Below are 288,358 nucleotides of genomic sequence, written 5' to 3'. Positions count from 1 at the left end.
TTAGTAACATTGAAGACTTTTGCTATGTATTAATAAAGAGCAGCCACTATCTTGTCATAAGAAATTCATGCTTACAAAAACTTACAGGTTGACATTTTAGGATCTTGTACACAACCACTTAATATTTATTTTTAAAACATTCAAAATTTTAACTATTCAAAATTTAAAATGTGTAGATTTCTGACTTATTATAGACAAGTATAATCAATCACCCAAAGCGCGCATATTCACAAATGACTGTGGTTCGCAATGAGATCTTGGAAACCTTTACATTTTCTAAAACAATATTTATTTTTAATATCCTGAACATCGTTTATTTCAAGTGGCAGAAATAAAGTGCCTGAAATATATATGAAATAGAAAGAGTTGAATTTCAGGCAAAAATGGTTGGAACAGATGAATGAAAATAGTATAGTGGAATTAAGTGCTGAGAGCTGCAGTAATGTGATGCTTCAGACTTTTCCTTCTGTAGACATATCTTGTAAAGCCCCTGTTGTGGTCTCTCAGGCCCTTGTCCTAACCTCAAGTAAAGGTGATGCTGGACCTGGGTTCGACATACCCTTTTCTACCCATGATGTGCGCATGCACACACACACACACACACATACACACACATACATGGAGCACAATGAGGCTTAGGGTGAAATCAAAAACAATTAAAATGGTTGACCAGTGGAGAAAGAATTAAAAGATATTTAGCGGGTTTTGTTTCACCACTGAGGAAAAAAATACAGCTGAGGACCTAGTAATGAAAAAGTATTATAAAGTTGCTTTCAGTTTACCAAAGAGTAATGTTGCACTCTTTTCTTTTCAGATAGCTATCTCATTTTGAGGAGGAGATAAGAAAAGATCCCCAGTCATGCTTCATCAGCTGTTTATTTTAATCTCCTTCCCAAAGAGTCCTAGCCTGACTGCTAGAGGGATTGTCTGTCCCAGTTGAATAGTCTCTGCTTTTCTAACACGCTTTATGGAGATCCTTTGTACTACTCATTGGAAAAGCTCTAATCCACCTCAAATATGGCTTGCATCCTCCAAGTGGCCTTCAATATTTCAACTACTTTTTCCTGAAATGAGCCCAACTGCTTTGTGATGATCACATTAAATGAAGGGCAGGTTTTTTGCCACCACATTCAGCCTCCCATGCAGCAGTTTTATAACACCACCATACAGATGGCTTCCCAAAATTCTGATAAAATGTATGCAGCTACAGCCAGAAATTCACTTTTTGTACCTAATGCTAATAAAGGTGCTATATATTGAAAGTTTCTCCAATTCCAAGGTTCTGGTTCCCTCCTGAATATATAAATCACTCTGAAATGCTTTACTTGAGTGAAATACCTTACAGTAGTAATAGTGTTTACTTCACAGCTGAATAAATCGAGAAGCATTTGAGAAGTGTTAATATAACGTGAGCCACAGAATATCCTGGCACAGAGGATTCAACACTCCTATTAAATACCACACAGCCTACTGTCAGCAAAATGTACTCATGCACAGGTAAATACTGGAAGGAATGAATAGCTCTACAAGTGGCACAATTATAAACAGAAGCATGGCCATGCCTTAATTTGTGGGCAATGGAAAATGACTGAAGGATCTCATCCTGTAACAAGCCATGTACATTGCTTTAAAACACTTGAAGTGCTGAAGACATTGAATGTCACCACCAGCAGGGTGTACATGTTAGCCCGATAAAAAGCATACGTTTGCCTGCGAGCCACTGAAGTGAACAATGTTGTGCTGCTGACAAGGATCACAGCCAACGTCTCCCACAGTGATTCCCACCCAACAGGGAAATCAGGAAAAGGAGTTGAGCTGAGCCCAACTACCACTGAACCCTGGGAGAAGGAGGGGTTTATTGTTTCAAAAGCCCAAGTGTCTGATGGACCTGCCGTCTCTGAACCACCTCTCAGTACTACAGTGTAAGTTTGGCTACTCTTCAACAACTCTGATATGAAATATTTATTCCTAGAAATATCCACTTTTGACCTTAGACAAAAATTAAGAGTTGGCACCTCAGTTTGTCCTCTTCAGACAATCTTATAGAGTTATGCTCTCCTTCGAATCACGGGCTTCCATGAGGCAGACTTCCACAGATGCATCTTTTGACTTAATGTCTGAATACATAGATTTCCGTAGCAGAAGGATCAAGTACAAAGGTCAAGTACAGTGATAAAGGGAGTAAAAATATGATCATCTAATAGTGCCTAAGGAACCAATAGTAGAGAAAAGCACCTTAACCTTCCAGAAAGAAATGTTCATTTTTATATGTTTGGTTTGCTGAAAACAATATATTGGAACAGTAAAATTCTAGCTAAATCAGCAACAAATTCCAGATCAATTATTCTTGCAAGTAGAAATAAAAAAAAATCAGTGTCACCTATGTCATAATAGAATTAGTACCCAGTTTAACATATTTCCTTAATATGAAGCAGATTTTCACATATTCTTTCCCAGTGCCTGTGGCTTTCCTGTAGCTCCATCAGTTCACCTTTTCACAGAAGTGATAAAAATCCATCGTCTTTTTCTTTCTGATAGGAAATAAGTCTTGCAGTTGTCAATCTTAGGTTATGCCTATGTGGCCCTGCCCCTGCTTTAAAAATATTGAACTTCGGCTTGGGGATAACACACCATACCTTTCTTTTCAAACCTTACGTTTTATTACACAACAAGACTACCAGGATGCTGCATCAGGTTAATAATGCTGCATCACAGCCAAAGGTTAATAATCCATTTCCTTACCCTTTGTGCCCCTGTAGGAGATTGGAGACAAGTCTTACTGCTTGTCTTTTGAAAGTAGAAGTAAACAAGTATATACAACAGAGAGATTCCTAAGGAAAAATGTCTGGCATATGGATTAATGCGGTGTGAAATCACATTATGTGCAGAAACTTTTGCTCCCTGCTGGCCCTGAGTGATTTCAGTTTACAGCATTTTTAAAAGGAGAAAGAAGTGTTATTTGCAGGCATCTTGGCACACAGGTTTTGAGAAAATGGAAATTAGTATTTTTTTTACTAATTCCCTTTCACATGAACAAAATCAAATCAGAATTTGATAGATACTCTTTACATTCCTGCAGCAGTCGTGGGCTTGGAGGACTCAAGTCTACAATGTTGAGTGCATATTCCCATAGGGTATGAACTGAAGCGTGAGATTCATGTTGAAAGAGAACTAGATTTTTTTTCCCCTGCAGATGGAGGACAGCTTAAAACTCTTGACTCAGAGACAAGGTTTGAGTTTTGTGCACATAACAGAGTGTTCCTCTCATATCACGTGTGAAGTAAATTGAAACAAGTTTTTCTTATAGAAACTTCTACTTAATATTTATTATTTATATAAATATTTTTAAAATTACTATTTAACATTTTGTTACTATAATGAATTTTCATGCACACCACAATAACCAAATAACTGGAGACACAAATCTTCTGCCGAAATAAATGCATGATTTCAAACCCAATTCACAAGGTGTACAGTTCCTAAAAATGTGCTTTAGGAAAGCACATGAAGACCTTAATCCTGAAATAAGGGAGAAAATACTGTTCTTATCCCTCAAAAGTCTGAGGTTTCATAAATGCTTTTTATTCTCCATTGGGAAAAAGTCAAGGATTTTGCAATAACACAGGGAAGAAAACCAAAAAGCTTCTGATCTCAGTGTTCTTCACATGTGCCTGTGCGTGCATGGTGGCTTCAGCCACCGGTTCTGAACCATGATGGCCTGTTGTGGGGCCATCCTGCCCTGGGGCAACCTCACAGGCTGACCCAAGGGGGAAAACTCCAACCTGTCTTGAGGTTTCTGGTGTCTGCACATCAACATCTTGATTGAAAAAGGGCTTGATTTAAAATTCAGCTGTACTCACACTCCTTCGGAAAGTAATCAATACAAGCACTATAATCACAGTCCTGCTCAGAGCCCTAGTCTAGGGACTTAGGGGAAGGGTCATTAAGACAGTTCAGATACAGCCCAGACTTCCATGGGACTCAATGCATGCATGAGAAAGAGGGAGTGCATGGGTTTGTATACATCTTTAGGCCCTTCAAAGCAAAAATAAAGCGCAGCTGCCTATTCTGGCTTATATCCATGGCTGCCAGCATTTAAAAAAATGTTTTGCAAGGAATTTTTTCAGTTTTCCCACACTGAGAGAAGAGAAATTTTTCAATCTGGATGACTGACTTCATTAAAAAGGACAACTGACGAACAGACACATAAAGTACATGTGTGTCTATATGTTCTAAGCTCATGCAAGTGTGTGCACAAGAGAAACAAGCTGGATACTTGCCCACACTGGGTTCAAAATAGCTGGTGGAGCAGCCAGTTTCTCACAGGTGGGAAGCAGGTAAAGTCACCTGCATTTTGTCTGTGCTTGAAGCTACTGCACAGTGAGAGAAAAGGCGTTTTTGTTTTGGTTTTGGTTGATTTTTTGCTTGATAAGAACTACTGTATGAACAATTTATGTAAATGAAAGATCTGTATTTTTCTAGGTGGCTGAAGTATCTTAAACAGCAGATACTTCTCTCAACAAAGAGTTTTAATTCCTTATTTTTCAGTACAGCTTCATGTGTTAGGCAGAAGGCAAAAGTTACTGCAGCATCTGATGCTCACCACTCATACGTAAAATGTGACCGTAGTTTTAAGCTCTTCTTATGCTCAACATCTTCATCTATTTAAGATGGAATAATATATACTAATAAGTATAATATATACTAAATAAGATGTGGCAAAGGGACTGTTCATCCTACCTCCCCCCTTGTTGTGGAAATTCAATCCTGTGTTCCTTAATCTTTATAATCTTTTCTTTTCCAGTTTACATTAACATATTTACACTTTAAAAATAGTATAATATAATGATAACATTCCCATAAAAGTTTTCATGCTTTATGAACTTCTGGTTTCGTATAGTATAGATTGTTGTTATAAACTTTTATTATTAAACCAGAATAACAAAATAATACAGCAGATAAAATCTGAAAATAAACTCCTGAAACAAAGCTAGCAAAACTTAAACTGGTGTTATTCATGCAGTACATTTGCATAATAGCAATTGCCTTCTTTTTAGAGCACGGATTCAAAGTAGGCAGCTAATGATTTTAGCTAATTACCAATCTTTCATATGAACAATCTTAATTATCTCTGGCTTAGAGAAACTCTTTTGAGAGGAGACTTTTTGAAATGCCAATGACCAGATTCTGATTCTAGCTGAAAACAGAATTTTGAGGTGCTTGTGCAAGCGCCTTCCAAAGGCATTTCAAGCTCAAAGCATAGCAGAAAAGCAGACAGATGTGATCCCAACATTGAGATAAAATTTGACCTATGTGGTTAAGAATCTAGTATTAGCAAAGCAATTTTGTGTAGCTTTGGATGGAGATGCTGACTGCTGCTTTCAGCAGGGCCAACTCTGATATGACTCCTAGTCTGGCTGTTGGAAGGGTGCTAGATCTTGAGCTCTCATGTACGTTTATGAACTTAGAGAAGGAATTCGTATTACTGCAAACCCACTGCTCCTTCTGGTGAGATTTTGTTTTCTGCAGAACTGTGTGTCCTGTTCTTAATCATATTTATATGGAAATAAACCATGTCATTTCCTGATGCAAAGAGGGAGACACATCTTTGCTTGTAGAAGTAACAACACTGCAGTTAAGGCAATGGTCTCACCTGATCCAGGGTTTTCACCACAGAGAAGAAAACTGCGATTTTAATACTTTATAATGATCCTGTCCAAGCTCGCATGAAAATTATTGCAGAAAATGCCTTAACATGTGAAAGGTCAGACATTATCTGCACTAAAGCTCCTTGAATTGCATACTACAGTCAGGAGAGCAAATGAAGCAGTCAGGAGAGCAAACGGATAGAACTCATCTGACCTCAAAGCCTGACTGGTACAGGTGGACTCTGTTGAGTGTTAACATGGGCTAATTTACCTTGCAGAGCCCAAGTCAGGCTTAACCTAAAGCAAAATTATTCTTTTGGCAGTTGACCTCATGAAGTCTTTTCAGTTTCAACTGAAAGTAATGTCTTTTTTGCTTTTTTATGCAAAGCCAAAATGTTCCATGGATAGATATCAATTTGATTACCTCTTAATGAAATTTGAGTGTCTTTGAACAAGCTCTAGTCCATACATTTGTGTGCACATGAAGTATGTAACTTACTCAAGATGGGATTTATTTCTTTCCACTTCATCAACAGCTTCATACTTTTTTTTTTTTTTTTTTTGCACTTGCCATCTGTTCTTAATTAACAAAAGCAAACAGTGATTGATAGATAGTTACTGTGTCTGGTAATAGTCACAAGCTGTCAGTTTACAGGTGTGGTGAAAACTAAGAAAGGAGAAAACAGATTCCCCAACTGGGAGAAAGTTCTTTATAACCTAGTTTATGTGACTTTAGACCTCCACTGGACTTGTACGTTTCTTTTCATTTTTAAAGCTGAAAAATGAATTCCACTTCTCCCCTTACATAAGTAAACAAACCCTTTGGAAAGAAATAAAAAAAAAAAAAAAAAAAGTCAGTCCTCCAAACTAAGATTAACACTATTAAAAAAGAATCCTGATTAAAGACATGTAGCTATGGAAAGAGTAGGCATGAAACACAGAGCAATGATCCACGATGGAACAAATCAAGGAATTTCACTGAAAAAGAAGCCAGAATAGCAAAGCCCTATAAGTTTGAACATTTTGTCTAGGATGTGAGAAGCTGTTAGCTGGAACGTACTGTCAGTGCAGAGGAATACTTATAGCCTTAAAAATTACACTGCTGCAGTTTTCAAAGAAAAATCTGAAACCTAATTGCCTCACCAGCATAAAAATTCAAACAGCTAATAAAAAAAGCCCTTGCATGCTATGCAGAAGTGAGGGAATTACTGTAGCATGATAATTATAGTACATATCATAGCCCTGTATAATTATTTTAAAATCTCATATTTGCTGTGTACCTTCTAGGAGATCAGTGGATAGAGAAGTATCAATGCTCTTCAGTAACAGAGCAGCTGTAGGGTTTGAACTGGACATTTGCTCTTCGGGTCACTATTCACCCATCTAACGCATTATTCTCCACAGATAGATGAAATTTGTTTCTACACTGCTAAAAAAATATTTATTGAAAACGTAAGGAATTCCAGTATTTTCAAGAAAGACATGAGGAATTTGGAGACCCATAAGGTAGATCGTAGATACCTGTAGGTATTTGTATATACCCACAAGGTAAACTTTCCTTTATAGATGGGCAAAAATATCAAAGAATTTCATGATAAACTTCAGCATTGTGAAATGTGGGGTTTATTTGCTTTGCACATGTATGAAAACAAAAACTTTCAGGCATTTTTGCAAACAGTGACTTAGTATGTAAACAACTATTTAGAAACTTCTCTTCCCAGAAAAATGTTGGACATAAAGAACCATCCCTTTTGAAACATTTTCAAACCGATACATTGTCCAGTGTGTTTTGGATTCTACAGCATACCTTTTCTTTAAAGAAAAAACAAAACAAAACAACTTTCCTAAATATTTCCTAAGCAATTCATCCTTCCCAAGACCTTCCCATCAACAAGTAAGCTAAAATAATTCAGCATGGTCTCATCTTTGTCCAGTGGCTTGAATTTTTTCTTCATTAGAACCAGACATGGTATTTTACTGTAAAACATTTCTGGTTTGCTGAGCACTCTTTGAAATGGCATGCCAGCAGAGGGAAAAGAATAACTTTCAGGGGGGCAAGATAAGAAATCTTGTTACGTAAATTATAGAAAAATGTACCTTTGGGTGATTTGAGTACCTCCATGATTTTCATCTGCAAGGAATAAATTCCTATCTGTTCCATCTATATAAAGTCTACAACCTAGACAAATTCAAAGGAAACACATAAGTGTAACTGAGAAGTTCAAATAAAACTGGTTTGTACTGACAATTAAAAATAATTACATTTATCCTTATAAATATTTCTATTTTTAAAAATCATGGAATTGTATAATGGTTTGGGTTGAAAGGGACCTCAAAGATCATCTAGTTCCAAACCCCCTGTCATTTTCAGGGACACCCTCACTAGAGCAGGTTGCCCAAAGCCCCAGACAACCTGGTCTTAAATGCCTCCAGGAATGCGGCTTCCACAGCTTCTCTGGGCAACCTGTGCCTGACCACCCCTACAGTAAAGAATTTCTTCCTAACATCTAACCTAAACCTACACCCTTTCAGCTTAAAGCCATTGCTACTATCACTGGACTCCCTTAAGTCATGTTGAGCTTGTCATCAATCAGCACCCCTAAATACTTCTCCTCAGGGCTGCTCTCAATCCATTATCCATCCAGCCTGTAGTTGTGTTTGGGATTGTGCCAACCAACATGCAGGACCTTGCGTTTGGCCTTGTTGAACTTCATGCAGTTTGCATGAGCCCATCTCTCCAGCCTGTCAAAGTCCCTCTGGATGGCATCCCTTCCCTCCAACATGTCAACCTCACCACACAGCTTGGTGTTGTCGGCAAACTTACTGAGGGTGCATGTGATGCCACTGTCCATGTCACCAATAAAGATACTGAACAGTGCCGGTCCCTGTCCTGACCCCTGATTAACACCACTCATCACAGACCTCCACATGGACATTGAGCTGTGGACTACAACTCTTTGGGTGCATGACCATCCAGCCAGGTCCTTATCCACTGAGTGGTCCATCTGTTGAATCCATATCTCTCCAATTTAGAGACAAGGATGACATGCTGGACCGTGCTGAAGGACTTGTACAAGTCCAGGAAGACGATGTCTGTCATCCTTCCCTTGTCCATCATCTCTGTCACTCCATCATAAAAGGTCACCAGATTTGTCAGGTATGATATGCCCTTAGTGAAGCCATGTTGGCTGCCACCAATCACCTCCTTACTCTCCATCTGCCTAAGCACAGTCTATGTAGTTAATCTATAGTTACTCAATAAACTATTTTAGTTGGCTTTAGGTGTTAAAATCTAAAAAATATTTCAAAATATTTTTGGAAAATGTGATCCTCTCTGAAGAATTCTGAAAGTGATCCCAATAACTCCACCTTTAAGACTTTCAAAATTTCCATGAATTCTACCCCCAGTTCTGCAAAATATTCAGCGTACATGTCTAACTTCAGAGATCAAACAAAGGACAAAGTGGTTTTGAAATTCCATCTCTTTTATCAGCTGGCACACTCCTTCTACCATTTTGTATTTTCTTAGATATTTAGACCATCGTGATTATGACAAAATGATTCCTGCTGTATGTCAGGTGAGTGAAAAACAGCCTTGAAGTCAGTGGGATTAAATATGTCAGTAAAACACACCATGAATACAGTTCATAAAAAATCAGTGTTCCAGGGAGCAATGTAAAAAGCTGAACTGAAAATTTCTGAACATATGCAATAGCTGTAGGTGGTGAAATGCAGCACTCCTGAATTAAGCAAACATGTCTTGAAAAGTCTGGGGAGTAGTGGCAATAATTCAAGGCATCTGTTACCACTGTTCACCTCTGATTAATGCCACCTTTTGTAGCCTTCATCAAAATCTGGATATATTTTCTGCTGGCAGGTCATAGAATCATTGAATCTTTGCCATCAGTGCAAATATCCTCACCGCTGTTGGGAATGCACCATTTTAGCAAGCGTGCCCTCTGTAGCTGCAAAAACCCAAGGGGGCAACATCAAACCTATGGCGGGGTTTTGATGAGGCCTGGGCAATTATGACTCGATGATATACATTATTCACACTTGCCCCTGCTTAGCATGACTTACAAGTATCCTTTACATTTTACATCTCAGTAGTTCTTTCAAGGATGGAGACTTGTTAGGGTGCAAGACTAAATCAGCTGCTGAAACTTCAAGGTAGGTAGTTTTACCCAGATGCAACTGGAGTTTTTCCACTTCTGTTAAAAATATCGGTACTGATGACAGTGGGATTCCTGCATTTTGGAGAAATTAGATGGGGCACTGTGACAATTCCCATTATAAATCTCACAGATGTTTCCCCTCCCACACCCAACACCACAAGAAAACAGAGATGACCTCTGTCTAATCCAGTTCTTCTATTTCTCACACTTCTCTATCACATAACAGTAGCATTTAGAGCCAAAAAAGAGCTGTTCTACGTATGTTCAACATAGCTGTGATGTGTATATACAAGTTCTACGAATCCCTTGTCATAATGAAACCAAAGCATCATGACAAAATGACAAGGCTAACAAGTAGGTTCAAATAAGCTGTTCACTAGTAAGCCCGAGTTCATTCAAAAAACCTGCTATATTCACTGCAGTACAAAAAAATCAACAGTAACATGTTCCATAAATGTACCAATTACAGGGAAGAGCAATGCAGTTCCATTTAAATCCCAAGACACTTTAATACAATTCATGTAATGCCTGTGAAGCATCATTACAACTTGCCAGTTCAGAGCAAATCCCTTTCTTTGAACACCTTGTTGTGATGAGAGCTGCCTGCCAAGAAAGCTCTCAACAGATGGACTGAAGCTCTGAAGAATGTCTTTCTTGACTCAGAGATGTCTTTGACACCACTTTCACAGTAAGACTTGTAAATCCTTCTGTAATTTTGGGAAGGGATAAGAGATGTGTCTGCAAATGCACCTGATCAAAATATAAGCCATTCCAGAGGTATTTCCTAATCTCCCTCCACGTTTCTCAAAAGATAAAGTAAGTGTATTTCACTAATGCCTACTTTCTGCCTTAAAGGGTCATCCACATTGCCCTAAAAGCATGCAATGCAGAAAGGATGTATCTGCATATATAAGAGGATATATCAGACATTGCAGAGATATATGTGAAAGCAAGTTAACAGTCAGGCTTTCGTAATGACTGGTTTTGTTTATCTGTCATATAGCAGCCAATCGCAGCCCTTTCATGTCCAGTAGACTCACAGGATTTTTTTAAAATGGGTACTTTAACCGTAGGGTAGAAACTTTGCTGAGCCATGTTATAAATTTTATCATTAGAATTTTACTTTGTTTTAAAAAACCTTTGAGCACTTTAGCCAAATCTCCCTGTAGAAGATAAGATTGCAGGAGAGTAACAATAATTGCTCATGTAACAGAAGTTTTTCCATGAACCTTTAAATGACCCAAGACTGGTTCTGGACAAACCTTAAATGGCTTATCTAAACAATGAGATCCCCCTTGGGCCTGCAAAATTGAGCTGGCAATCTTGAGAATTGTCTGTCTCACAATATTTCTAGTACTTCCTGCTCCAATACAGATATACAGCAGCAGGGGCCTTCTTTCTAACCCAAGCTATTTATTTCTACATCTGATTCTAGCTGAGATTGGAAAGATGATGCATATAAAACTGAAAAAAAAAAGAAAAAAAACCCACCAGATTTGGAATTATGTGATATTCAAAGACATTATTTTCAAACTGATATTTTTTTCACTAGCAAAGCTGGTAGGAGAAGATGACAATATGTATTTTCCTTAAAGTATGTTCATTTATTAAAACTGGAATGTTTTCTTAAATTGCATGATTTCTGACAGCGTTTGATAGAAAGGCTTTTGAAGTCCAGAGAATATTGTTTTTCCAACCAGAATTAGACAGATTGTAAAGACTCTATGTTTTACAGAAAAGTACATATTCTTACTAAATTAATATTTTTTCAAAATATATTGAACAATTTTTTGTTTACAGTGTTGAATGTAAACAAAATTAATAATATAAACATGAAGGAATTGAAAAAATGTCAGAGATCAATTATTTATTCTTGACTAAAATTAGCGATTTTCAAGCCAATTAAAAATTCTGTCTTTTTGTTGAAATAACTAAGTGAATTGCCACCTAACTTCCTTTATTGTAAGCATTCCTAATGGAGTAACAAAGTGATGTAGAAGGTGAAATGATACAGTTTTCAGAGTTTTAGCTCATTTATTTTTTGCAATTATAAACATAATTATCTTTTGATCACTTGAGATTAATCAAAACAATAAAGAAACTCGTGCTCTGGAATTTCTCTTGCTCTCTCCAGTACACTTAAGAAACTAAATTTTCCTTGTGCTGTCACTGTTCTGTAAAAAGAATAATGTTACAATGTCAACATCTGGCTGAGGAAGATTTCACTACGTTAAACACTAAAGAGATGAACAGAGGTAAAGAGTGGTTCCAGAGGCTGGGCATATGTCATGTAATTTTTACCTTATTCAATTCTGTTTTAATGTGTCAAACTTTTAAAAATATCAGGTAGAGTCAGTCCAATATTTCATTAAATTACTCTTCTTTGTTCAAGTAGTAGATTCTAAGAAAATCATGATCATATTTTCAGTAGCATCAGGCAATTCTTATGGTCTACAACCACCATAAGATTGTGTAATTTTTGCTGCTGTAAAAGTAACTCAAATTGTTACTTTTGTTTGTATTTTCTTCTAAAATTCAAGTATTTTTATACATAGAACCACTGAACCTGTATAAAATAGTTAAGGCCACAATGTTGTAAAGACTTAAGTGAAGATGTAATTTGGAACCCAGCAAGTTACCCCTTGATTCAATCTGACTATGCAGAAACGCATGAACTCAGCCATGTGTTTAAACCTTTCCAGATTGGTGTCTGAGAGACTACTTTAACACAAAAGAAGGAAAAATACCATATGAGCATCAACTCAATGTAAATATCATATGTCTGGCAGAAATGTAACAAAAGATTGCCAAGAGATTCTATTTTCTAATCTTCCAGAACGTAAAGCCCACATGGATAAGGTGGATTTTTGACAACCTCAAAAATGAACTCCATTCACTTGGATTCTTCCAATTGCAAAAAAACTATATTCCATGGTGTCTTATACAGGTTATTCACAAGTGAAATGCAACGAGAGACCCAGAGGTTCATTCAGGCAAAGAGTTTGCCTTTGTAAAGCTCATCTAGAAGCTGGTGACCCAGAAATTTGCTTAAAACTCAGATGAGAGCAATATGCTTTTTCTTTTGAACTTTCTGATCTTTGCTCATTTTTCGGATAACCTCACAATATTCAGCCATGCTACCAATAGTAAGTCATATAGATAAGGCTGTATACAGGGAGAAAAAGAGTAAAGACAGAACCATGTACAATTTATTTTTTTTTTAAGATTATGCTATTTGTTGCTGAAAAAATAAAGGCATTTCTAATTTCAAGTGAATATTCCAGTCTAGAATTTGATTCACCTGTTCCTAACTCAGAGGTAAAATAATTGTATTTCTTCTATGGGTGTTAAAACCTAACAGAGTGAATAACCACAAATAAATGAACAGCAATTACACAGGATCATCACAGAAAACAATTTTCTGGAACCAAAGTATTTTTGTCAATAGTAGTTTTGTCTTGATGGTTCTAGCTTATAACTGACATTTTAAACAAAGATTGTCAATTCTTGCTCTTAATGATTATAAATTATACACCTACATTAATTTTGCAAGGTTTATGTTTGTCATTCATTTGGAATAAAACAACATTTTCTATCAGAAACTTTGCATTAGAAGTCATGTATTCTTTTACCTCTAACAAAAGTTACTACCAGTTGCAAATACTCACCTGTTCTTGAGTGGCTGTGTTTATGAATCAGTTACAACAGTGTGAATCAAAATAAAATGTTTCAAGAGTTCAAACATTATTTCAAGGACAGCTTTGTCTGAGTATACTTGCTGTGGGGAAAGATGCAGTTCAAAACCTAAGTAATGTTGCATGTGTCAGCAATGTATCTGTTGCATAATACTCATTTATACTTTAACATACCACCTATTAAATCAAATTATTTAACTATATCAAAAAACTATATTCTGAAAATAACCAAGAAAATACTGCAATGTATCATTTGTACTGTAAAATTTCTACCTTAATAACACTTTCCATCTTATTTTCCATTCTGAATGCTGGTTCTTCTCACAGTAAAGTAATTGCATGAAACACAAGTGGACAAATGTGAATCCACAGTGTTTTATTGAATACATTGGCCTTACTCATGATGTAGCTCACCAGCTCTAACAGACACTAACATTCTCCAAGCCAAAACTGTCTCTATAGTGATACAGGCACTTAAGGTCAGAATCTAATGAGGCCTTGAGACCTGAGACCACTTAACACTTTATAGAAGCAATGCACAAAACACAAAAGAAACAAGAGAAGGAGGTCGGGCCCCTACAATGCTACTTTTAAAGAAGTGACATTTTTAAGAACTCAGCATTTCTATGGGTATGCTATAGTCCCAACAGAAAGACCTTTTTCTACTGTAGGACTCCAAAGCCCCTAAAGTGTAATGAATTCCTAACAAGTACAGTGTAAAAGAACTAAAGATAAGCATAATAAGCTGGATCTGCCATTAGAATTAGAGTACTATTTTATAATACAAAGTTGTAACATCAACACATAGTACATGACGTAGTTGCCTTTCAAGGAGCTCTAGTACATTAAAGTCAGAGTTTGCTGTGAGGCTGATAGTGCAGTTTTATCCCAAAAGATAAGAACCAGAAAGAAAAGCAGGAAAAACAGTCTTCCACTTCTTGTCACAAATCAATGTTTGCTGTGTGGATGTGGCTGATTCAAAGTACTAAAAATTGAAATTTTAAATCTATTTTCTGTGGTGTGTCTTCTCTTTAAGAAACAGTGTTAATTAATAAAGAGAGAATTTCAGTACTCTTTGTAACTTTTGCCAACTTGGTTTTCTTCAATCAAGCAACAATACTGTAAATAAACCCATGTTTTATCATTATATCTTTACTTAAGGGTTGTAAATAGCAAAGAGAGAAAATTTATCTTTAAATAATAGACATAAATATTCAAAGGATAGTTATCCTACCTAAAACTGTCTAGCAATGCTTTGAACTGACTGTCAATCTTATGCTGAGATATAAATGCTATAAAATATATCTACCTGAAAAAAGGTAGAACAATAGCAGAAAAAAAATCACAATATTCTCTTGTCTCATGTCATAGAAATTTATGGATCTGATTAACATGTAGGCCTAATATACAGACATTATGTAAGATTCAGCATGATTTCTGGGTATTAATTACGTTTCAAAAATAGAATTTATATGCTATCCTAGATTATGCCTGTTGTGTTCTGTATTTCCAATGGCAGTACCTCTGAGGGGGGAAATCAAGTCCTACAGGACGTTTGAAAGATTTTAATTGTCAAATGAGTAAAGCAGAGGACATTTAAGCCAAGACATTGTATTTCTATTTTATTTAATTATTAAAGATTTTTTCAGTACAATTATGTATATTACAAATAATGCCATTAATATTTTCTTTCCTTGTTATGACAAACCTGAGGAAGAAAAAGTCAGTGTGTTTAAACTGTTTAATTGTCCACTTCTACCCTTCCACTACATGTGACCTCTAGCAACAGTTTTCCAAGTTTTTTAAGCTTTCATACTTTTCATGAATTCACAGGAATAGTTTTGAAAAGTTGGAAGAAACTCCATTTTCTGGATCATTGATTCCTGCTGTCTCTAATCACAGGCAATCATAATTTGTAATCCTCTAAAATATTTATTCTACCTCCACCTTGAAAGCAGTCATATTTCTTGCCTCCACAGTTCCTGTGGGAGAGTTGCTACAAGACCTCCTTACCCTGGTGTTTAAGAACATTTTTTTCTCATTTCCATCCTAAATTTATCTATATACTAATTTTCACTTGTTCCAGCATCATCCTTTAGTTTAAATAGCACTTGGGATTTGTGGATGTAAATTATATTCTGTCCCAATTTATCACTTCATATCACAGAGACATTTTCTCCTTTAATGGTACCCCATTCTTCATCATACCAGTAATGCCAGTTGTGTGACATGAGCAACTTTCACCAGGAAACTTCTACTCACTGTGTTCAGGTCAATAACTGAAAAATTTAACATGATTAATCCCAAGATAGATCCTCCATAGCCCAACCAAAGACCCCTTCCAGCAGGATACTTTGAAGACTGCACTTTGGCAAGTCAGACCACAATGTACTAATTTCATACTAATTTTCATTTTCTTTGGCTTAATTAATGATTTTGAATTACTTATTACAGTCCACTTTCTGTAGGTTTACATGAGAAATGACTGATTAAATTGTAAGATTACTATTACTGTAAATTACATTCCATTCAAATCACTTTTCCAGAAACAAATAGGAAGAATGTACCAAGAAACAAAGACTATTTAGCGATTATATACAGCTGACCAGAAGCAGAAGTGTTAGAGACCTTAAAAGTAATCATCCTCCTGCAAGATTTCCAGCACAACCATGTAGGCTCCAGAGGATCAGATAAACATCTGAACTTTCAGACACTTGTCCATAGCTTACCCTAATTCCAAGTCTTTTGGGGTCACCAATCATTATGAATTTCCTTATTTTTATGTTTGTCAGAGACTTTTAACCCCAAATTTTCAGAGGTTCATAGAATTTAATTGCTCAACTCCCCCAAAATCAGAGGTTGTGTGATTAAATTCCACTTAACTCTGAAAAGTTCAAGTTCACTATTACTTAATGTATAACCCTGTCTAAAAAATGTCGTTAACATACATAACTCACACAACTGTAGAAACTTTAGTATCCCCTGAAGGTGAAGCTGCTCTAGTCTTGCTGTGTGTACATATGTGCCATTTATTTCCTTGTTTATGAGCACATATAAAACAACAAAACAAAAGAAAAAAAAACAAAAAAAAAATCCGTATGTTAAAACTGACCATTAGAAAGTACAATTTCTGTCAAATACCGAAATTTGCCAAATTCTTTTCCTTAACATGTGTTCTTTAAGAACACAAAAAAATGTCTATAATAGTACATATTTTTATGTGTTGCATTGTTTTACAGCCCTTAGTGACTCATAACTGAGGTTCTACCAATTATGTCATATTTATGGGTATTTTTAAAGTATTAAACAAAATTCAGTTAACTTTTCAAATTTAAATCCATCTGTATCTATGCATACTCATAGAATAGGTAAATGTGGCACCCATTACAAATATTTTTGCATTGAAAATGCCTGAAATTAGAAATATAAATTCCTAATAAAGAGTTTTACTTACTGCTTTTTCAGTACTTAGTTTCTATCATCTTGTGTAACACTAAAGAACAGGTAAAACATAAATCTTTGCAACACAGAGTATTGTTTGATATTTAAGCATTATATCCATCTTTCAAACAGGGAAATGAGATGGTCACTCTGCTGGCCGCTTCCATGGACTTTCCAGAAATGAGCAAGAGGAATTCAGAGCTGCTCTGCTAGTATTTTGAATTCTATTTTATGGCACTATCACTATTCAAAAATAAGTGTGATGCCTCACAAAGTATATGTTTGAGCATGGATATAAATTATCACAGGCTTCTATCAAAGAAAGAGAAACCTTAAAGTTTCAGGTTTCTATAGAGATAACTTCAGAAGCTGAAAACAGACTAAACATTGAGGAAATAGTCTGATGCACTTTTTCCGGCAATTTGGAGAATTCTGATTTTAAATGCAGAATCCGATGTAAAAGAAGAGGTCAGTTGAAAAAAATTCCTAAATTCTTTTTCATAAAAGACGGTTACAGAAAGTTCTGTAAAGTTTGGCTTTTGAATACATGTAGAAATCCAGATATTATATGAAAGTTAAATTTATCTTGTCTAGATCTGCTGAGGTCAGCATTCCAATATTCCTAAACAACTGCTGAAAGTGTCTTTGGTCTTTTTACATGGAATTTTCCTGCTCATGTGATTCAACATGTAAAATGGGAAGAAACTAACCTCTAGGTCCTACCATACCTCCTATGCACCTCAACCACCCCCCCCCCACAAAAAAAAAGGAAACAAGAAGTCCCAAACTGTAACAAAAGGCAGTTCCATACTCAGTATCTCCATAGTAGTTACCACAAATTTATTTCAAAATAAAGCACGTACTTTCAAGAAGGTCTTATATGTTTGAAAGAAGCAAGAGATTTAATAGTCATTCTAGCTCTATCCCCACAACAATTTAAGTATGACAATGACAATATTGTACTTTTCCTTGATGAGAACAATGTGTTACTTTCACATCAAAGTTTGGTTGCCTTTTCTACTTACAGCAAATGACAAAATGTTAGTTTGAAATTGAAGCATGGCATTTATCTTAATTTGATGCTAAAACAACATTGGTCTCACTTAGCCATGTAGTATTTGCCCTAATATGACTATTTTTCATTTTATAGTAGATTTGTTTGCCAAATCATTATTCTTATTGGCAAATTAAAAACACAAGATAGCCCTTAGTCTTTCATTTTGTTTGAATTCCCCAAACTCCATTAAAAGGCAATATTGACATCCTTAACACATTACAACAAATCTTTGTGTCATGGCAACAAAAAGCAGTACATTTGTTTTGTGTTGGAAATTTGCTATGGTCATTTCCACAATGGTATCTTGTTAAGTTTTTGGCTCTCTCCTGTTGAACACTCTTTCAGGTTTCAGCTGTCTTGCTGGAGTTGACCGCAATCTCTGTGCTGAGGTTAGCAAGGCATAAAAATTAGATTGGTTCTAAATGGATGTTTAAATTGGATAATGTGCAAAATCTCTGTCTGTGTGAGACAGCAGAATGATAAATGACCATGCTTTAGAGTGGGAAGGCCTCCAGGTTATATACCTCCTCAAGTCTCACTGAAGACTAAGAACACATCATAGACATTACTGTAGTTGTGGGTATCAGTGGTCATCAATTTTTCAACAAAAAGGTTAATGAAATAAGTATTCAGAAGGAAAGACACAACATCAGACAGTTCTAACATAGTTAAAGCATTAACCACTGTGTTCAGAACTTAATTTGAAATTAAGGAAAATAATTTTCTAAGACACTGGCATAGAGAGGAATTGAAATTATGTGATTGATTGATTGATTGATTGATTGATTAATTAATTTTTTTATTGTTAAAAATTTGACTAAATCAAAATAGGTATGAATGTGAATGTAATTAAGATTTTTATCTCCCCAGGGCATTATCTGCTTCTAAGTTTTCCACTGAAATACATAGGAGCTACTAACTCTGGGCTGGGGGTGGCAGAAGGAAGAAAATTACTCTTGCTCTACTTGTAGCACTTGTAGTACTTGTGTGATATACTGCAGTAGTGATTGCATTGAGATCACTATCAATTCCAAAAAATGAACAAAAGAATCTGTAAAGAAAATGTTTTGCTGTGGTCTAGAAAACACAAGGCTAGCTCCCAATGCCTTTCCTCATGTTGAGTCATACGTAACCACTCCAAGAGGAACCCCACTGATTTGAATGGGATAGTTGCTACAGAAGGGCTGCTGGGGTTGAAACTCATCGGAATCTGCTCATAATGTGTGAATGGTCTATATCACAGAGCTTCCATAATCTCCGTATAAACACACTATAAATAGTTTGTCCATTCAAAGGTGAAACGACCATAGCGCAGTATGCGGGTCCAACTTGCAGTACTTGCTGTCTTGGTGAAGAGTGGTAGAATCGTCCTGCAGCAAACACTGGGAGTTGAAAGAAAGGTCAACAATAGTTATAAAATAAAGCTCTACCATATGCTATGTTATCGTTTACATATGCTGTGAACTATGGACAGGCAATAGAGTGAGTTCCAGAGCAAACCTGAACATTCTAAAGCTAATCTGAGCCCAAATCATGTCAATCACGAATGGCTGCTCCAACTATTATAAATTTAATGTTATTTTCTTTTCAGGTATCTAGCTCATATTTTTCAGACAGGTTTTGTAACAAACCATGTGAGGAGAAGGTGTCTTTCCAGAATATTGATTGAAATAAAATTTTACAAAGTGTCTAGTCTTATATGCAAAAAAATCCCTACATTGTCAATACTCACCATATTCAAAACACTAATTTATATGATCATAGAACCATAAAATGCATTAAGGTGGAACGGGACCTTTAAAGGTCATCTGGTCCAACCCCCTACAGAAAGCCTTTAACTAGACAGATTGCTCAGAGCTTCTTCAAGCCTGACTTGTTTCAATCAAGTTTGTGTCATGACCTGTATAATCCTACAAACTCCATTTCAAGTGACATTTCTCATATTTACAACAGAATCACAGAATGGTTGAGGTTGAAAGGGATGTCTGAACGCCATCTGGTCCAACACCCCTAATCAAGCAGGGGCACCTAGACACGGCTGCTGAGGACCACATCCAGATGAGTTTTGGATATATCGAAGAAGAGAAACTTCACAACTTCTCTGGGCAACATCTATGGAACTATATGGGCAAAAAATTCTATGGGCAAAATCTGCCAGGGCTCAGTCCCCCTAAAGGTAAAAATGGTTCCTGATATTCAGAGGGAACCTCCTGTGCTTCAGCTTGTGTCCACTGCCTCTCGCCGTGTCACTGGGCATCACTGAATAGGGCCTGGCTCCATCCTCTTTAGACCCTCTTCAGATGCATTGATGAGATCCCCCTTGAGCCTCCTCCAGGCTAGAAAGTCCTATCTCTCTCTGCCTTTACTCATAGGACAGATGGTCCAGGCCCTTAGTAATCTTTGTGGCACTTTGCTGAGCTCTCTCAAGTGGATCCATGTCTCTCTTGCACTCAGGAGCCCAAAACTAGACACACTGCTTCAGAAGCTGCCTCAGCAGTGCTGGAGGTGAAGATCTAATCTCTCAACCTGCTGATACTTCTTTTTATGCAGTCAAGGATACCTTTAGCTTTCTGTGTTCTAATGGCACATTGCTGGGTCATGTTCAACTTGGTTTTTAAGAGTCCCCTGATGTCCTTTTCTGCCAAGCTGTTTTCCAGCCAGTTGGTCTCCAAAGATGTAGTTACTAATTTATTTATTTTTTCTTTCCCACTTCAAGAACCCAGAAATGCAAACAAGTTTGTCAATTTTCACATAAAAAGGGGTTTTGTGAATTATTGGAAAATTTGAAAGGAACAAGTGTATAAGATTCCACTTCTACACCACAATAGTGTCCTTGGTTTCGGCTGCGATAGTTAATTTTCACAGGAATCTGGGAAAGGACACAGTCAGGACAGCTGACCTGAACTAGCCAAAGGGGTGTCCCATACTATATGATGTCATGCTTAGCATATAAAGGCTGCTGGCTGGGAAGGATGTGCCACTGCCCAGGGACAAACTGGGCTTTGGGTTTCAGGGCAGTGAGCAAATTCCATTGTGTATCATCCGATTTCTATATTATAACTAGTGTTGCTGTTATTTTCCCCTTCCTTTGCTGTCTTTTTGAACTGTATTTACCATAACCCAGAAGTTTTACTTTTCTCTTCCAATTCTCCTCCCCATCCCACGGCTCGGGGGAGTAGTGAGCAAGTGGCTACATGGTGCTCAGCTGCTGGTTGGGGCTAAACCAGGACAGAGAGTTTGGAGTTCTGTTGTCAAATCACAGCCATTTGGAAGAAGATGCCTAATTAACTGCTTGCTCAATGTCCATGTACATTTGAAAGATACATCAAGGATGTCTTTTAGCAATCCTCCTTAAAATCTTTAGGGCAGCCTAATAATGTCAGGCAGAAAACATTAATGTTTATGTATTTGGATGGAAAAGAAACCTATCATTTCATAAATCTGCAAAGATTTTACAGGGCAGCTATGAGGCACAGTCAGACTAGGGCAGGGATGATTCAGTCCTGTGGAAGTGAAAGTAGCAAGGGCAAGTCGTCCAGGCAGACCACAGGGAAATAGCTGGGAATTAAAGAGTACAGAAAATCTTATTCCTCACAAGAGCTTCTTTGTGCAGTTCAGCTTAGTCCACTTTGGGACGGAGCTTGTTTAGGCTTGTCCACATGGAGACTTCACATTATTTTGCAACAGCTTTCCTTGGCAACAGTTCAGATCGATTCAAACGGCCTGTATAGATATGACAGACAATGCAAGCACTGTCAAAAGAGATGGAGAAAGTGATCCTTATAGGGACCTGTCTGAAATAGAGACAGTTTATTGCTTTCTAAAGAGTTTTCTTTTACTCACTTCAGTGGCCATAAGCTTACCACAAAAGGAGTTCCTCTTTGTTTCTCAGAAAGGTCAAAACAGATGGGCAGCTGACTGGACATAAAGTAAGAACAGATCTGACTCTAGTGTCCTCACTCAGCTGAACTGAAAAAAGACTTATGTTGTTTTTCAGACTGTGTCCTCTCTCTGATTCTAGTTGGGATTAAAAGTTGAAGAGCCAGAGAAACAAAGACAGACTGTTTCTGTTTTAATCAAAAGTCTCAGGAGATTAGCTGTAGTTGCAAGATTACCAGCATGATTTCTCAAAATAAAGTAGGCCAAACAAGCTTTCAACAAACATTCAAATAATTGGAACTTTATCTAAATAATTTTCCACAACAGTTTAAAGCCCTCCGTATCTCAAATCCATGATTAAATTTCAAATTTGTACTGGAAATGGAGCAGAAGAATTAAGTAAAGAACACACTGATCTGATCTCTTCAGGGACCACTGTGGTTAATTGCAAATTTCCCGTACTAATATTATTTTTTTTTATTTCTACTAAAATGTCCATAGTTTAGCAGATAAATTCCTTGTAAACTGCCCTAAATTTTAATACTGAAATTGACTCAGAAGTTGTGTTAACTTGAAACTTGCCAGGTGAAGACAAGTGAAAATAAATTAGGAAAATAGGACTAAAAAATAGATATTATGCTAGATTTTATTGTCACAAGTTAAATTAGAATTTTCTCTCTTTTTTTGGTGCTTTGGACTTTGTTGTTATGCTTCCTTCTATAGTGCAGAAATACAATGGTATGTAGAGACAGAAATTTTTCATAGTATGGAAGCAGAGCTTCACAGACTTTATACATGATGTTTTTACATCGTGGAGCAGCATCAGTTCTAGGAGCTGAGATTTAGCCTCGTACTTTCAGCACTTTTTTCCTGTCTTCCTTGTCACTAATAGCTATAAAAACATTTTCCCAGTGTGAATATTCTCTCACTAGGTCCTTGATCCGTGAATCAGTCCATTTTTCCTTTGGGAGCTCATTATGCAACCTTGCTGTTTTGTCCAAATGTGCTGCAGCTTTCACATAATATCCCTTGCATTTTGCTGTGGAGTTATAGAGTTATAGAATGAGAATACAAATGCTGAATTTCATATGAATTTTCAATCCCTGTTTTAATAGGGTCTTTGCTGCTAGTTTTGAAAAATTAAATCCACGAAAATTCACTGCAGTCCTTGATGAAGAGTCAGTGGAGAGACTCTGCTGAGGAGACCATTCAGTTTTGCGTAGACAAGTCTTTGCTTCCATACTTGCCACCTGAGCACAGTGATTTATGAGACTTTGTTTTCATCCACATTCCCACCCCAGTTGGAGGAGGAACATTAAACTGCAAAGCTCAGTTCCTCTGACAATGCAGTATTATTCCTCTGATACTAATTCATCTCTCCTACAGAAGAGTTGCATTAGCCTTTCTAAAATGCTAAAATATACCAACGCCAGCTACCAGATACACAATAATAAACAGACCGATTATTTCAAAGTATGGTCAGTCTGATCATAATATAACAAACTTATCTGAGCCAAAATCAAAATTATCTTTCATTAGTAACTTTCAAACACACCGAAATGAAAATCCCTATATGTTCAGAATTTCATAATAAATAAAATTTAATACCACTAAGTTACATGTGCGTAATTCTTCTCAAGAAACAGAAATTGTAAGAAACATAACAAAATCCTAACTGTAAACTGAAAACCACTTAAAATAATATCACTTTCTAAGATTATTTCTTAAAAGAAAATATTGTAACACCAAAATTAAGCTAGAACATTTCATACACAAAGACTGTTTTTTTCAAAGGCAATAGATGAACTTGCAGTACCCAGTATTCCAGGTCTTCCTATACCAACAGTATACATCAATTTCCAGTGGAAGATTAAATCTCCTTTAAACTTCCATTCAGAAAAAAAAAAAAAAAAAGCAGAACCAAGTAGAAGATTCTAAAAAGACACAAAGATTAACCTAGAATATATCATCAACTTCATGCAACTGGACTGCCATTTAGGATGTTTGGGACATAATAGCCTATAAGAGTTATGGGTGATCATAAATATTTAGAAAATATTAACAGTAAGTGTACTCAACAAGAATGAGGTCAGCAACATTTGAAGTGATATGACTAATGACTTCATTTTATATGGAGTTTAAAACTTTGGAAAATTATCTACTCAAACAGTTTATTTTACAACTACTTCTGTGTTGGAGAAAATTATACATCTTAAGAAAGATTTGTGAACTTGTCCTTACTATACAGCTATGAAAATTATGCTTTTAAAGACTCTCAGATAAATTTATGTTATCATGTCACTATCATTGTTCTAAGTAAAGTTGAAGACTATAATCATATTCAGAAATACAAATGAAGAAATAATGAAAGAGATGAACCTAGAAAGGGCATACCTATTTTAAATGCCATTTGAAAGCAAAATTCATTTTCATTAATATAATGCTAATCAGTATGAAAGTTGTTACATTTTTGCACATAAACTTGTAAAAAAGATAGGAAATTAGAAAAAAAAAAATTACTTTTATTTCAGAGAGTGGTATCCACAAAATTGTGGGCTGGTTTGGGTTTTTAAAATTTCAGTTTCATGCTTTTCAGCATGGTTTTGCTTATGTCAGTATCAATACTCCTTTATACTACATAGTCATATTGTAAATTGCTGTTAAAAAGGGAAGACACTTAAAATTATGTTTCCACCCTGTGACTTAGAAAAACTCATGAATACCTACCTATACTATTCTCAGTAGGTGTTTGCATGAGATGATTTTTCAAACCTCTAATAAAAAACCTCACTATGTTTTATCCTGAGTCTGTCCAGATACTCTGACTAAGAATCACAAACTGGTCACTGTTCCTTTTACAACTTTTTGTCTACTGGAAGACTCTTATGTTGCCATCCCTCAAACTTCTGTTTCCTAGATTAAATAAACTCAACACATTTAACTCTTTTAGCACTCTATGATTTTAAAACACCTTTTCATGCTTGTTTCTCTTCTCTCAATTTATTCCTGTTGACCTCCATCTTTCTAGAAGTACAGTGTGCAGTCATCCAGGTGAAACATTAACTTTCCTGAAAAAAAACAACTTATAGTTTACTTCTTGGATGAAAGACACATCCTTCAACCTGGAATGACTTGTTCAGGTTTTTTTGCAGCCTCATAAACGTACATCATGCTTAGTTTGTCATCCATTTAACGAGGCTGATTCCTGCTATAAAAAAATAACTTTTTTTCACAGCTTTTTCTTCACAAACAATTCACACTTTTTTACAGTATTTTCCTTTGTTGTACAGATGTATTTTCAACCCAGCCATTTTAAATGGCAAAAAGGAATTACATTATGTTTAGGTCTTGTCATTAATTTGAGTTTAGTGTTATCCTTCCATAAAAAAGATTAACAAGCCCATGAAAATCCATGAATGACTCCTACAATAAATAATGCCTTTTATTTCTACCCAGGGGAGTTTAAAAAAGCTACGCTCTCTCTCATCTTCAAAGTTAATAATTGGCGACATCATTGAGGTAATAAAGTTATCAAATCCCAGCCACCTTAACTGCTGTTAGCTCAAATGACTTCAAAAAAGTTAATGGTCTGAGTAATTTGAATGGAATTTGGCCCCAGTGGCATCCTGGTCATTTTATAACCATTAGGTAAAAATATGTTTTTTGAGAAGATTGAACTTCATTTACCAGTTCATTTATGACCAAAATATAGAACCTCAGGAAACCCTGTTCAGTATGCTATTGTCATCTGTCCTATTCTAGAAGTTCTACAGATAAGAAATTAAAAATGTAAACACTGAACTGAGAAACAAGATAAAATGTTTTCATAGATTGGATTCAGGTTTTTCTTGTGGCAACAGGATGAACATCCAAACACCTTCTTTCATAAAAACACTAAGTGATGCCTCTTAGGTATTTTTTTTCCAAAGGACTGTTTCATAGCTATAGGTGTTTTTTTTTCCCTGTTCTTTTCTTTCTTTTTTTTTTTTAATCTGGAGAAAACATCCCCAAACCCACTCAAAACTCTAAAATACTTTTCTTTTCATGATCAAGAAGTGGTTTGAACTTCTCAACACTGCATTCCTGGGATAGTTATCCTAGAATACCCACTTATTTAGCTGGCTCCTTTAAAGGGTGGGAATTTCACATGACTTTGAGGGAGGAGGACATTGTCAAGTCATTACCGCTGAATGTTTTGTTTGTCTGGTCTCTTGATCAAATTCGCTTAATTTCATTACATAATCCCATTGTGCCTAAAATGCTTCACATCTGGAATGCAGCATAAAAGGTTTGTTGGGTTGATATCCCTTACTTCTTTAAAATAAAGTACTGTAGGAAATCTCATTTTTCGTTTGAACTGGTCTGAAAAGAACTCAGAGTAGGCAGGGATAAGGGGATTTGTTGTTACCAAAATGTTATGTGTAGTAATTAAAATACCCCATTAGTTTCACTGAGAGTGAATGACAGTATAGCATCACTTTGATTATTTGCAGACCCACCATTTCAGAACAATTTACTTAAGTAAAAAGATTTGGCAGTCTTGTATCCCCTGGAAAGCTACATGAGTAGCTTTGACTCATGGTTTTATTAAGCAGTGAGAAATAGTTTTGAGGTATTTTTCTTCTTGCCCTCTCAAAGGGATCTGCAGATACAGCTAAGGGACCTGGGGAAATTCCTTATCTGATCATGGTATTAGTAATAGATAAAGTTCAGGTTTGCTTTTAACATACAATAACATGAGACAAAGTCAATATTGTTATTCAGATATGCTTCAGTTCTCCTAATAGAACCAAAGTTATTCACTATGCTTGTTTAAATTTTAGCAATCAGGATCAATTATTGCGCTAGGTGATATATGAAGACATCCCAGTGTGTCTACAAACTTATTTAGAGCAAGATAAAATTGATGTGTAAATTACAAAAAAAAAAAAAGTGGTAAAATTGTGAATATTGTACCAAATAATTAAATTACCTATTGTGTCAATTTTGTCCACTTTATTTTGGCTATCACCTGCTTGTCCATCATTAAAGTGCATCTAGTAGATAGATTTGTATTCAGAAACAATTGACCCAGAATCAGTGTCAAAGCCAGCTGGTTTTTTTTTATTTGCTTGTCATCTGGAGCAAAAATTATTTGCTGATTTCCAATCAACTCTACACAACATCCTCATTTCAACATTATATCTGGTTTATTTCCAATAGTGACCGTGTCATATGTTTCGCATTAATATTAAAAAAGATCCATATGAGTAAACAGAAGTAAGTCTAGTAGCAGAAACAACCTTATTCTGAAACTGTTGTTTCAAATCCATCAAAACATTCTCATAAAAATGTCATAATTCCTTTCCCTTTTCTTGTGAAGGTGCTAGGACCATGCTATCTCAAAATGTGCTACACAGAAAAACTATGTATGAAAGTATCTGTCATACATTATAAATTTTTTGCATTCAAGTTTTTTAAATATCTTACATTAAGAGCTAAGAGAACAGAAGCTACAAATGCAGTTTCTGTTTCATTCTTCAGATTCATTTATCTATTTCCGTGACAGACTGTCTTCTATGATAAGTAAAATAGCCTTTGAATTTCTCTTGATACATACATATTTTATAGCCATAGGTTTGGTAATTTGATCACATGATTCTGGTTCACTCTGTGTTCTGCATTATTCTATTTTGCTTTTAAGACAGGGTGGCCAATTTCCCATAACGTATTCCAGACAAACAATGGAATCAGTGAATTGTTTAATGGTGAAAATATTTTTTAAATAAAATTTCCCAGGTCTTGCAAAGGCCAGTGACAGGTTATCCTTCATCTGATTCTGATCCAACTCTCATGAACATATCTGCAGTTATAGCCATATCCCTAATTTTAAATTCTAAAATGCTTCAGTTTTTCCCTATAGCTCTGCTTTATATTCATCAGCATTGAAGTTTAACTGCAACAGTATTGACTTCATTTGCTCCACTTCATTATGTATCTCTGAAATTTTTCACAGTCCTCTGGGTGACTTAACAAAAAATATTTTCTACTTCATTTATCCCAGTATTTGCTCATCTTACCTATAAAATCAAGGACAGTAATGCAAAAATTACTGAACTTCTAGAAGACTTAAACACTTCTTCAAGAAGAAAATACTTCTTGAAATAAGATTTAGTTTGGGGAATAGGAGGAAAGAAAATTCTGGAAACAAAATTATTTTGTGAGGTTACATATATTGCAGAAGATGTCTAGAAAAGAAAAGCTCTTAACCATTTTTTAAGGACCAACAGACTTGACAACAACTTCTGTCTTCAGAGTCTTGTTGGACTCTTCAGTGGATAACTCTTATCCCCAACTTTAACTTGAAATTTTCTTAGTGGCTGAAGAACTTGACAAGCAAAACCAACAAGTTTTGACCTGTTTTTTCTGGTACTTGCCTTCATGATCAGAAATAAATCCTTAAACCAGAATGCACATGGACTTCTGCACAAACTTTCCCCCCCACCTCCCCTAGTGACCAGAACTAGGAGGGAGGTAGAAAGTTACATTTTGTACTGCTAGAACCTTCTCAAGACAGTCACATTCAGTTTCTAAACACACATTTAAAGTAGTCTTTATGGGAGTCAGGAAGAACTGCAGACTACTGCAGTAAAATTCTCATCAGAGATAAGGGAATTTATTTTCCCAGCCAGCTGGAGAGAAAAATTGCACTTCTGGAAACTGCTGCTACCTGCTCATCCAGTGTCGGCAAGGAGTCAAACAGAGCCCTGAGGCTTTGCACTGTTTTGATGAATGACAGCTGTATTTCTTCAATGGAAGGTGGAAGCTTTTTTTTTTCCTTTTCCAGATGTTCAAAGGATTTCCATTTTCTGGTCAGTATTACTTCACTGCTGGGTTCAGTGCAACCAATGGGGAATGCCTTTTGGCATTCAGACAGTCTAAAAGCAGGGAAGTACTAAAGTCCATCAGATGACATTACCTGGTAATTTCCTTCCCTCTACTTATTGCTGTTAAAGGTAGTCAGCAATATCAGTCATAACATACTTATCACTTACGTGCAATAATGTAAACTGGCCAACTGACGTCCGGTTTTCTTCATGGAGATCTTGACACATGCCACTATCAGAAGCAATGGCTTATATGTAGTAAATGAGATGGGTAGAATTGAGATCTACTCCCTAATATAGTGCTGTATATGAAGGACTGCTTCAGAGAAGAAGAAACATCTTTAATATGAAACACAGAAAGACAAAAAAGAAGAAAGTCACAGCATCACTTCTACCATGACAACCTTCAAAGAAGAAATTTATTATAAGAAGTCAATATAATGAAATCTTTACCTGATACAACTTCATTATTGATAGCCTCTCTCCTTTAAGGAAATACACCTCAATGTCTCCAAATACATCAGATAATTTCATTCCAGTCTTCAGAAGAAGTCACCTGTATTAGGCATCACCTGAGTGATTGATTAAACCAGAATACAAATATTTTTATGCGAAGATAATGATAAAAAAAATCTGCCATGATTACAGATTAATTTAAAATAAATTTAATGAAAGATAACCTACCTGTACATATGGTATTTATCAGAGTAATATCCAACACTACCCAAAATTAACATAAAACTGTTTTCTGACAAACTAAATAGAAGAGACAGTCTTGTAAAATGTTCTGACAGAAGAAAAACTGAGATGTTTATAGAGCCACTGGGGGAAAAAATGTAGGAAGACAATATGGCGAATGACGTTTCAGGCAATCTGTGTGTCGTTAACAGAACGAATTTCAATTCAGTCATCTCTGCTGACCAAAATATATCACGTGGAAACTTGCGATCTCTTAGGCTGCACTTATGTAGTTAAATAACCCCAGTTTATAAAATTTCTTTCCAGATTTGAGGCCAAGTAGCAAAGACCACCTACATCTATATCTCCTAGCACTTGGCCCTATGTCTCCTCTCAATCCTGTGCTTTTTCTGAGTAGCATATGATGTTATGTTTGTTTTTTATTCAAAGTGTCTGTAAGCAATGCTGATGCTTGAAGAGTTTTTTTTTCATAGCATAATATTGCAAGGGTATACCCTAAGAGGTATGCTAGGAAAGTATATGAAAGCATTTGAGGAGGCAAAACTTGTGTCAATGAACAAGAAAATATGGGTAAAAGTTCAACATCTGCTGCAAATTTAACCATCCTGCATATTGAGGATGGTGCATGCTATCCAAAAATCCTGTGTAGGCTTTGCCTCAGAGAAAATTAGTCACTATTAGTGACTAGACAGCACCTAGAAGCATGATAACAAGGAATATAGATGTCTGGCAGTTAAACTATCTGTCTCTAAATAATGTATTTCCAAACTTAAATACAGGTTTTGTGAGCAAACAAGCTGCAGCATGTGTTGGTCTCTCCATAGGCTGTAGATGGTCTCTGTTCCCCATCCTTAGCCGTGGGCTACAGGGAGACAGCCTGCTTCATCATGGACTTCTCCACAGGCTGTAGAGGAATCACTTTCTCTGGCACCAGGAGTGCCTCATTCTTCCCCCCGCTCCTTCTTCCCTAGCCTTGGTGTCTGTGCAGCTCCTTACATCTTCTCACCCCCTTCTCTGGTAGCAAAATGCAGCTGCCTGTGGGTTTTCTTTTTCTCCTAAATGTGATTCACAGAGGTGCTGTGACCATCACTGATGGGCTCGGCTTTGGTCAGCAGCAACTCTGGCCTTGAATTGGACTATGCTTACGTTCTAGAGCCTGCGGAGAGCTTCTAGCTGCTTCTTGCAGGACCCATCTCTGCAGTCCCCCTTTCTGTACCAGCACCCAGTTACGCAAAACGGGAACAGCTGCAGATGCACATTGGTAGCTCATGTCCAGCTTCCACCCACAAGTACTCCCAAATCCTTTTCCTCAGGGCTGTTTTCAGCATGTCATCTCCTAGCCTGTATGGATAACAGGGATTGTCCTGACCCAGGTGTAGGACCCTGCACATGGCTTTGTTAAACTTCATGAGGTTCACCTGGGCCACTTCTCCAGCCTGTCAATGTCCCTCTAGATGGCATTCCATACGTCCAGCTTGATGTCATCAGCAAATTTGCTCAGGGTGCACTCAATCCCACTGTCAATATCATTAATAAAGATATTAAAAGGCACCAGTCCCATCACAGACCCCTGAGGAACACCACTTGCCACTGTCCTCCATCTGATCATTGAGCCATTGACCACCAACCTCTGGATGTGACCATCCAGTCAATTCTTTATCTACTGAACAGTCTACCCATCAAATCTACATCTCTCCAACTGAGAGAGAAGGCTTTTATGGGGGATTGTGTAAAAGGCCTCGCAGAAATCCAGATAGAGAACATCTCTAGTTCTTCCCTTGTGTACTGATGCAGTTACTCTGTTGTAGGCCACTAGATTAGTATGGCAGGACCTGCTCCTAGTAAAGCCATGCTGGTTGTCTTGGATCACCTCCCTGTCCTCCATGTGTTTCAGCATAGGTTCTAGGAAGATCTGTTCATGACCTGTCCAGGCACAGAGGTGACACTGACAGGTCAGTAGTTCCCAGGGTCCTCCTTCTTATCCTTTTTAAAAATGGCTATTATGTTTCCTATCTTCCAGTCACTAGGGACTACACCTGACTGCCATGACTTTTCAAATATCATGGAGAGTGGTTTGTCAACTACATCAACCAATTCCTTCAGAACTCTGGGATGCACCTCTTCAGGTCCCATTGACCTGTCTGCACTCAGGTTCCTCAGGTCATTAGGAATCTTATCTCCATTTACAGTGGGAGAGACTCTGTCTGCCCAGTCCCTATCTTGGGGTGACTTGAGCAAATTGGACGTATCTGGAGCTCCAATGGGATGCACCTGCAAGTAATGAGAAAGTTGGAATATGTCATTTCAAGGTCACTCTCAATAATCTTCAAACAATCACAATCACAAGTCCCTGAGGACTGGAGAAAGGCAAACAACATTCCTATTATCAAGAATGGATAGAAGGAGGTCCCAGGGAATTACAGGCTCATGGAGAAGAACAGGATCAAAGGGTAAAGAGAAAACTGGCTGAATGACCAGGACCAGAAGGAGGTGATTGGTGACATAAAGTCTATTTGGAGGCCAAAAATTAGTAGTGTACCCCAGGGGTCATTACTAGATCCAGTCCTGTTTAATACCTTCATTAATGATCAGGATGATGGGGCACAAAACTGGGAAAAGTGGCTGATATGCCAGAGGGTCCTTCTGCCCTCTAGAGTGACCTCAACAGGGTGGAGTCTTGGCCTGACAAGAATTTTATGAAGTTCAGCAAAGTGCCACAAAGATGCCTGGACCATCTGTCCTGTGAGTAAAGGCAGAGAGAGACAGGACTAATCCCACTTGGAGGAGGCTCAAGGGGGATCTCATCAATGCATCTGAAGTGGATGTAAATAGGATGGAGCCAGGCTCTTTCCAGTGTTGCCCAGTGGCAGGGCAAGAGGCAATGGACACAAGCTGAAGCACAGGAGGTTCCCTCTAAATATCAGGAAACACTTCTTTACCTTTAGGGTGACTGAGCTCTGGCATATGTTGCCCAGAGAAGTTGTGCAGTTTCTATTCACAGAGATATCCAAAATCCATCTGGATGTGGCCCTCAGCATCTGTGTCTAGGTGCCTTTGTTTGATTAGAGGTGTTGGAATGACCTTCAGAGATCCCTTCCAACCTCAACCATTCTGTGATTCTAGATCTGTTTAGAGGGAAAGTCCTATGAGAAGAGGCTGAAATCCCTTGATTTGTTCATCCTGGAGAAAAGGAGATTGAGGGAGACCTCTATGGCTTCCTGACGAGGGGGTGCAAAGGGGCAGGTGCCAATCTCCTCTCTTTGGCAACCAGTGATAGAACCCAAGCAAACAGTGTGAAGCTGTGACAGGGGAGGTTTAGTCTGGATATTAGGAAGAGGTTCTTTCCTGAGAGGGTGGTTGGACACTGGAACAGGCTCCCCAAGGAAGTGGTCAAAGCATCGAGACTGACTCTGTGTTCAAGAAGCGTCTGAAGGATTCACTCAGTCCCATGCTCTGATTTGGCTGGCCATGTGTGGAGCCAGGAATTGGACTCGATGATCCTTATGGATCCCTTCCAACTCAGAATATTCTATGAGTCTATGATTCCATGATAGATTGAGTCCCTCCATTTCTAGTTGAGGATTGCCACCTTACTATCAGTCTTGAAAACAAGATAAACATAGTAATAGTTGAGTTCACTTACAGAAGAAAACCAAATAATAATCTCAAATTAATCAGTAAGTTAAAGCTGAGTACTAAATAGAAGTAGAGAATAAGATAGTAGTTCAGCATTAGTATAAAAAGATGCTGTAAGACGTGCATCTGAATTAAACAAGTAGTGTCTGCTAACTGTCTCCAGCTGAAGAGAGGCAGATCTTCAAAGACAGAAAGTTTAAAACATTATTTATATAGGTCACAAGATGTCTCAATATTTTGTCCTGGAGTCCAGTGCAAGGAAGTCCCCAGCCTCATTATGTTATCTTCACAGCATTAGTGTAACTCATTATAAACAATATGTAGTGTTTTTTCTACTCCTATGTATATGACATTTTAAAGACAATCTTTATTTATAGGGACCTAACCTGTCCCATTCACTAATTTTTAAAGAAGTCATATTACTTTCCTCTTGTCATAACTGAGTTGTGCTGCATTATGTATAACTGCCTGGAGAATTGGCTGACTGTTGGGAAGAAAGTATGCTATACATTTCCCTGAAGTGTCACAACGCTTAAGATTTTAATGTAGATATTCTTTTGTGATTGCATTGCTCTCTCAACCTCTCATTAAAAGTCACTTAGGAGTAAAACTTCTTTTTTATATGCAATCATTCTCTTCAGTTATGTTACTCTATCCACCTCCTCCAAATTTTTAGATGGCAATATTTATTTTCTCTTTAAAACTCTCTTGTTTCAGGACACTATGATCCTAGTCACATCTTAGAAAACTGTATTGCTTTGAAGGATTGGTGCATCAAGAAATCAGGAAGGCTTTTGGTCAAATTATTTATTATTTTTGTTGCCAGATTGATAATTTGTAGTCTGTTATTTGATTCATGTAGTGAGAAAACCTGCAGTGCATTTTTCCTACAATGACTAATTTTTTGGCTATGTATTAATACTGTCTTACATTAAAACATCGAATTTTCTAAGAGCTAGATAGCACAACAGTTATATTTAGGTGCGGTTAATGTTAAGTCCTAAGAATAAGTGAACAGAAACTGAAGGTTTTATTAGTGTTTGTGTGACAATTTCAATATCAGTTCACACCAAGAACCCAAAATGATCTCCAGATTTGTAAGATTGTTCTCCTGACCTAGAGAGTTGAACTCTGAAAGTCAGAGCTGTAACTGATCTGCATCTGAAAGGAAACAGTTGAACTCACTGGAGCTTGAGAACAATGTGTTGAAGTTTGTCATTTCATTTTGGTTGAAAAGTAATTATTTTCCATTGCTATCAGAAATCTTTGTTCAGTGAGCACCACACAGCTATTATGATGTCTGCAAGCTAAGATTTTAGACTAAGCCTCACAGAGAACCATCTCATTTATTACAGAGGAATGACAGCATTGCTTCACTCTGGGAAAAATACTTTGAAACCAGGTTTAAACAGGAATGCTTTTTTATAAAAAAAAAAAAATCAGTCTTGCTGTGAGGTGGGTTAGCCAATGGTGTTGACTTCAGTCTTAGTGATGTTCCAGAGTAATGAGCTGTAAACAGAGAAGCACATTGAGTCATAGCATGAGCATATAGAAGTTATGAGTGATCTTTAACCTGAAGTGAGTGGAGAAGCAAGTTTGTTGTGACTTACAGAGAGATTAGGCAGCTACCTCCCTAGGAGAGCTGGTTAGGAAATGCAATGTTTTCCCATGGAAAAAATACTGAATTGTTAGAAGGATGACATATGCTGTAGGAATGCATCTATTTCAATATCTTCCCTTTGGAAATGAGAGAAAACCTGTTTTCTGACAGTTTGTAAGCCTTGTCTGCAATTGCCCCAGCTCCTGAACCAGCTGGGCTGATGGACTTTCAAGAATCATGAGCCACCTCCTTGGGAAACCGTGCCACAGAAATCCCAGCTCCCCATCACAGCTGGGCCTTCACAGTTCATAGCCCTTAATATGCTTCACACTGCTCTAGGAATGAGTTCCTCTGGGTTTCAGCAGTTTCTAAATCACACCTCCCACGCATTTTACTTTTTACATTTTTGAAAGTATGTTAAACATTCTAAAGGGAAGCTTTGAACAACATTTTAAATGTTTCATTTTAATCACTTCTTCAGAGTATCTCCTCTGTCATAAGAAAGCAATTCTACACCTTGAATCAGTGTGTAAAACCACTCCATTATAAAATCAAATAAGGGAAGAAATACTTGGAACAAGAAAGTAAGGTGTCTCACTCAATGCAAGTTGGAGTAGCAGCTGTTTTATTACTACAGCAAAATGCAAACAAGCTGACATCCAGATATTAAAAACAGGCATCTATCTAAATTGTGCTGAGAGCTCGTCTTATTTTCTAGTTCAAAGTTTCTAAGAAAACTGTAAACAAAAGGCACTCTGAAGGGAAAAAATAACAAGCTCTATGTCAGAAGCAGTTCATCTTCAGAAAAAGAATTCAAAAATTTGAGAAAATGATTGTAAATGAGTAAATACATTTTCAATAAAAACTAATAACACCCAAAACATTCATACATGATAGTAATAGCAAATTCAGAATAAATTCATTTTACCATATTAAAAATTCTAAAATTATGAAAAATTGCATTCATACATGGATTTTATATTTAATTTAGGATTGTTTAAGATTAAATAATGTAGTTAGATTGAAATTTAATTCATAATGGATTCCTTTTCCATGGAGACCTTTGTAAATTTTAGTTTTCATTTCAAATTCAAATAGAAGCAAATGTCAAACCCTCTAGCAGTGGATTTTCTTGTCTTTGTCCAATTCGGTTTGCTAGCACCAAGAGATTTTTTAGGCTGCATCGTGAGAATGTAGTATTTTCTTTGGCAGCCTGTGAACCATAACTAAGGAGATATTGTCTTTGTAGATATCAATTTAGATACCTTCTATTTCAGTCCACAGTGTATTATTTCAAACATATGTCTGCTACAGAGATGCCAGTTCAATATATATCATTCCTTTGGGATTTTTTGCTATTATTTGCAAAGTACCTTTAGAAGAAGCACATGAGAAACGAATTGAATGAGAGTGAAAAAAAACAGCACCAGAGAACTTGGTATATTAACTGAAACATAGAGAACTAACTGTGAAATTCAAAAATGTTTCACAAACTGCATCCCTTTGCAGGGATATTGTGCATGTTAATTAAATCTTTTGGAAGCATCTCATGTAGCTAATTGAAAGGAAGTTTGGGGTTGTTTTTTTTTTTTTTCTGTATGATCATAAAGCATCTGCCAGGAAATTTAGGTAGAGCTGGACAGGTGCAGCTGTGTCCGTAAAATGCAAACTGCCAAGGTCTGACATCCCACCTGTGCTCAGGAATGTTTCCTAACCTGATAAGAAAAAAACAAGCCTTATCCTTCAGCTTATGTAGAAATCTAATTTCATTTCTTTAAAATCTAGGTAGCTGTAGATGTGGTAATAGGTTTGAAGTGGATAATGGGTGTTTCAATTCAGTAGTTTTATTATATGATGGATTTCTTGGATTACTGAATTTACTTGTTAAAAAATGGAAATGGGGAAAATATTAGACCAGAGTTGGTTTAAGGTTTGTTCATATTTATCTAATTGTTCCAATATTTTAATAAAAAAATGCAATAATAGTGGAAAAACTTAAATGGATACAAGTATCAAAGTGACTAGTCTTTCCTTTGAAACACTTAAACAGCCTTTGGGGTTTATGTCTATTTGGGAAAACAATGTATCTATTGCCCACCCTCAGGCGACATGAGATAAAGTTAAAATACAGTACAGGTGTTGTATTTGAAAAATAATTTTGGCTTAAAGAAGCCTGCTGGGTTTTGGGACCTTTTTAATTGCAAAGGCTGGGATGCATAATTTACCTTGGAGTGTGAGAATTTTTGGGGAGCTATTCTCAGACCTCAATATGACAAGTCTGCATGCTCAGCTTTTGCAGAAACACTGAACTCTGCTGGATCTCAGACTACGGCCACAACAGTAAGGATCATGGCTCTGAAGGTAAGTATGGCGAGCTGCACCAGCTCTCAACACCTTTTTCCCTTTCTGCCAACAATGCTGGAGTGCTGTAAGTTCATCCTTTCCCTCCCATATTTATAAAGGTGTACATTTATCAATTATTTACCGAGTCACAGCACTATAAATTCTGTTGCAAATTGTGCTGATCCTGAGCACAACAGTCTAGAAACAACATCCTGTTTTCCAGAGTCCTTTAGAAAGTCCGGGAAAGAGTGATGACTCCTTTACAGGGTAGTGACACTCCTTTTCCCCTGGAGTACTTATTTCCACCTTAGAAGACATTTTTCATGTACTACAGTATGCCTTGCCATAATTTCCTGGAAGCCAGCCACATCTAACAGGTTAAAACCTTTAAAGATTGTCCAGTCTGCAGGACTTTTTAAAGAGCAGGAATAGTTCAAGTATGATGTGGGTCCAAATGCAGAGTTTAAAACACTAGAGGTGTCTAAAAATAGTTGCTTAACAGCAGTGGAGAAATTTTCCTGGGTTTTCCTTAATCTCCAGATTCACCATGGGATAGAAGCTGACTGTGTAGACACCAGACACTGGTGATTTGTGTGCATGCAACAATTGCATGGATATTACAACAGATCTTCGTGGGAATAAAATACAGATTGTGGAATACTTTGAGCAAGCCAGTAAAAGTATAGCTATTGGACTCCAGCAAGTCCACAGGGAGAAAAATCAGTGCAGACCTGCTCACAAATCAGGGAGTACAGAACTATGAAAATATCCTTGCTGCTTCTTTTTGTATGTTTAAAGAAGTTCTTCGTAACAGGTCTAGGTTATTAAAGCAACACAGAGATTCCACTGCCATGATTAGAGCAGGCTTTGTGGAGATGATATCCTACACTATGTCATCTTCTATGCCTACAGCTTGCTGACCAATGCTGACCATTGCTATTGGTGCTCTTCTTTTTCCTCTTGAACATATTGCCCCACAGGACTTGCCCTTTCCTTTTGGTCTTTCTCCAGTAGCAGGGTTCAACACTATTTCTACACTGCAGCATTCTTGGGGGGTTTGTAGTCTACCATACATTTCAAACCACAAAAATATTGTTATACAAATCTCTCTCTTTCTCCAGTATGGGTTAAAGAGGTTCCACTGCTCCAGTCAGAGAGCAAGAGAGAGAGAAGCAAGTTCTTAACTTCAGTGCAGCAGTTGTGTAGGCCCACTCCCCATCAAATTGTTGGCCATCTCCATATTAAATTTATCTAAATATCAATCTAATTAGAAAAGCATACTCTCCTGAGACCTCTCAACATAATTTTCATTAGCTGTTGCTTATAACTTGATTTGATGGAAAAGCAATGAGCCAGATTTTCATTAAACCATCTGTTAGATGGTAACAATGAGATATCATGACATATGACCGTTTGGTGAATATATTTCCAATATTTATAGCTAAGTAATGAGAGAGAATCTCTTGACATAAAAAAATCTTCTTTCAAGGAGGTCCTGGGAAAGACTCCAGACACAGACAGATTCACAGATGGAGTGTCACAGTGTATCATATATTTATTTCAGTAAGGCAGTTAAACTTTAAGAAATAAAACACAACAACCATTTGAAGTAACATTTGCTAAATTCCAATGATCTCATTACTCTCTATCTGAAAACAGGTTAATCATGTCCATGCATTTCATCCAACCATTACCTATCTCTATTATAGGAGGGAAGCGGTAGACAGAAACAATAAACACTGATAATTGCAGGTTTAACTTATGCTATATATCTTCCTTGCTTCATGCCAGGTTCCAAGTCCCATTCATTCATACCTCTAAGAGTATGTGTACAAACACAATCTGAAAATAAAGAACATGCATCTCACACAGAGAAGAAACCTACATTTTATTCTTGTTCAGATATCACTAACACAGTAGCACAAAAAAACATAGATCATGTTCTAATAGATAAGAAGCACCTCAGCATTTAGCACTTAAATCTTCATCTTTAAACATTTCAAAGAAAAAATTCCTTATGCATCTCATATGTTTCTCAGATAATTCTAAATATCTGCAAGGAGTACCATTAAATCCTTCAGAAGCAGTGCAGTAATGCATATTTCATCTCTGTTTGTAAAAGAAAATAAAATGAATCAGCCTCCTATTTCAGAGGAGACTCCCCCATATATTTTCATATGGTCTTTAAGAGCAAGTAAAACCTATTTCTTATCCTACTTAGTAGTGCTGAGGCAGCTGTAGAGAGACAGTGAAAGGCTGTTTGTAGAAACAGCAGATTATTTTTCTTTCTCTGGGTAAGTTAACATTTTAATTCTTTTAGCCCTCAAAGTTATTTTTGGCGGAACTGATAGAACCAGCCATTGTGACAAAGTCTGATCCCACAACCCTCTATTATTGTAAACGATAGCCCCTGTTTTAATTCTCTGTAAAAAAGAAGATTTAAAGAAAGTGGCCCTAAAAAAAACCTTATCCCAACTCAGCCATCCTCATTGCTATCCAGCTGTTGAATTTTCTACACACCTCAAAGCCATTCTTTGCATGAATAACTGAGACATTTTAGTCACCATAAAAATAATGAAACTGGGGCACTGATTTCTCATCATCATCAGATTAATCATATACATATGTCTCTCTAGCCCACAGCTGCACTTCTGGGTTCCAGGGAGAAGCATACCTATAAGATCCTTGAAAATGAGGAAAAGTCATTCGAGGGGATGGACTATAATCACAGTAAATCAAAATAGAGTATGCGCAGTTCGCAACCAGCACATCAGTCAACAGAGTAAATTGCTGTATTTTGGGTGACAGCCAGAGTCTGTAATTTTTTGCAGTAATAATTGTGAAGTTCACAGCAACATTCCTTGTATCTGGCAAAACCTGCTCAGGCCAGCCCTCCTGAGATGCTTGCAGAGAGGCACACAGCCATGTCCACCTCCGTCAGTTTGCAGCACTAATCAGATTACAAAGTGCATCCTTGGGAGTACCTATGTCACTCCATGTATGGAAACTCAAATGTTGTAATGAAGTGGAAATATCTAAATCACAGCTTCTAAAATAGTCAGATCAGTGTGTTGTTTCAAGACAAGCATAGTTAGTAGTGATGGATATCTATAATGCTGCCAAGATCCAGCTGGGACAGATTCTCCAAAAGTACAGACCGAAGATAGATTATGTTTTCTTCTACTGAAATTGAGTCCCTCCCTTCCTTGCTACAAATCTTTGATCTCTGAAATTTCAAAACATAATGCAACTGTTGATTTTAAGGTGGATTTATGTTTTGAAAGGGTTAAAAGAACTGAAGAGCACCTTATCGTCCCTCTTCTTAACTTTCCCGCTGATGCTGAGGAATAGACACGGGAATTAAAAATTGCAGAATTTACATTAATTCTTGAGGGTGTTTTGTAGTTTTACTAACTCTCTGTGAAGAACATTGTGCATCAGGACCTGTTTATAGAAATAACAGGTAGCTTAGACTACTTAGAAATAAAGTGATAAGAACAGTATCGTTCCTTCCAGTGGAATAATAGAAACATATTGCTGTACTTAATGCTGGCTGCACTTGTTATGAAAGATGAAAGACATTTGCTCAGGGCAGTTGAAGACTGTAGTTTACACGAGTGTTCCTGACATAAGGTACCACTAGATCACACATTTTAAATACAGCAGCACAATCCCTGAGGAAAGCTTTGCCCTCTACTGTTATTAATATAAAGATGTTTCAACATTTAAACTTAATAAACCTTTGAGTCCACTTCTTTTTTTCCTTTCCCCTTTAAGAATAAGGTAATTTTTCTTCATCCAACAAGAACAGAGTACATTACCATCACTGATGTGTGACAAGATTGTTTAACCAGAGCACCTTAATGCAGTATCCACAGGAGTAAAAGCAGGCATAGCAAATGGCAACACAGGAGAAGCACACAGTAAGAGATGTGCTTTTCTATGTCTGTAACATTACAAGAACTCTAACTCTCTTGGAGCAGAGAGATGGATATTCGAGTATTAATCACATGTGAAATGCAGATAAAATATTAACTTGATTGAGGTTTTTTTGAGAATTTAACCTGGTATTTTTTGTTTAAGTGTTGTCTGTAACATCAGCTTTAACAGCATTATTAATTTAACAGATTATTAACATTATTTAACAGATTATTTAATTTAATGACTAGTAGGACTAAATATATGATAAAATTTTGCTTTAAACAGTAGAATACATGGATAAACAAGTCAATTACCTGATTTAAAAGGAGATTTATCCAGAAAGGATTACACTTACATCAAAGAGGATCCCAAAGGCTTGAAATCTCAGCACCAGACAAAGTGCAGAGACCTAAGTGGTGGAAACAAAGATGTTTTACTGTTCATCACTCTTCCTGTAATGAATCACACACAAAACTTACTCTGCCTAGGAAAAATGTTTGTACTTAATGGCTACTTGAAGTAAATAAAACAATTTCACAGTACTGAGAAAACACCCCAATGTAAACAAAGTGTATATTTATTGGATGTACCTTCTGTGTTACACTTCTGCAACACGATTAAGCTGAAATATTGTTAATACTGTAGTGGTGGCATAACAGCAGTCAAGAAAGCTATCTATTACATTAGTCTCCCCCACTAACGTATGAAAAGCTTAGGCTGTGGAATTCAGAAATCAACCACTTGGATCAAACTGGCTCTATCTTGTCCGTAATCTGTTTTTGACATAAAACAGCATCAGATATTTTCAGTGAAATGGATACAAATCACAGCAACAAGCGCAGTCTGCCTGTCATATGCTATCTACTAGCTCAGCTAAAAATATATAGTGCTATGTTGTAAGGCTTTTCATTGATTGAAATAAAGGGGCAGAATTACACAAATAGCCTTATAACTTTACACTGGTAATACTCATTTTCCCTCTTGAGAGTAGTAAAACACTTTACAAACACAATAAAAGAGAAAATAAAGCCTCAGTCTAACCTGGTAACAAAAGGTGCATAAAAAGAACAGGGAGATTTAGTGACTGGCCACCAGCCCCCCGCCCCCCAGTTCAATGCTGTGACTGTGTCAAGAACAGAACACCAAACTCCTAATTTTTAAATTTTCAGTTTTAACATTTAACTGTTTCCTGACCTTACCCAAACCTTTAACTATATCACATCTCCATTGGATATAAAATCAGTAGAAATCATTTTGATTTAAGCCCTTTGTTGTCTTAATAATATGATTATATTCATGCCATTGAACGATACCTTCATGAAAAGTGAAACTAAATCAATATTCTGTTGAATTCCTTTAAGATAGAAGGTAAATTTTCAACATACTCATCTAGACCACATGTTTAGCTGGGTCATAGTGATGGTTTGTCCTTGGTTGGGTTAAGCAGCAATCTGTTCCCCTAACACACACACTACTTCTTCCAGTACAAATAGGTTGATCAAGTATGCTTCACACCACAAAAGCACAATGAACCTGCATGGAGAACAGTATCGTTACTGTGATTCCCTTTGCAGAATCGGCCATGGGTGAGTTACCACCCGACAATGCACAAATATTATAAAGCCAAAATAACAGGTCATTGAACCTATTGTTTTCTGTTTCAGCGTTTAAGGTTTTTAGGGGTGATATACACAGAACCACAGAATCGTAGGGATTGGAAGGGACCTCAAGAGATCATTGGGCCCAAACCCCCTGCCAAAGCAGCTCCCTAGGACAGGTCACAGAGGTAGGCATCCAGATGGGTCTTGAATATCTCCAGAGAAGGAGACTCCACAACCCCCCTGGCAGCCTATTCCAGTGTTCTGTCACCCTCACTGTGAAAAAGTTCTTCTGCATATTGCTGCGGAACTTCCTATGCTTCAGCTTGAAGCCATTGCCCCTTGTTCTGTCTCCACAGACCATTGAAAAGAGGCTGGCCATTTCCCTCTGTGTCCCACACTTGAGATATTTGTAAACATTAATAAGATCCCCTCTTAGCCTTCTTTTCTCAAGGCTGAACAGTCCCAGTTCTTTAAGCCTCTCCTCATAGGGGAGATGCTTCAGTCTTTTAATCATCTTTGTAACCCTTCACTGACTCTTTCCAGGACATCCCTGTCTTTTTTATACCAAGAAGCCAAGAACTGGATACAATACTCCAGGTGGGGCCTGACTAGGGCAGAGTAGAGGGGGAGGATCACCTCTGTTGACCTGCTGGCAACGCTCCTTTTCATGCACCCCAGGATCCCATTGGACCCCTTAGCAACCAGGGCACACTGCTGGCTCATGAGCAACATGTCATCCACCAGGACCCCCAGGTCCTTCTCTGCAGAGCTCCTCTCCAACAGTTCATCCTCCAGCCGGTACTGATACAAGAGGTTATTCCTTCCCAGGTGCAAGACTCTACACTTGCTGAAACTTGTTGAACCTCATCTGGTTTCTCCCTGCCCAGCTCTCCAGCCTGTCCAGGTCTCTCTGGATGGCAGCGCAGTGTTCCTGCATGTCAGCCACTCCTACCAGCTTTGTATCATCACCATACTTGCTGAGGGTGGACACTATTCCCGCATCAAGGTGGCCGATGAAGATGTTAAACAAGACCGATCCCTGGGGAATACCGCTAGTTACAGGTCTCCAGCTGGACTCTGCTCCACTGATCACCACCCTCTGAGCTCGGCCTTACAGCCAATTCTCAACCCACCTCACTGTCCTCTCATCTATCCCATATTCCTGAAGTGCTTCCATAAAGACTTAAGTGCTCTACTGAATTGTGATACAAAATATAAAGAAAAAGAGATATATTTTGTACTAGTGTTGAAAATAAGCAATTTTCATTTATGTTTTAGCAATTAAATGCATCAATAGTCAGAATTTTTTCTTTAATGAAAACATTACTTTCTTGTAAATTTCCTGACAGGCCGTAGTCAGCTAAGGATACCATCAGATCTTTTATTGAACCTTGCATCTTCTCAAAGGTAAAATCTTTTACAGGGTAATATATTTACATAAGTAACAGCAGGTGGTCTTCCTAAGGTGGGGTTTTTTTTGCATGCCTAAAAATCCAGAATAGCAAAGCCCTGCACTATAGAGTGCAAACTGTCAAACACCACTGTTATACATCAGCCTAGAGTACTGAATATCATGATACTATCTCCTGCTAATCAGAACAAGGAAAGAATTTCAGTCTCGTTCCCCCCCGCACACACACTATTGTTTTCCCAGTCTCCGTAGGTTTTGGGATCAGTTACCAGTCTGCCCAAACATTCTGAGCTGCAGAAAGAAATTTTGGATTTGGTTCATCCAAATACTTACTAGCAAGCTAGTTTATTTCTGCAACTATTCAGTTGCATCTCAACCAAAACAACAAAGGACCAAGGGAATGTCCAAATGTTTCTGCACACAGAGTTACCATAAAACAATTAATTAGTTGGGTTTTTTTCTCCAGAAACATAACCCTTAAATTGTCTTAGAGATATTTGATCACATTTTAATCAGTTTTAAACTTGTAATGGGAGAATCTATGCTCTAGTTACACAGAATTACTGTTGCATTGTTGGGGGCTTTTTTCAAACTAATTATGCATAATCATAATTTCCTTGTTCATCATGTTTCTTTAGGTTGCATGCGCATTAATGAATGCATGTAAGGCTTTGAAGTAAGTGACAGGTATTTTACATGTTAATATTCTCTCCTACTGTTTCCAGGGTAGTTTATACTTTGGTACCAGTCGGATTTGAAGCAGAAGCAGTGCTTTCAATTTAGCCTAAGGTAGGCTTCTAAGAATAATTATTGGCTTTTATGTCATTTCAGTAATTTTTTTTAAATCAACAATAAAATAACCAAACCAAAACTAGAACAAAATCTTAACCCAATATAATGAGCCAACATTCTTAATACATATGTAATCCGTGGACTTCTTCCTAGCATTAATTATTTTGAGGATAAACTATCTCCAGTTACAACATTCAGGAGCACTGCACACTGCAGTTAATAACGGAACCCTAATAGCTCTCAGTGACAAGGCTTTTGTAGTGTGAATTTAAGGGACTGTAATAGCCTCTGGCCCTGGAAAAACAAGGTGGTAGGGAAGCTGTGCCGCAGCTATTTCTTTCCAACACTGATAGTTTCAACTGAAACAGGCACGGACTAGAAGTTTGCTGAAATTAGCTGATTTGTCACCTCTGTTCCCTTCCTACCTCTTCCCATGGACACTATTCACCAACTGAGAGAAACAGCTCACATTTAAGCACGCTGAGAAGCCTTGCAAAGTATGTTTAGAATCAAAACTACGTTTGAACTTGAGAGGTCTCCAACTGTGAGCTCAACAGCAGCACACAATTCAATTTAACATTGGCTTTATTGAACCTGTCTTATGCCTCTGTAAAGAAAAATACATACATTTCTGATGCAGCTCCTCATATAGCAGAAAATGCAATTTTTAGAAAATAAAATAAAAAACAACCTAGGAAATACAGGTGAAGGTGGAGCTGAATTAATTCTGTCTCTGGGAAAGAATTTCTACCCAGAAGCATTACTTTATATATAATTACTTGATAGCTAATGACAAACAAGTTAATGATTAGGGAAGCTGTCAACACCACTGATTTGCCAGCAATAGAAAGCATCTGGAACCCTATGTGGAAATAAGTATCACAAAACCAGATTTTAAATTCAAATGTGCCAGCCATGCTTACCTCATTGCATAAATTCGTGTCACACTTCGGAAATAATCTCACATTTATGTTTTAAAAGATAGGGAAGTGATACAACTCAAGAGCTACCATCCTCAAAAAATGACCGTACAACAGAGTGTGAGAACTTTAACAAGCAATGATAAGTCACTTATAGAAGGTTCTCTAAATAATATCGCTCACAAGTGTATTGAAAAAAAAGTGGTAATAATACATGAAAGACAGGAATGTACTTTGTAATTTCAGAACAACTTTATATGTCAGACTGCCAGATAAATATTTACAACACACTCCAACTTAGCTGAACTTATATGACTTCAATCAGGGGAAACTGCTTCCAGACACAAAGGTCGTGAAATATGTTATCTACTTTCCAGAGCCTGCCTTCAAAATCACATTGAAAGTGGAGAGCCACACGGCTGTCTAGTGTTATGCAGACTTAGAAACACTGATAGGAAGTTTATGAAAGCCTCCCAAGGGGAAAAAAAGAAAAAAAAAGAAAAAAGATTATACTTCTATCATATTCTTTAATTAAAAATATGGAAGACTGTTCTTTATGTGTAATTCTTATAATCACGCCTGGGAACACTGACCTGTGACATAGGAGGCCATGTAGATTGCTGAGTCTTTGAACATGGATAGTAAGAATCACTCTGACAAGTGAGAACAAATGCATAGAAAGTCTGTGCTGCAGGCCTCTAGCCAGATCTGCCGTGTCAAGTTGTCTTCTTTTTAAAAGAAATGGGACTACACAAGAGTGGAAAGGGAGAGCCTACCAGTTAGAAAAGACTACGAATGAAGCCAGAGACTAGCCAACATTGTCTTCTACTGCCACAACTGGCAAAAAAAATAATTATATGAGACTAAAATCATTTAGATGTTAAAGAAGAAAATGTGAAGAATGAAAAGTGTTTCTAAGAAATGTCTCAATTTTATTTGGTATTATTACTATTCTCTTATTCATAGACTGAGTTAATTCATTATATGAAATTATCACATAAACGACCCTCTACCCTGTTCAAGTGAGAACAGAGAGAAGTAAACTATTTCAGGTATGATGGAACCTTGCAATTTAGACCTTAGGTAATGCACAATAAATTCATCAAATTGCAGTTGAAAGGAATGTTTTGATGTCAATTACTATTTTGAAGCGTCACCAGCAATGTTGAGAATTCAAAAAATTCTCAGTCCAGGATCCTTCCTCTAATTAAAATGTTTGGTTTCTTTTTATTCACTTTCTGTTTTGTCAACCTTAGACATGTAAAAATTACTATTTTCTAGCTTTTCCATATGATGAGAGAAGATAGAAATGACTTCTACTTTATTTGTTTGGACTTTATTTTTTGTTAAAGAAGAGCTAAAATGGAACATGCAATACTTTCCTCATAGTTAATGCTAATCTGGAAAAAGCAGAGAGGAAAGGATTAGTCTCAACTATTTTGCTTGCCACGCTGACGAATTTATTACGTCTTGCATCCCTGGTATTAGATATTGCTACTCTTGCGATACAATGTGGGATACTATTACTACTGGATAGCACTGCTGCTACTAAAAGAGAGACTAAAAATGTAGCAACACACACTTTTATTGGCTGACTCTTGCAGGAAATAAGAAATACCATTAACAGCTTTGTATGTAGAAATGAATACAGAAATCAATGAATTTAAATATATTACTGCCCAAATAATCTGAAGCTTCCTCATCATGTTCTACATGGGGCTACTACTACTGGCAAAGTTAGTGTACCAGTTCTTGGCACGTATGACAGTGCATGCGGTATACATGGTGGAAAAAAATAAGAAAAGGCAGACCCATGGGGAGTCCCCTCACTTTGGTGTACTTTTTTTCTCTAAATGCTTTTCAGTAAAGCAGAATGATAATTATGTTGTTCACATCAACCTTATGAAACCTTTGCCAATATCTAGCCCATTGATCTGAGGAACACAGGTTAAGATGACTGAATTTAGACCTGCCGCGTAGACTTATACTGAGTGCTGGAATATTGTTGATGATGCACAGCAGGAGAAGCAGCAGATAGATGCCTGGGCTAAGGGATAAATGGATCCTTTTTCAAATGTGATGGAGGAAGGATTTTCCAGGTAAATTAGAGACTCATTGATTGAGTCTTTGGCCTAAGAAAAGAATGGGCAAGTTGTGCTAATTAGCACAACCATTTAAGGTGTTTTCTGGACATTTCTGCTTGGCTCTCAAGGAAATCAAATTGACTGATTTAACTTGCACCATTCCAAAGAAAAGGACTGGAAGGAGGTAATTCTAATTCGTGGGGAAATGGAACATTATCCTTTTTTTCCAAAAGCAGTCCAGGGAACACAGAAAAATTGATGTGTAGCCTGATTCTTCCCAATAACAATTCAATGTTTTTCCCTACTATAGAAGGAGAAGCCTGTCACCAAAGCTAAATGCATTTGCAGAGTCATTAACTAGTTCTAGAATTGGTTCAGTTAGAGTTATCTATAGTCATTGTTTTTATGCACAACTGACACACAGATTTGACTGTTTTTTAACATTTCCTGGGTTGTTTGTTTTTTTTTTTTTGTCCTGCAACCTGTTTTATTTTAACACAAACTGTCAGAAGAACAAGATACTGTGAAACCCTATTGCTGTCGCTTACTGGTGAGATAATCGATGTTACAGGCCTGTTGGCCTTATCTTTGGGGAGTGTTTAACAGCATAATGGGACTTCCATTTTGATTTGTGACTGTTTCATCTGGGTGGCCCAAACTGCCTATGGAAGGCGTGAACAGAGAGCTGCTGCTTTTATGAAGCAGAGTTTGTTCTGGGTTAGGTCTTGTTTTTGAGGGAAGTAGAATAGAGATTACAGCAAGTAAGACCTTGGGATCAAGCTGGTGCCTGCAGATCCGATAGTATTTGTTTAAAGAGGGAGTCACTCATCCAAAAACAAGTCTGCCTCATTCATCCAAGGCATAATACTAAAAGCAATGCACTAGAAGGTGTATTTCCTCTTGTAGCCTAAACAGTGGAATATTTGCAGGATCATGGGGATCTACTGATGGCACCTCACAATTTATAAAATAATTACATGTTCAGATGTTCACCCTCTCTCAAATCTCTTTTTAAAAAGGTTTGCTTTTCATTCATGGCATCGTTCACTGTTGCTCATTAATGGCATGATGAGAGCAACGCAATTAAAAGAATACCAGTTTACATAAGGGGGCCTTGGGATTCTGAAATGTTTCAGGTACAATTTTATATTTAAATAAGTTCATATATTTTGAAAAAGAGGGCAAAAAAGCTACTGTTTTGAAAGCTTCTCTGGACATAGAAAGGTATCAACTCCTCTGAAAGTTAAAAAAAGAGTAAAAAATGCAACCTTACATCATTTGTTCTTTTCCTCATAACAAGAGAAATACAATAACAGATTGTGCCTGGCTTTGGTTGTTAGGATCATTGTTCGATTAAGTGTAATTCAGCTGAAGGTTTCAAGCTCCAAGATAGTTTGGAAAGTTGATGACCTACAGGAATATGTAGGGTATGCATGGTGCTGAAAGGCAAGAGAGTGAAGTTTGACTCTATTAAGATGGATGTGGAGTGATTGATAACATGTGTGAGAATGTAGATAGGAGCCTTGAACACGGAAGCAGAGGAGACAGAGGGTGTATTTTTACTCATTTCTAAAACTTGTTTTCTAGAGCCAGAACGGACAAAGTGGAGATTAATTGTACTCTTCTCCAGTTTGCTGTCGTAAATGTAATTTTTTTAAAAATATGTGGAACCAAAACTAAACCTAGAGCACTGGAAAGACTATACCTTGAAGAAATGTTACCAAAATTCATCATAAGGCCTTGTTATCTGGTAAATGTATCATGTTCCTATTCCACATGACCACAAAAAAAGGTATCAATATCCATTAAGGATATTACTCCAAAATATAAAACCTCATGAACACTCTTCTGCCTTTTTAAAGAACTATCCTTCCATTTGTTCTGCAGCCAGATCTACCTTGACACCTGAGGAAGCTGAGAGGATTTTGACATAAGCACATATATAAAAAGAGACCACCTGCCTTCTAAACCAGAAAGTGCTGCTTAGAAATAATTATGCAACTACCCTTTAAGTGTGAGTTCAGGCATTTAAAAATGTTGGGTCTTAGTCTTCTGCCCATACATAAGGCACTATATACATGTTTATCCTAAAACCAGTGGTTTTAATTTATTGCAATCAGTAGACTTTCAATCACTAAACAACGGCAGTTTATTTAACTCTTTTTTTCACTTAAAGTAAACATTAAAAGTCATATAGTAAAATATGATCACAATCCAAGTCAGTCAAACATTCTCAAACTCCTAGTTGCTGTAACAACACATTTTTTGGACCTAATCTTTCAATGTTCTTTTGAAAGTTTTTATGTGAGTTGCTGCCCCTTTTCTTCATTATCTTTACTGTGTCAGTAAGAGGTCTTCCCCTACAAGCAATTCCAAAATTCTCCATTGTGTTCCAAAATAGCAGGTTTTGTGGATAGGCTGGCCTAAGACAATGGTGGCTAACAGCAGAGAACTGTACCCCTATTTCACCTACTTTTCTTGTCCCTTTGCTCTGTAACAGCAGGCAAACAAGCAGCTGCACTTCTTGCAAGATGTAAGTAAGATGCAGAAAGATCTTTCTACATCTTGCTGAGAGTTACAGAGTGGCTGTTGATATTCATAAAGCAAAACAAGTTACTAATCAAAAGACAGTGATTCTTCTGTAATCATCGTGTTCTTCCACTCACTGTTGTCACTGAAAAATCTTACTATTTTTTCATTACTCTTAATGTTTTCCTCCAAATCATAAAATATCTCAGTAAAAAAAGGATTAATTTAGATAGATTTCAGCAACTTTTTGCATTTCATATTAATAGAAAGATTCTCTGCAAGAAGTTTGGCATCTATGTGTCCTTTCTTTGCTAAGATTGTTCCTCAATAAGGTTTCATGGTCTAACACAGGATTTTCCAATTCCTGTGCAGTGCCCTAACTGAAAATGTACTGTAATCTTCTTTCCACATATTAGAAATTTTCTCTGAAAGATGATAAAAATTATTTCTATTAAAAGTTAAGTAAATGAAAAGAAAGAAGAATCATCAGTTTTGTTGGTGTTTGCTATTTTTGCATGTCCAATTTCACACATACCGTGTAAGTCAGAAAGAGTAGTGATCAGTTCATCTGAAAAATCAGTCTTTTTGGATTTTACATTAAATAACCTGCATTCTGGATCACTTTAAGCATAAGCTCAACATTTCCATGTTTTTTGTCCATATTATTTTAGCTGAGTATAAATGTAAATCTAGCAGTAAGGAGCTCCAGATTCTAACACCTGATTTACTGGCAGACTTGAAGAAATCAATTACTTTCTTTAAACTTCGTTTTTCTTCATTGAGCATTTAAAGTGCTTATCTATCACTGTCCTTGCTTCAAGGCAAATGGTTTTGGTGTTGCAGGAAAGGGTGGCTTGCTATGCTCACTTTTGGCACCTGACTGCTACTGCTCTTCATCTCTCTCTGCTTATAGCAAAGCCTTCACTAACCCTTCCCTGTCCAGCTTCCTTCAGTAGTCTGAACATTTCACATAGAGGCCAGCACACAAGAACTGTCCCATGACTGTTTCTATCTCACCATGGTTACGTTCATCATCTCTGGGGTATGTTTATTTTTCATAGTTTACTTCTTCCCCTTCATATCATCATTTAACAGTGAAACCATGCCATGTTTACATGTGCAAAATATTGCCTTGTTACACATGAACAGACCTTTAATTTGTTGCCTTTGTCCTAACACATGCAAGTAGATTTATGAAAGCTCTTCTTGTTTGGTCCTCGTGAATTCTCCCCCAGCTGAACATTCTTTTTATGCTTTTTCATGTTTGGTTTAAGTCACATCATATTATGTTAAAAAAAAGTTTGGCTACATTTCATAATATTGAAGCAGAAAGGTTCATAATAAATTGATTTATGGTCTGTAAAAAGACCTTATAGAATTTATGAGCCCTGGACCTCATTTCAGTGTGCATATACATGAGAATATATATATGTACGTATGTGCATATATGTGTACATGTATTCTGTATGCTCTCATATATGATGTTACTGCAACGTGGCAAGTGTCCAGGATCTGAAGATTTCCAGCTGTGGTGCAGTTTAGATCATTAGCCCAAATACACTGATAGTGTGTGTATGTATATGTATAAAGTGTATAATATATATATATAGAGAGAGAGAGATCTCAATAACACACTTTACAGTGACTGCTTCTTACCTCTGATAATATATAGATATTTCTGAGTAAAGCTTATGTGCAGAACCACATTGCTGAAGGAGAAATGGATAGAGAGAGAGATGAGGCAGAGAGAAGAAAGTAAAAGGAAAACCACACGGTATTTCAGTGAAGTGAATTGCTGCAGAGCTCTCTAGTGATTCCAGCCTACGGATTTCAGTAATCTTTTTAGTGGAGAAAACGGTTGGCACATTTTTGTCAGGGTGAAATAAACAGAGCGTTATTTTAAGCAAAGAGTATATACATATTTTTAAAACCTCTTGGCATGATGAAGAGTGGGACATTAGGGAAATAGAAGTGTCTGGTTTTTGTAAAATTCCTCTGGTTTCTACAGAGATCCTCTCTGACCACAAAGGTTTACAAGGGAAAATAAAGTATAATGAATTCTCTCATAACTGCTCGTGCCTCATAGAACTGAATTTTTGTAAATGTGTCTGGATTCTTAGTTTAAAGTACACCTTTTTCTTCCTTATTTTTTTGTCTAGAAGCAGAAGGACTGACTTTTTAAAAATGAAAACACAAATAAGTAGAAAAACAGTTAGGATTCAGATATTCCTCTTTTCCCTAAGATGTAGTGTCCAAGTTTATTTATAGAATAGCTGAATGCTACTATGTTAATCTGAAATTTATGCTGTCTTGTGGTTATAAAAAATGTTGAAAAACTGGATGATAGCTTCTGGTTTTACTAATTTTGGGTGGAGACTTTAAAGCAGTGATACTGCTTTCCTAGTATAAAGTTCTTTTTACCATCTAAGCAAGTTCAGTCTTTATCCTTGTCTAGATATCTATAGGTATAGTATATCAATAGAATATTTTTTTCTTCTGCTGCTTTACCACTCTGCAGAAACTTTTAGCAGGTGACTGACTCTTTCAATATTGAACATAAGAATTTAAAAATTTCAAGGTGTTACGGCAGCTGCTCCTTTCTTAAAGCAAGCAGAGAATGGTCAAATATCTGTCCCAAATTACATTTTTAGTTATTTGAAGGAGTCAAATTTTATACACTCCAACCATTACCACAAATATAATCTAACAATAGCTCTGTTAGCTAATTCTAACTATTTACTGTGCTGTAATGCTCAGAACAGAATATAGAAAGATAAACTGTTCTTGGAACAACCAAAACATCTTAAGGTTTTAGGAGTTGAAGTCCTAAGTTCAAAATAAAGTATTGATTTAGGAGTGCCACTGGGGATAGGACTTAATGGTAAAACACTGTCTAACTGCTTACCAAATCTTTTCTCTTTCTGAATGAGGCCTTTCCAGCTGCTTATTTTTTGACAGACATGAGTCTATAAGACAGAGCCATTAAGACACCTGTATTTGATGCATCTCCAAGGAAGTACTGCAGTCTGAAATGTAGAACCCATTAACTTGGGTTAGGCAGAGCTTACTTTCATTACTGAAACATGGCCTGAATTTGCAAGCCTCGTAGTAAGCTAACTAGGAGATCACTATTGTCCTAAGAAAGTTGTGAGTGGCCATTACAGTGTGAAATGTTAAGTATATCAGTTTAAAGTACCATTTTTCATATATACGTACACACACACCCCCTAGGCATGTTCTTGTCGAGGCATAACTACCTCTGACTAACGCACAGGTGTATATCCACTAGGTAATTTTAAAATATGTAGATCCACAAAAAAGGTTTTGAAATATTGTTGTATTTAAAATAACATTTCTTTTGGTCTAGCTCTTCACATCCTCTTTATAAATAATGAGTGTTTGGGATGTAAAAAAAAAAACAAACCAACTTTGTGTACATTTGTTTCAATGAACTATAACCAGGCTTGATGATAAGGACAACTGCACAAACCAACCTAAACCACTGGTAGAATTGGGTCTGTCAGAGATATGTCTGCTGGGTATTGACCAAGATTATTCTCTGGCAACGTAGTATTGTAAATGTTATAGTAACAGCCTTGGCACAGCCACACACTCCCATCTTAATTTAACTTGTCAGACTCATCGTGAAGTGAACTATGTGCATTTTATTTTAATTTACTGTGTAGTATATAGAAAACCAGACCAATTCCACATGAGAAGCTAACAAAAGAATGAGGTAAAGCAAAAGCTTAGTCACATTCTCATTTGGATCGAAACATTTCCCAACTGACTTCTTTCAAGAACGGTCAATGAAAAGGATCCAGCATATGATGACAGAAAAAGCCAGGTAGGATTCTGCTCACAAAATTGCATTTTCTCAGAGGTAATGCTCAAGCAACAAAAAAGGATGTCCTACAGGCTTCTGTGTGACTTTTGTAAGCTATGTCCATGAAATCCATAGAGATAATTTCATCAGGTATAAACCACAAGGTTTTATTCATTACTCATTTTCTGACAGTAGTGTCATGGAAACTCCATACTATCCCCTAGGAGTTATTTATCCACATAAAACAGGGTTTATCTGCCCTGATTTAGTCAAGTGAATTATGGATGTCAAAGTGTGACATCTACAGTTTCCCATTGTAGTCCATGGAGAAAAAGTTCTTCTAGAGCATCATTTCATCTTGAGATGTGTATGTCCAAAACATGTTTCATCAGCCTAATGCATAAGATATTCATTCCTACAATACCTCTGAGAGGTATGGAAGTACATTTAGCAGTAGGACACAAAGATGCTGGAGGCAATGTTTATGAAAGTATTTAGACAACTGCTCCTAGTTAGGTACCTAATTTCTTCCAAAATTCATAGACACATTGTGTTTGCCTAAGGTTAAGCTGTAAATCACAATCACCTTATAATATCTGGCTTTGGCAGTTTGCATGTGGTCACACAGGAGATTTTTGTCAAAGCAGGGAAGCGACGTGACTTTTGCAAGTTTAGACCAGCACTAAACCTACAAGGTCATCTGTCCTCTACATTATCTCTCAGTTTTGTCTAGCTGGTGCTTTTTTCTGAATATTTATTTGCCTAGTTCCTATGTCTCAATATCTCACTGGACTCACTGTTTTTGAGGAATTGCCTTATATATTTTCCTTAACCACTCCTACTGCAAACAAGTTATTTAAAAAGCAGTATAGATATCCCCGAAGAGGATTAGCATAGCCTCCTTCCAGTAGGCTGACAGATTCTTCTTTGTTTCCTAGTCTTTTCTTCCCTGGCACCATAATCCTCCTGGCTGAATTCAGATACTCTAAAAGTATCAACACTCATCAACATGATGGATGGCATGTCAACTGTACAGCTAAAATCCCTGAGACAGGAGGCATGCAGGTAAATTTCAGAGCCAGCCAAACTCACAAATTAAAAAAATAAAATAAAATAAAATAAAATAAAATAAAATAAAATAAAATAAAATAAAATAATAAAATAAAATAAAATAAAATAAAATAAAATAAAATAAAATAAAATAAAATAAAGAAATAACTGATAAATGAACTGGCCATTCCCAAACTACCTCATACCATATCTGATTATCAGACTGTTATCTGCTCTGAGGAAAGAACAGGGAACTAAGAAGTAATTCATACCACGCCCCTCATCTCTCTTTGTGTTCCATGACTGATATAAATAGTCCATCAGATGACACAGCTCTGGTTTAGAAACAGAATAGATGTGACAGTGCAGCAAACAAAATGTCTATCTTCTGGTTGCAGCTTGGTAGCTCCAAAATGCAGCGTGATGCTAGCACAGTTACATGCCTCCTGAAATAACTGGCTTATGTCTGACTCATCATGTGGATAAACTTTCCTGCGTTTACCCACACCCACCAGCAAACACCTCTCTATGGGCTGGTCACCCATTTGTGTCTGCCCAACTGGCTGGTGTCCTGTAGAACTGCAGGACCGTTAGGGTTCCAGGACCTGTTGACTTCCCAAAAACTGAGGGGAAGGGAAGGCACAGGCGTGCTTCCTGCCGGTTGCATGTGGATTCATGAAGCCTGTGTGAGAGACAATCTACCAAACTGTCCCTCACTCCTCTTTGTGTAAGTGAAGACTTTGTCTCTCACAAATAAATAAATATCAAGATGCAGGGAATATGTGTTAGCACTAATGTGTACAGAGACTTCACGCATGTCTTCATAGCAGAGGTGGGAAGGGTTTGAACTCGAAGCATTTGGAAGCTTAAGCAGTTGTTTGGAGTCCAAGTGTTGGTTTAGTGACTGTTACATTTCCTATTCTACAAGAATAACGCTTTGAAATTAAGTATAATGGCATTATAAAAGTACGCGGAGTTTTATAATTAGCTGTTAATAGGTAGCTACATGATTTGGAAAGGTTTAATAGATTTAATTAAACATTTACTTTGCTGTAATCAAGTGTTAGGAAATGAGCATGATACATGGTTTTATGATTAATTTAGACAATACCATTTATGAATATAAATAGCCTTTTACTTGAAATCTGTGTATTAGTAGGAATGTTTGCACCTCTTATTCCTTAGGAAATTTGTGTGGTTTCCTTAGCAGATGTTTACAATGAAGGAAAAGTTCCTGCCTGGCAAGAATTTTACAGAAACTGTTGCTGACATTTAATCCCTTAGATTTCTATCTTTGTTTAACCTGCTGCTTGTCTGTTAAAGATGAAGGAATGAGACATGGCTGTTTATTTTCCAGCTTTCTGACATGTCGCTGCTTTACTAAATGCAAGCAAATAAATTTTTAACCATAACAAGCTGCAAATACACTGTTCACAATACTACAAGTTTGGGTTAAAATTCACTGATTGTAATGAATAAAGCCACTGATTTTCATTTCCATTTCATATGTCGATGGGAGAAGTTGTGATGTCACCTAGAACTAAAGAACTGAAAAAAATAGTTGACACCCCACCAAATAAAAATGTTGCACAAAGTACAAGTACCATGAGGGATAGGTAAGCTTGGAAGTATCATTGGATGTTGTGAAGATTTATGGATCTACACAAATGAGGCAAGAAGTTCTCAACGAAGGTGGGAGAAAAAGTTGGTAGACACCAATATACTGATACCATGGTCCTTAGAAAAGCTAACTGGGAGCTGTTTCCTGACCTTGTGAGGATGCTGTGGGGCATGATTTTAAGCAGAACTCAAAGTAGGTCTTTAAGCAACCATTTACATGAATCCCCAGCAACCTCTTTCTTAAGAATTCTGCACTGGTTTATTGTCTGGACGTATTCACCCTACCTTCTACTCCTTATCTGGTGTAAGCATCCACTAGCAGGTGACTATTAAAAATAGGAAAACGGGTAACACAGAATTTAGATTTATTCTGGAAGTTCCTAAAAAAATCAAAGGGGAGGGGGACACACACACAACATATCTGTCATCACAAGAATCTCTGCAGTGCATTGAAAGAGGCGGATGCACTTTTGAGTCAGAAGTTAATGCCTTAATTTCATAAAACATGATGAAGTATTCCACATTTTATGAAGAAAAAAATTAATATAAGGGTTACGGTGACAGGCAGACTTTCTTTTATAAGAGATGAGGGGGAAGACATACAGATCAACCACAGTTTGGAGTCAAGATTGATTTTTATAGAACCATGCAATGGTTTGGGTTGGAAAGGATCTTAAAAACCATCTAGTACTCCAGGTGAGGTCTCTTGAGAGCAGAGTTGAGGGGGTAAATCACCTCCCTTGGCCCGCTGGTCATATCTCTTTTGATGCAGACCAGGGTATGGTCTTGTTTTTTTCATCCTATCAGAAGAGGTAGGAAACATCATCTCCGCTGCTATATCTATTCACTTACGCACTCTTAAAAATGCATTTCTATAATCTGTTTTCAGTTACAACATGACTGATCCATTCACCTGGCAATATCATTAAAAGATGTCAACCAGCATCACTGTTGCATCAGTGATTAGACAAAACAAAGGATAGTAGAACGCAGTAGGAAGACAGATCAGTACTGATGGGAAGATCTGTTCCTAAATCTGGGGAGTTGATGCTTGGCCATGTATCACATCTTCAGTGACCAACTGAAGAGCAATTAGTTTCACAAACTGGGTTATGACAGAACAAGATTTATGAAGAATTGATTGAAAAAAATGAGGTAAATGCAAAGCTAAAAAATGACTGAATATTCAGAATCAATCATGATTCATTGCATTTGTCCTCAGGTAAAACTATGCGGTATGTGTGGTCTTGGCAGCCGTTGATGGGTTTATCAGAGATGTTAGATGGAACATATGATGGAGAGATTTCAAATGTACATTTAAAAGCCTGTATGTCAAGTGACAAGAAAAAAATCTTTAAAATCATATAACAATAAAATAGTTTATATGTATGAACTGAGACATGTCTATCTGTCAGCTGCTTTGATACTGTATTGTTCTATATTAATAATGTAGGTGTATTTTATACTGCAGCACTAAATATATAGCAGGCATCACACAAGCTGCTATGCAAGCATTCCCCATTCAGTTTTGCCAGTAAATGTCAGCACTGACCCCACAACACCCTGTGCCTAGGGCCTCTCTTACACAGAAAATGCCAATTGTACTGAACTGTGGGAGCACTTATTCTGTGGAGAACAGAGGCTAAAACAAGACTGACTAAACTTAATTTTACTTGAGATCAAAGCCAGAATGTGAGTTGAACTCTCTAGACATCAAAGACCAGTGCAGAAGCCCACTGTGCCACTTCGACCTGAAATTATGTACTTATTATATGCAGTGGGCAGTTTATAGCTTTTATCTCAAAATGCAATGCAAGAAATTCAGTTAGCTAAAAATATGAAATCAATGTAAATAATAATAATAGCCATCATCATCACCAGGACCACCATCTGGACTTGATCAGTAAGAACATTGTAATTAAAAGAAGTTTCTATTCTTCCAAGATTTCATGTTAAATAGACTATGAGAAAGATTGAGTAGAAAGACGTTATCCACAGACAATTGAATCAATGTAATTTTCTTTCTAATAGAATTTGATGATGCTCTAACTGACTTAAGCATCTCATGTTTTTACTGTGCTTCATATACAGAGAACTCAGAGCTGGCTTCTAGTTAAATCTATTTTACTAAAATGAAGATTATAAGCCACTGCAGTTCTTTTTCCATACCCTTTGAAATCCTCAGAAAGACCACCTGCTGCTCCAGGCAAGTGGGGAAGTGGAAGGTGGTTCCGTTGATGTGACTAAGGTTAGCTCTTGTTCAACATTCACATTATCTTTCAAGTAGGTATATCAATACCAATTAGTGTGGAGACTTAACTAGTGCACCAAGGCGGGCGAGCGTTAGATCTGCAATGTTTTGTTCTCCAGTAATGGAACATAGAAGAGCTTATATAGATAATTGGTTTCTTAAGTTGGGTGAATGGTTGTAACATACACAGAAGCAGATGATGCACATATGCAAAATGGGCACTTGCCCAACTTTGTATATGATTTTGACAATAAAGTACAAAGTGTTGATGTTACTCAGTTATGTGGCAATAAAAGAGTGCAGAGCATAAAATTTTAGCTAGTCCCAGGGCATTAAATTTTTTTACTTGTGAGACCACATGAAAAATTTTCACTCCCGTCAACAATAGCCCATTTATTCCTAGTCAATGACAGCAGATGTAACAAAGCCTGTAGAACCCCAAGGACCTGAAAAAAAGAAAGGTTAAGCAATGTATTAATTTAATAAATTTTTTGGCTCCAAACACATCTCATTGAATATAACCAAAGAACCCAGGAGTGGGTAGTTGATATCATAAATAGCCATTCATGCATGAAGAATAGATGCATCACATTGGACTCTTTTACATTGACAAACTGCTATACCATGAATATGAGTTCTTGGTGAAGGACTGTGAATTTTTTTGTGAATACTGTGGCCTACTACACCACTGATCCTCAAGTAGGTAGCAAATGTAGGCTATTACCTACAAGTGAACTGTGACTAGTCAAAGTCATAAAAGATATGGTTAGACCCAGGAAGCAGACACACAAGGGTTATTGAACCTTAGTCATCCATACCAAGGATATGATCAGAGAAAATTGCATTTTCTTTCCAAGGAGAATCCTCATCTTCCTGATGTGGAAATAGGGGTGTACAGGCCAAACAGTGTGTACAGGGCAGGCAAGGTTACAGTATACACCTGGATCCAACAAGAGTGTGGTGTGTGGAAGTGCTCTACAACCTGAAGGCTTAGGTTGAAAGATACATGATAGTCTCTCCCATCTGCTAGGGCTTTGCACTTGTCAACTTGTGGCTTGTCGAGCACACCGACCAGTTCCCCCAGTACCCTTGGGTGTATCCCATCTGGATCTATCAACTTGTGCGGATCTAAGCGGCACTAACCAATTCCCCTAGGATTATGGGAGCTTCAGTCTGCTTCCCAGCCCCATGTTTGCACTCAGAGGTCTGGATATCAGGAGACCAACTGGTCTTACTACTAAAGACTGAGGCAAAAAAGGCATTAAGTACCTCAGTTTTTTCTTTATCCTTTGTCACAATGGTTCCCCCTGAATCCAATAAAGGTGGGAGATTCTCCCTGGCCCTCCTTTTGTTATTAATGTATTTATAGAATTGTTTCTTGTTGTCTTTTACAGCAGTGGCCATATTGAGTTCTGTCTGGGCTCTGGTCCTCCTTATTTTCTCCCTGCATAACCTCACATCAGCCCTGTAGTCCTCCTGGGTTGCCTGACCCTTCTTCCAACAATCATAAATTCTCCTTTTCTTCCTGAGTTCCAGGCAAAGCTCTGTGTTCAGCCAGGCACGTCATTTTCCCCATCAGGTCAACTTTTAACACAGAGGAATGGCTTGCTCCTGCAGCTTAAGGACCTCATTCCTGAGGACTTTCTAGACTTCCTGAGATCCTTTGCCTTCCAGGACTTGCTCCCAGGGGACTCTATTCACTAGGCTCCTCAACAGGCCAAAGACCACCCTCCAGATGTCCAGGGTGGTGGTTCTTCCAACCCTCTTCCTTCCTTCCCCAAGAATTGAGAACTCTATCAATTCATGATTGCCTTGCCCAAGGCAGCCTCCAACTGTCACCTCACCCACAAGTCCTTCTCTATTCATGAACAACAGATCCAGCAGGGCACCTTCCCTAGTTGGCTGACTCACCAGCTGTATCAGGAATTTCTCTCACACACACTCCAAGAACCTCCTAGATTGACACCTCTCTGCCATTTGTCCTTCCTCACCTGTCCTTCTTGAATAGTTTATACCCATCTATCACAGCACTCCAGTTGTGCAAGTCATCCAACCGAGTTTCTGTGATGGCAGCTAAGTTGTAGGCTTATTGCTTTACAATTGCTTCGAGCTCCTCCTGTTTCTTGCCCATGCTGTGTCCATTAGTGTAGATGCACTTCAGTCAGGCTGTTGATCCCTACACCTTTCCAAAAGAAGCTCTATCTCCTGCACTCTCACTCCTGGTGCCTGATAACTCACTGGCACAGTGTGCCTCCAACCACGGTATGCTATCCCCAGGCTTTTGTCCATTAAGCCTGTTTCCATCGCCCTCCCCGCCTTGAACCTAGTTTAAAGCTTGGCTTAACAGAACACTGCCCCACTGATGGGAACCCAGTAACAGCCCCATCCCCCTTCAAATCTAGTTTAAGGTACATATGACATAGTAAGTACAAACAAATACATTTACACTCTTTCATTTAATTACCATATATCTGTGCTACAACATGCCAACTTATGGTTCCAACTTGTGTTCATCTGGCTGGTTGGCACTGATTGCTCTGCACTGACCACTCATCCTTCCCTCTGCAGCCAGGTTTGAACCAAGGCCATAAATCAATGCTGTTAGCTCAGCTTCTATTGAACAAATAGATGCACATTATACCGTGATAAACAGTTGGAGCTAATAAAAGCCATAGGAGTAAACAAGCATAAAAACTGAATTTACCTTTGAGTCCACCGGCATCTAAGCTGTAAGGAGGGCACATTTGCACATAGCAAGTCAATGAATGCATTATGACCACCCACATTGTATCTGGGCCCTGAATGCATTTATATATTAAGAAAAAATGAGTTGAGCATTTCACTCTATTAATATATAAATATAGAAGGAAACAGTGTCTTTAATATATTCTAAACTACTAGAATTTCAGAAAGAAATTATTCAACCTCAGCTTTGGCATTAGTCTGTTTCTATTAGTGTATTTTATTAGATTTTTATATTGTAATATTCTTATAAAACTAAATATTTATAAAAAGGTGCCAGTGAATTAAGACTCCACACAGAATTTCATTAAAAATCTCTGTGTTTTTCCTGTTCTATAAAAATAAATAACCTTTTCTTCAACTAGCCAAAACATGGTTATTCTGAATAAGAGTACAATTCATCATCAATTCAAGTCACTCTTTTACAATACCCTTTCTCTTTCTGACATAAGGCTATATTCATAACCACTCTTAAATGCCTTAAAACGAAACATATCTACTGAAAATACTTTTTTTTTTTTTAAAACACATCTTATAGAATAATGAGACTTAATTTCTAAATAGCTGTTTAATAACCATGGTTACAAATATTAAACCTGAAGCCAGGGCTTTTGGAAGGTAAAGGCATAACTGAAGTGTGTGCAGTGTTGTGTAGTTTGACCAGCCCCAGGCTCCAGATTGGATCACAGACTAGCTAGGCAATGAAGCCTTTGGTCATGGTCACCAGAACTACAGGTAGTATAGCCCCACGTCTTGGCAAGTCAGAACAACTGTGTTTCCTGAGGAAAGAGTCAGTCTGACAGATTCCTGAAAACACTGTTTTTTGGGGTAGTTGTACAGAGCAGAGTCTGATCTTGCAAACAGTTCACAAAATCACAGAAAAATAGTGGATGGAAGGGACTTCTGGAGATCATCTACTAAAGCAGGATCATCCAGACCAGGAAGCAAAGGTTTTTGTCCAGGCAGGTTTTGAATATCTCCAGAGAAGGAGACTTCACAATCTCTCTGGGCAGCCTGTCCTAGTGCTATGTCACCCTGAAAGTAAAGAAGTTTTTCCTCATGTTGAGATGGAACTTCCTGTGCTCCAGTTTGTGCCAATTGCCCTTTGTGCACCACTGAAAAGAGTCTGGCCACATCCTCTAGACATCCAGCCTTTAGAAATTTATAAGCGTTGATGAGATCCCCTCTCAGACTTCTCTTCTCCAGGCTAAACAGACCCAGTTCTCTCAGCCTTTACTGAAACAACAGATGCTCCAGTCCCCTCATCATCTTTGTAGCTCTCCACCGGATCCTCTCAAGTGGTTCCCTGCATTCCTTGAACTGGGGAGCCCAGAACTGGACACACTACTCCAGATTTGGCCTGATCAGGGCACAGCAGAAGGGGAGGACAACCTCCCTTGACCTGCTGACCACAGCCTTCTTAATGCACCCCAAGATACCACTGGCCTTCTTGGCCATGAAGGCACACTGCCGGCTCGCAAAGAGTTTGTTGTCCACCAGGACTCCCAGGTTCTTCTCTGAAGAGCTACTTCCCAGCAGGTCAACCCCTAACCTGTACTGGTGCTCAGGATTATTACTCCCTACATGCAAGACCCTACACTTGTCCTTGTTAAACCTAATTAGGTTCCCCTCCATCCAGATCTCCAGACTGTCCATCCATGTCTCGCTGAATGGCAGCCCAAGCTTCTGGTGTGTCTGCCACTCCTGCCAGTGTCTCTGTCCCCTAATCCAGGTCATTGATGAATAGGTTGAACAAGACTGGACACAACAGTGACCCCTGGGGCACACTGCTAGTTATAGGTCTCCAACTAGACTGCATCACTTACCAGAACCCTAACAGTTGTCACCTGATGGGGTGCCTCTTTCAACCACAGTGGAAGGCAGTTCAAGCCAGTCACATAGGGCTCAGAAATAGAACACAAAAAGGTTTACATGTCCAAAATGGGAGTCTTTTATGTTCATCTTACAACAAGCTAGGCAGACTGAAGTTTAGGAAGTTGTACCAACATCAACTGGTAGTTGCTAGTAATTTCCCATTAGAAAATTATTTGGTGACAGCAATACACAATATAGACAAGAGTGCCAGAACCTCAGCTAGAATAAACACAGTGGCATAACAATAAATTAGCTGTGGCCAGATTGGCTTTCCTGGTTTACAGAAAACCAAAATCCATGATGTTTTGTAGCTTTATGAGAAAAAGTCCAGGAATATTTCAATTTTAATAATTTTAAAGTTGGTGGAAAAATTCTTGGTGGTCATAATGACTGCACTTTCAACAAACGAAAGCAAAAAGTTATTGTAATCTCTCATGCTAATCCCTCACTCAGTTTTGCTTTCTGTCGAAGTAATATTGTTTTAACACTTGTGCCAATGGAAGTCTTGCCAATATTTTTAGAGAATGTGGATAGGTTTTGCCAATGTTATATTAAGAAGGACATCTAAGAAATGCAAACATTTAGTAGACTTTTATGAAAAGTGATGTCTGTCCAGTATCTCATACCACTGGATAAAAAAGAAAACAAACTAAGGACTAGACCTTTGGAATACATTCATATTTCATATGAAAAAGAGACTCACTCTTTGTCTAGCAAAATAACATATATATTATCATTATTTGCTTTCAGTTACCCAAATATGCCCACATAATCTTGCACTGTCCTTATCATGAAGCCCTTGCAGACTAGAGCCTACAAGGCAACAAAGATACATGAACATACAGAAAGGAGAAGTAAAGGAAGAAAAAAATGAAAAAAATGGGTGATGATACAGAGCTCATGATACCAAGTCAGTAAACATATTTAGTGAGTTCATTACTTTTTTCCTTTCCCTTCATTGTCTTGCAGTCTGCAAAAACGTATTAATTTAGAACTGGTTGAAAGTTAGCATGGTAACCACTTTTCCAGAGAAACAGAAACAGTTACACATAAACAGTTACACCGTTCTCAGAAGTACACAGGGAAAGGCAATGCAAATAAGCAGAGAACGAAAATGTGGCATACTTCTGACACAGAGCAAATCCCAGAATTGCCATTTCTCAGAAAAAAAAAAAAAAGAAAGAAAGAAAGAAAGAAAGGGCTTGGTTTTTAGGCTGAATGGCAGTATTTGGGAGATACAGATTCCTTGAATTCCTTAAGGTTTAGTGTTTGAAGCGAGACAGAGGAATGAGCAGCTAATTCCTGTCCATGTTCTACCAACTCCTCACTCAGAACAGATTACCTGGATATAACGCCTTGAATTCTATGACAAAGCAAATTCTGATCTAAATTAATTTTGTCATGTTGTTCATGCTTTGAGAAAAGTGGGAAAAGACGGGATTAAAATGTGAAGTTTAAGTCTTAATTCTTCCTAAATTTTCAATAGGATTAACCACAACAAATTATTCTAAGTGGGCAGATTGTTTCTAATAGTAAGAGCAAATGGATCAAAATATTTCATTGAAAAAAATGTAACTGAGGTGATGATGGGAGACACTGGCAGACATGACGTGTTTAGAAACTCAGAATCACAGCGGACAGGTAAGAGTTGCAAGAAAGTGCTCTGCGAGCAGAGAAGATGGCAGTGAGTTTGTGCTTTGTTACCCAGAGAAGGGGAGGCTGTGCAATATGAGGGTGTAAAATGTAGTACACACCAAGTTAGGTATAACAGTACCATCTTAAATGGATGTAAATTGAATGTTTCAGTGCTGTAATAGTTAAAACGTATTATTTTTTCCATGTGGATGAGAAGGAAAGAGTGTCACAGAGATGGGAACCAAAGCTCTGGAAAGAAGGTTGAAGTTAACACAATCCTCATTTTACAGGCATCAGCCCCAGGAAGGGCAGTGATGATACAATGCAAAGATAATAAAGAAAACCAAAGGGGGATGAGTAAGAACCCAGTTTCAGGCATTCTGAGCTTGCACTTGTATTGAATAACACTGGGAAGCCTGGAAAATAATTTTAATTTAACAGAACAAAACTGTGAGTCATTGGCATACAGATGATAACTGGAGTTGTGTTTGTAAAGAAGATCCACAGGAGAAGAAAACAGAAATAGAATGAGGAATAAGTCCCATGCAACCATGGAGAAACTTGGGCGGAAGATATACAGGTTCCCCAGGGAAGCAGTAGCAGAAAATGTTCTTTACACATACTGTTGTGACTTGCGTTTGAAAATCCAAACTTCTCTTTATAGAAAAGTGGTGAAGCACAGATGAATATAAATAAGCTCTGTTATACAGAGACAGGAAGATGATATCCAAAGGTCTAAATGATAGTTCTAAACAAATAAATTTCCTGCAGTATTTGGATCAGGTCATGAGCAGCAAGACAATCATTGCTGCCAGGGACTCATGATATTTAATATTATACAGGTTCTTTTCTCCTGGGCTCTCATTTCATGTCTTCTGGTGTCTCACTGTCTCTTAAGTAGATTCTTACTTCTTCCACCAAATTTAATATAGAATAATAACATTTTCAGCTAAGTTTAGACTATAGAGCGCCCTAAAAATTTGGTATGTTGTTTCAAGAACTTTACAATAAAAAGTAATACAGAATTTTTACTCAAGTCTGCAGAGGTAAACAGAGAATTATATGTAATGTTAGAAAAAGATACGGAAATCTGTCATAGTTCCATAAATTATGCATGGTTTTTTTCCTTGATAAATTCTAGAATATTTCCATGACAGTTTATTGTTTCTGTGGCATCATTCCCCCATCCATGTTTACACATTTTTTTCACTCTGAATATGGTGAGACTCTTCTTATTAAGTTCTTATAGTCAATTTCCCTATAGTGAAAAGTTAAGTTTACACAATTATAAAAAACGTATCACATCTGCATTCAGTGTCAAATACTGTAGTTATTTAATGTGTATTTAATATACGAATAACTGGTAATAACTTAAACCACCAGACTTGAAGCTTTTCAGGCTGTAGGACTGTTAGAATAGCCATTCTCAGGTTGCCCTCTACTGTTTAAGGATAGAAAGACAAGTTTTACAGAGCTGTTAAAACCAGTTGCGGGGGAGCGGGGAGGGGAGTCGGGGTAATTGTGCGACTACAAGAGGAAAATAAAGGCTTGAAAAGAGGACTCATATCCTTATAAAACCTCCAACTTAAAACGTAACATCAGAGAAGTAAAAACTCTCTGAAGAAGAGTTAATGATGGAGCAAATGTAGAAAGTTCTGAAATGTAACTTGTCTAAACAGCAAAACTATTACTCTTCCTGAAAAACCACCAGCTATAGAAACAAATTCTGCAGTTTAACACAATTTCCCATTAAAGTTAATGCCACAAATCTAATTCTTAAAAGTTTGACACTCAGCTGAAATTCCTGACTTGGATAATTTGACCTGGGAATGTGACAAGAAACACTGACTTCTATTTACTTTATAGATATACTATTATTTGCCATCATATATATATATATATATATATCAATTTGGAAAATTCAGGGACTGTGTTACCCACATAATTGAACTAAATTGATCCAGGTGCTTCTTACATCTCAGGAAAGTTCTTGAAGGGTCGCCCTGGAATGACAAACATTTCCAGAAATCAAGGGAAAAATTTACTGCACTGGGGAGACGCCTTCCATTCTCTACTCTTTCCTATTAAAATCATCATATTTTTCCCTTATATAAAGTTTTCTTCACTAGCCAAAAGAGTAGGTACAAAAACTTGAACTCCACTATAACTTTGAGAAAGTAGGTGGGTAATCACAGAATAACAGAATTGCAGAGGTTGGAAGGAACCTCAAGAGATCATCGAGTCCAACCCTCCCTGCCAAAGCAGCTCCCTAGGACAGGTTGCACAGGTAGGCATCCAGATGGGTCCTGAATATCTCCAGAGAAGGAGACTCCACAACCCCCTGGGCAGCCTGTCCCAGGGCTCTGTCACCCTCACTGTGAAGAAGTTATTCTGCATGTTGGTGTGGAACTTCCTGTGCTCCAACTAGTGGCCATTGCCCCTTGTCCTGTCCCAAAAGACCACTGAAAAGAGGTGGCACAAAAGAGCACAAAAGAGCTTCACAGAGATTTTCTGCTTGCCCAGTCAGTCAACCGATCTTTAAGCTTGTAAGCAAAGAGGAATCTAATGCATTTTGGGACAGAATGAAGGAAAGAGCCTCGATGTGCTTGATTTAACTGGAACAAAAGAGTGGGTGGGGTTTTTGGTTGGCAGTGACTGTCAGGCATGGTGTAGGACCAGTTGTTGGCTGAGTATAGTCACTGTGGACCTTCAGAATATCCTATAATGTCTTCCTTCTGGGTAGTGAATAAAGGAGGTTTCTTGTTCAGTAATACTCACAGGAAAATGCAGTGTTGTTTGCTTCAAGAGCTTTATATGGACATGCTGATTTGCTCATTATATGGTTTGTTTCTTTCTTTAATGATAATATAAAACTGTCAATGTTTGAGGTTATTTTTGGTTTTCAGCAAGGAGGTAACAAGAGAAGGTCTAGTGTTCATTGGCCAATGGAGGTCTAGTGGGAAAAACCTTTGGGTGATTTTGGGTGATTCAGATCTGCTTCTTGGAACCACTAAATGAAACATATTTCTTTTAAAAAGTTTAATCATATTCGGGCTGTTATGAAAAAAAATCATATTATTGCCACATGGCATCACCATGGAGTCTGGCATTTTCATGTTTCTTTCATTAGGCTCATTTAGGCTTCTTACATAGCTCTGGTTTTTTCATTTGATCTACATGCACTTCGGATATCTTTATTAGTCCAAATTATAGCTACATCTTGTGACTTGAACTTCAGCTTAGCATAGACTTTGTCTACAATATTTAGGGTCACAACCGATTAACTTCAATATAACATTGAATTCACATAATAAATTCAAGAGATTGTAGTGTATAGAGAGCACTCACCGTCCTTAGGGAGAAGATTTTCTACCTCTAAAAAAACTACTGTGAACTGACCCAGATGTGCAAGAACAATACTCACTGCGTACACAGAACAGGTTCTAGGGTCCTTTGATCTTAGCTTCCCCATTTCTTTTCAAAACATATTCAAAGACCTGCCATTCTGAAAAGAGAAGTTCACCCATTCTTATTTGTTGACAGACTGAACAGGAAAGGGCACGTGGAAGCACTTCTTATTTTATTGTTTTATTTGTTTAAAAAGCAAATGTGGAAGGTCTGATATTTGTGACACTGGGATCCAAGATGCCTCAAGACACAGCTCAATTCTGTATCATGGCAAAATCACAGGAGTAAATAGGAGGCAAAGACACAATTTAGGAATATGGAAAATTCTCATTTGATGTAAGAAAACTTGTTCTTTCATTAAACATTGGAACTGGTTGCCCAGAGAGATTGTAGAATCTTTGTCCTTGCAGATGTTCCAGATACAGACCCAAACAATCTGGTCTAAGTAGCACTGCTTTGAGCAAGGTGTCAGTCTGAATGACCTCTGGAGGTCCCTACCAACATAAATTATTGCATGATTCTGTAGTTTAGTGAGTGATCCTGTTCACCCACTCATGTCTTCATTGGCTGAGAACCTGTGGATTTAAATCCTAACCGACTGGAAAAGTATATTGATTGTAAGACTCCCACTTTCTAACAAGAGCTCTAGCTGCTTTTGTAGCACACAGAAATCAGGGAACACAACCTCGACTGTTCTGCAATAAATTAAACACTACACTGTTCTGCCAAAGAACAGATACATAATCTGAGGAGAGAACTTCACATTCTGAGTCCTAAATGGACAAAAATGCCCATCTATAGTCTTCATAAATGTCTGTGCAAGTTCTGCAAAATAATGTTTCCTCAAAAGTCAAGACTTCTTGACCATCCTTTACAAGTTCTAAACTCTCCAGTGCCTTGCTTACATTTGTTCTGGATTTAATTTACCACAATTTGCCTTCTTTGTCTAAAAGCTGGTATTATGGACAATTTATATTGTTTAATTACTAGCAATCCTCCTGGCATGTTTCTTTTTTCGTGCCAAAGAGCACTCTTACAGACAACATCTGAGAACAGTTTGGGGATAGAATAGTGTATAGGAGAAAGAACATTTAGTTATATGGATATAAATTGTGCCATGACACATTCCCTAATGTCTGCATCTGTTTTAATTACATGTGCAGATGCAAACAAGGATTCTAACCCATAGGTTCTTAGTTCCTTTCCTGGATAGAGCTCATCCAAATAACTTACTCATACAAAAAGGAAAAAAACATGTTTGAATACATTTTGAACTCTACAAGTTTATCCATCTCTCTCCTTTACTGTGGAAAGCAGGACTTAGAAGAAGCTAGTCAAACTCTCTGAGAACATATACCAATGCAAAATGCCATGACAGACTAGTCATACCATACAAGCGTTAGAAAGGTTTCAGTGCAAAGTCCACCACAGACAACAGAAAGACTTCTACTGACATTGCTAGACACTGGATTAAGTTTAAAAAAAAAATTGAGAGAAGATACAAACTACATAAATATATATATGGAATTCATAAAGAAATAATTAGTGATAATACTAGAAGCATAAAGATAGCTAGGAGCTTGTCAAAGGCACAGGAGTAGAAATTCCTCAACAAAACTCTAGGTGAGAGCCAAAGAATGTGGATTTATTTCATTAATGATGACAAGTTCAAGGCATCTACAGAAAAATAAGATGAGTGCTGAAAGATGAATTGACACAGGCTATGCACTTCATCCGAGGAGTGCAGATACGGTTCTTACAGGAAGATAGAATCATTCAAAGCACAAAGTTATTGCAGACAGAACAATGACTGCTGTAATAATATGATGTACGACAGGTCAGAGGCATAAAAAGCTGTTTCTTTCAGGGGCATACTTAAAGTCTTTTTCTGTTTCAGTGCTGATAATAAAATTGTCTGTATCGAGAAACAGCATGGTATTTTATCAGCTCCTTCACTGTAAAAACACTGTAGCTGCTACAGATAGATACAAAAAAGTTCTCCTTATACAGGTTTATATTCAAAATGGCTTAACACTTAGCAACATCTCCCTCACTGCAAATAGATGGTGATCATCTTTCTGTACTTACGATCTGTATTAGACAAGTTCACCATAGGACTGAAGTGTTTCCAATTGGAAGCATAGGAAATCCCACAAATTCAAGATAAAAGCACTATTATGCACTAAATATCCATTTATAGACTGTAGGATGGCCTCAGCATTTCATCTGCCCCTCCAAACCAGGGCCTGCAATGGGTCATTTGGACACAGAGGCATGAAAAATTATTGATATGAAGGGAATAGGGAAGAGTTCTACTTGTCAACAAGAATGTTGGCTTCAATTTTGCAGATAAAAATGTAGCTATACCTGGAAAGGTTCTTAAGTTATAAATGCACTTAAGTAGTTACAAGGAATTATAATTGTTAAAGAACTCTGTAAACTAAAAATACCAAGGAGTAAAATGACTTAATGAAGACTTTGTTCTTACAGGCAAGTTATACTGGTTTACTGAAATGGGATCTCTCAAGGCAACTTTAGGACTACCATTTTTTGTTTTAATAACAGGATTTTCTGCATTCAATTGGGGTTATAAATACAAAAATTTCTCCCAGAGAAATGCAACTAATAAATTGCTTCCAAAAGCACTGCTAAATTCACTGTTCATTTTTTTCATTTGAACTCATCCATAATCATAGAATAACTCATCTCCTCTTCTATATTTCTTCATCACTGATAAAAATAAAGAAAAAGCTAGAATGCCAAAGTATCAAAAAAGAAAAGATTATGTTGAATTTGTTCACAAGACAATCTTCAGCTATTACAATGATAGTGTCTATTATAGAAAAGTATTGTGTGTCAGATTTATTTTTTTATACTTCATGCTTCTAATTCTGAAGCCATACACTCTTAAAAATATTGTGTCTAGATAGTAAAATAATATGAGAAAATAACTGTGGTGCAGTGATAGAAACAGCAATATACACTGGTCACTCACTATATTAACTTCTTAAGAAGTTATTTGCAAAACATGTTTAAATCTTTGGTGGAACTGCTGGAGAAATACAACACATTATTATTAGAAGATGTTACAACAGATGTTCCCCAACAATTTGCCACTAAAAACCAGAAACTTAAATTATTTTATAAAGTTCCTTTGGTGTTTCAACAGTCTTTGAAGTACAGAATAACATTTTCTAGGAGCTGTGATTTATAGGCATACTGTTTTATTTGGAATTTTTTTGTAAATCATGTGGGGGGTTTTCTGCTCTTACAATGTGACAGCTTAACTCCTCTCTTATGTTAGAACAAACTAAAAAAAAATCCATAAACAAAGGAAACTCTCTTAGGACTTGTAATTCACAAAGTATACATTGGCATGATGTATATTAGAAAAAAACAAAACCCACAACAAAAACCTGTAGGCAATTTCACACTTGCTTTCTGTTGTAAAGCCTGGTGTCTGGGATTTTGTGACTTCATTAAAAGTAAAACCCTTACACCTACTTTACACTAAGCTTGCACTAAACAATGCAGCGTGATTAGATATCTCTAACTGAATGTGATACATCTAGATTAAACTGGTCCTGTATTAGCCAGAGCTATTTCCTGGACAGCTAACTGAAATTTTTAGTGTTTTAGTGGGAAGCTGGTCCTCCTGATTCTTCTAAGTTCAGAAGAAAAAGGACACTTTCTGAGAGGAGCATAGGTACCTCCATAACATGTTGCACCATTCGCTCTGGACATGGTTGTATCTCCTGAAACAAATTCATGTTTCTTGATCATTTCCCCTGCTGGTTGTTGCAGTTTTGTGTGGTGGGGTTCTGGTGGAGGAGGGAGGGATGCAGGGGTGGCTTCTCTGCAGGCCCAACAGAGCAAACACCATCCAGCTCAAGGCCAGAGTTGTTGACCAAGGCCAAGCCCATCAGCAATGGTCACAGCACCTCTGGGAATCACATTTAGGAGAAAAAAAATGCAAGCAGCCTCTTTTTGCCACCAGAGAAGGGAGTGAGAAGATGTAAGAAACTGAGCAGACACCAAGGCCAGTGAAGAAACAGGGGAGGAGGTGCCCCAGCTGCTGGGGAGAAAGATACCCCTGCAGCCTGTGGAGAAACCCATGGTCAGCCCGCAGCCCATGGAAAAGGCTGAGTCCCCACCTGCAGCCCATGGAGAGGCCCCACGCTGGAGCAGGTGGAGACATACAGAAGATGCTGTGACCTGCATTGGAGCAAACTTCTGCCAGCACTTGCAGCCTGTGAAGAGAAAAAGAGGGAGAAACATCCATGACAGAGCAGGTTTACTGGGGCTTGGGGATGGAGCTTGTGACCTCATAGAGGACCAGACTGGAGCAGTCTGGGCCTGAGAGACTGAGAGACATTCTATGATTCTATGACTGCACCCCATAGAAGTGACCCACACTGGGGCAGCTGGTGAAGAGCTGAAGCCTCAACAGAAAGGACTCATGTTGGAGATCATGGAGAACTGTCTCATATGGGTGGGACCCTGCGCTGGAGCTGGAGCAGGGGAAGAGTGTGAGGTTTAACTGTGTGTGCATGTAGTGTAATAAATTAGAGATTTTTCTTTCCTTTATTCTGTGCTGAGTCTGCTTTGCCTGCAATGCTAATTGTGGAATGATCTCTCCCTGTCCTTATCTCGACTCCTAAGCCTCTCAATATCTATTTTCTTCCCTGTCCAGCTGAAAAGGGGAGTTATAGAGTGGCTTTGTTGGCCTCCAGCCAGGGTCAAACCACCATGTTGTGAACCCTAACATGCAATAGCAGTTAGCACCAGAACTAGATGACCTTTTAGCAGCATAGAGTTCCTGCCAACAAGAAAAACAATTTGTGTCATACGAAAAAAGGAAATAAAGGAGAAGTGATTCAGAAAGGTCATCTATTCTAAATTTTAACAATAAATGCTTTGGGTTTTTTTCAGTTCAGAAGGAGTTTAACTGTTGAAAATCCTCTTCTTTTTTTTTAAATGCAGACTAATTCTTAAACTTTTGTGTCAGTTTAGGGTTGGTCTTTTTGTTTCTCAAAATGATTATATTTTGTCCCCAACAACATATAACATTTATTCACTGAGCACTAGTTAACAAAGTTTTAGTCAAACAGATGCAGTGAATTATATAATAAATACACCATTTACCTAAATCAGTAAAATCTGTGCTAAATCTAATGACTTTTCCATCCCCAGTTCCCTTAATTTGTTAAAAAGAAAATTACAGATGACTGAGCAAAGATTTGTTTGCATCAGTAATGTTATACAGTTTAGTCATATCTTTAAAGAATTACTTGAGCATTTTCTTAGCCTTTCTATGGGCACTCTTTAGAGCATTTTTCATAAAATGTCTGAAGATCATACAACCTCTTGTATTCAACAAGTCCCTATATTACTCCTGGAAGTGTGGACCAGCAATCTGTTCTTGTAAAATTGCCAGAATATTTTGCATTTGCATTCTTTTTGTTAAGAAGAAGTCCTGAGGCCTGAAAAGTGATGATAAATTAAAACCTTGGTCTGCTGTTTTGTAAACCCAAGAAAGAGCAAAAAATGTTTAATGACTTTCTGGTAAGTTAGTTGAGATCATAACAATACCTGTCACTATCTAATTAAATGAAAAGAAATACAGAGAAGCCTGAAGACTTACATTTACAGAAAGGTTCACATAGCTGTACAAACCTATTCTTATTTAGGGAGGCACCTATAAAACCAGCTAATTATTCAAAAGTTGGGAGGCTGTGAGAGGGAAAAAATTGTGTGTATCATGCTCATACAACTGTTCCGAATTCAGAATACGCTAATCTGGAAAAAATGTCTAGAAACCCAAAAGGCTGGCTACATTCATGAGTGTCTGTCTTTCTGTAAAAGTTCATTGACATTATGGAGGAATACAAGACCAGAACATGCTTAGATGTTGTATTGTTCAGCATCTAGTACAAGTTTTAAGGATGCACCATTACGAGTTTAAGAAGAGTTGACTTAATTCTTTCAAGACCTATGAAGTATGTTGGACAAAACTGTAAGCTGAGGGATCCCAAGTCAACTGCTTAAAGCCTTAACCCTGGAAATTTATCACTTTTGGTGATTTTATGAATCATCATAAAACTGTAATTGTGTTTCTTTAATGCTACTTTTTACAGATATTTATAGAATATATATGAGTAGGAAGCACCACTAATAGACATCTTCCCCTCATCATTCTAAAATGTTTTCTAAATTCTATTATTTCCCTTTTGGGGCTAGCTACAGTCTAAAATGCACTTATTTAAACAATTCTGTATGTTTTAATATCAAGCGCATTTGCATGTTCCAATCTGATCTGTACATTTGGGATCTCTTTAATCAGTTGTCTTGTTATTAGACCATGTAGAGAAATCATAGTCTTCTCCATAAAATTTTGCATTAAAAGGAATGCATATGTTTGCTTCATGAAAGAAATAAAAGAGTCTAGGGATGTTGGAGTTAACTGCATGGGCTGGTTGTATGAGGTTTAATAATTCTTGCTGTTCACAGCTGTCAGTGTTGCATGTAAGCGTTATATTCCCCGTTGTCTCCCAACTCTTTATACTTTTTGTAAGATAAACACTGCTCTAAGAGTCATGTAAGACATGCAGCTAGTAATCAGCAATCTACGATTAAAGCAGTTTTAAAATGTGCTGGATATTCTAATCCCTTTAATTCTTCATTTGCATAACAATTTGTCTTCGTATTTTCCCTAAGGAGTTTAATGCTGTAATCTAAAAAAGGAAGTGAAGAGAGTGTTACATTTTCTCATTAAAAGTTTCCATTCATTTTAATAGTAAATATGAGTTTGGAACAATTTGTCCAAGTATTAGCTGGTACATATGGAGCAAGGGAAGTGCCCAAACAACTCTCAAAGACCTGCTGCTTCAAAATATGGTCTGGACAGCATGAATTTTTGTTTTTTTCCTATGCCTGAACATCATTACATGCTACAAGTCTATTTCCAAAGACCCAAGAGGTATAAGGAAACACGGGGGGAGCTGCATGTGAAGGAGAGAGCTGGGCATAACAGCGATTTGAGTGTTCTTTCTCAATCTCAGTTTGAGGAGAAAAAAACCTACAGAAATATCAGCCACTCTTTATCAGCAGGTTTCCTTCTCCAAAAGGTGTGGGGTGGGGGAACGGCGGGAAGGATGGATTGATTTTTAACAAAAATCTGTAATAGAAATCTAATCTCAAAAAGCTGGCTAAGATTTAACTCCATGGTAAACCAAGATCAAAAGTGACAGCAGCTTGATTTAACATTTTTATTTGAAAATTTGACAATGAGTTGGAATTGCAGGATAACAAGTTTTAGAACAATATGCTCTTTTCCAGTGTCCCATATTATGCTCCAGAAGAGCAATAGGTTTGTTGGGGTTGTTTTTAATAATTTACCCATGTAATGGGAAAGACCACTACATGTTTTAAATCAAATTCATGCTTTGAATGCTCTATCTAGCCATGTTTGCAGAGTCTGAAAAAAATGGACTTTTCTCACTTGGGTATTAAGTTATTCACAGAACTCAGGAAGGAAACCCCTCGTAGCAAAATAATTGCATATTTTTATATTTTCTCTTGAAACTAACAAGAAAAAATAAGAGGAAAAAATGTGTAACTGTTCCTTTAACCACTGTGCAAAAATGTGAAATGCTTTTCATTTAGCTTCTGACATTTCCAGCATTTTCCACTGTTAAACAAATTACCTAAGGAAAAAAAGATTCGCTATGAGCAACATCTCATTAAAGTGAGATGTCCTTGAGAAGTTCTGCTGACTTTTATAAATAAGAAAAAGAAGAAAGAAAAAAGAATAAGCAAATTACAGAGCTGAACACAGTCCCAAGCCCGAAGAGCCAGACCAGCAAGAGATTTGAGCTCTGAAAGTCAACACATCAACAAGGACTCAGAAAAACCCTCACATGGAGCAGTCAGAGCACATCACTAGAAATGAAACTTACATCACTGCTTTCAGAACCATATTAAGTCAATGGCATTTGCACTGGGACTAGAACATAAAAAATGTTACTTTATTCCTCTGTTCATTTGTTGTCTGCTCTAACATCACTGATACCCAATTATAAGTACAATATTGTTTATGTAAGAATTAGTTTTTCTGAGAAAGTATCCAATTTGAGTGGCACTTTATACCATGAAGGGCTGTTGAAGAGCACGTTTTATGTTCTTTTCGTGTACGCCTATAAAAAAAAATTGGAGTCAGCTGTCAGTTTAGTTGACATTAAAAGGATGAATATCACTTTAATGTTAATGTTAAAATTGAAGCCAGATTACTCTTTAAAGAAAGAAAGAAGCATCCAGTTATGCCCTGAAGAGTTAGTAGATTTATTGCAAATGCATGAACCAAGATGATTTAATACAACCATAGCTAAGATGCAGTATATATAATATTCCATTTTTCATACAGTCAATTCTGGCAAATACTAATTACCTCACCTGAAACCAGCACACATATACGATTATCATTTTGGCTCTAAAACTTATATAAATGCCAGTAATATAACACAATCTAAACCAATTTAAATACACTTCTTTATTATTGAGAAATGTAGATCAATTATATTTATATATGAAGTATATATTCTTCCTTCTTCACCTTGTGTTTATAATACAATTCTAATATTCTTACCAATTACTCTGAGATTTTCTTGCTTGTCTTGATTTTTCCATCAAGAAAAGTTCAGCTTAGTAATGTTTTATGCCTACAGGTGCACTGACCCAGGTGCAGGACCCTGCACTTTGCTTTGTTGAACTTCATGAGGTTCACCTGTGCACACTTCTCCAGCCTATCCATGTCCCTCTGGGTGACATCCCATCCTTCTGACTTGTTAATCTTATTACCCAGTTTGGTGTCATCAGCAAACTTCCTCAGGGTGCATTCAATCCCACTGTCAATATCATTAATATAGATATTAAACAGCACTGGTCCCAGTACCAACCCTTGAGGAACACTGCTTGTCATCGTCTTCCATCTGCACATTGAGCGTTTGACCACCACCCTCTGGATGCAACCATCCAGCCAAGTCCTTATCCACTGAACAGCCCACCCATCAAATCCATATCTCTCCAACTTAGAGAGAAGGATGTTGTGGGAGACCGTGTAAAAGGCCTTGCAGAAATCCAGATAGAATCTGGTAGTAGCAGTGTATACATCAATACTAGCTGTATAATAACCTCCTTGGTGACCACGGCACACTGCTGGCTCATGGCCAACCTGTCATCTACCAGGACCCCCAGGTCCTTCTCCACTGAGCTTTTCTCCAGCAGGTCATCCCCCAGCCTGTACTGATACAAACGGTTGTTCCTTCCCAGGTGCAAGACTTTACACTTGCTTTTGGTGAATCTCATCTGGTTCCTCCCTGCCCAGCTCTCCAGCCTGTCCAGGTCTCTCTGGATGGCAGCGCAGTGTTCCTGCACGTCACCCACTCCTCCCAGCTTTGTATCATCGGCGTACTTGCTGAGGGTGGATGCTGTTCCCTCATCAAGGTTGTCAATGAAGATATTAAACAGGACTGGACCCAACACCGAGCCCTGGGGAACACCGCTAGTAACAGGCCTCCAGTCAGATTCTGCTCCACTGATCACCACCCTCTGAGCCAGTTCTTAAGCCACCTCACTGTCCACTCATCTATCCCATACTCTCTCAGCTTTGTTATCAGGATGTCATGGGAGACAGTATCAAAAGCCTTGCTGAAGTCAAGGTAGATGACATCCACTGCCCTCCCTCCATCTGTCCAGCTGGTGATGAGATCATAGAAGGCTACAAGGTTGTTTGAGCATGATCTCCCCTTGGTGAATCCATGCTGACTACTCCTCATTACCTTCTTCTCTTCCATCACCTTTCCAGGGACAGAGGTGAGATTCACTGGCCTGTAGTTTCTTGAATCCTCTTTCTTGACCTTTCTGAAGACTGGAGTGACATTGGCTATCCTCCAGTCTTCAGGCACCTCTCCTGCTCTCCAAGACCTGTCAAAGATGATAGAGAGCATCTCAGCAATCACCTCTGCCAGCTCCCCCAGCACATGTGGATGCAGTCCACAAGGCCCCATGGATTTGTCTGTGTTGATCCCACCAAAACACTCCCAGACCATTCCCACATCAACCAGGGGGAAGCTCTCTATTTTCCAAACTCTGTTTCTTCCAGAGTCCAGGAGTCTCGAGGGGGAGTCTTTGAAGTGAAGACCAATGCGAAGAAGGCATTCAGTATCTCCACCTTCTCAGCATCCCCCATTACCAGGACATCCCCTCATTCAGCAGGGGACCCACATTATTCCTTTTTATTATCCTTTATATCCTTTTCCAGCTATTGAGCTGTTCTTTGAATGAGGAGAGATCATTGGATGCTTGTTCTGACTTTAGTAAAGATTTTGATACTACCAGTGACCAACTTATTCAAAATGATCCAGTAGTGTGCTTTGCAGCAAAGTCCAACAGCATCCTGATCTACCTCAGGAAAAGCATCAACAGCAGGTTGAGAGGAGAGATCCTGCCCCTCTGCCCAGCACTTGTGAGTGTCTTTGTTTCAGCTGAGATCAAGTTAATTGTCTTCATAGGAGCTTGTGGATTTGTGCCAGAAACACTTGATGATATAGAGATGTCCTTGTTATAGAGAGGTGGTTTTTGTTGTTGCTGAGCTAAGTAGAACTCTTACACAGAGACGAGGTCTTTCTGTTCCTCACCCCACCAGTGAGGAGGCTGGGGGTGCACAAGAAGTTGGGAGAGGACACAGCTGGGACAGCTGACCCAAACTGACCAAAGGGATATTCCGTACTGTATGACGTCACTCTTGGCTTATGTGGGGCCTTGGAAAGAGGATGGAATGGGGGGGGGGACACAGTGGTATTCAGAGTGATGACATTTGTTTTCCTAAGTAACCATTATACATGTTGGAGCCCTGCTTTCCTGGAGGTGGTTGAACACTGGCCTGTCCATGGAAAGTCAGGAATGAATTCCTGCTCTTGCTTTGCTTGCACATGTGGCTTTTGCTTTACCTATTAAACTGCCTTTATCTCAATCCACGAGTTTTCTCACCTTCACTTTTCCCCCATCCCACCAGGAGAAGTGAGAGAGTGGCTGCACGGGGCTGAGCTACTGTCTGGGCTTAAACCACCACAGTGAGACACAGCCAGAGCACTGGTCTCCCCAACAAAGGAACAAATGACATACTGATGTGAGTCCAATGAAAGGCCATGAATATGACTAAGGGACTGGATCATCTATTTCACAAGGAGTGGCTGAGAGAGCTTGGGCTGTTTAGTCTGGAGAAGAGAAGGCTCAGGAGGATATCACAAAAATTAATACATACCTGATCAGTGGGAATAAAGATGACAGAGCCAGACTTTATAGTAGTGTGCAGTGAAGGAAGATGAGGAAAAAGGAACAAACTGATTATAAAGGAAGTTCCATCTAAACTTAAGATACTATTTTTTTAATTGTTATTCTAAAGGTGATAGAGTATTTTGAAAAACCTGTTCAACAGAAAAGTTGTGAATTTTTCATACTCAAAACATGGCTAGACACAACCCTGAGCACTATGCTCTAGATGACCCTGCTGTGAGCAGGTGGTTATTCTAGAGGATCTCCAGACATCCCTTTCAACCGCAACTATTCTATAGTTTGGTGGTTCTGTTTCCAAACCTACCTCCCTTGCTTTGCAAAAGAAAAGCTTAAACCTTTCAGTCCATTGAAAATCCATTGAAAATTGAAAGGGTTTCAAGTACTCAGAGAATACCAGAAATGCATACACAATTGAGAGCAACAAGTGAGTAACAAGAAACTAGAAAGAAAAAGCTCTCATCAGCCCTTCTAACTGGGATACTACTCTTTTTTTTTTTTTTTAATAAAACATACATGCCTTGCAAGTGGCAAGTGGATTGCCTAGAAGCAGTACAGGCAATATTTCTTCAGGAACACACATGTTAAAGCCACATATTTAACTTTTATTTGATTTTTGCAGATACAGCTGGTTTTAGCTGTAGGGGTTTTCCCCCAGTGTAGAGCAGGCGAAAAAAAAAATGAACTGCAGCACTTTGAAGCAATACTCCCTTTGTCCTTTGATAATGAAATGTCTCAGCATGGGCCTACATGTAATTATGGTTTAAACAACAGGCAAGATGTAGAGAGTTTTATATTTTTCATTAGACTAATTCAGTCCACAAAAAATTATTTTTCCTTCCAAATCCTGGTACTGTTTTTCCTTCTAACTGTTGCACCTGCAATAGGCCACCAGAGAATCTCAGTTTTTATTAAGATTTGAGTGTATAGCACAAATACTTGTAAGTACATCCAAAGATGTCAACACACTATGTAAGATGAATCCGTCATGCTAGCTCTCATTTCACTGTAATATTAAGTGAAAGGTAGATCTGAGAATGGATCACCTCCTCAAATCTAAAATGAACTGAGACTAAACAGAAGTCATATGAAATATCACATAATTCAACAATAAAACTGTTTAAGTTCCAAACAACATTCATGTAGTTCAGCTTTTCAGACTGGTTTTCTTTTTTTTTTTTTCTTTTTTTTTTTTTTTTTTTTGAACTATAATCAAATTTGTGTATTGCCCTGATCATTTTTCAGTCAGGGAAAATTGCATGTCACAGTCTCCACAAAACAGGAACAACCCCAGGTACCAGTATAGGTTGGGGACTGGCCTGTTAGAGAGCAGTGTAGGTGAAAGGGACCTCAGGGTCCTGGTGAACAGCAGGATGACCATGAGCCAGTAATGTGCCCTCCTGGCTAAGAAGGCCAATGGCATCCTGGGGTGTATTAGAAGAGGTGTGGTTAGTAGGTCAAGAGAGGTCCTTCTCACCCTCTACTCTGCCCTGGTGAGACTGCACCTGGAATATTGTGTCCAGTTCCGGCCCCCTCAGTTCAAGAAGGACATAGAACTCATTGAAAGAGTCCAGCACAGGGCCACCAAGATAATTAAGGGAGTGGAACACCTTCCTTATGAGGAGAGGCTGAGAGAGCTGGGCCTCTTTAGCTTGGATAAGAGGAGAGTGAGGGGTGACCTTATTAATGTTTATAAATATATAAAGAATGAGAGTCAGAAAGATGGAGCCAGGCTCTTCTCAGTGATGGCCAGCAATAAGAAAAGGGCAAGGCTGTGGAGTGTCCTTCTCTGGAGAAATTCAAAACCCACCTGGATGTGTTTCTGTGTGATTTAGTCTAGTGATCCTGCTCTGGCAGGAGGGGTTGGACTAGATGATCTTTCAAGGTCCCTTCCAATTCCTAACGTTTTGTGATTTTGTGGTTATCAGTGTAGGATATATAGGAAAAAGATAGCTCCCATCCAGAGGAAGATATATGCCCCCATCCAGATGCAGAAGTAAAAAAAATCAACTGTGCATTATTACTCAGTGAAATTTTCCTAGTACTTTCTCAGGGTTTAAGAAAAATAATCAGTGTTTAAAAACATCCTCATGTGAAATATTGCCTCCTTTCAGAACTACATTCACTGTTTGTTTTCTTAGAGCTCTGTATTTATTATCACTGTTTTGTAGAAATATTAGCACATACATCTTTATATTACTACACTAAGAAAAATCATTAAGAAACAAGGCTCAACATCTAATCTGACTCGTTTAGGTGAAGTGTAGAGGTACACTTATAAATGTGAACTGTGAGGAACCTGCAGGAGGTGTTTTGTTAGTTTAATGTTCTTGTTGTGTTGCCAACTTTGGAAACAAACAGTTTAGAAATGAGAAAGCCTCAGTTTATGAAAGAATTTTTTTTCTACTTCTTCTTCTTCTGTGAAATATTTCACTAAGAATGATGTAGCTTCATATGTTGCCTTAAGTTACAGTGAAGGGTCCTTCTCCCTGTCCTGAAGAACATCCGCTGGGTGAATTGCACCCCTTTCTCCCATTGCCTGATAAGGAGATACACGAAAGGTTTAAGAGCCCCGACCTTTTCCCATCACCCATACAAACCGAAGACCGGGATCACAAGGGATTGAAAAGCCTCCATAAATCTAGGATACCCTCAGCAGCCGCTGTCAGCGCGATAACCCGGCGTGCCGCCGCGAGGCTCCCGGGGCTGCAGCCCTCCGCCGTGGCCTCAGGGCGGCACTCGCGCTCCGCCGCCGGGGAGCAGCGGGGAAGGAGAGCGCTCCTCAGCTTTGCACCTTGTCTATTCCTACCCTGCAGAGACATTTCCCATCAGAAACTAATCCTGTTTTCAAAACTGCGCGTTTCTTAAAGCTATCCCTAGAAAACTAAAGGAAAACAGAAGAGCTGCGCAGTGTCGATGCAGTAACTCAGCCAAGCTGGAAGCGCAGAGAGAGCGGCTTCCCACAATAACCAAGCATTTCTGATCCTGCCTTCGATTATTGAAACTAAACACACACACACACACACACATATTACTGTTCTGATTTTGTTCAGAGATAAACCTGAAGGGTCAGGCTCCTTTTTCTTAAAAATGCTCTTGCTCTCATCCACAGGGAAAGAAAGAAAAAAAAAAAAGAGGCATGGCACATGAATACACATGTTGGTTTCTTGGCCACTTGCTTTGATGAAGTTCTGTGGTGGTTTGACCCTGGATGGAGGCCAGAGGCCCACCAAAGTCAGTATATCACTCCCCTCTTCAGCTGGACAGGGGAGAAAATAGATATTGAGAGGCTCAGGAGTTGAGATAAGGACAGGAAGAGAACATTCTGCAATCAGCATCATGGGCCAAACAGACTCAAAACAGAATAAAGGAAAGAAAACTCTCTAATTTATTACACTATACGCACACACAGTCACACCAGTCAGATAATGAGAAGTGTAACCAGATCTTAAAACACGTTCCCCCCACCCCTCCCTTCTTAGCAGACTTCACTTTAGTCATGATTTTCCTCCCTTCTTCACTTCCCCTTCCACAAGGGAATGGGGGTTTTGGTCAGTACCTCACGAGTTGTTTTCCTTCTTAGCTGGGGGTGCATTCCTCACACTCTTCCACTGCTACAGTGTGGGGTCCCTCCCATGGGAGACAGTCCTCCATCAACTTCTTCAATGTGAGTCCTGAATGCCCCACAAATGCTTGTAGGATCAAGCCCCTTGTGAGGCTGGACCAAGTCCACAGAACATTACCCTGCCTCTGCAGGTTCTGTTATCTTGCAAGACAGATTGTTTGAGACAAACCACTCATCCCAGTTCCCACGAAATGGTATTTGGAGCAATACAGACATTTTTGTCTTTCTTTTTTTTTTTTAATAAAAATGCTATTCAGGCTATAATCCAAACTCTGTTAGGATTTCTTTGAAAACTTTTGCAGGTTTAGTGGATCTGACATTTCCTTCATAGTTCCGCATCAGAGTGGTTTTGGAAATGAGACACCATTTTTTACTAAAACCTATGACATCAGAATAAGTCATTATTTTTTTCCAATCAAATAATTAGCCAGGTAATGTTTAATGTGCAGGAAGTAGAAACCACCCTTTATTTTGTGCATAAAATGAATCTGAATCTGAATTAGCAAAAAATCTAGTCTAAACTATTTTTGGCATATGTAGCTGCTGTCTTCATAATATCTTTTCTAATGGGAAGAACAAGGAAAAAAAATGTTTGTACTCAGTATTACTTACATATGAAGGGCCTTTTGTGATCTGAATTTAGGCAGAATGAAGTACTTTAAATTCTTCATTAATATATTTCATTTTAAAAAATCAGTGTTGCTGCCTCCAGAGGATGCCTTTTACCCGCAAATCTTCATTTGATTACTTTCAAAGGAAGCAGTGGTCAAATTTCATCAACTGCCTTATTTTCAATAAGTGTTTATTTTGGTTCTTGTTCCTTTGAGAAGATCTTTTGAAGATCTGTGTGATGTGGGTTCTTTGTGAAATCTAATCTGTTAATCTTCTTCTGATGCAAAACTGTTAAGCTGTTAGCACAAAGTCATACATGAACCTAATAGTTGTTAGATAATAATGTTCTATTACACTCTGCTGAACAGTGACAGACTGTTTAGAGATTACAGATGGGAGGAAGATGATAAAGTACTTGACTCCTCTTGACAAAGCCTGAAAGACTAGTAGCAGTCTTTCTTCCCAGTGCTGATACTCGTGATTTATTGCTGTTGAAGATAACAACATCAGAACACTGTGGCTGTAGGGTAGTGGATCCATAAAAGTGTCTGATGGAAGGGTATTTAGAAAAATATAGCCAAAGCCTTTGACAACATTTCTCACAGCATTCTGCTTGAGGAACTGGCTACCTCTGGCCTGGACAGGCACACCCTCTGCTGGGTAAAAAAATGGCTGGATGGCCAGGCCCAAAGAGCTGTGGTAAATGGAGCTAGATCCAGCCAGAGGCCAGTCACAAGTGGTGTTCCCCAGAGCTCAGTCCTGGGACCAGTCCTGTTCAGTATCTTTATCAATTACCTGGATGAAGGGATCAAATGTTTCCTCAGTAAGTTTGCAGACAACACTAAGCTGGGAGGAAGTGTTGATCTGCCTGAGGGTAGGGAAGCCCTTCAAGGGGATCTGAACAGACTGGATTGATGGGCTGAGACCAACGGGAGGAGGTTCAACAAGGCCAAGTGCAGAGTCCTGTACTTGGAACATAACAACCCCATGCAGTGCTCCAGGCTTGAGGAAGAGTGGCTGGAAAGCTGCCTGACAGAAAAGGGCCTGGTGGCTGTTTTGGTTGACAGCCAACTGAATATGAGCCAGCAGTGTGCCCAGATGGCCAAGAAGGCTAATGGTGTCTTGGCTTGTATCAGAAACAGCCTGGCCAGCAGGTCTGGGGAGTGATTGTGCCCCTGTACTTGGCATTGGTGAGGCCACACCTCAAAGTGCTGTGTTCAGTTTTGGGCCGCTCACTACAAGAAAGACATTGAGGTCCTGGATCTTGTCCAGAGAAGGGCAACCAGGCTGGTGAAGGGGCTGGAGAGCAAACCTTATGAGGAGCAGCTGAGGGAACTGTGGTTGTTTAGCTTGGAGAAGGAGAGACTGAGGGGACACCTTATCACTGCCTACAGTTATCTGAAAGGTTATAGAGAGATGGGTGTTGGTCTCTTCACCCAAGTGACAGGTGATAGGACGAGGGGGAATGGACTTAAGCTGCTCCAGAGCAGGTTCAGATTAGACATTAGGAATAAGTTCTTCACCAAAATAGTTATCAGGCACTGGAACAGGCTGCCCAGGGAGGTGGTTGAGTAGATGGGTAGGTGGGTAGATGAGGTGCTCAGGGATATGGTTTAGTAGAGGACAGGTATGGTTGGACTCAATGATCTCAAAGGTCTTTTCCAACCTCGTGATTCTGTGATTAACTGGAAATGAACAGGATAGGACTATAGCTAATAATAAGGCATTGCAAGAGCAACTCAGAGTTGGCATTAGAGCCCAAGGTTTACATGGCACTGACACGAGCCACAGATCAGAAACCTTAGGCAACCTTGATGATAATCCAGGAGAACAAAGGTTGGTAAGCTTTGTTCTTTGGCAAACACCCATAAGTGCATGAATCACAGAGTGCAGAAGACAGTTCATTGTCACACGTTCCACCTATGCTTAAATAATATAATGTGACAGCTAAATAAAAGGAGAGGCCTTGTCCAAAATGTCCCTCGCTAGGATGTAACAACCACCAAGTTGACTGGTTGTATATGAAGACCACAAATATTAGCACAGCACAGTTTCTGCTCTGTAGTACCCAGTTTATGAAGCTTCTGATGGAAATTTAGGCAAGGTAGTGGAACATTTTCCCTTTTGTGCAATAGCAATAAAAACAATGGAGCTGATAATGCATAGATGATCATATATTATTAAAAGATAATATGTTTCTAATTAAGAGCATGTATGACAGATGAATATAGCAATATTTTTCATAGGGCTTGAGGCTAAGGAAGAAGGAATCCCAGGCAGCCAAAAAAGACTGAGTGTTTTCTATTACTACCTAAGCAGAGGTGTCTATGCATAAGGAACATACTGTATGGAAATCTGCTTGCTCAATCTGGAAAATAGTAGTAAAATATTTAACTTTTCAAACAACTCTTTCAGCAATGGCATACTATTTTTTGATACAAAACTGGAAGGCAAGCTATTACTGTTGAAACAAACAGTGGTAAGTAAACAAAAATAGTAAAAATTAATATCATAAAAGAGGAGAGGTACAGTCAGATGAAGGATGAAAGGGTGTTCAGAAAATCCTAGAAAGTGATGTGCTCAAAGCAGTCCCCTTCTCCATCTGTTGTGCTTTAACAGTTAGGGCAACCACAACCTGTTTGCTCACTCCCCAATGAGGGAAGGGGGACAGAATCAGATATAAATGGTAAAACTTGTAGGTTGAAATAAAGGCATTTTAATATGACAGAAAAAGGAAGATGATGGTGATGATGATGATGATGGTGAATGCACAAAAATGTGATGCCCAGATGCACAGTGCAATTGCTCTAAACCTGATGACCACTGATGCTCAGCTAGATGCTCAGACAGACCCAGCCCCCAGCCAACTTTCCCTAAATTATATACTGAGCATGATGTCATAGGGTATGCTATATCCCTTTGACCAATTTGCGTCAGCTGTCCTGACCATGACCCCTGCCAGCTTCTTTTCCTCACTGCCAGAGCAGGATGAGAAGGTGAAAAGTCCTTGACTCACTGTAAACATTATCTGGCAACAACCAAAAAAATCAGTGTGTTACCAACATTATTCTCTTCCTAAATCCAAACCTCAGCATAACAGCAGCTATTAGGAAGAAAATAAACTTGGTCCCAGCTGAAACCAGCACACCATCACTCTGAAAGAAATACATAAGAATATTGTGGCAAGGATTGTTATTGAAAATGAACTGTTTTTTCACATTTCTTTGAGGAAATACACTCAATATTTGTAACAGAAGGGGCTCCAGCACAGCTCTTTGCTGCTGCAGTCTGCATCATGCCCCTCTCCAGTCACATGCTCCGCTGAAGTCCCTGGACAGTCTGTGGCCTTCTGCAGGGATGGAGCTAAAGTCTGTTTTGCTTTTACAGTTTTCTTTGAAGATTTCTCAGCCTCTCTGTGAGTGACAGTTCCCTTCCTCATGTGGGCTGTAGTTCTTCAGTTGCTAAGAGAAAAGATAAAAAGCCCCAAAACATGTTGGGTTGCTCTTAGTTTTCATGCTAACGAGGATGAAAATGTTTCTGCTCAGAGCTTTGGAATGCTCTTGCCTTCCTTCTCCTCTGGGATGGCTTTCCTTTCAAGGGTCTTGTCCAGAAAGGCCAGGACTAAGCAGAAAGAAACGAAGTGCTGCTGTTCTCTTGGCAACATGTATTATAAGCATGGAGGGCAAACAACTGTCAGTCAGGCCTCTGAGTGGTGCTTTGACTTCCAAATAACACAACAAAGGAAAATATCCTATTTGGCTTCTATTCAGTTTTCTGATACACTGAAATCTGCATAAAGTTTAATGTAAATTTTAGCATTCTCATAGCAGAACTCTTCAACAAACCACACCATACTTCCTCAAAGCTTTATACAATTTGAGCCATCTCTGCAGCTTGATTTAAATATTTACCTCAGAAAGATTCAGCTTTATTTAACATTAAATTTATTAATGCATCTTTGAGCTAATACATCTTTCCTACTATTTTAGTTACCCTCTTGGTATCTTTCACTATTATAAACATTTTTGTTGTGCAATGGCTGAATATTTCCACTGGTTTTGTGCAGAGATCTTGAATTAAAGGGCAGCATGGCTTATAAGTATTCTATGAGATGACAGCAAGTCAGGGGAAAGTGCATGAATGCAACAAACATGAGCTGTGATTGAGGACTTCTTGCAGAAACTGAAGGTTTTGAAAATTTATAATACCTCAGATTTGGCATCTGCTTGAATATGTGGCATCAATCCTAAGGAAGGAACTCAGCTTTGCTAAGTATAGCAGCATGCAGCTAATACACAGAAGTGGGCAATTCTGCTGTCTCCTGTGCAAAAGTGAACAGAACAGTGACTTCCTGTCACTAAGGACCACTGAAAAGAGTTTGGCCCCAAGCTCTAGACATCCAGAAAGATATTTATAAAATCTCACATGATCCCCTCTGAGTCTTCTCCAGGCTAAACAGACCCTGGTCTCTCAGCCTTTCCTCAAACCAGAGATGCTCCAGTTGCCTCATCATCACTGGATTCTCTCCAGGGTTTCCCTGTCTTATTTCTTAAACTGGGGATCCCAGAACTGGACACAGTACTCCAGATGTGGCCTCACCAGGGCAGAGCAAAATGGGAGGAGATTCTCCCTCAAACTGCTGGCTATGCTCTGCTTAATGCACTCCACAATACTATTGACCTTGGCCATGAGGGCACACTGCTGGCTCATGGAGAACCTGCTGTCCACTAGGACATCAAGAAGAGAAATTCCTATCTTTCATTAGTTTTTTAATCAGAATTATGACATCTAGTCTAAGTGATCCACACACAAGGATCAGGCAAGCAATTGGAAGAGTACTGGAGAATAGCGCTTTGGATACAGTCACACGAAACTTTAGACTCCAGGTTATTTGCAAAATCTCACCCACAGTGCTGAGGAAGAAAGCCAACCGTTAAAATCCTGTGATGGGAAAACCATTTTCCCTCATATGTTTCCCTCTAACAAGGCTCCTCTCTCTCCAACTGCTTTTTAATGTAGACTACTAAATAAAATGCCAGGTCAGTGCAAATGGGCTTCCTTGCAGAACACTGTGGCCTCAGTGCTCACCTGAATGACTTATTCTTGAGAAGAGGATTAACACTGCAATACCATACAGCTGCAGCAAGTTACAGTAGTTCCAACTTGTTGAGCCAGCAAAACCTGCAATATTGGCTCATCTGCTGAAGTTTGTGCTCACTGAGGGCTGAGGCACTGATCTGGACTGGCTCCGCTGCTGCAGATGCCTCGAGTACAGCGTGTTCAGCCAAGGCCCCCTTAAAAACCTAGGCTTATGTGTTAAATGGATTTGAATTGAACCTTACCTAAGAGACAGAAGGGTAACATCAGAGATCCTGTAACATAGGGGCATTTGAGAACACCGATTTTTGTGAAGCATCTGTTTCTATTCTATGTGTGCATTACTGTCTGCAAAAAGAATTAGTAGCTACCACTTGACATGAAGTATGTCACAATGAAATAAAACTACTAGATGAGTTCCTTACTAAAAGCACTGATATACTTTTTTTTTTCTTTTTTATTTAAGTACTGCTGTTACATTTCCAATCAGAGATTGAAACTCCGCAGCACTCTTGCCAAATGCATCATTTTGGACAGTAAATTACCTGGAAATATTTGCACACAACCTCTAATACCATTTCAAGGAAGCAAAGAAGAAGAATCAGCATTAAGCTGCCAACAAACCCAACACAGTTAATTTCCTTTACTGTCTCCTTATAAAGATAGCTTTATGGGCTTTTTCAGATTAAAAAAATAATTTGTACCTCCTCGTACTCATTGTGATTCACTGAAGTCTCCATTGGCCTTCTGGGAGATCACAAACAAAATGAACACAGTGGTATCTGATTGCTTCATCTCAGAAAGATCTACATCTCAGTTGCAGTGCCAGATGAATCTCTTGCACCTAGATACCTGTCTCACTTTGAAGGTTAATGTGACATAGCAGTATGTTACATGCTAGAATGTTTGTTTCTGGGCTGCTGTAAACGATAGCCTCCTAAACACAGATACTTTTCCATCTATTTCAATTTAGATGAATATGCATGACACTCAACAGTCATAACTTAGAAGAAAGGTTGGTGATGATGACCTCTGACAGTCTATGGAGAGAACAGTTGGGAACTTCAAAGTGTCTGGATGCCACAGTTAACTTAAAGAAGGCTTGTGAGCCACAGTTAACTTAAAGAAGGCTTGTGAGCCACAGTTAACTTAAAGAAGGCTTGTGAGCCAGTCTTTAGCAGTACCACCTCAACTGAACAGACACATTTATACAAGAATGAGAAATTAGTTACGGGCTGTGCACTGCCCCTCTCTTTGTCCATACACACATGTACTCTTTCAGAAAAATAAATACATGTAGAGCTATCATGGATTCCTTTCAGGTAACTAATCTCCCTTGCAAGTGGCTTACTTCACACTTAGTTGGGTTTCTATGTCCAGTGGATGGCAAAAGTACAGTTAATAGGCTAGGCCACACAGAGTAAAGCTCTAATAAGTCAAGATTTTATATATGCTGAGGGGGGCTTGATATTAAGTCTTACTTGGACCTATATTCTTAATTTCATACTGTACAATTTTGAGAGCTTTTGAACTAGGATTTAGTGATCCAGGTGCATGTTGCATAGCAGATGGCATGTGGAAAATGTGTGGGTTCTGTGTTTAAAACAGTTTGGTCCTATGCGAGATCTTTCATCAACAAAATTTTCAATGCAGCTTTTCACCTTGTGAAAGTGTTTTTACAAACAACAGGTAGCAAAAATTAGCATAAGAGGACTTTCATATTCATGTGAGAGAGGTGAACTGGAATAGCACATAACAGCAGAGCAGACGATATGTGTGCTTAGTGTTGAATATAACTTATGTGTGAGAAAGAAATGCATTAAAATTAACACCACCACAGTAGAAGTCAGGATCTCATTCACTCCAGGTTTCTCCAGACATTTCAACCTGCCTGATAAAGCCACCTTTGCCTAATTCACAAGAGGGCAAAAAGTATGCACAGTACTGTGTATAACAAAAGACCTCATTGCTGTTGATCAGCCTCAGGACTGCTGTATTCTGGATCATGATCTACTCTTAAAACCTTTACATTTTTTATTTATAAAGGACAGGTGTGGCATAAAGTTTTCTACAAGGAAGGAAAGTGATTTCTGCTTGGCATTGAAGCACTGAAAATGGGCTACAGTCAGTGGAAAATTACACTACTGGAATAATAAGGCAGATGAAAAGAGGTTGAAGGAAGGTCCTTCCATTGGAAGCTAGATGTGCGGAGAATTAATAGGATGGGGGTTTTTTTGAGACTGGCTCAGATGGGGGAAAACCACACTTTTCAGCAATTATGTTGTATAACCTGCTATATTTCACAGAAGGAATTCTGCTTAGGAATCAAAATTGTTCTAGGCTTCAAGTCCTACTCCATATTTTAAGGAATTTAGACTGGGTTTCAAGTCTGGCCTTGAATATAGCCTTGGTGATACAATAGTCCAGGCTGAAAGGCATACCATGTCTTCATTGTTAGCAAAGGGTCTATCAACCTTAAATGACCTATATTTGCTCAAGATGCCTTCATATATATTTATATCTGTTAATTAGCCACTTTAATAGGGAAAAGGTAATTTGGGTTGTTTATTTGTGGCAGGAATTTCTGTTGTACAGCTGAGGTCTCCACCTTGTCTGTGTATTTAGAACAGTAATGTTTGTTTTCTGCTTAAAACCACACTAATATTTTTCAGTGCCAGTATAGTCAAAGATCTCACTTTTCTAAGTGGATTTGGAGACTTCATGGGTAACACATCTGTCCTTTCTTTTTACATCACACATCAAAAAATTAAACTGACCAGAGAAATTAATATATTCCTCCAGAATGCATGTGCTCCCTACTTTGTCTCTCTAAATAACATCTGGATTTTCTTCAGAGTGTCTGGCTCAGAGGTACATGCCAAAACATCTGCAAGTCAGCTATATATTACAAAGCATCTGCAGCTTAGAGATCGTGGGAATTCCTTGAATTATGGTATAGGGAGCACTGGAGAGCAGGAAGGAAGAGGAAGAAAGAGTAGGCAAAATCCCCAAACCTTTGTGCTGCACTATTTGTGTGGAGGAAAAAAAATAATAACAAAATGAGAACAAGAATGAATAATGATCGTTTCATTCAATTAATCAGCATTGCAAAGCTCCAGCTCATTTATAATCAGAAGAAATACAATTCTGATCAACCCAGTAGAGATTTTCAAAATGCTTTCCTTCAGCATTGATGTATTCTTATTATAAGTGCATTCAAAATTCAGATGGAAAATTTCTTCTACATTTGTTTCTACTGTTGTCAATCTTCTATGAACTACAATCTTGTCATAAACTGGAAAATTCTTTAGTTTTAGGTCAAAGTAAAAAAAACCTTCAGGTGATAAGAACCTTGCACCTTCCCTGACAAAGTCTCCAACTGTCTTTATCAACTGAACTGATCAAAGATTTTGATTTTGAAGACTCGCATTGAACTGGGATTGAACTAATTTGAATTTACAAATTCATGATGAATATACGATGAAGGAAAAAAAAGGGCATAAAAACTGTTATCATCTAGACTACCTTAACAGAACAAGAAACACTGTATACTTTTATATAAAAACTCCAAAAGAGGCCCTAATGGGTTAAACAAATTGTTCAATATTTTCCCTCCAATAGTGGCAATGGTCAATACTGTGTAAGGTGAGAACATGATCCACTATCTGCAGTACATTTATCTTATACTCCCTCAGCATCTGCAATCATTGGATCAGGTTGTCATTATGCTTGCCTATATACTTAGTTATTCCTGTTTTAGATTATAGATGTAGAGGATACATACTTGCCCATTCTCTCATTGTTAGTTTATAGACCTTTAGTCCATGAATTTCTGTTTTATTATCTAAAGGGAAAGTTTCTAATCATAAAATAAGTTATTTGGATCAGCCTTGGAGTATGAATCCACATGCCCTAGTGAAAAGAATAAGCTAAGACATTTGAGGTAGAAGGGCTGTTCACTGCTCATGCCAAAGCCAGGCCACAGGGAAACAAGGAACATGAGGCTAAAAGGAGAGCACCAAACTGTGACAGAGAAATCCTGTGGCTGCACTCCATGTCCCTGAATTTTTTTGTGTACATATCACTAGACAGCAACTAGATAAAAGACTGAAACAATTCTGGAGCAAAGATCAGGAGCCTCCCTGCAGCTGAGGGCCCCTCAGAAAGAGAAATAAAACATAACCTCTTGCTGAAGTTTTTGATAAAAGGATGACTTCAAGGGAAGGAAAAAAAAAAAAAAAAAAGCTCTTATCTTTCCTATAAAGCCCCCTTAAAGTCTGACAAGGAAACTAAGACACAGTTGCAAGCCAAGATATGACATATTCTCTAAGTTCCACTGTTTGCCTTGTAGAGCTGAATTTCTATTTTGAGAAGTGCTGGGGAAAAACAAATCAGCCTCATTTTCAATGTTTATTCATTTGTGGTTTATGAACTATTAGTTTCATTGGTGTTGTCCAATTAAAATCAACAAGATGACATGAGTGTCACTGAAGACAGAATCTGAAAACAAGGAGGCTGGACAGCTCTGTCACAGCTGGCACGGCCACAGACTCACAGCAAGACTGTTTAAGTAAGGATCCTGTTTCACTGAGGTTAAGGATGTATGTTCATTAAACATAAACAGAGCTGGTTTGCATGAAAAAAAATATCAGTTGAAGCCTAGAAAAGTTAGACAATGGGCTGAAGGCTAGGCTTACTTAGGATGCTCTTTCTAGTTGTACTTCCCTTCAACCTTTTTCATTACTGAGAGGAACTGCAGTTTATACACTGGCCTCAGGTGTCCTGTAGGTCAGGCTGCTCTAACGCTGCCTCAAGTTAATGTCCTTTTCTCACTCCTGGACAGTCTTCTCATGAAAGAAATGATGCCTGGCTCAGCACGGGGCTTTCGGTAAAGAATTGCACAAAAAGCTGACAGTGGTTTCTGGGTTACACTTTCAGAAGGGTACGTTTTGTTCTTGTTGGTGTCAGCCCAAAATAACATCAGTCTACAGTTTACTGGAATCTATGCTGGCTTTCACCCTTGGAAGTGAAAGTGAACTAGTGTTAAGAGACAAGCACATTTTGTTGGTGAAGAGGAAGGGATGTGCAGTCTGAAGTCAAAAATCTCTAATGGACCCTTGTAAATGGTGGCCATCACTAGCATCACCAATTTTAAAAATGTGGCACTTGTGCCAGTAGTATCCAGTTAATTTTATTCTGTATTCTGTTTCATCAGCAACACAAAGTAGAAACACTAACCTTGATCTTAATCTGTCCAGAAGTCTTCTCAATTTAGAAGTTTTCAATCAAAATTTTATTAATTTTTTTGTTTTGATAAAAACTAATAACCTTAACATGCCACTTCAGTGATTTCTTTAATTACTTTTAGCTCAAATGAAAATTTCTATTTTTTCCTGCTCTGCAGGTTTCTGTATATAAACTCATATTGATAAAGGACGACAAATCATATAAGTTCTACAAATACTCACTTTTCTTTGACATCTTTGTGTTAAGAATATAGGTGTAAAAGAGGAGAGCAATTTCCTAACACTGACGTGTGAAGCAGAAAGCTTGCATTGTCATGATGTGGAACACAACCTCTTTTTTGTTTCTTTTTTTGCCCTCAGGAATAAGAAGCAATAATATATATATATAATATATATAATATATATAGCAATAATTTCTCACTAGTAAGAACAGCTGAGATGCATTAAAGACCAGTCAGCCACAAAATAATTTAAACTTGCACCTGTTTTGTTTTGTGGATTTGTTTGTTTTAGATTTATTTATTTACTTTATTCATTTAAAGAGAAAGATGCTAGGAGTTAAAGATAAGTTAAGGCATACTGAGGATTCAGAGATCATAAATGCAGAGTGTGGGTATGCAATTGTCCCTTTGGGGGCAGGTGAATAAGATATAAAAGAACGTACATTTTGAAAAAATGACTTTTTGAAGATCATGGCAATGTAATGCTTTTTTAAACCAATGGTTACAGCATGGAAAGTTCTTTATCCTACTAAAGCAAATCTCTTCCAGCTTTAAACAAATTCCCAATAAATAATCATTAAACTAGGGGCATAAAAAACCTTGTGAACACAGAAGCTCCACTGCTCTGTGTTTAAAAAAAAGGTAGAGGAGATACTTAGAGATATTGTTTAGCATAGGACAGGAACAGTTGGACTCAATGATCTTAAAGGTCTTTTCCAACCGTGTGATTCTGTGATTTTGTGAATCCTGCTGCTGTTTGAGAGAAACAGAGTCAAAAAGGTAACAACAGCTCTAGAAGGGGAAAAAAGTGGTATCTGTACCTTGTCAGCTGCTTACTAGAAAAGATTTAATTTATAGGACATACGAGGTGGAGTGTACACAGGCTCTTTTCATGGTATCCAGCTTTGAAAACCTGATTTTCTTCACCACTTTATCTAGAAACAGTATCTGTTTGAAGATTCTGAAGCAGTAGGGTAAACCAGTCCTCACGCAGAGCTGTCCCCAGGTCTCCAAGCATCCAGCAGAAGTACAAAAAGCCAATGTTGTGAGGATCTACTCTGGAATCCCAAAAGAGAGTAGTCCAGGCGAGGTTGGGTCTGCTCTGCTGAGCACTCAGAGGGCTGTGGGTACCAGGGTACTGGGCCTGGTTTGGGGTACTCGGTATGAGAGGCAAATAGAGTAAGTCCACTGGAGGTTCATTAAAATAGTTAGGGGGCTGGAGAACAGTATGTCCAAAGAGAGGCCAAAGACACCAGGTGTTTCACTTGGAAAAGAGGAGGCTAAAGGAAAAATTAGCAGCAGTCTTCAGCTACCTGATCAGGGTGTATAGGGAATCACAGAATCACAGAACATTAGGAGTTTGAAGGAACCTCGAAAGATCACCTAGTCCAACCCCCCTGCCAGAGCAGGATCACCCAGACTAAGTCACACAGGAACGCATTCAGGGAGTTTTGAATGTCTCCAGAGAAGGAGACTCCACAGCCTCTCTGGGCAGTCTGTTCCAGTCTGCTCCAGTGCTCTGTCACCCTCACTGTGAAAAGGTTTCTCCTGATGTTCACATGGAGCCTCCTATGCTTGCACCCACTGACCATTGTCCTTCTGTTGGACATCACTGTGAAAAGACTGGCTCTGTGCTCCTGACACTCACCTTTAACATATTTATAAACATTAATGAGGTCATCTCTCAGCCTTCTCTACCCCAGGCTAAAGAGACCCAGCTCCCTCAGCCTGTTCTCCTAAAGATGTTCCACTCCCTTAATCCAGGTGGCCCTGGGCTGGACTCTTTCAAGTCCTTCTTAAACTGAGGGGCCCAGAACAGGACATAATATTCCAAATGTAGTCTGAGGCAGAGCAGAGAGGGAGAACCTGAGCTCAACTCTTCCCAGAAGCGTGCAGCAAAAGAAGAAAGGGCAGTGTACACAAATCATAAGAACAAAATATCCCTGAGAAGGAGGTCAAACATGGCAAGACAGACTAAAGCGGATGTGAAACCCTCCGCCTCAGGCAGATTTTATATAAGTTTGAGGTTAGCCCTGTTTCAAGCATAGATTGGGACTAGATGGTGTCTCAAGATCATAGAATCATGGAATAATAGAATATCTCAAGTTGGAAGGGACTCCTAAGGACCATGAAGTCCAACTCCCTGCTCCTTGCAGGACTACCTAAAACTAAACTATATGACTGTGAGCATTATCCAGACACTCCCTGAACTATAACAGGTTTGGTGCCATGACCGCTACTCTGGGAAGCCTGTTCCAGTGACTGACCACTCTCTCAGTAAAGAACCTTTTCCCAATGTCCACAGAATGGCCCTTTCTAACCTCAGGGCCAAGTATAATCCTATAAAACCCCCACTGCTACTAATACATTGATATGAACCCCTATGTAAAGGATAAAACCAGATGTTTAGGACAAAGAAATACATAAGGGCACTTGCTACTTAGGAATGAGTTTCTTGTACATACACTCTCAAGGAAACACTGAATATGAAGGTGACTGGGACAAGAAAAATTAAGGTATATCTAATGGATATTTCAATGCTTTTGATTCCACTCCAGTGGGAGAAAATCTGCATCCATTTCTCCAACTCTTCTATACATATGCCAGTCCAAAGGAACACAGTCTTTAAATTAAAAAGGACCAAAAATATTTTACTCAGAAGCTTATGACATCATTTTATTGTATTCTGTAGCATTCTCTCCATGACATGCCTAATACAATATTTGTAACTATGACTAAAAGGATGGTATGAGGGCATTCACTGCACTTACAGCCAAATTTGATAACCAGTAAGCAAACAGGCAGCTACAGTTCTTACTGTCCATTTTTTTTTTCATTTTGAAGTCGCACTTAATGTCCAAAATAGAAGCCCAGGATCACAACAATCTTACTGTCCTTAACATTGGTATGTTCTAGGCAAATATGAAAGTACTGTAAATGAAAGATGGCGAAAATCTCGTGGTCAAGTGGGAATCCACAAGTGGTTCACATTCACATGTGGTTCACTCACTACTGCACATTATTGTCGCAACACTTGTCCTAACTAAATACGGATGTATCTGTGCTTGTAGGTGGTTTATTTCCCTAGTTTATTTGTTATGCATATAACCCATAAAACTAAAACTGGGATTTGTGAGATTTTTGTGAAGTATATGTCAACAAGAGTTTTATAGAGGGCTGGAATCTGTGTTACATTTTCCTTGCTTTGTGTAGGTCATATGCAAGTTTTAGTCCTAGAACTGGAATAACTTCTCTAATGACAGTATAAATGACAGCCATTATAGAGTGGGCTTTTCCCAGCAGATATTCAAACATCTCTTCAAATGCAAGCTCAATAATGCTAGATTACCAAATGACACATCCTGAGGGCTTTTAACTTCCTATACAGAAAATTCTCTCCACCTGCCCCCCCCCCAAAAAAAAACTCAAAACACTATACGCAAATTAAATTTGTTAAACATCTACAAATAACTGGGACATTGTCTGGGGTTTGCTATACTTTTGAATGATTGAACTTACACAGCTTTTTCTTCTGTTTCTCCCTTATTCATGTGTTTGTTCTATCTGACTAGATCAGGACTAACAGAAACAAAACAATGGGCACTATTTTGAAAAAAACCCTCCACATACAATCTTAGATACCAAGAACTTTCCACATAATTTCTCTCGTGCCCCTCAAAATATCTATCAACATTGTGCCTCATCTTAAAATAAGTTTCTTTTTCTGAGACAAAATACATGGTGGCTGAGATAGGAATACAGAATAGCAGAGAAGACTCATGGTTTACTGGTCTGGCAAGTATACTTCAGAGCCAACACCCCATTGCGAGGGTCAGTACAAGGTAGTTTCGCCATCAGAATGTGCTTTAGAAATGAGGGGAAAAAATCCAGTTTGTAACTGTTGAGAAATAGGAGAAGATACTTAAAATATAGCAAAAAAGTAAACATTTACTGGATTATTTTAAAGCATATTACTAGAACCAACAGGACATAACTTTTAACATGTATAAAGTATTGTACATAAAAATGCATAGATGTACAGTAAATATGTTCATTCATATGTAGACAGAGTAATATGTACACAGAGGGTCTGTTGTGCTTCTGGAACTCTAAGCAGTAATTCCTGTGGTATGACGTCTTAATGCAGTTTTATTATACAACTGTTGCAATGTAGCAGGTGCTGAGAACAACACACATTAATGCTAAGTAGGTAAGTCATATCCATTTACTCTTGAAATGTACAAATATAGGAAACAAAGATCATAAATGCAATAGTACCTACACCTCCAAGACTTCCTTTTTGTTTTATTTAAATATGCACAAGTCCACCTAATAGTGATCCAGAGGTTTCTTTCCTGTTTCACTTCCATGTCAACATGTTAACCAGGCACTCAGGACAAAATCTTTGATGCACTTCAGCACCACTTCTACTGATTCAACTCAGTGCGCTCCTGACCTTGAAGTCTTCAGGTCAAAAATGAGAGGAAAAATATAAAATAAAAAAATATATAAATAAAACAAACAAGCTTGTGGCATTTTTGTTTTCTTCACAAGTTATTTGCCACCAATACTGTCAAAGCAGCTGAATCGTAGTGCATCCATGGGCAGGAGCACATAGCAGCTTTTGTGCACTTTGCAAAAAAAAAATATATTAAAGAAAATCAAGTCTTTACTGGCTTGTTTTATCTGTCGCTAAAAAAATGCTGTGCTGCTTCTGAGCCCTTTCCATCAAATTCTTTTTCTTCTTTTTCTTGTCCTTTGTTTTTGTTGGCCTTCTTCCTACAAAAAGGAAAAACAATATCAATGAGTCAATTAAGAGTATAAAGAGATGTTAAACTGCAGTCAAAAAACTGAGTCCCACAGCAATTATCGATGGGGACTGCAAAGGTAATGCTGGCTAACAAGCTTCAGTCACCAGTGAAAATGCAAGTTTTCAATGTGGGGCAAGAGGAAGCATGAGCCTCGACTGTCATCACTTGTCCACAGGCACAATTTTGCTGGTATGAGCAACCATCTTGATGTAGGTCTCGCTTTCGGCAGGATAACTCACGCAAGCAATGTTATGCAAGTGCCTGGGGCTCAGGGCCAAATGAGAACGCAGACTCCTAACTCACTGAAAGCTGGATGTGTGCCTGGGACCCTTGCGCAAATTTGCTTGAGTGAGTAATCCTATTTAAGTCAAGTCCAATATATCTGTGTTTTCGATGAGAAATTAGGCATTACAGCCCAAGTACTTGGTTGGATGTCATCCTACATGCTTTAGCAGAAGCAGTGGTGCTTCTGTGAAGAAATGCTATTATTGCTTATTACTACACAGTGCCTAATTCTTGCAGCATATAGATTTACAGGAACAAAAATTAAATTCCATACTTTTTCTTGTTGGAAGCTCTCTGAAAATTACCAAAATCAGGAAATCGGGATCAATGCAGGAAAAAGAAAATAAAATCAAAGATTCCTGATATGGGAAAATTTTTTTTCCATTCAACTCTAATAATAAATCTGTGCCCTTTAGTTATCTCAATAATGATACCATGAACTGAAAAAATACTAGATCTAAAGGTCCTCATTCAGCAAGGCATTACCTTTTAAGCATATGCTTAAATCCTATTGAGAGTAGGACAGTAGCATTTAAGGAGATGACTGAACGCTGTCTGGAGTGAGAACAGTCTGGGTTTTCTTGGCAGTATCATATACTGAAACATGTGACCAATAGTAAAAAAATAATGTTATTAATCTCTAGAGGTTTCAACTTTCAGGATAACTAAATTGAGAGTAAAAGGAAATTCAAGTAGCAGATGACACAAAAATGTGAAAATGCATTTTTCATCTACAATGTCAGTACATTATTAATTGAGAGGGACTGCCAGTCAGGCTTCGTCTTACTTCCATATTGTTTCCTAATTAAAAAGACCCAAACCAGTTTGAGGTATTTTTCTATTTCATAATAGCATTGCATAAATCCAATCCTAAAATTATCAAAATTTATGATTCATTAAAAATAGAGGTTTATGTACTTAACATTACATATTTGTAACACGCTGTCTAGGCCACTATTCTCTAGGAATTATTGGAATACTCGTATATAAAATAGGACAGGACATTAATGTAATGAGCACATGAGTTTAGTCCATATTAAAATCATAAGGGTCCTTTGAGTTTACTTCTGCTTCTCATTAAAGTCTGGCATTAATGCTGCTATGGCATTTTGCCATTTTTAAATCTAGTTAATCCTACATAGTAAAACCTCTGTCCAACCAATCATTAATCAGAGCAGCTTCTAGGTTAAAACTCTTTAGTAACACTGTATCTAATGACTAGGCACACCTAATGAGGTCAGAGGGAAGGAATACTTGACACAAAATGGCATTACAAGATGGTTTCAATTATAGATACTTCTATATCAAAATTTTACCATGTGATTCTACTAGTTGGTATATTATAAAGTAACAGAACTGGGATGAATGCATAGTCGAACACTGTACTCTATCTGGAACTTTAAATATTCTGGGTTTTTTAACCTGAATGTTGAATATTTATCAAGGAAGAAGTAGATGAGGGCAAACAATTTGAAACAAGTGGCAAAGCTGCTCATAAGAAGACCACCAGAATCAATTAGAGCATAAGTGGAATTTTGTTATCCTGTGTGCTAATTTCTGCAGTTTTTCACTGTACAGCCCAATCAGTAAAAGAAATATAAACTCCAGCCAGTGTCATATCTAGTTTTCTCTACAATCACCGCCAGATAACTAGAGTAAATGCTGTAAGTTTAAGGAAGATTCTATTCTTTTTCCTCTGAAAAGCACAGATAAACTGACATATAATCCACTTGGTATCTATTCATATAAGCCTTACAAAGTAAGGCTGTAAGGTAAGCATAAAACCAAACTGCCAGCACACTCCCCATACAATATCCTTGAAAAATAAATGAAGTAGAATTGATTTCAGTGATTTGGGATGTCATTGTACAACAAACACTCTACCTTGTTTCTGTTACTCTGCAGTAACCATCCCTGTATTCTTTTTTGCCCCACAGCATGTTGAAGGCAAGTTTCTTTCTTTTATGTGAGCCATGGAGTAACAACTCATACGAAAGCAGTACCACTGCGCCATTGGTACCTGAGAACTTATTTTCCTGTTAGTGAGCTCTTTGGCTGCTGAATATATTTTCAAATACTCCGTTGCTGTAGTTTTGTATAACTGGGTTCTCATGGAGAAGGGGGTGCTTCAGGGTGGCTTCTGCAAGAAGTAGCTAGAAGCTCTCTGCAGGCCCCAGAGGGTAACACCAGCTGGCTTAAGGCCAGAGTCATTGTTGACCAAGGCCAAGTCCATCAGGAGTTGCTTTAAGATTTGGTCTTACTTCTCATTACTCGACTCTGGTGTCACTGGGTGTGCAGTGTGACTGTGTGTTAAATTAGAGAGTTTTCTTTCCTTTATTCTGTACTGAGTCTGTGTTGCCCGTGATGCTAATTGCGGAATGATCTCTCCCTGTCCTTATCTCGACTCCTAAGTCTCTCAGTATATATTTTGTCCCTTGTCCAGCTGAAAAGGGGAGTGATAGACCGACATTGGTGGGTTCATGGCCTCCAGCCAGGGTCAAGCCACCAGAGTTGTACAGAATAAGTTTCATTATTTTCGGGACAATATTAAAACAGAGAAAAAACAGATGGCTGGCAAGGCCAACAGAGTCCCAAATTCCAACTGTCGTTTTAAAAAGAAAACTGAATGTAGAAGGTATTTCTTGGCTAACCATCAGTTCCCATATTGCTACTAAAACGCCACAAAGATTAGAGATTAGCAAGAAAAAAGTGACTATAAAGACCAGAGATTTCAAACAAAGAATGCTGCCAAGGCCCCCACGCAGCAGAACTTTTATTAAATTCAGATTTCCATTACAGTGCTTATTTTGTCAGCAGAAACACGGTGAACAGAAGCAACTTCTGAATATCTTGCTACAGACGTTTTTGAAGAACATGATGCTTATAATACAGAGAGTATATCCACAAATTGGATCCGGCAGCCAAACTCTTCCAGTTCCTTATCTGGAAGGCAATAAGCACGGACAACTGATGTAGAAGGCACTCCCCTGGGGCTGGGATGACAGAGGCTTCCTCTGTTCTGTGCCATAGGCCTGAAGAATCTTGTCTGCACAGCATCCCGCAAGCCTTGACATGCTCACTACTCCCGAGAGCAAGAGCCCTGACCACAAGTCCCTCAATCCATAGGAAGTGGCAGGACTCTTCTGTGCTAGGTGTTGCTTGGGCACTTGAAAAGGAGTGGATTTCAGCAGCAGTGTGGCATAGTCCAGAACTTGCTGTTGCACACACAAGGAAATTCCTGGCTGAAGCAAACAAGGATTCTTTTTTCTGAGAGTAAAATTATTCTGCCTCTCTAGAGTGGTTTTACAACATGCTGTATGGAGGGAGCAAGATGTATAAGAAATCCATGACTATCGTTGCTCAGAAAAACCTCTTCAGCATGGGCCAGGCAGGCTGGGAGAACAAGCCACCCCTCTGGAGAGAATGAGGAGCAATCTCTAAAAAATGCTGAAACCTGCTGTGTAAAAACAGGGCTGCTTGGCAGAAATGGAGCAACACCCAATTGTCCTGGGAGGCACTGAGGCCTCACGCCAGGCTCCAGCACAGCAGGTTGTATCAGTACAGCGTTTCCTCCTCAACTAGCTCCAGTTCTCCAGTATCCATGAGAGGTTATATTATAACAGCACAGGAAAGAGACAATATCTCAGATGTTAAGTCGTATCCACCTAGCCTATAAACCCCTCCTGATCAGAAACAGCACTCAGCTCATCTAGCACAGCCGCCTGAGATCTGCAGCCAACACTACTCTTCATGCGACCTTATATCCTTCCTAGAGACAACTCACAGGTAGTCACGTGCCTTGCTTCTGCTTTTCAACTCGCAAGCCTCCACATCAGGTCTCATATGCAGTCATTTTATGACTGCAGACAATCTATCCTTGAAAGTCCTTGGTGTCAACAGAAATAGGAGCAAATACAAATAATTCAATCAAAGAGCAGGATACCTGAACATGGGCTGTTCAGGTTACTGTATTCGTGTTTGCATTTTGATTGCCTTTTTCCTTGCATACTAACTAGCTAACTAATATTTCCTTGGAAAGTGCTTTTTGTTTCCAACTGGCTAAAAATGAAGTCCTCAATTTTATTATCAGACAGCTCTGAATATCATTTATAGTATTTTATTAATATTCCATAGAGTTGCATGTGTACATTGAAATGTAAAATGCCTAGGAAAGATATGAAACTAAGCTGGTTTTCAATGTAGTTAGCCAATAAAACCTTTAAAAGCTTATCTATAATTCAGTATCTCACATTTCTGCACAGGTTATTTTACAGAAGCAAGATTGTCAGCCATTCATTCAAAACTTTTATCGCAATGTTATAAAATTCAGTTTTGCTGTTTGCTGTATAAATTACCAATAAGTCCTCATTTTCTACTAAGTAATTTATCCCAATGCTTGTTATCTTTACACCGTTATTCATTGAACTTTTTTTGGACCTCTTGCTTATGACAGGTAGATGGGAAACTAATACACTATGCAATGAAGTATTATTGTTAGCTAATAATGTACCACAGCTTCTAACAGTATGATAACATATAGGTAATGGTACAATAGCTTATAAGTAATAATGGAATTCCAGCAGAAATTCCTGAAAAAACACTGTTTATGCTAATGCACACAGCGATTGTCCATACATTAGAGAGCAACTGCTACAAAAACAACTGTCTTGGGTCTTGCTGGATTATTTTTCGTCCTTTTTTGTTGCTTTTGTACCATTTTATCAGTGTTGCTCCTGTAGCTGCTGCATGATGATATATTAGAGACTTGTGATCAGCTCTCTGGTTTGTCTCATACCCAGAGCTGAAAGGTGCTTGGAAATATTGAGTGTTCCTTCTGGTTAATTCAGGATGCACACTACCTGATTGTGAAAAGGCCTTCATCACCAGGCAGCTTGTTCCAGACAGAGTATGGGTAGAAGATTCCTAACACTCAGGGCTCTCCTGATTCCCCAGAACTAAAATAGAGCAGGTGTATTCAGAGGGCCTCCCAGCCATGCTGCTCATTAACCCTGTCTCAGACAGCATCAGTTCAGTATCTGGATTGTCCTTCATCTGCTGTATAAATACTGTTGTATGTACTCGATATTCTAACGAAATCCTGTCCACTGCCAGTGTCAGCAGATGGAGGAAACACAGTACATATCCACAGGAGGGCAGCAAGGATTTAAATTTTAAACATTTAATAGCGGAAAAAAATAAACCCCAACAATTATCTGCAACTTTTTTCAAACTGCAAGTCCCTCTCAGATTTTCAGTCTTTTCACCTAACAAAAATGACTTAAACAATCTCACAATGTTTGATATTCCTTTGTTTAAAATATTTTTCTATTTTATTGATGATTAGTTAACAATGGGACTTAGAAGTGTCTGCCTGCTTCCCTTCCCTCGATTCTTATATGCAGAACTTTCACTGCTAGCAGCAAAGCCATGATGGTGTCCTGGGATAAAAACAGACCTCGCTAAACCCATCTTTTCTGTTCCCTTTCATTTGTCCTTTTAGGAACTAAATGTTTCACATTTGTACATCATTCTCCCAATGCAGCAGTTCTATAATAGATAGAACCATGTGTGTCACCATCTCATCTGCATAGTAAGCTAAAAAAGTTATTACACTCAAATTATATCACTGAAGGATGGCAGATTGCCTCAAGAGAAAGATGGCAGATGTGAGCTTCTGGAGGAGCCCTCTCTGGCAGGACAACTTCTGTCCTGCACAGACTTACACATGCCTCATCATTTACTATCCATTTGCACCACACATCAAGATACACATAAACAGTGACTGTAAAAATCCAAAAATGAAGCAAACAAAGGGTTCAGTCCAGAAATAATTTCCCAAAGGTAATTTATTTCCTGGGGGTTTCAGTGTTAAAAGTTTTAGATGAGGAAACTGCCAGATAAATCCAAAAATTATTAAGTAATCTTATAAACACACACTCAGTGAAAGACAATATTTACCCCTTGCTAAAAAGTTAACCTCTTCCTAAAGGATGGTTTACAAAACAACACTGACAAGTGGCCCACAGGAAGAGGATGTTGAAGAGCTCCGATCATGTAGCAAACTGCATGCCATGGGCAACACTACCAATGCCACCTGCTACCGAATCTGTGACAGCTTTGCTAATGAAACTTTAGTTGGCAGGGTTTTTTTAAACACCATCAAATTTTGGCTGAAATTGGCTACACTGGATGTGGGGTACAGGAGAAATGTCATTGGCAGAAATCAGCCATAGCAAAATCGTCATCTGAAGCAGTCCTGCAAACACATATTTGCCTCTGAAGATTAGAGAAAGGATTTTATGATCATATGGAGTATATCTGCTGCCCACAGCATCATTTCAAACACCAGAATTTTAAGTTGGGTTAAGTATGTTTGCAGAGCACTGAAACACCATAGCAATGGACACAATAAAAAACTCTGAATTATTTTACCATTTTTTCTTCTTTTGCAAGGGCTGAATAACATTGAACAGGTAAGGTCTTAGAACAATTACTCAATAAAAATATAAAAAAATACCATAATTACAGACTTTATCACAACTAATACAAAGAAGGAGCAAATTAAGGCATTTCCTCAGTTTTGAAGTGCTCGAGTTGGTGAGCTTACCAGTCTTCTTTTGTACCTTTTGGAGCAATACTAATAGCTAATGGTATAAATGATATGTGTTAGACTAAGACCTATACCATACCAATACATTTAATAGACTAAGAAAATTAGTTGCCTTACGTAAAATGCACAGGTTGATGCTTTTCATGCATTCTTGTCTTTTTGGTGTCAGCTTTCATGATGAAAATCAGGGAAATTTCTGTCTTGAGCAAACCTTGTAATTTCTACAGAAAGCGTTACAGAAGCACTGGTAGTACATGATAGCTTATCCAGTTCCTGACAGACAGAACCCTGATATTTTATTTTCAACACCGTAATTTCACAACTTTAGCTACATTATTTTATGCCAACCAACACTTAACATTGCATGTACTTGGTGTTTGGATACACCAGATATCAACTACTGAGACAAAAGCTACTTTGAAAGACTCAAAGAATTCCTCAACTGAAAAAAACAATTATCCCATGTTTCTGCATCTTAGCCCCCCTAGCTTCTTTTATTTTGACACAGCCACTACAAAATTAAATGGTTTACTATTGAGGGCAGGAACAAGCAAAGTAGGGTCCTCTCTTTCTCCCAAAGTACACATCAACTTTTCATCTGACCAGAGTATAAACTACCTAAGCAATACTAGAATCTGATGTTTTTTCCTTCTGGACAATATTGAATATCATCAGACATTGTCATCTGTTTAAGAAATACTGATTCCTCCACAAAGAATGGAATTTACATGTCACAGTCTATCAAGAGTTCAGTGGATTTTTGCTCGACTTTAGGGCAAATTCACTGACAAGAGAGTAATTTTACATAGCTGAAATGCAATGCATTTCCCACACTGCAGTTTTCCACCATGCACTGTAGATGGCAGTGAGATATTAACTGAGAATGCTTCTGCTTCCATCTTTTCAAAGAAAATTAGGGTTTTTTTGTAGAAGTTCCCATTACTCTGCCTAGAACATAAGCCATTCGATTCAATAATGAATATAAAAAACGGCAAAAAAAAAAATCACACATAGGGACTGAAAGCAAAAGAAACCACAGCAGGGAAATCACAGAATGCTTTGAGTTGGAAGGGACCTCACCGATCATCTAGTTTCAACCCCCCCTGCCATGGGTAGGGATACCCTCACAACACCAGGCTGCCCAAAGCCTCATCCAACCTGGTCTTAAATGCCTCCAGCAATGGGGCTTCCCTGGGCAACTACTCCCATAGTAAAGAATTTCTCCCTAATGTATAACCTAAACCTACCCTCTTTCAGCTTGAAGCCGCTGCCCCGTGTCCTGTCACTGCCCTCCCTGGCGAACACTCCCTCTCCTGCTTTCCTGTAGGACCCCTTTAAGTATTGGTATGCCACAATTAGGTCATCCAGAGCCTTCTCTTCTCCAAGATGAACAAGCCCAACTCTTGCATTCTTGCAGCCTGTCTTCAGAGGAGAGGTGCTCCATCCCCTTGATCATCTTCATGGCCCTCCTCTGGACTCACTCCAACAGCTCTATGTCTTTCCCGCACTGGGGACCCCAGAACTGAACACAGTACTCCAGGTGGGGTCTTATGAGAGCAGAGGGGCAGAATCACCTCCCTAGACCTACTGGCCTTGCTGGTCTTGATGCAGCCCAGGAGACAGTTGGCCTTCTGAGCTGCTAGCTCTCATGAAACTCAGACCTATGTTTAACTGAATGCCATAGATCTTTAAATATTGGGTCTTGTTGTCCTTTCAGTCTCAGTTGTATGAAAACAGGTGGAACTCCACTGCAGCCAAAATGTTTTTCTAATGTAGATTTAGCTCAGAATTCAAATGATAAGAGTATCAGTTGCATACAGGGTACTCACTATTCTTATCTTTGTCAACACCATGTAAGATCAGACACTTGGTTAACAGAGCCAAGCAAAATATTTCCAATGAAAGGTTTGGGTTTCTTTGTTTTCCTTCCTTTCATGGTGCAAGATAAAGAAAATTTCAAAATAATAAAAAATAGTTTTACACAGCCAAGAGTACACTTACACATGTAAATCTATTTTAACTCTATAGGCAACAATTACAGCAAAGAACTAATTGGCTTAGAGTTTCTCTAAGTTTGATTGGACACTGTTCTGACTGAAAACGCCCTCTGACTACTGTATCAAGCAGATATTTTTTTTCACCTAATTCCCCTTTTTCTATCCAATTTAATCAATTTTATTTTAATCTCATCCTATAGAGAATAGAAAATATATTCTATTCAGACATTTATTCATGTCACCTGAAAGGTATCCTTTCATAATGCAAATCACACATTTTAGATATTTTCTTTTTTTTTTTCTGTGAAATAATATTTAGTTTTGACAGTTTACCTATCAGTAAAGATTAATGTGTTATTTCTAAAAATATGATGTAAAAATATTACCTCATCCTCTCATCAGCAGTAAAACATTAGATGTACTGCTGCACCTGGGTGGCTTGCTGATCTTAATTATGTTTATGCCCCAGAAGATGCTGACACAGGAAGCATTCATCGAGCCCATCTAAATTTGTGTTTGCGAATATCCCCAAATGCCGCATCTCAGCTGCCTGTCATGTTTTGACCTGGAGCAGCCAGTGCTCACCCATGAGCCAGGGCTACTCCTTGCAGGCATCTCCTTGGCTTGGAAGCAGAGCAACACGGACATGGATCAATCAGTGCCACTCCATGCAGTGCCAGGCAACAGCCCAGCACATTTAATTAACAGCCATGGAGACAGTCACCATCTTTGAGACGTGGCCAGTCAGGATTTAACAGATGTCTTGAGTTGGATGGCTCTATCCCTAAATCCATTAAAGTGGCTTTTTTTGCTGGCTTAGAGGGAAGCATTTCCCACCCCCACTCCTGACTGTGCACCTAAAACTCTAAGTATTCCAGGCTGATTTATGCCGTCATCAGTTAATTCCATATCATATTGTTACAGAAAGTTTATTCATTATCAGAAGCTGGAGGTAGGGCACGTTTCACCCTGAAACTTACGTGCTTCACAATAGTCACTCACCAGTTTTTCGTGGATATTAAAATTAATACTGCAGAGGCGTTCATAAAAAAATTCAGTATCCAGTGCATCAATTTAGCGTATTGAAGCTTTGTTTGTGTACTAGTCTCATCAAACTGCTGTCACAACTTCAGAAACACCTTTATGGCCTGTAAAAAAAGCCTTTTTCTTTTCTTTTTTTTTGACAATGAAATTAGGAACATAAAATCAGCTGACTGATTTTTCTGCAAGTTGGAGCACAGGAAGTTCCGCACCAACATGCAGAAGAACTTTTTCACAGTGAGGGTGACAGAGCCCTGGGACAGGCTGCCCAGGGAGGTGGTGGAGTCTCCATCTCTGGAGATATTCAAGACCCATTTGGACGTCTATCTGCGTGATCTGTCCTAGGTAACCTGCTTTGGCAGGGGGGTTGGACCTGATGATGTCTCCAAGTCCCTTCCAACCCCTATGATTCTATGATTCTATGATTCTATGATTCTATGATTCTATGACTGGGTTCTGTTAACTATCACATGGACCAGACTTTGAAGTTGAGCTTTTATCTTTGGAAAAGGAGCACATGAGGAATTCTGCAAGGAATCCAAAAAGTGTCAGGGTGATAGCACCTGCATAGAGAGCCGGGGAGCCCGCCAGCAGCCTCTGTGGGAAGTGGCAGCACAGCTCTCCCAGGATGTCGGTGCTTTTGCAGCAAATATGCCATGGGGGCAGGTGTGGAAAAGAGCAGCTGGACTAAGGGGTGAGTTTCAGCACTCCAGAAAAAACACAGTTGCTTCCCTACCTCAAAACTGGGACTCAAACAGGTATGCAACTACTGCGTGTTGTACTAAAACATAGTCAATGTGTAAGACCTACGGTTTTAAAGGAGACTTCTTCAGCTTATAAGAGCAGTCACTACATGTTTTATGCTGCCTGACAGACTTGTCTTGGAACGTGAAAGAAAGAGAAGTTGTAGGACCTTTGGCTGTTTGTGTTATTGTCTATTTCATTTCATAGAAAAGTACCCTTAAGCCTATTTTCATCTTTGCACAGAACAGACCTAGAGCTTTGCTGTACCCCTGGCTCCTAGCCCAGATATGTTTCTGGCACACAGGCGGTGTCCATGGGGGTCACCTCAAACCCTGGACCCTGAAACTGTAAAAACATTCATCATGAATTTAGAACTACTGAACCAATTTTCTTCCAACTCCGGATTTTCTGCTTGTTCACCCGCCTGGGTAATTCTTGTCACAGGAAAAACTTTGCACCGCCATCCCCATAAAAAAAAACCCAAACCACAAGCAACTCTTTAAATGTCCCCACGTTGCTGTGAAGTGTTAGTTAAACTTTTTTAACCAATTGGCAACTGAGGCTTGAACATGAGCTGGCTGAGGCCAGGAGGAAATATCAGGAAGTCAGGATCAATGGCCTAAGATAAACTGAGCTTAGAAGTTTTTCTGGTAGGGTTTCTCTAAAGCATTGCATCAACAGACCACAGGACCACCAAATTTTTTCTACCCCTAAAGCACTAAGCTAGTGCATACCACTCATGAACTTCATGGGCCCTGGAAAATTAATTTTACTCAAGGTATTGTGAGCCTTTAAAAATATGATAGTTAATGGGTTAATGGGTTATGATAGTTAATGGGTTTCAGTGAATGGGGTGGAAAATATGTATTTTTGCAATGGATATGTTAGATGTTGAGTTACTGAAAGGCATTCCTCCCCTCCTCCCCCCCTTTTTTAAAAATCAGAATATAGTACAAAGCAGACTAAAGTAGCAAATTCAATCTGATATGGTTGGAGATTTTCACAGTGAAAGTCTCACATTTGAAGGATATAAATTAGGTGTTTTTAAAGCTATGGTTATTTAAAATGGAAATTCACACAAAACCAAACAATTTATGCTGTACTATCTTTAAATTATGCTCTACAATATTTCCAAATAAATTCAAGTCCACATATCATTAGATATCATGTATCCTATATTAGATTTTACTGCAAATGCACATGGGAGTATAGTAAGAGCAAACCACAAGCCAAATAACCTGTGATTTCTCAAAGTTTATTGTTAGACTTAATAACTTAAAGTGTCTTGTTTGCCTTGAAGCCAGATGAACCAGTTCTTATCTGAAGTTCACTGCATCCAGATTGTCTCAAACCTGCATACCTTTTCAGAGTCTGTAGATTAAATAATAAATACCTAGATAGGAAAATTAGATAATGCATGTGTGCTTATGAATTCTTACACTTTATATTAATTGAAAACATGTTTTATTCCTTAAAACTTACGATGATGCAGTGCTTGCAAGCAAGAAGTGGAGCAGAGAGAACTTCTATCAAGTTCTCTGAACACAAACATAAGAAATCAAACACTATTCTCACACTGTTGAAGCTAATAACTTGATGGAGAAATGCAGCCCGTCTAGATCTGAAGACAAGAGAAAACAGAGGATCCACCACTTCCTCTGGTAATTGTCCCAGCAGTTAATTATTTCAACACCAGAAATATTTGCCCAATTCCTAACTTAAAATGAATATCCATCTATTATTTCTCACTATGCCTTTCTGCCCTGGATCAGACCTTTCTACTTATGTAGATAAATCTCTGTTCGTCACCTTTCTGAGAAGTTAAATGCTTTGTGCTTTTGAATTTTTGTGCACCTTTTTAAAAGCTTAGTTTGGAGCTCTCAAATAAAGTTTTTGACTATTATCTGCAAAGTTGTCAACTGAATCCTTGGGCAGTTTTCCTGAATCTTCTATAAAATGTGAGTCTCAGACTGGGTGTCAGAGTTCTGCTCATACATAGGATAAAATCAATTTATTGTTCAGCCATGTAGAACTGAACAAAGGCTTATTTAAAATCATTTTACTAAACTGAAACTTATTCACAAGCTGTTGCACATGCTTTAATAGACTGTAAGTGCATCAGTGTTTAAACGTGTATTTAAAATCATGCATTTGTTATATTTAGCACTGACCTGAACAACAACAACACTTTTTTCCCCTCCTAGAGGCAAGAGGCATCAATTTCCTTGCTAGATGAATGAATGGTTTGCAGCAATTCCTTTATGCTCTCAGTGCCACAGGGGGTCACCCCCTTGTATACACAGCAGTTGGATTCAGCCTTGGCATCGTATGATGTAAGAATCACAGAATCACAAGGTTGGAAGAGACCTTTGAAGATCATCGAGTCCAACCATTCCCATCCTATGCTAAACCATATCCCTAAGTACCTCATCTACCCTTTTTTTGAACACATCCAGGGATGGATGCAGTTTAACATGGTGTCTAGTAATACACAAGTAGTGGACAATTTAGACGATCGTCTTCTTTTGAAATACATCTGCAAGAAAGACAGTGCTATAATCCAATTAAACAACCAGTCTAAAATAAATTGAAAACTAAAGTTTCTTCTTGCATAACATGTTTTAAAGTATATATTCACTGATAAAGTTGAAGACAAATGTGTGGATGCTTTCTTAAGAAGAAAAGGAAAAATAAATGAAATAAACGCATGTAGCTTGAAGGTTACTTGCCATAAAAGGCTTTTCCTGACTGGAAGTTACAGATGTACTTAAAAAAACACATGTACATCAAAGACTGATGATTAAAAGCACAGAGAGAAGTAATTATCAGTTATTTTTTTTCCAAAAAGAAATTCTTTATTCTATTACCAATAAACCCTTAGCATGTACAGAATGATTCTATGGGTTTAATTAAACATATGAAAAATATAAATTTATATGCTATTCCTGCTCTACATCATAACATTCTTATGGCTAGTTTGGGTGAGATTCTGATGTGTATGAGATCTTGGCTTCATTATTTTGTGACAATATTAGCTTAAAAACATTACATAACAGAAATTGTTCAGGAACTATTTATTTTTTACTTAGAAGTGCCTAATACTTTGTGTACCAGATGTATCTCCACCAGTAGATATTGAGGCTGGCATACAAAGACAGCCCATCCTGCAGTGGGTACAGTAGCACAAGCCACAATTCTTGCTAAACTGGTGGAGAGCTGCAAGGGCTACATCTTATCAGTAAACTAAGAAGAGCCAGAGCACAGGTTTGAATGCTGTCCTGGAAGGCTGGCAGGTTTCCTGGCACATTTCTTACTTGTGCCAACTGTTACTTCACTCAAGAATCATGTATTTCTATCTGTACATTCCTTGTCCAGAAGACCAAGGGATGATGAAAGAAACATTTACCTAGCCCTTTGAGACATCACTCATTTCAAATTAACAGTTGCTTTTCAAGTTGAACAATCAGGTCTGATTAGAGATGCATATATGTATGGTAGGACAGTGGACTGGAATACACAGACTTGAAAACCAGGCATGCAAGTGTATAACTTTAGCTGCATACTCAGGCTGGGCTAATACCATTTGAATGCTGGAAGGAAGTATTTATTTGAACCAAGCTCACATAAATGATTATCAGCTTCTCACATTGAAGTGTAGTTGATCTCTACTGAATGCTAATTATTTCATCATGTTAGCGAATACTCATTTCTTGGCCAGTGCCTTCATCACAATCTGTTCCATGTGTTGATTTAAACTGTCCTATAAGATTAATAGTGGGTGACAACCGGATCATTTCGGGTGTGACATACTTATCAAATTAGTTACAAGTATCTACTCAACTGTTTATTTTCTCTACAGAGGCAATTAATCCATTAATATAGGCACTTTCCTTCTCTGTAAATCAGACTGGAAGGTAGCATTTTCTTCTTGTCATGTGCTGACTTCAGGAGATTCCTTTCAAAATCCTGTTTGAATTTATTTTCTTTCCAGTTTTGCTTAACAGCTTTCAGTTTCCTTTTGTGTAGCCGAATGATTACTTAGCCCTTAACACTACCCAGTTATTTGTTGTTAAACTTGTTTCTCTACATACAGGCTTTGAACATGTGATTGTTGCTGTTAATTTCTGTATAAATAAACTTGAGGTACTATCTCTTTCGCCAAACCTGATTACAACAGGAAAGGTAAAGTACTTATGTGCTGTCAAAGAAAAGTGTTTTTAATAAAGAATAAGCATTTCTTCCTGGTTTGCCTGTCTATGCAGACAATTAAAACCTGCATAATTATATGGATTATTAGTTTGACTCTATCAGAACTCTGGAAACATCCTAGGTAAGAGTCACAGATTTACTCTCCTCTCTCCATGATGAACATTCACAATGTGCATGAATAATTGTTTACATGTAATTTAGTAAATGGAAAAATTCTGTCAACTATAAAATAAGCACACTGTTCAGAAAAAAACCCAAGTTTTAAAATGCACATTAGGATATAGTATCAACATCATACCATAAGTTAAAGAGTTATTTATAGAGTTAAATTTTCATTGTTACAGTTAGCTTTTCAAAGAAAAATATGGTATCTATTTGAGTATTTCTAGAATACTGAAAATAATTTGACCATTTTAAACTACTGATCAGTTTCTGTGTGGATCTACCCAATAGACAAAACACAGAAACATTTAAGAGTGATTTGTGAGGTAAGAGCAACAAAGTAATTACTCGTTGTCAGGAAATGTGTCTATTTAGATTAAGTGACCATAATATTATTTTGTTTCCAACAAATACAATTCTATGACCTTAAAACAATACATTATTTTGAAATACCTCTGACTTAATAAATTAGATGACTGATTTATTTTTGAAAATCTGGATAAATATACAAGTGAAATCCTTGGGAATCAAGACTTTCCATGCCAAGTCTCAACTGCGAGGGATTTTTTTTTATGATTAAGTATGAATTCCTGGAAAACATGGTTTATCATAGAGAAACTGGCAAAACGTTTGCAGTATTTGCTCTAACAGGCGCCACTGTAATGGGCTGCAGATCTAGGGAGAGGCCAAGAACAGAAGCTAAAACTAACACTGAACAATATGCTATGGAGTGAGAAGACACTTCTTTTTTTTCTGTTTTCTAAATTATAATAGATGGGATTGATTTCAATCCATAATTTACATAACGAAGAATCTAACTGGCCTGATCTCATAATGTCTCAAAAACAATGTTTTGATAACTGATTCTGTTCTGAAATTTCATCTGGCAGTGAAAATATGGTCATCTTTCAAGAACTGGTTTACTCTCTTCTTACATGCAAGAATTATTGCTTGGGAACATAACTGAGGTTTCAAACAACAGATCAGACATAAGTTACTATCGCTAGCAGAATTTTGTTCTTTCCATGCTGGCCATAAGTCCTGAACAATGCACTGACTGTTAGATTTCATGAATCCTTACAAGCCAATGTGCATAATGTTACAGGCTGGCAGCACTGTGATACAAAAACATGAAAGCAGCTGCTCTGGGTCAACCAAGGATCCACCAAAACCATGTTGCAACAGTGGCCCAAACTAACATGTCAGTAAAAGAATAGGACAAAAATATTTGCTTCTTCCCACAAGAAACTTCACTACCGTGCATGAGGCCTGGCATGTACATGGTCACAGGGAGTCACTTACCAAGAAAGGGCCTGCAAATCGGTTTTTGCTGGAAAATGTCTTTTTCAGTTGAAGTCTCACAAGCAAAAGCCCCACTATCCATCCTTCTGCCACTCAGGAATTTTTGTGCCACTTCATGATCTTAAGCCTGCAAAGTTAGTTAGGATCACACAACTACGGCATTTCATCACATAATTTTTCAGCCGATTATACATCTAGGCCAAACTTCTCTTGCACTGAAGGGACAGCAGAATTTCTGTGACACTGAAAATGCATGAAATCTAGGTTTGCCAAAAGAAAAAGGATCAGACACACATTAAACCTTCAAGTCTGACATGTACTGCCTTACACATGGGAGACCAGAAAGGACAAAGGAAAATCTGAACTGCTGTTTGAGTGGAAGAAAGAGTGGAGTTACAGCTGACCATAACAAGGCTTTCATACTGAAATCAAGATATTTGTTCACATTGTGTGGCCCTGCACATCAGGTCCATTCCTGACACGATAGGACACAAATTTACCTTTTTGCAATACCGACCTACAGCGTCGTGTATTCACACAGTTTGCCACCAAAAAACTTAGTTCCATTGTAAATCATCCAAAAATGCATGCATCATGCCATTTCTAATTTAAATTAGACACAATATGCCAGCACTTTGGTTAGTCTAGGTTTGCAGTTGTGGAAAATGATTGCATATTTTTTGCTTGTGGCTTCCAGTTGCTCACAGTTTTGAAAGACTGGCCCAGAATGTTAGTTACCAAAGATGAAAGCATGTGGAAACAAAAATTTCTCATAAAATGACCAGTTAAGATTCCCTGTCTTATAAGCTGACTACATCAGACAACACTCTAAATTAAGAGATGTATCATCCTTGGGAAAGGCAACAGAACATTATTTTCCCTGTGCTTAAATGGGGTCAGAAAAGAGAAAGGCATCTGTTAATGTTCTGAATCGAGGCAAGCTTATTCAGCCAACTATTGTGTAATGCAAATGATAACAGCTCATTGCAGATGTGCAGCTGAATGTAATTCAGCCAAATCATCTGGGCTTCTTGCAGGGAGAACCTACACACAGAAGAGGATGAGGGGGTTCAATACGTATTTGAAACAAAAACTTTAAGCACAGTGCCTTCTGTCCCACTCTTCTACCACCAAAACCGCAAACTTTAAATTGTAAATATGAGAAGATTAAGATGTAAGGTGACTCAGAAATCAAAGTTAAAGTGCATAATGGTTTTCAGGCTTTAACATTGACATTTAAAGGCAGAAAGAATCTTTTCAGGTTCTACAGTCACATTATTTATTGTTATTATTTATTTTAACAGAGAGACAGAGATTGACAGATTGATTGTAAGATAGAGGAAGTCTTATAGGATAGTGTCAAACCACACAGATAGTAAAAAAGAGACAAAAATGGTGCTAAACTGTAAGAAAAGAGCGTCCACAGTGTAACAAAAATGATATTCTGTCTTCAACACATCAAATTAGCTGCAGATATTTTTCTGGCATTACTGTGTCTTAGGTAAATTCTCATTTTTTTTTCCATAGTACTCCTGAGGTTTCAGAATTTTTCTCCACATCACCCTCAGTGTTTCAGTGAGGTGTACAGCTTCCCATCACTCATCTAGTTACATGAATCACCTTTCCCCAGTATGGCAATATCTACTCCTGGACTAAAGTACCTAAATTACATAACACCAAGGCTCATGTTGCATCACTTGTTTTTCTCTTATTAATGAAGAGCCATATAATTGATTTTAAAAAATGGGAACTTTCTACCTCTGGCAATATTCTTGCTTTTAAAGATAGCATGACAATTTATGGTTAATTTACCATCACTTCAAATTGCACTTTGAAATCAAAGTGTGCCTATCAAAGAATGGTTGAAATTGGAAGGGAACTCTGGAGGTCATCTGGTCCAATTCCTCCTGCTCAAGTAGGACTCAAGTAAGTTACGCATTACAACATCCAAGTGGCTTTTTACTATGTCCAAGGAGTGAGACTCCATAACCTTGCTGGACAACCTGTGCCAGGGCTCAGTCATCCTCCCAATAAAAAAAGCAATTCTTGATATTCAGAGGGAACCTCCTGTGCTTCAGCTTGTGTCCATCACCTCTGGTTCTGCCACTGGGCACCACTGAAAAGGGCCTGGCTCCACCCTCTTTGTACCATCCCTCCAGTCATTTACACACATTGATGGGTTCCCCCCAAACCTTCCCTTCTCTAGGTTGAACAGTTCCAGCTGTCTTGGTTTTCATAGAACCATCATCAAATCATAGAATCCTCAAGGTTGGATGATTCAAGATTATCAAATCCAAGCATCCGCCCTATACCACCATAATCTCTAAACCATCTCCTGAAGAGCAACAACTATACGCATTTTTTTAACAGCTCCAGGGATGGTGATTCCACCACCTCCCTGGGCAGCTTGTTCCAATGCTTCACCAGTCTTTTGGTGAAGAAATTTTTCCTAAATGGATGTAGTATGCCGGGTGTGGCTTGTCCAATGCTGAGCAGAGGAGAAGGGTCTCCCACAGCCTGCTGGCTACTCTCATCCTAATGCAGCCCAGGATCCTGTTGGCCTTCTTTGCTGTGATGGCACATTGGCAGCTCAAATATATAAATATATTGAAATTTCTTATTTAAAGACTCTATAAATATATCCCCTTTACTTAGATTACCTATGATTATAAAACAGTACCATCACCAAACATCAATATTATCTGGTAGGCTGATAGAGATATTATCAGTCCAGGTTAATTACACCAATTAATTTATTTCACACAGAATGAAAGATAGCTTGCAAAACTGGAAGCCTGAATTAATGAGTAAATATAAGAGGCATATAGAGTTGAAAACTCTGGTTATTAAAAAAATAAAAAGGAAACATTGGAAGCAGAAGGAAACCAAGGAAGCAGGGAGGAATATAATTAAACAGGGAGAACTGTATCAAGCAGAGAAGGAAGAAAAGAACATGCAGGGAACTGAAGATGTCCGGAAATAGTTTTGAAATGTGCCAGGAGGCTGGTAGCCATTAGGCATAACCAAAGGCAGAGGGAATGACACATAAAGACCTTGGTGAATTTATGTTAAGTGACGCTTTTTGCAATCACCCTCAAAATTAAGTAATTACATATTTAATATATTATTAAATTGAAATTATTTTATGGGAAGGGAGAAAACTGGAGTGTTGATTTTTAGTATACACTATGTAAACACCTGTACAAGAACAGACCTGTCTGTCTACAAGTATCCTGAGTGAAGAGTTGATCCATCAAAAAAAGATATCAGATCTTGTCTCAAAGCAAAACTGAAAAATTATGCATAATGGAACATTGACTTTTTTTTTCCTCAAGTGCCTTAAAAAACATAAATTGTCTCATGGCCATGTTAGAGAACTAAGTAAAAAAGCCCTAAGAAACCAGAAGTAGGAATGTCCCAACAAAAATGCACAGTGTGCGCAAGAGCTATGTCTCCTCTCCAAACTGCATTATTCCATTGAACCTCTTTTTGTAGTAACCATGAAATGGAGCTTTAAGGTTATTTACTAGCCACATCTTGACATTTAGAGAAATAGCTGTATATCAAGTAACACAATTATACACAGTACAATAACAATATGATTGTATGAGACAAAACACAATCCGTTAACCACCATTTGACTATTTTCATATGCTTCTGCAATATGCCAGTACTGGAAGCTTCAAAAGACTGGAAGAAAGATTGTTCTTATGGCATAATTTCAAGGAAAGGTTTTACATGCTTCTATTACCTACTGAAATGTTTATCCCTTCTTTTTAGGGGGTAGGATAAAATAAATGATGGTCAGGAACTTTTGCAATGATACAGACAGCTAAATACTCTCTAAGTCATGGTTAAGATTCTACAGATGTGGGTTAATATCTAGATGGTATTCAAATATGTACTGTGCTATGATTATTACAAACCAATTCCGTAATTTACAGGTAGATAAAATAGAGAAATCTCTGAAATAGATCATGCTTCCTTTCATTATTCTATTCCTTGATTTAGGTCTTACAAAACCAAGGGTTTAAGTACTTGAAAATAAATTAAGTATACTTTCACTGCTATCAGCCAATTCCAAGAATAGTGAAAAAAATTATTATTTCCAAACTGTTTCAAATCCCATTTCTAAACCAAAGTGATTGAGGGTTCCTTGAGGACTGTTCAGCACATGTGACCACTGGGTTATTTTTCCCATTTGGGCCAATATGTGTAACTGCAACATAGTCTGGAATACTTCATAAATTAGGTCACTGTTATTGGGTGGGTGGGTGGAAAAAAAAACAAACAACAACATAATTCTATGGGATTATTTGTACCCTAGTATTTTACAATCTTGATTTTTTGTATGGAGAACTATAAGACTGCAAAAACCCCACAGCAGGCTCTACAATACTACTACTTTGGGCAGAGAAAGTTTGAGATGGAAATTTTCACAAACCCTGAGGGATTCAAAACGGCAAGTCCAACTAGAAGCCAGCAAGGCAGTTTGAAAAAAAACAGAGGAATGTCTTAAAACCCTCTCATCCTTCTAAAAGGATACCCTAAGCAGCAAATGTTCAAAAGTGCTCAGCACTCAGTGGGGCCTCCTAATAATAGAATTCTTAAGGAACAAATTTTTGAAAGCCTGAATAACAACAGCTGTATATTAAAAGAAGTACCAATAGCTAAAGATTCAAATTATTCTATCTGCAAGTATCTTCTGGATTTAGGAAATACTAGCAAGCTTGGAAGCATGCAAACACTTTTATTTCTATCCCTATACATGTTAATATTTGTATTATATGTAAACAACTATTGTCTCAATCTCTAATGTGGAGCATAGCTTTAGGGGATAACATGATGAGTTTTAGGTAGAAATGAAAAATATGAGAGATGTCAAACCCATTGAGAAAAAAATTAAACCCCCACAAAATTTCCGTTTCCATTTCTTAGCCAAATGTGTTGAGAGTTATAAAAATCAAAGCAGAATTAATGTTAACTTTTGAGCTACAGTAACTCAAACAAAAATGCTTCCAAATTTTAACAGTATGTACATGAGTAAATACTCCATTTCCTGCTATTTTCCGTCAAAATAAAGCTAGGCTAATAAACACTTTATGACACTTCGAGCAAGGAAGATCTAGATCTGATTATTTTATTATTATTATTTTGAATTTGCCAGAAAAATACCCTGGAACTTCCAAACAAGACAAAGTAACTCTTGCACTTATCTTCTGAAGTGTAAGATCACCGTTAGAACATTTTAGCTTCTTTTTAACAGGAAAATATTTTTGCTTGCAAAAATGAGATTATAGAGCTTGTTTAGTATTCACTTTTGCCAAACAATTTTTCTCCAAGTTGCTACCAAGTCATATGGCTAATGGCATTAACTGTTATCACTTCATTTTCTGCAAAATGGCTTAGGTTTGAAACCTCCCACACTTTCCCCTTGGGACCACTCTGAACTGTTAAACAATCAGAAAGCCATATAATTCATAAATTATACGCCTTTCAAAATTAATACGTGTGGCAGCATGGTGGCATCACAACCACTCCACGGCCTTTGTGCATCTTTTATTTTAAATTTGGTTCAGCTGAAGATCCTATTCACACTAACACTGATCTAATAACAGAAATCAAATCAACTTTGAAGATTACATGTAACACATTTTTAAAAGGAGGCTACTTTGTACTGGCAGACTGTAAATATAACTAAAGGCTGAAGGATTTTCATCTGTAGCAGGAAACTACTGTGCTTAATGAAGGATTTGGAATATCATAATGGGGTTTAGTGCAATCTCTTTAAGGATACACAATTATACCTATTCAACACAAAGGAAACTGCTGATGGAAACCAAGGAAGTAAATTGCCAGCTATCATTTCACTCGGTCACAATGAGTTGTGTTAGCTCATTTTCAGAGCCTAAACTAGAATATGAATTTCTAATCTCTTCAAATTAGCATGCTAGACCACTGCATTGAAATGTTTCTTCCCTAATAACCCTTGATTTTTTTGCTGCTGATGAGGTTTTACATAAATACCGTGAAAACAAGCTCTTTGGAAATATGCCAAATCTGTAGTCCAACATGACAACATTCTCTTCTTCATAAATTGTATGCCAAATGTTTTCATACAGAAATACATCTGAGTTTTCATATGGATACCAAATGAGAGACAGTGCTTTTGCAAACATTAAAAACTCTAAACCAGCACCTTGAAATATGTTCTTTTTGGGACTGGATGTCAGGTACAAGTTTGACAACCACACTGAGTCAAAAATCACGAGCAGTTGCAAGTAAAATTTAAAACCACTAGATTTTAAAGCAAGAATTAATTTTCAGTGCTTTTTATTTCATTTCTGATGTTGAAACACTCAGGGTGTCCATGTTTTCAGACTTTTGCCTGCAGCTACAAAGACTGGAAAAACAGCTAAAACATGAAAACTGTTATCCAGTGGTTTCAGCAGCTGAGCTTTAAGAAATCAGGAAACTGGTGAAAAAAAAAATCACACCACAAAGCAATACAGGGAACTCCCGTTAAAGTCCTCTTTACTACTTTATTCTCCTCATTGAATCATCTTAGGAAGTAAGATAAAGCCACTTTATAACAATTCCTGCAAGAATGATGCACAGTGACTTCCACAGTTTGAAGAGTTCTGCTAAGGAAGTACCTGAGCATTCTCCAAGTGTCCACAGGGGATGAATACCCTAACAGATTTCAGGGCAGTTGCTACTGTGATCTCATACCTTTCCTTTGGCAGCTGAAGCATTGCAATATTGACAGTATGAGAGTTTCATTTCCTGAAAAAAAGACTTTCCAAAAATCAGTAATTTTTGATTGAGGGGAAAGCTGGACGTTTCCACATCACCCTGTTTTCAGTAAAAAGGTTTTCTCTTGTTTAATATTGTCTTAGGAGAAAAGCATTAGAAAAATTAGCATAAGCATAAAAGGCAGGGAAAACAATTCAACTGCCAGTGAGCTGACATGATGTCTTTACCACATACTGAACAGTTCTAGGGTGTTTACACAGTTAATTGTATAATTAGATGAAATTTTGGTTCAGAGAAAAATACAACACATCCCTATCAATAGTTTCACATCCTGTTTTAATAGTCCTGAAAGATGATACAGAGATGCTGACTTGGACAACTGTCTAAAAACAAAAAAATGAAGAGAAATAATTTTAAGTGGTTCTTTTGCAACATGTTGCTCCCAGCTTTGAAGTGTACACACTAATGCAGCCAGTTATAACTCCAAGTCCAGCAACACTATTTAAATTCTTATTCTGTACTCAACTGGTTGGGGAAAGTGTAGCTTTTTTTTTTTTAATTCATTTCTTCTAGGAGAACCTAGCCTGAATTAGAGAGAAGTTCCAAAATTGCTCAATGAAGTGAGAAGGATTACAGTGATATTCTGGCTCCTATTTAAGTTCACTTTTAAGTTTTGGGATCCTATTACTTTGAGGAACAATTAATGATTACAAAACAGACAGATTTGCTTCTCATTTAAACCAATCAAGCAATGAAATTTCGCTGGTTTTGATGGAACTTCTGAATTCTGGCAATATCCATCAAGAAGCTCATGTTCTTCAATGCTAGGAGAGATCAATAGGACCTCATCTATAGAACAACACTGACCTATTCCAGATAAGTATCTGGATACTTATTCCAGATAAGTATCTCACCCAAACAACTAAGATGTGAATGCTTTATAAGCTTAAGCTGCAGTCCTATGACACTGTAATAAAAGGGGGAGGAAGGGAAGTGTTCCCCTCCAAAGAAATGGAATTTCTTTCATCTTCCTGAAAAAATAATTCAAACGGTTGGAAGAAAATAATAGTAAAGTAATATATTATTCTTTCACAATATGTTCCACCCAAAAAACCATTATGCTGGAAAAGATGTATGAATCAACTTTTTAAAGAAATTCTAAGGACAATTACTTGTTTAATAAAAAACTCCAGTTGAAAGAAATATTCAGCATGTTATAAAACTCTTATGAAACACTTTGCTGTTTTTTGGACCATCTCTATTACCAAGTTCTACAGAAATGATAAATCCCTCTTCTTTTCCTTGCCACAGCTGCTAGAAAAAGCAAACCTTATCTCATGGGATTTTTCCATTTATATATCTAGGACTCGGGATCCACTGGCTTCCCTCACTCTCAACAGAGGTATTACTGCCGCCTACACTCAAGCTGGCATTGGATTGCAGAGCCGATTAGCAAAGCCTGGTGGCAGAATAATCATGTGCCGAGTGCCATGAATTACAACTGATACATCTATTCATAAACCATGAATACAAAGTATATTTAATCACCTTTAATGTTTACAACAAATTGATTCTGACCATTGCATCTGAATGTCAGTATTTTGTATTACAAAACTGACACAGCCTGTAATGAACTTGAAACCAATCTCCTTTTGTGTTAAGACCTCTCTGTGTAGTCTAGCTTGGAACCTTCTTTTAGCTAGAAATCTTCTACCAGATATTCTAGTTGACAAACCAGAACAAAAATTTCAAGCCGGACACAGGACTTGCTCAGTACATATTTTTTTAACCATGTAACTTTTATGGCTATCTTTAGCCATAGGTTATCAAATAAGATCTCTTTTCTTCTGTTGTAAATACTCAAATAGTCCTGCTTGTCTATATCTCTCTTAATGCTGTAAGGCAGTGTTGTGAACTGATTTTTAGCATCACTTGTTGTCTTATTATTCTTTCTTGAAAAACCTTTTGCAATGCTTAAAACATTGTCCGTATTTGGCTAAATTGTATGTTTTCTTTGCTAAGCCTCAGAAAAGTTGATTCTTCTAGTTTAGATGTTATAAGGAACAGATGGTAAATCTGGAGGTGTCCTGGTTTTGGCTGAGATGAAGTAAATTTTTGTTCCAGTAGCTGGTATAGTGCTGTGGTTTTGATTTTGTATGAGGATAATGCTGATAACCTACTGATGTTTTTAGCTGTTGCCTGGCAGTTGTTGTGCCTACACTAAGTCAAGGACTTTTGTGCTCCTCACACCCTGCCAGGTGCACAAGAAGCACAGCCAGGACAGCTGACCCAGACTGGCCAAAGGGATATTCCCTGTCACAGAACATCATGCTCCATATTTAACTGGGGAAACCACCTGGGAGGCAGAATGGCTTCTTGGAAACAGACTGAGCATCAGGGGATATTTTTTCAGGTGTGGTGAGCAATTGTATTTGTGTATCACTTGTTTTCTTATTATTCTTATTATCTTCCTTTGTTATCATATTAAACTGTCTTAACCCACAAACATTTTTTATTTCCGTTCTCCTCCCCATCCCCTTGGTGGGTGGAAGGATGAGTGAGCAGTTTTGTGGTACTTAGTTACTGTCTGCGGTTAAACCATGACAAGAGGTAACTAAACAATCTAGTGAATTTGGTTTGCATGGCAAGAGTTTGGTAGCAGGGGGGGTTACAGAGGTGGCTTCTGTAAGAAACTTCTAGAAGGTTCCCCTATGTTCAATAGAGCCAATACCAGCCAGCTCCAAGGCCAAGCAAATCAACAACACTGGTAGCACATTAGGGACAACATACTAAGAAGGGGGAAAAAAATTCCCTAGGAGCAGTTTTTGCAGCCAGAGAGAGGAGTTAAATATGAAAAACTCTGAAGACACCAAGCACAGAAGGAAGGTGTGGTGGTTTGGCCCTGGCTAAAGGCCAAATGCCCACCAGAGCTGCTCTATCACTCCCATTTTCAGCTGATAAGGGGAGAAAATACATATTGTGAGGCTTAGGAGTCAAGATAAGGACAGAGGGATCATTCTCCAATTAGTGTCACTCGCAAAACAGACTCAACACAAAATAAAAAAGAGTAATTTATTACACTACAACTGCACACCCAGTGAACCAGAGTTGGGTAATGAGAAGTGCAGCCAGGTCTTAAAGCACCTCCCCCAACCCTCCCTTCTTAGAAGACTTAAATCTATTCATGATTTTGCTCCTTTCTTCCCCCCCCCCAGCATGGCATGGGAAGTGGGAGTGGGGTTCCGGTCAATTCTTCATAAGCTGCTTTCCTTCCCCAGATCTTAACACTTTTACTTCCCCCCCACCCTTCCCTTCTTCGCAGACTTTCCTTTAGTCATGAATTCGCTCCCTTCTTCCCCCCCATTGCAGCACAGGGAGGGGCAGGGAATGGGGAAATGGAAGTTTTCAGTCCCTTCTTCCCAAGTTGTCTTCCATCTTAGCTGGGGACGGGCATTCCACACACACACACACCCTTTCCCTGTGGCACCGTGGGCTCCCACCCGCAGTAGACAGTCCTCCACGAACTTCTCCAGCATGAGTCCATGCTATCAGGGAGTCATGTCCTCACCACATGCCTCAGCATGTCTCCCTTCCATGGGGTGCTGACCTTTGGGCACAGACTGGTCCATCCTGGTCCCCCACAGAGTCACAAGTGCCCCAGAAACCTGATGTGGCGTGGGTCAATCTCTTCACAGGCAGTAGATGGTCTCTGCTCCCCATCCTTATCCATGGGCTGCAAGGGGACACCTGCTCCACCATGGTCTTCTCCACAGGCTGCAGGGGAATCTTTCTCCAGCATCAGGAGTGCCTCATTCTTCCTCCCCTTCCTTCTTCCCTGACCTTGGTGTCCGCACAGTTTCTTACATCTTCTCACTCCCTTCTCTGGTGATTCACAGAGGCGCTGTGACCACTGCTGATGTGCTCAGCCTTGGTCAGCAGCAACTCTGGCCTTGAATAGGCCAATGTTTACTTTCTGGGGCCTGCAGAGAGCTTCTAGCTGCTTCTTGCAGAAGCCATCTCATCAGCACCCCCCTCCTCCATTAAAACCCAACTACACAAAACTGCAACAGACGGGGAGGAGGTGCTCAAGGCACTGTACCAGAGATTGTCCTACAGCCCATGGAGAAGACCAAGACAAGGCAGCCTGTCCCCCTGTAGCCCATGGAGGACCCCACACTGGAGAATGTGGAGACACCTGAAGGAGGCTGTGACCTCATGGAAAGCTCACACTGGAACAGTCTGGTCCTGAAGGTCTGTACTCCATGGAAGGAACCCCAACCCCCATTCCCTGTCCCCCCTGTGCCACTGCAGGGGGGTAGGTAAAGGAATTGGGAATAAAGTTGAGCCCAGGAAGAAGGGAGGGGTGAGGGCATGTGTTTTAAGATATTTTTTTATGTATTTCACATTATCCTATTTTGTTTTCATTGATTATGATTCAATTTTTTATCAAGTTGAGTCTCTTTTGCCTGTGATGATAATTAGAGAATGATCTCTCCCTGTCCTATCCTGACCCATGAGCCTTTTGTTATGTTTTTCTCCCTTGAGCTGACCATTGACAGTGATAGAGCAGCTTTGGTGGGCACCCAGTGTCCAGCAAGGGTCAACCCACCACATCATAGAATCATAGACTATTTAAGGCTGGAAAAGATCTCTAAGATAATGAATTCCAACCATCTGTCTAAAACAACCATGTCAACTAAACCATGTCCTGGAGTGCCACATCTACACAGTTTTTGAACAGCTCCACTCCTTTTCTGGGCAGCCTTTTCCAATGCCTGACCACTCTTTCAGTTTCAGTGAAGAAATTTTTCATAACACATCCAATCTAAACCTCCCCTGACACAACTTGAAACCATTTCTTCTCATTCTGTTGTTAGTTACTTGCCAGTTACATCTGGTCCATAAAATCAGAGCAAGAATACAAAGCCAGGATTTGTGGTAGCCTAGCAGACAAATGTAGTACTTTTGTCAAAATTGATGTGACTATACTATTAAGGCTAAATGTTATCTAGCTTCAAGACAGTTATACAAGATATGATCAAAGTTGCCTAGCACTTTCATCTAAGCTAAGGTTTCATTGTGCATCTTAAAAGCAATTAATAAAGAAAAAAGTTTGACAGTTTTTACTGTACTCTTTCTACTGCACTGAACTCTTTGTATAAATACATTTGGCAACCCTTTCAAGATGTTCACATTGGTATCTGACAGAGAACCAGAATTATTTAAGAGCTGGCTGTCATTATCATCAGAAGTTCACTATAATGTGTGCCATGGTGTCATCAGGGGATATTAATGTCTTTGGAAATACTTGTGATTTTTATGCTACATGAATAGTGCTTGAAAGTCCTGCCCCTTGTTTGAACTGGTTAAACAAAGTTCTGAATAACTCTAACGTGTTGAAAAGCACCTGCTCTTATTGGTGCCCTACTGCTCTTTGCAACCAGATACCTGCATACTTCTCTGCTCTCTGATATACCAGGTTCCCAGAAGGTATGAGACTTAAGTGTATAATCTGCTAAGGATGCCAAGGAAACCAACTTGAGTAGAAAAGCCTAAAATGGATAAGTATATGAACAGCCAAGCCAATCAGATTCTACGAGAGGAAGGACCTTAAAAGACAAGCTAAGAGTTGCAGCTACTGCCTGTGATATTTATACACAGTAAATAGATGTGCACAATTTGAGATTAAAGTGTCAGACTTGGAGGTAATACATAAGGCTGAATAAACTCAGAATTCCTTTGAACTCCAATAACCTTCCTCCTGATTCACGCTGTACGAAGAACACAGTAAGTTTTCACGTTAAATGTCACAGGTCATGTAAGATTCTAAGTCATTGGAGTAGTTTTTATATTGGACTTTTGTGGCCCCTTCAGAATCTAAGTTGTGGCAGTTTAGACACACAAAATACATATGTTTAAGAAAGAGAACTTGCTTCATAAAGGCATACAGGACCCTCTTTGGGAACCAAACATATCGGTGCAGTACTGTGTCCATCAGTGGTGTCCAAGCTGTCCAATTTGAGGTGAAATTATCTCAGAAAACTTGAACACGCCCCCCCCCCCCAAAAAAAAAAAAAAATCAGGCAAAACCAAGCAGTAATAATAATAATAAAGCTCATATTTTCTCCCATTCCCTTCTTTCTGTGCTGCTCATAAAAGACAAAGATGCAGACATATCTGGAAGCTCTCTATAAAGGATGTCCACAGCACATCCTTAAAAATCAGAGCAGTTGACTCTAGCCTAGTTCTAATACCGAGGAGGTTTGATCAAGTGAGAGCAGCTGGGGAGATCCCTCCTCCACCTATTCCCAGTTGGCATTCCCCCTGTAGCCAGCTGGAGCAAGTTAATTAAATTAAATCTGGCCTACAGCAGTGTACTGGAAGCTGCTGCATTTATGAATCGTGCAGTGTCCCTTTCCAGAATTTTTGTGAGCTCCTGTGATTTGACAGAAATAAACCCCAAAAGAGAATGACCCTCTCATGTTAGCACTCATGCACTATGCCCCCATACCAGCAAATCAAGTTCTTTATCCCAACATAGTGCCTTGTCACATTACATCTGCACAGCACTGTGCTAGACCTAATAAATCCTGTCTCTCGGGGGGTAATTAACTCTTGCACAGTATTATGCAGACACCTTTAAACTGTTTCTGTTTCTTGAGCTACCTTATGCAGCACCAGCTTGGGAGCCTCTGAATTAGACATTACTGTGGAGGTGCCCGCTCTGTGTCAGAATTTAAAAGGAACTGGAAATCTGTCAGTGAAGCAGCATGAGTGGAAAATCTTTACCGTTTGCACTTGGCTAGCAAAGCCGTTAACTACAGGTGTCCAAACAGCATTTTTTTTTTCTGCTTAACAAGCCGAAGAGCAGGAAGAAGCCCTAACTGCCTATTTCTCAGATTCTTTCCTCTCCTCCTCTTTGCTGGACTCTTTACTCTCAAGATTTGTCCTGTCTGGCTGTAGGATAGAAGAAAAAAAAAATTATCCTGAATTCAGCCTGAATACATGATGCTCCTGCCTAGGGCTACCTTAGGTTGCCAGTAGCAATCAAGCCACGGACCATTCAAAATGATTCTCCAGAGGAAGAACACTATCATAAAGGGTACAGACAGGCCATCACAATCAATCAAGTGACAGCAATGTAATAAGATCCTAGCTCAACAGCTGTAATTAGCTGCATGTACACTACTTGCCTGTTGCAAGTCAGAGGGTGAGGTATGGTTAGATAATTTACTTTGCATTGTTACTGTGCAATGAGTATGCACCCATTTATGTCTCAACTGAAAAGGTTTATCTGCTTAAACTGATAATGTAACCACTGGTGGTCACTTGTGCATCCAAAGAATCACTGGATCACAAAACCCCTGTACAACTCAACAGGGTTGGGGCAGAGTGGCTGGAAAGCTGCCCACCAGAAAAGGACCTGGGGGTGTTGGTAGACAGGCAGCTGAACAGGAGCCAGGAGTGTGGACAGGTGGCCAAGAAGGCCAACAGCATCCTGGCTTGTATCAAAAATCATGTGGCTAGCAGGATTAGGGAAGAGATTGTGCCCCTGTACTTGGCACTGGTAAGGCTGAACCTCAAGTGCTTGTGTTTTGATCCCCCCACTACAAGAAGGACATTGAAGTGCTGAAGCAAGTCCAAAGACCAATGAAGCTAGTAAAGAGTTTGGAGTCTGATGAGAAGCCGCTGAGGCAACTGGGATTGTTTAGCCTGGAGGAGGATGAGGGGAGACCTGATCACTCTATATGAAAGGAGGATGTAGCCAGGTGTGTGTCAATCTCTTCTCTCAAGTAACAAACAATAGGACAAGTTGTGCCAGGGGAGGTTTAGCTTGGATATTAGGAAAAATTTCTTCACCAGAACAGTTGTCAAACACTGGAAAAAGCTACACAGGGAAGTGGCTGACTCACTCTCCCTGGAGGTATTTAAAAGATGTGTAGATGTGGTGCTTAGGGCCAGGCAGTGTTAGTTTAATGGTTAGATTTGGCTATCTTAAAGGTCTTTTCTGACTCAAATGATTCTGCGACTCTACAATTCAGTTTCAGTCACAGTTGGTTTGATATCACCAAGCCAGTCCTGCAGAGCAAAGCTCAATATCCAGAGTCATATATGTGTTTTCTTACATCATCCTTAAGGTTGATGACACAGATTGAATCTAAATATTCATACAAATACGGCATATTTTCTAAATATTACAATATGATGAAGTCGTTCTACTTCAGTCTCAGTTGCCATTATTTGTGGAAAAACTTCCAATATCCAAACACTGCCTTTGTTAGTACATGTTCTGCTGGAGAGGTGAAGAGTACAAAGCCGAATATCAGAAACATTCAACCAGAAATTCTGCCAGGAGTTTGTGGCCCTTGTATCAATATTGTGAAAACAATGTTTATTACTTCAGAAGAGTCTCCTGTGCAAGGAAAGCCTTAATGAATCCTTAAAAATGAGTGAGGCCAGCCACTCTCCTAACATATGTACCTGAAACGGGTCGCTGTCCAGACCTGCCATACCCAGGCCTGTAATTTGGGAGAGGATAGGCATAGAAAATATGCTTCTCTGATTGATCTTCAGGGAGGAAAATACAAACTCAGGTAGGTGAGTGCTGGTTTCTCTGCTGTGATTGAAACTACTAACACTATAATCTATTTTAAAAAAAGCTATCTGGCAGAGACTCAGAAATGAGTAAGTATATGGCTTTTCCTCCTACGGGTGGATTGCAGTTTCAGAATGAGCAACAGACAAAATCAACATGAGTTACTTCATAAGAGCATGCACAATAAAATTTGTCAGGTACCTTTTATGGACAAATTCAATCTGTGCACTTGGATCAGCTACAGCTCTTTTCAGTATTTGTATTTCCATGTGGATTAGCAGCTGGCTCTCTTTCAGCATTTTTTAAACAACCCTGAAACTGTAAATTTGCCATGGGACAGTTCTAACTCACACTGTGGTCATTTAGCAGGATTTACACTCTGGTACTTAGTTATTCATTAAAAACACATAGCTCCCATAGGAGATACTGCATCACATGATGCTTATGTTACTTCTGAAATACAGTATACTTAAGGAAACACACATGTTGAAAGTACTTATCTCGTCTAAGATATAACAATAGCAATAAATAAAATGTGCATACAACCTTTTAATGAATGGAAAAGCTATGCAAAAGTCTTCCCAAGAAAATATTTGCTAGTACTTTAACTAAAAAGAAAAATTGAAGGAAAATTTATGTTGCGAAGGAAGGGGGAAATGTGCTTTAGTTGCCACTTCTGAACTGTCAGTAATTGCCTGATAATCCTTTGAAAAGAAGTTGAAAATGTATCACACTGCAGTATGATAAAACAATACATAAAATTCCACAGGCTGACTTTTCCTTGTAGGTACGTTGAGCTAAAACTTTGCACTCAGGTATATGTAGTCCATTACAAGACAAGCTGTGGGCAGTGGTGCTAAAGAAGGAAAACTAAAACAGAAATCAGACGCCAACAACCCTATCCCCCAAAACTGTTTCATTAAGGTCCTGAAAGGGACCCTCTAAAGGTCACTTTAGACAGATTTTATTTCTAAAAGTAATGTATTGTTTCACCATATTCACACAAACCCACAAATGTCAATAACTGTGGATGTAACCCATTGTAAGATTTAACTGGACTAAACCAGAAGAAAAGGTTTGTAGGAGTACTGTGACATTGTATGAAACTGACTCAACTTCGTGCAAGATCCACCACACCAGTATCAAGGAAAATACCAACCCAAACATTAAACAATTAAAATAACCCTCAAACTTTGAGAAATTCTATGAACAATGAATGGGCATAAGCCAAGAGAATACATACTAATTACCTAAATCTTGGAAGGGTTATTTTTAGTAAGTCTTGCTGATTTTGAGAGCACTTAATTTCTTCACTATGTAAATCAACTAGACTTATTTCAAACACATCAAAAACAGAGAACAATGAGTCAGCAGCCTTATCTTGCTCACAGAGATTTGACAATCAACTAGACCATCAAGCAATGTGATGTAATTTAAGAACAGCAAAGAGGAGTCATTGCTCTTAAATCTGCAGAGGAAACCTGGATGTTGGTCTTTGCCAGATAATACTTGGGTTTAGAATTAAACATGAAACTGCTACTCAAACCAATGTTCAAGTTTATAAAAACTATTTCTAACAACTTTATGGACATGAGTTTAATCAAATTGCAATTTTCCTTTGGAAAATAACTAAGGAACTGATTGCTTCTAACAACATAAATGGAAAAATCCAACTTAAATTCACACCAAGTTTATACTTGAACTCATTTCAATGAATATGAATCAATGCATATGTAATACAGTTATTTATTGTCTTAGCTCATGGATATTTATACATTTTCTTTTCTCCATGCATTCAGAGTTTTTTTCGCTCAGGTGGGAGTTGTTTTTTTTAAAACAAGTGTCATAGCACAAATTCAGCTAGAACACTTTGTGTGTTAGTTGCCAAACAGGATTTTATAGAATCACAGAATATCCTGAGTTGGAAGGGGCCCATAAGGATTAATTCAATCACATATTTCCTCATTCATGTGACAAAATACTACACTAGTTACTTTGTTTGAAAAGTAGTAGTTATATTAACATTTCTGTATCTCTGTCCTATAGCTGTGAACATCAACATCTCATTTTGGGTCATCAGGTTTAACAGATTGGATGTTCATCAGCCTCAATGAAATTTTCTTTACTGCTTTGATACAATAGGAGACAGAAGAACAAATTCCTAATTTTTCTATCCCCGCTGTAGGATGGAAATAGAAGACAAACACACAAGAAACAGCCATGTAAGTTTTTTGTTTCTCAGGAAAAAATTATATACTTTAATGCAGAAAATAAAAATAAGAGTTTCTTGCTATATTTCTGTCATTTTGTAGTAATCTGTTGGCTGAGAGGTACACTGCCTAACTTTTATCTGCAAATCCAAGAGACATCAGACATAGAAGTGCTCCAATACAGGTGCATACCCATATTACATAATGTTTTCAGATCCAAGTCTAAATGAATGAAAATTTGTGGTACATCTTTGTATTTTACATTTGGTGTGGTGGTTCAGCCCCAGACAGTGGCTGAATACCACACTCCACTTGCTCACTCCCACAGGAGAGACAGTCAGAGCCTCCATGGGTTGGGACAAGGACAGTTTACTGACAAAAATCACCCTGAACAATAATGGCCAATTACACTCACACCCAGTGATAACACAGAGTACCTTATAGACCCAACAGTTACAGAGTGCTGCTCAATGACAAAGGCCAACCCACCAACACCCCAGCCACACTCAGACTGTCATAGAGATACCAAGCCCATGCCCTTTCCCAACCAGCTTTTTTTTACGGGGAAGTGGTGTCAGGTGGTGCTGAAAACAGCCAAGATTAACTCAGCTCACCTGTGCTGGCTGCTGGGGAGGTTAACTCTGGTCTGAGCAGAACCAGGACACTTGGAAACCAAAATAATACCATTTTTCCCATAATCTATAAATCAGCATCTCACAAATAAATATGTGAAGAGGAACAGAGCTATGATCAAAAAGGGAAATATTTAATCTCTGAGGCTTTCAGAGTAATAGCTAATCCTGGTTTCCTCACAGTTGACCTGATTTAACAGGAAGCTGGAGTAGATGACTTTCTGGGTCCTTTCATAGAATCAAAGAATGGTTTGGGTTGGAAGGGACCTTCAAGATCATCAAGTTCCAACCCGCTGCCACGGGTAGGGACACCTTTCACTAGACCAGGCTCCTCAAGGCTCCATCCAATCTGGCCTTGAACACCTCCAAGGAGAGGGCATGCACCACCTCTCTAGGCAAGCTGTTCCGGTGTCTCACCACCCTCATAGTGAAGAATTGCTTCTTAATATCCAACCTAAATCTACCCCCTTCCAATTTAAAACCATTCCCTCTCATCGTATTATTCCATGCCCTTCTAAAAAGTCCCTCCCCAGCTTTCTTGTAGGCCCCTTCAGGTACTGGAAAGCTTTCCAACCTGAACTGCTAATTTAATTATGTCTTTTTTATTTGGTAAAATTTAAAAAATTAGTTTTATGCTCTTTTTTTTGGGAAGCTGGAACAAACTTATTGACTATTGATAATATTCCTATAGCTCTTGCCTATGAGCCTTAATTGAAAATACTTGATGTCTAGTTGCAGGCACTCTCACTGAAATAAACAATATTATGAGTCTTATTTTCCCTGGGGTTTGTATTTCCTACACTATTAGTTTTAACGTGCAGCAGTCCCTTCTGAATATGGTCAGCGAAAGGGTAGAGTATTTAATTTATTTTTTTTCTCAGCACAACATTCTCTGTACGAAGCAGATGTTGATAATCCAGACAAGCACATTGTGCAGCTGACAAAAACTTGTTTCCTGAACAAACTTACTAACAAGCGTGCCAGGCTCTGAGGGTTAAGCCATGCTATAAAACAGTTCTTGTTTTCTGGAAAGTCTCCAAACTATGTTCATCTTGTCCCTTCTTGTTCCCATGTGCTAGCTCCTCCACAATATGTGCAGAACAGCCACTGACTAAAATACTCACCGAAGTGTATGCTTGTTGCTATTGCTTTCCAAACCTGCACTGTGCAAACAAGTGTCTCTGGTGCAGTTTACTTCTTGTAAGCTCTCTGCTGATGCTGGAATGTGTTTTTTCCCATCAGAAGCTTTGAGTCATGCCGTGTAACAGAAAATTATGGGTTACACTTTCAGACAAGCCTTCTTGGTCAGAGTGTAATTGGTGCTCACAAAATATATCAAGGAGGCAAACCTGCTTGGTGATACCAATATCCTAGCATAGTCAGTATTCAGAGCAGTTACATTTAATGCAGTTTTTACCTGCCGGCTGAGGGCAAAAAAGGGCAGATTTGGTCCAGTTCTATTGCAAAATTAACAGAGAACTGCAACAGGCAATGACAGTATTTTGTTGGAAATACTATGCACTACTGTCTCATTTTAAATGTTGATAAGACTTGTAAATACTAATTTTTGGTATTGCAGTGACAGATAATATTGCAATGTTTTAAAGATTCATGCTAATCAAAGCAGTAATACCTTACTGTTGTATATGTTGTCATCTTTCCCAGAATCACAATGCTTTTCGTTTGCTACCATCCCTCTTCAGATCATGACTCAACTTATAAGATCATCTTTTCTAAGGTAATTTTCTTTTATCTACAACTTGACACATACATGCCTTCCTGCTCTCAGTAGCATCAAGACCACTCAAACCAAATTGTTCAGGGATTTGTCCACTCAGATCTTGGAAACTTCCAAGGATGGTGACTGCACAGTCTACGGACAACTCTAGCCCAGTGTTCAACCATCCTTGTGGAGAAGGCAACAGTTCTTGCTGTTCCTGCACAAATCTTTGACACTTAGGCTACCTGTTCTTGTGGCAACATAACAAAGCCAGCAGGAGATGTAAAATGTGGTAGATATATTTACTGAGAATCACCTAGAGAGAGCCCTAGCACTGACACTTAAAAGGCAAACAACATTTGTAGCTATTTTGCCTACTTGTGACTACAGGCACAAGGTATAAATTAAAGTCTTGAAAGCACTCTGGTTTAGAACTTTTCCATATTGGGTACTTCATTGTAGATGTAGTCAAAAAGCTTGAAAGAACATAATCATTTGTCTTATCACAGCAATGACTCACTGATTTCTGGTGATACATTTATTTTCAGCTTTTAAAAAAAATTATTTCTCCTTTTGAAGTGGAGATTCATTGTAGCTGAAAGGAACCTCATGAAATTCGACAAAGGGAAGAGCAAAGTCATGGCCCTGGACCGCCTTGCCTGACCCTACTTTGAGCAGGGGGTTGGAGTATGTAACCTCTTTATCTCCCTTCAGATGTATTATTCAATAATTCTATGACTTTGTCTTTTATGCAAATATATCTTCTGTTAGACTCTTTTAAATAAATCTAACAAAAGAGAGAAATCCTGATTTCCTGTGCTACGTTTCAAAAGAAAACAAACTTTAGCACCAAAGTTTTGGGAAGAGCCTGTGGGATGACACATGAAAATTGTTGAGCCTTTGTACTGCAGGCTGTCAGGTTAAAGCCAGAAATTTTAAAATATTCAGTCTCAGCAGAAATATATTAGTTTAAAGAAGGAAAATATATTTGCCAACTAGACATAACGGTACCTGTAACATGGCTTCTATTAGCAATTCTCCTAGTTTAGTATACTTCAAGTGTATAGCAAGTGTTTTCACCAAAGTGTATATACAGTTTTACTCTAAATATTGTTTATCCTACATTAAATATTTTTCCAGACTGGAATTGTCAATGTCCTGTTTGACATATCTCTAGTAGCTCATTGGATTAAAAGAACTCATACTACTTAGTTAACAGCTTTGTATATCCATTTGTTTTCTATACTTAAGCTTACATTCTTTAATCTTTTCATCTTTTCAGTCATAAATTCTGAATATTAATAATGAAATGCAACTGCAGTAGAAGGACAGAAAGCCTGATTGTGTGCTCTTACCATTGCCCTTCCAGAAGTCTCAAACTGTATTGCAGCAGTGGAAAGAAGAAAGATTAGTGCATAAAAAGCCTCCAAACTCCAGTCAAGCATCATGAAGTCCATTCGATTACATGTCTGGGTCAGGGAGAGAGCTCCTTCTCATTATAGTCTCACAACATCTCTATCACAAATTAATGTGATAGGGAACAGCAGGACATGAGCCAATAATGCACACTTGCCATCCAGAAAGCCAACCACATCCTGGGCTGCATCTCCAGAACTGTGGCAAGCAGATCCGGTGAGACTCCCCTGGAGTACTGTGTCTAGCTTTGGAGGCCTCATCACAAAAAGAACACGGACCTCTTGGAGCGAGTCCAGAGGAGGGCCACAGGTATGATCAGAAACATATCCTACAAAGACAGTCTGAGAGAGGGGACCTACAGAAAAGCTGGGGAGGGACTGTTTGTAAAGGCATATAGTGACAGGAGAAAGGGGAATGGTTTTAAACTAGAGCAGGGTAATTTTAGATTAGGTAATAGGAAGAAGTTTTTCACTATAAGGGAGGTGGAACAGGTTCCACAGCAAGGTGGTGGGGGCCCCATCCCTGGAGATATTCAAAGTCAGGCTTGATGGGGCTCTGAGCAACCTGACCTAGTGAAGATGTCCCTGCTTACTTCAGGGGAGGTTGGACTAGATGACCTTTAAAGATCCCTTACAACCTAATGCATTCTATGATTCTATTCTACGACCTGTCCTGCTACCTTCTGTCTTTCAAGATAAGGAAATTAATGTAGACATATATTCCATCTTCATTTCTCTTTCTTCTTGTCCAAATTAAGCATTCAGAAAAAAGTATTATGATTTTTACTAGAAATAATACAGTAATATTAGTGTATCAGATAACTTGAAGATCTGTGGTCTGCCGGAAGATTAAAGTAGAGATTTTTTTTTCCTTTACAACACTCAATAAGAAATATAGAGCACCTGTAATTTCCTCCAGGGTGCAAACAAAAGAGAAGCAATTTACTGAGTTGAACATGGGAAAAATGCAAAAATCAGAGATAAAAAGAGAATATTGGTAATAAATATATGGGAAAACTTCTAGATAGCTGTATCAGCCCATAGCAGGTTTCTGCCTGCTAATTTCCCCAGTGCTTGTAACACAATCACTTTTTAAAAAATTGTTCCTTTATTACAAGATAAAGAGGAGAAAATTCCTTATCAGGAAAACACCAGCAAGGCTAAGAGTGGTCTGAATGATCCTAGTTGCCTTCTTCTAAGTCTAACCTCTCAGTATGAGTCACGTTACACCCAAGCCACAGGGTAACATACATAACATGGACAGATACACAAATGTGACATTCCCATCTGGTAATAACAGTTAAATCAATTAGTACTGACAATAAGAAAATACCACTGAGTAACATATTTGAAATCAACTAGAGCATCCTCTTATGTTGCTGGCTTCAGTAGGAAAGAAGTGAAATCATCTTTCACTTGCATTCCAGTTTCTGTCTCTACAACTCTGCAAATACTGGGAAAAGGACAAAGAATTCTTCTTCAGCTACATTTGTACCACAGCCATATGGCCAGATGGGTAACATATCAATCCTTGATAAACACAGAACTGATCTACTTAGTAGGAAAAAATTATTTTTACTCCAAATCTTCTGCAAATGAGTAAAAATCTGTAATGTGGATCACAAATAGTAACTGTAAAATGTACAGAAGTAGAAAGCATGTGTCAAAAGCACTTTATTTGACCCTGTTCTACCAAAAATATCCTTACTTCCTGGGCTCAATTTAATCCATCACAATCTACAACCATTTTAGCTGAATGATCCAATACTTACACATTTGTGTGAGTTTACAGACTGCGAATATTAGAAAAAAAAGAGATTTAACAGCCTCTGAAACAACATTTACAGGGATTATGGTTCCTCAGTCCCCCAGTAGTGCTAAACTTACTTTTTTTCCTCTTATTTCTTCAGTTTAAAAGTTAAATTACAACATTTCTAACATTAGGAAAAGACTGTATTTTTAAAACCACAGAATCTCCCCCTTAACAGCCAAGACCTGCTCAATTTCAGCTTCCCTGTAAGCAGCACCTCTGCCTCCTGCTACTTCACAGTGAGTACATCAGCAAAGAAACATTTCAAGTGTCTGAGGGCCAACCTGCTAACTGAATTAAATATGATAAAGGAATGGTATCTTAGACCAGCTGTGCATGTAATTGTAATTAAAACCTAGTACGAAGCAGGAGTTTCAAATGGGGCAATCTCCATGGCTTCCTCACCTACAGAGATAACCAGGCCTGGGGAAGACATATCCCAGGCACTCAAAACACCACACAGTCCCTCACAGGAGTTGCTTAGGAGAAAGGAGTTTATACTCCAGACAGAGTTTTCCGATTGCACAGAAGCAGTATTCAGCGTCAGTTTTCAGTTTTTATCTCTGAAAACACAGGCAGAGAATTCTGAAAAATAGGAGGACGGATTCACTGAAGCCCACAGTTATGAAAGAGAACTACAGACCTTTCATACTGAAATTCTATTAGCAGCAACAACTTTCCTGTTAAGTAGTGAAAAAAATGCAGAGATTTAGTCAAAGACCTTGATACAGACTAGGCAATAAATCTCCTAACTCCTAGGAAAGCACACCACTGAGCCTTTAAAAAGATAAAAGTTGAGAGGTAAATCTTTAATCAGAATTGTTGGCCAAGGAAGTTGGAAACAACCTAAGAGAATCTGCTACAAAAAGTTATGAATGTTTAAGAGCTCCAAAATTACCACAGTTACATGAGCGTGGGTGGTACCATCAAACCAAGAAAGACATATTCAATAATCCCTGAAAACAAAGCAAACTTAGTTATGTACCAATTTTAGGATTATTTTAGTTTTAGCTTATTCATCAGGTTATGGCTTTTCTCAGCAATCTGCAACCCTTTATTCCTTTTTATTTGTCTGATGTCAGGGTGGCAGTGTGCAGCAGGAGGGTGGACTAGAGATCTCCTGAAGTCCCATCAAGTCTGAATCTTTCTTTAGCCCTATAATTCCAAAAGGAACATCATCTTTATCACCTGTTGATCACCCACTTCTACAAATTCTGAGAACTCTGTAAGCGTTCAGTCCACACAAGTAAAAGGTTAATCATTTCAATTTAAAAGTTAACAAAATCTCCTCTCCCAAGTTTTAAACTCCATTTACTTTTTCAAATCAGCATCACTACTTAAATCTTAGAACTCCATGATAAAGCAATTTGATTATTTCTTTTATCTACTTGTAGTAATTGCCACAAGCCGGCTCACACTGAAAAGCTTGGTATCTGTCACTATTCTGTTTGGAACACATCTATTATAGTCTGACCCTGATCTACAATATTTGGAACAAGAAATAAATTCCCATTGACAGTTCAGGCTAACAATGCTATATGTAACTGACTTCATTTAATTTAAATGCCCATCAGACCAGCATTGGATGTGTCGCCTGCAGGGAGGTTTGGAATCATCATCTTTCCTGCCATGATCAGAGCAATTAGTTATTCCACCATCAGTGTCATTTTCATGCTGAAGCTCAAACTGCAGCCTGTTATGGTTTTTCTACAAGGCACCTCTTGAAAAAGCCTCAGTATCACACTGGGAAAAGCACAGTTCCAGTCTACCAAGAGACTGATCGCTCCCATGCTGAGCCTTTCCCTGGGGTCTTGCTGCACTAATCAGGACTGCCATAGTACTGCTGTCTTTCAGCCTTGGCTGGCAGAGCAGAGATGGGATTTCACCTTCAGCTGGGATGAAACGGGTTTTTTCAAGTTAGAAATAGGATTTCAGCTAAGGAAAGATTTCTGTGGCATGGACAACACTTACCTCCTGGACAATGCCTCATGGCCATTTTACACCGTCTGGATTCTGCAATGGTTGGGCATGGTATCGTGTCTTTCGCTGGCTTCTTCACAATTTGTCTTGTTCTTGTTTCCAGGCCCCACTTAAATCCACATGTTTTGTTATTTCTGCTGCAAGTTCCCCACTCACTCCACTGACCCACTTCACAGCCTTCTGACAGAGCAAAAGAAAACACAAGTGACAAATTCTGTTTGTTTTTTCCTTTGTTTTCATTTTTTCAAATTAGAATACACTATTAGAAGGCACCACTTGAAAGTTTTACTCTTAACAGGAAAAAAACTTAGAAACAAAATTAAAATCTCTTACAGAACCTGAAAAAATCTTTTTAGCCATCATTAACCTGAGCATAAAATCATCAGACTATCAACCTGGATGTATAGACATCATGACAGTTCACAACATTCGAAGCCCCTCCTAAAATCATGGGAATTATTTTTTTTTCTCTCTTTTTATAAATAATTCTTATTAGATTGTCACCTGGATTTGAACATCTCATTTCCAGGTCCTCTCCTTCACAAAATGCAAGGAATACTTTTGAAAGAAGAGTCTGTTCTGACTCAATTCCCAGACTTGAAGGTACAACACAAAATTGTGAGACTCAAGAAATATCATGTGAACTGTGAACGCTGGCTCGGAGTTACAAAGTAAATTTCTCCTAAACCCAGTTATGTGGTGGTTTCTATTTGTTTCTAGCTAATGGAAAAGAGAGGAGCTTCAAGGAAACTAAAAATTAACTTGAAGCCCAGGTGCTACAAGAATTCCATCTGCCCTGCCCCTGCTTTCCAGCCTCAGTAAAAGACAAAACGAGCAGGTAGTTTTATGAGGAAAGGAGCCTGCAGATGGCCCTGACTTAAAGTTCTAATTCCAAAAACTGGTTTTCCTGAAATCTTACAAATTCTGAGTTATAAATCCTCATACAAGGTGATTTACCACTAAGAGGCCAGAACTGTCTGATGCAGAACAGATCAACATTCCCAATAATGCAATATTTCAAAGTTTAGAAAAAATTATTATTTGTGGTAAAGAGATCTGGGCACAATCCTTTAGTGAGTATTTCTTGACAGAAAATACTAAGCATCAGCTTTAAAACAGTGTAATAAGTAGAGTAATAATTGTTTGAACCTAGCCTCCTCCACGCTTCCCACCATCAGGCAAAAGAGCTGCTTTGGCAGCACTGCTGTGCTAGAAGACTCACCCACACATTCCATAAGCTCTTCTAAGGCTGCAAATCCAGGGGGGCATCCTCGGAAGCAGCGGCCTCTGTGTGAGTAGAAGCCAGTTTTGCATTTGGTACAAAAGTCTCTGCTAAAGCAGGAGTCGCAGTTGTCTATCCTGCATCCTGAATCAAAAGGATCAGAAGGAGCAATGAGAGTTAGGGTGAGACTAAATGTTGAAGCTCTTAAAAAGCAATAAAAGAGCAAAATTAGAAGTGTATTAGAATGTAGAATACTGAAATCTATCTGCTCTATAAGAGAAATTACAGTCAACTGTAATTAATTACCACTTTTTTTTTACATCTTTTTAATCCTTTTCTTTAAATCAAAACTATAGATAAAACCTCTAATTAAGTGATATTTGAATTCCTTGCATCTTTTGGAGAAAGAAGATTCACTGTAAATTATTCTCAAGTTTAATTAATTTTAAGGAAAATAAGATGTGACCGATTATTTTGGAAAGTATGCATGTATTCAGTTGATTATTTGTCATTGCAAGTGGGATACATTTTTTTCCCATTAGTTGACCCTGTAAATAGCTGAATGAATGCTTTTATGAGTTATGTCTGATTTCCATATCTACGCATATGCATGTTCATCTATCACATATGGAAAACCCCACAACGTTCTGGATATAGCTCCTCTCCATTATTAATAAAGTCAAACCATAAAAATTAGCCATCACTAAATGACTAAAAGACATAAAACCATAAAGTTATATTCAAAAGCAAAAAAAAACCTATTATCATTATCTTTTGAAATATTGGATTTATCTGAAAATTTAAAAGAAATATAGGTTACAGACTCAGAAGCAGACTGTTTGGAAACATCCTATTCCATACTAGAGCACTGAAAATGAACTGGATATCAGAAATTATATGCACACCTGAAAAGCTGAAATACTTACATGGGGGCTTATCAAAGTCAGCCATACATGCCTATAAAAAATGCCAGGGAAAAATGTTCCAAAGATTAAAAAAATGTGTGAAGGCCATTTTATTGGAACAATAATGAACTCTTTAAAATAAATTTAAATAATTTAATACATCAGATAAAATACTTAATATAGAAAAACTACATTAACTGTATCCTATCTTCAGCTATCTGAAGTCACAGCAGGAAGTCTTGGTTATTCATTCCATGCAATGGTATGCTAATCTTCTTCATTAGTTATGTCATTCATTTAGTCTTCATTCTTTTCAAAAGAAAAAAATCACAAACCATAAGGACTTCTGAAACAGATATTGATATATATATCCCCTAACAATACTTCCTTTAGCCAATCTTTATAAAACAGATTTGAATATTTATTTTTGAATTTCAATAGGCCAGAATACCATAACACTTAAACTGAGTGATGGTGGGAAATTATTCTCTGTTAGTAGTTTGGAAAATATGAGGCTCTTTAACTCAGATTTATTCTGGCATTGGACAATAAATTGGGCAGATTGCATGAAAAGAAAAAAAAAATTCAGTTGCTGGTACACCTTTCTTTGGTTAGAAGGAATGTGGACATCAGTTTGAGGTCTGGCACTACCAAAGGGAAGTTCAGCAGGCTCTGTTTAGATACAACTGTACATAACCTGCATGTTACTAACTCTAGTGTCCAGCATCAGACAATGGGGCTTTTAGAACTTGTGTTCACAGAAGCAGCATGAGTTGGGCTTCTTATCCACAGTTAAGTTTATAGGAAATTCCCAAGAATGATAATTTTTTACCAGTCTCCGAAGACAAGGAGATAAATGCCCATACAACAACCCTGAAAAATCCCTTCCCCAGATTAATGTGTCTACAAGGTAAAACAGTAAGGCGAGGTGCTCTGGAAACACACTGCAAAAGTTAATTGCAAATCTGGTTTGTTACACTCGAGATGTACTGCAAGTATTTAGCTAATTGAAATGTTTGACTCACACATCCAGTGTGTTTAAGTATTCAGAAAAAAACATTCAGAGAAAAGGCTGAATGAAGTAGGGCTGTCCAGCCTTGAGAAAAGAAGACTGAGAGGGGATATGATCAATGTTTATAAATATCTGAAGTGTGAGATGCAGGGGGAATCAGCCAGCCTCTTTTCAGTGGTCTGTGGAGACAGGACAAGGGGCAATGGCTGCAAGCTGGAGCACAGGAAGTTCCGCACCAACACGCGGAAGAACTTTTTCACAGTGAGGGTGACAGAGCCCTGGGACAGGCTGCCCAGGGGAGTTGTGGAGTTTCTTTCTCTGGAGATATTCAAGACCCATCTGGACGCCTACTTGTGTGATCTGTCCTAGGTAAGCTGCTTTGGCAGGGACGTTGGACCTGATGATCTCTTGAGGTCCCTTCCAACCCTTACAATTCTGTGATTCTGTAATTTGCCTCTTGTGCACACTGATACAAGACAGTATGAAAAGACATCAAGGTTTTTTCAAATCATTTGGCCCAATGACAAGGCACAGAACAGAATATTAAAAGAAAAATTATTATCATGTGATTTTCCTTGTGACACAAGTATATTTTTGAAGTAATTTTTGAACTATTGCTTTTAAAACAAGGTGGGGAGTGGCATGTTTAAAGTTTATTCCATTTGAAGTTCTTGGGGTGGAAGAGAGATTAAATGGAAAACTTTTTGTACACAAGCAGGACAGGTGACCCAAACTGGCCAAAGCGATATTCCATACCATACGACATCACATTCTGTATACAACTGGGGGGTGGGTTGAGAGGCAGGACAGCTTGGGTTTTTGTGGACCATTGATTTTGAGTAGTGAAAAATTGTGCTGTTCATCACTTGTTTTGCATATTCTTTTATCGCTATTATTATAGTTGTTGTTATCATCTTCCTTTTTTGACCTATTAAATTGCCCTTATATCAGCCCACAAGATTTTTTTCCAGTTCCATTTTCAATTCTCTCTCTCATACCACTGGGAGAGGGGTAAGTGAGCAAACAGCTCTGTGGTGGTTTTAGCTGCTGGCTGGGTTAAATCACAATAATTGGATAATAATGAATAATCTAGTATGAAACCTGCAGAAGAGCTGTTTGACATAATATACAATAATCAAGAAAACCAGCATTTGAAAAAAAAATTGGGTTTGACTTTACACAAAATAATATAATAAGAAAAAAAGGAAATGTGGTTTAAAGATAATGACTTCAATTGCATTCTTCTGATTACCACAGTCTTCAACCCTTCAAAAATTCTGATCTCAGCATCTTATGCCTACCTCTGGAAAATACAAGCAGAATCTCTCCTACTTTTCAAAATCACTTTCTAAATCTTTTTAGATTTTCTTTTAATTAACTAGCTCGCTTACTGATATAATAAAACAGAACAAGAGAGGTTGTTTTTTTTTTTTTTTTAATCTGGAGAAGGTTCTTGTCAAAAGTAATTTTATTACTTCAATTTACCATCTATAGATCCAATTGCTTTTCTCACCAGTTCAGTGATTTCATTTTCTGTATAATTTCAGTAATTAAACTATGCTGCATTTTTTATTCCATCTAAAAGATTACTTAAAAGTTTGCAGTACCAAAAAACCCCAAAGGAAATGAGATCAAAACACTTGAGCATAGCAAAGATTTTAGACCCAAGGAGTACTTTAGAGGAGAGAGATAGATATAACCCACAGTATTCTTCAGAAATAGCTTGATTTCTTTTCTCTAAAAATAAACAGAAAATGGTGCCCACTGGAGGTTTCCAGATAAACAATAACTGCCTGGGAGATTTTAGAAGGTGTAACGAGAGGTAGGCTAGAACTGGAAGCTTTGGAGGCACAGAGAAAGGTAAGATTGATGTTGATGGAAGAAAGAGTCAATAAATTCAGTTGTGTAGAACCACCTCAAGGAGCAACCACATACCTTTGGCAGGCCTACCATACTTGCAGGGCAACAATGACAAGATTGGAAACTTAATCTTCAGAACCTGAGAGTGAAGAAGTGCTTCATTGCTGCTGTTCCCATTTAACTAGCAACAAGCGGTTTGTAGGTTAGGGGAAGAGACACTTGGGACTCCCTATATCTTCCTTCCCTTGTATTCAATTTACTGTATATCATCAAGGGTCTGCTTCCTACAAGAGCTCTATTCCAGTTCAGCATCACCTCTGCTATCTCACTGGCTTTACCAGCCTCTACACAGCCAAGACCTCTCAGACACACTGTAACACACTTGGGAAAGCCAGAAAGTCATATATTTCCTTCCATCCTTCCACATGAAAGGTATGAAACACCCTTGAATGCTATCCCCATATGTAGACTGAACTTCTTCCTCTGGTACCATCCTCACATAACTGCACTACAAAAAGCAGGCAGGGAGGTCCAGAGAAATCTGCTGGCATGTCAGATTGATACAGCCTATTTCTAAACAGATTACATTTTTTTAAATATTACACCATACTTCCCACCAGAGTTGTATGTAAATGCCAGAACAACATTCTGACCCCACTGAAGTCCGTGGGTTCTAATTGCTTCAGCAAGGGCAGATTTAAACTAATAATTTTCTTAGCCCATCAGACAGACCAGACCTCACTGCAATTATTCTAATGGACATAATATTAAAACCCCTGAAGAGATATAATATTCCATAATGAATACATGTTTATAGAAGGAAAAATGAGAACTGAAGAAGAGCAGTAGTCCAAAAGTTAGAAAAGGTAACTCTCTACAAGTCTTATTTTCAATCTCAAACTGCCACAGGAGTGGTTATAAACACACAGCTCCATGACTTCTTCTCTCAGGAGAGAGGGTGGTCAAGAAGTTACTACTTTGGTGAAGCAGAGTTGGGCTGAAATTTGACAGGAGCTCCCTGCTCAAGTATCTTCAGTGTTTAGACAAAACTAAGCAAATAACTTCTTTCTTCAACAGAGCTCTGAAATGTTGATTTACGGGAAAAGACGTATGCTCTCTTCAATGGAAAACCAACTGAGTCTCTTGTTTTAAGTTGACAAGAGAATAAGAATTTGAGTGACTGACATTTCAGTGCAGCACAAGGTTAGATTACAGGATGCAGAAGTGAAAACAGTTACAGGATATGCTTAAGAAAAAAATGTAACTCCATGAGCTAATCCTGTGCTGCTCCTCAGTCAAGGGCCACGAAACCTACAGAACCAAAGGACCAGATTCTTTGGTTCTGCAGAGGAGAAAAAGAGATCATAATATTCCCATCAAAAAGGCAATTGTCAAAAAAGAGTCTGAAAGCAGAATTTTAAACCATCTTTCACTTTTCTTACTGAAACAGAGTGGCAAGGGCTTAGAAGACAAAGTCCCCCTTTCCTGTATTTTCAGTGAGCACTAGCACACCAGGGCACTTGAGAAATAATTTCCTTCTGAAGTGCTTTTGTACATACACCAGATTTATATATTTTTTTGAAGTAACAGCTATGAACCATGTGTCTGTCAAGGTCAGGGCAACCAATCATTCCTGTAAAAAATGCATTTAGCTAGCCATCAATAAAATATTTGTATTTAGCCTTCATAATCTCATTTATATCACCCAAATGTTTCACTGCCATTTATTTAAATAGCATTGAAAAACCCAAATCTGATTGGTGTATATATATATATGTATGTATGTATATACAACTACATAAGAAGTGCATTAATGAACTCCAGAAGGAGAAAGCCCAGATTACAAATAATGCCCAAATTAGAAATACATTTTAAATAGATGAACCATAGTGATATTAAAAGATTTGCCTGTCCTGGCAGTATTAAGCCACTCCTACTCATTCTTTTGAAATAAGCATTAAAGAATTGACAGACATTTTAGAAAAGAAAATGTAGGAGTTCAAATTACAAATTCAGACACTGAATTAAATTTACACCCAAGTGCATATGCTTGTTATTGTAAAAAAAGACTGTGGTCCTATAAATAGCTTAAATCTGCACTACAACTACAGGGAGCACAACATTACCAAAACAAGAACTATTTTTCCATAGTGAAACATCACTAGTTTATAAGGCAGAATAAGATGAATTGTAAGGAAATATAATTCATTTGAAGCTCAAAATAAAGCATAATATGTTCCATATTGAGATGCATGTTCTTCATATTTTAACATACCTTAACAAGAAAGTTTACTGTATTAGCTTCTCACATTAACTGCTATATGATGACTTTTAAGGTCAAAAGATGTTTATCAACTTTTAAAAGTGGTTACTCTTAAATACGAATATTTGTAAAGTATTTCTACTGCTAGGCATATACTTGAAAGATTTACATGAGCCTTATTTTGCATTTCTGAAAGATTCCTATTCTGCAGCATATCCATTGCCACATCATTCCTTTCTAAACATGATCAATACGACTGAATATTCATCCATAACTCCCTCACAACCAAAATACATTGTAGTACCTAAGGCAGAAAAGAAAGATGGTCAAGTCCTAGTAATGATAACAACGAGTCACAGCAAGTTTGCTCTGCATGAAACACAGACACCAATGAAGAGAATGTGAGTATGGGAAAGGAACAGAGAACACAAGATCATCTGCAGGAGTGGAAACCAGCATGTAGGAAAGAGAACTGTAACAAACACCTTTGAGATGGAGAGATAACGATCATATTTTGCAAACAGAAGCTGCAGGCTAAAGCTAAGGAAATATGGAATTCCTAAGTTGAACAGCTTGGTAGTCTTTGCACTGAAATTGGGTTCTTGCTTCAAGTATCCCCTTGTGTTCGATAATGTAATAAATGATGATCCACTAGAGTCAGGGTTTTCATTTTGAAGGTCAAAATCATTTTTTCCATTAAGACATCATCCCAGAGGAGTCTTTGGGCCTGTAACTTGTGAGATCAGGTCCAAAGTAAATACTTTGCTCTTTCACACTGAACTCTGACTCACAGCTCCCTACCCATCTTACCTTAGATCTCTCTGCCCCTTCCAACCCAGAACCTCCTAACCTCAGCTATTCCCAGACTGTCCTCATGCCCATCACATTCACTCATTCCAACTCCCATTCCCAGCCCTCTGCTGCTCAGTAAAATAGCACTGGTGCTACAGGCTCAACTTCACTGTCATCCTGATGTGTTTGTTGCCACTCCACACCAGTCTGCCACTGACCCCACACCACCTTCTGTGCTAATCCTCTCCTGCATTTCCTGAGCTGGGAGAAACTTCAAAAATCCAGACAGACTGCATGTTTCATAACTCACCTTGAAGACACAAGGGGATATGAGGGACAAAGACTGTGCTAGTGCTAACAGGGAGCAGAGACAAGTTGCTGAAGACAACTATGACGCAAGTAGTTCTTGTAGCATCTGGACAACCAGTTCAGGAAATACATTGAGGAAGCAGCAAGGAGAGGAGGAAAATCATAAGCAAAAGACCTTTAGCCTGCAAGGTAATAACTTAGGTAGTTGCAGGTTTGATATTATCATTATTGTACAGATAAAGATTTTTAAGCTACAACTTCAGCAGGGGCTGAACATGAGTGGTAGAGTGATACATACAACTACTGGAGCATAACAGTTCATGACGTTTTCCAAAGATCTACCATTTCATGGAGATCCATGCTTGGAATACAACATGCTAATTGCAAAATTCTACAGTGAGAATATTTCCAGTACATTTCCAGTATGTTCAAATCTTGACTCATTATTACTTGAGATCTTTTAAACAAATGCCAAACCACAGTGTTTCCAATTAGTACTTTACAAATATACGATTACGCTATTAAATCTAAATTGACTACAGATTTAATAAATCTTAATTCAAAGCATTATGATGATTTTTGTTGCCAGATGGATGGAACAAAACTCTTCTGTCAAAGTAAGGCAAAAAAAGAAAAAAAATTTTAAAAAAATCATTACCTTTCTCAATGCAGTGAATTAACTACATGTCTAATATATGCTTATTTTGTTTAAAAACTTCTCTTTATCCTGTTTTTATGGAAGGCACATGGAAAGGGAAATTACAATTTTAGCAATGTTGGGCCATCCTGTGAGAAGGAAGCTGAACCTAAACAAACAGCACAACCAAGGAAAGCTGAAGAGAGCTGTAATTTCTAAACTCAGTGCTTCCTCACCCTAAAATTGTAGAGGCTTCTATGGATACAGATTGAGTTGAAAGGTTCAAGATAGGCTTCAGCCACTACTCAGACCAATGTTAAACCAACCACCCAGGTGACATATTTCATTTTATTCTTTAATCAAGGTTTGTTTGTGTTTTTTCTCATGAGTTTATTTCTTTTTAAAACAGCTCAGTTCAAAGTCATTAATTATTAAAATTTCTTGAAAAACTAACAAAGTGTAGCTCTTCCACACAAGTTATTCAACACTTTCCAATTTCATGTCCAAATATACTGCATTCTCATACTGCCATGTTCAAGATGAAAATTATCTTCAGCGGGAAACTCTACATCAAATTCTATAGACAAGCAGTCTCAAAATTACATAATTCACTGTTGCTAGAAAAACAGTCTAGAACCACCTAGCAAATTCAAGACATACATTAGTCTTGAAATTCAAAATTTCCATCATTTTAGAGCTGCTGCACTTGGCTGTGGTATTTATTGTGTTACATTTGGCACTAACCATGTTTGGCTTTTAAAATTATGTCAACATTTTCCATAAAAATATGTTCTATAGTTTCTTAAAAAAAAAAAAAGGTGAGTGTTCCAGTAATAAAATGTTAAATAACTCTTGTGCCTATAAAGACATTAATAGGGTAGAAATCATTTCAACTTATGTAATTCAAACCCTGTAACTCCCAGAAGGATTTTAACATAGGCAGAATTTTTTATTATTTTTAGCTAAGATAATACTATCTCAGCAATGGAGTCTGTAACTAAGTGTACCCAGAAGTATCTACTGTCAAGTAGGAGAGAACCTATTTTATTTTTTAAGAGTGTTTATTTTAGCTGAACTTCAATCCACATAATGTCCGTGTGTCCACAATGCAATGTATGTGCCATGAAAGATCACCAAACCAATTAAAAAAAAAGAAGATGTGATTTATAAATACAGCACTTGGCAGTTATACTAAAATAAAAATAGACAATACAAAAAACACTGGAGGGGAACCAGGACTGGTCGATAAATGTAACTGCATCATTATACTCCCAGTGGGAGACTGTCAAAGGCAAGAGGGTGAGTTAAATGTTCATCACTCAACACATGCCAATAAGGGTTAGACACAACCTGCATTTATGTTTCAAAAAATATTCCTGTATTTCAGGGGGAAAAAGCACCATTTTCTTTAAGTGGTAAAAAAGTTATATTGAATTCACCACCTACCTTCTGCAAATAACTTCTTCTTTTTAAGAAAGCAAAGAAAGACTGCCAGTATGGACTACTTTTCCCATTTCATAAGCACAGTACAGACTAATATAGACAAATTCATCTATTTCCCAAAGTTGTAAACATATTCAAGAACATTTTTACACGGGTGAGTTTTTTACAGACCGGTTTTGAAAGGTTTAAAGTGGGCGAGTTGCTGAATTCACAAACTCGTTATGAAAATTAAGGCCAAGATCCCAAATTATTTTACAGAAGGGACACATAAACCATATATTGGTCTCATTTAATTTTTCATCAAAGCCTAGCCACCTGGTATAGATTAGGCAGCACTTGGCAATATTCCACAGCAATTGGGAACATAGCACGAAGAACACCATATCCACAGAGCCTGTGCAGGGAAAGAGAAGAAAGGGGCAGGATGTCATTGCACAGGCTGCAAGGGGTCCAAGCATGGCCATGGCTGCTCCTCATCCAGCCCAGATTGCCACTCAGTGACCTCACGTGGGTCTCAAGATTATATGTGATGTGAAAGACAGCACCCACTTTCTCACAACACGTGAGAAACACCCATAAATACAAATTAGAGGTAATAGCAATGATTAATAATCCATATGGGTAATAGTCTGCATATAAGCATATGGAAAAATCAATACAACTGCCAGACAGCAATGAAATAATGTGCAGAGATACCAGAGCACTCGTTGATTTTAACAGTCGTGCTTCTAGGCACAGACACACAAACAGGGAATCTTGTTGCACATTAGCAGGCTGTAAATTTCCAAATAAAACGCAGTACTAAAAGTGAAAGGTTGGGCTTTTCCAGGTTTTAATAGTACATCTGTTTTATTAAAACAGCAACACTTACATATTAAAGCATGTCTGATGTGAGGTGTCTGGTCACCTGATATTTTTGTGAGAACAAAAGGCCCACCCATATTTCAGGGCACATACTGACCAGTACCTCCATGAGGCACTGTTAAATTCATGTTTAATCTTTTTTATTTTCATATAGTGGGTATTTGTTTGTTAAAACTGGGAATATCTGTTTAAATCATCATTCTTTCCTGTATTTCCCTTCTAACTACATCAATAACAAGCAAAAAGATGATAACAATAAACACTAGGCTTGCATCCACTATTTAATCTGCTGAATATTACATATCTTGGAATAAGATGGGCCTTTCTTTAGCAAGGAAGTTTTATGATGATCTTGAGACATCTGTGAAAATATCACCATGTTCCACAACACATCATCATAAAAGCTAGGCGAGAACTATGGCCCTCCTACAAAAGTGAAGGCAAGTGTTCAAAAACAAACTCACTTGAACATCTGTTCATATCTGGTGTTCGGAGGCCATAGTACCCTGATGGGCAGGAATGCAAGCATTCACCATATTGTCTCATTCCTTCTCTTCGTAGGAAGAAGAATAACTTGTGTTGGCATCTGATGCATCCATTGTCCTTTGAACAAGATAAACAGCCTTTGCAAATTGGATTTGGTCCATAGCTAGCTGCAAAATAAGAAGAAAAATTGTGGTTTAAGATCATTCAGAAATTACTTTGGATGGAGGTATTCTTCTTTCTAAAGCATTACTTATCTATAACATGATGACAAGTAGTTTTGAATGGAAGGTTCTGAAAGTGCATTTTTTTCATGCACCGTCATTAGGAAGTGAATAAAAAGAAATGCAATCTCTATATTTTTAATTGCATGTAGGATATATTTAAAATAAAGGTACAGGCAAGCAGAGACCAAGGTATATAAAGATCAACAGCATAATTTAAGTAAAACCCAAGTGCTGAATTCTAGTTTGAACCTGAGGACATTAGCACACAACAGCAACAACTTAGAACATCAGCACCCTGATATATGCACCTGGAATTATATGTCCATGGAAATCCAGCAACCACACTAATGCAATTTCCTACTTGTAAAGAGAGCAATGTTAACAGTAGAGAACTCTCTGCACAACAGGTACAGCACTAGCAACACATGCTGCCCCATAGCTCTAGAACAGCCGTCTTCTTGCAGTCTTTTCTTGGTCTTTCTAACAACAATGGTGTTTTTAACCTCTAAGAGCCTTTTTCACAAGTTCTTACCCAAAATGGTCTGAAAATGATATGCAGAACCATTACCAAAGTGGGACATTTAGTACAGTTTACCATTTTAGCTCACCAGCTGCTGTGCCTTCGTTTCTATTCTCTGGTGTGTTTTGGTGTATTTTTCTTTTCTTTTTTTTCTTTAAAATTGCTTGGCTGATAACTGCAACACTTTGCTCTTATGAGCTTTTATTATCCTGCCTTTCTGTAGAGTCCCAGAACACTCCCCTGCTCCCCATGGGCTGTCAATTCATTCTCAGGCGCTGAGTCAGCACAGCAGGTTAGCAGAGGGAGGATGGCTCAAGACATTCCTGAAACCAGCATAACTTAACAGGTCTGTTTTAAATATTAAATTGGCTACAGGACTTCACAAAAATCTGCCAGTTCAAACCTGGTTTGCTGGAAACAAAAGTAAAATATTTTGTAGCAGAAGAAAAGTATCTGTGGGGTCTCGAGAGCTTTATAATAGAGGCCATCTCAAGAACAGCTGGCCAACAAGGCAAGGACTATGTTTAAGTGCTATATTTTAAAATATTTAAAAGTATTCACACCCTAATGTAGTACTCTGGTACTTTTATCTTGTATGGATGGATAATTGAGGTTGTTCAATGGATGACTTCATCAGCCAAGGCTGTAAAAGTAAAAAAAAGAAAAGCTCACCAGCCTCTGGAACCAGTAGCAGATAAGCTTTACTCTCACCTTCACACATCTGCACACCACATTCTCATTCCCCCTCTGCTCTGGTCCCCCCCACATGCCTCACCAACTTCAGTACAACAACATTCAACTTTAGTCTTGTACAAAGTAATCATAGTGGGTGGCAGGCAGGATGAGAAGCCAAGAGATCCGTTTTGAAACAGCTCAGCCAGAAGGACACTTTGTGAGTGTTGGAGTCATCTAGCACCAAGGCTCACCTGGTGAAATCCTCTTGATAGGAACAGCATTTACCCTCTACAGTATATGTATGATTCTTTGCTCTCTGCTAACACTTTTGTAATGACATACCCTGCCTGACCAACTGCCTTATATTTCTAAACCAGTTCCCATCTCCTGTTGCCCACAAGACCTCATATATTAGTTTTCCTACAGTTCATCTTGCAACTATTCTCATTCACAATTCACATCTTCAAAGACGTACAAGAAGAGAAACAATCAGGAGAGCAGCTAGGCCCAAATGCATCCCTCATCTCACTGTCAGCAGGGATTGCCTGTCTGTAACCACATCAAATAATATGTGACCATGTACTCCAAAGTGATTGTTGCTTTACACATGGTAAGCAATCCCATAGACTTCTGAGTCTCCTTTTAGTCTTCTGGCACCTCACTCTCAGTAAATCTGTATTCCCAGCTTCCTCAAGGTTCCTGGGAGAAGCCTGTACTAGAACAAAAGAATTAAAAGGACAAAACAAAATTAAAGATGCGAGATGCCTGAATTCTGCTGAAATCAGGATCTCATACACAACACGTATGTGAGTCAGGGCCAGGCCAGTTGCTGAACAGCATGGATATAGTCCAAGGCTACTATTTGCAATAGTGTGGCTCAGAGAGCTGGGATTTGGCTGTGGAGCAGAAAAATTCTAGTGTCTTATGTCTATATTCCCTCATTGACTCCCATTAAAATTCAGGCTTCCTGGTAACAAAACGGTTCTTAGTTTGACTCTACTGTCCAGCTTTACCCATGACTGCCCACAAGTTGCTCTCCTCAAGTACCTCCTTTTTCTATTTTTGGGAAGTCTTCGTTGCTGAATTTGTCTGCTGACTTCTATGGGCTTCAGCCATAGCCCTGTCCTGACAAATTCTCACATGCAAAGTCGTTAACAGCATAAAGCAATCCTCCAATATCCTGTGCTATCCTTTGTTTAGGAGATAGATAGTACATCTTTCACAGCTTAATGTCAACAAAAGATACATGAAAGGGTTCAGTAATAGAGTAATTTTACACGATGCATATATTTATGGCAAAATTTTAACTTCTATGTAGGTTCCCCAAACCACGACATTTAGACTCTCTTTCTTTATATCCTGAACAACCTTAACAAATGATTTTTAGTTTCTATGCCTGCATTTTTCCCGTCTTATAGCAATGCTGTGAGATTCAGTTCATCAACACTTGTCAACTGCTCTGAAGTCCTCAGATATGAGGAATTATAGACGTGACACATGTATAGTTACTTAAATGAATGATTAAACTCACATGTTGAATTTAGTTAACAGAATGCAAGAGAGTTGCATAGTTAATGATCACATAGTGATGATTTTCCCTGTTGGTCTCCTAGTTCCAAAGTTAAATGCAAGATATTTTTCTTTTATTTATTTACCATACTAAGAAAAAAAAATCACTGAAGAAATAGACAATAGTAAGGGAAGATAACAATGATGTGTATGCTGTAATACAGACAGCAAACATTACGAAAGAATCTGAAAACTTCCCACTGTGCTGCTCAGGTACAAAACTGAACAATTTTCAGGTATTTGGCTTACAGTAAGTTATTGTGAAGTGTATATCACAGAAGTGTTGCTCTTCTGCATTGTTTTTGCTTATATTCTTTTCAGAGCTTCATGGGAAGCATACTGACTCCTGAGACCTTTTTCAGTTCCACTTGTCTCAAAGCAGGGAAGATCATGACATGCTCTTCTACTAAATTACTTAGACCCTGAACATACACTTTAACAAATCAAATACCACAGCACTGTTTCTGTGTCACATAGCTACACCATCTTGAAGATACCAACTATCTTTCTCTTCTTGCCCCGATGTACACAGTCTATAATAAAATCCTACCAACCCCTCACACCGCCCCAAATTCTTGCCTTCCATCTTGGTTTCTTAACAAAGCAAATACAATGTACTCATATCACATACACCTCTTTCTTGTAACTGTCATTTGAAAAAGGAAATGAGTGCCTCTGTTCGGCAGAAACATCTATACACTTCCTTTTGAAGTTCTTCATAACATATTCTTTTTCCTTCTATAGTAGACTGCAAGAAACAATTACAGCCTTTCAAAACATAGTCAATCACATTCCAAATTACCAGCTGCATCATAGACAATGTAAAACATTGTGCTACTCATCTCTATTTTAACCGTGCTTGGAACACCCTCCTCAGCCCTGTGTGCCAGGCAGGCAGGTTTCCTCCAGCCACATCCCTCATGGAAATTCACTCCTTCCACAAGGCCCACAAACGTTAACCAGTGTCAGAGCGCTGCTGTCGTCACATCATAAAACCGAAAACGCACACATGCTCTAAGTTAGCACCATCCTCGGGGTCTCAAATCACATGATTGCCATGGCTGTCTGTTAAGATTGTAAGGTCCTTGCAGCAGGACTAATGCTTTGTACAGCCACATAAGTATGTATGCGGTGTGAACACCGCACATAAAAACACACATGCACACACCTTTATATGGATAACACATTTTCTATTACTTCTCCTTGCTGTATTTGAAAAAAAAAAAGCATTTATAGACTTGATTCCCTATGTTGCTTTTTCATTTTAAGACTGGGTTTAAATTTGCCAAGTTTGAAAAGGTTACTTGAGAACACAGACTAGTACCCAAACACTGAATGAAACGCTTCTGAAATCTAAGGGTGTTCAAAGTTTCATGGTTTGGATCCATATCAAGTAAACTCAAATGTCAGCTAATTACTTTAACTCTTGTCTGGATCAAATGTATTTAAGCCATATTGCTGAAGCGGTTTTAGAGTGAATTGTTATGACTATTTGAAATCACAAGAGAATCAACAATACCAAATGAGTCTAGCCTGCTCCCCACAAGAATACAAGTTGCTCTGTAAGCAAGAGAACTAAGAGCATTTGATTTCCTCTGATCTTATTGTCTTGCAGCCTATACCACAACTGCTACTAATTTGTGTCTTTCTTGTATACCCACTTGTTAGGTGTCACAAATCTCTTTTGAACCTGGTGCTTCAGCTCACCATGAGAACCTGGTATTTTTACACTTCTATATCAACCAGGCTGAAATGGACAAATGAATACAAAACCAATCGCAGAAAGAGGAGGGCTTAGAAGAGAAATAAGCAGTATAAAAGCACTGTACCTAAACATAATTCATTTTAGAGGGCCAGGCTAACATGCTTATTATGTTCTGAATATCACTGACTGCCTTGTCAGTGCTTCACTATTTGGCTGTCTTTGGCCATTTGGACTCTGAAAACAGAAACTGGGCTCACTGGTACAAAGGCCAGCTAAAAGCCACTCTGGCCCTAACAGGGTTTGCAGCCACATAAATGTTGGTAATTGGATTCTAGTTCAGATAGAGCAGAAATCCAAGAGGACTCAGAAGAGAGAAGCAACTCCAAGACCACTACAAGCCACACTTACTGCAGGAAGAGTAGATTTCATAAGTCAGAATTCAATTAATGCTATAAAGATACCAGACTAAAATACACTTAGGCTAGGCATGTGTCTTCAGGGTACAAATGTATGGAACAAAGAATGCAGCCTTACAGATAACACCAATACTACATAGCATACCAATGTACTAACATTATAAGACTGCAAAGTCATTGGAGTTAAGAATGATCTGATGGGCTATGAACAGAAGGTGGCCAAGAAAAATACCTATTTTTCATTAGAGCCGTGTAAAAGCAAAAGTAAGTGTTGGACAGAAAACCTGATTAAGGAAAAAAAAATCAAGCAAACAAACAAAAAATTGACTAGCTTGTCTCTAGTAATTGTCTTCAAAAGAATTAAGAGATTCAAGGTTAAAGGATATTTTTATGACCAATTAGCCCAACGCCCTATACAAAGAAGCCACAAAACTTGTGCTTTACTAAAACATATAATTTAAGAAACCATTTAATCTTGATTTTTAAATTGTCAGCGGCAAGGAAACCACCACAACCTTTGTTAAGATATCATAGGGGCAAATCACTCTCACTGTTGAAAATCTGCAGTGGAATTTTGAACTTCAAATAGCAACCACTGGAGCTTTTTATATCTTGGCCTGCCAGATTGCTAACAGTTTTTCAATGTTTTTATCCCCAGTGCAGACACTCTGATCAGGTCAAGTCTTAGCCTCCTCATGGGCAAGATAAACAGAGTAAGATTCCAGAATGTCTCACCGCAAGGCAAAGTATCCAGTCCTTTGATCAATCCCTTACCATTTTATCAACAGGCTTATAGATACTGAAAAAAATCCTCAGTAATCAAAATCAGTGTCAAATATAGAAGTGATAAAACTTCTTTACTTTTTCTGCATATTATTCTCCCAAAAGATTTGCATGTTTTATAAGTTTTTTGACCACAAAGACCGCATTTCCCAAGTACCAGGCTGCTCTGGGTAGGAATAAGCTTTTTTTCAGAGAGAAACAAGAGATTACTCAGTGCTGTTTTTCTCAGGATGACGGGCCTTAACCACTAAGGTTCTCTGAAGCTGTCCACAACTGAGAAATCCCACATGTTCCCAGCTCTTCCTCTGAGGATAGACTAACTGTGGGGTGGCATTTTTCTTCAGTGAGTTTGGTATAAATCTCACCAAAATTATGCTTATAAGTGAACATTTTTACCTGCTTATTATGAAAACTACTTCCTAAGGAACAGGGTTCCTAAGCAGGGGGGTTAGACTCAATGATCTCTTGAGGTCCCTTCCAACCGCTACAATTCTGTGATTCTGTGAAACCCTTTCTTCACTTCCTTTGGAGGTCTTAATTGTATTTTGAATGTCATAATTTTATGCTTGAAATACTCTCTTTGTCAGCTCATTTCATTCTTTTATTATTGATATAATGTTCTAGTCTAGGCCTCAGAAGTTTTGTCTTCATTCCATATATTTCAAAAGACAGTGGACTTCTATTCCATTTTCAATTCAGAGCATTTTACATGGTTCCCCTGCTGAGTACTTTCAGAATTTCTCTACCGTTTTCCCCACCATGATGGTAGGGAGAATAACTTTGAAGATCAGTTAGATATTATTCTCCTTCAGCACCCTGGCAAGTCTCAAGAAATCACCTACCTGTTGAGGTATTTTGCAATATTTAGTGACTATAGACATTATCAGCATTGCAAACTGACTACCAAATTCAGAAGCCTTCTTCACCAATAAAATGACACAGATGTTAGTTTCAGAATGCGTTGGTTGCTCAGACATTTTGAGAACACTACTTATTTTCCCGCTGGCATGACCTGACAGTCACAGAGATATCTCAACCACCTTTCTTCATATGACCATCTGCAGCTTTTGGAGGCATCTCTTATTGTTTTCTTTCTGGATACTTGCTATCAACTGTAAACATTTAACTCCCCTTTGACCTTTTTCTTCTGCCTGTTGTTCACAGCCTACCAGTCCTCACTTGCCCTCAATTCTACTGAATGCTGATTTGTCTTATGTGAACTCCACTTCACAATTTGCAGTACTTCCTCAGTATGGTTGCTAAGGCCTCTTCTGTTTTCCCAGTATTTCCCAGTGACAGTACTTGTCTTCCAGTCCAGAAATCCAGCACTGTCAAGAATTTACATCCTTTCTGGTTATCGGATGGGAAAAAAATATGGAATATCCCCTGCAGGTCACAAACATCACTCCACCACCTTCCATGTTAGAACTCAAGTACAGAAATAGACACAGAGAGCAGTGTGCCGTTCCCTGTTCCAATGTCCTAGGAAATATTATCTGTTTGCTGTTCACAGATTCACCAGTTTAATCCTAGATCTTTCTACTGTCACTGACAGAGTAGTTCAACAGTCATATGTGAAAGACTGGGGATAGAACGTCCAAGCATCACCGACAAAAAGTGCATGCAGAGACAAAAATAAAGGTAAAGTAAAATAACTAATATACTAAAGAAAAATCATCTTCCTTTGTGACCATGCGTACAGGCCAGTTACATAGCCTGTTCAGGAAAAAAGACCCACAACAAAAAAACAAATAAACAAACCACACCCCCCCAAAAAAACCAAACAAAAACAACAGCAACAACAAAACCCCCAAAAAACCCCACCAACCAAACAGCAATTAAGCCTTATCAAGCAACCAGTTCACAAATATCACTCACAGGTCCTCTGTCTTGAAGCCTAGCCCCCACCAAACATTCGGTTTTAATGTATAGTCCAATCCATTTCAGCTATAGCAAGAAATTGCTCTACACCAACAAATGTACCATTTCTTTTAATCCATTCAAGTTGTTGATTTATAAAGGTGCTGCTTCAGTGGATATCAGGCAGAGCAGAGTCCCTCCAAGATGACCTTTGTTTCATCTGCTGATGAGTTGCTAGAATGATGCTTTTTTAGGAACCCTGTAGCCTAGCTGTATCAAACTATGGTGAATACATGCCCATCACTGTACTGTTTGCACAGCTGTGGGCAGTTTTGCCTACTCCAAATCTCCAAATTCTTTATCTTATATGGCTTCTTCAGTCTCTGTGAAAATGTCTATTATATAAGCTTTAAAGAAACTTCCATCGGGTAGCTCTATGATTTAAGATACTTAATAAGCCCCAGATAATTTGATTAAATGCTGGTAGCTTCATGTTTATTAAACTCAGGAAACTCCAACCATAAAACCCAAGAGGACTGTTAACATGCAATACTTTTGAAGGATAACTTTTCTTTCAATTTCTCTTATTTAATGTAAAATTTAATCAATTTCAGCTTTTTACAGGTCTATAGAGTAAAACGTAGAAGTCCCCTAAAGGTACTACTTGAAAATAATCATATCTGAGAATCTGGGTTGTTCCCCAAATCCCAGCAGTTCAGACATGGAGGCAAAGCACCACAAGTCGTTACCTTTGGCAACAGTGCAGATTAATTAAATCTGATGAGAACTGCTCTGACTTGGCTGGTCCTGTGCAGAGCCAGTAGCTGGACTCAATGATCTTTTTGGGTCCCTTTCAACTCAGTGTATTCTATGATTCTATGAACTGCATAAATCAATTGTTGTGACCAGAGACCAGCCCCCCAGTCTGCTCTGCCCCTTGGATGTATGCCAATGTCCATGTCTCTCTGGCATGCCCTTCATGCAGCAAGTGGCTGGGCTCTTTTGCCTTATTGGCACAGCCAGTCGGTTTCAGCAAAGGGATGTCTACAGCTCCTTCCCACCAGGTCACCACTGCTCTATCACAGCTCCCTGCAAACAACGCAGCACAAAAGTGTGTGAGTACTGAGCAGCTGAGCTTCTCAGCATGGGGAGCTCTGCACCTGCACAGAGCTGACCTTAAACCACCTACAGCAGGGATCGGGAGTGCACAGAACTAATCACTGTGTCCTCCCAAACAGGCTTTTGAAAATCACATTCCTCAGGTAAGGTTTTATCCTTTTCACTCGTCTCCTCCATCACACCTGTGTCTGAGAAGCAGGAGGTCCTTCTTGGCTTTGTATGTAGGAAGAGAGAAGGTGGCAAGAAGTACGTGACAAACCCACATTCACCAGCTTATTTCAAGTCAGAAGTTATTTGTCTTCCATTGAAAATAAGTTGCATTGTTATCACGACCCAGAAAGTGCAGGCTGTCACAGCCTATTTCTTAATTACAAAATTGCCCAGGAATGCACTTTCCCTATGCACACTACCTGATGGCACATTCAACAGCAAACTTCATCCAGCACATTGCTGCTGCAAATCAACATCTGGGAAACAAATCCTATTGGAACAAAGTCTCAGGCATTTAAACAAATTCATTTTTTTCCCAAGCCTTTTAATATCTAGAATATTTCAGCTAGCTGCTGTGAATAAGATTCATCTCTACCATGCAGGTGAATAAACAGAGATTTAATTTTTCCCCTTTGATGGCGTGTTTACTTTGTCTTCTATTGTAAGTTATAACTTTTCCGAGCACTGAAAACTGCAGGGATCCAATGATGAGGCGTTCCAACACAAACACAGTTCCAAACCCAGATCCACCCAAGCCACTGAAGACAAAACATTATTGGAAGCACTAAAGCTAAAAAGGTGAAGATCCAGAACACTCTGCTTAAGACGAAGCACAAGAGATATAAGCACAAGACATACAAGACGACTTTATGTATGATGCATGATATTTCACTTTGCCTCTTCATACTTCTCCTCAACAATTCCTAAAAAGGTAGAAAAGATTGAGCAACAGAAAAAAAAGTAGTTAGAGGAGGAGCTCAAGTCTTTCTTTTCACTTTCTGGAAGATTGTATTCAACATACTTTAGAAGTGATAGATATCAAATCTGGACTCTGAGGCTATATAATCCATGCAGCAATTCCAACAGAAATAAACAGAGACAAGGACTATGTAGTTCTTTTCATTGTTATATTAGGCACCGCTAAACAAATGACTACATGTTTAACTATTGTTTACTATCACATTTTATTGCACAACAAAAACTGGCATGTAAAGAAAATGCCAAACAAATAAATATTTGACTGTGATTGTAAATCTGTAACAGTGAAGAACATGCTTTATTTCTCCAGTTTATAAAGCAGTGAACACACTGATTAGTGTTTCATAAATACCAAACTTCTGAAATGTCAAACAGCATTTAAATGGAGTTTCATGGGGTTTTAATTATTTTTTTTAAATAGATATTATTAAACTGAAGGGTAGAGAAATCAGTACCCTCTAAAAATGAAGAGATGTAAGGTTTAGTTAGTTGGGAACAGTCTGGAAGATTTAATGGCCTCACACATACGGAGCTGCATAGGAAACTTTAAAAGGCGTGTAAAGTTATATCACAGTATCATAACTGCTGCAGAAGAAAAGTGACATAGCTCCCTACATTCAGCAAAAGTTATTTCAGAGCAAAGTTTCAGTGGGGGTCTCTACAAGCAGATTTGCCAGATTTCCAAGCTTGATAGGGGCAACCTGGGTTTCAGGTTTTGCATTAGGTTGAGAACAAAGTTTAGACCACATAGAAGTAAAATTTCTCCCCACACTATGGCAGAGAATGAGCCTGCTAGTCTCCAGGTAGATATGACAAGTCTGTAAGGAAACTCTCTTGGGTACTGTGTAGACACAGCACTGCATTTCCTCAACTATATCAGCTGACAAAGTAGTTAATGGTGACGTTTGCACTAGAAAACACACGTACAAGGTGTCAGGTGGAGTACTTGGACTGAATCCATTTCAACTCTACTGAAGCACTTCCTTCTTGCTTGAAGGAAGCAGCTGGAGCTACACAATGTGCAATATACTTCTCATGGAGGAGGGACAGGTAGGTGACAAAGCACACGGGGATATGGAAAGTTTTCTGAATGTCCAGATATCTTCCATTTCACAGAAGACCCCGTGGAGGGAGGCAGAAGTATCAATGACATGGAAAGAAAGCATTTTGAAAATGTGCTGTAATTGAACATAAGGATACCTAAAAGATATGTTCAGAGCTAGAAGTACCCTTTCCCACACAAACCAAGACATTCTAAGAGAAAAAAAGCTCACCAGGGGAACAGACCTATACATAGCAATGCAGATCAGATCAAAATGGTGAAATAGTGAAATTCAGGACAATACAAGACAATATCCACTATTGGCCAAAACCCCTAGAAAGTTGCCACTAGAGGTATCTTTATTTTGAAAAGAGCAGAGCTGTTCCAGAAGGCCAGGTAGCCCCCACAAGCACAAGCCACCCTGCCTTACTCTGAGACCAGAACAGAGGTTTCATTAGCATGCTCCTAAAATGAGAATTTGGATATGGATACTCACTGTGTATTAACCAAGACTGAGCAAAAAGGGTCATACATTCAAACGCTGAAAATCCTACTAACAGTCCCTTGTTTCAGGAGGTAAGACTCTGAGAAGCACCATGGGCAATCCATTACCCTTTAGTGTCGCACACACACACAGGACACCAACCCCATGGCTTGTACAGCTCACTCAAAAGATTAAAACATTAATATTGGTGGACTCACAGTCCTCCCAAGAGACCAGAATAAATTCCTTCTTAACCATCAGAAAAGAAAAATGGCATCCCAGGAAACACTGGCATTGGAGAAATGTGATATGTTGATATGAATATTTAAAGAAGTTTATGTGGGGTTTCTTTAATAAGGTGGGGTCTTTTGTGTTTATTAAGAGCATGCTACTACATTAGGATGGGATGATTCAAAATTACATTAACTTTTAAGACAAAAAAAAGTAACTGCTGATCAAAAGTTAGCAGTTGACAATGTACCAGTGAGTTTTGGACTGGTTACATCTCCACTGTACAAACAGTACATAGCATAAGCCAGAAATGTGAGTATTTGAGGCTTTGCAAGGGCCGAATTTGCTTAAATTACTTGTCAGCGTAATTGACTGGAAATAAAAATTAGACAAATTGGTAACTGTTTAAGGATATTCTACTGGATAAATAGCAAGGCATAGTACCACAACTACAACAAGAAAAAAAAAAAGCTAACAGCAAGACATAAAGAGCAAATAATATATATTAAAAAATGGAGATAACTGACAAATAACCTAAAAGGAGTCAAAAAAAAAAAAAAGAACCAAAAAAACCAACCCCACCCCTCTAAGCCCTCAAATCCCAAAATTCAACAGTGAATAGAGACCAGAATAGCAAACCGTATTTTTAACACTTTAAATAACAGACAGAGCAAATGCAAAAGAGCCTAACAGTTACATCTTGTGTTTGGAACAAAGCAGGATGTATCCACCCAATGTTATAACACATCTGTAATTAAAATTTTGCAATCCATATGAAAAGGAAGCTATGCAAGAGCACTTGTCAAAGAGAAAAATCCTTTAACAACTATCACTGCCAGTCAACTGTTCCATGCAATAACTGCATATTTCTCTTTAGAATTTGTTTTTTCTTAACAAATGCTAGAAGACTGAAGAAAGCCCAACAGCCCAGAGGATAGCTTATGTATGAAGCAGGGAAGTACAAACAATTCTACTGACATCAATTTTAACTTCAGGGGGGAAAACGGAATTATTAAGAAAGTGTTGCGTTATTAAGAAATATAGACTCAATATAGAATCAAATAATGGATTGGGTTGAAAGGAACCATTTAATTCCAACTCCCTACTATGGGCAGGGACATCTTCCACTAGAACAGGTTGCTCAAACCCCATCCAACCTAACCTTGAACACTCCACCAGGGAGGGGGCAGCCACAGCTTCTCTGGGCAGCATGTGTCAGGGCCTCACCACCCTCACAGGGAACATTTTTTTTGTAAGCATTGAACCAATGCTTACCAAAAAAGTTCCAAAAATTATACAAAATCTCTGTGGGCACAGTCTCCCCAAAGTTGCTAAATCATCTGAAGGAATCATTACTGGTATAGTGTCACCTCAAGTCTCAACATTTACAACCCAAAAAACACGGTTGAACAAAGGTAAATATCAACTATTCAGGGGAAGGCAGGGAAGGGTCCATCTTGCTGATGATGACTGGAAGCTGAAGTTAGGCTTCATATAAAACAGGATATCTCCATCGTGTAATTAAACATTGGAACTTGCTACTTGTAAGATGGTGGCAGGGGAAGAAGGAAGCAGGAAGAGGTTTTGACTGTTTTGAAGCCCTTGTTATGGTGACCACCTCTCTCTTCAGAAGTTACGTGCTTTCATGGCGCTTCTGGGATAAAGAATTTGGTTCCCACCCCTGGAATTGCCATGCAAGTCCTTCAGAATACATGAATGATGAGTGTCTGTCAGTTTGGATCATCAATATGCTTTTATATCAGGAATCCAAATCCTTCCCTATCAACTTTGCTCTACATGCCAGAGCACTCCTGGAGCTGTATTTCCTTCAAACTAACCTGAACTGGAAAATACACTCCAAGTGTACACCTAACATTCTTCAGCAAGCAGTATGCATACAGTTCACAGGACCAGATAAGAGCTAGCCCAAAGTACAACGCTGAAATGAGTAAAGCATGGGCACTGGGTCCCCAGATCTAGTTGTTTAGTTCTACAAAAACACCCCACTGTCAAAACATTAGTTACAAATCACATATGGTCATACTTCAGGGCTCAGCTAGGAACCTCAACAGGTTACTGACTTTAATACACAACTGGCAGATGTAGTTTCCCAAGAATGAGTGAAAATTATTTTTCTCCCTCTGAATGATCAGACACTGGCGATAATTAGGGGCGAGTAACATGATAGATGAAAACTTGTGTCTAGTTTGTATATACCCCACATATACTGACAGTTAAGCTAGTTACATTCAGGAAGGAATCTTCTTCCATAACATCAGCACATACTTACAGCACATGGCACCTGCTGGGACTGTCTGGGCAATATTCATCTAGTTAAAGTCTTGCCTTTCCAAAGACCTGAAGTGTTTTGTCGATGCTTGGTCACTGGCATGGTTTGTGACACGTAGTTTGGTATCCTGTGAATCAAAGTGCTTTGAGCTAGTTTGAGTCTTTATACTACATACATGTAGGTATAGTACTTGGCAACATATTATAACAACAGCTCTTCCTAGTCTTAAAAAATAAGTATTTCTAAATAAATATGTTTATTCTAAATAAATTGGTTTATTTTTTACTCCCTTTCATAATAAAGGCTGTACCTCTGAGAAGAGGAATGAACTACTCAAAGGAGCCCTCAGCTTAGGATAGAACCCACCTAGGTTCACAGAATAATTGAGCAGCAGTTATTTTCACGACTTGGGTGAGTAACTTAACTTTCCTTACTCTGGGTTCCTCATTCTTAAAACTGAGATAACAGCACTTCACTCGGAGTAAAAGCAGTGTGAGTGACTTAAAGCAAGAAACTATAGCTTTATTTATATCTTTTATTTTTTTAAAGAGATAATTTCCATTAAAATATAGAAAATTTAATTTCTGGAGTATTTCTTAAGAAAGAAATTCTTTTTCCAATGTTCTCCCCTCAAGTCTCAGAATACTACATCCCAGAGATCACCAGAGGTAAAGTCTGCATAAATCACTGAAAAAGCACCCACTGAAAACACAGACTAGAATTTTCAAATGAAGTGCCCAAAACTTGGCACCGAAATCAATAATTTGATATTCAATCAGGTTTTTAATTTTTATACTGCTGTATATAATTTTTATATGTTTTTAATTTTTTATACTGCTGTACTGTACTGTACACTAACAGACTTCAATAATTTGAAATAAGTCAATAGGAGACAGGACCACTCCAATTATGACCCTCTAGTTTTCTTAATGATAAATATTTGATCGTTTTCCAGAGGAAGGAAGAACTATGGTCTTTAACTCAGCCTACTAATTCATACTATAATTATGGATTTCATAATTAGGTTTTTAACTCTAAATAATTAGTTGGAATCAAGAAAACATATCTTCCCACTGGAACTAGATGAGATGGGTTTTCTGTAGACAGGCAAAAGATCTTTAAGAATTTCTGGAGTATTAGAAAAGCCCATGGAGAGCCCAAAATGCAGCATCTGGGTAAGAAAAATCCTAGCTGTCATTTAACAAGAGCCACCTAAAAAGTAGCAGTACTAATCATGTTCTCATATATATTTATCCAAAGTCACTTACTAGGATCTCAAAAAAAAAAAAAAAAAAGAGTAAATCTTCATTCACATAATTATCTGTATAAAGAAGCCTTGGTGTGCAGAGGTCTGGGTTCTAAAACGTGAAGTGAAAATGACAGAAAAAAATGTATTTCATTGCATATATTAATTGAAGGACATGCACAGATGAGAGAGCATGCAAATGACCTTAAATAAACCTGTTTTGTTGGGTTTTTTTCACACTGTTGTTTCATAGGCAGGGAGGAGAATATTTAAACGTATCTCTCATTTTGTAACACAGGTTTATGTGAGTTTATAATTCCTTCAGATTTTTGAGAGATATTTTTAATGCTTAAAGCTGCAGCTGAGAGAGGTAAGTGCATTTTAATCCGTACCATCAGAGGCAAATTTATAGGAAGTTATGACACTAAACTTTGCCTCTGAAAAAAAAATCATTAAATACATTGATATTAAAATTGATATTTAAACACACAGCTACTTAAACTAAAAACATGAGCTACTTGCATAATGTTTGTAATGTCAGGAGTTTGGGGTGTTTTTATTATTTTCTGGCATTGTGAAGCACACAGAAAACAGGCTTTCCTAGCCTGAAGTACAGAACCAGTTAAAAAAAAACAGGCAAAAAGTGATGCGTTTAGAATACTCTTCAAAGTGCAGCTCCTCTCCAAACATGACTGCAAAATCAACATTGTGGCATCCCACACTTGTGCCTCAAGGCCTTCCAGAAGAAACTTTCCTCAAGTTATGAGCTGCACACATGTAAATGTGTACATCCACACACATACACATGCATACGTATTCCCTGCCAAAACCAGCCCTACAAAACAACTAATTAAATCATGACATTGAAGGTGCTTGTATCTCCCTCAAAGATTTTGTACTCACTATGCTTTCTATTAAACCACATAAAAAACACAGCCTTCATAATCAAAAAGACATAAATAAAGGCAGAAGTTAGGTTGCCAGTGCAATTTTATTTCATTATTCTTAAAATATGCAAACTGGACAAAAAAAAGTGTTGTTTGTCACAGTGCTGGTTTTGCAAAGTCCACAAGACAAACATGCACCTTTTAACTTTGAGAGCAAGAATGGTGGAGTGCACACAGGACAGTCCCAGAGAAAAGACTTTATCTTATAAAAGATTTACAGTAGACTTGCTTCCAACTACACACCCCTTCCACCCCAGCAGGAGCACTGGTCTGTGTGACCCTGAATTTGGGGCACACCAAAATACAAGGTGATACTAACTCTGTGGCTGTTTTCTTCTACAAACCCATGTCTTACAGTTACTTGCACGTAAAATGAAACAGATTAAGTATGTGATCAAGGTAAAAGATGGTGTGGATGATTTAGAATCACCATCTAAAATTCAGGAGAGGTAATCGTGTGGTTATCAGACATATATTTCACTGCAGCCAGAGGAGAGCACTGGATCTTGAAAACAGCTTCCCCTCCCTGGAAGCTTTCTGTAGGTATTATTTAATGATGGAGTACGGTCGGGTCAGACTACGACTCTGACAAAAAGATATAAAATATCCTACAAAGAGGGAATGAAAGGGGAGAGGGAAGAGAGATGTATATAAATATATATAGAGATAAATATAACTATATGTTTAGTGGCACCTTTCTATGCCGATTCTCTCCTCCTACACTCCTCATATATCACTGTTCCCTGTGGAGCTATTAAACTCAGCATATAGCCCCTTACAATTACTATAACCATGTGATTTTTATAACCTCCCACTCCAGGCTTTCATTAACCCCAGACTCACTTGATGCCAAGTCTTCCTTCCTGGAGCACCAGGACTATGTGTGGAGTCCAGCTGGTGAGTCAGGGAGACGTCGTAAATTGGAAGAGCATGCTGGAGCTACTTAAAGTTGTGGTGAACCAGAGGAAAAGGACCAATTGCACAAAAGATTTAGGAAATGGATATAAGGTGTTAAAATATCCATCAAGAGCATAATTTATGAAATTGCATCCAGAGCACAAAACCTAACACTGAAGACATCTACACAAACCAAAACCTTCCATTCAGACCCGATTCTGCCCAGAGTGACAAAAAAAGCAGACCCCAAACAGCCACCACGCACCTATCGTCATGCCCTTCTGACTTCTAGGAGCACAGCACAGTCAGAAAGCTGCAGATCTCCTGGTCTTGTTGATGTTCCTCTAATTTCAAAGCTGCCAGACTTTAATTGCTTTTCAACAAGGACTTCATGTCACACACTTTGGCTAGGAACATATTTTTATAGATGGTTATAACTCCCTCACTCCAAATGGAAACAGTGACAGGTTTCTAACTCCAGAAATATTAGCAGGAGCCATAACAACAGGACCCTAGTTGAAAATGTAACCTGTGACCTGGAAAGCCATTTTTAACACTTTGTGTTTTAACACTTTGTGTGCCATTTTAGGGTTGGTTACATGTAAAAAGTAGAAATGGAAAAAGAATTTCAGGTGCCAAAAATGCCCAGATTTCCCTCACTATGGTCCTCGTTGAACAACTGTCTCCTCTGTCTCCAAAGAAATTAAAACATAATTGTGCCATGTATTTTCATGAAAACATTGTGCTATGCTTGGCTCTGCTTTGTTGTAAGTACTGCAAAACATGTTCATTTTAATTTCGCCTTTAAAAATTACATAATCCATATCCAGAGAATCAGAAAGAAAGATGCGAGAACATATTAACGCTTCCTCTTCACAGCTCCGTGACACACAATTTATCTGCAGCCAGTTCTAACGGGACAACCAGTTTCTGAAGTTCACTGAAAGACAAACTTGCTCACATGCAAAGTGATCTGGGGACACAAACTCATTCAAAATGATCTGGTTACACAAACTCTCTCACTTCAAAATGAACGGGTTATATGCCAGAGCCATGAACTCTGCCTCATCAAGAGTCAAATAAAACCACACAAACGTTTGAGTCTTTAAACAACAACTAAATCTGCCAGTTTAATAATAGTTGTGGAAAAGGGGGTTGATTAGAAAAATGATACAAAGTATGTATATGCCCTACTATACTTCCACACTATTGGCTGTAAGATGATTTCCACATACGTTTTAAGTATTCTGTTCCCTCAGTAGCTCTTCTTCTGAATCTACCTAACCATTCAACATCCCCTGATACAAAATGGTTCTTCTTATTTGCAGGGATATATGGAAAATAAAATTCCACTTTCACAGATTCACAGAATTGTAGGCATTGAGTCCAACCCCTGCCCCACCAAAGCAGGTTCCCTAGGACAGCTCACACAGGTAGGCATCCAGATGGGTCTTGAATAGGAGGAGACTCCACAACCCCCTGGGCAGCCTGTTCCAGTGCTCTGTCACCTTCCTGTTTCAAAATCAGTCTTCATTCACGTGCAGAATAAAGTCAGAATAAATGTCTCCAAGTCTTGTTGGTGCCCACCTGACAAGAGTATCTCATCGTACAGGAGCAGCAACACAGGCACTTGGGAACCGACACCCATAGGGCTTCCCAGCTACTCCCACCCTTTCACAGCATTTAGTGGGCTAGGGAGAAGGCCCCAAGGATAAGCACTGAGGCATCCCAGTACTCTCTCCCCAGTGCCTGGGAAGCTACTGAGGCAGCCAAAGTCCTGACAGCGCTGGAACACTGGTAAAATGAGAGCCTTAGGGCTCAGGAGCTGAAGCAACCACCGCTCCCTGCTTCAGCCTCCACAATACCCTTCCTGGCTACAAAAAACTGCACCAGGGAAGCCCACTAGACTAAGAAGGTTTTATACATGTGCTACTGTTTTCTGCTGTGATTCCGGGATGGTCCAGACTTGGTTACATTAATGACCTGCTGACTGGCGATACTTCCATGCACCCACGTTTAGTTTACGACAATCAATCTGCCTTCTATCTTATTCAGCAGTAACAGGGTCTCCTTGGCTCCCTGGAAGCAGACAAGCTACAGAAGAGTGCATGCAAATACATAGACAGTGCAGTATTTTATAACCAGATTACTTTTTAACCATATCTATTAAATTCAACTCTGTTCTACACCTCTCTCTTTCTCAACAAAAAAAAATATAAGATGCAGAATAGAAAAATACTGATTTACAATCAGAAGAAACTGTAACTATTACTGGAAAAATTGTCTTAGAGCTAAAAGAGTGCATTGGAAGCAAAAAGTAAGAAGTTACTTAGGATATACCTTAGTAACTGGTTGAAGACTGGAGAACATGCATTTATCAAGACATAGAAGTTCAGTGGGGAAAATAATTACCATCTCCCTTTAAAAACTGCCTGAACTCCCTGTTTCCTTAAGGAAACACAGTCTTGCCAGACTTAATTATAGTTTCCTCCAACTGTAACATTCATAGGTCTTAAATCCTTTACTTACTTTTATTGCCAGTAATTAGAGAGTGTATGGTTTCTGTCCAAAACATGGAAAAGTTTTAAAATATTAAGAACTTTGTCAAGAAAATGAAGTACTTTGGTATTGCTAAATGACCGTTTTACTCCCCCTTCTCCTCCCCCCCACCCTTCTTTGCTGAATTCATTTTGGAACATAACACGTATCGAGCCTGGATTTGTCCCAGAGAAATAAACTTGGAAATCATTATTTATCATTTATGATGCCTTTTCTAAACACATTTGACAACTGAATCCCAGTCATATACCTTTTTACAAAAGAGTTTGAGCAAGCGGGGCTTCAGACACCGGGAAAGCAATTTGTACCAAGAGTCAGTGGACTAAACTCGAACTTTCAGCCTTCTGCAAAAGTAAGTGCACTTTCAGTATATAAGTGATAAAATATATGTCTAAAATGTTTAGGGAACATTTTTTCTCATTGCAGGCTAGAAACAACATGTAGGTTAAACAGTCTTGAGTAGTAGAGTAGGCACACATATCACAAAACAGACACCTTGGCAATCTTCCGTTACATTAGTCAACTCTATGACACGTGCTTTGCATCCAAGTGTCATTAAAAGGAACACAAGCAGCGTACAACAAAGCAAGGCTGTAAAACTGGATGTAGCCTCTGCAATGTTACATCACTTATAAAATAAAATCTTTGAACTTGAATCTGCACTATTGCCTCTGCTGCCTCAGGAAGTTGCGGTTTGCTGCTTGGAATGCTTCTTCATGTCCTATTTTTAGGAATGCGGAGATCTAAATAAATTTTTTTTAGGCACACAAGGTTATCTAAGGGTAGAACTTAGTTTATCATATTCAGAAACACAAGAGAAAAAGAATAGAGAACAGTACATGTTTACTGGGGCAATCTTTTTGGAGAATGTGGTGATTAGGATAGAAAGAAAGGCTTGTCATAATTCTTTCAGTCCAAGTTGTACTCTTAGAAGTCTGCATTACCACGGGCTCAGAGGGGTTCTCAGATAAAGAGAGGGTGGTTTATACCATTTCTTTTTTCAAAAATGGATTTTTTTCCTCCCCATAAAATACCAGTTGAAAATCAAGAAGTGCTTTCATTGGTAATGAGTAGGCTGAAGTTTTTCTAGGTTCATGAAGCTGATCATGATCAAGCTGGTATCTCACTTTCTCTTTCTACTTAAACATGAACATGGTCTTTCCCACAGCTTTGCTCCTACTACAGTACAGGTAGCACTAGAACTTGCTGCCATGAGAATGAACTGTAAGATCTTCAACTGATCCATCAGAAATTCTGTTTTGCCACCATCAGCTTATTCTTTCCTCAAAAAGGAAAGTTCCAGCCAAATGCTGTCTTACTGCACACCTAGTTCAACAACCTGGCATGGCAAGAACCCCTATGGAAAGATGTACATTCTCTAACTAGGTGCAGAGGGAATTAGGAACTGATATCGTCAAGTATTTACATGACCAAACATCTAAATAAATGTGTTCTGTAGCAGAGAAGCAGGTCATTTTACTCCCCCTTCTACTTCCCCCCACCCTTCTTTGCTGAATTCATTTTGGAACATAACACGATTCTGTGATTCTGTCACATCAACTTTTTACTCCAGAGGGCCACCAGCTAGGCTGGTCTGAGGGCATGTAGGAACATTAAGGGTGTACAGAAGGAATTTCAATAAATATGCAAAGAAATTAGTGTGCAACATGGGGAGAACATGCACAGGGGAAATATAGACAAGAAAAGGTTCACAAAGGAAAATGAGACCATCATATTCACACCTCTTTTGTGCTATTCCACCTCTTTTATAAGAGGAAAAAGTACTGCAAGCATACTTACTCCAGGACAGGATGAATTTGATTTGAGTTCTTTTTCTGCAGTTCTTTAGTGTATGAGATGCAGGTTAACATGAAGCAAAGATACAGTAACAAGGAAGCCTAGGTTACATTTGAAGAAAGAACCTTATGACAGTAAAATGGTTCCCCAACCATTCCATTCTTCTTTCACTACCCATAACCCCGTTCTTTTTGCTTGCCTCGAGAGTCCAAGTCTGGCTGCCAGAACGGCCGCAGGTCATGCATTCAGAACCAGCAGAACATTTACCAGCGTTCGGCTGATTTAGTCATTTAAATTATAGGAATTTTACATACTTTGGGGATTTCCTTTCTGCTGTTTGTCTTTTAGCAACTGTGCCATTCCCACCCCCACCAACCCCGCTGTGTACAGGAAGTCACACTCCCTTTCTAATGATGGGATGTTACGCTTTTGTGTGTCTGTGTGGGTGCATCTGTATCTAATGTTAAACCACTTCCTCAGGCTTCAAGAAAAGGTCCTTAGAGAAGGTGGCATACAGAAGAGTGGATGTAGAACAAAGCTTTCATGGGATAAAAGAGAAAATAAATGCCAAGGTAAAGCCACAGGAGTTCGTTAATGCCCTGTTTCACAGTGCTAGCTGATTCCAACTCCTACCTATCCCACTTGCAGATGCAGAATTGACAACTGATTACTGGATGAATTTGAAATCCTACAAAAGTCCAGTCGATACTTTAAGACACACTTCAAATTTCTTCTGTTCTCTTAACAATTTGCAATTCCACGCTTATCTCCTAGGTGTCAGCTTCCCGTTCCAACTGCTGCTGGGACAGACAAGCTACTAAGATCCAGCTGGAAGTTAACAAGCTGAATCTGGCCCAGTGCCTTTTCCCTGAAGGAGGCCAACCAGACAGCACATCACAGCCAGCTGCTTCTCACACAGCTGGGCTGGGAGCATCTGCCACCCCAAAACGTCACAGCCTTGGAGAAACCTGAGCATTGCAGTTTTCTTCAAGTGCCAAAGAAAGAAGAGTCAGCAGAACTGCAAGCTGCTGATTATCAGAGGTAGGAAGCAGACAGGAGCAGAAGAGGTCAGCGTTCAACACAGCTCAAGGTTGCCCTGAGCTGCTGCTGTCTCACAAGAAACTCAAACCCGACACCTTGTTTACATGCATCTTAAGCTAAACAAAAACCTAACTCTCAGATCTTCTGTGGTATGTAACCTGTAGAGTCCTCAAAACAGAAAACCAAAGAGAAGCTCTTTGAAATCATATCAGAATGGCTGAAACTATTAACCACAAATGTACTGATCCAAAACCTCTACTCTCACTTGGCAGTAGGAATTCTCAGATTGGTGTACAGGAAGGCATAGATCACATTTAGCAGGGCTCGGAGAGATCCTGGGGGTTTTTCACCCCTGCGGAGAAGATTCCTGCAGTGTCACTCAGTTGGGAAGGCAGGGAGCCACCAGGCTCTTTGAGGCACAGAAAGTGTTACCTGAGTCCTGCCAGACATCTGTAACATCTCTGCCCATTCATCAGCTTATCCTCAAAGGTTTCTGCAGCTCAGGAAATCTCCCTCCAGATGCCCTTTACTGCCCATGCTGTCCAACTGACAGAAATTAACAGGTATGCTGAAATGGGATTTAGAACAGGGAAAAAAAAGTTAGATGCTGTGAAAACCTTTGAAACGGTCACCTTTCACAAAGAGGAGTGATCACCCTGTCCATCTGCCTTTCTTAATTGCTCTCCACCTGCTGGTAGGAACGTTTCGACAGTGCAATGCAAGAGAGCGAGAGACAAAGTACCTGTCCTTAGAAACGGGAATTAATGCAAATTTCAGAAAACAGTGCCCAGAAAGGGAAGTTATAAGTGCACACACACACACAGAGTCTCTGTGAAGCTAGAACAACTCTGCCATTTGCAATGAGAGAAGGGCTCTTCCAGGAAAAGAAGAGACCTTGACAGTATGACTAAAGACATGCCCCTCTTCCCCTCACACTCCTCCCTGCCCCCACCCCCCATGCAAAAGAATCATCTACTACTGCAATTCCCCTAATTATAATCTTTCTCAAATTTTCCACTCTCAAATAGAGATAAGTACATAAAAATGTGTTTATTAAAATAGGGACATAGCTACATGCATGATTTTTAGTAACAAAGGGTATGGAGAGTCTCAATGCAATTACTGTATCAATTTAGTCTTTGAAGTGTTTACACTAAAGATTAGTCTCATCGCTTTCTGGCTGTTGCTCTTGCAGACATGTGATGTCAAAATATCACAAACAAATAAAAATGCACTCAGAAGTGCTCACCCAAATGTATCTAGGTGTCTTTGGCAACACTAGGCACAAAAACATGAGAGAACAGACTGTTTTTTGTTAAACCGATACATCATCTGACCGTATCCAGAAAGTGTGCAAATGTAAGTTCTGGCACACAGCTGGAGGGGGAAAAAGTTAATCTTTATAAACCACAAAACAACATCTGCTTACAAATGTGGTGCAGTTTCAAGTATGTTCTCCCATCTTTATATGCTTATTGTGCAGAGCATTTTCACAATGAACAGAACTTTTCTGAAGTAGATACCACCATGGAAAGACAAGGCTGAATTCTGCTCAGGTCCACTTGTAGAGGAGCGATCCCCTGTGTGCCCAGCGCTGCAATAAAGAATGCCTGCTTAATAGTCTCCAAGGCTATTGAGTTTTGATTCCGGCTTTTCGAGGCATCACCTTCTACAACAGGTTTGAATGACAGCATTGGTGAATAAAGGAAGAGCAACTGATGTCATCCACCTGGACTTGTGCAAAACATTTCACACTGTCCTACATGATATCCTTGTTTCTATATCGGCGAGATATGGATTTCATAGATGGACCACTCCGTGGATAAGGAATTGGTTGGATGGTCACACTCAAAGTGTTGTGCTCAACAGCTCTATGTCCAAATGGAGACCAGTGGCAAGTGGCATTCCACAACGGTTGGTAATAGGACTGGCACTGTTTAACATCATTGTTGGAGACATGGACAGTGGGAATAAAGGCAAGTTTGTTGATGTCACCATGCTGTATGGTGTGGTTGACATGCTGGAGAAAAGGGATGCCATCCAGAGGGACCTTGACAAGCTTAAGAGGTGAGTCTGTGCAAACTGCATGAAGTTCCACAAGTCCTCATGCAAGGTCCTTCACATTGGCTGAGGCAACCCCAAGCACAATTACAGGCTGGGTGCAGAATGGAGTGAGAGCAGCCCTGAGGAGAAGGACTTGGGGGTGTTTATCAATCTAAAGCTCAATATGAGCTGGCAATGCAGAGAAAGCCAACCCTATCCTGGGCTATATCAAAAACAGCGTGACCATCAGGTCAAGGGACGTGCTTCTCCTGCTCTACTGTGCTCTGTTGAGCCCCCACCTGGAGTACTGTATCCAGCTCTGCTGCCCCTCAGTACAAGAAAGATATGGACCTGTTGGAGCGGGTCCAGAGGAGGTCCATAAACATGCTCAGAGTGCTGAAGCACTTCTTATATGAAGACAGGCTGAGAGAGCTTAGAGAACAGAATGCTCTGGAGACACCTTATAACAGCTTTCCAGCGCCTAAAGGGCATCTCTGGGAAAGATGTGGAAGGACTGTTTAAAACGGCATGGAATGATAGGGCAAGGGGTAATGGTGTTATGCTGAAGGAGGGTAGCTTTACATTACATATTAGGAAGAAATTCTTCCCTGAGAGGATGGTGAGGCCCTGGCACAGGTTGTCCAGAGAAGCTGTGGCTGCCCCCTCCCCGGCAGTATTCAAGGCCAGGTTGGATGGGGCTTTGAGCAACCTGGTGTAGTGGAGGGTGTCCCTGCTCATGGCAGGGGGTTGGGACTAGATGACCTTTTAGGTCCCTCCCAACACAAACCACTCTACAAGTCTATAGAAATAACTTTCAAAATGAAATTGTAGGGATACTAGACAATACATGGTACCAAACAAGCACACTTGGGACAATAAAAGAATCAAGCTATGTTCCAAGGCTCAATTAGAATTTTTCATTTGACATCAGTCTTCACTTCAAAGGCCCCTCAGGACCCACAGACACTGGAAAAAAGTAATAAATCTTGGGAAATGAAGAGCTTCCCTCTGGTTGAGGTGGGGTTGGTCCAGGACCGTCTCAAAGGGATTAATGCACATAAATCCATGGGCCTGGATGCGATGCATCCACATGTCCTGAGGGAGCTGGTGGAAGTGATTGCTGAGCCACTCTCTATCATCTTTGACAGGTCTTGGACAACAGGAGAAGTGCCTGAAGACTGGAGGATAGCCAATGTCACTCCAGTCTTTAAAAAGGGCAAGAGGAGGATCCTAGCAACTATAGGCCAGTCAGTCTCACTTCTGTCCCTGGAAAGGTGAGGGAACAGCTTGTTCTGGATGCCATCCCTAAGCAATTAGAAGAGAAGAAGGTCATGAGGAGTAGTCAGCATGGATTCACCAAGGGGAGATCGTGCTTAATCAACCTCATAGCCTTCTATGATCTCATCACCAGCTGGGTAGATGAAGGGAGAGCAGTCGATGTCATCTACCTTGACTTCAACAAGGCTTTTGATACTGTCTCCCATGACATCCTGATAGCAAAGCTGAGAGAGCATGGGATAGATGAGTGGACAGTGAGGTGGGTTGAGAATTGGCTGTCAGAGAGTGGTGATCAGTGGAGCAGAGTCTGACTGGAGACCTGTGACTAGTGGTGTTCCCCAGGGCTCGGTGTTGGGTCCAGTCCTGTTTAATATCTTCATTGACAACCTTGATGAGGGAACAGCATCCACCCTCAGCAAGTACGCCGATGATACAAAGCTGGGAGGAGTGGCTGACACACAGGAACACTGCGCTGCCATCCAGAGAGACCTGGACAGGCTGGAGAGCTGGGCAGGGAGAAACCAGATGAAGTTCAACAAAAGCAAGTGTAGAGTCTTGCACCTGGGAAGGAACAACCGTTTGTATCGGTACAGGCTGGGGGATGACCTGCTGGAGAAGAGCTCTGTGGAGTAGGACCTGGGGGTCCTGGTAGATGACAGGTTGGCCATGAGTCAGCAGTGTGCACTGGTGGCTAAGAGAGCCAATGGGTGTATCAGGAGGAGTGTGGCCAGCAGGTCAAAGGAGGTGATCCTCCCCTTCTACTCTGCCCTGGTCAGGCCCCACCTGGAGTATTGTGTCCAGTTCTGGGCTCCCTGGTATAAAAAAGACAGGGATCTCCTGGAGAGAGTCCAGAGAAGGTCTATAAAGATGATTAAGGGCCTGGAGCATCTCCCCTATGAGGAAAGGCTGAGTGAGCTGGGACTGTTCAGCCTTGATAAAAGAAGACTAAGGGGGGATCTAATTAATGTTTATAAATATCTTAAGCATGGGATGAAGGGGGAAATGGCCAGTCCCTTTTCAATGGTCTGTGGAGACAGGACAAGGGGCAATGGCTGCAAAGTAGAGCACAGGAAGTTCCACACCAACATGTGGAAGAACTTTCTCACAGTGAGGGTGACAGAGCACTGGAATAGGCTGCCCAGGGAGGTGATGGAGTCTCCATCTCTGGAGATATTCAAGACCCGTCTGGACACCTACCTGTGCATTATGTGCTAGGGAGCTGCTCTGGCAGGGGGGTTGGACCCAATGATCTCTCGAGGTCCCTTCCAATCCCTATGATTCTATGATTCTATAATCAAATAGCAAGTATCTGCTTTCTGTCCACCAACTGATGTGGCACAGCAGAATGCCCTATCCCTTCCCTAGCTGCACTGAGTGTACTCTAACAGGAATAGTAGGTGTCTGTGGAACTAGATAAAAAAGAATTGCAGGGTAGGGAAAAAAAGGACAAGTACAAATGAAATAACAAATCTAGTGAGATGTTAGAAATTGCAAGACCATACATGCCACACTAAAAGTCCTACCTTAACGTGCAGGTGCATGAGAGAGTCAAAGTTTCACCTGCATGCAGCCAGTAACTTCGTCATGAGAAAAATTACACACTCAGTTGTAAGGAATTAGAGCATAAAATAGGAATTCTGTTTCCTAGTTAAATAAGACATAAATACTTCAGGGAAATCCTAATTTTTGTGGTAAGGGGAGGGGGAGAAGTCTAACACTCAAGAAACTGAATTCAAATTCATTATAGAAATAAAAATTAATTTACTGAACATAATTTCAATAAATCCTTCAAATCCATGAAACATAAGTCAAACCAACTCTTAAAGTATTTTTTAGAAGCACTTTACAAACTCCCTTTGATCCACACCGGAGACATAAAACCCACCTACAAGGTCAGCTGTAGAAAATATCAAGAAAAACAGGGGCCACACAGAAGCACTTGCCTACACAGACAAAACAAATACAATGCATATAAGATTTCAACACATTTTCAAGTGTTTTTAGAGTTGGCAGAAAATGCATGTTCCCTTGAGTCCCACTGAAACTATAAACTTTACCCAGGTCTCAGCTTTGAGAGTCTATTGAAACAACTGTGTTTTCCACAGTGTATTTTGTGCTGACTTCAAATGTTGGAAAAAATACATATACTTTTTCCTTTTTAGGTTTGGAGTTGTTGCACTTTTTTTCTCTTTCCTCTCCTCTCCAAGCCAGTAAGTGAACATATGAGACAATGCAAAGAACAAATTATAGCGCACTGTGGAAATTCTAAAACAAACACATCACCACAAATATAAGTATTAGAGATAAAGATCAGTAACTAGAATGCAAAGAAAAAAATACCCAGGGATTGAACAGAAAGCAGAAGCCAGTCAAGCACCAGTGCCAAAAAGCAAAGTAATTTAAGAGCTAACATTCTGCTCTTCCCCCCCACCTCCCTCAAACCAAACCAGAGGAAAACAATAATCCATAACAATAACACATCCAGAATACCATGGAGGGGTTAATATTGCTCTGCCAGTGAACATACCAAAATTAGGAGCTTGGCAGAACATCCTAATGTGCTTTCTAGGCAATCCTGAAATTAAACGTACCACAGCGAGACTCTCCACGAACACTACTGCTGAAGAAGTTTCCACTTTTAAGCTGCTTTAACAGAATTAGAGAAAAGAGATTTCTTTACTTGGTATTTTCATCAACTCATTGATAACTGTAAAAATAGAGATGTTACCCATAGGAACTGTGTTATCTTTGTGCCCAGGATGCATTGATTCCAACTTATTTTTGTGAAGTCAAAGTTTTGAAAATATAGGAAGGAAAAACAGGTAAGGATCTGTGCAGGTTGTACAATGTAAAATATTTGTTATAAGCTTTTTAATTTTTGTCTTACATGACTTTTTAAAATGGTTTTCCTACTGTAACCCCTTCTGTTCTTCCATAATGGAGTGATGTTTCAAAAAAATTCACCAAAACTTTGGTCTCCAGACCACCAGAACTTCCCAGGCTGGAGCCTGCTTCCAAGGATTCTGGGTCTTTTTGCAAAACAACAGTTCAAAATGTGGTTTTTTTCTCAGCTACATGAAATCACTTTTTTTTTCCCTTCACAAACTGCAGTAAAGCAGAGCATTTGCTTTCATTTCCACCACAGACATTCTCAAGTCATAAACAAGTACTTTCTAGTAACAAGCTAAAATATTCAGCAAGTTAAGGGTGGAATTCATCTCACCTGATTTCAGCTAAAACCTTTAAGATTCACTCTTAGGTCAGCCCCTTGGGGTAAGATAAATTTCCCTCTGGAGATGCTTGTCCACTTCCACTGACTACAGAAAAACCTAAGCACTAAGTGGGGTGAACATCCCTGCTGAGATGCCAACTTCGTTTCACTGAGTAGTGGCTAGCTCTGGCTGCTTGGAACCTTCAGATGGCTAAAACTAAGTGAAAGGAGTCCATCTCTAAGCTTTAATCTATGACATTCTTGTACTCTGTTGCTGTAGTGAGAGTGCTACACTTCTCAGGTAGGCAGACATAAGCTTGCCAGTAGTATCTGTTTACTAGGCAGCAGCTCCAAAAGGATATAATTTGCATAAATATCTAACAGAAAGAATTGAGCAGCTGCAATGAAATGAAGGCTGTTTTGCCTATTATTTCACAAGAGCTTTGAAATATATGTTTTTGCTCTACATTTGGCTGGAAATGATCACTCAATGCGCATGAATTCATACCATCTCCTTGAGGTTTCCTCCAAAGATCTGTTTTATCACAGCTTATTTATTACACATAAAACTCCTTAACCACATTAAAAAAAAAACACTTTTGGCTTACATTTCAGTACAATTACCTTTCAGTGGTTGAATTTCCAGCTTTGAGATTTAAGGGGATTTTCTGGGGTTTAATGCTTTTTTTTGTAGATGCGTGTATTTAGCATTATTGTACCGTTATGCTACAGGTAATGAGGCACTTGTACTTGGAGAACACCAGCTTCTTGTTAAATTCAATCAGCACACAAACAACTGTGTCTTTGTCACAGAAGCCCAAGTTCAAATGCATAAGGATCAGATAATGAAGGGGAAAAAAATAATCTTGTATGACACAATATGCTTTCACTTTATTTTAGATGTGAGCACACTAGTATCTAAATCAGATGCTCTGGAACCAAAGCACTTTAAATGAATGCATTTAAAGCCTAAAATGTGTTTAAGCAGTTGGATGTTATAACAGCATACACCACATCGAAATTAAGTTACAATCAGACTTTATTTTGGTGGTTTAAAACTTAAAAAAAAAAGAAAAAGAAAAACAAACAAAAAAAAGAAACCCATTTTGCACACAAATAAATGGCATTAACCTCCACAAATGTCTTTAAAATTTAAGGAAAGAGGGGCTAAGAAAGAAAGAACCAGAATTCATTTTCAGAAACAAATTACCATCTCTATATCCTTGTCTTTTATGTTCTGAATATGTAACAGGAAGTGGGAATTGTCAGAGGTATGTATAACTATGCCTAAATTATAGCTATAAAGCCAGCTACCCTAAGTCTTAGAGAAATTCTAGTTAGAACCTACTCAGATTACATGCAGATAATAAAAAGAATTAAGCTAGGAAGCTGAAGGGGTTTTGTGCCCACACGTTATTTAAACATGAATCCAATTACTGAAGTTTCATGGAGCAGCTGTCTCACTCCATTCAGTTTCCCCTAAAACAAAGATGATATAGCTGTATCGCTGTGTTGAACGATCCTGAATTAATGTGGGCAAATGAAACCCCATCTACAACTTTATCCTGCTGTGGGAGGGGGTGTGGAGGAATCCCTTTTAGCATAATAAAAATGATGGTGATATAATGAATAATTATTATGGGATTTTATAGCTGGAAGGCATGGTAGTTATTTCAAAGCTATTTGTAACCAACAGCCTTATAAAAAGCTAGAATGCATTGCATATGTGCAGAAGGTAACTGCAAGCGTGTATTAAATCCCAGCATCTGAAATAACGAACGGATGTTTGTTTCTACAGTAACTACCTCTTTATCAAATGTGGGCTGATGAGCAACTAAATTAGTCAATTATCAGCCTTTTAAGAAAAAAGAAATGAGGATTTTTAAATCCGTGGTGAGATGAGAGTTCTTTCCTATTCTGATAGCTATATCACTCCCAGCAGCAATCTGGTTTTCTGGTGAAATGCATCGGTGCACAGGCCCTGGTAGATTAATTGGTTCCAGTTGTCATTCAAAAAAGGGCTGATGCCAAAGAGCAGAACCTCCAAAAGGTGGGATTGCCAACACTTAAGATGTGGGAGAATGCAATCCCAAATACCCAGGCTCTGGAATCTTGTCATAAATAAAATAGCAAACAATGGGATTTCTTTCTTCTCCTCTTAAAGGAAAAAAAAATCTGTAAAGAAAAAATAGAAGTGGTGCCTATGTTTAGACTCAGTTTGTTTAACAGCCTTGAAATGCATAAACTACTTTACACACCAGAGAACTCTTTTTTTGTTTGTTTGTTTTTGCTTTATCACCCTTGCTTTATAGAAATATCCGGAACTTTGGTAAGTTTTGAGGAAACTGTTTCACTTCATTATCATAAGGCAACACTGTGATACCAACTCAAGATGATGCTCCATATACCTTCTCTGGCTCTCTGGGAATTAAAGATGGATTCCACTTGGAATTTCCATATAGCAGACAAACACCTAGTTTGGTAAGTGATCTCCCTGTTTTCATCTCAACCTGTGAGCATATTCGTCTTAACTTCTTCCCTGTCTTGTTGAGGAGGACGACTGAGAGAATGGCTTGGTGGGCATCTGGCAGCCAACCAAGGTCACCCCACCAGACTTAAGTACAGGCAACAATCCTGAGGTGAAGTGTGAATATCCATGTGAACTGTTGAAGATGTCACTGAACATAGGGTCCTTTGAACAGAACTGACTGCTCTGAATATAACATTGGAGGAAGCACCTACAAGTATTAAACCAGCTCCTTTCAGTCTACATTTTAAGCAAACCTAAACAGCTTGTGGAATTAATAACTCAATATAAAAAAAAAAGAAAAATAATAAAGGCTTTGGGTTTTTTTTCCCCAAAGTCTTGAAAATATCTTTTAATATTAAATATATTTTATATTTATATTAAATATATTTTATATGCTTTTTTGGGTAAAATAACATTTTTAACACCTCAACAGAACATACTAAAAACGTCAACAGTGTGCAGCAACTCCCCTGTATGTCCTCACACATTGAAGCACACATGTTTACGTACACTTTACTTGAAAGCACACGTTAGTTGAAGACATATAATGAAAAACTCAAATAGATCCCCCCTTATACCCTTTTAATAGAGTCACCGTCTCTGTTTTCTACCAAAACATGCTTGTCTCATTACGGTACACTTCTGAAAATGTCCAGAATCCCTCAGGTATCTTGCAGATACCTCAATGCCTCTCTGCTGCTTTGATCTGGGCAGCGGCAGACCCAGAATGGGGAAGCAGAGCATCCTCTGACATCATGTGGGGTATTGCACATTCCTCACCAGCCTAAGGGGTAGAAGTAAAGGAGGGATTGCTGAAGATCTTTTTTTTTTTTTTTTTAATATGATCCCCACAGGAATGTTGATACAGAATCCAGTGATCTGATTTTCAGTAAGAAAAGAGTGGCTAGGCCAGGCAGCACATATGTTGGGTTTGGAAATACTCCCAAGTGTAAGTGTAAGCGGTATTTTGGAGGGGGAAGGAGGAGCAGTCAATCAGACCACTTATATCATGTGGCCCTAGGCTAACTATCCATTAGTACCTAAGCACTACTGCTTTATTTAAATGCTTAAACTTTTTAAGAACTGATTAAGATTTCTGAATAAAAAATCATCACTGATGCAGGAAGAGTGCATCCTATATCTGTGTTTTCCTATATACATCTACTCTTTGTAATCTCTATTCTGAAAAAGCATAAACTAAGATGTGGCTTGAAACAATCATTTTAAAAATGAAAGTGATACACTTTAAAAGCTGCTTGTTCAAAATGAGTTTTTCCTCAAGAGCAGGGATATTGCATTTCAGTTTTCAGGAATTTAAAGGGACAACGCAGCCAACACTGATGCCTGCTTACTTTAACAATATAAACCCTAATACTGTTGGCTTGAATCCATTAATGAATTAATCTTTGTTAGAAGAGTGTCTATAAAGAAGGTTCTTAAAAGACCCCAAAGACATTATAGCACTGATGGTTTACCATTATGTGGTATAGCAAAGTTTTACTCAACCAGTTCTAAAAGCAGACATATGGAGCCCATTAAACCCCTCTCTTTTTTGTGGTGTAATTCTGAATGGCTGTATTATGCTACTTATTTAAAATATGGATTGTAACTTCCACCACCAATTAATAAGGGTTCTACATACTGCATGCAATTTATAAGACGCACAAACTTTGTCATCAGCACCTAAAACTGAAACAATGTCAAGAACAGAATTTCAGCTAACTGTAACAAATAAAAGATTAATACAATGAGAGCTGGATAACAATGACACTAATTAAGTCAGGAACACAAGTTTTAACAGCTGTTAAAGTCAGTGAAGAGGTGTTTCTCCTGTAAATCTCCTGATACTTTGAGTGGTTTGTCCTTTTTTTTGTTGTTAGTGTATACATTGTTATCCTTTGTCACACACAGCCATACTCAACCACAATATTCCCAAATAGGGAGTTTACATTTAATTTCACAAATAAATATTTTTAAAAAGAATCCCACACGTGAAACTAATCAACTCAGCTGATCCCCCTCCCACAATAGTAACCAACTCATTCACTGTTCCTTCCTCTTGCCGCCCTCTTACACCAGCAATATTTTTTTCACCTTCCTTCTGGATTTGCTAATTAAAGCAATTAGGCATCAGTTTTACACATGGCTCCTGAATTCAGTGGAGGTCAGTATGAACCTAGACAATCCCTCGTGTATACCTTATATCAACATCAGGGCTATGATAAAAGCGGAAAGGACCAAGGCACATGCTCAAGATTCAAGTGACTATCTTCTTGTGAAACATCCTACTCAAATAACAAACAGCAAGGAAATAAAGCTTAAGAGAGATTTAGAAAAATACAGCTGTGTTGCAGTTGCACATGTACTCATGTATATATGGATTGTCAGTCAAAAACTTCACAGCAGAGACTAACTAAAAGAAAAGAACAGGAAAGCTCATTTATCTTTACCCAGCCCTCATTTCCCTCACTGGGAAATGCAGCTAAAATGCAAAAACCATCAGGTTTAGTAAACTTCTCAAGTAGTCCAGAAGAAAGATTTTCAAAGACACAAATAAGAGTAAAGGAACCAACTCCATTGTCTTATTGAAAACTTTAAATTTTCAAACCTTTATGACCACCATGTTCAGTTTAGCATAAAAACACCTAGCACTAAAAAATATGAATTTTAGCCTAAGGGAATCTGGTAGTCCACAAACACAATACCTCACTGATATGCTGGCCGCTAGAAGTGGATATACTGAAGAAAAGAAGAGAGAAGAAAGGATAGTCCATTGAAGTCTGTTCTCACATGCCAGCCTCAGCCTGTGAGGTGTTAGAAAGCCACAATGATGACACCGTTCAAGGTTCTTTTTTAAGAAGACTTGGTTCATCTCAGGAGGAGATCAAGACAAGGTGATCATATGCTGGAAGATTTTGGCAGTTAATACTCATCATCATCTGTTAAATACTGCAAACAAAGCTGAAGCCAGACTAGGGTGAATGTAAGGTTCCCAGTTAAAAGTTCAATCGAGCTGATACCATCACCTGCAACTTTACACTATCACAGCCTTTTCCTTCCTATTTTTGCCTCCTTGCCAAAGAGAAAGATCACCTTCACACAAATGCAAGAAAACTCTCCTTTGAAAGCCAGCTCCTACACTTTATCTCCTTTCTGGAGTTACAAAACCTTGAATGCTTCATATAGCAGTCATATAACCAAGACTTAACAATCAAATACAACACACAGCGAATGTTCTCAGATGAGTCACTGCAATTTTTATATTCTTGATTTGTTAGCTACTTTGTCAAGCAATCATCAGCTAATTACTTGGCTAACTATAGAACACCAAAATTGTTACATCTGCTCAGATAGTCCTTGAGGAAAGAAAAGAGATTTCTCATTTCTTATTTGAGTTAAAATGAAAGTGAACATCATGATACGTCATTTCTACTTTGCTTCCACTGTTCACAATTTTTCCCATAAGTATGTCCTTTATGTTTTTAAGAGGAGTGCACAGCTGTATTATCTGCCCAACACAGCCCTACCTTCAGGCTACTCTCGCAGCTCTTGTAATACAGTTGTCCAGATTGGGGTTCCTCAGTTCAGAATCTGGAAAATTCCAATAGGTTGGGTAACATTACAAAAACAGAAACAACCTTATTACAGAACATAGGATGCATTTTTTTTTTTGTTTCTTTTGCATCCCACGCATGCCAAGTGAGCAAGGAGTAATATCAAATCCCACTACAAAAGTTTATGGGTCTTTTAACCAACATGAAAGGCACCACAGTGGACAGAGCTGCCCACTGCACAATGCCCCATGATTCACGATGCTCAGTTCACAGCAAGGACCTCTGCACCCAGGATTGTTTCCTGAGTGTCCCCCCACTGAATTAGTGGCCTGTCAAAATCATCAGTTTATCAGCACAGAAATGTATCTCTCCCTACTGACAGTTCTTCAAATGGCAAAGTACTTGCCAAAAAATGACTGGCTTTTGTTCAAAGAAAACTATGCAACATGGACAACAGGCAGCCAAGCTGGAACAGCAGCTTTTAAAAGTAGCAGTAAAAAAAAATTAAAGAAATCTAAACAACTTTTTCTGAGGGATCATGTTTTTTTGGTTTTGGGCTTTTTTGGGGGGGATTTTTTAAAGAGCTGTAAGAGGAATGTCTACTACTGTTACAGATACAGGTACCACTGCTGGCAGATATTAAGTTTCCAATTATTTGTTATAACACATCTGAGAGTGATTAGACAGTTTACATATGACTGCTAGGAGCCCGGTGCACATTATGTGGGCCATCAGGTCCTGCAGCCTAAACACAATTCTTGATTTAATGGATAAATGAATTTTGCTAAACCACTTCAAATACAGGAATGTTTTCTGAATCTGTGCACAGGCTGTTAGTGTATTTCCATGAAGTCTCATTCCAAATGGATCACAACGCACTTTGTCAGACCTAGTAAAAAACTGTACCCCAAAATCCCACAGTGGCTGTTTGTAAGCTTCTACACTAATGCCTTGGTTTTTGTTTTTCTTTCTACTAAGTGATGCTTTCTATGAAAGCTGTCAGCTTTACATGAAAATGGGGGGTTTGCCCCTGTTTTTCTGCCTGACACTGGAAAACACTTCTCTGTTTTTCTCCAGCAAAAGCATAGTTTACCTTGCTCATTTTTCCAAATCAGCATCTCTGTGTTGGTGAAGCATAGTGATCTCAGTTTGAAAGGAACAATTCAAGGCTTAAGAAACAGACAAAATAAGGCTAAAAATTCTATTTCTCTGTATCTCTTCTGCTTACTTGCTAATGTTTGGAACTTGACTGGTTCTTACAAACACCACATCTAATGAAGACGCTTCACCAGTACTCTGCCCTTCACAAATTTCAAGTACAAATCTGTCCCCTTGACAGTGCTAATGCCAATCCAAGATTAAAATATTGCCTAGGAAAATTAAAACTGTACTCAAAGGCCTTCAAGCTCCCTTTCCACTTGCATGGTCCTTATGGATGAGCTATGTATAAGTGACACAGGCTATTCACTAGAGTATATTTTCCAGTTTGAAGCACAGTGTTTCGAGACTCATTTTCCCCGCTGAGTAACACCAACTAAATTACTGAATGTATGGCCACAGAGACCACTATGATCATCACTTATGAGATTTTCGTAGAGCATGCTGTGGTAACAATAGGATTTTCTTCTTTCTTGTTTCTTAAGTGATGTCAGTAATTAAACTTGGGAAGAAAAAAACAGTCCCGAATTAAAAAATGATGGTAAAATAGAAGAGCTTGGATCTACTGTTTCATTATTGTTATTATTATCCCTAATGTAAAGATGTAACCATTCTCAAAATTTACAACTCTCTTCTGTAAGACTTACTGAAAAATTCTTCACAGATTCTTTAAGTTGACTTGACTCTGGATGCAATAAAGAATACTGAGCTGAAGGTAACAAAACCACTGGCCCTATGTATTTAAGTTTTAGAATCATAGAATGGCCTGGGATGCAGAGGACTTTAAAGACTATTTAAGCCCAACACTACTGCTGTGGAACACCCTCCACTAGACCAGGTTGCCCATCCAACCTGGCCTTGAACACCGTGGGAGGGGAGGGCATCCACAGCTTCTCTGTGCAATCACTGCCCTCATGGTAAAGAAATTTTTCCCTATATCTACTCTAAAGCTACACTCCATCAGCATAAGACCATTACCCCTTGCTGTATCCATCCATGCCTTTATAAACAGTCCCTCCCCATCTTTCCTGGAGGTGCCCTTTAGAGCACTGCAAGGCTGCTATAAGGTCTTGGAGCCTTTTGTTTTCCAAACTGAAAAAGCCCAACTCTCAGTCTGTCTTCATAGCAGAGGTGTTCCAGCCCTCTATCATCTTCACAGCCCTCCTTCTGGACTCACTCCAACAGGTCCACATCTCTATTATACTGGGGAACCAGAGCTGGATACAGTACTCCAGGTGGGGGCTCACCAGAGCACAGTAGAGCAGGACAATCATGTCCCTTGACCTCATGGTCACACTGTTTTTGATGTAGCCCAGGACAGGGTTGGCTTTCTGGGCTGCAAGCATGCATTGCCAGCTCATATTGAGCTTTACATTGATCAACACCCCTCAGGGCTGCTCTCACTCCATTCTGCACTCAGCTTGTAATTGTGCTTGGGGTTGCCTCAGCCAATGTGAAGGACCTTGCATGAGGACTTGTGGAACTTCATGCAGTTTGCATAGACCCACCTCTTAAGCTTGTCAAGGTCCCTCTGGATGGCATCCCTTTTCTCCAGCATGTCAACCACACCATACAGCATGGTGACATCAACAAACTTGCCTTTATTCCCACTGTCCATGTCTCCAACAAGGATGTTAAACAGTTCCAGTCCTATTACCAACCGTTGTGGAATGCCACTTGCCACTGGTCTCCATTTGAACATAGAGCTGTTGAGCACAACTCTTTGAGTGTGACCATCCAACCAATTCCTTATCCACAGAGTGGTCCATCTATGAAATCCATATCTCGCCAATATAGAAACAAGGATATCATGTAGGACAGTGTGAAATGCTTTGCACAAGTCCAGGTGGATGACATCAGTTGCTCTTTCCTTATCCAACACTGTAATCCCATCATAGAAGGCCTCCACATTTGTTAGGCACAATTTGTCCTCAGTGAAGCCATGTTGGCTGTCTCAAATCACCTCCTTATCTTTCATTAGCCAGAGCATATTTTCCAGGAGGATCTGCTCCACAGTCCATGCCAGGCACAGAGGTGAGACTGACCATCCTGTAGTTCCCCAGGACTTCCTTTTTACTCTTTCTAGAAATGGGGGTAATGTTTCCCCTTTTCCATTCAGTGGGAACTTGACCAAACTGTCATGACCTCTCAAATATTATGGAGTGGCTTAGCTACTTCATTTGCCAGTTCCCTCAAGACTCATGGATTTCATTAGGTCCCATGGACTTTTACATCTTCAGGATCCTTTAATGGTCTTGCAATTTATCTTCTCCTACAGTGTGCAATTCTATGTTTTCCCAGTTCATATCTTTGCCTTCTCTGTCCTGGGCAGTGTGACTATGGCCATTGCTGGTGAAGACTGAGGAAAAAGAATTTGTTCAGTACCTCAGCCTTCTCCATCCCATGGGTAACCAGGCCTCCTGTTTCATTCTGGACGTGGCCCACATTTTCCCTTATTTTCCTTTTACTGCTGACAGAAAGTATTTCTTACTGTCCTTGACATCCCTGGCCAGATTTAATTCTATCAGGCCTTTAGCTTTCCTAACCTGATCCCTTGATACTCAGACAGTTTCTCTGTATACCTCCCAGCCTACCTGCCACTACTTCCAGCCTCTGTAGGCTTCCTGTTTGTGTTTGAGTTTGCCCAGGAGCTCTGTGCTAATCCATGCAGACCTCCCGAGATTTTTGCCTGACCTTTTTCTGTGTTGGGATGCATCACTCCTGAGTCTAAAGGCATCCTGTGGTCATCTTCCTTCCAGGGTTTTGTCCCACGGTACTCTACCAAGAAGATCTCAGAACAGGCCAAAGTCTGCTCTCCCAAAGTCCAGGGTAGTGAGATGCTTGTGTGCCCTCCTCGCTGCCCCAAAGAAGTTGAACTCCACCATTTCATGGTCACTGCAGCCAAGGCTGCCCTCAAGCTTCACATTCACCACCAGACCCTCCTCATGGGTGAGAAGAAGGTCCAGCATGTCACGTCTTCTCACTGCCTCATTGCTGATGTCCAGCAAGATGTGATAGACATCAACAAATAACATCAAACAGTTAAAATAAATTTCTTAAAGCTTTTTGCTCTTAACCCCAAAACAATAGCAGATGAGCCTTGTCAACAATTTGCTAGTTGCTTAGTACACTCTGACTACCATGTTCTAGAATGCACATTATATATCTGGTTGGTATTAAAGTGCATAATGAAGAACATATTTACATCCTGTATTTTTCCAATCTTATTCACTATATTACAGGATTAATGGGCCTACAGTTCATGTCAGGAGCCAAATTGTTGCAATAAAATATGAAGCATTTATCTGCTCAGAGGCTGGGAAGGGCACAGTTTATTGCCAAGTTTGAAACAACTCTAACAAGGGCATGTGTTACTAAATCTCATTCATGCCCGTAAGATTTCACATGCTAAGTCTATGCTGAGTAAAAAAAAATCAGAAATATAAAGGTAATCCTATTCTCTTATTTTTATTGACCATTAGAAATAAGCTAGGCTCTGTACTAGAAGCAGCCTGTTTTCCAGCTCACTTCAGCTACTTTTAAGGTATCTAACACCTCATTGCAATCTACACAAGACATGGAAAGTACTGGGCAAATAAAGAAAGGGACACAGTCCTACCAGAACGCAGGAAAACCACTGGATAAACAGTTTGTTGATAGCCATATCCAACTGTCACAGCGTTTCACCTAGAACTTGTGAACCAATGATGATATGCTCATTCCCCTCAAGTCAACAGAAGATGTGCCAAGTATAAGGCATTGACCATCTTCTTGTTCATGCAGAGAGCTCACAAATAACATCTTGGATAAAAGCACTGGAAGTCAACAGTAAAGAATCACAGAATCACAGAATTGTAGGAGTTGGAAGGGACCTCAAGAGATCATCGGGTCCAACCCCCTTGCCAAAGCAGGTCCCTAGCTCATATTGCACAGATAGGCATCCAGACGGGTCTTGAATATCTCCAGAGCTGGAGACTCCACCACCTCCCTGGGCAGCCTATTCCAGGGCTCTGTCACCCTCACTGGGAAAAAGTTCTTCCACATGTTGGTGCGGAACTTCCTGTGCTCCAACTTGCAGCCATTGCCCCTTGTCCTGTCCCCACAGACCATTGAAAAGGGACTGGCTAATTTCCCCTGCATCCCATGCTTAAGATATTTATAAACATTAATTAGATCCCCCCTTAATCTTCTTTTATCAAGGCTGAACAGTACCAGCTCACTCAGACTTTCCTCATAGGGGAGATGCTCCAGGCCCTTAATCATCTTCATCGCCCTTCTTTGGACTCTCTCCAGGAGATCCCTGTCCTTTTTATACCAAGGAGCCCAGAACTGGACACAATACTCCAGGTGGGGCCTGACCAGGGCAGAGTAGAAGGGGAGGATCACCTCCTTTGACCTGCTGGCCACACTCCTCCTGATACACCCCAGGATCCCATTGGCTCTCTTAGCCACCAGGGCACACTGCTGGCTACCTGTCATCTACCAGGCCCCCCAGGTCCTTTTCCATAGAGCTCTTCTCCAGCAGGTCATCCCCCAGCCTGTACTGACACAGACGGTTGTTCCTTCCCAGGTGCAAGACTCTACACTTGCTTTTGTTGAATCTCACCTGGTTTCTCCCTGCCCACCTCTCCAGCCTGTCCAGGTCTCTCTGGATGGCAGTGCAGTGTTCCTGCATGTCAGCCACTCCTCCCAGCTTTGTATCATCGGCGTACTTGCTGAGGATGGATGCTGTTCCCTCATCAAGGTTGTCAATGAAGATATTAAACAGGACTGGACCCAACACCGAGCCCTGGGGAACACCACTAGTCACAGGTCTCCAGTCAGACTCTGCTCCACTGATCACCACCCTCTGAGCCCGGTCCGACAGCCAGTTCTTAACCCACCTCATTGTCTACTCATCTATCCCGTGCTCTCTCAGCTTTGCTATCAGGATGTCATGGGAGACAGTATCAAAAGCCTTGTTGAAGTCAAGGTAGATGACATCCACTGCTCTCCCTCCATCTACCCAGCTGGTGATGAGATCATAGAAGGCTATGAGATTGGTCGAGCACGGTCTCCCCTTGGTGAATCCATGATGACTGCTCCTCATGACCTTCTTTTCATCCAATTGCTTGGAGATGGCATCCAGAACAAGCTGTTCCATTACCTTTCCTGGGACAGAGGTGAGGGATGCTAAGGATCAGGCATTCCAAGTTATAAATATCAGGACAAAAAAAGGTATGTAGCAGAATTTAAGTAGAAACAGAATTAGGAAGCAAGAAATGTCTTCATCATTCTAGGTGTTACAGGTCTAAGCCAAGTGCAAACAAGTAGTCCCATTATCCAGGTGAAGAAAAATGGGGAGAGGAGGTGGACTGAACAACTCACCAAGCTCACACAGGCTAAGAGTCAGGAAGTGAAAAATAGTTCTGCATCCTATCATTGCAGTCCTCCTGTTATAAATCTTTAGTGAAACTGAACATAATCAGAGTAAATCCATAATTCATATAGCTGTTTTAAAGAATCATATTAATAAATTTTAAAACACTTCAAAACTTCCTACAAAGTTTCTTCCAAAAGAAAAATAAAACAATAAAATCAGTTTCAAATAAAGACAGGTGTTTTTGAAGACTGGAAGACAGGAAGAAGGTAATACTTCCAATAAATATGACATTTCAGCAACAAGCTCAGAGGAAAAAAAAGGAAGGACTTGCAGGCAAGACAAAAGAGCTTATAGAAACCTCAAAAAAACACAAAGAGACAATAAAAGCTAAAAATTGTGCTGAAGCTGCACATGACTGAAAGGAGGAGCAGCAAAACTAATTAGAAATGGGGAAAGTAGAAGAGCAGAATAGATGTCTGCAAACCTAGTGGAGAAACACCAGATTGGAAAATTATAACTGTGGAAATATGCATATATTGCCACATATGACTGTGTCTGAGCTACAGAAAGATATATGGAAAAGACAACTCAAACTCTCACTGTTTCCACACAACACAAATATGCACTAAGCTGCAGGATGTCACTTTAATTCAATCCAACAGCACTGTGCTTTACATCCTGCATGTACTTAGCACATTCAAAACATCCACCAAATCTTCTGTCATCCTCCCTGTTGTCAGCCCAAGGCATCATAGTTTAAGACATCACACAATGATGATGGACCAGACTTAGAAATCTTGATCTAGAACAGATGGAGCTCATTTGCTGTTCAGATATGTATAGCTTTATCTCCTCCTCTTGCAGGAATAACATTAAAAAATGAAATTAAATAAAGTTGTTTCTGTATTTCAGATCCATTTAAGTCACAGCAGGTGGGGTCTCATCCAGAAAGAATGACACTTAATGGATATAGAGCTTTTTTAAATCCAAATCAGAATTCCCTCAGAAAGAAGATAAAAGTTTAAAATATATTCAATTTACTTGTGCACTCAGCATATTTCAAGCAGAAATTAAAATTAATATGTGGCAATGGGGTACTGAATTTCTTTGGTTATTCTGTAGGAATGCAAATACACTCTTAAAAACAGATAAGCCATATGTTTATAAAAACCCCTAAAAAGCTCACATGACAAATGAGGTTTATAATCTGAATAATGAGGGACTTCAGAATGAAATGAAGGACAGCAGCAGTTATGAGGAGGTAAAGTCAAATTTTAATTCTTTATATAAGAAATATACACTTCTTATTTTGAGAATGCCTTAAATGTTCAAAGCTAACGTTTCCATTTTCAGGTAAGATACAGCAACTTAGTAACATGTTCAGCTAAGTATGTCTCAGTGCAGGCCTCAAACATCTTAATTTCAGAGCCTAAATCTGAGATGCCTCAAGCCTCTAGTCATTTTCAAAATCTGATCAAATAATTATCTTCCTGAAAATTATATTAAATACTTCTTATGTGAAATAAAACATAATTTGTTTTTTATGAATATATAAATTATTCTTACCGCAATTTAGTCAGGCTACTGCAAATGCCTACTTGCATATGAAGAGCTCCATCCTTTATGTCAGAAAGTTAATAAAACCCCATTTCAATACTTTTTCTGACACGTATCTTGTCATGAAAAAAACAGCAGTACTTTCTGCACGCTGCAGAGCAGAGAGAAGGAGTCACACAGGTTTTGCTATCTCATCCCTGGCAGACACAGGAACACAGAGGACTTCACATCAGATAGAGCCAACACTTCTTAAATCTCTTAGGTCACTGCCATGAATGAAATGTTCTATCTGCAAATGTTTGCTCAGTCAATAAACTTGGAGGCAGGAAACTCATTTATGTGCTTATTATCCTTCATAATAACATATACATGTCTAGAGATTAACACTCTAGGACCTCTAAGCCATGCAAATCACTGACGTAATTTAAACAGCCCTGTGATAAAACATTACCCTCTGTACTAGAGGAACTGAGGCACAGAAGTGAAATAAAAACTTGAAGTTCCTGTTTAAACTGTGAATGTTCAACATTAATTTAAGGAAAAAAAAATGAGAGAGGAAAAAAACTTAGATGCAGACACGCATGCAAAATTCCATTATGGGGGTGGTGGGCTAGAAGAATCTGGTTTTAAACATACTGACCAGCTCTGCTGGTAAGAGAACCAGGCACCTTGGATTCAAATTTCATACTTTCGCCGCTAAACCACAATCCCTGCAGAGTATTTAAGTAAAGCTGTAAAACGGAACATCAAACAGAAAATGCAAAGCTCTAGGATGTATTTGAATACTATCAAGAGCACTCAGCTAATCACATTTCTCCTCAGCAAAACATTTGTAAAAAAAAAAAGAGAAATTATTCCATACAGTAGAATATCTGTGGATCTCTACATGGTTATTACGAGGAGGAAAGAGTTAGTGTTTCTATTACAAACTAAGCATGAATGACCAAAAAAAGCCCAAGCAAAAAACAAGAAACAACATGGTAACAAGCAGTGATGAAGAAGAACTCAACAATGTTTGTGGCTAAACAAAATGGTTAATGCTTAGTCATGATTTCATAGGTTAGCGGTGTGAGCTGTAAGTGCAAAAGGATAATACTAAATAGTTCTGACATTAAATTGTTTCAACACAAGTTCCTTAAGAGATACGTTATGCCTCCTCAGCACTGCATTTTGTTGTGTGCTGCTTTCTCATTACATGTATCTCAGGCTTAATTGTGACTTGAGGCATTTTTAAGAAGAAATATCAAGCCCAGAAAGGCCAGTGCTATGCTGAACCTCACAAAAACTTAGAAACAATTACTATTTTCTGTAGAGACAGAAACTTTGTCATTAAAGTTTTACATGGAAATTGATACAGTGAACAAAAGCACTGCTTGCTCCAGCAGCAATCAATAATGCTTTAGAGAAGGGTTTAAGAAACGTCTAGTTGGCAAAGGCAAATTCATCCCCACGCTAAAAGTAGTCCCAGTCTGTGATACTCAAATCCTAACCTAGAAGCATAAGATGAAGAAGTATTTCCTCTGAAAAAATCTAATCTTAATAAGCATTTTTTTCTTAATTTTCCATATAAAAAATATTTCCTACTTCACCCTGCAATGGTCCAGTCCCAGATTTAGCAGGAATGGCTATAGTGGCTTGCTCTGGTAAGCATCCACCTAGCTGCATAATGCAGGCACCATCACTGTGTTTTATTTTACTCCAAATCCAATTCAGAGCCGAGTTGAGTAAAAAACACCCTCCCTCAAAAAAATCACTTGCGACTTGTTTTTTCAGAGGTGCTGAGAAACCATAATCCATCTTTTTCCGTCATGGAAATCTTTTACCTTATGGTAGAACTCAGGCCTTTATAACCCCAGGACTCTATTTCTATACCTATAAGACCTATAGCCCACACTTCAGAGGAGAGGGGCACAGGAAAGCATCCTGAGCACTCTAAAACACACTCACAAAACAGAAGAATCAATGATTACAGCAGACATGTTATTAAGACTATGAGGCCACTGGGTTCACTAACCCCACGTAATCAGAAAACAAAGTAAATGAAGTGCCACTGCTACTAGCCACTCTACTGGATCTTCTCCAGGATTTTGAAGTGCCAATTAATTGATTTTTTTTTAAGCTGTCCATATCCAAGGGTAGGAACTACATGTGTAGCTGTTTATCGGCTAGAGTACATACACTGATCTCCCAGCAAGGATAAAAGCAGCAGAATGTAAATGAAAAAAATGTTAAGACTTCAATAATTAGCAAAAGCCAGCTGCAGCTAATAAGGAGATGGAATGTTAAACTGGGATTTTTTTTTTTTAAATTTTTTTAAACTTCACTGCAGCTGAGCCACAGAAGCCAAGTAAATTGCTGGACTCTTTTGCTCTACGACTTCTGGTAGAAAACTGAGCATGGAAAAACTACCACAGCTGATCTGGTAGGAACAGAAGCCCTAAATGGAGGTCTTCTTTCAGGTCAAGCTTTGGCAAATTCTAATCCTTCTCAGGTGACATTACTTGTATTCGACCGCATCCAGTTGATCTCTTCAAATATTTTCCTTCCTCTCCTCCTTAAGCCTTCCAGAGTGTGTTTAAGTAGCACAGACTAATGTTATTTTACCCAATGAGCCTCATGTTACACCAGGCTCAATATGCAGTAGTTTCACTTAGTGGCTGCTTGGAAAGCTATTAAGAGAAAACAATATGAAACCAAGTCTGTCTTCAGTTTCAGGTTTAATAGAGTCACATTTCATTCCTTTCCCAAAAGCTGAAAAAACCCTACATATTGATGCTACTGCTAATGTTACAATAACTGAAATAAAAGTTGGAAGCAGCAAGACTTTTTCCAGGAGTCTGATGGAAAGAACTGAAAGTAATGAAAAAGAGTTTGATTTCTCAATTACAGCGTTAGCAACGAGAACTACAACTCTTTAAACAAAAAGAGGACTGCCTGATTTTCAGTCTTTTTATATGAAATATAATATGTAATATTGCATGAGATAACGATATACCTGAACAAGCATCACTTTGGAAATACGGACTATATATGAAACAGACTGATGCTACCCCCAGACTTAAAACAAAGCAAGTGAGACCAGTTAGATCTAGTGTCTTAACCATTACATTTACAATGTACTTTTTGGCATTTGTAAATACTTAGGGGAAAAAAATGGGGGAGCAAAGGACTCATATGATGCAAAATTACCGTATGTAGAACCATATGTTATGGTAAGTTTAAAACCACAGATCATCCAGACAAACTTAGTTCTTCATCTTCCCTCTGATTCCACCTCTTACCTTTTACTTCCACTGCTCATCATCTGGGAAGCGTGCACAGGAGATAGAAGGGAAGTAAGAGGTGGAGCTGGTGTTATTTCAAGACTTCTGCTAAACTGGGAGTCTTGCTGAATGGAAAGAGACAGAGCTGGGAAGTCCTGTGTCACTGTTAAATACCAGGAAGCTCATCTGGGTTGATCTCAGTAGTCCAGCAAAGTTAAGGTGATTGTAACTGTACATGATTCAGTAAAAAATGTCATTGTAAAAAAGCATTTCCTGATTTTCAGAAGGAACCTCCTGTGTTTCAGTTTGCACACATTGCTGCTTGTCCTGCAACTGTGCACCCCTGAAAAGAGTCCAGCTCTGGCCTCTTTGCGCTATCCGTTCAGCTACACTGCTGAGATCTTTCTTGAGCCTTCCCCAGGATGAACAGTCCCAGCTCTAAGCCTTTCCTCACAGCAGAGATGCTCCAGCTCCTTGTTTGTCTTCATGACCCTTCTTTGAACTCACTCCAGTACATCCATGTCTGTCTTGTACTGAGGAGCCCAGAGATGGACACAGTACTCCAGGTGAGGCCTCACCAGTGCTGACTAGAGGGGAAGGAACATGGGCCAGCAACACTTGTCCTACCATAGTCCCGAATACCAGTAGCCTGCCTTGCAAAGCAAGAGCATATTGTTGGCTTATGTTCAGCATTGTGTCCACCATGACCTCCAGGGTCTCTTCTGCAAGCTTCTTTCCAACTGGGCGGCCCTCAGCATCTAGGCATACATGGTGTTATTCTTTCCCAGGTACAGGACTTTGTGCTTCTTGTTGAACTTCATGAGCTCCTGTTGATTTCTCCAGCCTGTTGAGGACCCCCTGGATGGGGGTTAATTTCCAGAACAGCGATAGTGCAAGATGCAAATAACAATACATTTTTAGCAGAAGAACAGACACTATCTTCTTCTTGTACCCGAAGTCAAGAAAAACTAGTTACCCTTTGACACAATTTAGACATTTCAGAGATGCTGCAAAAGACATGGATGACCACATGCAGCCCAAATATGGAAAGGTAACAGGAAAGTTGTTTTCTTTCTTGCTAAGAGAGATATAGATGAGGCTGAACCCCGCTATCTGAAATGAAGGACATATTTTTTGTGTGCTTATGCATGCCCTCAACACAGAGAAGCTGTGTAATCCAGTAAAGACAAGAATCAAAAGTGGAGATAAGATGCCCAACTTTGCCCCAAACTGTTAATCACAAGATTATTGTGTGCTTCCTCTTCCTCTCATACCCTGCACTGGTTTTGCTTGAACCCTTCAGATGAACTATATAGTTTTACTACTACACATCTGTAGTTGGATTGGACAGACAGTCTGCTTCTAAAACAACCTCTATTGAAAAACACACAAACAAAACACAGTAAACTCGAATCAAAGTAAGCTTCATTTTTAAAAAGAGTTACTTTAATCACTACAAAAAATGACAGGGATTTTTCTCATTTTACTTCTAACTACAGCTACAAATAGCAGACTTGGAAGTGTTAGGTTAATGGTTGGACTTGATGATCTTAAAAGTCTTTTCCAACCTAAATTATTTTATGATTTCATTCTGTGTTTCCTAAAACTCAATTCACATACCCCTCCAAAAACCCACACCTTTGAAAGCCAAGTATAACACATGAAGTTCAGCAAAACCTGAGATTGATTAGAGTTATGATAAAAAGAGAAAACATGATTCACTGTCATTCAGCATCCATAAAGTTGCTGCACCACAGAATAATGCAGCAGTGTTGTGAGAAATACAATCAGAAGCCAAAACACCTGTCAAGAAGCACCATTTGTATCACATGCTTCCATTATTAACTCTGTAATATTGACATTCCACACTGGAACACTGCTTAGCACTTACATAAAACAGGATTTCTTTTCTATTACCATTGCCATTGATGCATACACTTAGAAACCAGACGTTTTACATGTGGAAAGACTAACAATGTGAGCAATCCCTCTGACTTCCTGAACATACCCTTACCAGCAAGGCAGACTTCCCCCACTGAACCATGGCAGGAAGACAACAGACAAAACAGGCAATCTGCCCATGTGCAATCAGTATTTTCTGAACATCTTCAAAATCAGAGAGAGGCGCATGTAAGCCAGGTGCATTTTTGATGGTCCAGGCAAGGAGCTTAAGTTGAAGAACTGTCCTTTCACCTGCTGTTGCAAAAGGAGTAGATCACAACAGCAAAGGCCCACAACTGCCGTAATCCAAAAGGTCTTGTCTCTCTGTTATCCCACAGAAATTCAACTTTCTTTAACAATGACCATTCAATGAAGTAAGGGAGAGAAGACTGACCAGTTTAGAGGGGACAGGAAACCAAATGTAGATGTAAAGCCAGCTGCCGAGCATGCTCCTGATGAAAGTATTAGAAAATATAATTGCATGAGGACAGAGAAATAAGCAAACTCTCTATAAACTGTTCTTTGGTGTAGGTCCCTTGAGAGAACAAAGCATCTCAGATCAGAGGCCACTTGTAAGCAGCTTGCAATAGTTGGAAATAGCTTTAAACAAATTAAAACCATGTAGCTGCTGTACTGTTGTGTTATGAACATGTAGATGATCTTGGAGGTCATTTCCAACCTTAATGATTATACGATTCTATGAACACAACCTAATTCACCTCAGGTACATTGCAGTGATCCTGCTGAGTGACAACTTTCTCTTGCTGTGTCAAAATTGAATCCATGTCCATCATGTTATTGGCATGCACTATATAGAGACAGGTCTGAGCTAGCTGTAATGAAATGCCAAAGAACATTTCTGCTAGTGGAGAGAAATCCAGGCCAGATGCTGCTCTGGTGTGGTGAGTTGACCCTGTCTGGAGGCCAGGTACCTACCAAAGCCGCACTGTCACTGCCCATCCTCAGCTGGACGGGCGAGACAAAACACAGCAAAAGACTCATGGGTCGAGATAAGGACAGGGAGAGATCACTCACCAATTACCATCATGGGCAAAACAGACTCAACTCTGGAAAATAAGTCTAATTTATTACCAATCAAATCAGAGTAGGACAATGAGAAATAAACCCAAATCTTAAAACACCTGGCCCTCCATTCTTCCCAGGCTCAACTTCACTCCTCATTTCTCTCTTTCCACCACACCAGGAGCACAAGGGGACAAGGAATGAGAGTTTGGGTCAGTCCATCACATATTATCTCTGCTACTCCTTCCTTCTCAGTGGAGGGATTCCTCACACTCTTCCCTTGTTTCTGTGGGGTCCCTCTCACAGGAAATAGTTCTCCATAAAATTCTCCAGTGTGAGTCCTTCCCATGGGCTGCAGCTCTTCACAAACTGCTCCAGTGTGGGTCCCTTCCACAGGGTGAAGAGCTTCAGGACCAGACTGCTACAGCGTGGGTCCCCCACAGAGTCACAAGTCCTGCCAGCAAACCGGCTCCAGGGTGGGCTTCTCAAGGGGTCACAGCCTCCTTCAGGTGTCTCCACCTGCGCTGGTATGGGGTCTGGTGTGGCAGGGACAGCCTGCTTCACCATGTTTTTCTACAGGGGCTGCAGGAGAACTTCTGATCCAGCACTTGGAGCACCTCTTCACCCTCCTTCTTCACTGACTCAACTGTCTGCAGAGTTGTTTTTCTCACATCTTCATGCTCCTCTCCCTGGCTACAATTAGTCTTCATGAGGTTTTTTTCTTCCCTTCTTTATTATGTTATCCCAGAGATGCTACCACTGTTGATGATGGGCTCATCCTTGGCCAGTGGAGGGTCCATCTTGTAGCAGGCTGGCATTGGCTCTATCAACTCTATAGGGGAAACTTCTAGCAGCTTCTCAGAGAAGCAACTCCTGTAGTCCTCCTAGTATCAAAACCTCACCATGGAAATCTAGTACATCTGATGATCTTTTAATGCAGAGGTTACTGTCGAAGCAGGGACAGCACTATAGGACCTCACCTCAGTTGGGATCCTTAAGTGCTACCTCAATAGGGATAAAGTGAAAGACGATGAAACTTTAATTCCCATTCAAGAGCATTAGCTACATGTCTTTCAGTGGAATCACTAGGTAAATTGGTAGGTTTATAACAAAAACATATCATATCTACCAAAATGTTTTGTAATAACTCAAGAAAGAAGCAAGAGCAACTCAGTAACACTTTGCTAAGCAGAGCTGCTGTTTCAGTGGTTTCCAACTTGCCCAACAAGTTTTACTATGGACGCGCTGGGTGTTGTCAGCACTGCTATACATGTGCAGATTAATCTGTGCATGCACAACAGCCATTTGTCTGATGTGGCTAGTTTGGGGGTTTTTTGGTATTTCAAAGGTGGCAACCATACGGCCGAACAGACTATACACTAGTGCAGAGCATATATTCCTCTGCAACATATTTCAGCCAGTGCTTCAACTCAAAAAAGAAAATAATGTCTGGATCAGGAAGTTTGTATTTTGTCACACTACTGGAGCTCTCTGGCACAAATATTGTTGTCCCTTTCCAGTGTAAATCAGTACAAGTTTCTCCCAGTATATATGAAGGCACAGACATTGCCTCCATTGCTGCACAGTCTACCTGGGAGTTCAGGTTTATGCAACTACATTGTGGTTGCACCAATATAGACAGTACCTAAAAGCCAATATCACAAACACCACTTATCTTTTAGGTCCCTTCTTCCATGTCATTGCATCTATATTTGTGTCTGTTTTGACCAAGATAGAGAAAATCTTGACCATTCTCAATAAAAATAGATCAAACTTTCTGCAAGATGAATTTGAGACTGATAATCCCTAAACCATATCCTCTGGATTACTTTTAGATTTACATTTTTATAATCCTATTGAATTATATTTTTTAAATCAAAAATAATACTAGAAGAATTTTCATAGTATTTTTAATCTACTTTAACTCTACATGAGATTTACTCTTACCCTCTTCAAATAATGTTCATAATTCAATTAAGAGTTTTTATTTTGGAACGTAATTACAGAACTGTAGTTGGAAAAGACCTTTAAGACCATCAAGTCAAACTGCAGAATCTAGCACTGCCAAGTCCACCACCAAACCACCTCCCTAAGGGCCACATCTACATATGTTTTAAATACCTCCAGGAATGGTGACTCAACCGCTTCCCTGGGCAGACTCTTGCAGTGCTTGACAACTTTCTTTCCATGAAGAAATTTTTCCTAATATCCAATCTAAACCTCCCTGATGCAATTTGAGACCATTTTCTCTCATCCTGTTGCTTGCTACTTGAGAGAAGAGATCAACACCCACCTGGCTACCACCTGTAGACAAGGTTTTCCCTCAGCTTCCTCTTCTACAGGCTAAACAACCCCAGTTCCCTCAGCTGCTCCTCATCAAATTGTGCTCCAGACCATTCACCAGCTTTGTTGCCCTTCTCTGGACACACTGCAGCACCACAATCTCCTTGTAGTGTGGGGACAAAAACTGAACGCAGTACTTGAGGTGTGGCTTTACCAGTGCCAAGTACAGGGGACAATCACTTCCCCAGTTCTGCTAGAAACAAGATTTGTGATACAAACCAGGATGCCATTATCCTTCTTGGCCACGTGGGCACGCTGCTGGCTTATGTTCAGCCAGCTGTTGACCAACATCCCCAAGTCCTTTTCCACTGGACAGCTTTCCAGCCACTGTGCCCCAAGCCTGTGACATTGCACAGGGTTGTTAAGGTCATTCAAGTCCATAAAGAAGAGAAAAGGCCAGACAATAACCAACATTTCACAGATTACCGCCTAAAAAGAAATTTGAAGTGACAACTTCACATTTAAGCAACAAGTAATTACAACAAAGTAGAGTAAGATTTAAGCAGAGAACATATATTTGTTGTAGTGTTGTGTTCAAGAGTATTTAAGTACAAACACAAAGATGAGGTAGCACAACCTGTATATGTCCATAAAATATTAACATCTGCTCCATGGACCACAAGTCAATACATAAAGATCAGAAACATGCATAGCTTTGAAAGATGATATGATGGAACAATCTCAAATTAAAGACATGGAATCAAGGTCTCAAACTTTCGTAATCTCAGATGAAGATCTGCAGAGGAAAGTATTATGATACTCCATTATTCTAGATTTGTTGCAGTTGTCATCTCCATGCCACACTCAGAACATGGACTTTCACATCAATTAAGTATTTTGAAATAGGATTATGTACAAACACCAATTGATTGTAATTCCTCCTTCCTTCCCTGATCTCCACTGCAGAAACTATTGGAAATGTGACATTAATTAGTACGTCTGTCAGAGTCATTCTTTCACTCTTGCCTCTCCCACGTTTGGCACTGTGTTGCACCATCATCTGCCTTTTTGGAGCAGATCACCACCCTGATCCCTTTAAACTTCATTGCTCCTCAGAGTTTGAAAAGTTACTAGTGAAAATGGACAGGATGGTTCACATTGTGGTAAATACTGCAAGAGCTCCGATGTAGAGAGAATAAAGTGATGCAGTTAGGTTTCAAGACCAGCTCAGAAGTTATCTTACTGTCCACAGATACATAGAGTTCAACAAGTATAACAGTAAACCCTGGTCAATAAGGGACCTTTATGTATGGAGTTGGGTGGACAAAGCTATCATGTAGGCAGGGGAAATAGCTGTGTTGCCCAAACTCTGCGCCTGCCTGATGGTGCTCAGAAGCAGGATCCACTTGACGTTTCACTTGCTAAGATGCATTAGTCAGAATCCAAGTATCAAAAAGTCATACCACAAGCCCATTCCACACTCTACACCAAAAATTACTTGGTTTGAGATTTAACAAGCTTCAAATCCAGCACTACTGCCCCAGAAATTGACAAATTTATTCTGCACGCACTAAGTGACTTTCCAAAACATTGCATCTGCTGAACAAGTACTACAAAGACTATGAGTTTACAAACCATGGCAGCACCTAATTTTGGTGTCTAAAGCAGCCCATGATGAAAGGATCAAGCTGTTAAATTTGTGCATTATCAACAGCCAACATGTATGAAGTCATGGTTTTCACTAAGAAAAGGATTAGCAAATACTTGGAGCCTTGACAAATACAAAAGGTTCTCCAACTGTGCCTGAACAAAACTTTGAGGTGAAGAGAGGGCATGCCTGAGGAATTTAATTTAACATTAAATAAATAGTTGAAGCTAAATAAATCTTTCATACAAGAGGAAGTACAAATTTCAGGGACTATATCTGTTAAAGTTAACAGAGCTACACCAACACATCATTTTAATAAAAGGTCAGAAAATTAGATGTGGTGGATGCCTTCTTATTTGGGATTGATTTCAGCTTACTTCAGGGATTAACAATGAGGATGTGTGTAGCTGAACTACACCTCAATTATAGAGGCCATTGGGTCATCTTGTTTAATATTTATTGAGCTGGGGGCATCTTGTATCTGATTAAAGGCAGGCATCTACTGTAGGATGGAGTAAATTGTACCAACTAATCCATGGACAGTTGTGCTGGTACATGGACTGTACCAACCAGCACTACATCAATTATATAAGAAAGGATAGACACTCACAGAGCAGATAATTACATGTAGTCATCACATGAATCCCAGCCGTGGAGTATATAATCAAGGTTGCATTTTTGGAAAGGGGTCTTATGGTCAGCTGTAAGCTTCTGAGTGTGATGCACTGGGAATAGTTTTCAACCTGTTTGACCAGACACTCCCCTCAAAATTATGGTTAGCGAAGATTATTTTTTTTTATTAATAGCTAGATGATCAGAAAGTGCAGACCTCCATGGGATAGTCAGAGTTTTGGCAGAAGCAGCGAGAGCAAGAAAGAAGAGAACCAAAAAACCCACTTACAGAAAGGCCATTGTTTATTACTTTATGCCTTGCATTTTGATAATGAACAACTCTTTCACTTTCTAGCTTTTGAATAATGTCATATTTTTCATTAAAAGCAGCTTATGTAAACACCACCATGCTAACATACTTCATCATAGTAACTATGCTGGCCTGTATACCGTAAATGATACACTGAAGTGAAAAACTGCATTCTTGCTGTTATCATCATAGCTGTGCTGTATTAGTATACAATCTCACTGTTGGTATTTGTCATGTGTTTGGAACTGTTCTAGTAATTTATTTCAGCCAAGCTTTGGAAAACACATCCACTCCCCCCCCCCAAAAAAAAAAAGAAAACATAAAAATAAGCTAAATTTATTAAGTAGAAAAACATAAGGTCTTCATCACAGTGTAGATCTTCTTGCAGGTTTTAATACAAGAGCACGTAAGCATAGACTTCAAGGTTTGACAAACCCATCTAGCCCCGAATCCTAACTCCCAGTGACCTATGATGGAAGCTAAGGGATGGATACAGGAAAGGAAAAGCCTACATAGAGCAACACTGTGCCAGCATATACTCATTTTCAGTTTCCACCCTAACGGGCCTTGAGACACCTAAGGGTGTCAGACACGCATGACTGCCTGGCCACCAGTTGCTCAAGAAGGTCAGGTACATTCCAGGCCCAAAAGGTTATCTTTTAAATATCATAAGCAGCCCTAGAAACCTACTTTGGGCAACTGAATCAAGCACCTTAAATTAGGTGTCCTTTTTCATGCTGAATCCTGCTCTTGGCATTTCGAACGTTTCTTCTGCAAAACATACTCCACTTGAGCACTGATTATCCTCAAAACATACCCCACTTGAGCACTGATTATCCTCAGCACCACTGCATCTCGAGCTAGTTCAGTATTCCGTGAGAGCGACTGACTCAAGCTCTGACTTCTGCTGACATTTTAGGTTTTGAAATATGCTCTGCTATCTGGTAAATCTGAGGGTAAGTAGCCAAAAGATTAAAAGTTCAGACTTTTCAATGGTTACAGTGTTAGGATATTCTTACTGCTGTAGTAATGAATGATGTGTAGATAAAGAGCATTTAATAACTATTCTTAGCAACAAGGGGCTGAGGAACAGAAGCTGCCCTACAAAGCTTTACCACTGATCATGAGTACCTGGAAAATTATTCCAGAAAGTGTTAACATATTTGATTCTGTTACAAGCATTTAATGTAACACGTGAGTAAAACAAGTGTTTCAAAGTACAGGTTCCTTGTAAGATTTTAAGCCTTAACCCACAAACAAAAAACTAACTGTCTTCCAAACATAAAACAAGTTTCACGTTCAAAGGGAAGAGGATAAAATAGGTAAGGTATTTGGATACTGTCAGACAAATAAAATATATTCTTCGTATTATGAATTTTTTTTTTTTAGATTTTCAGTAAATTACTGTTTTGGAATTATTACAGTCCTTGTAAAAGCAGATGTGCTGGCTACTTACTTCAATTAAGTAATTCCAATACAGACTCCTTTTCCCTAAATGCTCAAATTATCAATCTTTCCCAAAGCCTGACCACACAGACCAGCTGAGATAGGTTACAAGGAAAGCTGAATCGTGGTTCCCCATTATCTGAACAGGTCTTTCTTCTAGATTAAAACCTGTATAACAGCTTCCTGTATTAATAGCTGGATTGTGGTCAAGATTCTCACCTTAAGTTATGATACAGACCTAACTTGACATAATTTTGATTCCAGCTGTGTTTCTCTGTATATGTATATACTCCTGTAAACACCATCCGCAGAGCTATAGTGAGCTCTGAGAAATGTCAGGGGAAAGGAAATTTCCCACACACTCCTATTTCCACCTGTGGAGATTTGGCCATCACTGCTATCACTTACTATCCAATCATTGACACAGACATTACCTCTTTCTGTATGTACATCTAATATAGAGTGCGAGCATCCAGGAGCTGAGCATGCACCTTAGCCCTTACCCCACTCCTTGAATATGAACTAAAGAGAAACTCAAGTACTTAACCCCAAGCTTTGATTTGAGTTCTTGGATCTAGGTAACTTCCAGTTTCCCTCTGTGAATGTGTTCCATTCACAACTCTCATTGTTCCATCTCTGGTCTCACCAACTCCAGAGAACCAGCCTGACAGTCCTCATGTCTGATTTTGATTTGCAGTACTCTTAGGGAAATGTGTTTTTATCATGTCTCAAAGACAAGGAAAAACCACTGATCTTTCCACACCCTGTGATATTCAGTGAAAGGCTGCCATGAAGCTGTTCATCTTATACTGACTGCTGAAGAGAAATCTGAAGAAAAGAAAAACTTTCATTGACATGAACAAGTGAGTAGGCATCCAAGAGAAATGAAAAATCAAGTTATACAATTAAACAAGAAAGGGAAATGATGTGCTTTGATATTAGGCTAAGCCAGCTGCACGATTACACCACTGGCCTTTAAACCGTGTAACCCGTAAATGTGTTTTAGGACAGCTTTTGAAAGAAGGGCAAGTAACTATAATTACCTGCTCAGGATAGAGACTTCCAAAGGGAGAATCTGCTGGGGTGTTTTAAGGGCAGAAGGTTCTGCTCTGAGCCAACTAGGCAAAGCAGTATCCAAATGAGCTGCGAAAGTAACTAAAAGCAGCAGTGCAGTTAGCAGGATCTGTTGTTTATAATGCGTTTACTGAATATTTTTTAATGAAGTGACATTGACTAGCAAAGCAGAAATCAGTGCCAGGTAGGAAACCCATTCTAAACCTTAAGTTTTCATGCTGCTTCTACCACAGGGTGGCACACCTTCGTTTGGGAAAGGGTTAAAAGTGAAAGGGGAATGAAGAAACTTTGGAAACATCCCCTCAAATTTACTAAAATCTTGTTTATTTGCATATTCTACATCAGCTACAAACCCACACAAACTCTAATACAACCATACATACTTGATTTTTACTGTACATTTAGCTGCTTTTATTAAAAAGAAAAAAATCTACACATGATATTTGCCCATAATTCCAGACTGAATGCAATTGATTTCTACCGCACAGGGGACTTAATCCATGCCAAAAATTTTATTTAATTAAGAAAATGATATTATGGAGCATCTGAGATCATGTAACAGACAAAAACAGAATGCCAGAGAAATTTTAACTGCCAGTACCCCACAGTGAATGCCTGATTATTTGCAGATGGGATATGGAAAAATTGTGAAATTATTGGAATTTTGGGTCCTGTACGAAAGCATTACTTCAGGCTGCATGTGTCATGGCAAATGTCTATTATAATTTGAATACATTCTTAGATTTTGCTCTCATTGCTTAGAACTGGCTATGCTTACTCCTTTAGACTTAAGTGAAAAAGGCTGCATTCTTTAAAGCGTGGAACAAAACCCTTAGGTGATAGCACAAAACAGTGCCAATAAGTCAACTGTCAATACTGATGTTATTTATCCAATAACTAAACTAAAAACTAATTTAAATCAATCTCCTTTGGAAAAGCCAACTGTTCAACAAGCACAACAATTGGTCTAAGATCAATCAGAGAACATGAGATCAATTAAAACCAGCTTAAGTTTTTGTAGGACAATTCACACAAGTCGAGTTAGATGTCTATTCATTTCAGTACTCCCACAATGCAATCCTTAAGCTCTGTTGTAAAGCAGAAATACCACTATCACCCTCCGCTGTCTAGCCAGCACTCTAAGTAGTTCCACATTTAATTAAAGACACAGTATACCCTTTGTTAGCACAGATAGTCTGGTCACTTTAAAGGACTGCTATCGCTTTAGCCACGCACACAAAAATTAAATTCTGGGAGCCATCTGTTGAAAACCCACTGAAACTGAATTGCTTTACAATTTTATTTGTGCCTCCTCTGAAAGTGACATATGCAGGAAAGTCTATTTTCTTTTCAGGGTTTTATTACTATTTGCACCGGCTTAACACTGGAGAAGTTAGCTCCTTCCCCTTCCAAATGCTTGCCCTAAACGGGCAGTTCTTTCAGAAGTACACATTGCTCAGCGGCTGAGCCACCTGGTTTACAGCTAACTTTAGAAATGGGGAGAGGAGACATGGCTGAGAAAATAATAGGGAAAGGGACATCAAAATAACTCAGAATATGTGGGTAATTGAAACACTTTGCGCTGAAGGTGCACACATTCCCCACACCCCCCTCCAAAAAAAAAGAAAAAGAAAAAGAGAGAGCAAGAAGAAAGCAAGCCCCAGACAGCCCTGACAGCTGGAGAGAGCTGCAGTAACCTTCTCGTCCACATGGGTGCTGTACTGGCACATCTCACTGCCCCGACTTCTAACTCCGGTACTCCCGACCCCAGAGTTTTAGGAAAATAGATTCAACCCCAACGCACCGTTTCTCTCTCTGTTTTTGTTTCCTCAGTGGGATCCGCAGGCTTTGAGCAAAGGCTGGCGGCACAGAGCCTCCCTCGATGCTGGGAAAGGCGAGCATCGCTCCGCCGCCGCGGCGCTCCCGCGGGCTGAGCGGCCAGAGCCCCGCGGCAGCGGCGCGGCGAGGCCGGGGGTGCCCGGAGTCCGCGGGGTGGAAAGGGACAAGCCGCCTTTCTACCTCGGGAACGCGGTCACGCCAAGTGACGGTCCACTGGAGCCTGCCTCAAAGTTGTCCTCACGGACACGGCTGACATCGAACCTCTGACGAGGCACCGCGACGGCACCGGGGCTTCCACTGCTCCGGCGGTCAGGGGGCCGGCAGCGCCCGTCCCGCGGCGGGCAGCTCCCAGCGAGCCCCCCGGCTCCGCCGGCCCCGCAGGAGAGGAGGACACGGCCGCGGCGGGGGACTCGCACCTACCACCCGACGTCCCCGGCGGCCCCACGCGGGCGGCAGAGCGGCCGCGCCGCTCCGGGCGGCCCTTCCCCATCGCCGCTCCGGCCTCCCCGGGAGGAGGCCGGCGGGCAGCTCCGCCGAGGGAGTCTCCACGCCGACCCGGCCCCGCGCCCCAGGGCTCGCCGCCGACACACGTGCCGGCCCGGAGCCTGCGGGCGGGCAGCCGGGGCGCGCCTCACCTGCCGGAGAGCTCCCCTTCTTGGGCGAGGAGGGGATCGGCACGCAGCCCCCCGGCAGCCCTCTCCTGCCCCGCAAGTGGTCCTGCTCGCCGCCCCAGACGGGCGTCCCGGGTGAGCAGGCGGCGCTACTAACCTCTCTTGCTGCGTCTCCAGCGGCCGGCTTGGCAGTGGCCGTAATCCATACAGTTCAGGATGATCAAGGCAAAGGAGAAGAGGCGAAACTGCATCCTGGGCCGCTGGGGTGGGCAGCCTCCTTCAGCGGCGAGGGGCGGCGGAGGCCGGCGGGCCGGCAGCGTGCGGGGCTGCGGGCGGCCTCAGAGGGAGCCGGCGGGGCGCCGCGGGGACCGGCAGGAGCTCACGCGCCTCTTCCTCCCCTTCTCGAGCGCTGCAAACTCAGAGCTGCTTCCAGCATCTCCCCTGCGCTGCGAGGGGAAAGAGAGAGAGAGACATGGGGGGAAAAGCTTGGCTCCCGGCTTTCCTGTTCCTCCCCCTTCTCCGTGTCTCCCCGAGAAACAGAAAGAGAAAAATCAAAAACCCAGGTCAGGGCAGGAGCGGAGCCCCAGAGCAGAGTCACCGAGAGCCCCAACTTTTTCCCGCAAGCAGCGGGCGAGCGCTGCCGCTCGGAACCCCCGCGCGCCCCGGGGACGGGCTGTCAGGCGAGGGAAAGCGCTATTTATCCCGGCGCAGGGGCGCACCCCGCCCACAGGCGCTCAGGTCGCGGGCACGGCGGGGCGAAGCCCCCCCTCCCCCCCATACCTTCCGCGGCGCGGCCCCGCGGCCATCCTGCCCCGCCGCCGGGTCCGGAGAGCGGCTCCGCGCCACGGGGCTGAGCCCGCGGGAAGGCGCGGGCCGGCGGCCGCCGGGACTCAGGCGCGACGGGACTTGCGGCGGCGGCGACTCCCGGCCACATACAGGCGGTATCCGCGCCAAACACCCCCCCACCCCCTCCTCCGCTCCCCCGGCCGCCCGCCTCCGCCCGTTCCCTTTATGCGGTGGGGAGGGGGCTGTCAGCCGGGGGGCAGCGGGGCCGTACGGGCTCCGCGGGGATGCGCAGCTCGCGGTACGTAGGTGGTGCTGTGGTCCAAGGCATCCCGCCGCCCGGCCCTAGCGCCGCCCGGCGCCGCGCCCCCGCCTCCGCCGGGCCCTAACGCCCGCCCGCCCCGCGCCCCCCGCCACGGGAGCCGCTGAGGTTTGTGCCCGGAGGCTCTTTCTCGGCGCGCTTCTCTCTCCCTCCCTCTCTTCCCTCAGCAAAGCCTCCTCGTCGTTACCCAGCACTGGGAAACTTTGTCACCCTCGCTCCTCTCTTTCTTCTTTTCTTTTCCCATTTTTAAAAAAATGTTTCTTCCCGCACTCTTTGATAACTAACTGTATTTCTTTCTTTCATCCCTGGTTTTATGACCTTGATCCATTTATTTTCTCCTCCTTTTTTCCTGTTTTCTTAAAATCTGATCTCACATGTTTCCAAAGCCTCGTTTTTGAAGCACCACTTTCATTGTCCTGGGAAGATGGCTTTTGAAATCCTGAAATACAACTCTGGAGGGGTTTTGTAGCTGTTTCTATCCACCTCTACTTGGTGAAGGTATTGTAAAGCTGGTAAAATAGTAACCCAATAACAATAGAATGTTGAACAACGGAACACCCAAGAGATTCCCGGTGAATTTAGCTCTGATGCAGAGGTGTCTGTTAATTCCTCATCAGCTACCCTGACCCCACAGAGCCGTTTGGTTTTTCTCCTCCTCACTCAGAGCCTGTTCCCCAGCACTGCGAGCACCGACAGCCCGCGGCTCCTTGTTTGCGGTGCTGGAGCTGCTGTGCCTGACCTAATGAGCCCCACCGGACATGGGGCGCTACAGAGCAGGTGCCAAAGCTGGGGAGCGTGGGTCTGACAGAACTGGCACAAAGCCAGGTCTCATAACCCCAGCTGGATCCAGGCTGACTCTGTGCTGGGTGTTCCTGCTCCTTTTCACCCCTCCCGACACTTGTGTTTGTGGGAATGTGGTGCTGAAATACCTGAGCTGCCTCGGGATGGAGCCAGCTAGGCTCTCACAAAAGCAGATGTACACTTTCCAGAGCAGAGCTGGCCCTGGAAAGAGCATAACTCTATTCACGTGGCGCTGTGCCTGAGCTAATAAATCATGTTAGACCCAAGCTGGCTCTTTGTCTATGGCCCAGACAATCTGACCACAGACAAATGAAGCCTGACTATGGTGTTTACCATGCCATCCTGAGACCTCGGGACTTTTTACTGTATTTATCAGCATAACACTCCTCTGAAGCAGAGAAGTGTCAGAATCCTCAGTTTCCAGACAGAAGACTGAGTTAAAAAGAGGCTGAGTAAGTGCCCTGAAACCAGAAGGGATGTAGGCAACAGTATCAAAATTTGATCATAAGTTTCCCAAGTTGTCCTACAGTGCTGTAACCCCTGGGCTGCCCTCCTTTACACTTATCTACTGTACAGTAGTAGTGCTATATTAGTTTAACTGCTAGTACGAAATGTAAAGGTTTCTTTTAAAGTCACATTAGAGTATATAATAATGTTTTCTGATGCCAAATCTTTATTTATTACAGCTGTCACTGTGGGGTTACAGGGTATGAGATCCCACTGTGATACCCGAACACCTGTACCTTTCCAGTGTTGTCATAATCTAAGAATTACAGAGACGTGACCTGTCAACTAATTACCACAAACCTAAGAACTAGGTTACTCAAGGTCATTCTAGCTCAGTGTTAGTGGTGTCTGAGTGGATTTGGAGTGGATGATATGGGAAAGAGTGCAAAAAATAAGGCATATATATGTATATATCTGCCTGGATGCTGTCCTGTGCAGCTTGCTCTTGGTGATCCTACTCTGGCAGGGGGGGTCAGGCTAGATATAGGCTGCCCAGAGAGGTTGTGGAGTCTCCTTCTCTGGAGATATTCAAGACCCGTCTGGATGCCTATCTGTGCAATATGAGCCAGGGAGCTGCTTTGGCAGGGGGGTTGGACCCGATGATCTCTCGAGGTCCCTTCCAACCCCTATCATCCTGTGATTCTCTGGTTTGTGGTCTTTACTGTCCCAAATCTACTAACAGAGTGAAACTTTCTAACGGAGATGGGCACATATATATATATATACACATAACGTGTTGCAACACAATTTGTTTTAGTGGAGGATTTTTACTGGCAACTGGAGTTCTTCAAGACACATAGTCACCACTAACTTCATGTGACAGATTGTGTGCCACAGACAGCCAAGACAGAGACTTTTTGTACCAATAGTATCTTTAGATTACATGGTTACGACTTCCTGACGCAGAAATAAAAAGTGCACCACCAGCCCAGAGATCCTCCCAAGCTGCAATGCAAGGGAGAGGGAGATCTGACTGCAAGAGGAAGGGGACATCAAAAAGAGGTATTAGCAGCACCTTTGAGATGACTCTGGAAACTGATCTCCTTTGTTGTTTTCAGGTCTACAAACCCATAGTCATGGGGCTTCAAGTCCACAGCAGCTTTCTAGACATCGGTCTCAGAGCAATTTGTTTAATGATATTAGGACCTCCTTGCTAATACAACTCCATCTCTGGATGTGTCTGAAATACATAAAAGTATAAATGGACTTTCAGAGAGGTGCCCCACTGTCACTGAAGATGACTGAGGTCTCTCAAAGTGTGTTTCAGGGAATACAGCCCTCAGATATTTCCCCATTTCTTTAAGTAAGGATAAGCTGTCATCCTTCCCCAGCCCGGGCTCCTTTGAAGGTCTCTCAGACCTGGAAAGTAAATATGAAGAAAGTATCTCCAAGTGAAATTCCCAGCCTTTGAGAGCAGCAGTAAGCCACAGGATGAAGTTTTTTCTCTGTGTAGTGGGGAGGTGGGAGCCAGCTCTGTGGAGGAAGCCTGCAGATGTTAATGGTTCAGGAGCTGGTGGGGATTCCAACATTCAGTTTGAGCCAGGGAGGGAGACTTCCCACAGGCAGCCTACCTGGTACCTGTCAGCGTGAGACAGGGGCCATGTAAGTACAGGACTCAGATACGTCCTCAGGGCAGCTTGATGTGATTTACATCAAGGAGGAGATGACAGGGAACATCTGCAGACTGTGAGACTTTGTGGTCTCTAACAGGCAGGCAGCTGATCTGGAGTGGCATTTTCAAGACTTTGTTAGGAAACACAGCTATGGTGACATTGAAGGAATATAATTAATTAAAAAAATTGTAAGTATGTATCAAGAGCTCTTTCTAAGCATGATGGGCTGTTATATAGTATGAAAGCACTTGCACGAAAGATCCAGATTTTGAGTGATGGAGACCTGCATCAAATGGCAATTGGAGGTGAACTCTCAGCATTACATGAGTATGATAGGCAAGGAGTGCTTTCAAAGAGAAGATAGGCAGTTTATGCTTCCAATTATGAGGAAGAATCAGGGGAAATATGCAAGAAAAAGAGCACTACAATCAAAGTTAATGGCCAAGACCACAGTGCTAGATAGACAGCAGGCTAAACTGGATTTAAATTCACAGAATACGATGTTGCAAAAAGCAAGACATTTGGCAATAAGAATCTGGGTCACAGTTTTGACACTGTGCTGGATGAAAAACTCCTGTTATAAAATAGTCTGCGTGGAAAGAAGCTTCTTTCTAGATATAGTTTTGTTGTCAAATCTGCAGGAAAGTCTCAGATGATGACTAGTCAACCATTACCAAAATAGTATCTGAATAGAGAAGACTACCCAGAGATAGAGGGTAGAAGGAGAAAAGAAGAGAGACATTGGCAAGACTAGCCAGCCCCTGTCAGGCAGCTGGAAGATGGATGGTAATTAGCAGAGTATCCTCTTTGTGTGAGCTTCTGAAGGAGTGATAACAGGAAACAAAGGATGAGGAGAAGAACTATGAAGCTAATGGAGGACAGGAATTCAAGCACATAGCTGGCTCTTTATGGCAGTCGATAAAACAAGAAGACTGAAGGTAACTCTCAGATATGATTAATAAAGTCATTAAAGATTTTGGGGAAGAATGGAGTCAGTATCTCAGAAGCAAAATCAGAGTCTTCAGTGTCCAGAACATGTTTACAGACAGACGGTAAAGAGTGAGTGGGGTTGAGATGTTAAAGACCAGACTAAGGGTCTGCAGGATGGATTCTGTGATGGGTTCTGTAGGATGTGGTAGACACATCCTACAAGGGTAGCTTCTGCAAGAAGCTGCTAGAAGCTTCTCCTGTGTCCAACAGATCCAAGACCAGCTGGCTCCAGCACAGACTTGCCACTGTTGATGGTGGTAGTGACTCTGGGATAATGGAGTTAAGGTTAAAAAACCCAAAACAAAAATGAGCTGCATTTTGCAGCCAGGGAGAGGAGTAAAACTATGTGGGAGGAACAGCTCTGCAGCCACCAAGGCTGGGGAAGAAGGAAGGGGAAGAAGGCACTCCAGGTGCCAGAGCAGAGATTCCTCTGCAGCCCATGAAGCAGCCTAGGGTGAGGCAGGCTGTCCCCTGCAGCCCATAGAGGATGATGGTGCAGCAGATATCCACTTGCAGCCCCTGGAGGGACTCTAGCTGGAGCAGAGGCAAAGTGTGAGGAGTCCTCCCCCTGAGGAGGAAGGAGCAGCAGAGGCAACGTGTGATGAACTGGTAGAAATCACCATTCCCTGTCCCCTTGTGCCGCTGAGAAATGGGGAGTGAAATTGAGCCCAGTAAGAAGGGAAGGCTGGGGCAAGGTGTCTTAAGATTTGGATTTATTTCTCGTTATCTTACTTGGATTTGATTGGTAATGAATTAAAGTAATTTTCCCAAGTTGAGTGTGTTTTATGTGTGATGGTAATTGGCGAGTGATCTCTCCCTGTCCTATCTCAACCCACAAGCCTTTCGTTGTATCTGCTCTCCCCTGTCCAGTTGAGGATGGACAGTGACAGAGTGGCTTTGGTGGACACCTGGCCTCCAGACAGGGTTAACCCACCACAAATGGATGACACTGTGTGTGAACCATCATGCAGCACTGAGGCACCAATGAACACTGCACGCGTTCTACAGGGGACTTTGTCAAAGTGAGGAACTGGGAAAACTGTCGGAGCAAAAGTATGTTTGATGAACATGGTCACAGAGAGAATGAGTTAGTCTAGGCCTGAGAAGATGATGTGGCAATGATTGAAATACCAGATGATGAGAGTCTGTGCAACAGCTTTAGCTTAGGGTGTAAAATACACCCTAAGAAGGGGTATATTTTACTTAGGTTATTCAAAAGCCTCAGCAGCCAAATTAATGCACTTGAACAGTGCTGAGATCATTCGTTACAGGTTGTTCAGAAAACATTTTATAGAGCTAGAGTTCTGTTCACTGAAAACTCAGTTTAATGTGCTACGTTCCACAGAGGTTTCAGTGACTGTAAAACACCTTACCTTCTACACTTTGGCTGTATTAACCCCAAAGCGCTGCTGCTTTTGTAATATAAAGTAATTGAACCTTTCCATTGTTTATAGGGCTACATAGGATGTAATCTGTCAGTATCTTAACTTAATCACATCAGAGAAACCTCGAAATGAACACCACCTAAGTTTATTTGAAAATAAGTTTCTCAGTATTCCTACAGGTGCATGGCTCATCTCTGCACTGAAGTCATGATCTTTCCTGAAACCAGAGTCTCAGCAGTAATAGGTAAGTCTTACACTGCAGTAGAAGAGGCCTACCTTTGCTTTCAATGAAAGGAATGAGTGATCCCGACAAACTTTACGTCTGAATTTCAAAGAGCAGTAAAGCTTCCAACACGTTATTACCTCCTTTAAATTCTTAAAATATACTTAATTCATTAGTTCTTCAAAATGTGAGCTAAATATTAATCAACAATAAGGGAATTTTGTGCCCAGTTTTGGGTTTCCCACAACCAGAAGAAGACCATTGGAGTCCACCCTGTCTGGGCCCTGGAGCAGCAGCCCTGTAAGGGAAGACTGAGCAAGCTGGCCTTCTTCACTCTGATAAAGAGGGGATTTTGAAGAAACCTGATAGCTCCTTCTCATACCCATAAAGAGGTTACTGAGCAGGTATAGCCAGGATCCTTATGGAGCTGCCAGGCAGAAGAATGAGAGACTGTGGTCAGGTACTGAAACAGAAGACATTCATGCTGAGTAAAAAAGAAAGCAATTATCCTGCAAGAATGAATAAGCACTGGAAGAGATCTGTGCAGAGAAATTGTGGAGTCACCTTCCCTGCACAAGGCCTTCAGCAACCTGGTCTGGATGCTGCTGAGGGATATCCCAAAGTCCACACCAACCTGGATGATTTGACAATCTTATAAAAGACATTAGCTCCTGTAGCTTCCTTTCAAACCCTACCTGGCCACCTGGCATCTCTGCAATATCCACACTGCATAAAAACCCCAAACTCTCATAAAGTCGTCTCTTGTTTGAAGCAATAAAATGATTGAAGCAATCATTGTATTTTTAATTTTAAGCTACAATGGTCTTTAAAAAATATTATCTGTGTAAAACCAGAGAAGCAAGACTGCCCCAATTTCTTCTGTCAGGTGACAGAGATTTCAAACTAGGCTCGTTCTAAAAAACATCTTGTCTCAGCAAAAATAGCCAGTGCCTCGTGGAGGAAGACTGTAGATATTAAGAGACTGTGACTAGAAGCAAATCCAATTAAGTTCTCTTTCATACTGAATAGGGGATCAAAGATTTTCTTCCTCCTGAAACACAAAGTCGCTGGGTTTGACCTGTTTGTGCAGGCTTTTCTCATGCAACGCTTCCAGCAGTAGCCATGAGCATTTTGCCTGAAGAACAACAAATTCATCAAAGCTGTGTGTTTTCATGAAGGGATCAGAGAAGCAAATGGAAAGAAGGGGTAACATCTCTAAAATAACTTCTGTAGCTCTCTTGAGTTTAATTTCCAGTTATTTCTGTTTAAAGCAAACAACAACAATAACAATAACAAAACCCCAGAAATATTAATAGGAAAAATATGCTCTACATTATGTGTATTCTCCTCTCCCAGTTTGGACTGGCACAAGACATCCAGTCCCTGCCTGCCAGCTGTGGACACCGTATTTCACTTGGAGTGTGCAAGAGGCAGAGTGCTCATTTGTGAGTGTCACATTCTGAAGGTGACCAGCTCAGCAGCTGAGACAATCCACTTCTTTTGGAGACAGGTGATTTCAGTTTGCTACCATGTAGATCAGAAAAATTGCTAAAAAATTTAAGGTATGCCAAACCAGTTCAGGCTTTCTGTTTTGCAACACTTCTCATCACACTCTAATGATAGAGGTTTGCAACATGCGAGTTCGAATTTGCTCCAATATGGCCTCAGAAAAAATGGTTTCACTGACCTATGGAATGCAAAGATTAAATGTGAACTGGGTTTTGCATATTTTTTTTACATAGATTTTACATCTTCTGCCCTCGGCTCTCAGCTGGGGGGAAACCACAACAGCTTTATGCAATCACTGCTTTATCTTTCATACATGTACAAACCCACCCACACAAGATCATAGAGTAGCTGAGTTTGAAAGGGACCTTGGAAGACTGTCTGTCTAACCTCTCACTCAAAGCAGAGCTAACTTCTGCGTTAGGTCAGGTTCCTGAGGGGCTTGCCCAGCTGAGTTTTGAAAATGTTCACAATGGAAGATTCCAAGCCTTTCTGGGTGACCTCTTCCAGTGCTTGTCCACCCCCATGGTGAAATTTTTTCCTGTATATCGAGAGAGACCATTCCTTGTTGCAAGCTGTGACCATTGGCCCTTGGCTTTTCTCTTTGCACCCCATCTTCTTATAAACTCCCTTTTATATCTGAATATGTATTTGATTTTGTGTGTGCGTGTATGTATACATATAATTATATTTATATTTTGCTGGCATGCTCTGTTTTAAATGTATGTCCTGTTTTTATTTGCACTTTGCAGTTCCTCTGTTTCTTTAGCACCTATACATCAGATAGAGAAAACTTTAAAGATATCTTTAAAAACTTACGTCCTTGAGATTAGCCCTATTTCTTCGAGATGCCTACTTTGTTTTCCCACTGTTGCTGATGATTCCAGAAGGAAAGAGGAACAAAGATGATTTGGTACCTTTAAACAGAGAGCTGTTACCACCACAAGTACTGATAATCAAAAGTAGATCTCAAAATGATGCCTTATTAAGAGGAAAGTGATACGATGGACACTTTTTCATTGAAACATCAGAATTTCCAGATTATTTGCTTGTAATAGAAGTTCTGTTTAGCATAGACATGTTTTGTATTCAACATCTTGTCCAAATAACCTTCTAATTTAGCAACTGGCTTTGGAGATGTTTTCCAAGTACAATTTAGAGACCTTTACCACTTAATGTTAATAAAGGCTAAGTGTTAAATGCTGTGATATTAAGCACATGCTTTGTCCAGCATATCTATTTAGCAATAAAATGATTGCTATATTTGTTGGAATACACATGAAGTATCTTTGCCAAATGATAATAAAGAAGGGATTTTAAAAAGAATTTTGGACGTTAAAGAATCCCTAGATAAAAAACCTAACAATTTGTGTAGCTAATCTACAGCGAGTTTCAGAGGTAAAATCGCCTCCATTAATATAAAAGCATATGTTCAAGACACTTTTGTAATCTCCAGAATATTGTACTTCTCCACTGTCACATCGTCGATTACACCCCTTGTCTTATATAACTAACAAAGCTCGGGCAAGCAAATTAAAATACAGCGCGAGAGAGTGCTTCCCTCTCAAACACTGTCACCTCCTTCAGCCCAGCTAAAGAAAACCTGGATCAGTAGATAATCCTACGCCAAAGGAGCAGTAGGTAGTGGCACCAGTAGGAAACAGGTGTATGATCTCACTGTGCTCAGGATGCCAGCCCTCGATGTGTTGCTGGGACAAAGACCGAAGCACAGAAATGAAGGGTTTCAGTGAAAGGGCAAGAAAAGAGCTTACGCTCAATTTGGTCAGAGGAGGCTCACAGATGTACCCAAGGACATATTTTTCAGAACTCCAGAGCCACAAAACACAGCTTTTAATTTTAAAAAGTGCATAAACCACACTAGAATCCTGTTTTGTTTGGGCTCCATACCCTGCTAATCATGATGGGAGCTGAATGCCAGCTCTTGCTTCACTGCAGCTTTTGGAAAGGTGTATCATACCTTTCTTCTGGAACAACAGCAGAGAATTGACTCGTTTCTAGCCTTCTAGTGAGACAGACCTAAAGCATAAGGGAAGAAAAGTGCACATTTAGGGTCATCGTTCTCCAGAGTAAAATGAAGTTAGAAAATAGGGCAGAGAAGCTGTGATGTCTGCCATTCCAACAGTACCCCCGGGGCTGAGAAGGGGACTGCTGGAGCCAAAAGCACGAACCGCAGTACGTAAGTAGTTTTAGACTTTAACCATGCCTATCTTCTGTTGATCAGCAGAAAGCCCATAAATCATGCTCCTTAGGGACTGAAAGGCTTAAATAAGAATTAAAGGATTCAGTCCCGCGCTGGCAGAAAAATACATATGGTAATCTAAGACATTGTTCACATTCAGTTTCTACTTTCCTTTGGACTCTTTTTTTTTTTCCCTCCACTGAGCCCTTTAAAGCAGGAGAACAAATGAGGCCATGCCAAACACAGATATTTCACTTTGCTTTCCTTGAACTCAACACTGAAGTTTTTATCATCGCTTTAATGGATATTTTCAGATCAGTTGGACTTCAGCGATGATTTTCATTATTTAATGCCAGTTCCTCTCTCTGGGGATAACAAAAGGTTTGGGTTCTTAGCCAACACAACAATTAACAAAGGGAATATTACAAATCACATGGTTCAGTCTAAAACCAGCTACTGATCATCTGCAATGCCCTCATGACACTCCCAAACCTTCCTTCACCCCAGGCCTGGTTTGGCCCATAGCTGGCAGCTAAATACTTTCTGAGTGATAGTTGGCTTGGTGACTACAAATAATAATAACTCTGGGCCCAAGTCCACTCCCCACCGTTCAATACTTCTGGGGAACAGCATCTTGCACAGCAAGCAATTGTTGCGGTATCAAAATCCACATTTTTATGAGCCCAGCATGAGGGACACAGAGGGATGTGGCTGGAACAACAGCAGGCAAGGGATATTTAAAAGTGAATTCATTTGGGCTACCACTGTCCTCTGAGCAAAGTGACACTTTTCAAAGCTGGAGGGGTTTTTTTAATACTAGGAAAAGATAAAATACCTTATATCTTATACTATATATACATATATATATCCGTCCTGGTTTCAGTCAGGATGGAGTTAACTTCTTTTGAAGCAGCGGATGAAATGCTGTGTTTGGGTGTTAAAATGGAAGCAGTGCTGATAACACCCTGATGTTTTTAATTGCTGTCAAGCAGTCAAGGACTGTTTCAGTTCTTCATATTTCCCTATTAATGAGAAAGGAGGGGACAAAGCCAGGACAGGTGACCCAAACTGGCCAAAGAGGGTATTCCATGCCAATTATGTCATGCTCAGTATAAAGGGGGGCTGGTGGGAGGAGGAGGAGGGCAGCTCCAGGACACACGGTTTTTGGGGGACGGTCAGGTTCCAGGATGGCTCTGGGCTGCATGGCCTGAGTTGTGTGGTTCGGTGAGGAACTGCATTGTGTATCAACAGTTTCATATACTTTTTGCTCTAAAGTCCTGTTAGCATTGTTATATTTTATCTTTCTGCTATTCTAGAAGGTTCCACCGAGATATGTCTCTGTGTGTGTGTGTGTGTGTATATATATGATAGAAACTAAGGCTAAATCCTTGAAGAACTTTAAGGATCAATCAAATGGAACATATTTGAAGGTCTGCAACTAAGTTTCATCTGAATCAATGCACCTAAATCCAAAACAGAAATAACAATAACAAACAAACGCTCTCTTGGTTTGCTTCTCACCTGGAAGCTTTGAACTTGGGGGCACCATTTAGCTCAGAAAACTGGCTTTGCTTCGACCTGAAACCAGCAAATGTGGAAGGCTGAGACCCTCTGGCAGAAGCATCCTCAAACCTTAAATGAAAAACAAGCACAAAATGTGTATCAGTATCTCCTGTCTATCCCCCTCACCCTGCCAGTGTGATTTATCAGACAGGTGAGCAAATCCCTGGGAACAGTCTCCTCACAAAGCACTGCAGGGGTGACATCTTTGTTAAGGAAACCGCCAGCCACAGCATGCTCACACAATGCAACAGCTGACTTTTCCCCTTGTTTGCCTGAATGCACCCTTAAGTAATCAGAAGAGGAAGGCAGGGTGAGGAACGTCTTTTCCAACCAAAACAATTCTATGATCCTATACCACCCCTATGGCAGCCAGGCCCCAATGCAGGAAGGGCACCAGTTGTTAGATTAGTGAGAAGCAGGAGAAAGGAATCTACAGCCTAGGAAAGAGCCACACTTGGGTTTCACAGAATCACAGAATCGTGGGGGTTGGAAGAGACCTCGAGAGATCATCGGGTCCAACCCCCCTGCCAAAGCAGCTCCCTAGCTCAAATTACATAGATAGGTATCCAGATGAGACTTGAATATCTCCAGTGAAGGAGACTCCACCACCTCCCTGAACAGTTTCTGGTTTCTGCCCTCCAAACGATATACATATCCGTTCATCCGTTACTGTGCAACATGCTACATGCATCATGCAAGCTGAAAGAAGCCCAGACCAAGATACCTTCTGTCAGTATCGGCTTCTCTACTATCATTTGATGTATTGATATGACAGAGTGACTGCTTGCTGGGTTGGCCAAGGAGGCTGCTACTCTGTGAAACGTAAGGTGAACATTGTTACCTCAAGTCAAAAGTCATGTTTATCACTACTGATGTTTTGTCAGATATTTGATGCTTAAATTATGATCATCTGCAGGGAGAGGGTGGAAAGGAAAGTCAGGGAACAGCACATAAACCCAGTCTAGCCAGATAGGTTTTTCCGTACTCTTCTTCATTTGCTGTGCCTGCATATGCATTTGAATTCTCAGAAGTGCCATGACATGCCTGGATGTGATCTGCCCAGAGCAAAAGGCAGTGGGCACAAAAGAGGTCTCATAGGGTCACAACATCGGTTTTGCCAGGAAAGTCTGTCCTGCTTATTTTTTACCCAAAACTTCCATTGCCTGTTTGGAAGAGGTCAGGAGAAAGGTGCAAATGGTGGTGTCTATAGAGGGAACACAGAGCAGGACCTGTTTGCCAGCTCCAGCAGTACACCCAGCTGCTGCTGAAAGAAAGAAAAGCCACAACCCACAAGTGTAAAATCAGCCATTAGTAATGAGAAATATGGAAAGAAGGCAAAACTCTTGAAGAGCTAACCCTAAACTTATGAGATGGGAAGGCAGCAATTCATCTTTCTTACCAGTGGCAATAGTAGTATTAGAGTAGAAGCATGAAACTAGAGTAGACCTCTCCATACCACTGGTGGTCTTCTTACTCGGTCACTCTGGTTACATGTCATTCTTACATTACGCTTCCTTTCTGAGAAGTGCAAAATTAAATTTACCCTTGAATGAAGATGGTCCCTCTAGAACCCCTTCCATTCATGTTTGTACATGAGGTATGACTCAGATGTTCACAGCAGAAGCAGGATACTCCTCTGTCTCCAGAGGACCCACCAAACAGAATTTTCTTTCAGACCTTCGTCAGAACTCAGCCTTGTCCAGTTCCTGGCCACATTCATATTGCAGGAGCAATTTATTTTGGACATTCCCAAATACTGTCCTTGTGCAGATGGTTTGTACTAGAGAAGATCTTGGACCTCCATCCAAGGCAAGAGGGACCATACCATGCCAACCTTGCAGAATACACTTATAGGAAGTTCTGGGGCTTGACTTTAGCTCTGTGATAGTTGCATGGCCATGGCATACATTTTTTATTTAAAAAGTTGCACTGTTTGGTACTGGCCCATTTCCACACAGTGGTCTCATGTACAATGGGATTATGACAAGATGACAGTATGGTTGAAGTTGGGAGGGACTTCTGGAGGTCACCTGCTCCAACCCTCATCCTCCTCAAGCAGAGACACCTAGAGCTGGTTGCCCAGATGACTTTTGTGCATCTCCAAGAAGAAGGGATACTCCACAAACTCCCCGAGAAACCCTGACTATTCTCAAAGCAAAAAAAAACGAGGGTTTTGTGTCCAGATTGAATTGAATGTTTTTTAATTGAATTGAATGTTTTTTAACTTGTGACCATTGCCTCTCAGCCTATCATTGGGCACCACTGGGAGGTCTGTCTCCCTCTTCTTCATTCCCTCCCATCAGGTATTTACTTATACACATGGATAGGATTTCCCTGAGCCCTCTCTTCTCCAGCTCTCTCAGCCTATCCTCATATATGAGGTGCTCCAACCACCAAATTATCTTTGTGGGCCTTTGTCACCGGACACATCTGAACCAGGAAACTGAGTAAGAGTTCTGAGCTGGCACAGAAAGGCCAAGCAAGATGGACACAGGTCTGGGACTGCTTAGGAAGCCCAATGAAAAAAGATCTGGGATTAGCTGTGGAAAATATGACCAGGTTTATAACCTGTCAAGAACATAAAATCCCAGATTCAGCAGAACAGAGGCCATATCAAAACTACATGACAAATACTATTTTAACCTCTAACCTGGTAGAGTTTATACTGGGTCAGAAATTTGTTTGAGGCTGCTGCAGTGTGTTTAATTAAATCCCAAATTGTCTGCCACTGGATTTTTGCATTTGACACTATAATATATACAATATTGATTGGGAAGTTTATTTGTTTTTATGATTTTTCAGTCTTCCAGCAAGATAATCTGGAATCAGAGAGTTTTACAGATAAAACATGCCAAAGCAGCTAGTGAAATTATTATTTTATATATATATATAAAATTTATGTATTAAACCCCCCAAACTACGTATGTCATGCATGTCCATCCTGAGACTATGGAAACATAAGAAAAATCCTGCAATACAGTGTAAAATGTTCAGATAAATAGTAGAAGAAAGCCACCCTCTGAGCCAGCCATCTGAAGTGAGCAATTAGCATAGTTATGCTAAGGCTGATTCCCACTGCAGATATCTGGTGTCTCAGACACCACCAGCTAACACTCAGTCAAAATAAATCTACTTTGTCAATCTGTTTACACTGCTGGGGAGTTCTGGTTAAACCAAAACCTTTGCATAAACTGCATTGTTTTGTAAACAAGGTGTAGAAAGTATTTGTGTTTGGGTTGCTGGCTTCCCACCTAACAGTTTGTTTTTCTTAGAGATAGCTGGTTTGCTTTAAATTAAGTACCAAGTACTTAAAATTAAACGCTGAGAACAAGGGAAGGTCTCTCAAGCTTGTTGGGGCTGACCTGCTCCAAAAATATTTAGGAAAGTGTAAAAACAGAAAAAGGAAAAGCCACCCTAGTGCTTTCTTGAGAGGTGAGATGTTGAAGTTCAAATCCTTGTTCTAAATCAGGAAAAAGAGGAATATAAACTTGCTGCTGAGTGTCTCAGACATGTGCTCAGGCTCTACAGCAGACATACCCCTCTTCAGCTTTCTTGTTTGTTTTCCTGCTAGGCCAGGTCTTCTGGGTACATTCAAGGAGGGCCAACCAGGTGAAGGACAACACCATAAGCTCTTGCAAAGGTCAGCCTGCATCCATGAAATCAGTAATTCAGCCATGTGTGGAATTCAGGAATCTCAAGGGTTACACTGCAGCTGTGGAAGGCATTGAAGGTTTACATTTTGGAAGTAGGCAGCTGAAAGTGAAAGGAGGATTTTCTATCACTAACTCATCCTGTGGGTTCCTACATGGACACTACTGGCAACAAATGGAGCAACAGTTATCAAAGAGATTCCCCAATTACTGTGCTCCAGTTGACCTGGTGAAGAGTCCAGAGAGGTTGTGGAGTCTCCATCTCTGGTGACATTCAAAACTCACCAGGATGTGTTCCTGTGTGATTTAGTCTAGGTGATCCTGCTCTGGCAGGGAGGTTGGACTTTCTTATAGGTGCCTTGCAGGTACTGGAAGGCTGCTATAAATCCCCCTGGAGCCTTCTCTTCCCCAAGCTGACACCTTCTCCTATCTTCACAGGCGAGGTGATCCAGCCCTTTTATAATTTTTGTGGCCCTCCTCTGGACATGCTAGAACAGGTCCATGTCATTCTTGTGTTGAGGGCTCCAAAGCTGGACACAGTACTCCAGGTGAGGTCTCAGCAGAGCAAAGCAGAGCAGAGGGGTAGAATCACCTCTCTCCATCTGCTGGCCACACTTCTTTTGATACAGCCCAGGATGTGGTTGGCCTTGAAAGCCAATTTTGTGAATGCACAGTCTAGCTAGGACAATACTGCTGTAGCAGCCATGGCACATCCTTCTTTTTTTGATATTTAGAGGGAAATCCTAACATTACTATAGCTTCTGGGATTTTTAACGCTTGCACTGCAAGTGAAACCACAAGTGTAAACCATCAAGCAGGTAGCAGAGGAGCAACACAGGTTTGGGCTTCACTGTGGGCTGTGAACACCCACTGAGGACACAGAGACCCTTCTGAGATTCTTCATGTGCCCTGAGTCCTGCAATGTAGCATCCTCAGTGCTACCAGTGTCCTTATCAAGCAAATTCAGGCTGGTAGGGGTACATCCATGTCAGGATGGTCACACTGTTTTGTGGAGTACATCCTTAGCTCCACAAGTGCTTTTGATTGTCCAAGCCCTGTTCACACACAGTTATTTACTAAAATGTTTATGGTGGATGTAAAGAATAGGCTTAAGGCTCTAATTCTGCATAAAGTTTGTACCTTCTCCATGTGTCTGTCTGACAGGTCTGCAAGAAGGGTTGTGGAAGGATCCCGAGCGCACATCTGGGCCTACATTTCTAGTTCCATATTCCTGGCAACTTGACAGCATCAATACACACAAGACACCTATAGTGCCTGGAACAACTATGCTCTGTAATACTTTATGCTCATTTTAGATCAATCATCCACAAGAAAAAACTGATTCGTACGGTTCCTGGCAGGCTGCCCCAGTATGAGAAGCATTCTCTCCCTGGTTTAAACGAAGGGTAGTTCAGCCAGACTTCTCCTCTAGCTCTGGGATGTTTGGACTGTGGTGACTTCTTGCTCTCAGACAATCCTCACATCATGTTATTTATTTGTGGCATTTTGTATAAGAGCCCCTATGCAAATTACAGCCTGTGGCCTTTGCCCGTTGGGTAGCGAGAGCTGCAGCGTGCCGTTCCCCCAGTGGCGAGCCTGCTTCGGAGTCACTTCATAAATCACCACTCCAAACACAAGGCAAAAAAAATATAGGCAAGTTGGAAAATTAAAATTGGATCTCTTCTGTCATTCTTCTCTCATCACAAATAAACCAGAAAGAAAGACGTCTGTGGTACTAGCAGCCTTTGGACTGTTATAACTACTAACCAAAACCTCCAATAAGCTGCCAACCAGACTACTTTCCTCATGCTTATTATTCCATTTCTGTTTCTGCCATTTAAATCCTCAACTGTAATATTTCCATGCAAACAGCACGGTGTGCCCAAAATATCTTATCTTACATTAGAGAGAAAACAGTTTTTTTCAGGGAGGACACGGTATCTCTTTTCCCCCATATGGCTGCAACTATGCAAAACCAAAATGGTTTCTCTCTTGGCAGGCAGGCAGGATTCCTAATGAGCCAACACACAGAAAACAGATAAAATTAAGAGACAAACACCAGAGCCTATTGTATCCTCTTTCTTTTCCCATCATGCTTTTGCCCAGCTCTTACATCCCCATTATTACCATTAACTACAGCTGACAGATAGTTGGAAATGACATTTCAACCAACATCACTGGCCAACGAGCACCGTACATTCATGCAAATTCAATGTCTCCCCCATATTCATGACTATCAAGAATTTTTAGTTTGCCTGTGTCTCTGCTCTAATTTCCTTCTAAGTTTGCCTAGTACTTTTTGATTCTTTTTATCTGACAGCTTCTTTTCACTCTTTTCTATAATGTGTTGTTTCAGACTATCTTTGTACTTTCCCCAGACTTCTCCTTCACTTGCTACAACCTGCTTCTTTGGCCATCCCTTTCAAACACTCTCGTGGAGTGGAGGCTTCCCCCATGCCTTCCCTTCACATCCTTTATCTTTACTCCCTCATATGAGCTCATAGTAATTCTTTTGTTCAAGAATAACAGAGCTGGAAAAACTCGTGGGGGGGATGTACTGCATCACACATACGTCCCTGCTCTGGAACCGTCAGTTTTGAGTTGATACATCCTCAAGAAATGGATGGATACTGTTAAACAGATGGATCCTGTCAGCTGACGGACATCCTTTTATATCCTATTTACTCTTCTCACAAGTGTGGAGCTAACACACAGAGGTGGTGAAAGAGAGGAGGGAGGTGTTGGCTCTCTACATGGGATCAACTGAGAACCTGTAGAGCAAGTGAAGATAGAGAGAACATGGCAGGGTACTGGCTAAGTGGGCTTAAACACAACCTGCATCTCTTTGTGGCTCCCTCTGCCTACACATTCTACAGCCCCACTGAGAGCAGGACTACACATGACTAAAGCAGTTACATGACAGCCCATTAACAATGCTTAGTGCATAATTTTGTGGGTTTTTTTCCTCAGGAAAACTTTTAGTGTTTTATCAGCTTTCAGTTCTGCTGACTTCTAACAAGCCTTTTTGGGGATTCTTTTTTTTTTTTTTTTTCTGAGCTGGTTTTGGTGGTGAGGAGGAGTGAGGAAAGAAATTCAGTAAGCCTGCAGGCAATTGCTGTCCTGGCAGCACACATTGCTTTTCATTTTGGAACTGGCGTGAAGGCCCTACAAGTAACACAAGCTCTCCTTTCTGACAGAATTGACAGATAAATTATATAACAAGATGCAGTGGGACAGTTTTTTGGGGGGATGAGGACTGTGTGAATTCAGACAGGACAGCTCATTTCTCATTGAGGGTATTCCTTTGCCGCACTACTGAAATGAAGCACGTTTGATCCAAAAGGCTCCTATGGCACGTCATGAAACGCAGCCGGGATTTGAAATGATGCAGCTGTCAAAATTAGGTTCCTCCATCTATAGTTGGAGATACCAGTAAAAACTCAATAATCACAAGTGTTTGACCTATCACAAATTCTGTTTACTTGGCAGGGCAGGGCGCTGCAAATTCTCACTACCTTTAAGTCGTGCAAGTAATTTTAGCTGAAACTGTATATGCTTTGAGAACACTGATTGAATTTGTACAAGAAACCAGTATCTAATAATCTTGAAAGCCAAAATAGATGACTGTCCTTGTTTCTTCTAACTTAATTTGAACCTCCTGGAATCCCACAGACATTCCCTGACATTTCTCATTCTTGCTAACACTTGCTTTATATTCAAATCATAAAGCATATTGGAGTATGCTTTTTGTACTAATAATTTCCAATAAATGTTTTCAAAGCTTTGGAAGCTGTTTGCCCCGATTCAGTTTCAGACCCTTCAGGATGATTTATAAAGCAGTATGAAGTGAGGAACGGAGAGGAAAAGGAGTTGAAATAAGCCGTTACCCACATACACAGTAAGAAAGGGATGGCACTAAACAAATAGTCCCTGGTTAGTTAAAAAATAAACCTGAAGAAAAGAAAGAAGCAGGTTCCTCTCTGTTCTATATACTGCCTGAAACGCATAACTTCCTGTATTACAAACAAAAGTTATTTGATCTTTTCTAAAAATCATTAGGGGAAAGGTTTTTACATGAAGGAAATCATACAACACAAGGTTCATATGAGAGAGAACCAACTATAGCCTTATGTAGGATCAATTACTGTCTTAATGTCATCAGCTTTTTGCCTCCTCAAAAATACACCAATCTGTCATCATGGGAATGAAAATGCTCCTTAGACCATTAGAAATAGAGGAAAAAGTTTTAAACAGAATGATTATTATAAAGTAACACACTGCATTTCTGTGGCTCTTGTTCAAAGATATGAAAACATACTGAAATAATTAAATTAACATCCAATACTCCAAAAAGGTGATTTAACTCCTAAGCGCAGAGACAAGGTTTCCATGTTTTGGGTTGTGGTTTTTTTTTTTTGTCAGATTAAAGAAGAAATCTGTGCCCAAGCCATGTGTAGAACATTAATCCTTCCACAACCAGCCTCATCGTTAGCTCACAAGGTCGATCTCCAATCAGCTCTTAGACACAGCACAATTTAACTACCATAACCTCTGATCACTAAGGGATAACAATTAAGTGTTCCCAATTCAGATATAAAAAGGCAGTTGTCTTAAATACTTCCACATGCCCTATCCAGGGTCATTATTAGATGAATATAATCTGCACATTCCCAGCTCTTAAAAAACTGATATAGGGCAGCTTCCAGCCTTTGGCCGTGTCTGCCAAGCCAGCCGTTGCTGAGCAGCACAGCCAGCACCTTTCCACACTTCTACTGCAGCATGGGCAAGCTCTCCCAAGAATCCAGTTGAGTTTTTTTAATGACAAATTCTCCCACATGCATTGGATGTTCACTGCAACAAGAACTTCAGTCTATTGGTTAGCTCTAGGAAGACAAGCTCCGACATTGCCATCATCGAATCCATTAAAAATTTCAAACTTCTTAAGCTGTGGGAGTAGGTTTGTACTGCATTATGATTTTTACTCAATAATGAAGTCCTGATTAGTCCAGTGGCCACAATGCATGTAAGGTCAACCATCACTTAAAAGGCATTCTGGGAGAGAGTAGATGGAGAAGTTCAGCTTGCACTATTAGTGCAGTGCAGATGGTGAGGCGTGCTGTGCCTGGCCTAGTCTGCTACCACATCACCTTTTGCAAGGGAGACAGGAATTGTGCATAGCCTGAATTTGAAATGCCCTCCTGTCACTCAGCAAAAAACTGATTCAGTACTTACGAAGATGTGTGTGGAGTTTAGCCGAGAAGATGCGTAGGTGTAGCTTACTCTCCAGCCCAGGTGGCCAAGAAACCACAGCTATCATCTACTCAAACAACTTACCCTGGACAGCTATAATCCAACAATGGTTTCACTCTCCATAAAGCATGGCTCTTAGAACATGAAAATATTCATTACAAGACTTGCAGTTTTACATTTTCATATATTTTATTTACAGCTTATTTCATCAGGACCACGTTATATAAGCAAAGAAAGCTATTTTACTCCTGTCAGCCTGCTGCTCAGTCACAGAAATGAGTTAGATTCACAACTGCCTCTGCTGCCAGTTATCATCCTTACCAAGGGTATTAAATCAATACTGGAATCAGTAAAACGTGCAGGGATCTCACATGCCTCTGCTGCAGCTTAGGGGCTCCCCCCCAGCACTACACACCCCACACTGCTGTTACCCCACTGGCCTGCCCACGTTACTTTGCTGCAGGGAGGTAGATACCTGTTGCCATCCTGGCTTACAAAGATAGTACATACACCAAGCCCTCTGCCGACAGCTGCAAAATGACCAAGGAAAACAGAGTCAGCGGTGTGCCCCAGCGCTTCCCAATGACCTCCTTCCTCCACTTGCTCACCCTGGTTCTGACTTAAAACAATTCCTGCAGGCAGCACCTGGAGCTGGTACAGCATAGCCTTAGGTCACAAAGCCCAGGATGACTTGGAGTAAAGAATCACCTGTCTTTCAAAGCCACTGGCAAGATTTTGTTTAAACCTTTAATTTAATGTACAGCTCACACACAGCTGATTTTGTTCTCCTCAGGGATGCTAAAGGGTACCAGCTAATTGCAGGGAAAAGCAGGAGTTCCTCATGCCCTTCTCCACAAAGGAACCTGAGGCAGCACTGTTCCCCTTACCACTGCCACCGTCTTCTAATTGAAGTCCTTGATCAGCTTATGCAGGCTTAACTCTGGATGGCATTTCTGCAGTGACAATTGAGAAGACCTTTACTGAAACTATTAAAAATTTTATTTAAAAAATTACAATTGTAACATAACTTCTGAGATAAGAAATATTTTAACCTTCACAGAATTATAGTTTGGCATGTTACACTTGTTTAAAAGCTACAATTTTTATTTTCTACAAAAGAAGAAAAACTTGACAATATAACATTGTAACAGCTTTCAAAATTTATTGAAAAAATACATTGACTTCATTCAAAGAGTAGGAAGTAGGATGGGGAAGTAGGAGTTTTCCCCATCTTCTTAAAAAAAAAAGTCACTCTCCAAGTGACATTTCTTTTCATAGTTACTACAAATGTTTTTGTAAAAGAAAAGCCAAAATATGAGGCACAAAGTGAATCTTATGTCCATGTAATTTAAAAGAACAAATATTCTTGGATGTTTATAAAGTACTGCTACTAATGAAATTGCTAAAAGCTTAGTCAAAGGAAAGTTATGACGGAATTTGCAATTGTCATGCTTGACTTAAGTTTCATCTACTGCCAAGCTATTTCAAACTCATGCTCTGGCCAGCTACGTCCTTTGGCTAAGAACGTGCTTGCTTTCCTTTTTGCACTCTGTCCCTGTGCCATTCAATTGTAATTTGATTTTGAGAAGACCCCCCTCCATTACCGATGCCCACAGTGACAAATTCTGCAGAGCACAAACCTAGCGCCCGCAGGGTACGCACTGTCATAGCACTCCACACACAGCCTGTGAGAGGGCTCATCCTTTCAGATTTAGGGTCAACAAAACTTCCCTCTCTGAGAAGCAGTGCTGGTACATACAGGCAAAAAATAGGGAATCACATTCTTACTGGGCCACTGAAAGCACACAGTGGGTTTACTTCACCTAAGAGTCACCTGGACCTAAAGGCTACAGGATACCAACATATTGCATGAAAGCTTCTCCTTTCACCCATCAAAACCACCTGAGATCTGTGCATTTTAAGAGAATGCTTTTGGTAACATTAGCCTAACTGTGTATCAGCACAGATGCTTCAGAACACATGCACTCCTCTCCAACCATGTAACTACATTTGTCTTGGGTTTTATTTGAAAAAGAGCAACAGGAACATTTTTCAGAACTTCGAGGCAGAGACAGCGTCAGGTGACAAAAGTAATGCAAATGATTTGTTTATAAACCCCTTTCACCCAAAGTCTGAATATTGGAAACATTACTTACAACATATGTACAGGCACCTGAGGTATCACCAGTGAGCTCAGAATTTTACACTTTGTAATTATTTCTATTTTAATGACCAGACAACGAAATGGTTGTTCTGAGAAGTGGCAGGAATCCTCATTTTGCACCCCTGTTCTGAAACTACCTGCCTGCGAGCACTGCACCAGGATTTCAATGCTAGCAGGAGTTGTGTTGGGGTGTTGTGAACTGGAGTGAGCCCTTTAAGATGGGTACATAACAGTAGCTTGTCAGCACAGGAGTTCACCCTAGGGATAGCAAAAAACATTGACACAAAATACATTTGCAGAAGATACTGTAATCATTTTTTTTTTACAGAAGTTAGCCTTTAAGGGTTACTTACACATTGAAAAGTTTCCAAGTCTTAAAACTGTTCAAGTAACTTGATATTTCACTCAGTATCTCAGGGAAACTACCAAGAATTTCAGGAGTGCTAGAACCTCTATGTACTTTTTTTTCTGTGCATGTGCACCTGACAGATAAAAGGTCAGAAAACTGAATGAAAAGCTATGATAACAGTTCTGGGCTCAGGAGATGATTTTTAAAACTCTAAGTAAATTATTCCTGTCAAAGGGAAAGCTGCATGTGGGCTCTTTCCCTACTGTTTACAAAAAACATTCCAATTTTATCTCACTTAAATTCTGTAATTATTACACAACAGTGCTTTTGTGATTGTGTTATCAAACAGGGAACACAGCTATTGCACAATTTTGATTGGTCTAAAGTAAGTGAGTGTTTAGTTCATCTCTTAAGAGAAAACTTGAGGAACAATAAGGAACTTGGCATAAAAAGCCGACATTCTCTGCTCTCCAAAGGCAACTTGCTAATTTCAGATCAGATTCAGACTCTTCACTCCCATCACAGGAATCAATTCTATACATCAGTAACATGAATCCTGGCACTGCAGGCCAGCTTTTTGCATTGGTCTGTCTAGTCCAGCAAGTCTACCTTGAACCACTTATTTCCACCACTTCAGAGATTTCACCTGCTAGGGCTGACACAACTGTTTTGCCAGTCACAAAAGACTTAATTAAACATAATAAATGTTTACTATAGGCAGCTTAGTCCTTTGAAGGCACAAACAGTCGGGCAGCACAAGGGGTTTGGACAACAGGAGTATTTCATAACTGCTCCTTGGCCAGTTGTCCTTGCTAACACAGGAGAAACCGCAAAAGCGGTGGCTTGCAGAGTCAAGAGCACCTACTGAACGTGCCCCAAACTGCTTTCTAGGGAAAAACTTTAAGGAAGTGATCATCTTCACCCCACATGTACCCCAGGAGTAGTTCTATTCTACAATCCTTCATGTAACAATAGAACTTCCCCTGGCAAAGGCCCTGTACACCTACCACCTTCAAAGCCACAAAGGTATGGTTTTTGTGCCTCCCGCTCCATTGTTACAGCTGTGAGCATTACAGGACTTGACTGCAACACAATGACAAACTAGATTAAATCTTCTGGAAAACACATTCATCACTCTGCTCTATTGAAACAGATTTTGAAATAAGTTATTAGTATGCTTATTAATAAATATAACACATTGATCATTGAATTTGTTAGGTTGGAAGAGACCTTTAAAGGTCAACCAGTCTAACCCCCCCTGCAGTAAGCAGGGACATCTTCACTAGATCTGGTTGCTCAGAGCCCCTTCAAGCCTGACCTCAAATATCTCCAGGGATGGGGCCTCCACTAACTTGGGCAACCTGTCCCACTGATCTCTCACCCTCATATTGAAGTGAGCAATTTTTTCCTAATATCCAACCTAAACCTCCCCTTTTCTGGTTTAAAACCATTACCCCTCATCTTATTGCTACATACCCCTGTGAACAGTTCTTCCCCAGCTTTCTTATAGGCAACTTTCAGGTATTGGAAGACAACTATAAGGTCCCCGCAGAGTCTTCTCTTCTCCAAGCTTAACAAGCCCAACTCTCTCAGCCTGTCTTCATAGGAGAGGTGCTCAGTCCTTTGATAATTTTTGTGGCCCTCCACTGGATACACTCCAAACAGGTCCATGTCCTTGTGTTGAGGGCTCCAAAGCTGGACACAGTACTCCAGGTGAGGTCTCACCAGAGCAGAGCAGAGGGGCAGAATCACCTCTCTCAATCTGCTGGCCACACTTATTTTGATGCAGCCCAGGATGCTGTTGGCCTTCTGGGCTGCAGATTATTATGTCAAAATAATTTAGACTGGAAAAGATCTCTGGAGGTCAGGGTCCAATACCCTGCTCAAAGCAGGTTTAAGTCTATCAGGATGGTCAGGTACTTAAGTTGAGCATCCCTAAAGATGGAGATTCCATAACCTCTCTGGTGACCGGTTTCAGTGCCTGATAATCTTTATTATAAAAAAAACCCAACAAAACAAACCCACAAAAAAAAAATCTTTCTTACACCTCCTTAAGTCTAAATGGAACTGCCCCATGTTCTAATTTGTGTCCATTGCCACTCCTGTTATGAATACCAAGTTATGAATAACTCTTAAGATCATAACAAGACTGATCTTGTTATGAATCCTCCCACTGAAGAGACTTAAAAACAACAGTAAAGTCTGGTCTTAGCTTTCTTTTCTTGAAACTGAACATTACTCAGCTGTTTGCTTCTCCTGTCCGTCTCATGCTCTTGCTTCCTCACCAAGCAAGGCTGGGCAGCCTTGTGTAGATCCAGGCCTGAAGGTTGGTGTCCCTGCCTGTGGCAGGGGGGTTGGAGCTCTATGATCCTTGGGGTCCCTTCCAACCCAGACCATTCTATGATTCTATGATTTTGGTATCCCTCTACTTGGCTTGCAGCAGAGGATCAATAGTTGCCTTGCATTAGGGAACACAAAGGTGGTTGCAGTACTCCAGCAGTGTTCTCACAAGGGGAGCACTTATTTCTATAAATCTCCTGGTTCTGCTCTTTAATAAAGCCCAGACAGGACACTTAGTTTCTGCTACAAGCATCGTCTTTCCACAAGAGACTTGAGGTCACCTTGCTATCCACCACATCCCCATGTCCTGTTCTGGAAAGCTGCTGTTTAGTCCCTGACCCCTGCCTACAGTGCTACACCAGGTTACTCCATTCCAGACACCGTACTTCACATTAGGTTTTGCTGATCTTCAAGATGTTCCCCTATCACCCATCTCCTATAGGCTGTGGCAGTGCCACAGAGGATCAACCCTGCCCTTCAGCTTCTGGGCAGCTCCCCTGAGTTTGGAATAGTACAGGGTTAGACACAGGAGAGCAAAGGTAAAAGCCTGCCTTGAAAAATTCCTTCTGAAGACAGATGCCTGCCACCTTCAAAGACAAATCAGTTCCTGTGACTGTTTCCCAGACAACACATGCTTGAAGTAAGCAAGCAGGGGTTGGAAAGGTAACACAGCTTTCCATATCTAAACAAACCCCAGAACTGTCACAGCAAAGAAGGAGGAAAAGGTACATGGTTGGACTAAGGTGAAGGCAAGTAATTAGTTTTTCCTCCTCAACCTTAAATGCAGAGCTATACACATAGACAATAGTAACTTTCTTTCCAACATTCACCTCACTGATCAGTCACTGTACTTCACATAATCTCATGTTTTCTCGCTTAGAGGTGCTGCAATACATTCTGAAGTGCAAAGCTGCAAAGGTAACCCAGGGAAGACAAAAAACCAACCCAAAAACCACCCCACCACCCCAAATCCCCAGAAACTTTAAAAAACCCTTCAAATTACAATAGCTGAACAACAGGGTTTTGTTGCTTCATGTTTGCATCATGAATCTTAAAAGCTTCAGACTTCAAAACAGAAGCTTTAAACCATACCCAGCTCATTAGCCAGACGTTTTGAAAGTCTTTTTTCCACACTGAAACAAATAGTTCCACTCCAGAAAGTTTCCAAGACTGGGAAAGACTAAAAATGAGATTTAGAATAATAAAAAATCTGAGGCATAAACAGAGATCTACCCAAATTGTTCTGCATTATATGTTAGGTTCCATAAAATGTGTAGGCTATGCAGGCCTTCACTCTACCAACCTTCTTCTGCAACAAAGACATGAAAGAGCATTTGGTTTGGCCAAATGTGCAGTAGGGAACCATTTGTACCAGCTGGTTTGTGTGTAACATCTGCAATAGATAATAACTAATTATAACAGCCACCTCAGAGAGCAACAGCATCCTCTGGTACAAACAAATATAACAATTAACATTTTTAAATTTTGCAAACTGTGATCCAAAATGCTTAAGAGCACCATTGCACTGAAAAGCTCCTAGACGACATTATAATAAAGTACCTATCTGTAAGTCAGAGATGCACAGACTGTTAAAAGTAGCCAATTTTATTCATATACTTTTAGACGGAACACAATTACCTTTTTTTTTTTTCAAAAAAGTTACACATTAATGTGCTTTTTAGTCAAATCAAAACTGATTTTCCCCCCTCTGCAGAGTATTTCAGTAGAAGCCAGAGTCCTGAGTAGCCCAGTTAGGTGCCTAAAGAATAAACAAACAAATAAGGATCAGTAGAAAGGAAATTACTGTATTATCTGCTGATTACTGAAATTTATGAAAAATTATTTTTAAAAAACACTGACATATGACTAAGGAGTATTGTTAATTAAGGGAAGATACCCTAAAAATTTAAAGCAAGTGTGAATATAGCAGAAATAGACACTGTAATGAGGTTGTAGAGCCTGAGTCCCCCAATTCAGTTGTTTCAAAAAGAAACGTTCTAGAAGACTCTAAAATAAACGTAAAAATAATTCAGCAGCTCTATTTTCAAATAGGAAAAAAGCATCATACAAGTTTCAGGTGACTTCCCTTTAATGGAATAAACTAATTGATTGTACAGCTCCCATCGAGGTGTTTTGGCCAAGCTGAAACAATACCCAGTAAAACTTACAGCAAAAGCCTGTGGTTTATGTACATGTGTGCCGGTCCTTAGTGGACCTCTGAATTACCCGCCTTATGCTGTTCTTCATCCTCACAAAGCTTCCCATACTGTAAAGTGGACAGAGGCAAAAACCAGATCATCTTGCCACCTTCCTTATTTTCACTGGTTCTACTTAAACCTCTGGCTGACCTAATTATATTCCCCATTTCAGGAAATGGGTTTAGCAGTTAGGGTTGTTGAACCACTCCAAGTTCCAGCCTTCTGCATCATTCATTCTTCTCTCAATACTCCAGATACATCTTCTCATACTTCTCAAGCACAACCTGCTTGAAAAGAGTTACTACTCCTAAGTGCCACCCTTCAAAACTTGCCATTTTCATGTGGTGAAAGAGACCATTCAAAGGAAGTAGACATGACAGATGAAACATCTAGCTGCACAACAATAATCAAATAAGAATACTAATCTAGTGATGAGAGGCAAGAAGAAAACGAGAATCACTTTATAATGCTCACTATAAAAAAAACCTTTTCAATTTAGTATCTAGTGCCATAACTAGAAGGATAAATTAAGGAACAGCTTAAGATTTATACTTAAATGTGTCTCAACAGATAGCAGGACTTCAGAAAAATATAGCTTATACCAACCTCAGACCTCCCACTCTGATTCAATTTCTTCTCAATGTTCATAGCCAACATTTGACTACGAAAAGACAGGCTTTTGGTTTTTTCAATCACTTGTTGATAAGGAGAGACTGCATTGTTGCCCATGACCACGTGGCCCTAAAACACAAGAAAGATACAGCAAATTTAACTGTCACTTAGAATGCACGCACCTTTTAATTTATTTTTCGGCTTTCAGAGGCTTCACAGATCTTACATAAAGGTTTAGAAAAGAATAAATGAAGTCCACCACACTTCAGAGGCAAAGAAAAAAACCCAGCAAAATTAGAGTTTGCTGTTCCTGAAATATTAAAAGTTTCAAGAGGATTTCAACAAATTCACTTGGATCCATCTAGAGTGTCTTACCAGCTTTGAATCCAATTTGGCATCTAATCGCGCATTTCGAATTAGATTGACAATCCATCTTTCTGCTTCTTCAGGAGTCATATTTAGTTTGTCTGCCAACATACTAGAAGATAACAGACAATCAAAACGTGAAATAAAATCCCTCTGATGTCAGTAAACTTAACTTGGTATACCATAGACTCTAGTAAGTTCAACACCAAGTTTGGCACAGGCCAAGACTTGCATTCACATACACAGGAAGCATACTTTCATTTGGCCAAAATTACTTTACATACACGTACACCTGCTCATCTCCCAACATTATTACTTTATACTGGGAATAAAGAATTCACTTCTGGGAAGTATACAGTTAAGTCATTCTGATACATCTGGCATTTGAGTCTTCACCTGCAGAGTTTTCCTACATTCCTGTTAAACCCTGCCTACACAAGTGTTCTTTGGAATATTGTCAACTAAGTTCTCACAACACGAAAGAGCAACCATCATTATCTAGAGAACAACTGAATTGATTTTATTCTTATTTATATCCAGCTGTCAGTCATGAAACTTTAGACGAGAATGAGTCTAGGAAACTGCCTCTCAGTAGCTGATTGAGCAATAAACTTCACCCTGAAGTTTCATGAACAAGAGGAACAAGAGAGTTTGGTAGAAAAAGTGTCCAAATAGACTATGCCCAAACATCTTCCAGTTTCAAGGAGGGATGGTGGAGGAGGAAGAGAGAAAATTCTTAGTGAAACAAGCACTCTTGTCCAGGAATAATTTCTTCTGATGGTGTTTCCCATAGCTTTTTAGCCAACTCCTTTGGTCTCCTGCTGGCAATTGGCTCATACAGGACATTTGTAACGCTCATTCTTTCATCAGCTTTCAGACTGAGGTAACAAACATGAGGTAAGGGCTACAGACATGACCAAAAAGCCAGCTGGCCGCACCAAGTTGTACAAGAGGTCAATTTCTCACCATTTCACAGCATCTTGCCTAAACATATTTTTCTCCACCTGAAAGAGTGATTTCTCTTGACAATTATTACTGCCAAATACTTTGAATCAATTATTACCTTGTCTACCCAGCTAGACTAACTGTATCTTCTTTATGCAGTCTCGTCTCCTATACATTCTTGACCTTTCACCCTCCTCCCAACTGTAACAGCAAACCCCATTTTTTTCAGTCACATGAAATGAGGTGAATAAAAAAAAGCAAAGTAACTTAAAATACTGTATTTGCACTGAACTCACTGCACTGACATAAAAAAACAGGCAAAGTTTCTGGAGTTCGTTAGGCAAAGTAAAATCCAACCACAGCTGCTACTGTCTCACTACATCTGTTAATCTGTGGTTGATTTAGCAACTGCAGCCAGTTAAGGCAGACAAAAGAATATATCAGGAATATAAGTTCTTGTGGAATTCACAGTCATTGGTACAAAATAAGGTAGACATTTCAATAGGGAGAAGCTACGAATTGTTTTACTACTTAGTGATAAGCTAAACTGAAATAATGACATTTCAAACATGTGATGGATGGGATAGATGCATGTTAGGGCAATTCAATGGGATTCTGATACAGTAACTCCTCTTCCAGATGATCGTAGGAATAGCTACTGCCACTACCCTGGGGATTAAGCAACACACCTTTGCGATTACTGCATAGAACCGTTATCTTCGACAACGGTCAAGAATCAACTAGATAAGGCCTTTAGTGTAAGAGATCATTGAAATGGGTCCTGCTTGGAGTTTAAATTGGGTGCACAGAAATGAACCAGAAAACCTCCAAAAGCCCCTTTCAACCTACAGCATCTAGATCTTGCTTTTCCCTTCCCCTTCAAGTACACAAGAACTTCAGGTTAAAAGGTCACAGGACTTGTCATTCCAAGCCAGAAGCTATAAATGTGCATTGTATCACCTCACAGATAATTTCACTCTTTCCTACTACATCTAAATTTTACTAGCCCAGCTCCTTCAAAGGCAGGCTTTTCAGAAGTTAAAACATGTCACATGAACATATAGCATATATACAGCTACAGAAATAGCACACCTCTGTATGGTATTTTTTCCTGCATGTGCATTTAAAAAAACCCCAGCAGTATACTAATCATAGAATGAAAGTGACAAGGTAAGAAGGGATATAAACCCCTGTTTTATCTCAATTCCTAGCTTTGAGATTTACATAGATATAAGGCACATAATCAAAAAGAGTTTCATAGCAAATGCACTGAATGTCTATCCTGATTACAGTTACGTAACAAACACCACTATTTTCCTACACACTGTTAAAATGGATATCAAATACTCTCAAGAGATTCCAACTACAGCTTAACCCCCGTAAACGTTTACCAGTTGAAGCAACAGATTCAGATTTACCATTACATATTAACACTATTAATACTAAGGCCTGGAAGCAAGAAAAGTTACATTCTTGCTCATCATTGTTTATAAAGAGTCCCACTATAATCAAATAAAAGTAAAAAAATTACAATGAATTACAGTTCTTGCGGAACACTGCCTACCGTTTCAAATTACAGGTGATTTCTTTTTGAAACTACCTTTATTTCTCTCCTTCTGTTTTATAAGGAGATTTGTTTATTTGGGTCATGCTAGAGCAAATGTTAAGTTCTCCTCTGCTTAAAAGGTAAGTTTACTGACTCCGCACATCATCATATATGAACAGGCGTATCTTAGGCTTTGCACGGAAGAAAAACATAGAAAAGAAGAATGAAGCATATTCAGCTGTTCAATTTAATACATGCATATCAAATTAAGCAAAACACATTCTGAATTAATTCCACCTATTACTTCCTATTAAACATGTATTTCAAATAGGAAGCTAACTGCAGGATGATTTGGGATGTGTGACTTAAGTTACAGCTGATAAGCAACTACATCCTTTGGAAAACTGTCAGCTGTTAAACACGTGTAAGCATTTTTTAAAAAGCATTACATGAGCTACCTATTTTCAATTCAGCATAAGAAATAGCAGATTTCCCACTAACTGTTTTCAAATTTATTCTGAATAATTAATTAATTAAATATCACTTATTGAGCACTGTGGTCCAACCAACTAGTTTCAAACTCCAGGAACAGCAGTAGAAATCACTTGTGGACATAGAAACCCAAGAGCTACGCCTCAGTCAAATGTTTAATTAAAGCATTTTCACTAGTTAATTTCTCCAAATCCAAGTCTGAAAATGCCTTAAGAAACTCCTTATGCACCCCACTTAGGCCAAAATCTAATGATTGTTACAGTTTGTGCAGAAATTTAAGGCTTATGTCCATCACAAACTGACCTACCAAAAACATTCTCATTAGTGACGATTGATTCTACATACAATTATCTGACTTGATACATGGTAGGAATGTCCACGTGACTCTGAAGTGAGGAGGGATTAAAATAAGAAACTTCATCCTTCCTTCAACTACACCTACCCGTAAAAAGTAATCCTTTCAATAAGCTTGCAAAACTATAAGACAATCTTCTCTCTTTTCTTTTGAGCTCAAACAGCATTAAACAACTTTTTCAGAGGATCAGATACATATGTTTGCTCTGGATGCAAGCTGGTGACAGGACTCCATTGAACCTGATCAATTGAACAGCTTTGACTTCTGCTGTCTGAAGGATCTCTGCACTGTTCTATACCACTGAGGTTTTTTTATAGCATTCAAAGTTCTTACACCATTTTGAAATTAAGAGATGTGGAAATATGGGAATGGGAGCAAAGGCCACACAGAAGGATTTTAAGTGTGCGTAAGTGTGGGTATCAAAGTTTCCATTAAATCTAGCTAAGATCCAACTTGAGATCATGTGAAAAAGTCTTAGCTTGAAAGCACTGTTTAAGAGCATGCAGGTGTTAGACCATGTTTTAAGGTTAACCACAAGAACTCAACTTGAAAGTCTAATTGTAATTTATCGCATTATAGCTATAAAATTAGAAAGCTATCTAATTAAATTTGAGTTAACTTTCATTTCATCTGATGACCAAGTCTTTTACTACTGAAGTTTACACTGTTAGTCCAACTGTCAGCTATAACTGATTTTTCTGACCTGTCACATTAAGAAGTTAATCTTACCCAATGCTGATACACTGATGGATGCGACAGAAAGTCTCAAATATGAAGAGACGGGCATTCTCAATGAAGTCCTCGAGGCATGCCACTAGGAAGAAGTCATTCACAAGCACCTGCAAGTTTAAGGAGAAAGGGAACACTGACAACAAATATGGAAGCAGTAATTTACTGGTAGGCACCATCAATAAGCAAAACTAGCGAACAGTGTTAAAACCATTTCTCAATATACCAAGATGCAAAGAGAAAGCTACAAGTTTAGAAATTTTCCTTATTCTGCAGCTTGCCAAATGTAAATCACATGCTAACACAATCACTGAGATCTAACTTGAGAACAAGGTCTACTGTAGTCAGAATTCTACTGAGGATGCCATCAACACTCAAAATTTAAATCCCCCCTGATACTATATGATTGTTTTCTCATGCAAGCCAGCCTACTTAGTAGTGCAAGTGTACCTATGAAGTTGAGATTACAGGACCACCAGCCCTATGTAGTGAAGATAAGCCTTCTGATTCACTCAATGTGGTGACTAATACTAACAAAAGTCCAATCAGATGCTACAAAAATTGATAGCAATGTACAGCTGTTAGAAATACTAACCTTTACATTAACAAACTCAAGCATTAGGCATCTTCAACTGTTCATAGTAGATTAACTAAGAATTTCCCAAGAGTATGTATTCAACTATCCAAATGTTATTTCATATTACTTCTCACTATTACAATTCCAGGATGCGGTATATTTCACAAAAGGCAAATCCAAGCTTTTCTTCCACTACTTCTCAGCTAATGGAAAAGCTGAAGTTCAGCCAAATGCATGATAGGTATTCATGTATTGTCCTAGAACAGCTTAAATATAATTTTAAAGCTGTATCCTTACCATTAAGTCTTGTTAAAGTTTTACAAAGTGATTTGTACAAAAAAAACACCCTCGAAAAACACTCCCAAACCCCCACACACTCATGAATTAAATGGAATCAAACACCACTTCAAACAAATTATCTGTCTCTCCTTGCAAATTTGAGACTTCTTTAAAGGAAGAAAATCCTTACTGTTTCACACTCTCTCAGCTTCTTCTGTGCACCATCGAAATCGAAGTTAACATACAAGCATTCCACAAACTCTGTTATAGGGTCCCTGTACGTGTAGGACTCCTGTCAGAAGTTAGGAACAATATCAGAAATCAAGGCCACAAGATTACTTGAGTATTGCTTACATCCTTAAACAAAACTTAATACTGGAAATCAGTCCATACATCATCTGAAATAATATATTGTTAGATCTCCTAATTACTCTCCTAAAAGCTAAGTTGTGTGCTTCCCCACCCCTCCCCCCCAATACTATGTTTAAACAACCAGAAGTGCAGTTTCACCTTCATCTCTGGGTTTCAAAAATGTCAGACTAAAGCTGGCTCTGTATCAAAAAGAGTATCATGTAACATGGCAGAACATATATTCTTTACAAATTCTGATTTCAAAGACTAATCTAACCCTAAATCCTTTGTAATTCAAATTGAATGATCATTTGATTTACACTGACAACACAAACAATGCTATTTCCTATATACAATATCCTCAAACTTGTTTTGGCATTATAGGAATGATTCAACATTAACTACAAGGCAGGATCAACACTAGATCTATATACAAGTGTGCTAATTTAGGCTTACTAAAATCCTGTATTTTTGTCTAATGCACTTTTTAAGACAGCTTAGTTCTGTACAGATCAGTATCTGCTTCAGCATATAAAAAGACAAGCAATTTTTTCTTTCTGGATCAGTAATTTTTCCTTCCCCAGGAACTGTATTTACAGACTCATACTATTTAAGTTTAAAGTTCGGGTTTGACAGCAGAGTTGGGTTTTTTATATCAAAATTGTACTTGTTAACCGTGTTATTAACATCCACAATGTAAAACAGTTGGATCCATCACCGTCATATGTGAACAACAAAATGCTTGCTTAGCAGTTCAATACTTGCAAAGGTATTGCAAGTATTAGTAATCTCTAACTGCTAGTAAAGCACTTAGGTTATATATGACATTTGACATAAGTTAATTCAATGCTTTGTTTCTCCTACGCAGAAAAGTCACTAGTTATCCTATCCAAACTGCTTCCAAATCTATAAAACCTCCACCATTTAATATAACAAACTACACAGAATAAAAGAGTATTTAAAAAATAAATCTCATCAGGTATTTCAAAGCCAAAGCCAGAGTCAGTGTTTTCAAAAGGAACAGCTTCACAATCCTTCATTTTAATTCCTACCAATTGTACAAGATAAAAAAGCAGCAAAGTTGTAAAACATTACTTTAGTTCTAATATTATTAGTTCATATTAGGTTATATCTTTAATGCTAAGTAAAGTTTTAGCTTAAGAAATGAGTCTTTACACATCAACTAGTCTATAGCTTCTTATACTACTTCTTGTGAACACATGCTTAAAAAGATTTGAAATTTGATTCCTGCACTGACCATGTTTTGCATAGGTAGCTACATCAATGCTTGAAGTGCATATAAAGGAGTTGTAGCCTGTAATAACCACACTGTCATGTACATATCAGCTTAATAAGAACACATTGTGAATAATGTGTCTTGGAAGCACGCTCATTCCAGATAAAAATCTTTACTGTAATCCCTTTAAGTTCTATTTCCTTTACTGCTTTTGCCCATGTCTGTCTGCATCCTCGTAAAACTGTAACAGAAGCATTTTCACATGCTTCTGAAATGCAACATGAACATAAAATAATGCATACAGTTCAGTGGTTTTGAAATGCAAACAAGGTTCCCTATCCATATAACAATTCCTTGTAGGGATGGCTAAAAAAGAGCAAGATCCAAAACTGTTTCACACCTCACTGAATTCTCTGCAGTAAATCATACAGAAATAAACCCAAAATATTTACCAATTGCTTGTTGACATAAAAGGAAAAAAAACAGGCATATTATTAAAAAGACAGTTATTATGTAGTCTCAGTAAAGGACGGACAGAAAATACCAGCTATTTCAGTACTTACCTGCTGAATAACCTTGACTAGATCTTTCAGCACTTGTCTGCGTTTTCGAACATCCTTGTTTGTTATGACTGCAGTAGTCAGGTATCTGAGGATATGTGGGCACATTGTCTGAATTGCATTGAGATACCTAGAAAAAAAAAATCCAGATAAAGCAATTATGCATCAACACATTATTCAGGACAACAACTTACCCACCTTTTATGCAATACAATACTAGGACTTACGACTGCACATTTATTCAAACATAGAAGGATTAGTTTTTTTGTTAATCTTGTGATCATCTTTTTTGGACAGGGAGAGGAGGGAGGGAATGGAAAGAAGACAGCAGTGCACTAGGGAGAGAAGACACTAGTGCTGCAAAAAGAATAGTCTGTATGCAAAATTCAGGTCAAAACAGACCTAAGCAGTGAGCTACACTGCTTTCATAGGAGAGGCTTACATGGGCACACAGAGCCACTGGAAGCCCTTTTTCATACCTCCATCTGTGCCTGCAGCTTTCCTGCTCAACTCTCCAATAAATTAGCCCACATTTTCAAGTGAGAAGTAGAAATCACAAATTAAAAAAAAAAACCCAAACCATCACATAGGCTGTGAAACAAAAAGGAGACAAAAAAAAGTCTACTACAAATTACCAGATCTATTGGGATCATCATGCAAAACATTAAACTGCTTTTCTTTGCTCTATTCTCCTTCTCTAATACATTATATCCAACCAGCTACTGGAAAGGCAGCAAAACTTAAAACTATCTTCTCAGTCTTAAGCTGCTCTAGATTCTTAGATCTACATATAAGTTGTCAGCCCTCTCTCGAGTAGCTGGCATGTCAATTTTCATTTTTATTCTCTGATTTTCCTCAAGAACCCTTAAGTAGGTTTTGCAAAATCAAAAGAACAGGATCTTCTCCACTCTAGCCCTAAAAGATGTGGTAAGAGCTGGCAATATAGCAAACCCAATTATTCCATTCCCCCTGTCAAGCACCAGAATAAAAGTGCCCGTTCTTCCTGTCTCTTCTTTCTCCTTGAAGGGAAATTGCAGCCATGATGAAAGGCAGATTATGCATAAAAATTAAAAAAGGCTTGAAAAAATATCCAAAATGTTAATATCATTACACCTTCTGGAACACCCTCAGGCTCTGGGCTGAAGAATGTCTGACAAGCTTACATATTCATTTTGCTTTAAAGACCCCAACATAACACAACACAACTTACTGTGGCTGATAGAGAAAAAGGTCAATGATATTGTCTCTCCCTTTGGGATGATTAAAGAACACGAACAAAGACCAGTGGATAAGCCACGTTCTTTGCTGAAGAGACTGCAGTGGAGAGCTGACAGACTAAAAGAAAACACAACATTGTTTTAAGTCACAACACAGAAAGTTTGCATGAAAACCAGTAATTGCTCAAATTTTTGTGATTTTCAACTGTATCCTTTTAGCTGTTACCACTCTCAGGCCAAGTTTGACATCCAGCATTTTACCTGTCATCTCTCAAAGAACTCTGATGAAATTCATAAGCAAAATAGATTTTAGTGTTATATTCAAATAATTTGCCAGAATTTGTATTTTGTTATGGCAAGAGCATAGTTTTCCTTTCTCCAAAGACCACCATACTAATATAATTTACTACTTTCCTTTGCAATCCTGAATTTTTTCAAATACAATCTGAGGAATTACTGGGCTTCTCTAGCTTTTCAGTTTTTCTTACTCTAAAACCTCACAAGAATGTTTTTGCCATACGCTCTCAGAAAATGATCTAACACCGCAGTCACCATCAGCCAGGAAACAAAAACGTAGGTACCTTCATTTAAACCAGATGAGAGCTAAATCCTTATCTGTGCATTAAGTATCTATATTGGCTCCAAATTTCAGCAGCTCTTCAGATAGTCTGCAAAGCAACATGCTACAAAAATCTTGGGAGTCTAATAAGTAAGTTAAATTTAATAGTCTATTATAATCATATAGGCTCACAGAGATGAGAAAATTAACTAATGTTAACAAATTCTCTTTATCTGTCACATAGAAGATGAAGATTTTTTTCTAGGAGGAAAAAAAAAGACAAGCACAAAAACAAAACACCTAACACCTTTTCAAGGTTCTGGTTCAGGAGCATAAAATTCACATTTCAGATATGCCCATTGAGAGAGACTGAGAAGTCATTCATTACTTCAGTTGTTCTGAAGTAGTACTTCAGCCCCACTCTTTCCCTTCATGACCTTTATGGTCATCTGAACCCAGTAGCTGATGAGGAAGTTGAATTGGCTGAAGACTTATTTACAGAAACAAGCAGACTTGTATTTTCTGTCAAAAGAAGCTTTTTCACATGAAAAGACTGTAGGTGAGCAACAAACATTTTATTCTTTACAGAATGTTAATAGTAATCAATCAAATTTCACACAATGATACCTTGCCCTCAAACTCATCCTTGAGCCTAGTTTGGTTTTCTATTTACTGGAAATGCCACAGAAGCTCTCAAATATGGTAAGAGTGGAACAAATAATCTGAAAACTGTAGCTTAACTATTTCTTTATGACCACTCTACAACACTCCCACTATTAGTAAATTATCTAGTGAAAAAGTGGTAAGCTACTCCTAAAAAAAGACTGTAAATGACTGATTAAAAAAATACTAATACCTCTAACCTCTCATCCTACTAAACATTACCAAGATTTTACTTACGTTATTATCTATTGTCTCCTTCAATCTTGTGAGATCTTCCATGGCTGCCTCCCAATTCTGCATCAGAATTTCAGATGCCAGTTTGCCCCACAGAGAACTCAAAGCATTTCTGTCTGTTGCTGGAACCTATTTTCAACAACATCAACAAAGTCATACGCTTAGTAATCTTTTTTTTTTAAATTATTACTTTAAAAAAATAAGAAAAGTATTTCCTGGCAGTATTTTTAATTTATAAACTATCAAATTTACTCAGTCCTAATCTTTCAAAATAAAATATTTCTTAAAAAATAAGCTAGTCAGGTACAGAAGGAAGTAAGCAGTAAAACTTCTTAAGTAGAAACTAGAAAATCCTGCCATTGTAACACAAAGCTCCATACTGCTGAAGTTTAAGCTTAAAAAAAGACTGAGCACCAGGTGACACACAGGTTCCAATTTTATTGTTTTGGTTTTTTTTCCCCACACCATATAAAAACACTTCTAAACTACTAAGACAAGGTTGTTACAAAGCAGGTTCCTAAAGAACTCATGACAGTAGGTAGCCACCATAATTAAAAAAGCTGGTACTTAAAGTTCTTTCTGCCAATGCTGTGCCAAAAAGTGTACTTCTTACAGAAAGGACCAGAAGCCTGCAACTTCACAGTAGCGAATCTATTTCCTGGAAGGGTAGTCCTAAGGTCAAGCTCTGTTAGTTTTATATGGGAATGAATTACACTAGGTCATTGACAGTGTCAAATTCTGTTCTCAGATCAATTACAATAGTTCTTTCATAGGTTACGTTTCATGACTCAGAAATTTAAACAAATCTTCTCCCACCAGAATTAGTAAAAGTTCTATACCAAGCTATTGCCAGCACAGAAACAGTACTTCGTTTTCTGAAATTAAGTTATTTGACACACAAGAATAGAACTCTAAGCCTAGAATTAAGGACAGATGCCCACAAACCTACGTAAGTAACTTCTATTTCCCCTCTCAGGACATAGAATGTACCTATAACACTGAAACCCATGCAAAAGAACTCGGCTTCATCTTACACATTCAGATTAAAGTAGGATTGAGTTGAATTTTTAAGTTTAAACTCTAGGCAAACTGAAGATATACTTCCCAATTTTACTTCTTTAAAGTAAGTTGCAGGAATTATCTGCTCTAGCAATACTTCATAAAGCTTAGGATATTTTTAGACACAAGCAGCTATTAGGAATAACATTAGTCACTCCACCTGTCAGTGAGGGATACACAGTTTAGAAATCATGATCTTCCAAGCAATCAAGGTGCCAATTTCACAGATATCTTAGTTGATGGGGTTCACATGCACTGTGCAGGTTCCAAATCACACAGTTACAGTTAGCTATTCACATAACTGCCTTTAGTTACTGCAGCTGTTCTAGCTACAGTATCTGGATTTTCAAGCAGTTACCTTAAATTTCCATTTGTTAGTAAAATGGCACATTCACTGACCACCAACAATAAATTTACTGTGTTCAGATTCTTACAAGACACTAAATCTTCATTCTCAAGATTCACTCCCACCATTAAGAAGTGATATGAATTACAACAACATGAAAAGAGCTGGTTCAGAGATGATGGATCTGGTTCTACAATTCTCATTTAAGCTGTTTACATTTCCTAGGCAGATGACTTCTGCTCTTAAATCCACCACAAAATTGAAGAGAAGACAGATGAGAGTTCAGATAAGAAGCTGGCAGTTCATCATTACCACCAATTACATTCAATCCACCTGCAAGCTTTTCACTACTTTTGATAACATCTGTGCACAAAACCATGTATTCATTTTGCTGGTGGTTTTTTTTATGTTTTATTTTCTCTAATATTTTTTCCAGGATACATTTACGGTGAGGAAGAGAGATGTATTCCTTAATTACACATTACAAAACATACAAATCTAAAGGACAGTTCAGAATTCAGCATGACAATGACTAGTAGACAATAGTTGGAGATGGACATTAAAATTACTTTCAACTTTTATCTGGTGCACACCAATTGTCTCAAAAAGCTCACAAGTATTCTAAGAATTAATACAGACAACTTGCTGGTTTAAGTATTCCATTAAAAACAAAAACACCCAAACAAATACACCACAAAACAAAACCCAAATGCCCCAAACTTACCAGAACCCTAAAAAAGTAGAGATATTCTGCAGCTCCTGAGTAATTACCACATTCGTACTGGAACTTTGCGTACCTGTAGAGTGTATCTAGGTACTCCTGCCTAAACTGAAAAAGAATAAAAAAACCACTTTTCTTCACTAGGAAAAATGCTGTTACAAGTCCATTTCAATAGCAATCTTTGAAGTCTTTAAGTTCTTTGAAAAGCATTGTACACAGGAAAGACAATAGAAAATTACACTCATAATCCACGCCACCAATTTAAAGATTAAACCAATACTGGAAAGAGTGAAATTCTGTATTTCAAAGTAAGAAAGACACATCTTAGTTACAAAGATGCAGGTAACATTAAGGTCCAGCTTTATTTTAGTTTGTGTAAAAGTTTAAGGCACTCAAATTTATGTATTAGGAATTCTGCCTCTTAGCTAGTGACATGAGACAGGCCAGTCTGTAGTTGCTCAGAGCTGCTGGCTACGGGTGGGGGGGGAAGAAGCATGTGAACAGAGAGATACTTAGAACTGAATTCAAACACACAGAAGAATTAAGAAACTTACACCATGCTTCTCAGCTAAGTAGTCAAACAGCATCCGACCATCCCTATAATAAAAAGATAAAAAATGCTGTTTTTACAAAACAAACTGATTGTCACCATGCAACACCACACAACTATTCCTCCACTTCGTTGGGCAAAAGCAACTCGATAAATAGTGAGCCAACTATTCCTAAAGCATCACAAAAGTTTTTTCTTACTATTTACTTTCTAAATCTTAAATTAATATAATTATAAATAAAAAATGCCACCTGCAACAGTAACTCGAGTTAAGAAAGGGTGGGAGGTTGATTTAAGTTTTATGGCATTCTTAGTTTTTGTTATGAAAGTACAACTCTGATTAAAGCTCTTCCCAGTTTCATGTTCTAATTCCACAGCAGTTGCTGTAGCCAGGCAGGTTGAATTTAACAGGAGACAGGAAAAAAGGCAAAGACTAAAGTAAAATAGAATTAAAAACTTATCCCACTATTGGCACTGGGGCACATTAGTTAGCAGTAATACCTTTACCACAGGAAATGCCTGCAGAATGCACAAGTACAAGCAATAACCATACTGAAGTTTTAACCATCCAACTCACACATGATCACATTTCTGAAAGTTTTTTAATTTAACATGGATATTGGAAGAAACATTACCTATATCCAAGTTTGATCTTACAGTAAGCATGCATGAAATTATCTACCACCAATAAGCCTTATATTAATGACTACAGGACTAGCTGTTGTTTAAAAATACCACAGGTATCTAATTTAGTCAAATTTTTAATCCAGTATCTCTACTGGATCTTTAGCAGCTCTTAGAGTGAAATTTTAGCACACCAGCTTTTCAGTGCAATAAGGATTCCATTCAAGCTCTGCTGCATTCATCTGGCAACAAAACCCACAGCTGAATTCATATTCCTAAAGAGGAAGTACTTTCAGCATGACACTTTGATTGTATGGACTGACTGTCTTTCTACAATACAGAAAGAACTAATGACTTCTCTCTTATCTCCAGCTCCATGTCATCCCCCACCCAGGATGCTTCGCTATCAGCAGCTACCCTCCACTCCACCTCTTCTCTGCCTTCACACTGTGCACTCAATCATGTGGTAAAGGTGACTTGGGCAATTCACAGAACTATCATAGCTGATAGAACACGTACCCAAGATTTACGTGGGAAGAACCAAGCTATAAACTCCTCTTAGGATAAAGATACAGTAAATATAGATACAGATGAAGATTTCCCCATTTACTCTGAAACCAACTAGCTGCAAAGCTGCCAGTTGGTTTAATCAGAATGTATAGTATAAGATTCCACAGGGATGGCACATTGACAAGTTAACCAAGATTGACAATCCTAGTAATGCCTGTGGAAACAATTAAATTATCTGATGGGTTTCTTCCAGTGTAACATACTTCAAAGATGAGAAACGCTGAATTTAGAATTAAAGATGAATAGTCAATATCCTCCAAGAATAGCATGGGGAAAAAAAAGGAAAGAGAAATGTTTGAGCTTATTCCTGAAATAATTTCTACTTGCTAAGTCTCCTTTACATATCTTCTACCATTTCCCAGACTTTGTTGTTCCAAACAGCATTGTCATGGATGAAAAGCCATGATCTAAAGTCCTAATAATAAGCAACTCTAAATATACAGATTCCAAGTCACCAGCAGAAACTTAAAACAGTTAAAAAATCTTAAAGGTTGGAAACTTTTGGTTTCTTTTTTCTACTGTCTAAAGCACCCTACTCAGGTGCACACAGATTGACCTCTCAACAGTATTCTCACCATTACTGCATCATCCCAACAACAATTTGGATGAAAATGTCTGTCAAATCACAAACAAATCCCAGCATTCCTGAGCTGCAAAGTTTTCTGACATTGTCTGTGCATTTTTTGATTTTATCTCTTGCTTCCAAATAATGTTTCTGATTTGGAGTTAAGTAGTACTGACCAACTTTCATGAATCAAAGGTCAAGCAACAGAATGCATTTCCCAAGAAATGCCAGTATGTACAATTGCAACAAGGCAATTCTTTCGCTAGGCCAAATACTCTTTATAAAACTGGCTAAAGGCAAAGCAAGAATTGACTAAGATGGCTACATATGGATCAGAAGTTCAATTAGATTTGAATAGAGTTGTGCCAGTATCAGAAGTCTTTTCTTGAAAATTGAGATAGTCGCAGTTGATACTTCAAGACAGGTAAGTAACAGCTTTTGAAGTATAACTCAAAGTAAAAGGCCCAATTGCTACCAAGTGGGTCCTGGCCTTGCGCAACCAAAGTCATAAGCAAATCCAACTCCTTCTCTTAGCATAACTATCTAACATAAATACCCATGCTGAACTAGCATATAAAGCTGTTTTACTTATCCGAACAAGACTTTTCACAGTAGAAGCTTAAGTACTTCTGTTCTGATAATGCCAGAAAACAGCAGCTTTTTCCTATTGTGCTGGAAAACTAACAGGTTTCAGTTTCTACCAATGTCTTGTTATATATGTACATTGAGAACCAACACATTCCATGTCACCATCCCCGCACTGACCGTGTTCTAAATTAGGCTACAACAAATTCTGAAAACAATATGCAGAGTGGAGAAAACCCAGGCTAAAAGGGCTCATGAGGTGTCTCAGCAGGTACAGCAAGAAAGGGAAAAGGAAATAAGGATGATAAACTGCAGTTCAAACACAGCAGATTTTGATTTAGTTCCTCCCCTTACAGGACTCATTTTTTTTCAGGGGGCTTGCTCCCAAACAAAGGTACACCTCAACAAGAGGACTTTGGCAGACTAAAAAAAAAGTCTGTGCATTTAATGCTTCTGTAAGAAAATTCTAATTATGCTACAGTCTTCCATATCAGTAGACACATAAAGCTTGCCAACAACAAATCCAAGTGTAGGCTTCACCTTCAAATTCAAGGCAAGCAACAGGTATGTGGGTCTATTTGAAATCTTTGAGTAAGGCTGCAGAAGTGATCTAATTAATTTTCCAGTTGGTTAGACACATTTACAGTAGTAACAGTAATGCCTCCTATGAAGGATAACAAGCAGGAATTTGTACTAAACTAATAACTACTAGCCCCTCTGTTGAAACTGCACAGTTACCTCATTGAAGAGTCACCTCCTCAATGACTGCAGCTGAACTCTTTCCTACAGCGCCCAACTTGGACTTAACCATAAGTAAACTCACAGTCCATAAAGCAGATGCACTCATTCTAACTTAATTACTCCTATAAGCAAAGCGAGATGAAATTGGGTACATCTTAAAAAGCTTGGACAAGCACTATCTTACACCAAGAAACTGACCAGTCTGGGGGGGTGGGGAGAGAATAAGGGCAGGGGGAACTACAGAACTCCTGAAAGAAGTACGTGCTATGAGGCTGAAAGGATGCTCATCCACCAGACGTCCAAAACTAAGAGAGCACTCCATAATTCTCTATGGAAGGTAGAAAAGGGAGAGGGTAGAGAATCTCTTAGAAAAGAGAAACTGAATTGTTTCACAACACTTTTCACCTCACCCCCCCCAAAAAACATCACACTCAAAAAGCAAACAAAAAAACCCCAGCCTCCCCAAAATTAATCTTGACTGTGACAACTGTCACTTTTCCCAAGCTGATTCATCAACATTAAGAAAAACAGACACTTTATGTACAGAAGGTAAAAACTGCTATAAAACCCAGTAAATTGTAGCCAGTAATTTTAATTACCGAATCACAATCACTACATAAATATTGGTTGGAAAGCTTTGCAGTTGTTACATAGAAAGCATTCTTGTCGTAAATACCTAAGAGATCAACAAGATGTCATGTGAAATTACTAGAAATTACCTAGTGGACTGCATCTGCCTTGTAGTCTCTGGATCCTCAAACATCTTGACAATTGGTTCAGTTTCAGCTTGGAGCTGCTTCAGCTGTGCAACAACAGTTGTTCTCTTCTCACGCAAAGCTAAAGGCACAAACAAAAAAGTTTTAATGTAATATCTTAAGTTTCCACAGAAGCCAATCTAATTACTGACAGCACATTTGCATGTCTTCCCAATTTCTACCTCGCTTATCCCCAGTCAAATCACAAAACCAGAGGCATCTATCAACTAATTTTAGATCTTCTCTCATTTTGTTCCTTTCCTCCTGTGTGGAGTTCTTATCAAGTCCCTAAAGAGCAGGTATAGCTGGAGTAGAATCTGTATTAGATGACGTATCTTTGGGCTTCCACTAAGGAAGATACAACCTTTTCAGAAAGTTTATTTGGAATAAGTGAACAGCACTGTTATGCCAATGATTTTCCTCTGACCAGATTCTGAAAACACTTTTTTAGAATACTTAACTAAAAATCAACAGAAAGAATTTAAAGCAGCTTAATCTGCAAAATTATGTCTTGGAACACTATGCATGTATGCATGTATTAAGTAGAACATTAAACCTTTTATGAAAAAACACTAAGAAACAGAACAAACAGCTTTAGGGTTATTATTTTACATGAACCCAAGCTTCCTCACCAAGTGCTACCAGCACAATAAATTGAATGCTTAAGTACAACTCAAAAAAGCATATGTGCTTTAAAAAAATAAGGAGTAGTAACCTGAGGTGGGCTATACAAGCCAAGAAACCTCTGGGACCAGAGAAGGCAAGACCAAATCCCAAGAGAGAACAGTGCAGGAAGCCATGAAAGTGAGCCACACACCAGAACACTCAATGCCACAGTGAACTTGCTAGAGATTTCTTTTGTGATTTAACAATATACATATATGTATGTGTGAAGGAGGTCCAATGTGGATAACACCGTGAGGATGACCCAGCCTAAATCTAAGAATGACTTGCCTGACAGGAAATGTTCCAGCAAGGAGAAATTACCTCCAACTTCAGATGAATCTTGATATTATAAGAGAGGGAGTGGAAATAAAGAAAAACTCTTCAGCTGAACATACTATAAGTATGAAAATGTTTTCCTGTGACATGTCCTGGATGTGCAATTGGGAGAGGACAACAGCAACTACAAATTGTGCAGAGATGTTTCTAAGTACAACAGTCAAAGTGAATTTAGCTTTGAGTACTTAGTGTGAGGTCTTAAAAAAAAAAAGTGTAAAATTGTATGGAAGCCAGCAATTCCACAAATAAAGAGAACCTGTCTGTACAGACACTCTGTTAAGTGTCGATGCATAAAGATGACACATACCAGAAAGATGTCAGAGTAGGTGAAGATCATTCCATAGAAAGACTTACAATCAAGCACCCTGAGCAACTGACTCAGTGTGAAAATATTACCTCTGCTTAAGTTAACTTCATACTGTTGAATAAATGCCACAGATCAAGCAGCAAGTTGTCATATAAACCAAACTGACGACATAAAAGCTTAGCAGATATTTGAAAAAAAGAGATACTTGCAAAAGTACACAAGTCTTCCTCCCAAGCTGCAGGCAAGACACGCTCTATTACCACTAGTTTAGAGGGTGATGAATTGCACAAAACAGAAAAAAAGTTATGGAAAAATAGGAAGACAGTGTATCTTGAAAGATTAGGGTCAGGAAGGAAAAGCCCCCAAAAAAATCCATCCCACATAAGAGGGAAGCTTACAAAATCATGAAGACAGGAAGAGATTAAATTTCATATTCATTACAATATTAATTATCATTTTTCTCCTAGAAAAACAGCAATTTATGCACTGACAGGAGGAAAACAAGCATTTTCAAAAGCATACCAATCTCCTTAAAACCTAAAAACCAGCCACAGAGTATTAATGGGATTGCTTACAATTGAAATCTAGCCTTAATAAGCCAGATACTTTAAAGAAAAAGCCTAGTGACCCCAAATTGTTGTGCAATAGTGTTTAATTTGACAGACAAAAAAAATAAGCGTAACTTTATTAGGCTGCATCCTTAATGTGCTCAAAATGACCAAACTGGCAATTTCAGGCATCGAAGACCAAGTTCCTGATAGACCAACAAACCCAGACTTCCCAGGATTAGGGGATTCTTTTTATTTCAGTATTGCACACCTTTCTGTCAGGTCAAAGTTAAACAGCATTCTAGTTTTTGAGTGCAACAAGAAATTGTCACCAGCTATTTACTACTTTCGATAGAAAGATTGTAAAACAAATTTTTACTTCTAAATGAACAGCTTACCGTGTGGGATTTCATCAGAATAGAGATTTTTGTACACATCCATTGCAAAATCCACCATGTTGGTATCACTAAGGAGATCCAGTTTTCCTTGGAGTAGCTCTTTTTCATTGTATATCTGAAAAAGGAATCATTACATAGTTTCTAATTCATATTATGCAGTTAAGTTTACAGCACAGTTTATTTATGAAATTTTGTCCAATAAATTGTATTAAACACCAGTTCTCACAGCTTTGCAAGACCTCACAGCTTTGCCAGGCAGTTAGTGTGCTTACTGTACAGCCTCCTTACGTTTCTGGTTTTGGCAAGGTACCAGCAACCTCCTGCTGCTTATCAGTATAGGAAGATGAGTTACAGCAACACTACTAGTTCTTAGTCAGGAATAGTAGTTCCTATTATAATTTACATGAAAAAATCCAACGTGAAAAATCTCTGAAAAGTATATGTATATTGAAAAAAAATTGTAAAAATTGTCACATTTTTCTTTTAAAAAATTTCCCACAAAATAACACAGTGAACAGCGCAGAGTAGTCAATTTCAAGTGGAACTCAGAAGAGCTACTCAATATAAAACTTGTAATTTAATTGTAACACTGACAAACTTAAAATACATCATTAGGTCTAATGCATAAAAGCAAGTTTAGTTTACCTTGTGTAATTGCATGGTGTTCTTTTAAACTTGTCAAATTATTTAAAGTTCCTACCTCATAATTTAGCCAGGAGTTGAAAACCACTGTTAGCTATTCAATAGGGGCCTATACAAAAGCAGACCTCCAAAACACGTTTGCGTGAAGGCCGTATTACAATTCACCACACTTATGGACACACTTGACAGGCCCTGCACAACATTAATTCAACTCTGAACAGCATGTTGACCAAGAACAACGCTCAAAATACTTCTAATTTAACTTGTGTTGATTAGAAAATGCCAGAATACTAGACAGACATTCAAGATAACAGGCATCAAGCAAGTTCATGACCAGGCAGGTCAAGTTGTCTCTACATATGCATGCTTAACCAGTTCATTTCAGAAACCTAAAATCATATTTATTTTAAATTCAAACTTTTCACATTTTGTTTCATTTTTAAATGGCCCTGATGAACGCTTCAGATAATTTAGACTAAACGCTCGTCAATATCCAGCATTACCGGATTCTCTATTGTAGCATAGTTAAAGAAGCATATATAACAAGCCCAACAAAGGAGAGCACGCAAAGGAAATTACACTGGGTTTAAGCACAAATTCGCGATGACAACGGCTTTAAAGTTGGTTAGCAATAGTTAGCAATCCCACACGCCGCCCTGCGACTCCGCTGCTGAGGGACAACACGAGCGACCAGAGCCGCAGGCGACTAACGAGGACGGTGTCATCCTGCTGGAGAGCCGGCAGAAAACAAACCGCGGCTGCGTGGAACAGCTTTAGCTTCGCCCTCCCCCGAAAAAGGGGAGCGGAAAGCTAAGTACAGGAAAAGCGGAGCTCCCCTCCGCCGCGCATCCAGCGGCCCTGGGAACTCCGCCGCGGGAGGCACGGCTGCCACAGGCCTCCTCTTGGGCCGCGGCCCAGCTCTGCCTCCCTCGCCGGAAGGCCCACGCGCCTCTTCCTCGCCCTCTCCACGCACGGTGGAGAAACCCCAAGTTCTTCCCTGAGGCAGCGAGTCGCCTCGCTGGATGGGCCCGGGCCCAGGCCCAGGCCACGCAGGGCCCGAGCGAGGAAACGGCAGCAGCAGCCACGGTGCGCCCAGGCCCACGAGAAGCACGGACAGCTGGCGGCACCGCCTGCCGCTTCGCCTCCCCAGCCGCGGGGCTGACACTCCCGCCCCGGGGACTGCCACATACCTCCTTGACAGAGAGGAATTCCAGAAGCGGGAACACCAAATGCCGGTCCAAGAAGTGCGCGATCTTGGTGGTCAGATCGTACTCCGCCATCTTGGCGACAGGAAAGAAAAGAGAGAGAGACCGGGCCCGCCGACCCGCGGTCGCGGCTCTTATGGGCTCTGCGCCTGCGCGGCGCCTGCGCGTGCGTGCCCCGCACGGCCGCGGCCGGAACCGGGGCGGGGCGGGGCGGTAGGCGCCTGCGCAGTGGGTCGGTCGTTGCTGCGTGTGGCTGTGGGTGCGGGGCGCGGGGGGCTGTGATCGTCTGACAGAGGGACGCGAATGGGGCTCCGCAAGGAGCTTGGGGCTTTGGCTGTGTGGATGCGGGGGGCGGCTGAGCCGACTCCTGGGCTGGGTTCTGCTCCTTTGCTTGAGTCGGCGCCAGGGCCTGGACGGGTGCGCGGGGTGGTGGGGCCGGCGCCGGGCCCTGTGGGGAGGAGGCAGGGCCCTGCCTGCGCCTCCCGGGCCCTGCTGCGCCTCGGCTGGGGCAAGGCGCTAGTGTAGCTCGGGGAGCTTGTCTCTTGTGGGATCGGCTTAATAGAGCTTGATTTCGAGGTGGCGAATCTCTTCAGAAAGCATTGTAGGGTTGGTTTGAGGTGCGCGTCCAGGCCCAGCACTTTGTGCCTGCTGCGGGAACTTGATTTAATCTGGTAAAGGAGAAGGGTCTTTGGCATCAGGTGAGGCGTTTGATCCGTGTTAGCCATGGCTCAGAGCTCTTGGTGTGAGCATGGCTGATGAGATGCAGTACAGAGGCTGAGGAGCTGGTGCACAGTGGTTTACACAGTGAGATCTAAGCAAGTGTGGAAATGTACTGTTGAATTTAGTAACAGAAACAGGGACATCATTAATACTGATGATAACTTGGATATTTCTTGTAGCCAGAATAAGGAAGTCCAAGTTCACCATGATGCTAACTCACCAGAACATTGAAAGATATAAAAGGTACTTCTTGCTTTTATACTTAGCATGTTTTCTGCTGATTTCTGTCAGGACACACAGTTGATTCTAGTGAGTCAAGCTTCATCTCTTCACGTAACGTATGACTCAAGCCCTTGTTACAAGGAAACTTAGCCTTCCCTGAGCAGAGGCATACATCATTTGAATCATGGAACTGCAGACTGTGTGGCGGCTGCAGTAGCTGTTCATGCTGAATAGTGAGTTAATGTAGTACACAGCAGTTGTAGAGTTGGCTGGTGGCAATTTGCTTGATGCACTCAAAAAACTAGAATACTGTTTAACTTTGTCTTTAACAAAAGGCTGTGCAATACTAAAACAAATAGAATCCCCTTAGCCTGGGAAGTTGGCAGGCTTGTTTTAGGTGTAAATGGGAAATGAGAAATAAGTAGGTAGTGCATTTACTAAGCTATTCTCCAGGGTACTAGTGATGTTCTCCCTGCCTTTATAGAAAGATGTAAAGGCTGCAGGATTAAGGATGTGACAGTCTAGTCTGTAGGTCTTCAGTGTGGCTCAGTGATACAATGGTGGAAGGTGTCCTGTACGGTTAAAAAATACTTATGCAGGATGAATTAAGACAGTTCTTCACATCAACCTGAGTGATTAACACTTTTATATAAAAGGTGTGGCATCTGTAGTTCTGTATATTGTAACATTCTCAGAACTTCATCAGTGAAAAAGTGTCTAACTGCAAGACAGCCTTATATTTTCCATAGTAGTTGTAGATATCATTTGCTTTAAATGGTACCCATACGGTACCTACATGTCACTGGTGACATACATCATCTCTAAGGATGAATGCTATCCTCTATAATACTTTTCCCATAATACCTCTGTGGGTTTCACCTGGGCCTGGTCAAACTTGATGTTGGTTGGTCCTGCTTGCAGCAGGTAGGTTAGAGAGCTGCTGGTGGCAAGCAGACTGAGGAGTTGCCAGTCAAGGTCCTCAGCATTACAGAAGGCTAAAGCATCTAAGGCACTGTGCAATGATCGACTCTATTTCATGAGTGACTGTCTGCAAGAAGCAAGTACAGTAGTGGGTGAAAAGGTGTAAGGAACTAGCTGGGGAGAGCCTTTTAGCAGAAAGACTTAAAATAATACTATGACAAGAGGAACTGTCAGGACAACTCTTGTGAATTCCCTAAGTGTAATATACTCTGGGCCCTGGGAACTGCTGTTCCAGGAAAAGAACCATTTGCTTCAGCAATATCATTTAGTTGTATCCTTGGTGAAAGGTGTTCTAAAGTACATTTAAGTTTTGACATAAACAGTCTTTGCCAGTCTTAACTAAATAGCAGTAAATTTGAGTTTACACCTGACCAAGGAATTACACGAGGCATAGTAACCTCTTGGCCAATTACAATTTTTGACACAGGTCAGACTTAAAGCTTGGGTGCTTTAGTGCTTTCCTTCTGGAAATTCAGTACACTGTACTTGATTGGTAGCTTGATTCATGGAACAAAAGCCATTTGCCTAGAGTTATCTAGAAAAGTATCTTAAGAAAATCAACAGGAATGTGTATTGCTTGGACTGGCCCTTATGTTTTCATAGTTTCTAAATAGTTAGGATATTTTGTCTAAGGATTGCATTTACATAATTGGTTGTCACTTGTCTTACTGTTAACACAGCAGCGAAATCCAACATTCTTTGAATTGTTAGAATTAAATAATCATTACAAAAGTAAATTACTTTTGTTTCACTTTATTATCAGAGGGAAATTGAACTGAGTAACTTCTACATCCTTTGGCACAGAAGACTATATGATTCAAATGTTATGTAACTGTTTTTCTTTTTTAGTCCTGGTATTTGTAATTCATAAATAATATTTCTGGCTTTTAGCTTTGTTTATACCTTAAAAAAAAGATTTTATTTCTTGCATTTCATAAATATTTTTACACTTGTTTAAAAAAAAATTCCTAAAATCAAGAATGTGATATCTAGAAGAGGTAATTGCTGTCAACTATTTCTGGATAATAAGCAGGTTTAGAGTAAATTATATCATAATTCAGCTGTATCATCATGAAGTAGAAGATGACTATGTTGGAAGAAAAATGAGACAACAGGTGTATGATATGGAAGTACCATGTTAAAACTTTGTAATTACTTGATACACTTTTTTGTATATTAGTAAAGGACTTGTCTAATGGAATGATAATTAAATCAGTGGAGTGACTCTGCATTTATACTAGTGGAGCTTGTGTAAGCAGGTTTTCCTTGCTTGAAAGGATGGCCTTATTAAAATGTTGAGCATAGCAATGCTTACCTGACTCTACTTTTTCCCATGGGTGGTGTTAGGCTCTATCTTCATCTTTTAATGTGACACTTCCTGTATTTTTGGAAATATTTCTCCTGTAAAAATCCCCAGACATTTTATGGAACTCTTACTGTGTTGCAGGGTTCAGCTCTGAACATTTGAATCAAGTGAATATTTGAGTACCAGTCAGTTCTAATATATTCTCTCTCAACCAAACATCAGTTTTTCTAAAACAGGTAAATGGATAACTTTTTATTTTTCTCCCCACAAAGGTGATGAAGAACTGAGGAAGCAGAAAGATAACTATTTCATAAGAAAAGGGTTGTTATGTGTACATTCCCTTTCTCATGCCTTACAAATATAGGACATCTGTCAGAATACAGGCTTCAGATTTGAATTTCTTGTACATGTAGATGTCTCTGGTGACTTACATCCTCTTAAAGGACACATCATGCATTACACTGACACATGATAGGGTTAAAATTATAAAAGCAGCAAAATCCATATTACTTAGGGCTTTGAGTTTGCTCTTAGTCTGTTGCTTTGCTTTTTTTGAGAATGCAGTATATCAGAGGAATGGGGGTGAATATTTTGCACATCAATATTGCTTAACTTTCCACCCCTGTGATACAATTTTGATTCATTTTTCGTCAAGGAAACAAAAGAAGAAGAGAGTATAATTTGAAAGGTACATATTTTTCATCTTCAGTGCCACCACCTTGTCCAATTCTGTGCTTTCAATAGAGATTTGAAAGGTCTGTGAAAAAGCAGAGATAGATCTGGGAATTACAGAAGTCTTCAGTGAGCTTGGATTGCTTAGGAATAAATGAATTTGGCTCTGTAAGTATGACATAGTGTACTTGGAGTATACAAAACAAGGCAAAGGAAATTGTGAGTAAAGCCTTTTATCCCAAAGTATTGGAATCAGTGCGGAGGGCATAATTTAATCTCAAATCTTTATTATTGGTGATGATGGGTGAGCATGAAAGAAACCAGCTTTGCTTTCCAATCCCGGATTGTTCATAGGAGAGAGATTTGGAGAAAAAACATGGAGTTCAAGAATACCTGAACTGAAGATCAGAGAAACGAATGAGGTTATTCAAAATACATGTATTTTCAAGTTATCTTTCAAACTAGCAGTATACTTCAAGGGGTACAATAAATTATGTGTTAAGTGACTTGAAATTCATTAGGAAGACTATTGCTACTTGGATTTATTAAAAAATAAAAAGGAGGGAGAAATAAAGGTGGGGGGGAGGTAAAGGAAATTTTCTCAGTGGGAAATATTTTTAAATGTTATAGCCCCAGGAAGTATTTGGGGAAACATTATTATTATGAAAATGTACCAATACAGTCAGTGTAAAACAGCTTGTAGTGAATATTATTTTTAAAGTTTGTATATGCAAAGAACTCTATGTGCTGATGAACAATAAGCAGCTCTTGTTTTATCTTCTTTCTTTGTCCTTGACTCTTTGATCAGTTTAGGTTCAGTTATGAGAAATCAAAACATCTGTGGAATGATGGCATGTGAAAATCTGAGTTGAAGGTGATAGAAATATTTATGTCTCCAGGCTTTTTAACTTCATTTGAAAGGCATCGGAATTTGATATGAACCTGGTTGTAGCCATGAGTTTAATGGACACTGTTCCCTTTGTTGCCTCGGTTACATCTTTCAAGTGTGACTTTAAAAATGTGCAGTTCTCTTCATCGTTCAGGAAACAGGGCTTGAAACTATTCTAGCTTAAGTTGTTTACCTCCAAGTTTCAGCATTTTTAAATGTTTTGAAATCTCACTGCATAGAAAATAGAATGTTTGTTTCAGGAGGACTTTAGTGTAAGGGTTCCAAACTGCAAGCATTGTATTGCAAGTGGGTGTGTTTCTTGAAATGGAATATTTCTTGACCTTTTTCCAAGTAAGCGAGAGTAAACCAATTTTTTTGTCATGGTTGTGTGTGTTAGGTAGTGCCTCCAGAAGTTTACCAGCTTGCAATGAATTCATTTTTGTTGTGTTTTCTTCTTTCATTATGTCATAAATGTTTTGTTACTGCCTTAGTACTGCATTTGTTTCTTTATTTAGTTTCTGCATTATTTAAATCCAACTTTGATGAAACTGGTCATTTTCCTTTCAGTAATTACGGCACATAATGGATACCATATTGCTCTAATAAGGGCTGCAGATGCGTAGCTTTCACGACCCTAAATTTGACTCCTAAATACAGGATTTTAAAATACCTGAACAAAAGCAGTACCCAAATTTAAACACTGTGCATGCCCTGCTTGCTTTCTTGGTTCATTAGGAACCAGTCAGCTCTGACCCAGAGGTCTGCTGCTCTTAACATAAACACTGCACAAACTTCTCGAAAGCTCTGCTGACTGGAGCACAAATAGATCAGTCCCACAGTACATTACTGCTCAATAAAGCTGGCCCAAGAGTTTCAGGGAAAAAACAGGGGAAAAGAGATGCATGATGTGTCATGCATGTTTCATATTTTTTAGGTTAAAAATCCATATATTTGTAATAAGGTCTTGGATCTGGTGAAGAACATAGCAGAAAACAGTTCAGAATCAGAATAAAGAGGAAGGGAGCTCTATCTCCTTCACTTCTCATTGTTTTCCCAACTACATTTTTTTCCCATAAACCACCGTGCATCCTGGCCTTGATTGTCAAATAACTCCTTTCACCTCCCAGGATGGGGTGTTATTCTCTTGCAGCAAGACAAAATTTAAAGAGAAGAGAGACTTAGGCTTGTCATCTGGGCAAGGGGACAAGGCAGATGTAGCAAATAAGTTGAGAATGTTCCTCTGTCCAAACCATAAATGTTCTGTGAGCAAATAGTCTGAACATTGGTTTTGGGTGAGGGGAAAGCTTACAATTAGAAACAGAGACACTCTTTAAATAGATTATTCCCTGACAGCTGCATGTTTACCTGCATTTACTGAAGAAATATTTTTTCATTTCTTAGGATTGTTCATTAATCACTACGGTCAGCCTGCCCTGCTAGTTGGGGTCTAGACTAGCCTCGGGAACAGAGAGAATGGTCTGTCAGAGATCCCAGTCACATGTCCATTCTTCCCCATTCTATTACGGGACAGGACTGGGGTTTGCAAGCCTAGTTCTGCTTGTTTTCAGTAGCTTTATAGGAGTGAGTAGCTTGGGAAAGGGTGGAGGTGAACACTTGCAGGTAGTGCTAGATGCCTTTCATGTGGGAGCCCTCTGGGCTAATGTAGTGTTGATTTAAGGGCACCTGGTGACTTCATATAAACATGTATAAATGCAGGCAGGATATTTCACCTTTGGGTGCCTTTGTTGTTCCTGTCTTCAGAAGTAATGTAGGTACAGCTGCAGAGTGATGATGGTCACAGTCACCATAGCAAGTCCTACAGGAAAGCTATATTCAAATTAATCTAATACATCCATGGCCTTGTAAATCAACATGAGACAGACAACGTGTTCAGAAAGAATAGGACTGCTGGATCTGGGTACTTGGATTAATTCAAGAACCAAAAAGAATAAAGTTTTTACTTTGTACTAGATTATCTCACGTGCTCTTGCTCCCCCCTCAGCATTATGTTCAGTAGGTCTTGGCTTCCCTTCCCAGCATGGAGGTCACTGCTGATCCAGGAATACTGGGGACAAACTCATGCTGGATGGTGTGCTGCTGCTCACAGTTACTGGCCCCAGGCATTACAGACCGAGGTCCCTGAGCACCCCCTGGCAGTCGTTTCCACACATGCCCCAGATATTTCCTCCAGTTGGGATCTTCAACACCTTCTTCCCAAGCCTCTTTTTTCTCTCCAAAGCCATGTCTTCTTTTCAGGGAACTCTTCTCTGAAGCCCTCAGCCTCTTGTATTCACAAGTAGTCTATGTGGAGAAACAGAATGCGTGCCAGCTTCCTACTGTCTCTGGAGCAGTCAGGATGTGCATTTCTTTACTGTTGCTTTTATCAAAATGTATAGCCAGTCTGGACTAGTTGCTGGTAGGAAGCAGCAGTCTTCCTGAGAGTTCAAAAGTTCGGTGTCAGACATTCACACAGGTACAGACCTACTTATCAGCTGCCTGCCAGTGGTAAAGTTTTTTTTTCCTCTTTTTTTTTCTTTCTTTTTTTTTTTCTCCCTACAACAGTAAGGCACCAAAGGTGCTTGAAAATACAAAAAGAAACCATGGCTGCTCCTAGGCTTTGTCCATGGGAAGTGGACTGAGTCACCATGTTAGCTACAAGAAAAACATTCCAGTCTTGCAGTTCTCCTTGTACTCATCTCAAATTAACTTCTCTAGGAGGGATAACATTTTAGGCGCATTTGTTGAGGAGGAAAATTGAAGCAGGGAGATGATAAAGACTTACTCAGAGCTAGCACAATAGATTGGTGGCAGAACCAAGGAGAGAGGAAAAGATCTGACCTCAGTCTGGTCTCTTGCAGCACTTAATTGTTGTAGGGGCCTCCAGTTGGTAATGAGTCTGAGCGGAAAGCAGAATTTCTCACGGGGGTGGGGGCTGTGGTGAAGATGTTCATTTCTCTTCCTTTGTTTGAGAGCTGTCTTTGAAGGCATTGTTCTTCCACAGCTGCAGTAGCCTACATTCATTGTGATAATTGTGGGACAATATGTAGAATGGATGATTGATACATGAGATAAAGTTGTGTAAGAGTATTACTAGAAGATCATATGGAGATAATAAATTGCGCAAAGGCAGCTCACAAAAATAAGCTGAAGACAATTTTTGTGGGGTACAGTGTAGGAGATGGTAGAGCAGATCCAAATAGGGATAAAAACGGGTAAGAGAAACAGCAACTACAACGTTCCCTGGAACAAATCACATAACAGGATATGAGTTGAAGTATTACTATATTTCTTCTGCCTTAACTTATCTGTAAGTAGCACATGGATAGAGAAGGACACCAATTACCTATGGTCATGAAGAGCTCTGTACTCCCCATGCCCCCTGCCATCTTTTATCCATATTGGAAGGATATTTCATCTTTTCCTTTGGGTAGGAAAGCCAGCTCTATAGGCAGAGTCTGGATATTTGGAAGGCTGGGACAGACAGACACTGCAGAGCCTGCAGAGTGGTCCAGACACATTCAAAGAGGGAAGAAGATGGAAGAGTAGAGAGATTGCTGCAACACATTCAAAGAGGGAGGAAGATGGAAGAGTAGAGAGATTGCTGCCTTACAAAACACAAGATGAAATGTATGCATTCAGAGCAGAGCACATGTGGGTAGGAGGTACACTTCTACACTTCCAAAGGCTGTGGGATATAGGCAGCAGTGAGCTGGCAAAGTTTGTTTTGGGTATTTTTGTTTGTTTTTAAGACATCCTTTATGAATTTGTTACTGGGTCTCTGTGCTAAGGTTTTTGAAAGTCAGGTATTCTCAAGTTTTGCAACTCCTGTTCTTGCTGTTAATTGTACTCTATGGCCTGGACAGTTTGAACTCTCAGCTAACTCAGTTTCAAGAGCATCTTGAAAGATTTTATAGTAAGAAAGTTAAGGAAGTGGATTAAAAAACCTGAATATGCAGACTGCAGTGAGGACAAATTGTTACTACTAAAGGAGAATCTGAAGTGAAGATTTTAACTTGTTAATGACATCCATCTACTGAGCCCACCTAAATCAGTCTGTATAGCAGATACTGTAATAAAGGATGACCCAACTGGCTGATACAGGAACAAGTAGTGGGAGGAGGAATGGTGTAGGCACTCCTGTCCGATTATCAAATTCACCTTGTGGTTGTGGGCTTCTTTGCCCTTTGACAGTAAAAGGTTAGCTACTAAGATGCTGTAATTGCCTTTCCCGGTACTAACTGGCTCAGAATACCCACTCTAAATGCAGACACAGCAAGGAAGGTGAAGGGAAAGCTGACTTTCCTTTCTCACTCTTTTACATTTAACACAGTATTGATCTGCACAATTTACATTACTGTTTTCAATTAACAGAATATGATGGCTTGGGTCTGAATAATTATTCCCTCCTTGTGTAAAAAGTCTGGTGTTATTGGACTGCTGGTATCATATCCTCGTAGACCAGTCTCTTGTGGCATGATATAATCTTAAGGGGTCTGATCCAAACCTGTTGAAGGCAGTGGGAAGGATCAGTTGATTTCATTGGATTTTAGAGGATCGGAAACAGATACAGGATTTGGACCAGAGCATTAGCAGGACAGTTAATGTTACTGCCTGCAGCAGCACAGCATTTTCCCCACTATGCTAAATCACCTCGAGGTATTTAAAGAAATGTAAGAGGTCAAATTTTCCTTTCCCCTCCCAAAACACAGAAAACACTTCCCTTGTCGATGCTGATGTTTCACAGCGTTATGCTTCAGAAACAAGCAACACAGGCTGCATGCAGCCACAGGCTGTTACAAAACTGTGATACATTTTAAGTTGTTGAAGCAACTTTTGTTCATCATGTTCTGTGTTCAGTTCCATCCCACAGGGAAGGTGTGTGAGAGGTTTTGTCTTATGGTGGGGTTTTTTTGGTTGGTTATTATTTTCAAGCTGAGTTATTAGGCCCTGAAAAATGGAACTGTTGATAGAATCTGAAATCGTATTTCCTGAAGGGCCATGTTAGGAGCCTAATAAGCCCCATTGTGAGGGTCATTTGTCATTTTATCCCTACAGGCAAATTTGTAAAGGTTAGTGAAGGCTATTTGTCAAAGCTAAATGCTGCTTAAATTTTTGTTTCCAAAATACAGGTGGTTTGTAAATAGTACTAGTTGTCCTTTGAAGATTATTTTGGTAAAAATAGTTTTGAATAGGACAGATGGGGAAAAAGCATCTGAAGTTAAATTGTTTATACACTTGCTTAATTATGAAGAGTGATTTTTCTGTGTAAGTATTTTGAAGCTGAGCCTGCACAGTTTAAGTCAGAAAATGAGATGGACTGTATGTAAAAACTCCCTGTACCAAAGCCAGTACTTGGGAAAATGCAGGTATTTTAAGTAGGGTTGGTTTAAGAGGGAAGTATGATTGGTTTAAGAGGGGAGGCTAGTGTATAGGTAGGTGTTTGAATTTTGTATCCTACTGTTTTTTCTTCTTTAAATACAGATGATGCCTTGTAATTCCAAAATATCCTTGTCAGTATATATTTCAAAAGGTTATATTTGTAGATGGAAATTAAGCTTCCAGTCCAGTGAATTCCCCCTACTTAACTCTTACATAGTTTAAAAAGTTTCAATATAAACTATTCGCAGTACTGGGAAAAAAGCTGGTAGAAGAACCCTGCCTTTGCAGGAGCAAAATGAGTTGTGGTTAATTGCTTTTTAACATGAAGATGCTTACAGTTGGAAACCATATTCCACTTAACTATGGCGTTAGCATTCTACAGGGAGTTGGGTAAGAACCTTTCTTCTTTTAAATGAGGAGTGTTTATGGCTTTATTTGTATTTTTCATCTGGTTATTAGTTTTTTTCTGACAGTGCAGAAATAAAGAGTTCAGATACCTGAATTCACATTAAACTTGTTGTAGGCTTATAGGGTCTTTTTTTAAAGTAGCCCTGAGATAAGAGATGGTCCCTCCAGGTTGCTTGATAGCCAGTCACCCCAATTCATGAAACAAATACTGAAACATAAAAGGGAGTGCATGTTTTCCTGAACTTTTTAATCAGTAAACCCTTCCCCAAAGATGGATCAAATCCTCTTTTTTAATTTATTCAACGTAAATTAATTAAATTGAAACCTGCTTAGCTCACAGTTGGGAGAATCTCTCTGCAATGACTTGGAACACTTGCTAGGGATTAACCCCAAATCCCAGGCCCTGTATTCTTCTGCACTGCTTTTTCTAGTGGCATCATTTATTCATGGTAAGAGACTTTAGAGCCCTTCTTTTGGAGGTTCTGAAAGCCTTATGTGCCTTTCACCTGTGTTTTAAAATGCTTATATGTTAATATTAGGCTCAATGATTCTCCAGTAAGAATTTTCTGAGGATCAGTTAGTGAATCAGACTTTGTGAAGTCGAATGTATGAATGACACAGAAGTATTATTATTTTTCTCTAAGCAGCAGAGGAATTGCCATGATTGTCAAGTAGTAATTCCATTAGCTTGATGTCAAAGCTATGCCTTGTCTTTTCTGCTAAAGACAAAAGCCCTTGTGAAAATGCTTGCTCATTATGGAGGAATAATAGGATAATACTGTGCAGTTAAGTATGAAAAGTTTTATTCTTACATCAACAAAATGTTAATGATAAGCATAACATTAGCCTGTTGACATATTGAATTCTTTAGAATAATCATTATATGTCAAACGATTTTAGAAGCTTTACAGAGAAGTCTCATTTTTAAGTCCGGACCATAACCAAAAGGTGGCAGTATTCTATTCACTATTCATTTACAAAACAGTACAGAAATACATGTATTTATTGACACTTTGTTTCCAAAATCAGATCAAACTGGATGATTGTATCCCAAAAATAATGTTGGTTCATGAAAAGGTCTTAGTTAGAATGAAATTAGAAATGAAATTTCTTGCTTACACCTGAAAACTTGCAAAAAAAATCTGTTACATAAATTTTAAATATTAGATGTGTAGTTTCCTTTGGCACTTACATTGTCACTGAATGGAGTGCTTAAAAGCATCCGGAGTTTTCCTCTAAGCGTTGGCAGAGTTAACTCATTTTACCTTCAAAAAGAGAGAAATTAATCTCCACATGCTTTTAGTGTGAGCCAAAACTGCTGCATTAAAAGCAATTTGTTTTATACACCCTGGAGATGTAATATTTTTCATAAAGTGAATATGGGGTTTTTTTGTGCTGAGACAACAGTAAGTTGAAAATTGTTGAGATACAGCTTTTCCTGCCTGCCAGGTTGTTCAGCTGTACATCAATGGTTTGTCTCAGAGTACTCTGAGATAAAAGTTTTAGCTGGAGAGAATGTTTGCGAGTGCTACTACGTTCAAGCAAGTGTTTCCATATACATGTTGATCCATAGTTACGCCAGATGTAAATATGAAGTTACTGTGGTTATAGAATACGTTTAAGTCAAATACAGTAAATAAATATGTTAATATAAAAAGCTTCCAAAAATCACCTCTTGTTACAGCCTTTTAGAAATTCTAAGAATCAAAGACCTATTTCCCAAATATTGGGCAGTCTGTTTTCATATGAATACATTTTATCCTTTTTGGTGTTGAAAAGTTTTGATAAGCATATATATGGGATAGAAGAAAACTTGATTCAGAGGGCAGGACGTGGGAAATCCACTTGAAATGATACTGCTTTTTAATATGTTTCCATATTCCCCTTCAGTAGAGCATAATTCCCACCTTTTACTATGTCAAGCAAAACGTGATACAGTTCTCAAGGGAACCAGAATTAATAGGCCTTGAGATTAATCACTGAGTTCTATTTCTTTTGCCACTTTATTTTCTGGAATAGCCCACTCACTACATCACTAAGGGCTGTTCTTTCAAAAAGACAGATGCATTTTTGTTCAAGAGTCATTTTGGTGTTCTGACATTGAAAAGAATACGATGTGGAATTTAATTCTTAATTAAATGAGGCAGAGTATTGTTTCACTAGAACAAATTCAGGAAGCATCATGAGGGTAAGCAATGTAGCTGGATGCCATGCGTGTAACTAAGGGACTGTTCAGAAGACCAGAATGGACGGTGTTAGTTTTTCACTGATAGCTTATCACTTCTTGACAAAAAAGGAAGTACAAGGGTATAAATGCTGACTTTGCTAATAATCTGCTTCCTGCTGGGCTGTGGTATTTGTCATCCATCTGTTTCTAGAGTCTATTCCCAAGGAGTATTTTAGAAAACCCTACTTGTACAGAAAGGCCTGAAAATTTCTTGAAATTATTCTGGGAACAAATCCAGAGAATAGTGAAAACTCTGGGACATGCTCTTGTATATAAACCCATTGCTTGGGGCAGCATGTTCCCAAGATGTTTAATATATCCCCGGAGAAGAAAGGGGAAGTCTTCTCAGTGTGTGCATCACATTTTAAGGAAATTTGGCCAGGAAGCACAGCACCACTACAGCAATAGCATATTTACAGTACATTTCAAATACCATGAGCACATCAAACTCTAAAAGCAATGGCATACACTTAGATAAAATGTAATTGTCATAGCTGTCATCTTGGAGGTTAAAGATACTTCACACGTGCTGTTACTTAAGAGAGGGCAAATGATGCTCACAGTTTTCTTCCTGTAATTAAACAGGGGGGAGGGGAGTGTGCATTCAGGTATTTTATAGTAAATCGTATCAAAGTAGAGCTTTAGGTTGTAGTTTTGTCTGCTAAGAGAAGGATGAGCTCCCTGAACAAAGCAGAACAAGTGGGAGAAGGATTTGGAAGGTTTTTAACATTCATGCGTGGGAGGAGGTTCGCATCTGCTGGATACACGATGCATGTGTGCTCTGTACCATACATTTGCTGCTGTGGATGGCCTGTGCCAATGCACTTATTTCTAGGAGTGGTATCTCTGCTCTGCTGTGGTTTCCTCTTGAATTTCTGCCTCTGCCAACACCCTTTGCTTTGTCCTGATGCCTAATGCAGCAGTAGGTGGCATGGGGGAGGCTGTGCACATGTATGGCTGCTTCCAGTGCATGTGCTGCATCCTGGATTGCTGATGGGGCCAGACTACAATCCTGAGGCCCAGTGAGTTACCCCGGTCTTGCTGATGCTTCAGTAAAAGTTTAACTGGCTTGCAAATTATGTTCTCTGTGTTTCTTTACAAAAAGCTTGCAACGTGCAGTAAATCAGCAGTTACTGCTTGTGTGTTGGAGTGTTGGGTGTGACCGGTCTGTGTCGTGGAATTAATGGGACATTTGCACTCTTTGTCTTTTTTTGGTGGTCTTACTGTAGTAAAGCTTTTAGTAGCCAACTTCCCAGAAATGTTGCCAAGCTTCAGTTTTCAGTAAAGCTTACTTGCTTTACTTTTTTAAAAGATAATAAATTTTTAACTGATGGGCAAAACTTGCCAAAACCTAGTTCATTACATTTGTATCACAAATGCTTTTGGGAAATAAAGGCAGGGCAAGAGGTAGATTCTAGGAAATTTCATGTCTCTTGGGGATTTTGGTATTATTTTACTAGGGCATAAAATGCAAATCAGTCTATATGGAAAATATAATTCATACAGAAATATCTACCTTTCTTGGAAGTCACAGGAAAACTTCAGGGACTGAAATGAAGCCGGGTAGGCCCAAACTCCTTTAAAAGATACTGTTAATGATGACATTGCTAAAGAACGTAAAGACAGTGGGACTGATCCTGTGCTGTTTGTGTGTTCTGAAGTTGCTGTGAAGCAGTGGAAGCTGCAGGTTCTTCCTGACCTTTATATGGTTGCAGTGCATATATCTTAGCTGGGGCACAAATAAGAGCACAGTGTTGGATTTACAAGTAACTGCTGTGTCTAGGGCAGACTATTGGGAGATAACATTCTATGCTCTGTAGCACTGGTATCTTCTGCTCCCACTTTTTGACATTCTGATGCTCATACATTTTGAAGAATTAAATTTGATGAATGTCTTCATGCACTTAATACATATTTTTCCCTAGAGGCTTTGGAGGCTTTCTTTTAAGGAACATTTATCATTACCTGGTACACATTATTATAGTTATTTAACTATCCATTTTTCTACCTAAAATTGACAACATTTTTCAGGACAATTTTCTACTTTCGGAGAAATTACCAATTTACAAATTTCAGTAACAGTGTACAAGGGATAAATATCCTGTTCTGTACATCACATTCTTCCTTCCATTATGGATAAGGACTTGAAGGAGGATTTTCAAGTGTGTAAGGTTATTCTTTGCTGGAGATTTGAATTGGCACCCTGTTGTGAAGACCTTTGCAGTGAGCTTCACTGGCTTTAGCAGAAATAAATAGTGGAAATTGTGAGGTAGTCAAGTAGGTGAGTCTGTGAGCATGATCTGGTAAAACCTTAGTTTTACTGCTTAATTATTGCATTCAGCATCCATTACTTTTTCTGTAGTAATTTCTGATACCAGGTGCAGGTTGGTTTTTAAACCAGTTCACTGAGGAAGTAAAGTTGCTGCAGTCATGCCACAGGTACCTCAGTTAGTCCCTTTGTAACAGCTGTTGAACCTGCAGGCCAGGTAGAACAGTTTAAAAATAGGGTAGAGATCTCAGAAGGGAGAGTCTTCTGCAGGAGTTTGAGGGCTGAAGACAGCTCCTGAAGCTGTTTGTTCATCTACCAGAAGGTAAGAGGCTTGAATTTCAGCTGGATTTCCTGGTGGCCAAGAAGATTGGCAGTTATATGTTAGCCAACCCGTTGGGCATGTGTCTAGCTGTGGGTTGTGGAGCGTTATGTCTCTTGTCCAACAGAAAACAAATACAGGTACATAAGGAGAACTTGAAGGATAGAGTTGCAAACCGTAAGTGTGTGTGTTGGTGGTACAGGTCAGACATGAAAACCAGCTTTTCAAGAAATACTGGATTTCAGCTCATCAAGTGTGCAACAACCCTTAAACTCTGTTTTGTTAGTAAGTGCTATCTAATATATCTATAGTTGAAAATATAATCTCACAAGTTAAAGAAATTTAACATCAAAGAACTGTGAACTTCCATGCTGAGTCTCACAGTCATCTGAAATTTATTTGAAATTATTATAAATTCTGCTTAATATAGTAGAACTTTAAAATGCTGGAAGTCTTCAGGGAAGAATACATCCTCTGAAAACCCAAGGCACATCCATATGGTTGATGAAGCTTAAAATATCTTATTTGATCTTTCTGGCAATCAGCCTCTAATCAGTCTCTAAGAGGACCTTTCTATAGATCAGAATTCTGGAACTGCTGAAATCAGGAGAAATGTGAAAGCAGAAGTTCACTGGTTCATACTTCTTTTCCCATAGTGATGAAGTAAAGGTCTAATACACAACTGTGGGGAAAGGTGTGGGTAGTGCTGTTTGAAATCCTGACCCTAGGGGCCTTGCTCTTTTGGGCTTGGGTCATGATTGTAGCAAAAATGACATTCCTTAAAAGGATGTGTATGTTGCTAATGCAACCTCTTGGATACATAAGTAGTTACTCAGAGGAAAATGCTTGTCCTCCCATTGGCAAAATATGTATAGGAATCACAGCTGTTACTGCAAACACTGAAAATGTCTTCAATAGCTGTATACTCTGAGCTCAAATAAAAACTGACTGGCTGTAGCTATTGCTGCTGTAGAAGTTAAAATTTATTTTCATCTGCGTGTTGCTCTGCCCCGCCTGAGGATATCGGGATGTTGATTTTGAAACATTCATCCATGTATGTAGGTACATAGTTTGATGATATCCCTTAATGAAAATGTTCAAGCTGATTTATGCAATGCTGAAATAAATGGAGACATAACTGCTTTTCATAGAAAAGCCCGTAAGATGACTGGCTGCCTGTCGTGATACCAGAAGCTCGTGTGAAACATCCCAGAGCAGAACATTTTGCAGATAGTAGTGTCCTGGAGTTTACAATACACCTCAGCTTGTAAACCACAAAACACTGATAGTCTTTCTTAAAAGGTGTCTTCGTGTTTGCATGCATACTGCTAACTATTCCATCCCTTCATAATTCAGTATGCTTCTAAGGTTTGATAACAGAACTGCAGTTAAATGTTGCTTGGCTGCTCAGAAAACTGATGGTTTGGAAGGGAGGGATGGTTCCACATGCCACCTTGTAAGCACAGAAATGCCATTCAGTTCACTAAAAAAAAGTTTACTTCTCCAGTTTTTAATCATACAGAGTTCAAATTAGCTTGGAATATGGTTCAGTATATTTGTATTTCAAATTTGACTGCTCATAGCACAGTATATTTTCTATTTAGTTACACTGAGATTGAGAGAGAAACATGTTTAGGCTCTGTATCAAGAACCTTGCTGAGAGAGGAGCTGGTTCATTCATTTTAATGGAGCTATTCGCTGAGAAACTGTGAAGAAGACCGAGTAATGCACGCTTCAGCACGTGAGCTCGAGTCAGATAGTTTTCATTACCAAGGAAGATCTGTCTACTTCCGCAGATCTTTTTATCAGTGTTGCAAAAGAGGAACAGCTAACTTCAGGGTATGTCAATTTAAGATTAAAATGTTCCTGATGCATCCCAGATCACATGAAAAAGAAAGGGAATTGTCTCATTGGTTGAGAGAAGAGAGCATGCAAAAAGATTTTCCTCCAATAAATACTTTTTTACTGACTATTATTTTACATTGTTTGCCAGTTGCATAGATGCATAAATATCTTTGATTGTGTCAGAAGGTGTAACCCTATTTGTAAGAACTTGTCATCTTGTGTGTGATTATTGATTGATCACCTTTTGCTTTTATGTACCTTGTATATGATTTTACCATTGAAAGCAAACATACCAAATCAAAATGCAGTGTGACAAATGCAGAATGACAAATACAGATTTATTTCATCTATCCAAGCTGTTGATTTAGAAATCCACAGTTCCTGTAAAAAAAAAAAAAAACCAAACCAGAAATACTTGAGTCAGAAGCACTCACCAGTATTTCACAAAGCTTTTCAGAGCTCAGAAATAATGTGCTAACTCTAACACCCTGTAAAACATTTCATCTTATGAGCATCTCATCTCCTAGAGGATACCAGCCCTTTAGTGCAGGGCTTAGGGCAGGCATCTGCAGAGTCTACCAGAAGTGGAATAGTAGAAAGAAGGCCTCACAGATTAATTTTTCTCTCTAGTTCTGGAAGGTCTTTGACTTTGCTTGTCACATGTGTTTAGAGGTGGCGTATTTCTGAGTTTCAGGCCAGTGTATATCCTGGCACGGGTTAACTTTTTCCAAAGCAGCATTAATACCTGCCTCCTTCTCAGGGATTGTGGAGATGTGATTTTGAATTTAGCAAAATAGGATTTACAAGCTTCAAGTACAACTTAGATGCAATTTACATAAGGAAATATAGGAGAATAATCTTGGATCAGATTTCATCACCCATCCTTTCTGAGTTTTAAGTGCTGTAATCACCTTAGCAGTTATCAGGGTTGTTGGCACTATCGGCATGGTGGCTTTTAGCAGTAAAAGAATGCTAAATGACTGAATTCCAACAAGGCCTTGGTTCCTGAACTTCAGAAGTAGAAGTTGGCTCTGAAATCCAGTTTAATGTACCATGGCATTCTCCTGAGTCTGACACTTTAAGTCTAAGTTCTCTCAAAACAAGATTTTTAGACAGTCTTTTTCTGATATTACCATTGAGCCAGGAGGAAAATTTCATTCCAGGCCTATTTGTGTTAACGCAACTTTCACTGTAGCTTTGGTAATTGTTTCAGTAGGACAAAACGTCAAATGACTGATCAGGTGCCCTCATTCACCAGTCCTTCATATCTTTCCAGACGTCAGTAAGAACTTTGACTTTAAACTGAAGGAACTAGTCCTTAGCAGCTTATGTTTAGAAATGTTCCTGATACATAATGATAAAATTTCTGTAAATAAATATTAAGTTGAGTAATTTGATTGACTGAAGTGTGGAGAATGCAGGTAAAGATTGTTTTAACCATTACTGGGTAGCTACAGACAAAAGCAGCATGCAGCATAGCTGGCTGAAATGGCAGCTTTCAGTTTGCTTTGCAAGTAAAATTACCTAATTTTCCCCTTTGTTTTAATCTACATTTCATTTTGCATTTTATTGTTCTGAGGAAGAATCATTAATCTTTCCAGTTATTATGCTATCATCCTTGCATCCCCTGTGGCTTAGGGATGCAGATCTTAGTTCTTTTATAAGTTCCTGGTGTCAGTACATCTGTGCAGGATTGTGTTTGGAAAGAGAGAAATCTGTGATGTTGCCATGAGTTGTCCCTAAGAGAAAAGTTGGCAAAACCAAGCAGTTCTCAGAGATTTTGGGCTGCAAGTCCCATAAAACAGTTTGCCAAATGTACATAGCAAGACTGGAAACTTTGGTGAATTTTCATCAGCTGCACTGAAAAAACAAATTCTTTTTAATGGTCCTACAGGCAGCATGGACAGAAAGATTCATTGCAATGTACTGTAACTAAGTCTCCGTATCCCCTCAACTTTACTTTACACGGGTAGTTAAACATTGTTGTCAGAAGTCTGGCATGGTTCAGGAGCAGGATTCCTTCTGTCGTCCACTCATCAGTTGCTAGCTCTTACGAGGTGCTGCTGGGAGAGAAGGAAATTACTTGTAGTCTCTACAAAAGCCCGTTGGCCCTGGCGGCTGGCCCAAGCAGGCAGCCGTGGGAGAAGCACACCCGTGCAGGGGGACGGGGCTGCTCGGGTAGGGCTCCTCCGTCCTCCTCTCAGTAACAGGTCTGTGTTTTTGCACAGCTTTCTCAAGCTTTGAAATCAAACCAACTTGTAGAGTTGAGAGCTTGCCAAACCCAGAAGGATATGGCTCCAGTAACTTGTGAAGCTTCTTTCAAAATCTGCTGGTGAAATCTTGATTGTGTTGCAGTGCACAGGCAGGTTTGAAAGCAGGAGGCTACTGTTGACTTGAGCAGGATTAGACTTCTGCTTGTGAGCCTGTAATTGGCTTATACTTAAAAGTTTCCAATTGTTTTTAAAGATACTGAGAATGTGCAATGCCCATTGACTTCCGTAGGACCTTGACTGAATGTTCACTTTTCAAAAGATAACCTTTTTTATCTGCTAACTTAGGTAAGAATTTAAGACCAGTTTTAGACTTTTAAACTTCATCTTTCTTGCTGTTAAGAAAAAGTTGAATATAAAAATAAAACTCAGTGAAAATCTGAGCTGGTACATGAATATGAATTCTATGATTCTGTGAATTTGGCATTCAAAATTATTTTGCCTTTATGTTTAAAGAGAGGTAATGTTTGTTTGAGGTAACCTGTGTGTATTATGGCTCTTTGGGTGTAGATACCAGTGAATGTTTCTGGGTCTTTTTACAATAAACGACATGATCATACTTCTAGCTCTTGCGATCCCAAAATCTTAACACCACCTCCCAGCCAGTGACCCTGTAATGAATGTTACATCTACGTTACTAAATCTCATCACCATATGTCCGTGCGCGCTGTGGGGCTCAGAGCAGTTGAAGGCTGCTGTAGTTAGGTCTGTAAAATAAAATGAAACACAACCCCAAATGTTAGATGAGGAATTTCTGCAAAGGTGATGTTTAGCAGTAAAGGTGCTGAGGAGAAACTAGTTTGAACTGGATTCTTCATAAGGAAATTAGTTTGCTCCATACTGACAGACTGAGTAAAGGTACTTGCTTTTCTGTAAATGTTCAAGCACTGCACACTGGCAGACAGCTGTACAAGTAAAGAGATTTTTATTAATTGCCAGGGTGCATTCTGTTTGATACAGCTATCCATATGTGCTTTGAGGAGATAGCTGAGATTGTTTGTCCTCAGAATGATTAATGACAAAGGACATAGAACCAGACACTCAGGTTGGCTTTGAGGATGAGCCATGCAGATACAAATGTTAAGTAAAACCGATTTTCTTATAAATTCTTTGAAATGGTGGTTTAATAAACACCCCAACAGGGACAAATTTTTGGTCTCACACCTACAGCGTTCTTTGTAAGCCTTATGGGTTTCCATTCTGATAAAGTGACATTTTTCATCTCTTAAGAAGATTTACTGAAGGAGATTTTGATTTATAAACTCTTTTATATCTTTATAAACTTCTGTGTATACATATGCATATATATATTTGCTCACATGAAGAAAGATATGACAATATATGAAAATATGTGGTTGTTCACTATAAAACCACTTTGATTACAGGGTAATTTATTATATATTCACAGATGCTTTGTTAAGTGATGTTTGAAAGATTTTAAGAATGACATACCCACCACCTTCTTTGGAAGACTCTTGATAATCAAACAGGAACATCAGTAAGATCCTTTTTCTTGATTCACTACTTACTTTCAACGTGCCCATTTTCTTTTAAACTGTTTTTAGGACGAAAGACAAATTACTTGATTATACTGCTCATCTGTTTCTCCATCTATCCAGCTGCCTAGCAGTCCTCTAGTAATTTCTGAACCTGGTAGCCAATTTCAACCAAATTTGACTGAGGATTAGATGTCTCAGAACTATTAAGGTCTTATACATTTCATGAAAATTGATACTAAAGGAGAGAGACCCAAGTCAGTGCCCCACTGAGTAAAGCTTAGTCGCAGCTTGCCACAGGGAATCAGCGTAACTGATTGCAAGCTCACAGTAGTGAATGTAAGTACTGGCTACCTAAAGCCTTAATTTTGTAGTGAACAACGTTGATTTTCAGAGTTTTTGCAGAAAAAGTTTTTGTTCTCTTTACTGTTGGCCCTCACTTAACTTTTCTTCTTGGCAGCTGAATTTGTTTCTTCTTCAGAAAGAAGCTATGAAGGATTTTTTTAAACTGCATGAGAATAGATATGTACTGAATTTCAGATACTTTCAAAGTACCTACACATTAAGCTTACAGTTCAGAGGTAACTAGCAGGTTGTATTTTTTGAGTATTTATGAAGAATGGAGAAATTATGGCTGGGTTTGCTTTCATTTTTACATTGGTCATTAAAACTTTTATTTGATGACTGATATGATTTGTTTCAGAGGGAGGTTAAAAAAATCCCTCCTGGTAATGTGATAAATTAATCAATGTTTGTGATTGCCACAAGAAAGACACGGAGCTGTTGGAGCAGGTCCAGAGGTGGGCCATGAAGATGATCAGAGGTCTGGAGCACCTCTCCAGGCTGAGACAGTTGAGCTTCTTCAGCCTGGGGAAGAGAAGGGAGACCTTACAGCAGCCTTTCACTATGTGAAGGAGCTGCACGAAATATGGAGAGGGACTGTTTATCAGGGTGCAGTGATAGAAAAAGGGACAATGGGTTTAATCTAAAAGAGGGCAGATTTAGATTAGATTTGAGGAAGAAATTCTTCCCTATCAGGGTGGTGAGGCCCTGGCACAGGTTGCCCAGAGAAGCTGTGGATGCCCCCTCCCTGGCAGTGCCCAAGGCCGGGTTGAATGGGGCAACCTGGTCTAGTGGAAGGCATCCCTGCCCATGGCAGAGGGGTGGAAATAGATGAGCTTTGAGGTCCCTTCCATCTCAAACCATTCTGTGGTTCTCTGATTCTATATATATTTTCATAAATATGTATAAAGTATAAGAAAATATTTTCAATATGTTTTAAGTGCATTTCTTGCCAAAGAACACTTTTATTTTCACAGCAGCTGCCATTTTTATCTTTAAAAGTGCATGGTAGCTTGGAATCAATCTTTACTTATGCAGAAGTCCTACTCATTTCAGGATTACACTTTTATTATTCATTATAGTGGTTTTAGTCTTAGTTCTCAGAAGGAATGCAGATATAAATATTTGAATACATCTCTTTATTAAACCATTTATTCTGTCAGAGTTTAAACATGTAAGACATTGTCACCCAACAGGTGCCAGGGAACCTGAGGGATGCAGGCTTCCCACCTGCCATGGGAAAGTGCATTCCTCACTCTGTATTGACCAGCTTCCAAGCTGGCACCCTGTTGCCAGAGATGGAAATGTATAGCTACCAGGTGCCACAATCACTGCCCTGCCATGTAGCTTACCTGCCTAAGATGCTCTGAGTACATCAATGTTGTTAAATGTGTCTGCTGTAGACCACGATGCCTGGCCCATAGACCATCTGTGACAGAATGGTCACCTCCATGTTTTTTCCAGGCTACTGCACTTTGAAACAGACTGATCATGTCCATAGAATTTGTTTTTTCTAAGCCTCATATGGTGGCCCTAGAGATTGCTAATTTTTATGTGTTTTTCTGATCAAAGTATTGTGCTTCGGTCTGCTAGAGTGGTGATTTCATTATATGAATCTTAAGGCCTCAGCCTCCAGGGTATGGCAGAGTGGAATGTGGGTTTATTTGCAGTGGTGTTGGAGGACTACACTAAGCAGGAGGCAAACAGAGTGCAGGCTACACCGTGCTGTGTTTGGGGAACTGTTGCCAGTGAAATCTCCACTGAGCTGCCCTTGCGTTTTGATTTGAAGGGAGCTAGCTGATTATCTCCAAAGAAAAGCTGGAGGGTAAGGTATTTATTCAGCTTGGGTACTCAGGTGACCACTGCCTGGGAGTTTGTCAAGGAGCTAAGCACAGTGTAGACATGTTCACTGTGGTCTCCAAGTGATATAGTTGATCTGCTGGAAGATAGGATGTCATTATGGGGTATTGCATGATGTGAAACAGAATATCCAGCTCCTGGGGCAGTTTTCTGAAGTGGTTGGTGCTTCCACTATAAATCACCAGATTTCACCAGGCCTAGAAGATTTGACCTTTGCTGTTTTCATGCCCTTGATCATAAGCCTACCCGTAAGGAAAATACTGCATGGCTTAAGGCAGCATAAGAAAGTTAAAGAACATTTTCCTTAGCTAGATGTATTTAACATCTTTTTATAGCATCTTTTTGCTTACAGTCATCACTTTGGGTAATTTTCACACTTTTTCCACTTTTATGATTTGTAATATTGTACTGAACTGCCTTCACTATTGATTTAAACCAAAAGTCAGTTCATTTTTCTCGCCATTGTTGAATGGAACTATTGTTTCAGATGGTAAAAATAAGATCCATTTGGTATTTAGATGCTTCTGGATACTAAAACACTTTCTGTCATCACTCCCTAAGCACAGGACTCATAACTAAGCAGCGCACCAAGGCCTGAGTCATAAAGGACTGTAAGTAATGTCTGAATTCACATGCAGCGCTTCCTTGGAAGCATTTCCACAATTCTGTCTTGAAGCTTTCCCAGCCAGAGGTGCATTAATCTGTCCACAGCATGGGAGAAGGGACAAGTGGGTGCTTTTTCTAAGGTTTATTCCTTCACTTTGAGAAAAAATGTACAAGGCACAGCTCATCTTCTTCAGTCCTCTTTCCTCTCCTTCGCCGTGTGTGCATATGTTGACATTTTAGCATAAATTAGGAGTGCACATGTGAAGCAAAACTCCTGATTATCCCTGCTGACTGTGCTTTGCTTCTCATTGGCAGGTAGTTTTGAAGCGTATGGGCTAGTATCCTTTGGATTAATCTAAACTGGAGTATAGACTCCCAGAACACACCTAATGCCCTCTGGCCACAATAGGGCTTTTAGTCTGTGGTACCAGTCTAGAGTTAGTCCAGAATTCCGTAAAAAACCCAAAGGTAAAACATCCACCTTAATATGTGTGCACTGTGGGTTCTGTCTTGGTCTTCAGTTGATGTAGAAGCCACAGCACACAATGCAGATACTACTTGCTTCTGAAGAAGAGAGTATCTTGGGACTGTGAGAACAGCAGAACCACTTGTCCACATTTCTTCTTTATTGCTTTAGAAGTTGCTTTAGCTTCCTCATCTCCTTATAGAGTGAGAATGTCTGGGCACTATACCGTCTCGTGTGAGATGTCTGGTTAACCCCTGAAGCACCGGACATTGTCTAGACACTTATAATGTATCTTGTCCTTCACAACGAACTAAAATCAGCAGCTTTTTTTTTGTGTAGGGTGAGGATGGGGTAAGCAGAGAGGTTTTCAGATGGGTATAATTTTTCTCATGCATTGATTTTACCTTTGTTTCAGAGGGGTTACTCTAGACTTGCATTGTTTTAAACAATGACAGAATTAAGGGCTATGGCTTGCTGTCCCCATTTTATTTATGAGCCCCAAAATACCTTGAAGTTTATTCAAATAAATGCACTCCATTCCATTTACTTGACTGTCTGATGGCTTAATCGTGCAAATAGATGTGTGGATGATATTTATTTGACTGTCTGTCATGTGCTCTCTTTGACTGTATGGTAAAGCATACTTTCTTTTTCCCCAAAGAAAAAAGTTAAATGCAAAAAAAAAAAAAAAAAAGCCGACCCCACATTGTAATGCTACAGTTGAGATTTTAAACACACAAAAGTCAGGACATTCAGAGTTATGACTCCCTAGAGCTTGTAGCTCAGCCGTGTTGTACATGTGGTGTAGATTAAAGCAGTGATTTCCTCTCCTTTCTCTACTCCTTTCTTTTCTGGGTCTTTTCTGAGTCTTTTCTGGGTCTTTTCCTCTTTTATACAATCTTTGCTGGAGCTGATCTGCAGGATGGACACTTCAGTAAGGCCGTGGTGGACAGGCACAGGAGTAGGTCCCATGCACGCTGAGACTCGTGCTGCTTGCGGTAGAGGAGGAGCATTATGAGGAAAAGAGTCGGGTTCTGGGGAGCCCAGCAGCTCCCCACATGGCACCTGTGGGACCAGTGCTGTCTCCCCTCTGGACTTGTCTTGCACTGGCCATGTTGCAGCATTATCTTTTTCTTTGTGTACGTGCACTTGAATCTGTTCCTTGATGCGCTCTCTTCCCGTTGGTCTCTGTTACAGAGGGGTGGTGACATACATCATACCCATAGGTCCTCATTCATGGGTATTCTGTGGGTGCTTCTCTTGTATTATCTAAAAAGAGTATGCAAGTTCCCACAACACTTTTATTTCCTGTGTCTTACTGTTTTTCCATGTTACTTTTTATATTCTGTATTCTTACATAACCTGAATGAAGTATTTTATGCACTTTTATGTGGTTACTGTTTCTTTGCTGGTCTCGTAAAAAACTCACAGTGTTTTCTGACTTGGCATGGGAAAACTCCCGAAGTTCCTCAATAATTTAAATTTCTGGAGGCCAATAGGTGTAAATTGCCCTGAAGAGAATGCTGGTTTGTTTACACTCCTGTAAGCCAAATCCTGTAATGGAAGAGCTCATCTGTCCAACTGCTTTCTGTTTTACAAGTGCATGTCGTTATAACAGCCCCTGGATTTTCCAAAGCAAATATAAGAGTATTTGAAACTCTACTTATTAGTAGCTAAAAGTTCCTGCTTTTTCAACTTCATAAACATTGGTATAATTAAAATATTATTCTAAATCCTTTTGAAATAATAGTTTTGGTTTAGTTATTGCTTGTTAAGCACTTACTGTAGTAAAAATAAACACCTTTCTATTTCAGCTTATACAAGCAGGATATTATTTCCAAGCTCCTCAGGGCAGGGATTGTACTTGTCCTTGTATCTGCAGATTATTTATTGGAAGAGGGGCCCTATCCTCCAAACAGCTTCAGTGTTAATATTAAGTGATGATCTTCATATGGAAAATGTTGAATCTGACTACACGGAATTTTGTAAATGCCAGAAACCTATTGTACAATCATGACAGCACTTTTCTTTTTCATCTGCTCATATTTCTCTCCTTGGTTCTTCTACATCTCTGTTTAATTGACTAGAGGAGAACAAAGCAGAAAAGTGAGACTCTAAAGTTAATATCTGAAATGTAGTTCCTCTGAAAAATCAATTTCTGGTTTTCTCTGAGTTGGATAAAGGATTTATGTCCATCACACATCGAGTGTGATGAGCACATGCATTACTGGTTTAAGGAGGAATTCTGTCTCTGGTCTAATTCTTCCCACTGTTTCTTGGACAATCTGTACTGTGTGCCAGGCATGGTCGTCCCTCTTCTCTAGTCCGGTGTCCTGGGACCACAGTGCTTATCTGTGGTTCAGCTGCCTTTCTGCAGCCCACCATGTGTACAAAGGCCAGTCGCGGTCAGGTCTATAGTTGGTACACCTCTTTTTGATGGGTTCAGGTAATTGGGTCGTACTTTTGTGCAAGTAAAGATACTTCTTTCCTCAGACGCATCAGAGGAGTTCATCCAGACATAAAGTATATAACATGCTTCATCTCATTGGGATACAGTTAGTAAAAGACTAGCTACCTGTCAGCAATGCTAGTCAAGTAATACCTGTTAAAGTAAACTCAGTACAGAGCAACTGCCTTTTCACAGTGGCTTCACACAGGCGTTGTGCTAGGATGGCTTCCATGACAGCACGCTCGGGGAGGAACTCATCATGTCCGTGTTGACCTCTCAGGCAGTACGGTTGGAGCCTTCCCAATGAACTCTTCCTATTCCTGCAGGTTGATAGTTTTATCCCTTGCAAAATTCTTGCTTACTTGGTACATGGAGCTGAAATCTGAGCAAGGTTGAAGAAGGCC

General features: G+C 39.3%; 2 protein-coding genes across 3 annotated transcripts; both read right to left on the bottom strand.

Annotated features, from left to right (window-relative positions):
* Positions 1–99,523: 99,523 nt before the first annotated feature.
* On the bottom strand, positions 99,524–212,295 carry RSPO2 (R-spondin 2; the record flags this gene model as incomplete). 2 transcript variants are annotated; one of them, XM_084280452.1, is made up of 5 exons in its annotated part: positions 99,524–99,633; positions 141,126–141,314; positions 142,357–142,500; positions 152,906–153,090; positions 212,198–212,295. In XM_084280452.1, the coding sequence occupies 5 exons, from the start codon at positions 212,293–212,295 to the stop codon at positions 99,524–99,526; spliced, it is 726 nt and encodes a 241-aa protein (XP_084136578.1). The 2 variants fall into 2 exon arrangements, with proteins under 2 accessions (XP_084136578.1, XP_084136579.1); XM_084280453.1 differs by lacking the exon at positions 152,906–153,090 and having other exon boundaries at positions 141,126–141,311; positions 212,202–212,295.
* A 26,979-nt stretch (positions 212,296–239,274) lies between these two features.
* On the bottom strand, positions 239,275–261,345 carry EIF3E (eukaryotic translation initiation factor 3 subunit E). The gene is made up of 13 exons (XM_084280544.1): positions 261,214–261,345; positions 259,382–259,496; positions 257,091–257,208; positions 253,291–253,333; positions 252,740–252,844; positions 250,614–250,739; positions 249,148–249,272; positions 247,941–248,067; positions 245,980–246,081; positions 244,934–245,043; positions 240,876–240,978; positions 240,495–240,629; positions 239,275–239,449 (listed from the first exon to the last, which is right to left on the bottom strand). The coding sequence occupies exons 1-13, from the start codon at positions 261,301–261,303 to the stop codon at positions 239,411–239,413; spliced, it is 1,338 nt and encodes a 445-aa protein (XP_084136670.1). The 5' UTR covers positions 261,304–261,345; the 3' UTR covers positions 239,275–239,410.
* Between the last annotated feature and the right edge of the window lie 27,013 nt (positions 261,346–288,358).

This window comes from Gallinula chloropus, assembly GCF_964237585.1.
Source record: "Gallinula chloropus genome assembly, chromosome: 2".
NCBI lineage: Eukaryota > Metazoa > Chordata > Aves > Gruiformes > Rallidae > Gallinula > Gallinula chloropus.
Note: the sequence above shows the minus strand (reverse complement) of the source record. Positions and strands in the feature narration are given on the sequence as shown.

Excerpts from the sequence above, each read along its gene's own strand:
- EIF3E (XM_084280544.1), bottom strand. The coding sequence starts at position 261,303 with ATGGCGGAGTACGATCTGACCACCAAGATCGCGCACTTCTTGGACCGG. Across the intron at positions 259,497-261,213 it reads AATTCCTCTCTGTCAAGGAG|ATATACAATGAAAAAGAGCT; the intron begins GTATGTGGCAGT and ends TTCCTTTTTCAG. Across the intron at positions 250,740-252,739 it reads TCTACTTTTTTAGGGTTCTG|GTTCCAGCAACAGACAGAAA; the intron begins GTAAGTTTGGGG and ends TGTTGAAAATAG.